The 215,007-nt window shown below is 44.9% G+C and overlaps 1 long non-coding RNA gene across 2 annotated transcripts; it reads left to right on the forward strand.

Moving 5' to 3' along the window:
- The first annotated feature begins 5,836 nt into the window (after positions 1-5,836).
- Positions 5,837-136,360, forward strand: LOC139259525 (uncharacterized). 2 transcript variants are annotated; one of them, XR_011592588.1, is made up of 4 exons: positions 5,837-5,994; positions 9,635-9,734; positions 50,387-50,605; positions 135,966-136,360. It is a non-coding gene; the product is annotated as an uncharacterized lncRNA (long non-coding RNA). The 2 variants fall into 2 exon arrangements; XR_011592589.1 differs by lacking the exon at positions 135,966-136,360 and adding an exon at positions 57,113-57,184.
- Positions 136,361-215,007: the final 78,647 nt, after the last annotated feature.

Raw genomic sequence — 215,007 nt, forward strand, 5'->3', positions numbered from 1 at the left:
TCGCCAATTGCACAATGTTATTGCTGTGTGCCTGTATAAATTGGTACACAACACTGCGTGACAATTACATGGCCAGGAGAAGGGACTGGCAGATATTCTTAAAGCTCCATTGCTTTTGACAGTTATTCAGAACTTTTTGGATTGCCAATGTTGCAACAATTTAGGTGCAATGTATTTATTTGCATTTCAGTTTAACCTTGGCATTCGAGCTGGCCATTTTCCTGCTCCTCTGCTGCCACTTGAACCTGCTCCTCCTTACTCCGAATGTGTTTCACGTGCTCTTCCTCTAATTCTGCATCTTCCCTGGAGCTGATATTCCTGGGCTGATGCTTGCTGCAGCTGAGGTCTGTCTTGTGAGGTGGATAGCCAGGCATCCTAAGGGCCTGATCCTCCTCAACCACAGCTGTGGAAATATAATGGGAAGAAGCATATGTTATAATCTGCAATACATTCCTTGTACAACATTTCAGTAATCAACGTATTCCATGCTATAATGTTATGGTGCCAGGTAAGTGATAGGAGACCTGGCAAATTAACTGATGGATGAAGAAGCTGTAAGATTGGATACTAGCCTGCAGAAGCAGGTTGGCCACTTGCTTGCCCCACTCTAGACAGAGTGGAGGACCCTGGATTGCAGAATTAGTTCCTCCAGCTGGATAAGGGGTTAATGCTTAGTTACTGTCTTTCTCATCTGCAGTGTGCGTTTGGGGGAAGTGCTGACTGTTTCAAAAGCCTCGCCTTAATTATATAATTGGTCACTGTGCCTCCCAAACCAAGAGTGCAAGAACATACAGCAAGCAAGTGGTTGCAGGAGGAGACCTTTAGACTCTACCCACCATCACGTAATGCGAAAGGTTTATTATTCACAAATATAGATAGCCTTGTGATAGTGTAGGAGCGAACAAGGAAGTCTGTAAAAATGTGAAAAGCTCCTGTGTGATTTTGAACCTGGTTGAGATGAAAGTAGTTATTACTGCCAACCCACACCAGAACACCTTGGCAAACTTCTTCAATTTTTTTTCTACATCTAATTCGAAGATCTCCTGAAACCAGACTTTGTGTGGAGCTGCTCTGTCATCTCTTTTTATGCAACACTGATAGATGGCACTAAGTTGGGTGGCGGTGTGAGCTGGAGGAGGATGCTAAGAGGCTGCAGGGTGGCTTGGACAGGTTAGGTGAGTGGGCAAATGCATGGCAGATGCAGTATAATGTGGATAAGTGTGAGGTTATCCACTTTGGTGGCAAAAACATGAAGGCAGACTATTAATCTGAATGGCGGCAGATTAGGAAAAGGGGAGGTGCAACGAGACCTGGGTGTCATGGTACATCAGTCAATGAAAGTTGGCATGCACGTACAGCAGGCGGTGAAGAAGGCAAATGGCATGTTGGCCTTCATAGCGAGGGGATTTGAGTATAGGAGCAGGGAGGTCTTACTGCAGTTGTACAAGGCCTTGGTGAGGCCTCATCTGGAATATTATGTTCAGTTTTGTCTCCTAATCTGAGGGAGGACGTTCTTGCTATTGAGGGAGTGCAGCGAAGGTTCACCAGACTGATTCCCGGGATGGCAGGACTGACATATGAGGAGAGACTGGATCGATTGCGCCTGTATTCACTGGAGTTTAGAAGAATGAGAGAGGATCTCATAGAAACACATAAAATTCTGACGGGACTGGACAGGTTAGATGCAGGAAGAATGTTCCCAAGGTTGGGGAAGTCCAGAACCAGGGGACACAGTCTAAGGATAAGGGGTAAGTCATTTAAGACCGAGATGAGGAGAAACTTCTTCACTCAGAGAGTTGTTAACCTGTGGAATTCTCTACCGCAGAGTTGTTGATGCCAGTTCGTTAGATATATTCAAGAGGGAGTTAGGTATGGCCCTTACGGCTAAAGGGATCAAGGGGTATGGAGAGAAAGCAGGAAAGGGATACTGAGGTGAATGATTAGCCATGATCTTATTGAATGGTGGTGCAGGCTCGAAGGGCTGAATGGCCTGCTCCTGCACCTATTTTCTATGTTTCTATGCATTTCACGAAGGCTGCTCCTCAGGCCCCTGAATGGCAACCCATCCTTTACATTTCCTATTTGAGAATTAATTCCAAGGCTCTGCCAGAAAAGGGAGCAGTCCTCCCTGCACATTTGCAGTCTCTTGTATCATCATCCAAAATGCCTCATACAATTGGAAATGCTCCCATGCAGGAAGTGCAACTGCAGCTATAACCTCCTGCCCCCCAGAACCAATGCACCGGTCCCTATGCTCCCAGCACTTGGCCCAGTCAGCATTAGAAGCACTCCATAGTTATTTACAATACAGGTCCTCAGGAAATCTTGAGAAGTCTCCAGCCCACTCCTAAGATGTGAGATGCCACCGTTTACTTGCATGTGCACTGCTCGCAGAAAATTGGTCCTTAAATGCTTAACTTTAGACCTGAAAAATCAGCCAGCCATTATTTACTATTGGCTTTTGGCAATGTCATCTCATGCATATTTTGGTTTCTTTAAGCCAAGAAAGCATTTCAAAATACTTAGGAAAATATCCATGTTTCAAACCACATCAAACTATTTTTGGTTTTGCAATGAGGCATAATCCCATATTTAAAAATACTCAACGGATTTATTTTAACTTGTAGTTAAATACTCTATTGATGTAGTGTAAGGAAATGCAATACAAATAAACCTAAAATATCATGTTAGGTGCCCACTATTTCTGTCAAACCAGATGTTTTGAGAAAACCTTATTTATCTATTATTAATCATATGTTATTTCATTATAGCAAACTTGGGAAACAGTAGCGTGCAGCTGTAAATTATAAATATATTGTATTCTGTCATTCATCTCTGTCATATTTCACTATAGCGATTCACACTCATAATTAAAAACATGATTTACAAAATGCAAGTGCCATTTCTGGGCCATTCAACCTCCTGCCTGCCAAAAAGGTCGCTTTTCCGTCATGTGTGTTTTTTAAAACCATGTTGCTAATGTTCACTATGCCCTTGTGCCAATCTGTATGCCAAGGGGTCGACCAGTGGACAGATTCTTGCCTATTTTGAATGGAGCCATGATTTGATACACATTATTTGATCCCTAAGTTCTACCTGATGTTCCTGCTGGAGGTTAGAAGATTTTTCTTCATGTAAAGGATTATCAAAATATATGCAGTACCACAAATGGCTATTGAAGCTGAGTTGATTAAAATATTTAAGAGAATTAGATAAATACGTCAAGAAGAACATTTTAGATACTATAGTGAAATAGAATTGAACAACAATTTGCATTTATATAGTGCCTATAACATAGCAAAACGTTCCAAGGTGCTGCACAAGAGCGTTATCAATCAAAATATGCCACCGAGGCAAAGAAGGCCATATCAGGTCAGATAATCAAAAGCTTGGTCAAAGAGGTAGGCTTTTAGAAGCGTCTTAAAGGAAGAAAGAGAGATAGAGAGGCGGAGAGGTTTAGGGAGGGAATGCCAGAGCTTAGGGCCAAGGCAACAGAAGGCGCAGCCGCCAATGGTTAAGCGATTATAATCAGGGATGCTCAAGATGGCAGAATAAGCAGAGTGCAGATATCTTGGTGCGTTGTGGGGCTGGAGGAGATTAGAGATAGGGAGGGGTGATAACATGGAGGGATTTGAAAACAAGGATGAGAATTTTTTAATTGAGGCATTATCGAACCAGAAGCCAATGTAGGTCAGCAAGCACAGGGACAATGGGCAAATGGGACTTGGTGCAAGTTAAAACATGGGCAGCAGAGTTGTGGATAAGTTGATAAGTGAGTAATGAGCACAAGTTTATGTAGGGTGGAAGATGAGAGGCCAGGCTGGAGAGCGTTGGAATAGTCAAGTCTTGAGGGAACAAAGGCGTGGATGAAGATTTCAGCAGAAGATGAGCTGAGGCAGGGGTGGAGTTGGGTGATGTTATGGAGGTGGAAGTAGGCAGTCTTGGTGATGAAGTGGATATGTGGTCAGAAGCTCACCTTGGGGTCAAACACAACACAAAGGTTACAAAAGGTCTGGTTCAGCCTCAGACAGTTGCCAGGGAAAGGGATGGAATCGGTGGCCAGGAATGGAGCTTGTGGCAGGGACAAAAGACAATGGCTTCGGTCTTCCCAATAATTATTTGGAGGAAGTTTCTGCTCCTCGAATATTGGATGCTGGACAAGAAGTGTGATAAATCAGAGACAGCGGATGGGTTAAGAGAAATGGTGATGAGATTGAGCTGAGTGTCATCAGTGTACATGTGGAACCTGATGTAGGATTGAAGTAGATAGCTCTGATCTTGAGCTAGCACCAGCATAGATACAATGAACGTGATGGAGTACTCTCCACTTGCCTGGATGAGTGCAGTTCCAACAACACTGAAGAAGCTCAACACCATCCAGGGCAAAGCAGCCCGCTTGATTGGCACCCTATCCACCACCTTAAACATTCACTTCCTCCACTACCTGTGCACCAAGGCTGCAGTGTGTACCAGCTATAAGATGCACTGCAACAACTCGCCACGGCTTCTTCAACAGCACCTCGCAGACCTGCAATCTCTACCACCTAGAAGGACAATGGCAGCAGGCACATGAGAACACCACCATCTTCACGTTCCCCTCCAAGTTACACACCATCCTGACTTGGAAATATATTACTGTTCCTTCATTGTTGCTGGGTCAAAATCCTGGAACTCCCTAACAGCACTGCGGTAATACCTTCACCACACAGACTGCAGCGGTTCAAGAAGGCGGCTCACAGCCACCTTCTCAAGGGCAATTGGGGATGGGCAATAAATGCTGGCCTTGCCAGTGACGCCCACATTCTGGAACGAATAAAAAAAACTGATTGGCCTCTGTGCTGAAATTTCTATAAATTTATAACAATGCATTAAATTGACCAATAAAATAACTTACAAAAATACATGTTGTCGTCACACCCTCGTGATCTATTACTGGCTATTGTTTGCAAATATAACTTTTTCCTGGTTAACTTGTTTACACAATAACAACGTGGGCAACTTTAAAAATAAGGTACAAGGTACAACCCATCCACCAATGGACAAAGAGGCAGCACCTGGTGTCATCATCATAGGCAGTCCCTCGGAATCGAGGAAGACTTGCTTCCACTCCTGAAGTGAGTTCTTTGGTGGCTGAACAGTCCAATACGAGAGCCACAGACTCTGTCACAGGTGGGACAGATAGTCGTTGAGGGAAGGGGTGGGTGGGACTGGTTTGCCGCACGCTCTTTTTGCTGCCTGCGCTTGATTTCTGCACGCTCTCTGCGTTGAGACTCGAGGTGCACAGCGCCCTCTCATTTGCACTTCCTCCACTTAGGGCGGTCTTGGGCCAGGGACTCCCAGTGGGGATGTCGCACTTTTTCAGGGAGACTCAAGACACCTGGTGTAGTGCTGAGGCATAAAGACCAGAATATCAGATATGATTCCTGTACGTGCTGAGTTAGCAGATCTCAGCTGGAACAGAAAATCGGGCATCACAACTGGCTCATTGCTGAAGAGCTAGAGGGGGATAAGCATTTCCTGCACCTTATCCATGTCCTCCTCACCACATCCCTGCTGCTGACCTCCTCAGCTATATCCAGCTAGGCTCTTTTTGTCTCTTGAGGAGGTCTCTTCCACCCAGCAGCAGGAAAGAGGACCTCCCTGCGTGCTCTGATTCCCTCCACAAAAATATGTAGGGAGTCATTTGAAAACCTGGGTGCAGTCCTCTGACTTTGTGGTCATGTTTTGAAGTATGAGCAATAAGAAGATCCTGCAATATCCTCCCACACTCCTTGATGAACCTTTAAATGTGATGTGGCCAAAGCTGCTTTAAATATCCCCACTGGAAATGAGTCATCTACGACGTCATCAGACCCGCACCATTTAATCGGGGTGGGAAACGTGCATGTCTGCCTTGGGAGGCTCCACTAACTGAAATCCGCTCTGAGGAGCGGGATCATCAGAACAACGCAGTTCCGACCTTCCACGCAGCCCGCACACACCCGACCTGACTCGGTAAGGAAAATTCTGGCCTTAGTTCAACTTTAGTATATTAGAAGTTGTCACTGTCATTATATATTCTTGTTTTGGCTTGTGTTTTGATTACTCAGTTAGGACTGAGCCATGAACAAAATAGATTTGTGTTAACTCAGGCATTCATTTTATTATCAATGGACACACAGCTAATGTCCTGTCAAATTACTTCCCTGCTGACAGTAGTAGATAAGAGGCTAATGACAAGCTCAAGCCATTTTCTATTAAAAATAGGAAGCGCACAATACACAATATGCAGTCAGAATAAAGTACAACATGTTAATGTCCATGTAGTCACAGGTTTATGCTTAACAAGTTATCAATAACTAAATAATAAGAAAAAGAATTCTACCTTCAATCATAAAAGAAAAAAAGAAAGACTTGCATTTCTATAGCACCTTTCACAACCACCGGACATCCCAAAGCGCTTTAGAGCCAATGAAGTACTTTTGGAGTGTAGCCACTGTTGTAATGTAGGAAACGCGGCAACCAATTTGCGCACAGCAAGCTCCCACAAACAGCGATGTGTGATGAATAGATAATCTGTTTTTGTTATGTTGATTGAAGGATAATTATTGGCCAGGATACTAGGGATAACTCCCCTGCTCTTCTTCAAAATAGTTCCATTAGATGTATGGCATCCACCTGAGAGCAGATACTGCTCGGTTTAATAATAGTTTTGCTATCTTTTACTTCTTTCTATAACAGTGCAGTGAGCACTGCACTAAAGAGAGGCACTAAAGTTTAGCCAAGTGTATAACTTATATTATTTAAGGGCCAGACTAAGTTGACATATGTGTATTTTGTGTAAATGAAAGTTATCCAGTAGTAACATTTCATAAGATAGAGAGTGGAATCAGGTTCAAAGCTGAAAATCTATCTCCGCACCATGTTTTCTGTGTTTTTGTGAAGCAATCAAAAATTTTGTGCTGCTATGCAATGGAACAGACACTTCGACCAATTTATTCTTGTGATACTCTGTAAGTGAAACAGCAGCCTAATCATTATTGTATCAAATATTAAAAATTGTCACAGTGGGGATTGGTTCTACTGGTTGGCAAGATGGCAATGAGAGAGCACTAATTTAAGGTAATCCCAAAAAGAATCAAATGGAATGTAAAAAAAAACTTTCTTCATACAAAGGGTGGTTAGAATATGGGGGAATTCTCTGTCACAAACTATTGTTGAAGCCGGATTTCATAGGATATATGGCATAGAAACAGGCCATTCAGCCCAACCAGTCCATGCCGGCGGTTACTCGAACCTCCTCCTGTCTTTCCTCATCTAACTCCATCAGCATAATCCTCTATTTCCTTCCCCCTCATATGCTTATCTAGCCTCCCCTTAAATGCATCTATATTCTTTTACATGTCCTTACTATACAGTATAAATGCACACGAGGCCCATGCTTGAGAGAAGGTCAGTCTGTGACCTGTCCTTTATTTCATAGCACTCAAGTGAAGGAAGTGGGTGGAGCTTCCCCTTTTATATCTGAAGGTCTAGGTTAGGAGTGTCTCCCACAAGTTCACCATCTAGTGGTCAGTGTTCTCACAGTGTACAACTTAGGTCAGATTATACATGGGTTACAATGCTGGTTGAATACATGACACTATTTGCCTCAACTACTTCCTGTGGTAGCGAGTTCCACATTCACACCACTCTTTAGATAAAGAAGTTTCTTCTTAATTCCCTATTTGATATCTTGGTGATTATCTTATATTGATGACCTCTTGTTATGCTCTTCCCTACAAGTGGAAACATTCTTTCTGTATCTACTCTATCAAAAAAGGAGGGAGAGAGAAAATGGGGAATAATAGACCAGTTAGCCTGACATCAATAGTGGGGAAAATGTTAGAATCAATTATTAAAGATGAAATAGCAGTGCATTTGGAAAGCAGTGACAGGATCGGTCCAAGTCAGCATGGATTTATGAAAGGGAAATCTTGCTTGACAAATCTTCTAGAATTTTTTGAGGATGTAACTGGTAGAGTGGACAAGGGAGAACCAGTGGATGTGGTGTATTTGGACTTTCAAAAGGCTTTTGACAAAGTCCCACACAAGAGATTGGTGTGCAAAATTAAAGCACATGGTATTGGGGGTAATGTATTGACGTGGATAGAGAACTCATTGGCAGACAGGAAGCAGAGAGTCGGGATAGTCGGGTCCTTTTCAGAATGGCAGGCAGTGACTAGTGGGGTGCCGCAGGGCTCAGTGCTGGGACCCCAGCTATTTCCAATATACATCAATGATTTAGATGAGGGAATTGAGTGTAATATCTCCAAGTTTGCAGATGACACTAAGCTGGGTGGTGGTGTGAGCTGTGAGGAGGAAGCTAAGAGGTTGCAAGATGACTTGAACAAGTTAGGTGAGTGGGCAAGTGCATGGCAGATGCAGTATAATGTGGATAAATGTGAGGTTATCCACTTTGGTGACAAAAACATGAAGGCAGAATATTATCTGAATGGTGGCAGATTAGGAAAAGGGGAGGTGCAACGAGATCTGGGTGTCATGGTACATCAGTCATTGAAAGTTGGCATGCAGGTACAGCAGGCGGTGCAGAAGGCAAATGGCATGTTGGCCTTCATAGCGAGGAGTTTTGAGTATAGGTGCAGGGAGGTTTTACTGCAGTTGTACAGGGCCTTGGTGAGGCCTCACCTGGAATAGTGTGTTCAGTTTTGGTCTCCTAATCTGAGGAAGGACGTTCTTACTATTGAGGGAGTGCAGCGAAGGTTCACCAGACTGTTTCTCGGGATGGCAGGACTGACATGTGAGGAGAGACTGGATCGACTGGACCTGTATTCACTGGCGTTTAGAAGGATGAGAGGGGATCTCATAGAAACACAGACAGCTAGACTTTCCACTTCACATCGCCCATCTATGGCCCAAAATGGACTTCCATTGCCCATTTTGAGCAAAAAGTGGAAACTAGGCCCAAAACATCACCGGAAAAACAGGTGCCTAAGTTTCCAATTTGATCGCCGAGATGATCGCCGAAATGATAGCCCACACAAGGCCCATCCCAAGTTTCAGCACTTAGCATGCACTTCACTGGGCCAATGCAAGGCCCAAAAGAGTGCTGAGAAATAGTTGCTTTTTCTGGGCCTAAGAGAAGAATAATGGGCACTACGGATGCCATTTTGAACTTCAGAGGAAGGGTGGAGGATTAGTTGTGAGTTATTTAAAGATAATTGTACTCAGGATATTGGAACAGGGAATATAAAGAGGTATTATCAAGTTATTTTTGGAAAAAAGCTTTTATATATTAAAATTATTTTGTAAATAGCTTTTACATAGTGAAGTTATTTACTGATATTGTTGGGGCCTATCAAACTGACTGGTATACTGCATAGAGAGTACAGAGAGTGCAGAGTACAGTGATTAGAGAGTATAGAGTAGGCAGATTATTAAAATTAGTGAAAGTAAATATTGGTAGTGATATGGGACCTATGCTTTCCCTGCCTTTAATTGCAACTGCTCACACACTGGTTACTGAAAGGATCAATTGAAGAGGTGGCAGAGTAATGCGTAGACGGAGGCGAAGACAGAGGAGGAGACTATATAGCCAACGAGGGTACTAGGAAAAGCTATCTTACCTGAACTTGTCTGAAAATGCTTGTCTTAGGAGGCTACGATTCCGGAAGCAGGTCATCGATGTGATATGTCAACTCGTCAAGGGTGATCTGCAGCCTTCCAGCACCATCAAAACCGCACTGTTCGTTGAGGTGAAGGTTACTACTGTCCTAGCCTTCTACGCATCGGGATCTTTTCAGGCTTCAGCTGGCGACATCTGCCATATCTCTCAGCACGCTATACACTGCTGCATTTGACAGGTGACTGAAGTCCTTTACGCTTGTGGATGGACTTCATAAGCTTCACAATGACCAGGGAGGCACAGACCAAGAGGGCTTTGGGTTTCTCAAGAATAGCAGATTTCCTCAAGGTGCAGGGAGCAATAGACTGTACGCACATTGCCCTCAAAGCCCCCTTAAAGAACGTGGAGGTCTTTCGTAACAGAAAAGGGTTCCACTCACTAAATGTGGATATTCAAATGTTCATTTACAGTTAGGGTTAATCTAAAGTTACATTTGCATGGGGTTTCCTTGTTGTCTTGCCTGCACTGGCCTATCATCGGAATTTATGCTTAGTTTAAATAAAGTTTAAGTTTAAGTAAAGTACTGGTATAATAAAAGAATATGGATTAACAACTGTAAATTTGATAACTAATGTAACTAAGAGAGAAGACACAAAATTTGTTGAATTAAATAATTTTTTTTTGTTAACAAAGATTAAAAAAATGAATTTTTAGTAAACTTTTTAACTGTACCCTCCCTCCAACCCCCCGCCCCCCGCACCAACCCACCCTTCCCTCAAATCCCCAAAACGTTAACAATTAACAAAATAAGAACATTGACCATTGAACATATAAGCTTTTGGAAAACACTCCCCCCTCCCTACCTGTGGCCATGTTTCCCTCCAGGTCCTGTCCCACCCCATGTGCGTACCCCACCCGCCCGTTTTGGTCTACGCAGACCAACACTAAGACGTCGTGCAGTGTGGGTCGTCAAGACTTCCTGCCATGGTGGAGGCTCCACTTCCGAGTCAGGAGGAACTGTGTCCTCTGTACTCGCTTGCATGCTCGGGGTCTCGCTACGAGCTGACATGACACCTTGGGGTGCAGCGCCGTGTCCAGCCAGCAAAGCATGCCACAGGGCATTGATTGCAGCTGTCTGCTGCCGAATGGCCTCCAACATCTCCCGTGCAGCCTGTGCTTGCTCAGAAGACCAGTTGGAGGAGTTTGTGCCGAACTCGCTCCAGATTGCTGAAAACTGGTTCCAGTTCGTGGAGAACTGGCTCCAGTTTGCAGAGAATCCTACGAAACCCTGGATAAGGTTGCAACCAATCACGACCGTCTCCCTGCACAGGGATAATAAGCTCTCTGTCTGGCATTCCATGGTAGGCGATTGATCGCCACGCTGACTGGACCTCCGTGGGGTCAGCATTTGCAACATTAGGCGCCTTGGCATTACCACCTGCACACCGCTTGGTCCCGGTGTATCATCCATCTCAATACAGATGGCCGCAGGTTGTTCCCCCCCCACCCTCACCCCCCCGACAAAAACAACTTCATCGTCTTCCTCTTCCTCCTCCTCCTCTTGCTCCTGCTCAACTTGAGTCATCAGTTCCTCCTCTTCCGCCTCTTCCTCCTGCGAGCTGTTTGATGGCTCGGGAGTTGCGGATGTCTCTGCTGACTCAACGGACACTTGACCTTAGAAAGATGAATGAAATTTTTAAACAACTTTTAACAATACATATCAATATTTCAATAACCCAAAACATTACAATATTTTTCAAAACCCCATATGCACAAGGGTTCAACAGGGCTAACATGGCCTCATTCGTAGATCAAGAGTACATCAAAATTATTGCATTATAATTGCATAACATTACATGCATAACTACGATATTTTTATTATGTATTTAGTAATGTTAGACACATTGCACAATGCACAGTTCCCATTACTCACAAGACTTAAGGGTGGGTTCGGCCACACCACAGGTCATGATTGAACGGCTTTCAGGCCCCACCAAGGCCACCGCAAGCTCCTCGTATTGATTCAATATATGCACCATAGCAGAGCCGCCACACGTCCTCCTTTGCTCCGTATGGTTGATAGATATTTTCTTCTGTAAATGATAAGATAACATTGCACGGCATAAGCTAATGGACTTGGCAATAAACATTTAAGACTGACAGATTTAAATGTTCAATTAAAAATTAGCATTGCATTGCATATGAATAATTTTTCATACTATAAGATTCAACTTAGTGTTAGGGTGCATAAATTAATTCCTAATTTAATTATTTTATACTATAAAGAAATTACATTGAATATTCTAATTAAAATTTACAAACATCATTTAAATAATACATATGTATGATTTTAAATATTTTAAATATTAAATGCAACTTACTCTGGCTGCTGCCAGCAAGCAGTTCCATCTCTTACGGCACTGGTCTGGAGTCCGCATTTAATTTGATGCCGATGTTACTACATTGGCAATCTCACACCATATTCTCCGATAAGCATGGGGTGGAGATTTCCCATGCCCATCCCGTGTCAAGTCCTTCCACCTTGTACTTATAATGTTTACGAGGGCCTCGTTGGCCTCCTCACTAAAGGGTTTGGCCCTTCTCCTTTCACTTTCTCCCTGCATTTCCATTATTTTGTATATATTGCAGTATCTCAAATTAAAATACTGTTAACAAATATATAATATTAATTTTAATTATTTGAAATTCCTAAAGAAAACAAAAAATCTATCAGATTTGTCAGTTTTTTCATTCAAATATAAGCACTAACTACAGAACAAACAGACAAGCTTCTCTCCTTCTCTCTCTCCTGCTCTCTCTGACCCTCCCTGTGCTTCTGAGCATGTGCAATGACCCCTGACCTCTTGAAACGCGGCCAAAAAAATCAACCACAAAAAAAAATCAACCACATGCGCACAATAGCGTTGCTAGAGAAGCTTTTTTTTTCTATGACTTCTGTTTGATTTCTGTTTTCTTTGGGCGATCGTAAGATCGCCGAAAAATCACATGCCCATTTGACATCGCCGGGGTAAGGCTGAGTGGAAAATCGCAAAAAAGAAATGGCTGATGTGCCGGCGATCAGCACAGCCGAGACGTCCCACATCGCTGGAACATGGCCTATTTTTGGGGGCCTTAGCTACCTAGTGGAAAATCTAGCCCATAAAATTCTGACGGGGCTGGACAGGTTAGATGCAGGAAAAATGTTCCCGATGGTGGGGAAGTCCAGAACCAGGAGTCACAGTCTAAGGATAAGGGGTAAGCCATTTAGAATCGAGATGAGGAGAAACTTCTTCACTCAGAGTTGTTAACCTGTGGAATTCTCTACCGCAGAGAGTTGTTGATGCCAGTTCTTTGGATATATTCATGAGGGAGTTAGATATGGTCCTTGCAGCTAAAGGGATCAAGGGGTATGGAGAGAAAGCAGGAAAGGGGTACTGAGGTGAATGATCAGCCATGATCTTATTGAATGGTGGTGCAGGCTCATAATTTTAAAGACCTCAATTCTGTCACCCCTCATCATTCTTTTTTCAAGCAAAAAGAGCCCCAGCCTGTTCATACTTTCCTGCTATGTATACTCTCGCATTTCTGGTAACTTCGCTGTAAATCTTCTCTGCACCCTCTCCAGTGCCTCTATATCCATTTTATAATATGGCAACCAGAATTTTACGCACTACTCCAAGTGTGGTCATAGAAACATAGAAACATAGAAAATAGGTGCAGGAGTAGGCCATTCGGCCCTTCGAGCCTGCACCGCCATTCAATAAGATTATAGCTGATCATTCCCTTAGTAGCCCTTTCCTGCTTTCTCTCCATACCCCTTGAGGGTCTCCAAGGTTCGATACAAGTTTAGCATTACTTCACTACTTTTCAATTCCATTCCTCCAGAAATAAACCCTAGTGCCTTTGCCTTTTTTATGGCCTTCTTAACCTGTGTCACTACTTTTAGTGATTTGTGTATTTGTACTCAGAGCTCCTCTACCCCACCCAGATACATACTTTGCAAGTAATAAGTGACCTCCCAATTCTTCCTACCAAAATATAATACCTCACACTTATTTGTGTTGAATTTCATTTGCCAATTATATGCCCATTCTGCAAGTTTATTAATGTCTTCCTGTAATTTGTTGCAGTCCCCCTCAGTATTAACCCTAACCCCCGCCCCCCCCCCCCCCCCACCCCACTCCACACCACACCACCCCCATTTGATATCATCCTCAAATTTAGAAATTGTGGTTTTGACTCCAAAGTCTAAATCGTTAATATAAATTGTGAACAACAGCGGTCCCAGCACTGATCCTTGTGGAACACCACTACCCACCTTCAGCCACTGTGAATAGCTACCCTTTACCCCAACTTTCTGCTTTCTGTCCTGAAGCCAGCTAGCTATCCATTCTGCTACTAGTCCAGACTCTGCATTCTCTGACCTTATTCATTAGTCTATTATGTGGTACCTTATCGAAGGCCTTTTGAAAATCTAGACAAATTATATCTATTAACTTTGTCTACTTTCTCTGTTACCTCTTCAAAAAATTCAGTGAGGTTGGACTAGCAAGACTTTCCCTTTTGAAATCCATACTGACTATTCATTATTATATTTTTGGCTTCTAGATGTTCTTTTTATTTTCTCCTTTATATAAAGTCCATAAATTATTTTAATTGGATGCAGGGCAAATACTGGGGAACAATCATATTTAGAAGGATTTAGATATTTTAGGAAATGGGTCAAAAGATAGCATGCACTATTTATGTGGTTAAGTGTATGGTAGCAAAGAGGGTGCATCTGTGAAACAGAATAGTGGTATAGAGCACTGCTCGGAAAAGGGTAACAATGGATTAATCTACAAAACCGTTACCCCAGTGCTTATCTGCAGTAAAGATAAAAGTCAAAGAAGGTATTGGATTGCATTAGCATAAGGATAGAGTATTGTTGCTGTTTAAGGCATTGGATAGACCCCAATTAAAGTAATGTGTGCAGTACTGGTTACCTAATCATAGGAGGGTTATTACTGCACTTGAGGGGATCAAGGAGTTATATTATTAAGGAAATTCACATTGTTTTCTTTGGAAATGAGGAGATTTTGAGGTGATCTTTATGTAGTTGTACTCAGAGATCACAACAAAATATATACAATTAAATTGTTCAATATAGCAAAGAATCTAAATATCAAGGAAAAGGGGAAGTCATTGAAAATGTTTCCATCCAACAAGTAATTGAGTGGTAGAATAATTTATCAGGGATGGCCACTCAAGCTGATAATACAAATGGATGGAGAAGAATATTGGATGTTGTTTTGGAGAGATGGATTGAGGGATACGGTAAGAACGTGGGTAGTTGGAGTTGATGTCTGATAAAGAGATGAGTTTGTTGAGTCCAATGGTGTTTATCAAAAATTCTTGGGATAGATTTTCGGTTAATTTGCCATTTAGTGCCTCGGCGGGGCGTAAAATTGTTTTTTTGGGGCCGTCAAACGAGGCACACAAGATTTTGCACCCGGACGGAACTTTTGCCAATGGTTTTGTGGTGGCACTAAAAATTACTGCCTCGCCACTGTCTTGAGCGTTGGGATAACGTAAATCGTCGTGCATCGCTGCGCTGTCACTCTGGGTGGAACTTTGGAGCATTTCGCCCAATTTAGCGTCCGCCTGAGATCCCGCCCAGAAAAACCAGACAGACCCAGGGCGCACTAGGCGCCATGTTGAAAGCAAAGGAGGAGAAAGTCGCACTTGTGAGTGAAATAAGATGGTTGGGAGAAGACCGCTGCATTACTGCATACTTTTCATTGTGAAATTTTATGTGAGTTTCTAGTTTGTTTTATAAAGGACATTTAAGGACATTTTAAAAGATGGGGGCCATGCTAGGTCGGGAGCCGTTCATCCTGGCTGCTATTGCCAAAAGGCTTCAAGCTGGAAGAAGGCTTATTGTTGATCATTTGCAACATAAATCGAAGAGGCCGCAGACGTTTGGGGAGGAGGCCTTACCCACCCATGGTTTTACAGGGCAACATCAATCCCACCTACAAATTTCTGATACGCAGTGCTTTCGAAGGCTGCGCTTCAGAAAAGAGGTAGTCACAGAGATATGCCAGTTCCTACAGGCAGACCTACAGCCTGCCAGCGGCAATAAGACTGCACTGTCCAGTCAAGGTGAAGGTGACTGTGGCACTTTTCTTTTATGCCTCCGGCTCCTTCCAGGCATTAACGGGGGACATATGCTCCATCTTGCAGCACGCTACACATTGCTACATTCGCCAGGTGACGAATATACTGTATGCACGCAAAATGGACTTCATAAACTTCTCAATGACCAGGGAGATCCAAAATGAGAAAGCGAGAGGTTTTGGATGATTTGCTGGCTTCCCCAAGGTGCAGGGTGCCGTTGACTGTACGCACATTGCCCTGCGAGCACGTTTACCTAATCCAGAGGTTTTCCGAAACCAAAAGGAATTCCACTCCCTGACCATACAGCTCGTCTGCGACCATACTCAGCGCATCATGACAGTCAATGCCCAATATCCAAGGAGCATCCACAAGGCCAGAGCTGGATACTCAGGGACAAAGGTTACGACCTCACCACCTGGCTCATGACCCCTCTCCGGAACCCTCAGACAGAAGCCGAACATCGCTATAATGAGAGCCACACAACATCGTCAAAAAAATAATTGTAGTGCTCAAGCAGTGCTTCTGATGCCTGGACCACTCTGGAGGCTGCCTACAATACTCCCCTCAGCCGGTCTCTGAGTTCAGTGTGGTGTGCTGCATGTTACACAACTTAGCCATCATGAGGGGACAGGAATTTTCACTGGGAATTGCAGGACCACCTCAGGAGAAAGGGGAGGAGGAGGAAGACAAGGAAGAGGAGCCTGGTGAGGTACCCATGCCACCACCACCACCACCACAGCCACAGGGGAGATATCATGGAGATTTCACCGCTGCAATAGCTTTATGTCGGCAGCACATAATTGAACGCTTTGCTTGAAGAGTGAACGACACGTTTGAATGTTGCCTGTCCACTCTATCCCACCATGATGACTATTCCCCCTCTGATTCTGCAAATGAGACACTACACAGGAATGGTTAGGGTGAAGAAAAAATATATTGAACATTGTAACATTGTAACCTTTTTAACCTTCATTGTGAGACTTAAATAAAATAATGAGTTGCATCCAGCAGTGTGATCATTCAAGAACATAATAAGAACATAATCCAGCAGTGTAATACTTAAATCAAATCCTGCCCCACTATTTTTTCCCATCATCTTTTGCCCCCCTTCCCTTCATCCCCCTCCCTTGCCTGCTGCTCCTCATCAAAGTGGCACCGGGGCATGCAGTAAGGCTACCAGAGCACGGCTGTGTTGGAGGGAGAGACAATGGAGAAGGCATCTGGGGACACACTTGTGGCGTGGAAGGTCTGGCTTCTGACTGGCTAGTCTCTTCATCGGCGTTGACAGTCACAGGTAGTTTTCGCTGATGCTTGGTTGCGGACTGAGTGGGATGAGACGGAATGCTGTCATCCGGAGGAATGTCACCACCTCCCGTATCCCTGGAACCACTCAGTCGCCGACGGGGCTGGCCCCTAGCAACCAGAGCCCGATGTAAACTAACACCTTGCTGGCCTGCTTCAGAACCGTCACTTCCCTGCGTGACAGTGGGGAACGCAGAGAGTATGGAGACAGGCATGGACTGCATCACCTGCCCAAGCTGAAGGAGAGCTTGTGCCTGTGATGCGTCATTTTCTGCAAAGGTTCGCGCCACACTCTCCGGGACTCCAGTGTCACTGCTGGAGGTCACCAGCCTCGTATGGGCATTGATGACCTCTCGCTGGTATCACGGCTCTCACTGACAATCTGCGACCCTACCTCCGCAATGGTCACTTTCAGACTGTCAATGCTCGCGAAAATCCTTCCCAAACATCAAGGAGCTGACGGCTGATTAGAATGCTCTCCCTAGACATTCCCACCATGTCCAGTTCCACATCTGCCTGTCTGTCAGCAGACCGGCTTTGCCGCCTCACCCGCTGGAGAGATGACATGCGGGATTCACCCCCAGCACTGCATTGCTGCACGCCACTGGTCCCAGGAGCCTCAGATTCCTCAAACCCCGAGAACGTCACGTCGTCCCCAGAGGAGCTGAGTGCCGATGGTGGAGCAGGGATCATCGGATGCTGCGCTAGAGTCGGCTCATCCATATCCTTCTCTTCCTCCTCCTCCTCCTCCAGACGATGGCCTGACGTGGAGGGGTCCATTGAGGGATGTGGCACCTGTGGCTGGTCATCTGAAAGTAGAAAGCAACAGACGAGTGGTTAGCAGCGGTGGGGGGGGGGGGGGGAGGGGGGTGCAGAGTGACATGAGGAAGGTTGCATAGCACAGGCTCATTTGAAGGACTGTCGCTACTCCATTATATCTAGTCCAACCTATCCCAGGGAGTGTGCAGGACATTGCCCCAACCCTAATCCAGAGGCACTGCAGGACATTGCCCCAATCTATCCCAGGGAGTGTGCAGGACATTGCCCCAACCTGGTCCAGAGGCACTGCAGGACATTGCTCCAACCCAGCCCAGGGAGTGTGCAGGACATTGCCCCAACCTGGTCCAGAGGCACTGCAGGCCATTGCCCCAACCTATCCCAGGGAGTGTGCAGGACAAAGCCTCAGTATCCGAGCGAGGTTCAGCACCCCCACTGGCAGCTGCCTGACCTGTGATGCCGATGAGGCCTGCCACTCTCTCCTTGATGTCGGTGAGTGGCAGGGTCTGAGGCGGACCACCGCCTGTCTGCACCTGCTCGCGGTGATTATGAGATTTCTTTGCCTGCAAAGATGAAAATGGAAATGGTTACAAGAGGATCCATCTGCTCTTGTGGCACAGATAGCCACCAAAGCACTCATGCCATACTGTCTGAATGTAATAGAGTCTGATGTTTAATGGCCTTGGAAGTTGCACATGGTTCATCAGGAGGACATCGAAGTGGGGAGCAATCTTATGAGATGTCAGAAAGCAATATTAATAATGTGTAAAGATCATTCATGGCAAATAGGGTGCCGAACTAAGCCTACCTGTGTGTCATGCATTTTAGGAGGCAACCCAGAGAGCGTTGAGAGGCAGCAACAGCATGAGAACAAATAGTGTGTCAGATTTATCCTTGTAGTAATGAAGGAGTGCATGAATTAAAATGGTACTCATTCTGACGACCCTGGTAAGATTGTAAAATTTCTGTTGGCACTGTGTGCCAGTCCCCACCACAGTATCCAATGCAGAGACCTCCTCTGCTATTTTTCTCCAAATTCTTTTGAAAATGGCGGGCAGTGGTCTAGAGCCATGCTGAAGATGCAGCATCTCTGTTCCACAGCCCCTATTAGAGCTTCATTAGCCTCGTGGCTGAAGCGTCTGTTGTGCTGTCTTCCCTCGTCCTCCTCCATCATCGAATTCAAAATCTGAAATGGCTGATTGAACCCCGGTTGTACTGCGCAAGCGCATGCAGGAAGTGGCCGTGCCCCGCATTAACGTTTGCGACAGGAAACCAGAAGGTGGAAGCAGGGGAAAATAAAAAGCGCATGTGCAAAATGGCAGATTATGTCAACGCCGGAACTTTCAGCTCCGCCACACAAAGTCTGTGGTGTAACGCTGGAGTTAACGCAAATGCTCCTCGTGAACTTTCATTCAGCGAAAGTTCCTCGCTCTGGTGCTAACGTTATCCCGGCTCTAAATTTTTCGCTCTGAATTGCGCCCAGAAAGGCTCAAACACAAAAAAACAAAAATCCAGCCCCTTATGTTTTGGAACTTGTGTTTATGAAAGCATTTTATATTTAGTAACTTACTGTGTTACCAAAACCACAACCGGAAAGGGAAGCACAATCATGTAAAACTTTGAACAGCATTTTTTTATTTTATTTGAAAGCTTTATTTACTTTTTAGCAGAAAGTGAAGGAATCCTAATAAAATAGGCAACTCCAGAACAGAAACATCCAACCAGTATGTATAAAAATCTATAAGCTTGTTAAAGTGTACAATTGAGTGATTAACTGTGGCAAAATTCACAAGCAGAAGTTAATTCTGTAGTCCTGTCATAGTGACGGGCACAGGAAGCCAGTTGTGGAAAGATCTGACCTTGCTTCAGGCTGTGAGGTCAGGTTATTTAAGAGATTTTAACATGCTCTCTGTACACTCTTAAAATTTGTGGGGACAATTTAAAAGGATGCAGTCACTTAAATGCAAGTGGCCAGGAGCAAAAATTCTTCCAGCTTTTAGAAAGGCTGAAAATAGTATTTTTTTTAAGTTGCTCTATTTGGCAGTTAGGGCATTCTCCCCAAAAGACAACTGTGCAATATGCCTGACAGAAGGTGCTATACACAATACCTGCAGGACTCCGGAACAGATGCAGGAGAAGGCAGCACACTTTAAGCAACACAAAGTAAGACTACTCAACAGTACCACATACTAAATGGATGGCCCAAGAATGTTAGCCACAAAATGGTGCAAACCTGATGCACATTGACTGCTGGCCCACGCTAAGCCCCTACACAACCCTTACTAAAGCAGGGCACAAGATAAGCCTGCAACATACAATTGAAAGTCTTACCATCAGTTACATTTTCTAACGGTTTGATATACCATACCTTTGGCCGGAACGCTTAGAGAAACTATATAAATAGCTACAAAAGGCCATTTATGTTGTTTCTCCAGGTATTCCACTGAAGTTATAGCGAGAGATCCCTGTAGAAATTCTCCTTCATAGGATCATAGAATTTTACAACATAGGAGGCCATTCAGCCCATCGCACCTGAGCTGAGTCCCTAAAAAAGCTATCCACTTAGTCCCATTTCCCTGTCCATTCCTAATACACTTTAAAAATTGTATTTTTCAAATAATTATCCATTTTCTTTTTAAAAGACATGATGAATTCTGCTACTACCACTGTTTCTGGCAGGGCAATCCATGTACTAATAACCCTCAGTAAAGTAAGATATTGGCAATCTTTCATTTCTGCCCTCTAGTTACCAACTCACTGACCAGTGGATACAGTTTTTCCCTATTTCCCTTGTTAAAAGTCCTTAATAATTTTGAATACCTTGACTTCACCCTCTCTGCTGTAATAAAGAAGCCCCAGGTTTATCTAGTCTCTCATAATTATAGTCTCTCAACCTTGGTATTATTCCAGTGAATCTCTCTGTAGCCTTTTCATGGCCTTTACATCCTTCCTGGAGTAGGGTGCCCAAAACAGACACAATGGCCACGATTTTCCCTACCTCGGTGGGTCCATGGCGGGTGACATAGGTGACGGCTCCCAGCTGCACTGTTGGCTCCATTCCGGCCTCCCACATGACTTTCCCCTGATTGGGCTTGTTAACCCCGCCCAGCGCGTTTCCCGGCCAATTGAAGAACGTGGGTCCGATGATGTCTTTTGATGACGCATCATCAGCCGGTTTCCTTAAAGGGACCATGCGCAAATTTATTTTGACATTTGTATTGTCAGTGTTCTACCGCATTAAGGTGCTGCAAACACTGACAAACACTGCACAGAGGTGCACGGCTACATCCGGGCTCTCCCATGAGTCCCTGCATATGCTTATGGAGGGAGTCACGGCATGCAGGGAGGTTCTCTTCGCTTCCAATGAATGGAAGAGACCTCCCCAGGACACCAACGCAGCCTGGTTGCACATTGCACAGGAGGGCACAAGCAAGAATGTCATCAGGAGGATCAGGCTGCAGTGACATAAACATTTCAATGATCTCAGTAGATCACGAAACGATACTGTAAAACTACATCCATCCTCATCCTGCTGTGTGTCTCATCACACTCCCATCACTCTGCCTTCCCTACCCTATCCCAGTCCTGCACATCCTTACTCACACCAACTTACTTTGCACCTTCACCCATCCCTCGCTAACTACATTATAACTTCCCCATCTCACTAGCCACCCCTCATTCTAGTGTAATTATAACAACTAACAACACACAAGGGTAGGATGTATGTGTTTTAGCCGATGATCATGTGAAGTTTCTGTTAATGTGCTGTCAAACATTGAAATCTTTATTTTCAACACTTTGCTTTCTTGGACAGATTTGGAAGTAGCTTAGTGAGTTACAGTGAATGGTGAGACATAACGGTACTTCCCGCAATGCTGATGAATGTGAAAGGAATGGCTTGGCCATTGTAGGGATGCTTTATCCCTACAATTGGTGTGGGTGTGGGTTGGTGCCAACCTGGTGCATCATATGGCAGCCAGGGTGTGCAGAGTCAAGTGAAGTAAATCTGGCCATGATGAGGCCATCTCTGGCATCTTGGGCAGCAAAGTGCTGATGACCTCTGTCTTGTGATTGCAGCGAAGGTTGTTCTGGCTGTTGGTGCTGCTGGTGTGCCTGGTGATGTTGGTGTTGGGGATGATCGTGGACAGATTCTGAGGACCAAGGTGAGAGAGTGGAATAGATGGAAGGTGAAGTAGAGATGACATGAGTGATCTGTCAATGGTGGGAGAGGTAATGTGGTCAGACCGAATGGAGACTTGTGTAAAGACTTGCAACATTCTGAATCTGTTGTGGAAATGCAATTTAGCGATGAAAGTGCTTAAGGTAAGATGTCTGAATCAGCTGGGAGCTTTGAGTTGACATTTGGTGCTGTCAACTCATCAGCTGATTCAATGACCACTGAACTCCTGCCTCAGCTTCACTGATAGCGGGAAACCTGGTGGGAACCCTGTGAAAGTTAAAAAGCTGGAGGGAAAAAGCATTGTTAAGTGGCTGTAAACAAGCTACTAATGATTTGAATTGGGTCCCCCGCCGTTGCCTGTCGGGTCTGCTCAGCGCTGACAGACCCAACATCAAGAAATGCAGGTTCCCGACCCACTGTCAATCATTTTAAATTTCTCAGCTGACCTGCCACTCATCCCGTCCGCTGAGCACCGGCAAAATTCTGGCCAACATTCTAATGCCGGTCTTACCAATAATTTTCATGAGTATGCAGCAGGGCTTATTGCTAGTGACAAACTTTGTGTGCACTATTGTTAGCTTCCAGTTCTGGTGAAAAGAAACTTATTAAGTAGATAAATGTGGTGCCAAAGCTTTTCATATTTTTTTTAAAAGTGAAATGTATATCACAAGCAAAGGTGGGATGAGATCTTCTACATAGCAGTGAAAAACAATGTACAATATAAAACAAAAGTGCTGAGATGCTGGTAGATTGTTAAATACTGTTCAGTTACCTCTGGGATTTGGGCTTATCCCAGCCCTGGCTGATCAGGGTAGCTAACCGACTATTATATTAAATAGTTTGGGGAGGTTTCTATCCAGATCTTGCCTGCACCAGACTTTTTCGGGGCTTCCTGGCTTGGTGCCAAAGAGCATACCTTTCTTTACCTTTATCTCTGCAAACATAACCTCCACAGAAGATCCCGAGCATCTTGGAGCTTTGGTCACAGGAGACACAGTCCATGCTGCTCCTCCTTCTGCTATCTGAAGTCTTTTCTTGTTTCTTCTCTCTCTAGCTCTCTCTCACACACAATTTCCTGCACTCTCGTCCTGTAAGCTGCAGCAGCCTTTTAAATGCTGCAGTTAATCCACATGACGATTCCTCCCAGCGGAAGAGCAACAGTCAGGAGCTGGATTCTGCTTTCAACCTGCCCTGTATATAAAATTACCACCCCCCACCCCCAGCCCACTCCTCCCCACCTTCCAAGAAAATGTTGTCAGTTGGTGGTGGGAGTCACATGGGCAGATGGAAGTCACATCCTGTCCTGCTATATATCTAGTGGGCCCAGGAAAATCCAGATCTGTAGGCATATATTTTTTAGTAATTACAGAGAGATGTTTGTTTTGTAACTTACTTCCAGCCACTATGAGAATAACAGATTTGCAATTTGCAATTTGCTTGGTCAGTTTTCTGTTTCTGTTAATTGCTGTGGAATAAACTGAAGGTAATTTTACTAACCTGAAATTGTGCATGAAACAAACAATTTTAAGCAGAAGAACAGCACCTGTAGTGGCTGCTTGGAACTGGAAACACCCCTCTATAAATCCACCATGCTCTGCATCTTCTAAGTCACTGATGAAGATGAACAGCTTTCATTCCAAGATCACCTCTCTCATGCCTTAGTAGTTCAGAGGTGACTGCTTACTCTGGAGACAGCATGCAATCAAAGTTCTCAATGTACTATATGAGCTAGTAAAACACATTCTACATTTACTCAGATATAAGGAAGTTCTTGTCTGGAATTCATTTACCTTCTGCCCCAGCTAGTTAAATTGTAACAATCAGATGTTACCGGAAGTAGATTAATATTCCCTGCACAAATAGATCTCTGTGAAAAATGTGCCCGTCTGGCAAGTACTTAAACTAACAAAATATGTATGGCATGTAGACAGTACTATCTTTTGGCTTAATAACACAGGATTTACAACAATACACAGTAAGCACTTTTATATACCTATAGGCTACAATCTTACTGGCTTGAATCACTGTCTGCATGCCTTGTTTTTGTGCAGGCAATTATTTTTGTTCCCTATAGTGTATGTGTCACTAATTTAGGCTCAAAAGGTATTGAATTTTCAAATCAACTGTTACTGGATCTTAATACAGTCTTTTCTAATTTGTTATGTGAAGATTTGAACATTCATATTTGTAAAACTAGAGTGATACATGCATGTTACAGATGAAGTAACATTATATTCTTTTTTATTTGTTCATGTATGCAAAAAAATAAACCAACTGTATTCTACATACTCCCCTCATTTTCTCCTCTTTGTTCCTTCCCTAACTAATTGCCTCTGTGTCCTATTCACAGTGACTTACACATACTTCATGGCTAATCTGCTACAGACTGGCAGAGGGAACTCTCTTGAGTAACCATTTTTTTAAATTAACATTTAAAACAAAAGAAGTCTGAGAGGGGAGGAAGGGTACATCTTGCCCCAGGCAGGATAAATTTAACATGCACACTGCACTCCAATAGTTTTGAATAGGACAAACCATACTTAAGTTAGCTACCCTCCCCCCCAAATTGATTGCGATTATATGCATTTAAAACCATAGGTTCCTTCATTTTCACAAAACAAATATACAGGATGAGGCACATATTTTGAAAGGAATTATAAGATTATTACCCATCCAGGGTCTGATGAATTCATGTATCACAAGAGAGTTTGTTATGAGCAGCTGTACCTTGGGATTAAATTACAACGCTTAACTATGCAGCATCTGTACTTTCATATAATCAGTACTGATTTTTTTTGTTGAAAAATTGTAAATCCCTAGGTCTTATCGCTATCTCCAATTTATTAGGTAAATTATTTTGTATGGCGGTTTCCGTGCTGGTCACTGGTACTAGGTGTGTGATTTAACTGATGGTTATCAATTCCATGAGTGACTATAATAAGTTAGTCACATTAATGTACACATCAAAAGGGGGCAATCAACTTAGAACTCAATTTATAAAATTAAATTATACCAGAGTCACATTTTTTACATAATCAAGAAGATCACATACACACTCTCCTTTGTTCAGTCCTAATATTCGTGATTACCTTTTGCCTCAAAATGCAATATTAAATAATTAAGGCAGATGTTTTCAGCATCATCAGCTCCATTGTGTCAAGCAACCACACTGAAGTCTACATTGCAGTTCTAATTATTTCAGTTGAGACCTACATTATACACACCCAACCTAGATTCAAATGAACTCAATTGCATAACCATTTCCAAATAGAAAGTACACAACTTTTAATTTAGGTTAGATTAAAATTCAATTCATCTGACTTGTTAATAAATTACAATGTTTAATAACTATAACCTTTGTATTGTTTCAGTTTCAGGACTTAAGTTAAAGGAAACCCTAGCTGAAACGGTTGAAATTCAGTACACATTGCTCAGCAGGCTGGAATGCTAGCCACCTCTGGGACCTGAACTTTCAACCATTTAGGTGCAAAGCAAATGATCTTAACCACTTTGTTGGAACATCATGACTCACCATTTTTTTCTTATTTAGCCAATAAATACATCATTCATGCTATCATGAGACCTTGCATATAGTTTCCAGACACAGCAGTGAGCTCAGGATTTTTATGTGCCAACCATATAAGATTCTTTGTAAATCCTTGAGCTCCTCAAAAATGTGTCCCAAAGCTATATATGTTTTAGTAAAAGGACTCTGCCTACACTCTGTTACCTCTGGAAGCTAAGTATGATCTTCCATAAATGCATTTTTGCTACAAAATATGAATAGTGCTCCATTCAGAAGTAACTGGAGACTGTTTTCCTAGTTTCTACTGATTATTAGTTTTAATCCAACAATAGTTCATTTTATTTCAGTTTATATTTAAGAAAAGCTCTTACGTAATCCTGTGAGTCAAACTTCATATAGAAAAAAATTCATTTAAAGATGGAAATGATTAGGCAATACCAAGAACTGACATATTTCCTTGTCATTTTCCTGGCAGCGTTTTTAGGTTTCTTATGACAAGAAAGAATTCCACTAAAGCATTGGATATGAACATGACCTGTTAGAATACCTACTGCTTTGTTATTACAGGTTAATAGGTAATTGTGAAGAGTTTTGTTGGCATGTGTTGGTTACTATGCCACTCAAAATAAATAGATGCCTAACTAGAAAGTAAATCATATCCAAACAAAAACTAAAAGTTAAACAAAAAGTAAATAAAACTTCAAAGAAACACATCTTCTTCTTAGGCGGCCCCTCGTATTGAGGATGACTTGCTTCCACCAAAAAGGGATGAGTTCACAGGTGTTTCAATGCAGGGCCTAATATTCCAGGTCCTGAACTGCATATTGGTGGAAGAGGCCTGTGCGTGGATTTTTTTAACGTGTGGTGGCCGTTGTACCCCAGCCACTACACGGGCTTGACAGAGCTTGGTCTTAGTCCAGTGGCAAGATGACAGGACACCAGCTCTGCTGCACAGACCTAATGCACACACAAATCTCATTACCCACATGACAATGACCTAGCTAGGTCAATGAATTTTCTGTTGTGTGGTTAAATTGATTATAATATTGGGGAAATTGATGGGATTGAAGGCTGATAAATCTCCAGGACCTGATGGACTGCATCCCAGAGTAATTAAGGAGGTGGCCTTGGAAATAGCGGATGCATTGACAGTCATTTTCCAACATTCCATTGACTCTGGATCAGTTCCTATGGAGTGGAGGGTAGCCAATGTAACCCCACTTTTTAAAAAAGGAGTGAGAGAGAAAACAGGGAATTATAGACCGGTCAGCCTGACATTGGTAGTGGGTAAGATGATAGAATCAATTATTAAGGATGTCATAGCAGCGCATTTGGAAAGAGGTGACATGATAGGTCCAAGTCAGCATGGATTTGTGAAAGGGAAATCATGCTTGACAAATCTTCTGGAATTTTTTGAGGATGTTTCCAGTAGAGTGGACAAGGGAAAACCATTTGATGTGGTATATTTGGACTTTCAGAAGGCTTTCGACAAGGTTCCACACAAGAGATTAATGTGCAAAGTTAAAGCACATGGGATTGGGGATAGTGTGCTGACATGGATTGAGAACTGGTTGTCAGACAGGAAGCAAAGAGTAGGAGTAAATGGGGACTTTTCAGAATGGCAGGCAGTGACTAGTGAGGTACCGTCAGGTTCTGTGCTGGGGACCCAGCTGTTTACATTGTACATTAATGATTTAGACGAGGGGATTAAATGTAGTATCTCCAAATTTGCGGATGACACTAAGTTAGGTGGCAGTGTGAGCTGCGAGGAGAATGCTATGAGGCTGCAGAGCGACTTGGATAGGTTAGGTGAGTGGGCAAATGCATGGCAGATGAAGTATAATGTGGATAAATGTGAGGTTGTCCACTTTGGTGGTAAAAACAGAGAGACAGACTATTATTTGAATGGTGACAGATTAGGAAAAGGGGAGGTGCAACGAGACCTGGGTGTCATGGTACTTCAGTCATTGAAGGTTGGCATGCAGGTACAGCAGGCGGTTAAGAAAGCAAATGGCATGTTGGCCTTCATAGCGAGGGGATTTGAGTACAGGGGCAGGGAGGTGTTGCTACAGTTGTACAGGGCCTTGGTGAGGCCACACCTGGAGTATTGTGTACAGTTTTGGTCTCCTAACTTGAGGAAGGACATTCTTGTTATTGAGGGAGTGCAACGAAGGTTCACCAGACTGATTCCCAGGATGGCGGGACTGACCTATCAAGAAAGACTGGATCAACTGGGCTTGTATTCACTGGAGTTCAGAAGAATGAGAGGGGACCTCATGGAAACGTTTAAAATTCTGATGGGTTTAGACAGGTTAGATGCAGGAAGAATGTTCACAATGTTGGGGAAGTCCAGAACCAGGGGTCACAGTTTAAGGATAAGGGGTAAGCCATTTAGGACCGAGATGAGGAGAAACTTCTTCACCCAGAGAGTGGTGAATCTGTGGAATTCTCTACCACAGAAAGTAGTTGAGGCCAATTCACTAAATATATTCAAAAAGGAGTTAGATGTCGTCCTTACTACTAGGGGGATCAAGGGGTATGGCGAGAAAGCAGGAATGGGGTACTGAAGTTGCATGTTCAGCCATGAACTCATTGAATGGCGGTGCAGGCTAGAAGGGCCGAATGGCCTACTCCTGCACCTATTTTCTATGTTTCTATGTTTCCATAACATTTTAAGAAATCGCTGGTAAAAATGTTACTGATGTTTTACACCAAACGTTAAAAATATGGGCCTAGACTTTGCAGTCAGCAGCAAAGCTAAGGCGTTCGCCGCTGGCCCAGAAGTAAGCTTCACGCAAAGATCTTGTGATCATTTTGTCGAGGTTTACTGACCTTCAATTCAAATCAATAGAGTATAGTGGGGATCCCCAAGTGCGAGCTGCTGTGATGTCAACAAGCTGTCTAAGCAGCCAATCAAAATGCAGAATTCGCACAGACAGCAAACAAGGGAGTGAGTAAGCTCTTCAAACTCGAACGTTTTAAAAAGTTCGAGAGCGCAAAACAAAGCTTGGGGCTCTCACATGGGGAAAAGGCAAATCTGAAATAAAGATGAACAAACTTGGAAAAAAATGAAAAGTTTTTTTAAAATATTAATTTTTATTAACATGGATAAATTTGACACTGCATAAAATTAAAATTCATTTTTTGGGCCGATAACCTTTGTTTAGCAGTCAATACGCTGTTAAAACCCCAGTTACACCTAATCGCTTTGGGTCTAACATTTAGTGGGGAAATTAACAGCTTATTTACTGCAGAAGAACCAAAGTTTTTGTCAGTTTCTTTGATTATGAGAGATTTCACTGATTGTGTGTGTGTGTGTGTGGGGGGGGGGGGGGGGAGGGGGCACGCAGCCTGCGGAGGCTCAGTGAAAGACAGACCGCAACTTCAGGATTTCCGCACGCACCGAATCATGAAGTTATGGTCAGTTTCAAAAGTGGAATGACGCCGAATGCTGCCACTTCTGGGCCATGTCATTAGCTACTTGAGTATTAAAAATAATTGCATGAGAAAAATCATTGCACATGATCAGTAATGTCTTGCTAAATGATTTGGAAATAGGATAGAAATGGAAGAAAGACACCTATAAGCTGTCTTATCACATCTTCGAGTGTTTCAAACTTTCCCTTGGAGTGCAGTATCTGATGTTATACCTGTATAGGCAAACACTGAATCCACTACACATAGAGCAAGATCTCACAAATACAATGCATTAAATGACCAGTTAATCAGGTTTTGGTGGTTTTGAATGATGAAAAAAATGTTGGCCAGAATACCAAGAGAACGTGCTCTTCTTTGAATAATATCATGAGATTTTAATGTCAAGTAGTTTGGAGCCTCAGTTTACTATCCTGTCTGAAGGACTGTGCCTTCTCCCTTCAGTAATGCATGTTAGTGCCAGCCTAGATTATTCAACTCACAAACCTCCTGAATCAGAGGAGAGTGCTTGCAATTGACACAAACTGGCAAATTGGAGGGAATCTTAACCCCCAAAAACAGGCAGGTTTGGGTTGGTTGAGAGTTAAAGTGTTAGAAATCTGACTCCGGACCCCAACCCACCTTCAACCCGCCCACTTACATCTTTAACGGATGCAGGATGGGGGGGTGGGCAGATAACCCGCTCCCAAGAGGCGGGTTGACACTTTAAATATTATAATGAGGCTGCGTGCCTGTTTTTGAAGCACCGTTTTAATCTAACTCTGGGCAGCCGAGTTTCCCGGGCCTCGGGGAATGTGGGAGATAAAGGCAGGCAAGCATTGCTGGATTCAGGAGGTAAATGCCTTTCTACTTACCTGCTGCATCCAGCGTCCTTGTCTCACCCACCCACCACGATCAGACATCCCTCCCCAGCCCTTCATGAATACATGATGGGGGGCACTTTTCATCTTCACCACTTGATGGTGAATTAGCAAAGTGTGTCACCTGCCCATTGTAGAACTGACCTGATTTTCATCGCATTGTGTTGTGCCAATTGTCAACACTAGAACTGTCCTTTCCTGATGTCCTTTTATATTCTTCCCTTCAAGTACTTATCCAGTTCCCTTTTAAAATATGTTATAGTTTCTGTCTCAGTTGCCAAATGTAGTAAAGCATTTCATGTTCTAATAGCTCTCTTTTTGGTAAAGAATCTTCTAATTTCCTTGAATTATGATTTGGAGCTATGCCTCCTTGTTACCAATTCACCAATCAGTGGAATCAGTCTTTCACTGTTTACCCTCTCAAAACCTCTTATCATTTTCAAAACCAGCATTAACTAACTGGGCTCAAGCAAAAAATCATTTTTCAAAAATTATTTCGCACTTGGCCTGAACTGAATTTGAAAAATCCATTCATGACTTCATTCATGGTGAATTAGAAATCCAATTCCTTCTCGGATTTCTTGTTTGTTCCAAATCCTCTGGTGGTCTGAGCGCCTCCTCCAGTTCTCGTGTCTACAACTGTTTTTAGAAAATGAATGAAGCATTGCTGTAAATCAATTGAAATAATTGCTTGCATTAATCTTTAGACTTCATTTAGACAGAGTGCCTGGCACATAACACGTGAAATCACAAAGGTCGTATTAGAGAAGACTGGAAGGTATTGTGTCACAGTGCTTCATTAACAAACTATCTGTCCATTCACAGTGCTGTACACCCACTGGATACATATGGACAGGTTTTCCCCTTCAGCGACCAGATGTGAGAGCTCAGCAGGGTGGAAGTGCGTGTCGCAAATTCAAGCAGCAGCTGCTCATGATATGTACTAATCCTCCTCTCACTCTACTCCCCAATTATTGCCCTCGCTCAGATTAGCCAACTCAACACAGTCCAGAACTTGAACCTGAAGCCTTTCTGGTCTGGAATAGCTCTGTGCCACAAAACATGATGCGTGCTCTCACTGAGACTTTTAAGAGCCTTAAATTAATAACAATGAAGAATCTTCATAGATAATGAACATAGATATCCGACTTTTAAAATTATTATCTACACTCCTCCAAAGTCCAGGGAGGATAGAAATAAGTGCCTAGAAATTTGTTATGGTCTGTTTTCTGGGGCATAACCATTGGCACGCAGACAGAGCCGATCCAACCGTTTACATTGGTTGATTGTGCCTGCCGCACCTCCAGAGGTAGCTGGCCCATTTTACACAGTTCAATATCAGGCCGCATGACTCACGGCAGCAGCCCTAAGATAGGTGCCAGGAAGTGGGCGGGATGGACTGTGCGATCGCGACTACTGGGGAGCCGAGGGTAACATCCCTGCTCCTCCTGCATCTACAGGAACACTCTTTCTAAATGTTTTTTTTTATTGTTTTTAAAAAAAAATCTTACTTTTTAGTGCAGGTTGCTGCTTAGGCCATAGCAACGGCTTAAGAATCTCCAGGGGAGGAGGCTCCACTTATCACAATCCAATGTGGTAGACGGGGTTTAACTCCATGTAAGGCTAATACCCGTTTCCGGCAGCAGGCAAAGACGCAAGAAAAATATCGGGTCAGATGTCTTTCAGGCATCCTCGGGGAGCAGGATATTGGTCCCTGAAATAGGACCTCATTGCATCTGTTTATGCCGGTAAAATTGGCACAACGAGGTCCAATTTCTCCCCCAAGGTTCTTAAGTCAGACACAGCCTGGTTTCTATTTTAAATTATTGTCAAATATTTACAACTTTAGGACAGCTCTCAATAGGTCCTTCAGCAAGCTCAAATCGAACTATAGTGCGAGAATACAGTCTCATTATTACATTGCTGCTGACAAGGAGTGATTATTCAAATGATGAAATTGTTCAACAGGAAGTCTGTTCTGCTTTAGTAGGCAGCTGCCAGACTTTCTTTATCAGTATTATATTCGCAACTGGATTCTTAAAACTGAAAACAACTACCGGGGAAATAAATTCAGTGCAAACTATTTGCTCTCTGATGCATCCCACCAAGTAAAGCCTGTGCTCTCAGCTGGGTACCAGCTAATTAAAACAAGGAAACACTATAGATATGGGAATAATGAACTTTATGAAATAATGTCCACTGAGGTTTTTAGCCTCTCTTTAATTTCCTGAGGCCTTCCTTTTCGACACAGTGTGTATTCAGCAGGGAACAGAAGGTGAAAATCATTACAACATTTGGAAATACTTCTTTGAAAGCAATTGATAGGAGCCGCTTTTACACATTGTGCTGAGATTTGGACGAGGTAATGCAATGGCCTCCATGAACAAGTGGCTCCAATACAGAATATTCTAACAATATATCAGATTGTTCCCACTGTGGCTAACTTAATGCAGGGCACCACTAGCCCAATACTATGGCCCCAATTTTACCCATCAAAAATAATGGCATACACTTACCTGTACGCACGTTTCTTGGAGCAGTCAGCATGGGGAAAAAAATCTCTAGTTTCCGGCTAAGGAAATCTGACTGTCGCGCCAGCGCTACCCGAGTCCATCTCGGGGGGGTGGTGGGGGGAGCTAACAGGGTGCGCCTAAAATGCACTGTGCATGCGCTGAAATTTTTAAAAAGACCAACTCATTGCGCATGCACAGAAAGAAAAAAACCTTCGGCCTGGGGGACTTGCAGCTATGAGGAAGAAAACCCACTTTACGCACTCTCTGACACTGACTGGTTTCTCCCATCAGGAGGTGAGCAAATGAATTAATTCATTACAAATCATTGAAACTGCAAAGTGTAAAAAACAAATCTATATACATGGTTTTTAGTGCGATAATTGTGTGACAATGGCATGACTACCGAAGGTAGCGAGGAATTTGATTAGGTGCTGCATTAAGTTGATAGAAAATAGCCAGGGAGGCCTTTTGGCTGGGGATAGGAGCAGGCCAGCGCCGATTTCTTTAGGTGTAGGTAAGGTTTTTTCCTACGGTGTTGCTTGTGTTTGTGTGCGGATTCAAAAAAATCGTTATTGGGGAAAGTTGGTCTTATGGCCAGAAAGGACGCACAAACTGCTTTTTAACATACATCAGCACCAGAATGTATGGTGCCAAACATTCTGGTGCTGGTAGTTGGCGCTGGCACCCCAACATTGGGGAAATTGTTAACTAACCTTCAACACCAGCAAAATCGATGGGCAAAATAGGGGCCAATATCACTGAAGCTCTGCATGTGAAATTAAAACATTGAGGGGTAGAAATTTCTCCCAGCCCAAAACGGGGTGCTCCAACCTCGTTTCAATGGTTTTTACCACAACTGTAGTTCAGGTCGCCTCTTGAGCGATGCTCGGCTTTTTTCTTCTCTCTGATCCGGAACTCGATCATAATGGGGGCGGTGACTACACCTGAGGGGCGGATATGCGACGGTGACAGCAACTGAGGAGTGGAAGGTAAGTGCGGAGCGGAGTGACCCTAAAGGGGAGAGCCTCCGCGATTATAAAACTTCGGGCCACAGGACCACCAAGAAGGATTTCGGCTGGGCCAGTGGCCTGGCACCCAAGAGGGGGTGCCAGGCTACCTGTTGGCAGCCCAGCTGAACCGGAGGCATATTTGTCAGGGCAGTCAGCCAACAAAAAAAAACATGGCGGCCTTTAAGGGATGCCACACCACCGCTGCAGAAGACCACAGCCTCACTGGACCACCGGGAAAAAGCTTGTTTTGCACTGCCAGGCAGGCCGAAGGTTTTCCAAGGGGAATGTCGCCATTGGAGATGGGGGGGTGGGGGGTGCGGGTTAGATTGATGGTGCGTACAATGATGACGCGGCTTAAGACGGATCAGCAACAGTGGAGCGGTGGGCGATCGGGGCACCGCTGGGAAAACTCGGAAGAGCAATTGGGCTATCAGCAGGAATTCCACCAAAAGTCGACGGCCACTCCACTCCGCAGTGTGGCCACTGATTGTGGTGGTAACAGGCCTTAAGGAGAGGGACAATTTTAACTCCTGAGTATCTGTGGTTTCTTGCATGCTAAAACACGGAAGCTGAAGTATCACGGACTTTTCCTCATTCCCAAGCCAAAAGGAGAATAAATTGCCAGAAAATTACAACATTAATTACATCAGGAAATAGGATCAGATGTCTGAGGTTTTTGTTTGCATATAAAAATACTTAAGGAGTATAAGTCATTATTTTCAAACTCTTCATTTACATATGTGAAATTGACTTACATAAAGTTCACAGAGTAAACATCATAGAAATTAAGACAATCGAATAATAGTTTTTGAATTTACATGCACACCATATTTATGCAATCAAAATAATAGCTAATTCTTATACTGCTTTATGGAACTTCATAAAAATGTACCATTTTGACAGTTTTTGCGCTAGATATGATGTTGTTAGTCTTCTAATAAGAAAGTTTGGTGAAACAGGATTCCAGATTTGTGCGAGATGCATTTTTATGTCAACAATGAATGTTAAGAAATGGTTTTACACCTATGGTGCCCCATAGTGCTAACAGTGAGATACCAATATAATTTAGCTCATCAAGGAAGCGGGGACAAACTTGTTCCCCGTGGGGGCAATATGGGGGAGGAGGACTAGATAGGTGAGCCTGTTCAACTCAGTCCAGCACAGACTAGTAGGAAATGGACTTGTGACTACAATTCTCGACATGGTATGTCAGCAGTGGCTTAGTGGGAGCACACTCGCCTCTGAGTCAGAAATTTGTGGTCAGCCTAGATTTATGTGCTCAAGTCGCACTCCAGGGACTGGAGCACATAACTCTAGGCTGACACTCCAGTGCAGAACTGAGGGAGTGCTAAACTGTCGGAGGTGCCGTCTTTCAAATGAGACATTAAATCGAGGCCCCGTCTGCTCTCTCAGGTGGAAGTAAAAGATCCCATGACACTATTTCGAAGAAGAACGGGTGTCAATATCAGTTACCCCTGGTGTCCTGACCAATATTTATATCTCAATCAACATCACAAAAGAAAACAGATTATCTGGTCATTATCACATTGCTGTTTGTGGGAGCTTGCTGTGTGCAAATTGGTTGCCACGTTTCCTACATTATAACAGTGACTACACTCCAAAAGTACTTCAAGTGCTTTGAGATGTCCGGTGGTCATGAAAGGTGCTATCTAAATGCAAGTCTATTTTTCTTCTGGTCAGATCTTGAACTCAGCAAAACCTCAGAATGAGGTGCTGACTGGAGGGCACTTTCTCACTGAGGGGGAAGGAAAATCCTGGCTCACAATTGGGCAATCTTGCTTGTCGTGTATAGCGTGGCATGGTCGGAGGTTTGGGTACAGGCATCTGCTAACCCTCTTATCTTGAAATACTGCAAGATGCCTTAGAAACACAGAGGAATGGCCAAAACAAATTTGGTTTTGGTACGAAAGTGATTCATTGACACATGTAAATTGTGCAATATAAGAATTAAACACATGGTTAAAATATAATGCAAAGTGAACACTTCTGCTGCATGCAACCCAAACGCAATGATTAAGGTGATGTTAGAAACATAGAAATTTACAGCGCAGAAGGAGGCCATTTTGGCCCATCGTGTCCGCGCCGGCCAAAAAAGAGCTGCACGGCCCTTGGTCAGCAGCCCTAAAGGTTACATATAAACCTATGAACCATGACAGAAAGGTAAAGAGCACTCAACCCAACCAATCCACCTCACACCACTGCAACACCCCTTATATTGAAACATTCTACACTCCACCCCAACCGGAGCCATGTGATCTCCTGGGAGAGGCAAAAACCAGATAAAAATCCAGGCCAATTTAGGGAGAAAAAATCTGGGGAAATTCCTCTCCGACCCATCCAGACGATCGAAATGTGTCCAGGAGATCACCTGCAGCATTCTATTCCCTGCAGTACTTAACATTATATCTGCGCTGTCCAACAAAAGGTCATCCAATCTAATCCCAATTGACAGCTCTAGGTCCGTAACCCTGCAGGTTACTGTACTTTAAGTGCCCATCCAATCATCTCTTAAAAGTGGTGAGGGTTTCTGCATTCACCACTCTTTCAGGTAACGAGTTCCAGATCCCCACAACCCTCTGTGTAAAGAAGCCCCCCCTCAAATCACCTCTAAACCTTCCACCAACCACCTTAAAACTATGCCCCCTCATAATAGAACCCTCCACCAATGGAAATAGACCTTACTATCCACTATGTCCAGGCCCCTTAATATTTTGTACACCTCAATGAGATCTCTTCTCAACCTCCTCTGTTCCAGTGAGAACAAACCCAGCCTATCCAATCTGTCCTCATAACTAAGATTCTCCATTCCAGGCAGCATCCGAGTAAATCTCCTTTGCACTCTCTTGTGCAATCACATCCTTCCTATAATACGGCGACCAGAACTGCACGCAATACTCCAGTTGTGGCCTAACCAAAGTATTATACAATTTAAACATAACCCCCCTGCTCTTATATTCTATGCCTTGGCCAATAAAGGCAAGCATTCCATATGCCTTCTTAACCACTTTATCCACCTGGACTGCTACTTCCAGGGATCTGTGGACCAGCACTCCAAGGTCTCTTTATTCCTCTACACTGTTTACGTAATTCTTCAAGAGAGGGTGGGTTAGCAATATTACTAAATTGAGGCGGGACACCAACTAGGGAAAATGATTTTAAAATACTGTCTTAGTCACTCATGCAAAGGAGTCAAAATTTTTAAGTCAGGAAAAGGTTAACTGTTGTCGCAGCTGGAAAAGACATTAAACTATAGAAATAAAATTAACTGCAGTTTCCTCAGCATTTGATTGTTGGATTAATTCAAGAATCCGATGACATGCACTAACTAAATTGAGGAAGTGCAAGTACAACTTTGTGATTCTTTTTAACAACAAAAAAAATTGAAATGAAACTTGCATAAATCATTGATCCCAAAAATATCTACGGAAAGTTTCATGAAATCCTTTTGAGCGCAAAGAATTTGGAATGCTGTAGAAAAAACACTGAGATATAAGCCTAAGTTTGGATAGTAGTGTTGAACAATAATACTCAATAAAACCAGAGGATTTTATAGCACAGAAGGAAATTATTTGGCCCAACTGACAAATTAGTATTTCCCTATTCACCCTAACAAAACCCTCTATCATTTTGAATGCCTTTATTAAACCTTTGCTTGGCCTTCTCTGCTACAGCAGAAAAAAGTGACTCAAAGATCCAAATCAGGCCAGACTTGAGTTATTACATTTCTACATTGTGAACAAAGCAGTAAGAATACCAAAAATGGAACCATAAAATAGCCACCAAGAAATGAGCAAAAAGGCTGAGTTGGGGAAAGTTGCAGTCCGAATAATGAGTAGAGATACAACCAAAAGAGAGAACGGTGTAATGGTGGCAAGAACATAGGTTGCGAGAGGAAGAAGCTGTTGCACGAGCTGAAATATCATCAAGGATGCTGAAGAGTGATGAGAATGAAAGAGGGGAGTATGAGTGGGGTTTGTGGGGGAGATAGCAGTGACAACGACAGAAGAAAGTATATGTACCAAATGCAAATGTGCGCATTTTTAATCCACTTAGAGCAGCACAGCAGCTGCAGCAGTGTGAGCTTGCAGTCTATAACACCCACAGCTGTAAAAAACTGGGCAGTAAACTAAAAGTTTATCAAACAAAAACTAGGTAAACACTGAGTGCATCGGAACGCCTATCACCGATTAAAAAGATAATGTATTGATTTGATTTTTTTGGCTTACTCAGTTCTCTTCCCATGTACTTTGTGTTATTTATCATGGAATCTGCACTCAGAGTTCATTGGAGATCATATCCATAATACATCAACAACAGCTTGTGTTTATATAATATAAAGCACAAGATGTATATTTTTCAGCTGGAAATGGAAATGGATGACTGGAAATTGTAAACTGAACAGTTAACACTTACACGCCAATGAAAAGTTTTCCAAATATCTAAATAAACACTTGTGGCCACATTTTACAGACTATATGCACCTATAACCCACACAGCATTCTGTGTATTGACAAGGGAATGCAAGTAGAATGGCAAAGATCTGTGCTTTTTTTTGTAAGCCATAGAACCATGCAAAAATAAGTATAAAACATGTAGAACATTGTTGTTGCAACATCTGACACTGGCCTTTAAAAACTGAAGTCTAGATTTTCATACCAATATAATTTGGGCTAGTCTTATGCTAAAGAGATTTTTTTTCTTGAGGGGTAGAGGGGCGGCATTTTCTACCTGCTGTTAATGCTTACTGCTAATCATTCCATCAAAATTAATATAAATTAAACTAACAATTAAGGGCCCAGGATCGTGAGATTGCCACCCTCAGTTACTATTTTCAATCACAAATATCACCATTAAACTGACAATGCTAAGGCAAATCCATCAAAACAGTAGTCAGAATAACAAGCTTTCTTCTGGTATGGCAATGGCTCTTCAACCAGCTTCATGTTGGATTAAATACTGATTCATACAGGAACAACAACTACTGTGCCACATCTGGAACACAGAACTGCCTACCAACAGAATTCAGTAGCTAACAGCTAATTGTCTGCCTGAGGAGATCGCACTCAGCAGACATAACAACTAGCATTTGTCTGGAATTACAAAGTGATTTATTCAATCAATCTGGAAGGAGCATCTGCATTACTTATATCTGTGCTATATAGAAGTCTTCAGTGTCAGATAGTACTTTAGGATGAACTGTCCATATCCACCCCACATTTACACTTAAATGGATTTGATATTGACATTAATCTTAGTTTGTGTCAACTTCAGTTGTTATTCTCTGTTCCCAGTGAGGGCCAGGGCCCTTTGCGATTGGGACAGTAACAATCTCACCCATTCTTTTTACCACCAGTTGCTTCATGTGTTTGAAATGCTGCATTTGTCTTTGGCTGATTATTTGTCATTCTTACTACTTTTACTTCACCAGGTGATTTCACCAGCATTGATGACACCACTGCTGAATTAATAGCACAAGAGACTATGGGGGAAGATTTTCTCTTTGGACGGACTTCAGGCTAGCGGTTTAAGCAATGCTCATACTGCCCGCCCAATGTCGCTATAGAAACATAGAAAATAGGTGCAGGAGTAAGCTATTCGGCCCTTCTAGCCTGCATCACCATTCAATGAGTTCATGGCTGAACATGCAACTTCAGTACCCCATTCCTGCTTTCTCGCCAGACCCCTTGATCCCCCTAGTAGTAAGGACCTCATCTAACTCCTTTTTGAATATATTTAGTGAATTGGCCTCAACAACTTTCTGTGGTAGAGAATTCCACAGGTTCACCACTCTCTGGATGAAGAAGTTTCTCCTCATCTCGGTCCTAAATGGCTTACCCCTTATCCTTAGACTGTGACCCCTGGTTCTGGACTTCCCCGACATTGGGAAGGTTGTTGTGCAGCCAAAATTAGCCTTACTTAGTTTTGGAGCGACCTGCAGGGTCCCTTTAAGGACTGTTGATTAGATCGCTCAATGCTTGGAACCAATGGGCGGAGCATGAACCTCAAACTTGCTAAGGGGTGAAATTCATTATCGCCCCATTTGGTGGCAGTAAGAGTTGGGAGGCGGGAGACTTAGCGCCAGGCGCTGAAGTCTCGCCCCTCTCAAAAAATTTAAGTTACCACGCTCGGACGCTAAATCAAGGACCTACTTGGAATGGCAATGGGGCGGATGCCTCAGCAGCGCGGCACACTGGGCCGTGCAGTGCAGCCGCATCCGAGGGACCCCTCCCCTACTTAAAGGGAAGGGCCCATGCTGCCGACTCTGCAAATGAAAAAGGGACCTACCTGGACCACCATGGAGTGGGGGTGCCGCGTGATCAGCCCGGCACTCAAGCAGAATGCTGGACTGAGCGATCGCGGCCAGGACCCCATGAAGAAAACGAAGCAGCAGTGGGAAAACCAAGGTAAGTTTTTTTTTAATTTTCCATCGCCACCTCGGCTTTAATTTTCACCCCGGTAGTGGCCAGCTGCCCGACCTGTGCCGCCTGCAGCTGTTGGTGTTTTATCCCGGCCCTGCTACAGGGGACAGAAGTGAATTTCGGGGCCGGGTGCTAATGGGACGATGCGCCCAACGATGATGTCACGATCTCCGGGTGCAGGAGATCGGGGTGCAACACCATAGTGCCAATGCAAAACCCCCGCCCAATATGGGCGGTAAGGCATTTGTCCCCACGGGGGCGCTAACGGGAAGTGCAAATGCATTGAATTTCTAGCTCTAGGTGTCCATTTTGATGAGCTTTAGTATAAATCCGTTTAAAACCAGGTAATGGCCCAGAATTGTGACATCCTCTGTCCATCCCATGCTAACATATTAGTGAAGTCACCACCTGTTTTTTGTGCGCGGTTTCTGCATCAGCACAACACGAGCACAACTTCACTATACATCATTTGCATCCATTTAGGGGGTATAAAAGAGACAACATTTCTCGCCCGAGTGTCTTGGCCCACAAAAGAAAGTGAATTGTTTAGCCAAGCTCCAATTGTCGGCAGGTGAAAGGGAGATGGGGATGGGTAGAATTCTACTTCGTGAATAAAGAACACAGTTATCAATTAGACGGTTGGCATTCAACAAAAGAACAACACTAATAACCTGTGGAGAAGACCCAAGACCAGTAAGCTGTCCAGGGACTGAATGCTCACATATGGTACCAGGAATAGTAGACACATGCTGAGTTGTGTGCAAGAGCAGTGGAGGACTGTTATTGTATAAAAGAAGAGGCAGACAGGCAGTGGGCAAAATACTCCGAGTCCCTCCTGGCAGGATTAGGTAGCCGGCCAGCGCAGTCCACTGGTCAACTGCCTGACAGAATCTACCCCTTTGTGCCTACATAGCTGGGTCCTTTATGTAAACAGAAGAGAGCCCACTAGCTTAAATTCCATTAGATTTACTCAGGCCACCTAATAAATTATTTTGGTATTGGGGTCATTGTTTTGAAAATAAAATAATGATAATATATATCCTGGCGAAGGGGAAGGTAATGGAACTATTTTATTTATAATTAATGTACCTCTTGTATCACCTGTAGTGCACTTACACTTTATGTTTTGTAATGGATGGGAAAGTAGGTTTTCCAGAGAAGCAGAGTCGAGGCAGAGGAATGTCAGCTCGGTGTCTGACAGAAAGAGTTGAGCAGCTATGATTGCCAGAGCATCTGTATGGCGAGATTGTTTTAACTGATAGCAAGGAAATATATTGGAGTCAGTTGTGACACTCTTGCCTCTGAGTCAGAAGGATGTGGTTTCAAGTCCCACTCCAGAGACTTGAACCCAAAAATCTAGACTGACTCTCCAGTGCTGCACTGTCAGAGGTTCCATCTTTCGGATGAGATGTTAAATTGAGGCACCCTCTTCTCCATCAGCTGCACATAAAAGATCCCATGGCACTATTTTGAAGAAGAGCAGGAGAGTTATCCCTGGGTGTCCTGGCCAATATTTATCCCTCAACCAACATCAGTAAAATAGATAATCTGGTTGTTATCTTATTGCTATTTTGTGAGATCTTGCTATGCTCAAATTGGCTGCCGTATTTCCTACATTACAATAGTGACTACACTTCAAAAGTGTAAAGTGCTTTGGAACATCCTGAGGTCCAGAAAGACGCTATAATAAGAACATAAGAACATAAGAACATAAGAATTAGGAACAGGAGTAGGCCATCTAGCCCCTCGAACCTGCTCCGCCATTCAATAAGATCATGGCTGATCTGGTCGTGGACTCAGCTCCACTTACCTGCCCTCTCCCCGTAACCCTTAATTCCCTTATTGGTTAAAAATCTATCTATTTTTGACTTGAAAACATTCAATGAGCTAGCCTCAACTGCTTCCTTGGGCAGAGAATTCCACAGATTCACAACCCTCTGGGAGAAGAAAATCTTTCTCAACTCGGTTTTAAATTGGCTCCTCCGTATTTTGAGGCTGTGCCCCCTAGTTCTAGTCTCCCCTACCAATGGAAACAACCTCTCTGCCTCTATCATGTCTATCCCTTTCATTATTTTAAATGTTTCTATAAGATCACCCCTCATCCTTCTGAACTCCAACGAGTAAAGACCCAGTCTACTCAATCTATCATCATAAGGTAACCCCCTCATTTCTGGAATCAGCCTAGTGAATCGTCTCTGTACACCTTCCAAAGCTAGTATATCCTTCCTTAAGTAAGGTGACCAAAACTGCACGCAGTACTCCAGGTGCGGCCTTACCAATACCTTATACAGTTGCAGCAAGACCTCCCTGCTTTTGTACTCCATCCCTCTCGCAATGAAGGCCAACATTCCACGGCCTTCCTGATTACCTGCTGCACCTGCAACCTAACCTTTTGGGATTCATGCACAAGGACCCTTTTATAGGGGGCACTGGGGAAAATTGTGAATTTAGTGCCCAAAAAAAAACAAAAAAAACAAAAAAAAACAAAAAAAAAACAAAAAAAAGGGGGAAAAAAAAAAGGGCCTTGTAAATGTCTGGAGTGTCACCCAGGTCGGGTGGCACAGTTTAATGTTTTATGTTTTGCAGGTGAACTCCAAAAAGAGTTTCATGCACAAGGACCCCCAGGTCCCTCTGCACCACAGCATGTTGTAATTTCTCCCCATTCAAATAATATTCCCTTTTACTGTTTTTTTTCCCAAGGTGGATGACCTCACATTTTCCGACATTGTATTCCATCTGCCAAACCTTAGCCCATTCGCTTAACCTATCCAAATCTCCTTGCAGCCTCTCTGTGTCCTCTACACAACCCGCTTTCCCACTAATCTTTGTGTCATCTGCAAATTTTGTTGCACTACACTCTGTCCCCTCTTCTAGGTCATCTATGTATATTGTAAACAGTTGTGGTCCCAGCACTGATCCCTGTGGCACACCACTAACCACTGATTTCCAACCGGAAAAGGACTCATTTATCCCGGCTCTCTGCTTTCTGTTCGCCAGCCAATTCTCTATCCATGCTAATACATTTCCTCTGACTCCGCGTACCTTTATCTTCTGCAGTAACCTTTTGTGTGGCACCTTATCGAATGCCTTTTGGAAATCTAAATACACCACATCCATCGGTACACCTCTATCCACCATGCTCGTTATATCCTCAAAGAATTCCAGTAAGTTACTTAAACATGATTTCCCTTTCATGAATCCATGCTGCGTCTGCTTGATTGCACTATTCCTATCCAGATGTCCCGCTATTTCTTCCTTAATGATAGTTTCAAGCATTTTCCCCACTACAGATGTTAAACTAACCGGCCTATAGTTACCTGCCTTTTGCCTGCCCCCTTTTTTAAACAGAGGCGTTACATTAGCTGCTTTCCAATCCGCTGGTACCTCCCCAGAGTCCAGAGAATTTTAGTAGATTATAACGAATGCAACTGCTATAACTTCCGCCATCTCTTTTAATACCCTGGGATGCATTTCATCAGGACCAGGGGACTTGTCTACCTTGCGTCCCATTAGCCTGTCCAGCACTACCCCCCTAGTGATAGTGATTGTCTCAAGGTCCTCCCTTAATAAATTCCAGTCTTTCTAAATCTTTCTTCCTTTGTTTTCAACAGAAACTTGCCAAGTATATTTTATTCACTGCAATGTAATGTTTTGATTTCAACAATGTGCATTAAATTACAATTAAGTGAAAGATCCAAGAACAATGGCTGAATTCAAGCGAGTAAAAGAGTAGTATTGCAACAAATAATATGACTATTCTTTTTATACATTGTGATAGCGGTGTATATAAACTCTAATGGGTAAATCAATATAAGCTCAGTTGTGTGAGAAGGAGGGGAAATGCTTCTCTAATTCTCTCTCAAGGTCAGCTATTGCTACTGCTGTCATACTTAGTTTAATTTATTGCAGCTTGTGGAAACAGACAGTGAATAGATCTGAATCAATACCTATTATGGAGTATATGGTCCTGGACAGGAACTCATTTGAGAAAATTTCCTTAATTACCTATTGCAGAGCCAATTTCTCAGTCAGTTTATTGACTACCTTAATACTTGCAGCGCTCACAAGATAAGTTGTCTTAGATCCGAAGGCTGCTGCACCCTTCTAAATCAAGTCCATTGGCCCTGATATTAACAGGTAAGAGTGAAGGGTGCAGGGAAGCCCGGTGGAGGGCAAGGAACCCGGGATGGCTGGGGCCCTGCCAATATTAATGGCTTAGTTAAATATTGTGCAGGATGGATTGGTGTAAGATTTCTAAATCTCTCTGGGCTTATATTTCGACAGTGAGACGATTCTCTTTAAAACAATTGGAACAGTTTATTAAAAACACACAGATGCAGTCGTCAAATATCCTACAGATCTACCTTAGTTACAACAGAGATACAATGAGGTTATAATAAAGAGTGATATACGTTACGTCCCATTGGCTGGCTGGTTTGAACACACGGCATGCTGATTTGGCTGGTCTTCAACAGGAGGTCTTTTGCCGTGTGTCCAGCAGGGAGAGAAGAGAGGAGAGAAAAGTTCCTGGCTTGCGTTTTTTATATTCCTCAAGGCTATTGTCCGCAGAAAGCCTCCTGATTGGTTCCAGGGCAGCTTCTTATTGTCTCTCCTCACACATGTGGCTGTCTGGTCTGGCTCAGCCATCTCTGATAGTTTAAATGGCTTTCCAATACACTAAACCCATGTGGCAGCTCTGTGGGCTTCCATTTTATCTCAACACAAACAGGCCTTTCTGTTAATCTACACTTTTAACATTTATACATACACAGACTCAATTAATAAACACTTTTATTCTTACATTGGTGGGGAAGGGGAGTACAGCCAGTTAAAGGGCAAGTATCACTTGTCTGTAAGAATGGTTGCAGCAGCAGCAACCTCGGGGGGGCCAACAGCTGGACGGGCTCCCAGATTCTCAAATGCAACCCTGGAAGTAAGATTGGTAGAAATCAGAGCCAGAAGGGCAAGATTGTTCGGCTCTGAGGACGGGAAAGCCCATAATAGGATGGTGCAGACTGCCTGGAGGGAGGTGGCAGAGCAGTCAGTGCACCCTGCACCAGCCCGAACACTATCATAAACACTGCAGTTGTACGCTGATCTTCTGCCATACTTATGGCAGCTCCCAAGGAAATTCCCAGTGAAAAGCAGAAAATGCTGTATACTTACAACAGGTCAGTCAGTATTGCTGGAGGCAACAACATTTTTCTTTAGCTTTTAGCATTTTCTGTTCATTAGCTTTACTTCAAATAATTTTGATAAACAAGAGGGCAAATTTCAAAAACCTTAACGAGGTAAATTTATATTGATTTTTAAAAATTAAAACAGAGCCAAAGATCCACAGCCATTGCAGCAGATTCCCACTGTAACTATGCTGGGAGTCTGCCAGAATGGCCAGAAACTAGGCTGCAACCCAAATCATGACTGTCCCAACCTCAGGGTTGATATTAACCTTTCCCACCCAGCGGAAATGAGCAGCGTGGGCAGTTAACAATGAGTAGGTTACTTACCCACTCAGAGCCCAACCATGTGCAATGTTAACCTGGGCATGGCAGGCTAATGAAGGGCCCTCCTAAAGTGGGGGGAGGCTCATTCATGCTAAACAGGGTCCTGTTATGTCAGTAGGATTCCAATACAATTTTAACCAGGGCCGAAGCAGGAAAGCTGCTGCCACTTTCCCTCTCGGAAGAAGCAGGGCTGCAGCTGGTTTGCAGACTGAAGAGGACCTTCTTGTAAGTCCCTTGTGGGGTCAGGAGGAGCAGGGGTACTCTCTGGGTCCGACAAGGAAAGTCACAGCCTCCCCTGTCCAGGCCACCCCTTTCTCTCCTACGAAACTCCCTTCCCACCTTGTAGCTGGCGGCCAAACCTTGATTGGAAACCCGTTCAAATCTGTCCCCTCAAAGATGATCTTTTGGGGCAGAGTCTCTGCCCCATCCCTTACAAGACTATCAGCATAAGAGGGGGAGCTGGAGACGGGGACTCCAAACATTGGACTTCTCGCACTCTGAGCTACCCAGGAGCCCGAGTTTCCATTCACAGAGATAGGGTCGACCTACCCTACAGTTCAGTGCAGCGCACAAGAAAACACAACACTCAAATGGAGAGACATCAAGGGCCATTCCAAAGAAAAGTCTCCATTCACAGCTATGTCGAGGCAACCGGCCCTAAAGCTCACAAGCTGCCCATATAAACATTGCATCACTCAAATAGACAGACATCACATTCCATTCCAGTTAGAAGCAAAAAGTTCAACACACAGATAAACAGATGGGGCAGATAGCACCACAAGCAGCACAGCACAGGCACACCATCAAGTAATCTGGCCAAGTGTGCAGCCACAGATATCAGATTAACACGTCAAAATAAAAGATCATCATAAACACACTCCAGCAAAGTACAGGTGCCTCCAGCAGAGAGAAGTCACCTCGACAAAAGCCGCACATTGCACAATGTTTGTGGGCAGGCTTGATGGACCAGCTGGTCTTTCCCTGCCTGTCCACTTTGTACATTCGTATATAAACAAACAACAACATCACATATATCAACTGCACTCTCGTAACATATCACCACACATTGATGCCACAAACACAGAAATTAGCACACGCCAAGATACAAGTGCAGCCAAAAAAACACATAAACCTGTCAAAACAACAAGAATCACACCAACACAAATCTCAACATAGAAAAGAACTTACCACGAGTAACACCATCGACTGGGACATCTACTAAAAGAAAACTAAAGAAAGGCTTGCATTTATATAGCGCCTTTAATGACCTCATGAATCTCAAATCGCTTTTACAGCTTTTGAAGTGTAGTTACTTTTGTAATGTCGGTAATGCGGTAGACAATCTGCACACAAGCAAGCTCCCACAAACAGCAAAGTGATAATGACCAGATAATCTGTTTTTTTTTAGTGATGTTGACTAGTACACAATAAATATGTTGGCTGATGCATTGAAATAGTACCAACTGATAATAAACTTTTTAGTTCCATTGAAATTATGGGATGCATTATTATGATTCGTTGAAACCCTTCGTTCAACAAAATACCATTAATTGAAGATGACTTCACCTCATGTTACCTGTGTTTCTTTTTACAACTAGATGATTTGAGACGGTGGCACCAAAGGAAGATTACAACAGCTGCATAAAGCCCATTGCTGCTAAAACATTTACTCTCCATGGGAAAGGGAATCTTGCTATAGGTTTTTATTGCTTTTCTGTATACTAACAGCTGGATTACACTATCCAGTACAATAATAGATAATGTGCTCACCAGAAAAAAACAGTTCTCCCATTCATCATGGCTATGCTCTCAGTCTTAAGGAGCAACTACCTATTCTGCCTCCCTAATTTAGGCTTGAGGACTTTAGGAACAGGAATAGGCCATTCAGCCTCTTGGGCCTGTTCCACTATTCAATTAGATCATGGCTGATCTGTACCTTAACTCCATTTACCCGCCTTTGCTCCATATCCTTTGATACCCATACCTAACAAAAATCTATCGATCTTAGTCTTGAAAGCTCAATTTCTCCCCCCTTTTGGGGGAGGAGAGTTCCAAAATGTCTACACCCCTTTGTGTGAAGAAGTGCTTCCTGATTTCCCTCCTGAATGGCCGAGCTCTAATTTTAAAATTATGTCCCCTTGTTCTCGATTCCTCCACCAGAGGAAATATCCAATCCTTTAAACGCCTTGATCAGATCATCCCTCAATCTCCTATATGCAAGGGAATTTGAAATCATATTTCTTTGCACTTCCTACAGGAAATAATTGACAGGATATCACCCCGATTACAAAATCCCCCACAAAAAGATACAAATTAAAGTAAGAGAGGGCTATTGAAGCTCACTTTTTACAATCGTGTTGCCTAAGGAATCCTGATTGGACTTAACCAGAGGTTGTTGTGCCAGGGAGAGGGTAAACCTATCAGTCGTGAAGTATGGGTTGAGTTTCCAAGAAACAGATGGCTTCTATCACCTTGTTAAACAATCTTGGGGAGAGAGAAAAAATAACTATTCTAAAACACAGGTATAAAATACAGAGAGCGCAGTTGGCAGATGTCTTCACTTAGGGCCTGCACCAAATAAAGAGGACAATATTCTCCTCTGCTGGTGGTTAAGAACATTTTATCAGAAATGTCCGGTGCCTTCTTTGATGGCTTCTCTGGATGTATTGAACCAAGCTGGCACCTTTGGTGCCAAGCACATTAAATGCAAAGGGTCCAGGAATTTAGTTTAATGGGCAATTAATGCGCAAATCACATGGAGCTTAAGATGCATATGGTGGAGTGACGCAAATCGGCCAGCAACTTGTAGCGATTCGCAATTCACGGGTTGTCTCTTCCTCGCTACAAGTTTCTGGCCGATTTGTGCATTAATAACGGTTTGCGTCGTCAACACACCGTTATTTTATCAGCAAAATCTGCCCCAATGTAAATCATTTCTGGGGCATTTCAATAGATTTTTCTTTGATATCTTATTTTTTCTGACTCCGTTAGACTGTGACAGTCAGGCACTTTGATGATGTGGGTTTATGGAACTTCCTCAGTTGATGAAATCTGACAGCATTTCTGTGACTTTTGCAACTTTGCTTTCACAACCTACATTAAAACAATTTCTGCTTAGGAAGGACTCTCATTCCCAGAGGAATAAGAGGTTGAGAATACATCTGTTGGTCTCCTGAATTCAGGAGGTTGTCTGGATGTGGCTGTCAATGTTTCCCAGCAATGTTTCCAAACTAACATGCACAAGAGAAACTGCATTAAGCAATTATGCAAATGGTACCAATCAAAAACGTAATATCATTTATAGAAGCTGAAGCAGAGAAATTACTGTTGGCAATATTAGTGGATGAAAAGCCGACGTTTGTGCGACAGTCCTCTGTGTGCCATTTTAACAGTCATTAATTCAGTTAAAATTATCTAGTTATTACCTGCATTAAAACAGCGGATGAGAAATTTGCACTAGAGTAAGGCTGAAAAAAATACATGAGTACATAATAACGTTCTAAGACTAATTCTCTATATTTGAATAGAAGAAATGTCTTAGTTTATTTTTAATCAAGTTCATTGTTCTCTTCTTGTTCTGATCATTGCCACTGATTTCACAGACATTGGTGCTGAGAGGGAATGCTGCAAACAGGATTTCACAGAGGTTATAAATAGTGGCTGTTGTCCCGGAGGACACCATCTGATTAAAAGATCCAAAATAATTGTAGCCAGCTTCTGCTCGGGTGCAGATGCTGGCATTATTTATAATTTCATTTATGATTAATTACCACTGATTATGGAAATTGAGTTGCACTGGTAGATATTCCAATAAAGACAGTGACATATTCTTTCCTGCTGGAGCTGCTCAAGTTTTCCCAGTGTTATTATAACAATTGGTCTATGGGCAGAAGGAAATTATTTTAAATAATGAGGGTATTTTAACCTAACCCATCCGGTGGGAAACTTAGTGGATCTGATTGGACACCCATTTTACACCCCGCCCGATGTTTGACATAATGTAGGCTGACACTTCAGTGCCGAACTGAGGATGTGGGGCACTTGTCAGAGGTGGGTGCCTTTTAGATGAGATAGTAAGCTAAGGCCCCATCTGCTCTCCCAGAAGGATGTAAAAGATCCAGCAACACTATTCGAAGAAGAGTAGGAGAGTTGTCCTGCTGTCTTGCCCAACATTTATCCTTCAATCAAAACCTCCAACAACAGATTATCTGGTCATTTATGTCAATGCTATTTGTGGGATCCTACTGTGCACAAATTAGTTGCTGCATTTCCCTACTTTAGAGACTAAGGCCCCGATTATAAGCCTGAGCTGCGTTGAGAGTGAGGGGTTCAATAGCCCACAGGAAACCCGCAAGTACGTTCAGCACGTCTACTAGTGGCTTTTTAACTCAGCCACCTCATTATCATTTTACTTCCAGGCTTCCCATCCAATCAGCGGCAGCGGGCATGATGTTGATCCGCATGGCATGATCCCAACTCCAGTATTTAAAGGGACAATCCAAACACACAAGTTGAAGCAGTTGGGGTTGGCTGTCAGAGAACTGTTGCAATGGAGTTTTGTTGGGCAAAGGCTGCATCCCATTTCACGGATGCCTCCCTGGATGTGCTGCTGGGGGCTGTGAGTAGTACAAGAGAGATACGCTAGCAATGGGAGGAAGAAGCCTGCAGCTAAGTCTAAGAAGGTGGAGGTTGCGGAGGAGGTCAGCAGCAGGAGCGTGATGACACGCTCCTGGGTTCAGTGCAGAAATGACCTCAGCAGGTCAGGAAAGGTGAGGACAGTGGCACATTCACCTACATGTTGTGTGCATTACCTCACCCCCCACTCCCCACTCTGCCTTCTCAAGCCTACTCCATCACATCACTCCTCACACCCACTTACCTTGCAGGTGCACCCATCCTTCTCATTCTATGCACTTCCTCACATCCCCATCCATCCATCTACCACTCCCACTCACCCTCATCCTTATGCAGCGACATGCCTCTCCCTCATAGTCACCCTCACCGAATGCACTCCATCCATTGGATGAGCACATGTCATTACACTCACTCATAGGTCTGTTCTTTCCCTCCGCGCAGGTGAAGAGAGCACAGAACTCCAGGGAGAAGGTGAGCAGCGGAGGGGGCTCTCTACTTATCACGCAGCTCACAACTACAGAGGAGGAGGCGCTGGAAATAAGTGGCGTCATGGGCCTGGATTTTAATAGGAGCACGTTACGTGGCGGAGCCTGGGGCAGAGTTTCAGAGCGCGCATGAAAGTTCTGTGGGAGATAAAAGACGTGAATTAATTCTGGCAAGGTAAGAATGTTTCAAGTTATAATCATGAAGATGATCACATTTCACTCGCCCCAGGGGACGCGAACAGGGCGCAAGTGCATTACCGACTGGGCACTGCGTTGACAACGACTCCCGTCATATCGGGCAGGAGTGTAGCGGCAGCACTACACCATTAAATCCTCTCCTGCGCCCGGAGAGCATGACGTCATCGTCGTGCGGATCACCCTGTACCCGAAATTGACTTTCGCCCCCTGCAGCACTGTCAGGCGAAAACACCGGCAGCTGCAGGAGGCATGGATCGGGCAACTGTAAAAAAACCTTACCTTTGTTTCTGCTGTTTGGATCCGTATTCTTCGTGGGTCCTTCCCGCGATCGCTCAGCACGGCACTCTGCTCGAGGGCCGGGCTGATCAAATGGCTCCCCCGCTCCCTTGGTGGTCCAGGCAGGTAATTCTTTAATTGCAGAGCCTGCAGTGATGGCAGGGAAGGGCCCTTTGTATGTAGCAGTGCTGCACGGCCTAGTGTGCAGTGCTGCTGAAGTTACCGCCCCATTAGAACTCCAAGAAGGAAATGGAGCGCTTCATTCAGTGCTCCACTTCTTTCCTAGAGCACTAAAGTGAATTTTTTAAGAGGGGGAAACTTTAGCACCTGGCGCTAAGTTTCCCACCTCTCAAATGTTACCGCCCCCAAATGGGGCGATAATGAATTTCTCACCCAATGTTGTTAAAATGAGAAAGACCAATTTGTTAAATAGAAGCCCACCAATGTACAAAACTGAGGAGTACCCAGGAAATGTCTGGCTGGAACGAGGGCAAGGCAATGCACTTTATCTGGATGGGTAGATCCAACAGAGAATCAAGAGCGTGTTGTCCTGTTGTCATTGTCTTAATGCTAGATCGTTTATTAAAATGATAATCTTGTGACAGCAACATGAACCACAGATTAGAAAACTGCTTCATCATCAAAATTAAGTTTCTATCACCTTTTAAGGATGAAGTACGCACAGAGCAAATATAAATGCAACTGAACTGTCAGCAAAATTCTAGCACAGTCATGTGCAGAATACATAGCAGGAAGTGGTGCCTTACTGAAAAGTAAACCACTTAATGGCATCCTGCCACATAACTCAAGCCCATAGAAATGTGTGTGTTGTTTCCAGTAACAGTTAATTTATTTTGTGTCAAACAACCTTTCCTAAGAAAACTATTTTTGTGAAGATTAATAGAAAAACTATCTAGTCATTGTGTTGTAATGCTAGCTGGACTGAATTTCAGTGCACCAAGGGTCCAGTATTGGGCAATATGTCTCATGGTCTTTTTGATCTCCTGGAAACTATTTTAATTGTCTACAGGCATTGGAACTTCCTTAATTGATCTCCCTATCAATTGAACTTGGGGGTTTCTATTATTTTTTTTGTTGCTTTTCCCGGAAGATTACTTGGCAGATGGTGGGAGAGATAGGGATTGAGGATCATGATGCACAATTGCACCATGGCTGTTTGAAGCAGGCTCGATGGACCTGCTGGTCTTTACCCGTCCAGCATTTATGTGAACCATTGTGGTAAGCAGTTTACTGGTAGGAAGTGGAGAAACAAGAGTCTGCTGACCAATTTTGCAATACTAGCAACCACTGTACAGTCCATTTATGTGTACACACATTGAAATTTTTCTGTTTCCCAATCCTCAGTTTTTTCACTTCCACGCTCCTTTACTGGGCTCATGATGCCTTGCTGGAATACAGTTCCATTAGTTCCAGTCAGTCTCCCTCATTGTGTATATTATTCAGTTCTGAGTCTGGATAACAAAGGGCCCAACAGATGGACCTTCAGTGCATTCACCCTTGTTATTCTTAGTTTATTGAAAAGGGCCCTGAGCTTGCGGTCGATAGCATAGCTAAAGAGTACGCCACCGTAATCTGAACAAAATCTGCACTTTCCTGGTGCGGACCCCACTTCGAGAACCTGCATTGTTTCTCTGTGGTGCTGTGCGCTGCATAGTGGCCCATGGATCCCAGGAGCTCACCGGTGTGTGCCAGCGTATCTGCAATCACGTGGGGTGGTGCTCTTTTCACTAGCCAATCAGGAATCATTTCGAATCGACATCAAAGCGTGGTGTATTATTATGTAGTTACAACTTGTAAATAAAAAAGTCACGATACTAATTATATTTATTTGACAAGTACAGTACTTGGCTTTAAAAAGCACAGTGAACACTTTGGAGTAAGTACAGTTATTTACTGGAAAACTCTGCAAGAGTTTAAAAAAAGATTAAAACAATCTCGTCCCTCAAACCGAGCCTTTACAGCTGCCTCAGAGGTTCCAATACATCTGCTGGGAAATAATTGTGTTAATAGGAACTCCGCTCCATCTCACTCTTTAAAAAAGGAGGCAGGCAAAAAGCAGGAAACTATAGACCAGTTATCTGTCGTTGGGAAAATGCTGGAGTCCATTATTAAGGAAGCAGTAGCGGGATATTTGGAAAAGCAGAATTCAATCAAGCAGAGTCAGCATGGTTTTATGAAAGGGAAATCATGTTTGACAAATTTGCTGGAGTTCTTTGAGGATGGAACGAACAGGGTGGATAAAGGGGAACCAGTGGATGTGGTGCATTTGGACTTCCATAAGGCATTTGACAAGGTGCCAAGTAAAAGGTTACTGCACAAGATAAAAGTTCACGGGGTTGGGGGTAATATATTAGCATGGATAGAGGGTTGACTAACTAACAGAGAACAGAGAGTCAGGATAAATGGTTCATTCTCTGGTTGGCAACCAGTAACTAGTGGGGTGCCGCAGGGATCAGTGCTGGGACCCCAACTATTTACAATCTATATTAACAACTTGGAAGAAGGGACTGCGTGTAATGTAGCCAAGTTTGCTGACGATACAAAGATGGGAGGAAAAGCAATGTGTGAGGAGGACACACAAAATCTGCAAAAGGACATAGACAGGCTAAGTGAGTGGGCAAAAATTTGCCAGATGGAGTATAATGTCGGTAAGTGTGAGGTCATGCACTTTGGCAGAAAAAATCAAAGAGCAAGTTATTATTTAAATGGAGAAAGATTGCAAAGTGCCGCAGTACAGTGGGACCTGGGGATACTTGTGCATGAAACACAAAAGGATAGTATGCAAGTATAGCAAGTGATCAGGAAGGCTAATGGTATCTTGGCCTTTATTGCAAAGGGGATGGAGTATAAAAGTAGGGAAGTCTTGCTACAGCTATATAAGGTATTGGTGAGGCCACACCTGGAATACTGCGTGCAGTTTTGGTTTTCATATTTACGAAAGGATATACTTGCTTTGGAGGCAGTTCAGAGAAGATTCACTGGGTTGATTCCGGGGATGAGGGGGTTGACTTATGAGGAAAGGTTGAGTAGGTTGGGCCTCTACTCATTGGAATTCAGAAGAATGAGAGGTAATCTTATAGAAACATATCAGATTATGAGGGGGCTTGACAAGGTGTATGCAGAGGGGATGTTTCCACTAATGGGGGAGACTAGAACTAGAGGGCATGATCTTAGAATAAGGGGCCATCCATTTAAAACTGAGATGAGGAGAAATTTCTTCTCTCAGAGGGTTGTAAATCTGTGGAATTCACTGCCTCAGAGTGCTGTGGAAGCTGGGACATTGAATAAATTTAAGACAGAAATAGACAATAAGGGGATAAGGGGTTATGGGAGCGGGCGGGGAAGTGGAGCTGAGTCCATGATCAGATCAACCCATGGTCTTATTGAATGGTGGAGCAGGCTCGAGGGGCTGTATGGCCTACTCCTATTCCTATTTCTTATGTTTTTATGTTCTTATACTCCCTATGTTCAAGTCTAGATCATCGATGTATACCACAAAAAGCAAGGGACCTAGCACTGAGCCCTGCGGAACCCCACTGGAAACATCCTTCCAGTCACAAAAGCACCCATCAACCATTACCCTTTGCTTCTTGTCTCTGAGCCAATTTTGGATCCAATTTGCCACTTTTCCCTGGATTCCATGGGCTTTTACGTTCGTGACCAGGCTGCCATGTGGGACCTTATCAAAAGCTTTGCTAAAATCCATATACACTACATCATACACACTGCCCTCATCGATCGTCCTGGTTACCTCCTAGAAAAATTCAATCAAGTTAGTCAGTCACGATCTTCCCTTAACAAATCCATGCTGACTGTCCCTGATTATTCTATGTCTTTCTAAATGAAGATTTATCCTGTCTTTCAGGACTTTTTCCAATAATTTTCCCATCACTGAGGTTAGGCTGACAGGCCTGTAATTACTCGGTCTATCCCTTTCTCCCTTCTTAAACAAGGTACCACATTAGCAGTGCTCCAGTCCTCTGGCACCACACCTGAAGCCAGAGAGGATTGGAAAATGATGGCCAAAACCTTTGCTATTTCCTCTTTTGTTTCACTTAACAGCCTAAGATACATTTCATCCGTGCCTGGGGACTTACCGTTTTCAAAGCTGCTAAACTCCTTAATACCTCCTCTCTCACTATATTTATTTCATCTAATATTTCATACTGCTCCTCTTCGATAGCAGTGTCTGCATTGCCCCTCTCTTTTGTGAAAACAGGCGCAAAGTTTTCATTAAGAACCATACCCACATCTCCCGCTTCCACACACAGATTACCCTCATGGTCTCTAATAGGCCCTGCCCTTTCTTTAGTTATCCTCTTGCTCTTAATATATTTACAAAACATCTTTGGGTTTTCCTTGATTTTACTTGCCAAGAATTTTTCATGCTCTCTCTTTGCTTTCCTACTGTCCCTTTTAATTTCATCCCTGGACTTACTCATCTAGAGATTCTGCAGTATTTAGCTCTCGGTATCTGTCATAAGCCTCCCTTTTTTTCTTCATCCTTCCCTGTATGTCCCGAGGCAACCAAGGGGCTCTAGATTTGTTAGTCCCACTGTTTTTCTTTAAGGGCACATATTTAGCCTGAACTCTGCGGATCTCCTCCTTGAATGCCTCCCACTGCTCTGCCACTGATTTACCTTCAAAGTAGCTGTTTCCAGTGCACTGTGGCTAAATCACCTCTCAGCTCAGCAAAGTTGACTTTCCCCAATTTACAACCTTTATTTCTGGTCTTTCCTTGTCTTTTTCCATATCGACCTTAAATCTAACTTAATTATGGTCACTAGCACCTAAATGCTCTCCCACTGATACCCCTTCTGCCTGCCCAACTTCATTCCCTAAAACTAAATCCAGAACTGCTCCCTCCCATGTTGGCTTGCTACATACTGCTAAAAAAGTTATCTTGAATGCATTTTAAGAATTCCGCACCTTCTACACCCTTCACACTAATTTTCCCCCAGTTAATATTAGGATAGTTGAAATCCCCTACTATTACTGCCCTATAGTTTTTTGCTTTTCTCAGAAATTTCTGTATATTTGCTCTTCTATCTTCCTCTCACTGTTTCGGGGTCTATAGTACACTCCCAGCAGGGTCATCACCCTTTTTTGATTTTCAGTTCGATCCATATAGCCTCGTTTGATGATCTCTCTAACAGATCATCCCTCCTCACAGCTGTAATTGTTTCTTTAATCAATATGTGACCCCCCCCTCCCTTTTTACCCCCCTCTCTATCCCGTCTGAAAATCCTGTAACCAGGAATGCTGAGCTGCCATACTTACTCCTCTTTTAGCCATACCTCTATAATAGCTGTAATAACATATTCCCAAATGTCTACCTGTGCTCGCAGCTCATTTGCCTTATTCGCTATACTCCTTGCATTGACGTACACACCATTTAGTATAGCCAGACCTCCATGTTGACTACTTTCTAGCCCTTGTTTCCTCTGTCCTTCAAATTCACTTTCTACGTTTTTGCTTTCCAATTCCAGATTTACTTCCCTCCCTACTGAATCTATTTTCAGGTTTCCATCCCCCTGCCAAGCTAGTTTAAACCCTCCCCAACAGCACTGGCAATCCCCCACCCCCGTGAGGTTATTGGTCCCGGCTTTGTTGAGGTGCAACCTATACGGTTACAGGTCCCACCTGCCCCAGAAGCGGTCCCATAACCCCAGGAATCTAAAGTCCTCCCTCCTGCACCATCCCTCCAGCCACGCATTCATCTGCTCTATCCTCCTATTTCTGTACTCACTAGCTCATGGCACTGGGAGTAATCTGGAGATTACTACCTTTGAGGTCCTGTTTTTTAATCTCTCTCCTAGCTCCTTAAACTCTGCCTACAGGACCTCATCCCTACCTGAAAGACATACAACGGCGTGAGCTTGCGGTACTTGCCCACTAGTTCCCCACTAAAGATGCTGGAAAAAGTTCGGGCTGGTGCGTTCAGGAGTAAGTGAATATGGAACTCTATAGGGATTATGAGAATTGTCTATTCCGTGTCACGCCAATGCCGTCACAATCAAGTTAAACATTATTTGATGCCAGCTCAGTTCAATGCTTGCAAGATGCATTTGATTCCTGCAAGACAGAAATATAGTTAATTGTGTAGGTTGGATTTAGTGTTATGTCACCATTGGCTTGCTTCATTTTTTGTTTCAAAAACAATCTGAATTGTATGCTGGTTTTGCAGGCTCAACAGCTGGAACACTATAAATCTGGCTGCATAGCACCCGTTTTGCACCGGCCTACTAAACCCCCAATAAAGTGAGCAGGAAACGTGTGTGCATTTTTATCCGGAGGCACTCTGCCCGCCATATTGAACAGGGGAAAACATTGTCGTACAGTGCCCACATCTGAAACAGGCGTCAATTCCTTTGAATATGCAAATAAAGGGCATAACACTAGTTTGAAGCCGCCTATGCAAGATTTGTTTGCCCCGAGTCAAACCAGAGCGCCTGCTACCAAAAAGGTAAGTTTTTGAAATGTACTTATCTGAATGTGGAGCTGGGAGCACCCCACATTTAATGATGGTGGGTCGCCGCTCTCTCCCTCTGCCCGATCACCGCTGCTTCCTCTAACTCGGCTTCCGATTACTGTTGTGTTAATTCTGTTAGTGTTTAACCTTGGTATTGAATTTATTTTCCATCAGAGCCTCAAACAATTATAGATCTTTAGTTTCTTTTGAGATTTCTGACATCTTTAATGTGGATATTCCTTCATTAAATTGGTGTGGGATCCTCGTCCCACCATCATCTCCCGCTCTCGCAGGATTCTTTTAGACAATGAAAATGGTTCACAACAGTCATTAAAACCCAAATATGTATAGGACTAGTTGGTGGGAATTCAGGTTTTCAAAGCAAATACTAGCTAAAAACACTCTAGGTCCCAAAATATCAATTGGCCCACTCCTTTGGTCACAATAGGCTGAGGGGAGACCTTATTGAAGTGTATAAAATTATGAGACCTAGTTGGAGTGGATAGGAAGGACCTATTTCCCTTGGCAGCGGAGTCAACAACCAGGGGTCATAGATTTAAAGTAATTGGTGGGAGGCTTAGAGAAGATATGAGGGGACATTTCTTCATCCAGAGGGTGGTGGGGGTCTGGAACTTACTGCCTAAAAGGGTGATAGGGACAGAAACCCTCACCACATTTAAAAAATACTTGGATGTGCACTTAAAGTGCTGTAACCTACAGGGCTACAGACAAAGAGCTGAAAAGTGGGATTAGGCTCTTGGTCAGCCGACGCAGACATGATAAGCCGAAATGGCCTCCTTCTGTGCTGTAAATTTCAATGATTCTATGAATAGAGATGAAAATTAGACAGTTTCTGTAATGGACGCCCAATTCGCGTTGCCAATTTTGGGCTTAGATGGCAAGTTAGTCTGTCCAAGTAAAGAAGCCCAGCTCCCATCTCAATTATAGGGATGGGCTATTTGTATATTCAGGACAGGCAAATAAAACGACATCAGCAATGACCAGCGTGATCTACTGGCACCAAAGTTGAAATAGCGCCATGACAGAAATAGCACCTCCTGGCTTTATTGGGAGTTGAAGATTTTAAAAATGTATCTTTCATTGGACCCTTCCCAGGTCTCCTTTCCTCCGGTAGTTTTATATTAGTTTAAAAACAAATCCTAGTTTAGCAAAATACTCCCAAGCCTCGCAATTCCCATTTTCCATCCCCTCAATCAGGGATCCGTCCCACTAAACCTTTGCAATAAATTCCATGGGAATTTCGAGGCTTGGGAGTATTTTGATGAACTAGAATTTGTTTTAAAACCAATATAAAACTGTTGTCAGGAACATAACTCGAAGCTATTATTCAGCACCATCTGCACAAAAGAAAAACAGGAAGTATCAGGCCTGTGAATCCTTTTATTTATAGTAAGTCTCTATAAACAGTGAAAAAATTGTCACCCGTTTCTGTGTGTCAAACATGAAGAGATGTTTACAGCCCTATTTCTGCCAATAGTTGTAAACTTTGATGGTATTTTAATATATTAGTCCTGTTTATTAGCAATGGTCTGACCTTGTCAAGGATCGTTATGGACCTTAGGAAATATTTAACCGTCATTGACAGTCAAACCCCAAGGATATTTAGTCTCACAAGACAATTCCTCAATAAGATCTGTTTGTAGTCTTAACAAGATTATAATCACATTACTCCTATCATGTTGGACAGTGGTTTTAAGTTGACTGTTTTCATCATCTGACATGACAGCAGCTCCATTAAAACAGAATCTGCTGACTATTCAAGCAGTGGACAGTCAGCTCATCAACATACATACAATGGGGTAAATTTGGTTCGCGCACTGGGGAGAAGTGGGTTTCATGGCCACCCATTTGCTTGGAGGCAGGTTCACTCAGACCTCCATGTCCTGCCTTGTTAACATGAAGCATTAGCTTTTGGTATGTGGGAGCTCATAACTTTATAGGTAGTCTGTGACTGGTATTTAAAGCCTGCGGTGTTTATGGAGCCAAATGTTATTGCATTTTACAACAAGATATTTAGGCGCATAGAAGCAGCCAAGGGAACAGCAACCTGGCAGGAGGTGGCTAACCATCTCAACTCTGACAGCAACACACCGAGAACAAATCAGAAATACATTTGAAGAACTCATAGGGAGTGTAAGAACCATTGAATTTCCTGAAGTGTGATAGCAAAATATATATGGCACATTTACAGGCTCTTTCCAGTCTCTCACACTATCCGTCACTTGTTAATGCTTCCCATGCATGTCCAGTTAGTCACCTGGCATTTCAGCAGTTTCCTACGTAGGAACATAGAAATTGCTAGACGAAAAAATACCACGGTCGATCTAGTTCACCGTCTACCATTCCGGTGGCCGCATGGTACAATGATAATGGACTTGTTGACTAATCATAGCAATCTATCTCTATCAATTCATCTACAACAGACCCAGACATGATGCAAGGAAAACCTCAGTGGTGAAGAGCTTGGGAACCATAGATCCAAAAATCACCTGACCCTCCCAAGCGGCTACACTTACCACATGTCATGTCTCAAATTACTCATATACTGTATCCATTGTGAAATTTCGAGGTCACAATTTATGAGGGCAATTTTCTCCAGATACTATAGGCACTAAAGAGTCTCCACGATGACAAAATGGGGTCTTAAGCTGAAACACTGTTTAGCCCACGTTTAACAGAAAACGCCATTTTGATAAAGGAATTGGAGCTTGTGCTAGGAACGGCCGCGTGGAGTTATGTTAAGGGGCTGATTGCCACTTAAATTGCCTGCTGGTGCTCATTAAGGAGGCGGCACGCCATTTTGGTGGATAGCGTTTGACCTAATGCCCTCGCCTAACAGCGACCAGTGATTGGGAATAAACAAGTCGTTTTTGAGGATTTTGAGTGCTACCTAATGATATATTACCTTTTACTGTTCACTTGCTGTTAGAGGTTTGAAGAGAATTTTTGAAATACATCGGGAGACTTTCTGGGACACTTTGTCAAGACTTCACCAACACTCCATCAAAATTTATTCTGGAAATTCTCTGAAAACGTCACCAAAAATTTGTAAGTGCTGTGCTACTCTACCTTATAGGAGTCACCAGGAGAAAAGTGCTTGATCATTGGCATCTTGCTAGGTGCCCCCACCCCCCCACCTCCTTGGTCTGGAGCAGGAATGGGAGGATAACATGAGGCCAGGAAGAGCAGCATAAGCTGCTGCAGGAGAAAGGGACAGGAGGGCGAGGTGGACTCCTTCCCCCTCTGCAGGTACAGGACACCCCTCTGTCTCTGGACCTCCTCCACCACGACCTCCAGTGCTGTGTTCAAGAACCTGTGTGTCCTGTGCCCCACTCCCTGAGCCGTGCTGAAAGCTGCAGTAGTGGCTGAGCCAGTTACTCCACACCTTCAATGGAAGTGGGTGAGTGGAGCCCACATATACTGCTCCACAAAAACTGCACTTGAGAGTCAAATCTCAGGTGCCTGCTTTAGCACCTTCAGGCAAGTTCAAATTATGGTAATCAGCAATTAGGATCAAAATTGTGTGCTAAATCCAGACTTTCAAACAGGCGTGTCTCATTAGCACAGCACCCAAGTGTCTGTTTTCACTATTTCACCAAAATAACCCCATATGTGTCTCCAAAGCATCATGGGGGCAGTTAAGTAATGTCAAATAGACATCAAAACTCAATATCAAAACCTGCACTGTTATTTTTCAAGGGTTCTGACATATTTGCCTTTGTGTTTCAACCACCAGCCTGCATCTTTTATAGACTTCTGATTCTAGTGCTGTCTATTGGACTTTTGTTTCTTGAGGAGGCATATAACACAAGTGCAATAAAAAGAGAAAATGCTGGAAACACCCAGCAGCTCAGGCATCATCTGTGGAGAGAGAAACAGAGTTAACATTTCAGGTCGAGGTCCCTTCATCAGACCGTTCTGACGAAGGGTCAATGAGCTGAAATGTTATCTCTGTTCTCTCTCCACAGATGCTGCCTGACCTGTTGAGTGTTACCAGCATTTTCTGTTTTTATTTCAGATTTCCAGCATTCGCTTTATTTCACTTTTATATAACATGTGTTCTGTGTACTGCAAAGGGTGGTGGCACAGTGGTATACAGTCAGAGGGAGTGGCCCTGAGAGTCCTCAACATTGACTCCGGACACCATGAAGTCTCATGGCTTCAGGTCAAGCATTGGTAAGGAAGCCTCCTGCTGATTACCACCTATGCCCTCCAACAGTTGATTAATGAGTACTCCTTCATGTTGAACACCACTTGGACGAAGCACTGAGAGTAGCAAGGACACAGAATGTACTTCAATGTCCATCATCAAGAGTGGCTCGGTAGCACCACATCTGACCTAGCTGGCCAAGTCCTGAAGGACATAGCTTCCAGACTTGGCCTGCAGCAGGTGGTGAAAGAACCAACACAAGGGAAAAACCTACTTGACCTCGTCCTCACCAATCTACCTGTTGCAGAAGCATCAGTCCATGACAACATTGGTAGCAGTGTCCACCACACAGTCATTGTGGAGATGAAGTCCCGTCTTCACACGGAGGACACCCTCCATCATGTTGTGTGGCACTACCACCGTGTTAAATGGGATAGATTCAGAACAGATCTAGCAGCTCAAAACTGGGCATCCGTGAGGTGCTATGGGCCATCAGCAGCAGCAGAATTGTATTCCACCACAATGTGTAACCTCATGGCCCGGCATATCCCTCACTCTACCATTACCATCAAGCCTGGGGACTATCCCTGGTTCAATGAAGAGTGTAGAAGAGCATGCCAGAAGTAGCACCAGATGTACCTGAAAATTTAGTGCCAAACTGGGGAAGCTGCAACACAGGACTACATGCATGCGAAAAAGCGGAAGCAGCATGCTATAGAAAGGCTAAGCGATCCCACAACCAACAGATCAGATTAAAGCTCTGTAGTCCTGCCACATCCAGTCATGAATGGTGGTGGACCATTAAACAATTAATGGGAGGAGGAGACTCCATGAATATTCCCATCCTCAATGATGGCAGAGCCCAGCATGTGAGTGCAAAAGAAAAGGCTAAAGTGTTTACAACCATCTTCAGCCAGAAGTGCCGAACGAATGATTCATATCGGCCGCCTCCCGAGGTCCCCACCATCACAGAAGCCAGCCTTGAACCAATTCGATTCACTCCACGTGATATCAAGAAATGGCTGAACACACTGGATACAGCAAAGGCAATGGCCCCTGAAAATATACTGGCTGTTATGTTGAAGACTTGTGCTCCAGAACTAGCTGCACCTCTAGCCAAGTTGTTCCAGTACAGCTACAACACTGACATCTATCCGATAATGTAGAAAACTGCCCAGCCATGTCCTGTCCACAAAAAGCAGGACCAATCCAATCTGGCCAAATATCGCTCCATCAGTCTACTCTCAATCATCAGCAAAATGATGGAAGGTGTAGGGGGGGTGGGATGGGGTGGGTGTGTGTTTGTGTGGTCTCTATGAGGGGGTCAGGTTCCCTTCTGACCAACTTGAGCGGTTTCGAATCACTCCCCCCTCCCTTGGGTTCTGTACTCTGGATTTATTTGGGGCGTGTAACAAAAGTGGTTTGATGCAAAGAACATTGTTTTTTATTACAGTCAAAGTAATACAGGTTTACTACTCTAGTAAGAAAATACACGGCCAAACTTACAATCACTCTAATAAAGAACAATACAAGGAAAGGTACAAGGTAAAAACTTAAAATCACTCTAATGAAGAACCATACACTACAAATTCAAAGGGGGTTGCAGTAAAATTATACCTCCAACCTCCCAATACCTAATTCTAGCTAGGTTAGACTCCAGGGCAGGCAGGGATTTATGCTTACCAATCCTTTTGATAGTTAATGGTAGATGGTGATGTTCTTCCTTCCTTCAGGACTTCAAGACTTCAAGGCTGGAGAAGTTAGTTTACAACTGTCGCGTTGGTTTCTCTCCTTATCTTGATGAGGTATCTCTCTCCCCTCTCTCTCTTCTCTCTCTCTCTCTCTCTCTCTCTCTCTCTCTCCCTCTCGCTAACCTCTGTTGAAAACAGTGGCCAGTTATACGATTTCACTGTTCTAATCTTGCCGCCCAACCTGTTCACAATCCTTTGTATAATTTTGGCGGGCTTGGATCTTCTTTGTAATATTTTGTCGGGCTCGTTAAAGTTGATATGTCTTGGGTGGGTTGATGTTCGAAAAACTGTTTCCTGATGGAAATGTTAGTTTGGTAATTGCAATGTCCTTTTGTGCTAAGTCTTTCACATACAGGCTGAATTGGGTCTCTTTGTGATGTATATGCTGAAATGGTTTGTCCAGACCCATGTTGATGGGGAGCTATCTCTGGGTGATACTGTGATGGTAATGTCTCTTGTGGAGGAAGATTTCCAAATACTCATTCTTCCAGACAGGTTACCTCAGTCCTCACACCCAGACAGTTCCAATAATCAAGTGGGCTTCTTTTGTTCCCCAGGTCTGCCCACAGGCTTGAATTTGTCTTGTAAAAGTTCATAATTCTATTAAAGCTTGTAGTTTCTTCCATAAGCACTTTAGAGTTCCAAACTTTTCGGTAGGTAGTCCCAAATTAAATTTCCTTTCGACAGGGGGAGTTCTGGTGAATTTTACTCTCTGCAGTCCCCCTGTTGACACTCTACACTCCTTGAGTGTAATCAAGAAAGCAAAATTCCTGCTTCCAAGAGTCAACCTTCACTGCATTTATACTAGCTAAACATTACCCTGTATCCCCTGTTGAAATGCAATGCAATGTACAGGCGAATACAGTCATTACAATTCAGTTATAGCATAGGGGGGGTATGATGTCCCTCTTTTACTCAGTTTTCACAGTGAAATGACGGTACAGTCATACACAACTTCAAGTAAAGTAAAACAAAAACACATAGTAACACATTCTCAAATCGCATAAAGGTCCATAGTCAAACATGTTTTAAGTTCAGTAAAATAAAGGTACATAGTTAAAACATTTAAGTAACACTCTTACAACACTCGCAATGTTGCGGTTTACAGCAGGTAAAATCAAACACAAATTAAACATGGTAGTATGGTGTCACCCCTCCCTGCGTGATTCCCAAGTTCGGCCAAGGAGCGTATAGCACCCTTTGGTGCCTGACCTGACGGCCTCTGCGTTTCACTCTGCAAGTGAGACACCATAAGTAAAGTATAATCGCGAGTTGACAAATAACTAAAGTGTGGGAAGCGATTCGGATCCAGACTGGGACTTCTATATTTCGGAAAAGGTCCCACCAAGGCGGAATGGTGATCTCAAGAATCTTTTTCCCTATCTCAATGGTTTTCTGTTCTCGAGTATAGAAGTGTTTTTGTGAGATAATTACAGCTTTTAACAGAGCGGTAAGATGTTCGGGTAGAGGGGGAATTGCATAGGCAAAATTACAGAGGATGCTGTATTGTAGGTCGTGAAAACGTCGTTTATGATTCCCCTTCTAGGTCTCCCCCAGCCCATGGTGTCCCTAACGTTTAAGGTGTATAGGTCTGCTTTGTCTACATTTCCAAAGTCTAACTCATAAAATTTCTTGAACATGTCTCTAAGTAGGGCCTGGTAGGGCAGCTGTTTCCTTCGGGCACCATGCAGGCAGGTGTACCTCGGTAGGGTTTAATATTACTGAAGCTACTGCATAATGTACTCCCTGATATGACACCTTTTCGGTCGGTACCAATACTAATCCGTTCCCAGGTCTCTTGGTGCTGGTAGGACACCTTTCTATTATTGTGCGTATTGGTGGGGTTGTGGGCAGGGGTTTCTTAATGTGTGTTCTTAGTTCGGTGGCATTAATTGGAAGTGGGGAGTGTGGGACCGCACACCCGTGTAGGCTAGAATCCCACCCCATCCGTTCCCCTTCACCTTGCCATTGCCTGGCAAAGGCGATCGATATGCCTGCAGAACAAATACTCTCTGATCCCCAAATAAAAACATGAATTCCTCGTTCTGATTCCCACCATTTGCTCCAACACACTTTTACTCCTCCCCATGTCCCCGTGATGGTGCGGTACGTATCATTACCGCGTCTTTCCCAGTCCGATTCTTGGTCCCATGCGTCCTTGCTGAGTTTTCTGAGCCACCACCATCTTCCCAGGGAAATGTTCCCTTTGCAAGTCAAACATACACGTTTTCCCTCTGTAACGTTGACTCGGGCAGCGATGATCCGTATCCGGGGGCGTAGAAGTGAGGCCTCCCCGTAGGTAAAACTTTCCTGGCTGGAGTAGCGGGTAGAGTTAGATCCCAGCCATCCTGGCCATCTTCCCTCGTGGGCGTAAACGCCAAGTTCTTCCACGTCTCGGGGGCCACCCCCGGTGGTTACGATTGGTGCTATCCCTCCTGAACACCCGTAGATGAGGGATTCTTCCACTTCTCCTCGGTTGCTGCTGCTCATCCTTATCAGGGCAAGCAGGAACAGGATCCTTCTCATGCTGCTCTCTTTCCTGTAGGAGCACATGAAACAGATTGTCCAGCCCTGAGAAAGCTCTCTGGCTTGACAAAGGGTGACCAAGTTCCAAGTTGGGCTCATAGTCTTTAATTGACTGGCTGTTTTATTCAGTTCCTAGTGGACTGATTGCTTTTAACTTTACCTCACAGTCGTTCTGCTTGTTATCTTATCAGTGCTTCCTTAATAGCCATACCGGTAGATTCTTCTTACTCCTAGGTGTTAACCGGCCTGTGCTTCTTTTAACAGCTGCACAGGTAGATTCTTTTCCTTAACTCAGTTAACTAATACATATATACTTATCATTACACAGATAAATCTTACACTATTCTAAACTTATTCACTAAACATACTTAAATTCATATTGCTAAACATCCTTAAATTCACATCGCTATATATGTACATCTGCCACCTGTCTCCGGGTGGCCACGTTAATTCCTGCCTTCTCTCTTTCTTCTTCTCCCGCTGGGTGCCCAGCGGGGTAGGTGATAGGTTGGTCTGCACCGCCTAACCCTAAGTACCCTGACCGGACGTGGGTTTGAGTCCCACACTATCGGGGGAACGTCCCCTCCGGTGCTGCAGCACACCACTCCTCTGGGGGTGGCTGCCTGGTTCGTTTCTTCCCCTGGGGGTTCTGCCTGGTCGAGGGCTATGGGCTGGGGACTCTCACTTGGTGGCTGTTCCACCACTATCTCTTCTGGGGGTCCCTTGTTGCCCGAGGCTACCGGCTGGGTGTCCCTGCTCGCGGGTTGGTCTCTGACCTTAGTTGCCCTTTTGCGGCTGGTCCCTTTCCCGGGGCTGAACCATTTAAATTGGAGCGCTGGTGACCACGGTGTCTTTGGCCGTGGCGTTCGGGGAGTCCTTCTTAAGGCTCCGGCTGCTGGGGGTGCGTCTGAGTCCCAAATGATTGGTGGGACAGCTCCTTCAGTAACACAGTCCACCGCTCCTCTAGGTGCAGTCTGTGGGTCTGCCACGTCCCCTGTGGGATTTCCACAGTCGGGGGCTGTTGGCTGGGGGTCCCTGTCTTTAGCACGGTTTACAGTTTTTGGCTGTCCCTCACGTTTAGCTGCTGCCCCTGGGTTGAAAAGTTTGCACTGATTTATGTGGAATCACTTTGTTCGGCGGGGCAATTTTATGGCATAGACCATGGGGCTTGCCTTGTCGACAATGTGGTATGGTCCCATGTACAGTGCCTCAAAGACCCCTACTCTAGCGTAGTTTCTCACCATGACCTGGTCCCCTATCTCCCACTCGTGGTGCTTGCAGGGGTCTAGCAGCAGTTGGTTGCTCCGATGCTCTTTTCCCATGTTGTTAGCAGCTTGCCAGTGAATCTGTTTAAGGTGTTTAAACAGATTCCTGACAAAGCTGTCCCGGTTCGCTTCCCTAAGCTGACCTTCCGTGAGTCCCGGGGCTAACACATGGGTGGGGGTTCACGTGGCTCTGCCGGTCATGAGCTTGTACGGGGAGTACCCCATGCTCTTTGACTGGCTGGCCCGGATCCCCATGAGGACTAGTGGTAGGACCTCTACCCACCCTTTGGGTGAGTCCCCTGTCTCTTTGCGCAGCCTTTCTTTGATGGTGCGGTTTAAGCGCTCCACCGGCCCGGATAACTGCGGGTTGTGGGCGACATGCCATTTCCCCTTGATGCCGAGCATCTTAAGGGTCTCCTGCATCACCTGCCCGGTGAAGTGACTCCCTTGGTCGGACTCCACGTATTGTGGTAGTCCCCATCGAGAGAACACTTCTCTGACCAGGATCCTAGATGTCCCCAGGGCAGTGGCTGTTCGGTATGGGAAGGCTTCCAACCATTTGGTGAATACATCCACTAATACTAGGCAGTACTTGTAACCTCCCTGGGCAGTGGGTAGGGGTCCGATGTAATCGATTTGGATCGACTGCCAGGGTCCCTCCTGATTTGTCTCATAAACACCTTTTTTTTCTGGGGGTCGGGGTTGTTGGCCGCGCACACCAGACAGCTAGCACAGAACTCGCGGACATCTTACCTGAGTCCTGGCCACCACCCTGCCTGTTCCACTCGTTGCCAAGTGGTCTCAGGTCCGGGGTGTCCTGCTCCTGGACCCTCGTGGGCCAGCTGGAGGAATTCTCTCCGGTGTTGTTGCGGTACTACCCATTGCTCCCCCCTGAACAGCATGCCTTCTTTAATGGCAATTGCTGCGGTGCCTTACGGGCCGTCTATCTTTTCCACTTTCGCTAGCGTGTTCAGGACAGTTTTGAGGACGGTGTCTTGGGTCTGGACCATTTTTAGGTCCGGGAGCAAAGCTACCCCTGCCTTCCCTGCCGTCCCTATCCTTCCCCTGACTGCTGCAATGAGTCCTGGGTTGTACGGATCCCAGAGCTTGCCCATGCGGGCCCCTTGCTTGGCTAACATGTCAGCCGGCTGGTTTCCCTCACTCCGGGGTTCAGTGGTGGAATGTGCCTTCACCTTATGTATGTAGATATTCCCTTCCTCCCCTACGGCTTTCATGATCTTTTCCAGTAGGGGCTTAATTTCCAGGGGTTTCCCGTCTGCGGATGTGTATTCGCGGCGGGACCAGATAGCCAGGTACTCCATACACGAATTGCATGTGAACATACTGTCCGAGCAAATTGTGTATGCGGTAGGGAATTCTTCGGGGTGTGTGACTACGTACACCACCGCAGACAGTTCAGCGTGCTAGGCGCTCATAGTACTGGGGAGTTTAATCGCCAGGGCAAGGCCTGCCTCGGGGTCATAAACTCCGCAGCATGTGAGTCGTTCACCCGCAGATACTGTGCTTGAACCGTCCACGTAGATCTATCGGCCTGTGGGGTGTAACCCAGCCCAAAAGCCTATGTTAATTTCCCATATCCCTTCTACGGAACACCGGTGGGCTGTCCCTGGATAAATCATTTTGGCTGCGAGTCTTGGCTCGCAGAGACCCTTTACCCTTAGGTCCATTTGAGAGAGGAGCAGGGTCCGGCGAGCAATGCGGGCACTGCTCACTGTCCCGTCCTTAATTCTCCCGTCCAGGAGCATTTGGGTGGGCGTATGGTGGGTAAGGAATGTGATAGGGGACCCCCCCCTGTGAAGATCAGTGATCTTTTCACAGCCCAGTGAGTGGCTAGGAGGTGCCGCTCACAGTTGGAGTATCCCTTCTCCACGTCCGTGAGTATCCTGGAGGAGTAGACCGCTGGACTCAGCCGGCCGTGCTGCTCTTGGAGGGGTACTGCACTCAGGCTGTCCCCACTGGCTGCTACCTCCAGAAAAAACTCTTTACCGCCATCTATGGTCCCTAGAGCTGGCGCGGTCTGGAGGTCTTTCTTGAGTTGGATAAATGCTGCCTCGCAACCTTTGTCCCATTCCCACTCCACTCCCTTGTGTAGGAGTCGGAGCAGAGGGGCTGCTGTGGCTGCATAATCCTCAATGAAGTCTCTGCAGTACCTGGTTAGCCCTAGAAATGATCTTACTCCTGTTACTGTGTTAGGGGCAGGTAACTTCTGCACTGCTTCCCTTCTAGCTTTGTCTATGGCTCTTTCCCCAGCGCGCACAGCCAGTCCCAGGAATTTTACTTCCTTCAGGCCGAACTGTGCCTTCTTGGGGTTTACTTTAAATCCCTCTTCTTTCAGCAGCTCCAGCAGCTCAGCCAGCAGTGGGCCATGCTCCTCCCCCTCATCGGTGAACAGGAGCAGGTCATTTACATACTGTACTAATTGCTGGGGTCTGCTGAAACTCTTTAGACAGTTGGCCATACACTGATGGAAAATACTGGGGCTATTGTGGAAGCCCTGAGGGAGACAGTTCCAAGTGTATTGCTGTCCTTTAAAGGTAAAAGCAAACTTGTACTGATCTTCCCTTCTTAAAGGTATGGACCAGAACCCGTTGGAAATATCCAGCACCGTGAAGGTGGTCACAGAGGCTGGGATACTTCCAATGAGGTCGGTGACAGCAGCAACAGTGCACAGGCGGGGATGTTACGGTTGAGTACTCGATAGTCCACCGTGGCTCTCCAGGAGTTATCCGGTTTCTTAATCGGCCACAATGGAGAGTTCACATGGGTAGCTATTGGTCTCAATACCCCCTGTTTAACCAGCAAACCCAAGGCTGTTTCCATGTCTGCCTCCGTCTCCCTGGGGAAGTTGTATTGTTTCTGTGGTCGGGTCATGGGGTCCCTATCTATGCTAACCTCAACCCCATTTATTCTCCCGCAGTCGTGTTTGTGAGTGGCAAAAGTTGCAAGGTATTTCCTCACATATTCTTGATATTCTACAGGGGTGTTGCTGATCAGTGATTCAAGGTCGTAACCTTCCTTTGACTTCATGATGCACACCGTCCCTTTTCCCTGTTTTCCCGGGATAACCATCACCTCACTCTCCTGTCCCGTACAGACTGACCCCCAAAAACAGTGGTTTCTTAAATCCACTCGGATCCCATGGCCTAGAAGGAAGTCAGGCCCCAGGATCCCTCTCCCTTCCTGCTCCCACTTCATCAGGCCACGAGTTCACTTAGCGTGGAGTGTACCTAAATGAATAGAGAGCAGAACGGAGAATGAGCCAGTCTGTTCAGTGCCTGTGAAACCCACCAAGCTGTAGGGGACCCCGTTAGACAGAGGTGAGGCGGCGGGGTTAGCTGCATAGACAAGGGTGCTTGAGGCACCAGTGTCCAGCAGGTAAGTCCCTTTCACCTCTTCCACTTCCATCTGTACGGCCGGTCTCCGCCACGCATCATACTCGAGGGAACACAGGTGGACAGGCTGTGCCTGTCCTAGTCACGGTTTTGGTTGGGAGGGGGCAGATGGGATCTCGGTACCAGTGGTGGTGGCTACCTTCCCTGGGCCATCTAACATGGCTCGGAGCGCAGTTAAGAAGGTATCAAACGAGTGGGGAGGGACTGGCTTATCTGTCTTGGTCTTTTGGGCAGGGGCTGGAGAATTCTTTCCTGCGCTATTCTTCCAAGGATTTTTACAATCCCTTCTCCAGTGCCCACTCTTCCTGCACCCGAAGCAGGTACGTTTTGTATCGGAGGAGTTGCCTCCCTCGTAGCGCCATTCCCTCTTGTCTTGGTTAGGTCGGATTTCGTGAACCCTTCCCTTTTGTAAGTGCTCCTCTGTCCCTCTGCCGTTTCTGTAAGCTAGGGTCAGCTGCCTAAGCACTCCCTGTTCTGTGGCTTGGGGATCTCTGGGGTCGAACCAGGCCTCAGCCTTAGTTCTTATTCTGGGTAAACTGTTAGCTACTCAGCTTCGGAGCCAGTGTGCTAATTCGTCCGGGATTAGGCGATCTCTGTCTATGTCCCCACTACAGGCGCTTTTGTACACCGGCCACAGTCGGTCTGCGAAAGCCTGTGGGGTTTCTCCTGTGAGCTGCACCGTTTTCTCTACTCTAGAGGAGGGACTCCCGTCATTGCAGCCCATAGCTTCTAAAATGTCCTTTTGGACGGTAGCAAGTGTTTTCTGTCCTCTTTTGCTCTCAGTAGAGAGGGACTGGTACAGTTTGCTGTCTAGAGATAGGAGAAGCACCTTTGGCATTTCTGCATCATCGCACCCATTAATATCCCCTGCCTGTTCCACTTCCATAAAGTGAACCGAGGGGTCTCCCTTTGGAGTTAGCTTTCCCAGGTGGCTTATCATAGCCCTAAGTTGGTGGGGAGTGTGGGGGACCACAAACTGACTTTCCAGGGGCCCTGGACCCCCGTTAAGGGTGGGCGGGCCAAACTTCTGTTGCTGGACCGGGCACATTGGCCCTGGATCTGGCTCTCCTCCCTGCGGCCAAGCCAAGCTGAAACTCGGTGCTGCAGGTGGTGGTGGTTCGTTATCCCTGTCCGCCCCGCAACTGATTTGCTCCTCCTGCTGCTGAACCGGTGTAGTCACTGGTGCTACAGGTAGTGGTCAGGTAGTTTCTTCCTTCTCTTCCAGGTTTACCTGGGGCGTACCCGGGCTTATTAGGAATACCATGCCTTTTACCTTGGACAGAGCAAGGTTTAAACTTTTAATTTGTTGCTGGCAGGGACCGTGGTCTCCCGATTCAAACCCATTAATGCTAGCTACTTTATACGCTGCTTGCACATCTTTTAATCTTTCCTGGAGCTCTTTTACTTGTAGGGTGAGGCGAGTGCTTTCCTCCCTCAGTGACTTTTCATTACTTTTGGCGTCGGTAACCTGACATTGAAAATAGTCCTGACTGTTTTTAAACCTTTCCATTATTTGGGTCCTTTCCTGTTTTAGCTTACCGAGTTCTCCTGATAATCTTTCTTCTGCCATAACCCTTTCCTGAGTTCTCTGCGCATTCCCATAACTCTGCCTGTAATGTTTCATTCATTCTGTCTAGCAGTTGGACCTGTCTCTGATGACAGACCAACCAGATTGCTTTCTCTACTGCTTCTTTAGGATCTTTACTTGCTGTCCACTGAGCTGCAGTCTCAGCTGGATGCTCAACGTGCAATAGACTAAGCGACCATTGCTTAGTGACATTCACCTTCATATACACATAGGAGGATATCCTCTCTTCCATTTTGGTTCTTTTCCCCAAACCAGCACTGTCTACATCACACCCCATGTACCAGAGTCCTCCCGCGGTCACCATTTTGTAGGGGGTGTGTGTTTGGGTGGTCTCTATGAGGGGGTCAGGTTCCCTTCTGACCAACTTGAGCGGTTTCGAATCGCTCCACCTCCCTTGGGTTCTGTACTCTGGATTTATTTGAGGGATGTGACAAAAGTGCAGAGGACATTGGTTTGATGCAAAGAACTTTGGTTTTTATTACAGTCAAAGTAATACAGGTTTACTACTCCAGTAAGAAAATACACGGCCAAACTTACAATCACTCTAATAAAGAACAATACAAGGAAAGGTACAAGGTAAAAACCTAAAATCCACTCTAATAAAGAACAATACAAGGAAAGGTACAAGGTCAAACTTATAATCACTCTAATAAAGTGCCATACACTACACATTCAAAGGGGGTTGCAATAAAATTATAACTCCAACCTCCCAATACCTAATTCTAGCTAGGTTAGACTCCAGGGCAGGCAGAGACTTATGCTTACCAATCCTTTTGATAGTTAATGGTAGATGGTGATGTTCTTCCTTCCTTCAGGACTTCAAGACTTCGAGGCTGGAGAAGTTAGTTTACAACTGTCACGTTGGTTTCTCTCCTTATCTTGATGAGGTAGTAGCAACCACCTCTCTCCCCTCTCTCTCTTCTCTCTCTCTCTTTCCCTCTCGCTAACCTCTGTTGAAAACAGTGACCAGTTATACGATTTCACTGTTCTAATCTTGCCGCCCAACCTGTTCACAATCCTTTGTATAATTTTGGCGGGCTTGGTTCTTCTTTGTAATATTTTGTCGGGCTTGTTAAAGTTGATATGTCTTGGGTGGGTTGATGTTCGAAAAACTGTTTCCTGATGAAAATATTAGTTTGGCAATTACAATGTCCTTTTGTGCTTAGTCTTTTGCATACAGGCTGGATTTGGCCTCTTTGTGATGTACATGCTGAAGTGGTTTGTCCAGACCCATGTTGATGGGAAGCCATCTCTGGGTGATACTGTGATGGTAATGTCTCTTGTGGAGGAAGATTTCCAAATACTCATTCTTCCAGACAGGTTAACTCAGTCCTCACACCCAGACAGTTCCAATAATCAAGTCGGCTTCTTTTGTTCCCTAGGTCCGCCCACAGGCTTGAATTTGCCTTGTAAAAGGTCATAATTCTATTAAAGTTCATAGTTTCTTCCATAAGCACTTTAGAGTTCCAAACTTTTCAGTAGATAGTCCCAAATTAAATTTCCTTTTGAATGAGCCCATATACAGTGGAGGGTTCTGGTGAATTTTGCTCTCTGCAAAGGTGTCATCAACAGTGCTATCATGCAGCACTTGCTCACCAATAACCTGCTCACCAATGCCCAGTTTGGGTTCCGCCACGACCGCTCGGCTCCAGACCTCATTACAACCTTGGTCCAAACATGGACAAAAGAGCTGGATACCAGAGTTGAGGAGAGAGGGACTGCCCACAACATCAAGGAGCCCAAGTAAAACTGAAGTCAATGGGAATCAGGGGGAAAACTCACCACTGGCTGGAGTCATACCTAGCACAAAGGAAGATGATTGTGGTAGTTGAAGGTCAATCATCACAGCCTCAGGACATCACTGCAGGGGTTCCTCAGGGCAGTGTCCTAGGCCCAGCCATCTTCAGTTGCATCATCAATGACCTTCCCTCCATCATAAGGTCAGAAGTGGGAATGTTTGTTGATGACCGCATAGTGTTCAGTTCCATCTGCAAGTCCTCAGATAATGGAGCAGTCCATGCCCGTATGCAGCAAGATCTGGACAACATTCAGGCTTGGGCTGATAAGTGGCAAGTAACATTCGCTCCACATAACTGCCGGGCAATGACTATCTCCAACAAGCGAGAGTCTAACCACTGCCCCTTAACATTCAACGACATTACCATTGCCAAATCCCCTACCATCAACTTCCTGGGGGTCACCATTGACCAGAAACTTAACTAGACCAGCCACATAAATACTATGGCAAAAAGAGAAGGTCAGACGCTGGGTATTTTATGGCGAGTGTCTCACCTCCTGATTCCCCAATGCCTTTCCACTATCTACTAGACACAAGTCAGGAGTGTGATGGAATACTCTCCACTTGCCTGGATGAGTGCAGCTCCAACAACACTCAAGAAGTTCAACACCATTCAGGACAAATCAGTCCACTTGATTGGCACCCGATCCACCACCTTAAATATCCACTCCCTCCACTACCTGCGTACCGTGGTTGCAGTGTGTACCATCTACAAGATGCACTGCAGAAACTCGCCAAGGCTTTTTCAGCAGCACCTCCCAAACCCGTGACCTCTACCACTTAGAAGGACAAGGGCAGCAAGCACGTGGGAACACTACCACCTCCACGTTTCTCTCCCAGTCACACACCATCCTGATTTTGAAGCATATCACCATTCCTTCATTGTCGCTGGGTCAAAATCCTGGAAGTCCCTCCGTAACAGTACTGTGGAAGTACTGTCACCACACGGACTGCAGCAGTTCAAGAAGGTATCTCACCACCATCTTCGCAAGGGCAATTAGGGATGGGCAATAAATGCTGGCCTTGCCAGCGATACCCACACCCCGTGAACGAATTTTTTTTTAAAGTTCTTGTTTACACCTTCAGCATTCACCACCCTACTATTTTCGATCCATTCATCAGCATCATCGTCACAGGCAGTCCCTCTGGGTTGAGGATGACTTGCTTCCACACTAAAAATGAGTACTCAGGTGATTGATGAACTCATTTTAAACAGTGGAAGATGCCTGTGTGTGAATTCTTTTAATGCGGGGTATCGGAGCACACCGTCGCACAGGTTCTCAGACGGAACACAACTGGAGAACAGGCTCCGCCGCATGTGCCAATTCATCATCATCATAGGCAGTCCCTTGACACGAGGATGACCTGCTTCCACGCCAAAAAAGGATCAGTTCACAGGTGTTTCAATGAAGGACCTAATATTTCAGGTCCCGAACTACATCCTGAAGAGAGGAAGCTGCCTGTGCGTGGATTTTTTTAATGTGGGGTGGCCGTTGCACACCAGCCACCAAACACGCTTGACAGAGCTAGGTCTTGGTCCAGTGGCAAGGGTTATCCAAGATGACTGGAGACCTGCTCTGCTGCACGGACCTAGTGCGCACACATATCGCAGTGTGATGCACACAATTTCAACTATACTCCTACTGTCCTTCCTTCCTCCTTCCCACAGGATCTCTCGCTATGTGGAATTCATAGTACGCAATGTGAGCCTCACAACCTCACAGCCTCACTATTGGCCCAGCTGCGCCTTCCCTTGGTCTTGACCACGCTGCTCCACCTCTGGGCTCAACCTCTCCGCTCCTCCGTGCTTAGTCCATCCTCTCCTCTCCGCTTCTGATCTCTGGACCTCGCCAGTCCTGATCTCTCTGGACTTCGCCCGTTCCGACCTGCAGACCTTGTTGATCTCTCCCTCGGCTCCTCACCCATTCCGACCTCTGCTCCTCGCCCATTCCGACCTCCGCTCCTCACCCATTCCAACCTCTGCTCCTCGTCCATTCCGACCTCCGCTCTTCACCTATTCCGACCTCCGCTCCTCACCCATTCCAACCTCTGCTCCTCACCTATTCCGACCTCCGCTCCTCGCCCATCCCGACCTCTGCTCCTCGCCCATTCCGACCTCCGCTCCTCACCCATTCCAACCTCTGCTCCTCGTCCATTCCGACCTCCGCTCTTCACCCATTCCGACCTCCGCTCTTCACCTATTCCGACCTCCGCTCCTCGCCCATTCCGACCTCCGCTCCTCACCCATTCTGACTTCCGCTCCTCGCCCATTGTGACCTCTGCTGCTCACCTATTCCAACCTCCGCTCCTCGCCCATTCCGACCTCCGCTCCTCGCCCATTCTGACTTCCGCTCCTCGCCCATTGTGACCTCTGCTCCTCGCCCATTCCGACCTCCGCTCCTCACACATTCCAACCTCCGCTCCTCACCTATTCCGACCTCCGCTCCTCGCCCATTCCGACCTCCACTCCTCACCCATTCTGACTTCCGCTCCTCGCCCATTGTGACCTCTGCTGCTCACCTATTCCAACCTCCGCTCCTCGCCCATTCCGACCTCCGCTCCTCGCCCATTCCGACCTCCGCTCCTCGCCCATTCCGACCTCCGCTCCTCACCTATTCCGACCTCCGCTCCTCGCCCATTCCGACCTCCGCTCCTCGCCCATTCCGACCTCCGCTCCTCGCCCATTCCGACCTCCGCTCCTCGCCCATTCCGACCTCCGCTCCTCGCCCATTCCGACCTCCGCTCCTCGCCCATTCCGACCTCCGCTCCTCACCCATTCCGACCTCCGCTCCTCGCCCATTCCGACCTCCGCTCCTCGCCCATTCCGACCTCCGCTCCTCGCCTATTCCGACCTCCGCTCCTCACTCATTCTGACCTCCGCTCCTCGCCTATTGTGACCTCCGCTCCTCGCCCATTGTGACCTCCGCTCCTCGCCCATTGTGACCTCCGCTCCTCACCTATTCCAACCTCCGCTCCTCGCCCATTCTGACCTTTGCTCCTCACCCATTCCGACCTCTGCTCCTCGCCCATTCCGACCTCTGCTCCTCGCCCATTCCGACCTCTGCTCCTCGCCCATTCCGACTTCTGCTCCTCGCCCATTCCGACCTCCGCTCCTCGCCCATTCCGACCTCCGCTCCTCGCCCATTCCGACCTCCGCTCCTCGCCCATTCCGACCTCCGCTCCTCGCCCATTCCGACCTCTGCTCCTCGCCCATTCCGACCTCTGCTCCTCGCCCATTCCGACCTCTGCTCCTCGCCCATTCCGACCTCTGCTCCTCGCCCATTCCGACCTCTGCTCCTCGCCCATTCCGACCTCTGCTCCTCACCCATTCCGACCTCCGCTCCTCGCCCGCTACCATTCATTAGCAAGTACAGAAGCAGAAAACTCTTTTTCTACCAATGTTTACCATCTAAAAGATTCTTACTTAAAGCAAACCTGCTATTTCAATACATAGGTTCAATAGTAACTTTCATTTATTTTCCGCAAATCATTATTTAAATTAAGAACACACATGCAGCAACTAAAATAGAACCCAATATGAATTGTGAAATTTCACACATTATCTAATATCTAATATGTGCCTGCTACTTTGAACCTCTGCAGAACTGCAGTCCTTCTGCATGGTGACTTGTGGCCATCTCATTTTTTCCCTGCTTCTTGGTGACTTTACAATTCCCTCAGGTTACTTTTGCTGTTGTCTCCAAATTCCTCTCACTCTCAAACTTCACTTTATTGTCTTTCCACGACATCCTGCTTAATAGGGCCAGATTTTAATGAGTGTCCTTGGGCCTCCAGCCAACACTCAGAGCTGGTCCTGACCCTCATTTCTTCACAATGTGTGGATGTTGAATATAGTTGGATTAAGCAAATGCATTAACACACATAAATCTGGTCTTTAATTAGTGTAGCAAATCACATAGTATGCTGCAATTAAACTAAATAATAGACATATTTTGTCTTGTTTCATCAGATTCTGTTCTACAGATGTCCAGACAAGGCAACCTAAATAAAATAAATATTCTTGTTTCACATACAATTACGTCCTAAATAATTGTCAGGTGTATGGCTTGTTACAGCAGCTGCACAGCTCTGAACCCAGCATCACTGCGCATGTTTAGACATGAAACAATGAAAGTTCCTCGATCCATGGTATGGCTAAAAAGGCAGAGGGGAGAGAAAGAGAAAGAAGGGAAGGAAAAAAAAACATTTATAATCAGAATAAGGAAGCCATGCTTCCCTCATGGTTCCCCTGCCCTAGCCTTGAACCCTCATCTTTCACTTGTTTCTCTCCTCTCATGTCTCCGAGGTCACCTTGCCCATGATACCCACCTCCTGCTCTCTTGATCCTATTCCCACTAAGCTGCTGACCATTCAACTTCCCTTCCAGACCCCTATGCTAGCTGATGTTGTAAACATTTCCCTCTCTTCAGATACGGTAAAATCTGCCGTTATCACCCCCTCCTCAAAAGTTCCACCCTTGTCCTCCTCTATCCATGCAAACTATCGCCCCATCTCCAACCTCCCTTTCCTGTCCAAAAATCCTTGAACTTCTTGTCACTTCCCAAAACCATCCCCACCCTTCCCACAACTCCATACTTGAACCTCTCAAATTAGGTTTCTGCCCCGGCATATCACTGAAACAGCCCCAATCAATGTCACAAATGATATTCTTTTTGGCTGTGACCATGGTGCACGACACGTCTGCATCCTTCTCAACCACACATCCAAAAATGGTGCTCCTCCTTCCCTGCACCTTCTCGATCAAGACTTCCAAGGTCTTTCAGTAAAGGGTGCAGTCTTGTCTGCACCCTGGGAACTGCCAGACTTTGTACTCATTTTCCAACACTTTCTCCAAAGTTGCTGTGTGAACTAATCATTTCCTGCCCCACAGGCACTGAAAGTACATCTTTATGGTGCTCTACCTAAACTTTTAATGCGCTGCTTTGCTTTGGAAATCCCACTCCCCCCCCGCCCCCCAGCCCTCCCCAAACTCTGGGTTCTCACTGAGCCATACTAAGTGCACTGGAGCATAGCTTCCATATGCTAATTAAGAGACTTCACAAAATAGGGAGAGGTTGCTTCAGCTTGCCGATGTTGCAAAGTCAATTGTGCACCTGTGTTGGCAGGGCATCAAGAGCACATTATCATGCTTAAATATCCTGAGGGAATCTAGGAAAGAAATAGAAGCTCTGGCTATAGTATTCCAAAGTAATGTGGAAAGGAAAATTGTACCAGAGGACTGGCTGGTGGTAAATGTGACACCTGACTTCAAATAGGCTGATAAATGGCAAGTAACAGTTGTACCACACAAGTGCCATGCAATGACTATGTCCAACATGAGAGCCTCTAACCACTGTCCCTTGTCATTCATCAGCATAACCATCACCGAATCCCCAACATCAACATCCTGGGGGCCAGATACTTAACTGGACCAGCCAGATAAATACTGTGGCCACAAGAGCAGGTCAGAGGCTGGGTATTCTGTGCGGAGTGTCTCAGCTCCTGACTCCCCAAGGTATAAGTCAGGAGTATAATGGAATACTCTCCACTTGCCTGGATGAGTGCAGCTCCAACAACACTCAAGAAGCTCAACACCATCCAGGACAAAGCCGCCCATTTGATTGGCACTCCATTCACCACCTTAAACATTCACTCCCTCCACCACCGGCGTACCATGGCTGCAGTGTATACTGGCTACAAGATGCACTGCAGCAACTCACCAAGGCTTCTTTGGCAGCACCTCCCAAACCCGAGACCTCTACCACCTTGAAGGACAAGGGCAGCAAGCACATAGAAACACTACTACCTCCATGTTCCCCTCCAAGTCACACACCAACTTGACTTGGAAGCATATCATCGTTCCTTCATCATCGCTAGGTCAAAATCCTTGAACTCCCTCTCTAACAGCACTGTGGGAGCACCATCACCACACGGACTGCAGCGGGTTCAAGATGGTGGCTCACCACCATCTTCTCACAGACAATAAGGATGGGCAATAAATGCTGGCTTTGCCAGCAATACTCTCATCCAGTGAACAAATTTTTTTTAAAGTTCTTGTTTACACCTTCAGCATTCACCACCCTACTAGTTTCTATCCATTCATCATTATCATCATCATAGGCACCCTCGGGGGCCAAGGGTGACTTGCTTCCACACTAAAAATGAGTTCTCAGGTGACTGATGAAATCCTTTTAAATGGTGGAAGATGCCTGTGCGTGACTTCTTTTAATGTGGAGTGGCTGTTGCACACCGTCGCACTGGTTTTCGAATGCAGCACGACTGGAGACCAGGCTCCGCCGTATGTAGCAATACATACACATCTTAAACATACTCCTACTGTCCTTCCTTCCTTCCTCCTTCCCACAGGATCTCTCGATATGTGGACTTCATAGTACGCAATGGGAGCTTCACAACCTCACAGCCTCACTATTGGCCCAGGCTTCGCCTTCCATTGGTCTTGTCCACGCTGCTCCACCTCTGGGCTCCAGCTTCTCCGCTCCTCTGTGCCTCATCTATCCTCTCTGCTTCTGATCTCCGGACCTCGCCGGTCTCGACCTCTCTGTACTTCCTCCATCCTGACCTCCGGACCTCGTTGGTCCCTCCCTCCACTCCTCGCCCATACCGACCTCCCCTCCACGCCGCTTCTGACCTCCGCTCCACATCGCTTCTGACCTCCACTTCTGACCTCCGCTCCTCGCCCATTCCGACCTCCAGTCCACGCCCATTCCGACCACCGCTCCTCGCCCATTCCGACCTCCGCTCCTCGCCCATTCCGACCTCCGCTCCTCGCCCATTCCGACCTCCAGTCCACGCCCATTCCGACCTCCAGTCCACGCCCATTCCGACCTCCAGTCCACGCCCATTCCGACCTCCACTCCTCGCCCATTCCGACCTCCAGTCCACGCCCATTCCGACCTCCGCTCCTCGCCCATTCCGACCTCCAGTCCACGCCCATTCCGACCTCCACTCCTCGCCCATTCCGACCTCCAGTCCACGCCCATTCCGACCTCCGCTCCTCGCCCATTCCGACCTCCAGTCCACGCCCATTCCGACCTCCACTCCTCGCCCATTCCGACCTCCCCTCCACGCCGCTTCTGACCTCCGCTCCACATCGCTTCTGACCTCCACTTCTGATCTCTGCTCCTCGCCCATTCCGACCTCCGCTCCACGCTGCTTCCATTCATTCGTAAGTACAGAAGCAGAAAACTATTTTTCTGGCAATGTTCACCATCTAAAACATCTTACTTAAAGCAAACCTGCTGCTTCAATACATAGGTTTAATAGCATCTCTCGTTTATTTTCCCCAAATCATTATTAAAATTAAGAACACACATGCAGCAACTAAAATAGAACCCAATATGAATTGTGACATTTCACACACTATCTAATATCTAATAGGTGCCTGCTCCTGTGAAAGTATGAGGCTATGCACTTTGGCAGAAAAAATCAAAGAGCAAGTTATTATTTAAATAGAAAAAAATTGCAAAGTGCTGCAGTACAGCGGGACCTGGGTGTACTTGAGCATGAAACACAAAAGATTATAATGCAGGTACAGCAAGTGATCAGAAAGGGCAATGGAATCCTGGCCTTTATTGCAAAGGGGATGGAGTATAAAAGCAGGGAAGTCTTGCTATACTTATACAGGGTATTGGTTAGGCCACGCATGGAATACTGTGTACAGTTTTGGTTTCCATATTTAAGAAAGAATATACTTGCTTTGGAGGCAGTTCAGAGAAGGTTCACTAGGTTGATTCCGGGGATGAGGAGGTTGACTTATGAGGAAAGGTTGAGCAGGTTGGGCCTCTCTGTACTCATTGGAATTCAGAAGATTGAGAGGTGATCTTATCGAAACATGTAAGATTATGAGGGGGCTTGACAAGGTGGATGCAGAGAGGCTGTTTCCACTGATAGGGGAGACTAGAACTAGGGGGGCATAATCTTAGAATAAGGGGTCGCCCATTTAAAACTGAGATGAGGAGGAATTTCTTCTCTCAGAGGGTTGTAAATCTGTGGAATTCACTGCCTCAGAGTGCTGTGGAAGCTGGGAGATTGAATGGATTTAAGACAGAGATAGACAGTTTCTTAACTGATAAGGGAATAAGGGGTTAAGGGGAACGGGCAGGGAAGTGGAGCCGAGTCCATGATCAGAACAGCCATGATCATATTAAATGGTGGAGCAGGCTCGAGGGGCCGTATGGCCTACTCCTGTTCCTATTTCTTATGTTCTTATGTTACTGTGAACCTCTACAGAACTGCAGTCCTTCTACATGATGACTTGTGGACATCTTAATTTCTCCCTACTTCTTGGTGACTTTACAATTCCTTCTGGTTATTTTTGCTGTTGTCTGCAAATTCCTCTCACTTTCAATCTTCACTTTATTGTCTTTCCATGAAATCCTGCTTAATAGGGCCAGATTATAATGAGTGTCCTTGGGCCTCCAGCCAACACTCAGAGCTGATCCTGACCCTCATTTCTTCACAATGTGTGGATGTTGAATATAGTTGGATAAAGCAAGTGCATTAACACACAGAAATCTGGTCTTTAATTAGTGTAGCAAATCACATAGTATGCTGCAATTAGACTAAATAATAGACATATTTTGGCTTGTTTCAGCAGATACTGTTCTACAGCTATCCAGACAAGGTAACCTAAATAAAATAAATATTCTTGTTTCACATACAGTTGTATCCTAAATAATTGTCAGGAGTAAGGCTTGTTACAGCAGCTGCACAGCTCTGAACCCGGCACCACTGCGCATGTTTAGGCATGAAACAATGAAAGTTCCTCGATCCATGGTATGGCTAAAAAGGCAGAGGGGAGAGAAAGAGAAAGAAGGGAAGGAAAAAAACCCATTTATAATCAGAATAAGGAAGCCATGCTTCCCTCATGGTTCCCCTGCCCTAGCCTTGAACCCTCATCTTTCACTTGTTTCTCTCCTCTCATGTCTCCGAGGTCACCTTGCCCATGATACCCACCTCCTGCTCTCTTGATCCTATTCGCACCAAGCTGCTGACCATTCAACTTCCCTTCCAGACCCCTATGCTAGCTGATGTTGTAAACATTTCCCTCTCTTCAGATACGGTCAAATCTGCCGTTATCACCCCCTCCTCAAAAATTCCACCCTTTACCTCCTCTATCCATGCAAACTATCGCCCCATCTCCAACCTCCCTTTCCTGTCCAAAAATCCTTGAACTTCTTGTCACTTCCCAAAACCATCCCCACCCTTCCCACAACTCCATACTTGAACCTCTCAAATTAGGTTTCTGCCCCGGCATATCACTGAAACAGCCCCAATCAATGTCACAAATTATATTCTTTTTGGCTGTGACCATGGTGCACGACACGTCTGCATCCTTCTCAACCACACATCCAAAAATGGTGCTCCTCCTTCCCTGCACCTTCTCGATCAAGACTTCCAAGGTCTTTCAGTAAAGGGTGCTGTCTTGTCTGCACCCTGGGAACTGCCAGACGTTGTACTCATTTTCCAACACTTTCTCCAAAGTTGCTGTGTGAACCAATCATTTCCTGCCCCACAGGCACTGAAAGTACATCTTTATGGTGCTCTACCTAAACTTTTAATGCGCTACTCTGCTTTGGAAATCCCACTCCCCCCCCCTCCCGCCCCCCAGCCCTCCCCAAACTCTGGGTTCTCACTGAGCCATACTAAGTGCACTGGAGCATAGCTTCCATATGCTAATTAAGAGACTTCACAAAATAGGGAGAGGTTGCTTCAGCTTGCCGATGTTGCAAAGTCAATTGTGCACCTGTGCTGGCAGGGCATCAAGAGCACATTATCATGCTTAAATATCCTGAGGGAATCTAGGAAAGAAATAGAAGCTCTGGCTATAGTATTCCAAAGTAATGTGGAAAGGAAAATTGTACCAGAGGACTGGCTGGTGGTAAATGTGACACCTGACTTCAAATAGGCTGATAAGTGGCAAGTACCATTTGCGCCACACAAGTGCCATGCAATGACTATGTCCAACATGAGAGAGTCTAACCACTGTCCCTTGACATTCATTAGCATTACCATCACCGAATCCCCAACATCAACATCCTGGGGGTCACCATCGAGCAGAAACTTAACTGGTCCAGCCAGGTAAATACTGTGGCCACAAGAGCAGGTCAGAGGCTGGGTATTCTGCACAGAGTGTCTCACCTCCTGACTCCCCAAAGCCTTTCCACCATTTGCAAGGTCAAGAGTGCAATGGAATACTCTCCACTTGCCTGAATGAGTGCAGCTCCAACAATATTCAAGAAGCTCGACATCATCCAGGACAAAGCCACCATTTGATTGGCACCCCATTCGTCACCTTAAACATTCACTCCCTCCACCACCACCGCACGGTGGCTGCAGTGTATACTGGCTACAAGATACACTGCAGCAACTCGCCCAGGCATCTTAGACAGTAACTCCCAAAGCTACGACATCCACCACCTCGAAGGACAAGGGCAGCAGGTGCATGGGAACACCATCACCAGGTTCCTCTCCAAGTCACACACCATCCTGACTTGGAAATATATTGCCGTTCTTTCATAGTCGTTGTGTCAAAATCCTGGAACTATCTCCCTAAGAGCACTATGGAAGTACCTTCACCACGCGGACTGCTGCGGTTCTGGAAGGCGGCTCACCACCATCTTCTTAAGGGCAATTAGGGATGGGCAATAAATGCTGGCCTGGCCAGCGACACCCACATCCCAGGAATGAATTTTAAAAAGACGGAGATAATCCAGGAAATAATAAGCCAGTTCATCTTACTTCAGTTGTCGGTAAAAGGTAAGATATCGTTCACAAACCTTATAAACACCTTGAAGAAATATCAGGGAGAGTAGATGAAGTGGTTTGTATGAATTTTCAAACAACATTTGAAAAGGTGCTGTACAAGAGACTTAAGGGAAAGATAATGGCACTTGAAATGAAGGGGACTGCAGCCACCTAGAAAGGTTGAAGAGCAGAAAGTAAAGGTTAAGTGTAAGAGCAAGGTTCTTTAGCTAGAAAGAGATGGTGAGTGGTGCACCACACATTTCTAATTTGGGTCTGTGTTATTTTTTCTACTAGAAATGAAACGGCGTAGGAATTGAGGGACCAACATTGAAATTTGTGAATGACATCAAATTTGGGGGGCAGAGCAAACTGTGACAAGGATTCTAAAAGACTGCAAGTGGATGTAGATATGCAGGATGGGTAGATAGGTGGCAAATACAGTTAAACATAGAAAAATACATTTTGAAAGTAAGAACAGGGAAAATAAATACATCTTAACTGGTGACATTTTAAATAGAGGAGAGATAAAGATACAGAGGTGAAAAGTGGCAGTGCAAGTACATAAGTAAATACAAATGACAAATGGAATCTTCAGATTAGTTTTCTTCTGTGGAACTATAATGAAGCCAATTCTTCAGCTAAACAGATCTCCTCAGATATGCACAAGTAGCTCTGGCGGTGTGTATAGATTCACTTTGTTATGTATATAATAACTTGATAGACTGAATACTAACTAACACAGGTACAAACCTGGCTCTGCTTTATTAGGGCCCAAAGTGGTTACATTACATGATGGCTTGCCTTTTATACCTGGGCCGCACACACGTGCGTACAGCCCAATGACCTCCGACAGTGGCGCCGCCTGGTGGCTAGTAACTCCAAGCATACATACATGACAATATCCCCCTTTAAGATATTAGTAACAGTCTTTTTACAAATTGAGACAGTCCGGGGCTTTCCGCTCCTGAGTTGATTGTCTCAGTTCAACTCCAGCCTTGGGTGAGTGTTCTGAATATATTATGACTGGGGGCTGGGTAGCCGATCTGATGGGAGTGGCAATGACCATGTCAGGGATTGAAAGTCCAGATTCATTGATGACAGCGGAGTCCTCTGATGACTGAGGGTAGGTTGGTTGGTCACTGATTGTGTCTTCCTCAGATTGTTCCGGTTCATCCGTGTGCCACAGCTTTATCTGATCAACATATTTCCTGCATGTTTGCCCATTCTTGAGCTTGACGAAAAAACACTCCGTTACCCTCCTTGGCCGTAACAGTACCGGCGATCCACTTGGGACCTTGACCATAATTTAGTACATACACAGGATCATTAACAGGAGTGTTTGGGGAGGAGTTAAATTAATATGGCAGGGGGATGGGAACCTATGCAGGGAGACAGAGGGAAATAAAATGGAAGCAGAAGCAAAAGATAGAAAGGAGAATAGTAAAAGTGGAGGGCAGAGAAATCCAAGGCAAAAATCAAAAAGGGCCACATTACAGCAAAATTCTAAAGGGGCAAAGTGTATTAAAAAGGCAAGCCTGAAGGCTCTGTGCCTCAATGCGAGGAGTATTCAGAATAAGGTGGACGAATTAATTGCGCAGATAGCAGTTAACGGATATGATGTAATTGGCATCACGGAGACATGGCTCCAGGATGACAAAGGCTGGGAACTCAACATCCAGGGATTTCTAAAATTTAAAAAGGATAGACAGAAAGGAAAAGGAGGCGGGGTGGAGTTGCTGGTTAAAGAGGAAATTAATGCAATAGTAGGGAGGGACATTAGCTTGGATGATGTGGAATCGGTATGGGTGGAGCTGCGGAATACCAAAGGGCAGAAAACGCTAGTGGGAGTTGTGTACAGACTACCAAACAGTCGTAGTGAGGTTGGGGACAGCATCAAACAAGAAATAAGGGATGTATGTAATAAAGGTACAGCAGTTATCATGGGCGACTTTAATCTACATATTGATTGGGCTAACCAAACTGGGAGCAATGCGGTGGAGGAGGATTTCCTGGAGTGTATTAGGGATGGTTTTCTTTACCAATATGTCGAGGAACCAACTAGAGAGCTAGCCATCCTAGACTGGGTGATGTGTAATGAGAAGGGACTAATTGGCAATCTTGTTGTGCGAAGCCCCTTGGGGAAGAGTGACCATAATATGGTAGAATTCTTTATTAAGATGGAGAATGACAGTTAATTCAGAAACTAGGGTCCTGAACTTAAGGAAAGGTAACTTCGACGGTATGAGGCGTGAATTAGCTAGAATAGACTGGCAAATGATACTTAAAGGATTGACGGTGGATAGGCAATGGCAAACATTTAAAGATCACATGGATGAACCTCAACAATTGTACATCCCTGTCTGGAGTAAAAATAAAACGGGGAAGGTGGCTCAACCGTGGCTAACAAGGGAAATGAAGGATTGTGTTAAATCCAAGGAAGAGGCATATAAATTGGCCAGAAAAAGCAGCAAACCTGAGGACTGGGAGAAATTTAGAATCCAGCAGAGGAGGACAGAGGGTTTAATTAAGATAGGGAAAATAGAGTACGAGAGGAAGCTTGCTGGGAACATAAAAACTGACTGCAAAAGCTTCTATAGATATGTGAAGAGAAAAAGATTAGTGACGACAAACGTAAGTCCCTTGCAGTCAGATTCAGGTGAATTTATAATGGGGAACAAAGAAATGGTAGACCAATTGAACAAATACTTTGGTTCTGTCTTCACGAAGGAAGACACAAATAACATTCCGGATGTACTCGGGGACCAAGGGTCTAGTGAGAAGGAGGAACTGAAGGATATCCTTATTAGACGGGAAATTGTGTTGGGGAAATTGATGGGATTGAAGGCCGATAAATCTCCGGGGCCTGATAGTCTGCATCCCAGAGTACTTAAGGAAGTTGGCCCTAGAAATAATGGATGCATTGGTGATGATTTTCCAACAGTCTATCGACTCTGGATCAGTTCCCATGGACTAGTGGGTAGCTAATGTAACACCACTTTTTAAAAAAGGAGGGAGAGAGAAAACGGGTAATTATAGACAGGTTAGCCTGACATGAGTAGTCGGGAAAATGTTGGAATCAATTATTAAGGATGAAATAGCAGCGCATTTGGAAAACAGTGACAGGATCGGTCCAAGTCAGCATGTATTTATGAAAGGGAAATCATGCTTGATGAATCTTCTGGAATTTTTTGAGGATGTAACTAGCAGAGTGGACAAGGGAGAACCAGTGGATGTGGTGTATTTGGACTTTCAAAAGGCTTTTGACAAGGTCCCACACAAGAGATTTGTTTGCAAAATCAAAGCACATGGTGTTGGGGGTAATGTACTTACATGGATAGAGAACTGGTTGGCAGACAGGAAGCAGAGAATCGGGATAAACGGGTCCTTTTCAGAATGGCAGGCAGTGACTAGTGGAATGCCACAGGGCTCAGTGCTGGGACCCCAGCTCTTTACAATATACATTAATGATTTAGATGAAGGAATTGAATGTAATATTTCCAAGTTTGCAGATGACACTAAACTGGGTGGCGATTTGAGCCGTGAGGAGGACACTAAGAGGCTGCAGGGTGACTTCGACAGGTTAGGTAGTGGGCAAATGCATGGCAGATGCTGTATAATGTGGATAAATGTGAGATTATCCACTTTGTGGGCAAAAACACGAAGGCAGAATATTATCTGAATGGCAGAAGATTAGGAAAAGGGGAGGTGCAACGAGACCTTGGGGTCATGATTCATCAGTTATTGAAAGTTAGCATGCAGGTACAGCAGGCGGTGAAGAAAGCAAATGGTATGTTGGCCTTCATAGCTAGGGGATTTGAGTATACGAGCAGGGAGGTCTTACTGCAGTTGCACAGGCCCTTGGTGAGACCTCACCTGGAATATTGTGTTAGTTTTGATCTCCTAATCTGAGGAAGGACATTCTTCCTATTGAGGGAGTGCAGCGAAGGTTCACCAGACTGATTCCAGGGATGGCTGGACTGACATATGAGGAGAGACTGGATCAACTGGGCCTTTATACACTGGAGTTTAGAAGGATGAGAGGGGATCTCATAGAAACGTATAAGATTCTGACAGGACTGGACAGGTTAGATGTAGGATGAATGTTCCCGATGTCGGGAAAGTCCAGAACCAGGGGACACAGTCTTAGGATAAGGGGTAGGCCATTTAGGACTGAGATGAGGAGAAACTTCTTCACTCAGAGAGTTGTTGACCTGTGGAATTCCCTGCGACAGATAGTTGTTGATGCCAGTTCATTGGATCTATTCAAGAGGGAGTTAGATATGGCCCTAATGGCTAAAGGGATCAAGGGATATGGAGAGAAAGCAGGAAAGGGGTACTGAGGGAATGATCAGCCATGATCTTATTGAATGGCGGTGCAGGCTCGAAGGGCCGAATGGCCTACTCCTGCACCTATTTTATATGTTTCTATGTCGCGTAACACAGCAGCGCGATCATGATACCAATGCTGACTTTGATGTCTGTGTTCAAGTCAGGGTGGACAAGAGAGAGCTTGATCTTGAGACCTCTCTTCATCAATAGTTCAGCAGGGGGGATCCCGGTAAGCATGTGGGGTCTTGTCCTGTATGACAAACGAGTCTGCAGTTAACCTTGGGTTACACGTTTCATACTCTGCTTGATGGTTTGTACAGCATGCTCTGCTTGAGCATTAGATGGGTTTCAATGGTGCTGACCTCACATGCTTAATACCATTGAGTTTCATGAACTCTTGAAACTCCAGACTAGTGAAGCAAGGTCCGTTGTCGCTTACAAAGATGTCGGGCAGACCACGCATGGTAAACAAGACACAAAGGCTCTCAATGCTAGCTGTGGATGTACTGGATGACATGATTATACACTCTAGCCACTTGGAATATGCATCCACCACAATTAAAAACATCTTTCCCAGGAAGGGACCTGCAAAGTCAATGTGGATCCTGGATCAGATGTGGTTTAGATGGCCACGACCATAGACTCAGCGGCGATTCCACTGGTGCTTTACTTAGCTGCATGCAAGTGTTGCACTGATGCATACATGATTCCAGATCAGAGTCAATTCCAGGTCACCATACATGAGACCTAGCAATGGCTTTCATCAGGACAATACCGGGATGAGTGCTATGTAGATCATGTACAAATTTTTCTCTGCCTTTCTTAGGCATAACAACACGATTACCCACAGTAAACAATCTGATTGAATGGATAGTTTGTCTTTGCGACGGTTGTAAGATTTGGTCTCATCATCCATTTGCTTGGGTATGGCAGACCAATCACCACTAACGACACAACGTTTCACAACCGATAATATCGGGTCTTGGCTGGTCCAGGTCTTAACTTGTTGAGCCATGACAGGGGTTCCTTCACTTTCAAAAGCATCCATGACTAACATTAGGTCTGCAGGTTGTGGCGTCTCCACCTCCGGTGTGGGCAATAGCAGACGGCTCAGTGCATCGGCACAATTCTCGGTGACAGGTCTATGGCAAATGGCATAATCATAGGCAGATAATGTCAGTGCCCACCTCTGGATGTGGGACAATGCATTGGTATTGATACCTTTGTTTTCTGAAAACAATGAAATGAATGGCTTGTGATCTGTTTCCAGTTCAAACTGAAGACCAAACAGGTACTGATGCAACTTTTTAACCCCATACACATGGGCTAATGCTTCTTTTTCTACCATGCTGTAGGCTCTTTCCGCCTTTGACAAACTTTTACAAGCATACACAACAAGTTGTAGTTTACCCGACTCATTAGCTTGTTGGAGCACGCAACCAACTCCATATGATGGAGCATCGCAGGCCAATACTAGACGCTTACATGCATCATAATGTACCAGCAGCTTGTTAGAGAAAAGCAGATTAGTAGCTTTCTCAAAAGCTCTATCTTGAGATGCATCCCAAACCCAGTTGTCACCTTTTCTTAGCAGCATGTGCAGTGGCTCTAATAAAGTGCTCAATCTAGGTAAGAAATTACCAAAGTAGTTGAGTAGACCAAGGAACGAATGCATCTCCGTCACATTCTGAGCTTGAGTGCATTTTTAATGGCATTGGTTTTCGAGTCCGTAGGCCTGATGCCGTCAGCAGCAATTTTCCTCCCCAGGAATCTGACCTCCGGTGCCATGAAGACGCATTTCGAACGTTTCAGTCTGAGTCCCACTTTGTCCAGACGATGTAGAACCTCTTCCAGGTTGTTCAGATGTTCGGCGGTGTCACGACCTGTGACTAGGATGTCATCTTGGAACACGACGGTTCTAGGGACGGACTTCAGTAGACTCTCCATGTTCTTCTCAAATATGGCTGCAGCCGAGCGAATTCTGAAAGGACACCTGTTGTAGATAAACAGTCCTTTATGAGTGTTGATGCACAAAAGTTTCTTCAAAGTCTCGACCAGCTCCTGTGTCCTGTAGGCCGATGTCAGATCCAGTTTAGTGAATGACTTTCACCCCGGCTAGCATTGCAAACAGGTCATCAGCTTTCGGTAACGGGTATTGATCCTGTTTCGAAACTCGGTTGATCGTAACCTTGTAGTCTCCACAAATCCTGACAGTGCCATCACTCTTCAACACAGGAACAATGGGGCTAGCCCATTCGTTAAATTCGACCGGTGATATAACCCCTTCACGCTGGAGTCTGTCCAGTTTGATTTCGACCTTCTTCCTCATCATGTACAGAACTGCCCGAACTTTATGATGGACAGGTCTTGCCTCCGAGTCCACGTGGATCTGCACCTTGGCTCCCGTGGAATTACTGATGCCTGGTTCAAACAGCGAAGGGATCTTGCTCAGCACTTGAGCACAGAGTATCATTCTCCAACGACAATGCTTTGATATCATTCCAATTCCATTTGATTTTTTCTAGCCTATTCCTGCCGAACAGTGTTGGATCATTGCCTGGAACAAACCATAATGGTAAATCATGATCCGCACCATCATACGACACCTTGACTTCTGCACTGCCAATCACAGTTATGCTTTCTTTAGTGTACGTTCACAACTTGGCATTGATTAGACTCAGCTTAGGCCTCACAGCCTTAGTATCCCACAGCTTGTCAAATGTCCTCTGGCTCATTATTGATTGACTCGCACCCATGTCCAATTCCATCGGTACCGGCACACCGTTAAGTTTCACATTAATCATTATCGGTTGGCTCTTTGTTAGGAATGAATACAGTCCATACACTTCCTCCTCTGGTATCTCGGATTGCATATCCGGATCCACGCTATACTGGTCATCATCCATCACGTGGTGTGTCGCAGCACGCTTGCTCAGTTGCAGACACATGCACTGGAGATGCCCCAGTCTCGAACAGCCTTTACAAATGTACTGTTTAAACCAACACTGATGAGGCCAATGATTGCCCCCACAATGCCAATATGGTGAAATCAGATTCATTCCCGTTGGCGGACTTTGGGCAGCCACAGGTTTCGCATACGGAGTCGGGTAGGCCCTGCCATATGCAGCTCTGCCAAACGACGATACAATCTTGTTTACAGTACTTGCCGAGTTCTAATTTTTCAATGATATATGCTTTAAGTTTTTGTCCATCGTCATGCATGCCTGGGCAATCATGATAGCCTTGCTCAAATCCAGTGTCTCTGCCACCAGTAGGTTACGCAGGATCACTTTGTGGTTGATGTCAATTACAAAGAAGTCCCGCAGCATGTCTCCCAACATGTTTTCGAACTTGCACGGTCCAGCTAGACGTCTTAGGTCGGCAACGAATTCCGACATATCCTGGCCCTCAGAACAAACGTGCGTGTAGAATCGATATCGTGAGATGATGATGCCTTCTTCTGATTTGAGATGGTCACGTACCAGGGCACACAATTCCTCATAGTCCTTGTCTGTTGGACTTGCAGGCGAAAGAAGATTCTTTATGAGTCCATAGATTTTCGGACCGCAAATCGTGAGGAAGATCGCCCTGCGCCTAACTGCGTCAGTGGGTTCCTCCATTTTGTTGGCCATGAAGTACTGGTCCAGGTGAGCTACAAAGTCTGCCCAGTCCTCTCCCTCCATGAATCTCTCCAGAATTCCAAATGTGCTTATTTTTGCATGCAAAGGTTCGTAAGTTACCTCGTCGCCAAATGTTATGTATGTAATAACTCGATAGACTGAATACTGTAAACTAACACAGGTACAAACCTGGCTCTGCTTTATTCGGGTCCAAAGTGATTACATTACATGATGGCTTGCCTTTTATATCTGGGCCGCACACAAGTGCGTACAGCCCAATGACCTCTGACAGTGGCGCCACCTGGTGGCTATTAACACCAAGCATACACACATGGCACACTTCATTGGGTAAAAGTAGTTCGCAGCAGACTGCCCGAGATGAATGCCCATCCCACTAGTTTGAGTTACTTAACGATTTCATCATCCTTTAATGCTACAAGGTCATTAAAGGAAGTAAAACCACGCAAAAATTAAGTAAATGATGGGGGGAAATTGCAACAAAAGCAACCCAAAAAGAAAGTACAAGCTAATTTTCACTCACAAACTGGCAGCATACAGTTTTAAGAAGCTCAGTCTTGAAAGTGAGAAAGTAACCTGGTAAATTACATGGGCCTCAAGTGGTGACTTTGCATATCTGCGCCAAACCAAACCAGAATTATCACATTTCCTGAAACCTTAAAGAGACTGCAGGGAGCATCTCCAGTTTTTGCAGAGCACCCCAGCAGTAAAAAACCAAGTTGCACAACCCTGATACAGACAGATGCAAATCCTATCTCCAGGATTTCCTTGCCTCTGTTCCCCACCTTGGTCACACATGTGCAGCCCATGCAGTGTCTTCCTTGAATTCGGCTCTGCTCTCTTGTGTTACACGTCAGCTGGTTGGGCAAGCAGAGGACTATTCTTGAGATGGCGAAGAAACACACACAAAGAAACAGACAAGCTCAATCTACTGCCCATCCTGATCATCATAATGCAACTAGGCAGTGCCTGAGTCATTTGATGTCTGACACCCTTGGAAGAACTTAGTGTGCCAAGATTTCAAGTGTAAGTTGCAGCTTGAATGAATTGCCTGCTAAGGTATAAGAATGAATGAGATGCTCAGAAGGAGTTGCCAGATTGTGTGGTATGGATAAGCAATAAATGTGGAACAGCTTAACGGGCAGCACTTTGTGGCATGAAATCCTGTTACATAGTGTGGTTGGGTTTACTTGTCTTATCGGGTTGCGTAAAATATGAGGTATTCTCCCACATCCATTCCCAGCTCCTTTAGATAATTTGCACAGTGTTGAGCTTAGCTGTTGCCTCCTGCATTCCCCCAACATGATGCCCTGGAATGTCATATAGAGCAACCCTCCTTGCACCAACCTTATGTAACAGCATGTCTATTTTACCAGCTATCAACCAGGCAGCTGAGTGCCATCTCCACCCTCTAGAAACTTGAGCTCATTCAAAACTCAGCTGTCCTAACTCGCACCAAATCCTGTTCGTCCATCACCCCAGTACTCGCTGACCTACATTGACTTCTGACCTGCCAATACCTCAATTTTAAAATTATCATCCTGGTTTTCAAATCCCTCCAGGGTCTCACCCCTCACTATCTCTGAAAGCTTCTCCAGCCCTACAACCTTCCGTGATCTCTGCGCTCTTCCCATTCTGGGTTCTTGCGCATCCCCGATTTTCATTGCACCACCATTGGCCCCTGTACCTTCAACTGCTGAGGCCCCAAGCTCTAGAATTCCCCTATAAACCTCTCCGCCTCTCTACCTCTCTCTCCCCCTTTAAGACGCTCCTTAAAACCTACCTCTTTGACCAAGCTTTTGGTCATCTGTCTCTTTGGCTCGGGCAATGCTTCTGTGAAGTACCTTAGGATATTTTACCACATTAAAAGCACTATATAAATGCAAGTTACAAAAGCAAAATACTGCGGATGCTGGAAATCTGAAATAAAAATAGAAAATGCTGGAAATACTCAGCAGGTCAGGCAGTATCTGTAGAGAGAGAAACGGAGTTAATGTTTCAGGTCGATGACCTTTCGTCAGAATTGGAAAAAAGTTAGAGATGTAACAGGTTTTTAAGCAAGTGCAGGGGCAGGGAAAGGGTGGGAGGGGTGGAAAGATCAAAAGGGAAGGTCTGTGATAGGGTGGAAGGAGTGATGAAATGACAAAAAGTATTATTGTCATTTCATCACAAAGCAAAGGGAGATGGCAATGGGACAAGTTAAGAAACAAAAGTTGAGTCTAGATGAGGTGTAAATGGCAGAATCATCAACAGCTGCCATGCGAAAAAAATAGGGGCAGAGGTTATAGTCTGAAATTGTTGAACTCGATATTCAGCCCAGAAGGCTGTAAAATGCCTAATCGAAACAGGAGGTGCTGTTCCTCGAGCTTACGCTGAGCTTCGTTGAAACAGTGTAAGAGGTTAAGCATCGAAAGGTCAGAGTGGGAGTGGAGCGTAGAATTAAAGTGACAGGCAGCTGAATGCTCAGTGTCACATTTGTGGACTGAACGGATGTGATCTGCAAAGTGGTCCCCCAATTGTGAAATGATATTGGCTCAGAAGATCAAGATGTAGAATCATTTTCGGTGGAGATAAGAAATTATAAGGGGAAGAAGTCACTGGTGGGCATAGTCTATAGGCCCCCTAACAGTAGCCACACTTTTGGACAAAGTATAAATCAAGAAATAATGGAGGCTTGTAAGAAAGGTACGGCAATAATCATGGGCGATTTTAATCTTCATATTGATTGGACAAATCAAATTCCAGTGAGAAGGAAAGACTTTAGGGGAACCATCTGTGGCTAACTAAGGAAGTAAAGGATGGCATCAAATTGAAAACAATGGCATACAATGTCGCCCAGATTAGTGGGAGGCCAGAGGATTGGGAATTTTTTTTAAACCAGCAAAGGAATACTGAAAAAGAATAAAGAGAGAGATGATAGATTATGAGAGTAAACGAGCAAGAATTGTAGGGCCCTAAATTGGTGGCCTTACCGCCCACTGCCGCCAGCTGCCACCGACTGCCGCTGAGCTTCTTCGGCGGTCTCCCCTCGTTGACAGATTCTTCTTGGTCTGATGATGGCAGGAGGGGAGTACCGCTGGGAACCACTCGCTGATGGCCAAGTCGCATAAGTGACCTCCCGCCCGCTGAGCTGCCATATTGGTGCGGGCGGGAATCGGCGGCAGCAGAGGGAAGGACCCCTGGAGGCAGGTCCAACCCCAACGGTAAGTATGAAGATCTGCAAAAAAAGGTTAGTGAAGATCTTTAAATGTTTTATTTTTCGGCGTCTTACCTGTATGGGGTCCCCTGAAGGTGTTCCAGTGTTTTTTTTTCCGTGAAGATTTTTACTTTCCAGTGTTCCTCCCTCCCTGGGCCCAACTCAATCTTCAGTGGCACTTTGACGAGGTTCGCATTTGCCGCCGAGATTGAGAGCTCCCACCCGCTGCCGCCCAGATTGATGACGTAAGCCGTTATTTGGCTGCCGGGCGGTACTGTCATCTCTTTTAGAGGGATCTTCCTGGCAAAGTACCTCCCGGTCTCTGTGGCCATCGGCGGTCCTTTGGGTGGTACTTGGGCGGGCCTGGCTTCCAACAAGTTCGGGCCCATAAAAACAGATAGTAAAAGTTTCTACAGGTATATAAAAATGAAGACAGTAGCTGAAATAAATGTTGGTCCCTTAGAGGATGAGACTGGGGTATCAATAATGGGAAACAGGGAAGTGGCAGAGACTTTGAACAAATATTTTGTACTGGTCTTCACCGTAGAAGTCACTAAAAATATCCCAATAATAGATAATCAAGGGGCTAAAGGTAGGGAGGAACCTAAAACAATCACTATCACTAAAGAAAAAGTATTCGGCAAAATAATGGAACTAAAGGTGAACAAGTCCCCTGTACCTGATGGCCTGCACCCTAGGGTTTTAAAGGAAGTGGATGCAGAGATAGTAGATGCATTGGTTGCAATCTACCAAAATTCCCTGGATTCTGGAGAGGTCCCAGCTGATTAGAAAACCACAAATGTAACACCTCTATTTAAAAAAGGAGGGAGACAGAAAGCAGAAAGCTATAGACCAGTTAGCCTAACATCAGACATTGGGAAAATGCTGGAGTCCATTATTAAGGAATCAGTAGCAGGACATTTGGAAAAGCATAATACAGTCAAGCTGAGTCAGCATGGTTTTATGAAAGGGAAATCACGTTTGACAAATTTGCTCGAGTTCGTTGAGGATGTAACGAGCAGGGTGGATAAGGGGGAACCAGTGGATGTGGTGTATTTGAATTTCCAGAAGGCATTCGATAAAAGGTTACTGCACAAGATAAGAGCTCACGGGGTTGGGGGTAACATATTAGCATGGATAGAGGATTGGCTAACTAAGAGAAAACAGAGAGTCGGGATAAATGGGGAAAACGGTAATTAGTGGGGTGCCACAGGGATCGGTGCTGGGACCTTAACTATTTACAATCTATATTAATGAATTGGATGAAGGGACTGAGTATAATGTAGCCAAGTGTGCTGATGATACAAAGATGGGTGAGAAAGCAAGTTGTGAGGAGGACACAAAGAATCTGCAAATGGATATAGACAGACTAAGTGAGTGGGCAAACATTTGACAGATGGAGGATAATGTGGGAAAGTGTGAGGATTTCCACTTTGGCAGAAAAAATAAAAAAGCAAATTATTATTTAAATGGAGAGAGATTACAAAATGCTGCAGTATGAGGGACCTGGGGGTCGATGTGCATGAAACACAACATATTAGTATGCAGGTACAGCAAGTAATCAGGAAGGCAGATGGAATGCTGGCCTTTATTGCAAGGGGGATAGAGGATAAAAGCAGGGAAATCCTGCTACAACTGTACAGAGTATTGGTGAGGCCACACCTAGAGTACCGCGTGTAGTTTTGGTCTCCTTATTTAAGGAGGGATATACTTGCATTGGAGGCAGTTCAGAGAAGGTTCACTAAGTTGATTCCTGAGATGAAGGGGTTGATTTATGAAGAAAGGTTGAGTAGGTTGGGCCTATACTCATTGGAGTTTAGAAGAATGAGAGGTGATCTTATTGAAACATATAAGATTCTCGACAAGGTAGATGCAGAGAGGATGTTTCCACTCGTGGGAGAATCTAGAACTGGGGGCATAGTTTAAGAATAAGGGGTCGCCCATTTAGAACTGAGATGAGGAGGAATTTCTTCTCTCAGAGGGTTATAAACCTGTGGAATTCTCTGCCCCAGAGAGATGTGGAGACTGTGTCATTAAATATATTTAAAGTGGAGATAGACAAATTTTTGAACGATAAGGGAGTGAAGGGTCATGGGGAGCGGGCAGAGAAGTGATTTTATTAAATTGCAGAGCAGGCTCAAGGGGCCAAATGGCCTGCTCCTATTTCTTATGTTCTTATAATCTGCGTTGGGTTTCTTCAATACAGAGGAGACTGCATCGTGAGCAGCGAATATAGTATACTAAATTGTAAGAAATATAAGTAAATCGCTGTTTCAACTGGAAGGAGTTTTTGGGGCCCTGTACGGTGGGAAGGGAGGAGACAAAAGGGCAGGTGTTGCATCTCTTGCGCTTACAAGCGAAGTTCTGTGGGAAGGGGAGGAGGTACTGGGGGTGATTGAGGAGTGGTCCCAGGGGGTTGCAGATGGAGTGGTCCCTTCGGAATGTTGAAAGGGGAAGATGTGTTTGATGGTGGGATCACACTGGAGGTGGCAGAAATGGCAGAGGTTGATCAGTTGCATATGGAAGCTGGTGGGGGTGAAAGGTTATATAAATGCAAGCTGTTGTTGTTGTGCCTCTCTGTTTTATGCCTCCATGATATGTTTGCCTTTCCTTGCTTTTAACCTACCACTTCTATCCCCCTACATCTTGTACAAAGGCTGACAAATATTTAATCACTATTTTGAAACTTTCTAAAGCTTTAAGGATATTATTATTGTGAATACTTTCCAATAAACATATATGGTGAAGAGTTTCCATCTTCACAGATGTATTTTATTTTCCAAATGCATGAACAACTAAGTTTTTCAAAGTCCGTAATAATCATCTTCAACGACCTGCCTTCTGTGCTAAATTATATGGATTAGAAAGAAACAGTAAGAGAAAGTGCTTTGGTCGAATAGACAGCTTTAGAAGTGGCATTCAGGCATTTCCTGTAGAACATTTATATTTATGCAGCTTTTGAGAAAAAATTATCATAAAGTAATGTTTTATAATCCAGAAAAATTCTTGTTTATATTTTCTTCATTTTCCTTAGTTCCACTTCCACAGCAATTAATGTCTGTGTTGACTGACCAATAGGATGTTCCTTTAGCAAAGGAAATAAGCACATTCTCCGATTTTCCCACTTTGAGGATCCATCCAGTATTCATCCATCTTAGAGTCGATGACATTTAGTTCAACTATCAGCCAACTCTGTGATTCAAACTCAAGAGCTGGATCAACTAACGGAGCCTAAGTCTGCCACACGGTTCACATCAACTTTAATCTTGGTATTCATTTTAATTTATTTTGACTGTGTGTGTGTGTGTGTGTGTGTGTGCTGTGCACAGCATAATACTGAGAAGAGTGGAAGATCTCCCTTTCAATGCCAAATCAATAACAGGTGCTCTACTATGAAACCTAATTTACAACTGCAGTAGTGGTAAATTTTAAATCGATAGAAGGGGTAATATAGAGACAATCTGGGTCTGTGCCCAAATGCTCAGGAACACCTGGCTGCAGCGAATTTTGTAAAATCAGTCAGGTTCCTTTAGAGGCGCATGTTCTGACACACAATAGTTTGTGATATTCACTGTGTACAAATGACCCTGTGACTCTGGGCACAAACCCAGGAAAATCTCTACATGTTTGTTTGATAACTCTGTGCTTCCTGCAACTCTCAAAGCAGCACAATTGTGACTTTGTTCCATTTTTAATTTGACTGGTTGAATCAAATTTCACATCTTTCAATCTAGTTGATGTTGTTTACTATGATTACAGCCTGATAAATATTGGCCAATCTATTATTGCCTTTTTTAATCTCTTACAGAAATGGTATTTAAATATGTGTTAGTTTAGAGCAGCCCCAGACTTTAATTTGCATTGTGACAGTAGAATTGCTTACACTGGTGCAGAAATTACGGTCGGAGGCTTCCTGCGGGCAGATGCTTCCAACCTGAAAATAATCTACTAATTTACATGGTGGTCCCAGAGGTTTAGAGACTTGCGGTCCTGGACCTCTATGCGTAAGCTTGCATAGAGGCCCATTCCGGGGGCGCTTCACACACGTCCCTGGGATCATGTGGGCCAGCCTAACTAATCAAAGTAGGGGTATTCCCATTCATACTTGTGGTGCGTTCAGTATGAATGGGAATACCTCAAAAAATACACAAACATTTAAAATAAAGTTTTAAAAAACCATCACATATTTAAAATGAAACAAAATGGAATTGAATTAATTATTTAAAACAAAAATTTAATTTCTTGAAAAATAAATGCACATATTTCAAAGGGTCTAAAAATAAACTTACCTTATTCCACAGGTTTTTAAGTGTTTAAATTATTTTTTAAAAAATGCATTTTTCTGTCATTTAAAAGTCTTTAAAAGCCTGCTTTTATCAGTCGTAAGAATTTCACGGGCACTCGCTGAGCAGAAGTTGGGCAAATAGCCCAACTCTCCGCCAGCGGTGGCCCTTTTCTTCTCGATGCGTACGATCTATCAAGAGGATCCTTGACAGATTGCAAGTTCCAGGTTTAGGCAATTGCACAATGCATGCTTAAACCCAGAACTTGCGGGGCCTCTACGAGTGTGCGCACCACGTGCCCGCCCGTAATTCAGGGCCAATGTGATCTATTCTAATAAATCAACAATCTAATAATTAAAGGGAGTTTCCTTTTAAATGTAATGTTTTAATTCATTCGAGCAATAATCATACTACTCCAACAGAGCCAGCATTTCTGACACTGTTATACTTGGTGATCATTTAAGTCATTTTCTTATTGATTGCCTCTGAAATTCCAGAGTGGTGAATTGGTTCGAATCAATTTCCTCTCAAATTTTCCCATTGCTTTCTTACCAAAAATTGAATAGAGTGCTGTGTACGCATCGTCCCAGGGATAGCAGCATGAGTGTTGTGTGGTGTGTGTGGCTTGCTAATATCACACCTCTGGGGAACTGTTAAACTGAGGCCCTGTTTGCCAGCTCAGCTAAGCTTAAAAGAAGCCATGGCACCTTCCCACATTCTTCCCTCAACAAACACCACCAAAAATGAACCCAGATTATCAAGACACTCATTCACTTGCTGTTTGTGGGACCTGTCTGCAAAATGGTTGCCACATTTACATGCGTAACAACAGTGACTGCACTCAAAAGTAATCATTTTGGAGCATTCTGAGGACATGATTAGGTGCTATATGAATGCAAGTTCTTGCTTCCTGATTCAAATGTTTATCTACTTTTCCTTTAAAAGGTGCAAGTGAGTTCTGACTCAACTCATCACTGCATCCACCATGAGACTCATTACTGTCTCTCCCACAGCAGCAACCTTGGCTGCCTCGTTGCCCTTTTCTGGCAAGCATTTTTTAGCAGCTGCTATCAATTTCAATCATACAAACGTGTCCAAGTCAGAAGGAACAGTCAAGGAACTTGTATACTTAACAATGTTACACCAATATTGATATACATACCACAACTATTGTTTACTGGGGTGAATCCCTCAAAACTTCCCCTCCCACTTCTGCCCTTTCAAATTCCCCTCTCTACCCCCCACCCCCACCCCAACAAGCAGCCCTCCGTGTAACCTTTCAGAACTTCACTCCCTTTCAAATTAGGCTCACTTTATCCATGACCTCATCCTGAACAAGTCATTTGTGCACCCTCTTTCACCCTTCCTTTAAAGTTCTTGGGCTGGAATTTCGCCAACTTTGCGACCGAGTTTTCACTGCCATTTGACTCTCTGCGACGAAAACCCGGTCGGCGGGATCTTCGGGTACCTTTTTGCGGTGGCGCTTCCACGTACCACTGGGGAGAGGTGAAACGACGTGCAACACCACGGACTGCGTAACTGTCGCACTTTCAGTCATCTCCGCCACACCCAGGATACCGACGGGTCAAACCTGGCGGTGCAGCCCTGCCAGCAGCGGTAAGTACGATGAGATGCAAAAAAGGTAAGTTAAAGTTTTTATATTGTAATTCTTTTTCAGCGATTTAGTAGATAAGGGTTTTGGGAGTGTTTATCTGAATGCTTATTGCAATTTTTTGGGTGTTTTTCCCCCCTCCCAAGGCCTCTCTCGCAGCGTTACCGGCCTCGGACTAAAGTTGCCGAAACTCACAGTTTGCGCCATGAATCCTCATGCAACGCCAACTTTATGTAAAGACCGAAATTTAGGCTTAAAAATGGTAGCTCAGTAAAAACTGTAATTTTGGCGTAAAACTACCGTTTTTGCCGACAACCAAAAATCTAGCCCAAGCTTATCTTCTTTTGCCCTCCGAAACCTCACAGTGATTTATTTTCCTGGCATCTACTCTCAACCCTTGCTTCAAGCAGTTTCTTATTCTCGGTGACTTTAACTTTCACTTAAACACCTCTAGCTCCTGCTTTCCAACCTCCTTGGCCTCTTGTCCTCACTCAGCCTTACCCGGCATGTAAATTCTCCACACGCTCCCATGCCCACACGAGAACAGTGTCATCGTGCATGGTTTAGAGGTTTTAGTCATATCTCTGATCACTTCTATGACTGTATCATCCATTTTGGCCTCCTCGACCACTCCATCCTCTTCTTGGCTCGCCACCTCGAGGGGACTATCCTCATTTGGCCTCACTGCTACCTATCCAAGCATGATAAACATATCTCAAGGAGTGACTTCTACTCCCACCTCTGCCTCTGCACAGTGACTTCTGGAGTACCCAGAGTTCCATCCTTGCCCTATTCCGTTTTCTTACTTACCTGCTGCCCCTTAGAGACACTTTCCATAGGTATGATGTCCTTTCCATATGTATACCATTGATACCTCTGTTTAGCTCTCCACCATCATGCTAGATTCCACCACCATCTCTGTTCAGTCAGACTGTCTGTTTGACACCAAGTCATGGATGTATCAGAGATTCCCCCTGTTGAGCACTGGAAAAATATTTTTTCAACTCTTGCCATAAACTGTGTTTCTTGCCCCAGACTCCACCTCCTCTCCAATTGTGTGTTGATGAAGAACCAGATGGTGTGTAATCTCAGTGTCTTGTCTAACTCAGAACTGAGCTGCAAACAACGTATCTTATAAGTACATTACTTGCCTCGGACCCTACCTCATGCTCAGTGTTACTGAAATGCATATCAATACTTCCATCACCTTGGTTTCTCCAATGTCCACCTCACTGGCTTCCTCAGCTTCATCCTCCATTGACTCCAAAATTCTATACTCCACCTCCTCTCCTATACCACGTCCCACTCATCCAGCACCCTTTCCTCATCAATCTCCACTGGCTCCATCGCAGTGAATTCAAATCTTTTACCTTGCTTACAAATCCCTTTATGATCTTTGCAACCCCTTTCTGCCCTCCATCTCAATCCAGGCCCTCGGGTCCTCCGGCTTTAGTTTCTTCTGCATCCTCTGCTGATCCTCCATCAGTGGTTCATTTTTCAGCTACCTCTTGAACATGTCTAAATCTCTTTGTTTTGCTGCTTTTCATCCACTCATTTAAAACCACAAAACCTAACTTTTCAACTGTGCCTTCGGTAACCTCTCTCAACTTTTCCATTACTGCTCATGGCCCATGTTCTCCTTATGACCTGCTTGGGACATTTATTATGTTAAAGACAATATATAAATGTAAGTTACTATCGGTTATTTAAGAAAAAATATTTACAGAAGTTTGGTTTTCTTTAAGCTTCTCTGTTTATCATTTTATTTTCTCTTTGTGTAAGAAAAGCTTTGATAGTGTGAATGTGTCATCAGAGCAAGAGGACTTACCTGTGCTCGACTATCTTAATGATTTCAGCATGAGCTGAATTGTCCATGGGAACTTTAACCCAGTGAGCAAAAAAAATCTAAATGCTGGCAGTGAGTCAAGTACAGCACAACCATGTTCACCAAAAATGAGATAAGTGGGTCAGAATGTACTCAAACAGACCTTGCTATTAAACCGTCGGAAGATACAGACAAGAGTTTATTAAATACAACTGCAGCTGCTTTCTTGGAAACAAACAGCCACCAACCCTGGGTTGTGTTTGCCCTTGTCGTGTTGGGAAATGGCACACAGCAGCTGATTTATCGGTGAAAGGAAGTGTGTGACGTTCTCTCAAGTTTTAGAAGTACCAAACAAAATTTGTGTGTGTTAAGTCACTTTTAGGAACTTTATACTTCAGCAGTCTAATTTCTGTATGTGCGGTATGAGATTAATTGAGAGATTTCACTCTTACCTGTAATGGATATTTAGTTTATTGACTCTTCACAATATAGTACTAAGCCATGATTTATAGAAGAATCTAGCAGGTCAAAAAATGCTAAGAATATGTCTCTGGAATATTTTAGATTGATCCCTTGAGCTGCTCAAGCAATAAAATAATTGTTAAGGACTGTTATAGGTCAGTGAAGTAAAACACCTTCCTTCCTAATAAGCCGTTTTCTGCACTTACCGTCCAGAGCTAATGGAATGAAGCTAAAAGTAATTGGGCTAGAAATTACATAGCACCCCGCTTGGGGCAATAACTTTGGCAGAAGCACAAAAGTATGGCCAGGTGCTACCCAATTGATTCTGGTTTAGCGCTCCATGAGGGAAGTGGAGCGCTAAATCAAGCACTACCACTTCCCTTGGAGTGCTAAACGGAGCAAGAGGGGTGGTAGCGGCAGACCGCTGCACAATGTCCCGTGCAGCGCTTCCGATATCACAGGCTCATTCGCTCTGTTAAAGGGAAGGGTCGGTTAATGATGTGAATGGTCATCGACAGCACCCACGATATGCGCAGAGTAGCCCCAAACACACTAAGAGAGTGCAGGACTGATCAATCACGGCCTGCGGAAAAATGAAAACACAGCACTATGAGGACGTTATTAAATTTTGGCCTACCCGACCACCACTACCTTTAATTATCATTCTCCAAGCGGCCGGCCGAGGTCACAATGCGTCCTGCAGCTGCCGTTGTTGATGCCCAGCGATGCTGCAGGGGGTGGGAGCAAATTTTACATCAGGAGCAATTACGGGGCGCTGCGCACCGAATGACGTCACGATCTCTGGCGCACAGGAGATCGAGGCGGTAAGTTTTAGCACCAGCGCTAACCGCCATGCAAGTTTGCGGGCGTCAGTAATTTCGCCGGGCCCGGTCGGTAATCCGTTAGCACCCCGTTATCGTCTCCCGGAGGAGTTATCAGGAGGCACAAAGGAGGCCAATTTCTTCCCCCAACTGCGTCCCATTTTTCAAACATAACTTTTCCACTGTTGTTATTTCAATATTTTTGCACATGTTTTCCATTTATTGTTACTGTTTGACAGTTGTAGGGCACCTAATCATATTTTAATGTTTCATTGATAATATCTATCATCATCGGGATAGTTGAGACTCTGACCTCTGACCAGTTTTGCTTCAGAAGGTGACTTTTGCATAAAAGAGATTAACTTAAAAGCTTACAACCATTAAATGTAGAAATAATGATGAACCTGTATACACCACTGTTTCGGCCCCAGCTGGAGTATTATGTCCAATTCTGGGCATCATAATTTAGGAAGGATGTGAAGGTTTTAGAAAAGGTGCAGAAAAGATTTCGGAGAATGATTCCAGGATGAGGGACTTCAGTTATGTGGATAGACTGGAGAAGCTGGGGTTGTTCTCCTTAGAGCAGAGAGGTTGAGAGGAGATTTGATCAAGGGGTTCAAAATCATGAGGGGTCTGGACAGAGTAGATAGAGAGAAACTGTTCCCATTGGCAGAAGGGTCAAGAACCAGAGGACACAGATTTAAGGTGATTGGCAAAAGAACCAAAGGCGACGTAATGAAAAACATTTTTACGCAGCGAGTTATTAAGATCTGGAATGCATTGCCAGAAAGAGTGGTGGGGACAGACTCAATTTTATCTTTCAAAAGAAAGTTGGATAAGTATCTGAAGGAAAAAAAATTGCAGGGCTACGTGGAAAGAGCAGGGAAGTGGGACGAGTTGAGAGTTGGCATGGGCTTGACAGGCCATGCTTTCTTCCATGCTGTAACCATTCTATCATTGTGTGATTCTATGATTCTATGAACCTGTATTATTCAATCTTCAAATCTATTCAGAGCAGCTTCATCAGATTGGGTATAACTTCCAGAATAAAACAGACCCTTCTTAATTACGCAGAAGCAAATATTTACAGATCATTATAAGAAAATGAGCATTTTAATTGATTGTATATACATATACAAGAACAAAAATGCTCTATTCCACATGCTTTGGTTTTAGAAGTATCTGGCCCATTTTTTTTAAATCCTCTGTAAAGTTAAATTATCATTCTCCCTGTCTTATAATAATCCTATACATACATATCGAGACATTTTGTCCTATTGTGGATGCATGGGACATTTTACATAATCAAGTATAGTCTCTCACTACTATGGTCAGTGGTAGGGGCATGCCAGTATCTGGTGGCTTGAGGCACAGCAATGCAAGCATAAAAGGTTTTTATTTTACTTGTTATTTTTTTCAGAAGTCTATTGGGCGTGCAGTTCCTGTGGTCTTGTGGACTTGGCATCCGATCCTTATTGCTTAGTAGTGGAATATGAGCATGTTTCCCCTGGTGGTGTTGGCAGACCTCTGCATTAGCCTGAGGGATTGAGATCAAATTAGTATTTTCAGCTTCACACTTTAGAAAATTATTAGCTCCAAAGCTTAAAAACTCAATGAAGCATACGTGTTTCTCCCCGCGTAACTCGTACTAGATCTCCTGCTCGCCAAATAGGTAACCTTCATACATGCAAAGTGTCAATCCAAATATTTAGGAATGATTAAAATTAGAGATGCCGCTGCAGTTATACTCAAAAATGCAGACAACATAAGGCAAAAAATGTGGTTGGATAGCATCCCCACGAGGGGCACTACAGGGGCGTTAAAGGGTTAGTGCCAGTGAGCGTTGACAGTAGTGCCACTCGGCAACTTCAGTGTGCAGTTACAGGCAGCGCTGAGGAGTATCGCCCGGGCAGCGCCCCCTGGTAGCGGCACGGAAACAAACTTTGGTTTGCTTGCCACCCTGGGTGCCTGCGGTGGCCCCGCCAGAGAAAGCTGGTGCAGAACTGTCCCGGGGCGCTAAGGTGATTGATTTAAAAAAAAATGTCTTTGTTGCAATTTAACTGCATTTTGGGTGAGTAATGAATAGAGAATGCTTTTTGTGAATTTTGTTCTGATGTTTTTATTTGCAGGGAGGCCTCTCTTAGGTCTCTACGAAGACATCTCTTTAGCGCGGGATCATCAGATGCACACCCGGCCTAGCGCCCCAAGAGAAGTGTGTAACTCTTCCCTCAGTGCTCCACTTCACTGCACTCTCGGAAGGCTGAAACTGAATTTTGCTGGGCCCGGAGCTAAAAATCTTCCAGCGCTAAATTTAGCGCCCGGACGATATTAGTACCTTGGGAGCTCTCCGACTGACTTTCTAGATTGTCTACTTAGATTTCCAAAAAGCTTTTGATAAGGTACCATATAAGAGGCTTCTCTATAAGATCGAAGCCTCTGGTAGTTGTGGTAATATATTGAGCTGGATTCAGAACTGGCTGGCAGGACATAAGCAAAACGATTTGGATCTGTTTGGAGACCGGTCACCAGTCCCGCAGGGATCAGTATTGGGACCGTTGCTCTTTACTATTTTTTGTTACTAATCTGGATGTAGGTGTTAGAGGCACAATCTGCAAATTTGCAGATGATACCAAGATCTCTGTGAGTGTTAGAACTGCAAGTAGTCCTCATCTGCTTCAGGCAGATCTTAATGTGTTGGGCGATTGGGCTCAAGACTGGAAAATGACATATAACTGAGATAAGTGCAGTGTTATGAATGTGAGTGTATCCATAGGGCAGCTGAGTACAAGATGAGGCGTACTGTTTTGTCCCTGTACAAGACCTTAGTCAGGCCGCACTTGGAATACTGTGTCCAGTTTTGGGCTCCTCACATGGTGGGTGATATTGAGGCTCTGGAAAGGGCACAGAGGATGGCTCTAGACTAATTTCCAGTATGATGCATCTTAGTTATCAAGATAGGCTAAAAGTGTTGTGACTCTGTGTCATGTATGTAACCATCATGCAACGGTAGCCTTCATATAACTGTAACCTTCATGCAACTCCTGTACACTGTACTTATACCCTAGAAATGCACACCCTGACCACAGAGGGTGAACTTGTGGGAGACACTCCTCACCTGGGTTGGCAGGTATAAAAGGGGAGGTCCCACCCAGGGTCCGCTCTCCTTGGTCCTGGGAATAAAGGCAAAGGTTACGTAGTGACTGTGTCTGCAGTACATGCCTCGTGTGATTTTGTAGTAAGGTGCAGGGACACCACACTCTGTACCTTAAAGGAGTGTAGACAATGATTGAGGTTTATAATGAAGGGAATAGGTTGTGTTCCAGTTAACAGTTTGCTCCATTTAACTAGATTAGGCAGGAGCAGGGGTCACAAATTTAAATTGTATATAGCTAGATCTAGGTTAGATATCAGGAGGTGGTGATTTTCCCAGAGAATAGTGGACCTTTGGAACAAGCTGCCGTCTCGTGTGCTAGACACGGACTCATTGAATTCCTTCAAGCGAGAGCTGGACCCGTTTCTGGCTGGGGTGGACATCATCTCCTACAAAAGGTAGGTACTGCGGGAATTCAGGGCCAGAAAGCCCTCCTGGACTAGTTTCAATCACCTAGATGGATTGGAGAGGAATTTCCCAGTTCTTTTCCCCAAATTGGCCTGAGTTTTTTAATCTGTTATTTTGCCCCTCACAGGGGATCACATGGTGGGGTGGAGTGTATGTGTTGTGATACACAAGGTATCACAATTGTGTGGGACAGGCTCAATGGACCAAAGGGTCTGTACCTGTCCGTCATGGTTCATATGTTCGTAAAACAATAAAATAGGCTTCAGATTAAACCTAGGCAGTTACAACCAGTTATATGTTTAAAAAAAAGCTAACTTTCCATCTTAAATTAGTCATTGTTGAGACTATCGTTCTAAATGTTCCAGATTCTGGTACAGTAGATACAATATCAACATTTCCAGGTGCACGAGAATGATTAACTGCGTAAAGGATTGCAAGTGACTTCAGGAAGACATAAACAGATTGGTAGACGGGGCAGCTAGATGGCGGGTGAAATTTAATACAGAGTAATGTGATGTGGTACATTTTTAGAAGGAAAAATAAGGTGAGGAAACATACACTCAATGGTAATACATTAAAAGGAGTAGAAGAGCAGAGGGACTTCAGGGCTCAGAGGCATAAACTTTCAAAAGTGGGAGGACATGTACATAAAGCTGTAAAAAAGGATCCAAGGTTATAAATAGGCCATTGATGACAAAAGCAAAGAGTTAATGCAAAACATTAGTTAGGCCACAGTTAGGATATTGTGTAATTTTAGACACCCTACTGTAGTAACAATGTCAAGGTCATGGAGAGAGTATAAAATAGGCTTGCTAAGATAATACCAGGGATGCAAAGCTTTAGTCGTAAAGGAGAGACTAGAGAAACTGGGGCTCTCTCCACTCACAGAGAAGGTTAAGAGATATGATAGAGGTGTTCAAAATTATAGGGGATTTTAATAACTGTAGATAGGAAAAATCAATTTCCATTAGTCAGTAAATCCGCATACATTTATCGGCATCAGCAAAAGGACCAAAGGGATAGGTTAGAAGAATAATATCTGTAAAGGGCTGGGAAATGCGATTAAATGAATGGCTTTTTCAGCGAGCTGGCTCAAGCAGCATGATTGAAATGGTCCCCATTTGTGCTATAAAATTATACGATTCAATTGCCTTCTCCCTGTGGCTGAAGAGCTCCTCCCAGAATCGCAATGCGGATTCCGCATTAAGGTGCAAAATGGACATGATCTTCACCACGCGTCAAATTCAAAGGCCTACGACACACTCAACCGTGAGGGATTATGGAGTGTCCTCCTCAAATTCGGCTGCCCTCAAAAGTTTGTCATCATCCTCCACCTACTTTACAATGAGATGCAAGCCGTGATCCTGACCAATGGATCACCACAGACCCAATTCACGTACGGACCGGGGTGTGTCATAGCATCAACGCTCTTCTCGATCTTCCTTTGCTACACTGCTCCATCTCACCCTCAGTAAGCTCCCCACTCGAGTGGAGCTAATCTACAGAACAAATGGGAAACTGTTCAACCTCCCTCACCTCCAGTCCAGATCCAAGATCGCCCCATCCTCAGTCATTGAATTACAGCGCGCACACTCGGTGGCCGAACTCCAAACCATCATCAACACCTTCACCGAAGCGTACGAGAGCATGGGCCTTACACTAAACATCCGTAAGACAAAGGTCCTCTACCAACCTGCCCCCACCACACAGCACTACCCCCAATTATCAAAATCCATGATGAGGCCTTGGACAAAGTGGACCATTCTCCATACCTCGGGAGCCTACTATCAACAAGGGAAGACATCGATGACGAAGTCCAACACCACCTTTAGTGTGCCAGTGCAGCCTTAGGTTGCCTGAGGAAGGCCAGGACCTCAAACCTGGCACCAAGCTCATGGTCTACAGAGCAGTAGTGATAACCGCCCTCCGATATGCTTCAGAGACATGGACTATGTACAGCAGGCACCTCAAATCACTGGAAAAGTACCACCAATGCTGCCTTCGCATGATCCTGCAAATCCATTGGCAGGTTAGGCGCACCAACGTCGGTGTCCTCGCTCAGGCCAATATCCCCAGCACCGATGCACTGACGACACTCGATCAGCTCCAATGAATGGGCCACATCGACACATGCCCAATAGTAGACTCCCAAAGCAAACGCTCTACTCGGAGCTCCGACATGGCAAGCGAACCCCTGGTGGGCAGAGGAAACACTTCAAGGAAACCCTCAAAGCCTCCTTGAAAAAGTGCAACATCCCCACCGACACCTGGGAATCTCTGGTCCAAGACCGGTCAAATTGGAAGAGGAGCATCCAGGAAGGCACTGAACACCTTGAGTCTATTTGCCAGGAGCTAGTGGAGGCCAAGATCAAACAGCGGAAGGAGCGCATGGCAACACAAGCACCCCACCCACGTGTCTGCCCCACCTGTGATAGAGACTGTAGGTCCCGCATCGGACTCTTCAGTCACCTGAGAACTCATATTTAGTGTTAAAGCAAGTCATCCTTGACTCCGAGAGACTGCCTAAGAAGAAGAAGAAATTATATTATATATATAAAAGACAGACAGACAGACAGATAGACAGAGTTATTTTTGTGCACATATAGTCCCAGGTCTCTCTGTTCATACACCCCCTTTAGGATTGTACCCTTTAGTTTATATTGTCTCTCCTTGTTCTTCCAAAATATATCACTTCACACTTTTCTGCATTAAATTTCATCTAACAAGTGTCCACCCATTCCACTAGCCTGTCTATGTCTTCTTAAAGTCTATCACGAGCCTCCTCACTGTCCACTATACTTCCAAGTTTTGTGTCATGTGCAGTAGGTTTTTCTTGCCATCACTGGGGAATAGGACCTCCTTCCTGGCCCTCACTGCACCCAGCAGTACATTGAGGGACACCTCATTAAACTAGGATGCGGTCTTTGCCCTGCCTGACTCCATTTTCAATTCAAATTCTAACATGAATCTCACCCAACTCCTCCAAATTCCATCTATGCTTTGATCCTTTAAATATTCCAGGTGAAACCACATCATGCGGGTGCATATCACACCCACTCACGTGCAATGGAGATGCGAAACACAAAAGTAAAATAATAATGAGGCATCCATGTTGAAGCCAGACATTCCCATGCATCCTATGAGTTTCCGCATTTCACGCCTGCTATTGCGCACCCCTTCCCTCTCCTCCCCTCCCTCTTCAGGTCCCGGCTCTGTGTTAACATCAGCCCCAATGTTATTGCAATTATCTGTGGTGATTAATGCAGTTTGGTTGTAAAGATCACATTAGTGATAGTTTCTCATCATTAAAATCAATTGCCTCAGCTGGATCATTGATAATGTGTACAGTCTAGCAATCACATTTTGAATGAATTGCTAATTACCGTTACTGATTAATTTTCAAAGAACCTCAGGAGGAAGTCAGTGGGACCAAACAATGGTCATATCAAGCCATAGGTAATATCAGTATAACCCTGCTGGATTCTCTAACTCTGGCCACTGGCCTCCCATTAAAAAATATTTTCCTGATGACCAAATTTAGTAAATCTAATAGATTAGGTATCCCTTTGGCTGGATGAGGAACTGATAGTTCCCAGTGCTGACATCCCATTGACATCTATAAAAAAGGGCCAAATGACTAACTACACTGCTGGCCATTCATTTTCTAAACAGTACATCAAGGATGAAAGGCTGTCACTTTTTGGAATTTTATTTGACCATTTTCCACAGGACAGGATATGGAAAAAAGAGCTAGTTTTAAATGTTTGAATTTAAAAGGCACTGTATCACTGGACATGTTTCTACATGCATTTGTTAGGTTCCTAAATGTTTATGGAACATCACATAAAATCAAACTCTTTGAGATCTATTTCGGCCTACATGTGGGTAAAGATGGAGGATAGAAATAGGGGTGGACCACTCTCTGACTCATTCTACTAGAATGACACCTTCTACTGCCGTTCCATCACTAAACTGTATTAACACAGTAGTGAAAAATTGTTTAACTCAAATTGCATCCACCCTCCACCCTGGTAGTGGCAGAAGTTGAATGGTGATAAATATTGTATAAAATGTGAAAAGGGAGGCTCTTATACAGTGCAAAGGATGTGTCTTACTTCCAGTGCAGCAAGCCCAGTATTGTGCACCAGTTAAAAAATTTAATATATGTTTATGAAAAGTCATTTCTGAGCATAACCGAACCATTACTTATCAGTACTTGGGAGTGATGTTAATGGCAGCCAGTTAAAATTGCCCAGGTTACTTACCCGCCGGAAAGCCACCATAATCTCATCCTCCAGGCTTTTAACCTGCTCCCTAGCAGGCAGCAAGGACAGCCGCCTACAGCCAACTGGGTCCTTCTTTATATATGCATGTCAACTAATGACATCATCGGCACCCGACTGCAATTTTAACTGAGGTCTGAGTGGGGAAGCTGTCAGGTGAAAGCAAATCAGGATCTGCCGGGCAGAAGAGGTTGAAAAGGATGTTGTTTCTTTATTTTGTGGGGGCCAGGAAGGAGCCCCACGAGGAAAGCTTAGCCCTCCTCTGTCCCGGATTCCCCCCCCACCTTCCTGGACACGAGTTTCCCCCAGAAACCAATCATACCACCTATGTTGTGTCCTTGGGTGGCCAACAGGCAATTTTCCATAGTATCAGACTGACTTCCCACCCTTTCCTTGTGGGAGGTCGGCCAGCAGGATTTAAATGAGGCCCAGGAGTTAAAATAGCCCGGGCCTCATTTCTGGACCAACTCATCTCTCTAACCAACCGCCTAAAACCCGCCTCAGAGTTAAAATCGGGGCCTTGGTGTAGCTTTTCTCCTTCTTTAGTAGAGCAGGCCACATCCACATGTAATGTTAATTCACTTTTCATAAAATGATGACTGCCACTACGATGCAGGCCAGACTCTAGAAGACCAAGTGAATGCTATCAACATTAAGTTGAAAGCAGCATGCTGTTCCTGTTCATTTTATAGGGTGAAAAGCAGGAATTGGAATTTTGATTATCATCAGAAAGTGTTTAGAGAATGACCAACTGGATAGCATCCACCACTTGCTGCTCTGGAGTTTCCTGTCTCAGACACGTTGCTGTGGCAGGGTGCTCTGGCCAAGAATTTCCCAACAAAAAGGCAGAGGTTGAATCATTCCTTGGGGTGTTCTCGCACATCATCCAGCTGCTGTCAGGGGTGGAGGAACAAGGAATAGGTCACCCACCCACTCTTTCTGCTGAAGTTATGAAGAAGAAAACAGCATAACTAAAAATTTTATATTTACGATAATTGGAAATACTTTCTCTTCCAGGTGACCAACTGCAGGTTAAGTTCAGTGTGAAATTATCATTGTGTTTAGGATTTCATGATTTTTCTAAAATTAACAAACTGCATTGATACGCAGACTTGTTGGTTTGCCCAGACATCACAGAACCACACCTCCGGAATTCCTTACTATGAGTGTTCCTGTAAGTTTCCCCACACTATCCAGGCAAACTATTCATGCACATGACTTTGCAGCAATGCTGCCAGTTCTGTGGTGAAAATATGTGGCTCCATATCCCTTTGCAAAAAATCATTCATCAACTAAGATTTTTTGGTCAAACGCTTTCATGCTGGACTACTACAGCCACCAATCATCTCTCAGTTTAACACGCACACCCCAATAGTGTACAAGGTTCCCATTTTGTTATGAGGATAGCTCCCCTCTGTTCATATCAAGTCATCACTCATCAGCTAAAATGGAAAAGCAGAATATAACTACTGCCAACCACATCACCTTCGCACACTCTTCAAATCAATCCAGCCATATCAGCATCCCAGAGCCCGAAACAATAGAAATAACAAATAAAAACAGAAAATGCTGGAAATACTCAGCAGGTCAGGCAACAGCAGAGAGAGAAACAGAGTTAATGGGGTCAAGTTTCAGCCTAAGTTACTCCTATTTTTTTGGAGCAACTAGTTTAGAATGGAGTATCTTAGAAATTGCAATACTCTGCATTTAGTTTGCTCCAGTTCTAGTCAGTTAGAACAGTTTCATTTTAGAACAGATTTTTTTTTCCAAAGGGGGCGCGTCCGGCCACTTACGCCTGTTCTGCAAGTTTAGGCAGCGAAAACTTACTCTAAACTAACTTAGAATGGAGTAAGTGTAGATTTTTGTACGCTCAGAAAAACCTTGCCTACACTTAGAAATCAGGCGTAGGTTACAAATCAGGCGTAGGGAATGGGGGGAAGGGAAGTAATTACATTTTACAAGCATTCAACAATCTCACTTATACAAATAAAGAGCCATCCTGAATAAAAAATGATAAATAAAGCAAGTAAAAAATATTAAAATATTCCTACCTGTGTGAACCAACAGCAGCAGCAGCATTCGAGCTGCGGAGCTTCAGGCCGTTCATCCAGGAGACAGGGGTGGCGTCAGTCCAACGATGGCAGCCCAACAATGGCAGCAAGCAGCCTTCGAGCTGCCGTGCTTCAGGCAGGCCTTTCATGCAGGGGACAGGGGCGGCATCAGTCCAACGACGGCAGCCCAAGACGGCAGCAAGCAGCCTTCAAGCTGCGGAGCTTGAGGCCATTCGGCCAGGAGACAGGGGCGGTGTCAGGCCACCCACAGAGACGGCAGCAAGCAGCCTTCGAGCTGCGGAGCTTGAGGCCATTCGGCCAGGAGAAAGGGGAGGGACACAGATGGGGCCACACACAGAGGCAACGCAGCAGCCTCCACAGCTGTGAAGTTATTTTTATAGGCTGCAGGCCGTTCAGCCAGGAGACAGGGGAGGCGTACAAAGCACTGGGAGGGAGAGCCAGACAGCCAGCCAGCCAGCAAGTTTAAAAGTTAAATTTGTAATTTAAGTATGGATGCTGCATTATCAACACCAATGGTTCGCCATCAGTTCACTGCATAGGAGAGAATTGATTAGAGCTCACCGCACCAGGAACGTCATAGCCCGTAGGCTGATGGGCAGGAGGCCTTACCCACGTCGACAATATCGAGCCAGGCACTCGTACCTAGACATGAGCGAGGCTGATTGTGTCAAAAGGCTGCGTTTCCGAAGAGAAGTTGTCGTTGAGATCTGTGATAGGCTGAGAGCAGATTTGCAGCCCAGAAGCAGAACGCCGACTGCCTTGTCTGTTGAAGTGAAGGTAACAGCTGCACTTGCCTTCTATGCCTCGGGATCATTTCAGGCTACAACTGGAAATGTGTGCGTCATCTCTCAACGTTCAATACATGCCTGCATTTACCAGGTCACGGCTGCACTTTATGCGCGGAGGAATGACTTGATCAAGTTCTCAATGACCGCACAAGCAATGCATGACAGGGCTGCGGGCTTCTTCAGGATTGCCGGCTTCCCAAAGGTACAGGGCTGCATTAATTGTACCCACGTCGCCTTGCGAGCACCTGTGGAGGATTCCGAGCAGTACCGGAATAGAAAAGGTTTCCACTCCATCAATGTGCAGCTCGTGTGTGACGACAAGCAGCGCATCATGTCAGTCGATGCGAGATACCCTGGCAGCACCCATGATGCATTCATCCTACGCGACAGCGTTATATCTGACATGTTTGAGCAGCAGCCAGAAGGGCAGAGCTGGCTACTGGGAGACAAAGGGTACGACCTGACCACCTGGCTCATGACGCCCCTACGCGTGACAAGGACAGAAGCTGACCGTCAATTCAACATGGCGCACATTGCGACGCACAGCATCATAGAGGACCATTGGCATATTGAAACAGCGCTTCTGATGCCTGGACTATTCCGGAGGCCACTTGCAATATTCTCCTCAGATTGTCGGTCACTTCACTGTTGTGTGCTGCATGCTCCATAAGTTAGCCATCATGAGGCAGCAGGAGTAGTGGAACCAGAAGACCCACGTGAGGGTCCAGTGCCTGATGATAGTATTATGGAAGAGCAGGATGAGGATGATGACGACGATCAGGAAAGCATGCAAGTGACTGATGCCGGAGCACGAGGTCGGAGGAGGGCCGTCCATCGTGCTCCTTTAACGATTGCTCAAGCCCTGCGCCAGCAGCTCATCCGTGAACGCTTCAATTACTGATGCCTGAGGGCTCTGCGACCACTGTTGCGCATGGACTTGTTTATTTTTTGGAGTTGTTCCTATGTTGTGTTGTGTTAATGGAACATGATTCAGTTTTAATGAAAATTTATTTTATTGAAAAGTTAACGTTAGTGTAATAAAATATTTGTTGTATCAAACTTTACGTTTTAATATGACTCTTTAAGATCACTTAAAAACTTTAAGATCACTTATAAACTTGTAAAGTTACAAAACTTATAAAACAATTTCAATGTGAAAAATCTTACACTCTTAAGATCACTTAAACTTCAAGATCACTTTTTAGGTGCAAAATTAAATAAGATACAAAATGTCAGAGCATTTACACTACAAGATCACTTAAAAACCCTAAGATCACTTAAGTTGTAAAGTTACAAAATTTACAAAACAATTTCAATTTGAAAAACATTACTACAGTTACATCAAGAACAAGAACAAAAGCAGCAAAGACAGGCTGCAACCATCTCTCATCCACATCTCAGTGAATGTTCACTTCTTCATGGGGGTGTCATTTGATTGGCCGGGCTGTGTGCCTTTATTATTGCAGCAGCTACCTCACTCAGGCCCTCCCTGACGGCCTGTGCCGTCGATTGCACTCCCTCGGACATTCCCTCCCTAAGTTCCCGTGTCATTACTACTATTTCTCCCGTTAGTACTGTCACCTCTTCACCCACTGCACTGACGCTACCGATGAGTGATCGGGTAAGCTCATTGGTCTCCGTACCCAATGCCACAACCTGAGTCGCATCTGTTGAATGCTGCATCTCAGGAGAGAGTGTCTCCAATCTCCTTCTCCTCTGCCTGGGTCTGCCTCGTGGCACCACTACACAGAGAGGCACGGGCTGGGACGGTGGGACGCTATGTGTTCCAGACGGCAGTACAAGAGAGAGAGGCGCGGGCTGGGATGGTGGGACGCTCGGTGTTCCAGATGGCAGCACTAGAGAGAGAGGCACGGGCTGGGATGGTGGGACGCTTTGTGTTCCAGACGGCAGTACTAGAGAGAGAGGTACGGGCTGGGATGGTGGGACACTTTGTGTTCCAGATGGCAGTACAAGAGAGAGAGGCACGGGCTGGGATGGTGGGACGCTTTGTGTTCCAGACGGCAGTACTAGATAGAGAGGCGCGGGCTGGGACGGTGGGGCACTCGGTGTTCCAGACGACAGTACTCGAGTGCGAGCCGTAGGCTGAGATAGTGGGTGAATGGGTGTAAACTGCTCCATGATATCATCAGCACCACTGGGACCCGCAACGTCGAAATCAAAACCATGGAAGGTGGAACCAGAACCTATGCAAGGGGTTGAAACTCTGATGCCCTTTAATGTGAGCTCATAAATATTAATTTGGAAGGTCTCCCCTGAAGACATTTCAGTCATCGCCGTCTGCAGCCAGTCTGGATCGTCCGTATCTGGTTCTTCTGGTTCTTGTTCTGGATCTTCAGGGTTGGCATCATCATCATCATCATCTGCAAAATATATCAGAACAGTCAAATGTTTAGCAGCAGAGGAGGGGGCAGGATGGGTGACATGAGTACTCTCTCACATAGCAGGCCAGGCAGCAGGTTGATTTGAAGGGCTACGATGCATTTTCAGGAATTGCCCTCTTCCTCGCGTGCAGGCCTAGCTTGTGCTGTACTGATTGCTTTTCTCCATGTACGACTCATCATAGCAGTTACCCTCTGTTCCAAGGGTGTCAGTGGATGCAGATCTTCGAGTTGCTTCCCTTTTGTTGTGGGCCAATTTCTTCTGCAAAGAGTAAAATATAACTTTTTACAAAGTGCGTCTTTCTGCAGGGTGGGACATGCAGATAGTCACGTTACAATTACGATTACATTAAAAATGGAAAATATTACTCACACTAACTGCCATTTCTTTTTACACTGGCTTCCAGATCTCCTGGTATGCACCACTGCGCAGTAATCTTCTGCAACTTGTTTCCAGCGTTTCTTCATTTCTTTGGGTGGCACTTTTATGCGACTTCTGTTGCTGGTATCCAGCTCCTGCCATCTCTGCTCAATGACGTTGACTTCCTCATGCAAGAAATTCTTTGTTCTTGGTGGACGTTGTTCCATTGCTGTATTGAATTGACACTCTTATTTTTCAAAACACACAGTCCTTATTTTGCGCTTGTTCTGGAAGTTTAGCAGCAACAAACAGCACTCACTGATTTCAGCAGGTGGTTTCTTTAACAGTGCTGCTAAAAGCACTCCTTCAGGCACAAAAAATCACCAAGATTCAATCCAAAGCCTTTCCACAGCTCCACAAAACAAATCAGCACTTTTCCTCCTGTACCTTTAAAAATGGCCGAGTGCCAATGTTTGTAACCTACTGCGCGCGCGCGCGCTCCAACGCGCACACGCAGGGCTGTCAGCACGACGTCTTCGGCTGAGAGTTAGCCCCGCCCCCCTGCACTTTCAAAATCGACGCAATGCTGTGGCCCGCCCCCCCCCCCCCCCGCTGATCTCTGCACACCGCGCCGAGCTGCAAGGAAGCTGCTGGAAGGCCAAGAATTCCTCCGTGGGTTTTTGATGCGCTTTTGGGCGTGGAAAATGGACATGGATGTCGGGACTGTGCCGCTCTAGGTGCGGCCCGAAACTTGAGGCCAATGTTTCAAGAGTATTTCCAGCATTTTCTGTATTTATTTCAGATTTCCAGCATCCGCAGTATTTTGCTTTTGTAGTAGAAACAGGAAGATGGAAGATCTGTTCCATCAGGATTTGCAGCCCCTCTTTTATCATGGGCTGGGATCGTTCCATGAGAGGGGCCTGGGCGAGCAACAACCTCACATGTTGAGGCCTGGAGAGATGTTATCTCACGGGCCTCATTTTCATATCCAAACCCCTGACTCCCACCGGGACCCAATAGAAATCACTGCCTGATCGGCAGAAGGAGCGTAAATTTGGCTGGTAAGATTATGCAACCAGGGGCGATCCCCGGCAGTCAGGTAAGTGGTGAGGGGGTGGGGGAGATGGAGGAAAGATAGGCCCAAGGAAACCCAACAAAAATTTATATAATTTAACAATCTGGGTTGACGATCCACCTCCAGGCAGGTTTGGCCCAGCTCGGGGGAAGCTGGTACTGCACCCCCATTCGGACCTCCAGTTAAAATAACAGATGGGAGAAGGTGTCTTTACCTCCTGCAATTTAAAATTACAGGCAGTCAGATCAGGGCAAAGCCCCCACTCCATTATAACCCCCCCTCTCGCCTGGTTTCTATCAGGTAAAATCAGGGCCTACATGCGAGTTTCTGAAAAATTAAAATAAATTATTTTCACTCATATGCATTAAGAGGGCAGACAATGGACAATGAAAGAACAACATGAGGCTCAATCACAATAACATGTCAATATAATGGCTGAGCTTACCAGAACTAAAGGGCTAATTCCCCCAAAATGGATGGGCTTGGGTCAGGTGGGATGTTAAAATGTAAAAATATCAATCCCAAACGTAACCCGCCTTGAACCCGCCACTTCTGGTTTTAACGGAGGCGGGGCGGGGGGCGCGCAACCAACCTGCTCCCAGAAAGCGGGTCACTCATTTAAATATTTTAATGAAGCTGCGTGCCTCAGGTTTATCTCCCTTCCAGCTTTAACGCTGGATGGCTGGGTTTCCCAGAACTCGGGAAACCCGGCAGCTGAAAGGAGGCGAGAACTGCCGCTTGGAAAAGGTAAGTGCTTTTCTAGCACTGCTTGTGGGCCAGGGGGAACAGGAGTGCTCCCCCCCCCGGCCCACCAAGCAAACTTGTTTCCCACTCATGGATCATGATTTCGCCACCCATGGAGAGATCGGGGCTGCCGACATCAGTGGCATGTGGGGAACCCGTGCCCAGCTCCATCCAGCCCTCTTGAAGCAATATTGATGGGACTTGTTAAACCCACCCTGCGAGGTTCCTGGTCAATTAACAGGAAGCGGGTCTGATGATGTCATCTGATGATGCGTCATCAGACGGTTTTCTTAAAAGGGACCATGCCCACTTTGTGTTTGACAGTTCTTCTGTCAGTGTTCTGCAGCATTGAGGTGCTGTAAACACTGACAAGCACTGCACAGAGGTGCACGTCTGCACCCAGGCTCTCCCATCACTCCCTCCATATACTTATGGAGCGAGTCACAGCATGCAGAGAGGTTCTCTTCCCTTCCCAAGGGTGGAAGAGATCTCCCCAGGACACCAACGCAGCCTGGTTTCACATTGCACAGGAGGGCACAAGTAGGGATGTTGTCAGGAGGACCTGGCTGCAGTGGCCCAAATTTTTCGGATCTCAGTAACGAGATGTTACTGCAAAACCACGCTCAAACTCAACCTGCTGTACCACTCATCACATCCCCATCACTCTGCACTCCCTACCCTAACCCTGCACATCCTTACTCACACCAACTGACCTTGCACCTACACCCATCCCTCCCTCTCTATCTGCATTATCAGTTCTCCATCTCAGTAGTCACCCCTGACACTCACCCTCATCCTTATAAAATCATACCAACTAACAACACACAAGGATAGGTACTTGGATCCTATAGCCAATGTTCATGTAAAGTTTATGTGATGTGTTGTCAAACACTGAAATCTTTATTTAACACTTTGCATTCTTGGACAGATTTGTGGTTTCGTGAGTTGTAGTGAATCGTGAGCCATAAGGTAACCCCACAATGGTGATGAGTGTGAAATGAATGGCTTGGACATTGCAGGGATGCTTTATGGAGCTGGCGCAGTGTGGTGCCAACCTGATGTATCAAATGAAGTAAATCTGTCCATGGTGGGGAAATCCCTGGCTGCCCAGGCAGCAACGTGGTCAGGTGCTGATGCCCTGTGTCCTGTGCAGCATCAGGTGATTGTAAAGAAGGTTGGTGTTGTTGGTGGTGATGCTGGTGTGTTTAGTGATGTTGGTGTTGGGGCTGATCATGGTGGGATTCTGAGGACCAAGGTGAGATTTTTCAAGGACACCGATGCTGATGGAATAGATGGCAGGTGAGGTTGAGATGACAGAAGCGTTCTGTCAATGGTGAGTGGGGTTGCTCCAAGGGGGTGACAGTGAATAGAGAGTTCACTGCAAACACTTCCAAACTGCATAGAGCTTAAAAGTTTCTTCCAAATCCTGAAGGTTTCAGCTTCTGACATTGGAAAGTGAACAGCTGTGAAATGGTATCACTTCTGCAGCTGTCAACTAGCCAAAGCAATGGAGAGTCACTGAGAACCCGACTCCATTTACCTGGCTTGTTCCCCGAGGGACGGCAAACTTGTCAAAAGGTTGGTAAAATTGTAAGTGCCTACTTTTAATCCTCTTAAGAAGCATTCACCTGCTAACGACTTTAATTAACTGGCCCGCCAGTTGAGAAACTTACACAGAGGCAGGTTCAGAGCGGACTTCCGCCCCGCTGTCAATCAGGGCCATTTTGATAGCAGGCCTGCCTCCAATCCCACACTCGCAGGGCTGGGAAGATTCCGGCCCACGTGATCAAATCCCCTGCTCCGCAATCGTACCCTCCACCCCCACGATTGGAACCCCTTCGATCACTGATCCCCCAACTCAGCCCCTGTTCTCTCTCCGACGCTCCGCAATCACCCACCGAACCCCGACCCTCTAAAGCACGCTGCACCCATCCTCCCCCCGCAACCTCTAACCCGAGCAGCAGGAAACCTACCTGCCCCTGGGCATTCCCCGCTGGACATGGAGCCAAGCCTGTCAATCAGGCTGGCTTTCGGGCAGGGCGCCTGTTTTTAAAAAAGACACGCTCAGCGTTCGGGGATCTCAACCAGAACTCCGCTCCCCAGTTTGGAAATCCCACCCCAGTAAATATCGGGGCCTTTATGTCAACAACTCCCAGCAAAATGGTGGCCCGGCACTTGATAGAAACAGCACCTCCAAATTACCCAGAGAAAAATGAGATTGATAACAGATAATGAGCTCATGTAATATGCACAGTGTCATTGTGGAAATAGTTATCCTACCAACAATAAACATGACAGTATTGGAATACTATCAGAACTATCGTAGTCTTGCCCAATCAGTTAGCCCTACCAAACTGGACTAGAAAACAGATAAAGAAGGAATTGAGAAATCACATGCAAAAAGAGCAGGTAGAAAATTCAGCTTAATCTTACTTGTTATTCATTTCAAATGCCACACCTTACATAAAAAGGAGCAGAAGAACATCTGTCGGAAATAGGAGAGGATATTTTCAATTACAATTTAATACATGCCCTGGAGTGATACACAAGTGTTGATCTGTCAGAATGAGTGAGCAGGCGAGTTCTCATTCTGTTAGCATTTTCTGTCCACTATCTGCCGAAGCTGGTAATCCGTGGGAACAAAGAGAGCCTGCAATGCTGCTTGCCTTGCCTGAGGATGCAGTAGGCAGTTATTGAGTCACTATCAATTCTTAATTGGGTATTTCCCTTTCAAAGATAAAGCTGTCATGCACCTTTTAGAGCCCAAATGGTAAGTAGTGAATTAAAGATGGAATTCAAAATAAAATAATCACTAAAATAGTTATTACAGAAACATGGCTGAAAGAGGGGCAGGTTTGGCAGATCAATATTCCTGGCTACAGGATTTTTAGACAAGATAGAGAGGCGGGTAAAAAAGGGGGGGTGGGAGGGTTGCATTACTGATTAAAGAAAATATTACAGCAGTGACGAGGGATGATATGTTAAGGGATCATCAATTGAGGCCATATGGGTCGAATTGAAAAATAAAAAAGGGGCGATCACACTGCTGGGCGTGTATTATAGACCCCCGAACAGTGAGAGGGAGACAGAAGAGCAAATATGTAGGCAAATTTCTGTGAAGTCCAAAAACCATAGGGTAGTAATAGTAGGGGATTTTAACTATCCAAATATTGATTGGGACAAATTTAGTGTGAACGGTATAGAGGATGTGGAATTCTTGAAATGCATTCAAGAGAATCTTTTTAGTCAGTATGTAGCAAGCCCAACACGAGAGGGGGCGGTCTTGGATATAGTTTTGGGGAATGAAGCTGGGCAGGTTGAAGAGGTGTTAATGGGAGACCACTTGGGTGCCAATGACCATAATTCAGTCAGATTCAAGTTGGTTATGGATAAGGACAAGAATAGGTCTGGAATAAAAGTTCTGAATTGGGGAAAAGCTAATTTTGCTACGTTAAGGAAAGATTTGGCCATGGTGGACTGGAAACAGCTACTTGTGGGTAAATCAGTGTCGGAACAGTGGGAGGCATTTAAGGAGGAAATCTGGAAAGCTCAGGCCAAACATGTGCCCTTAAAAAAAAAAGGCTGGGAAAAATAATTCTAGAGCCCCCTGGATGTCTAGGGACTCACAGGGGAGGATTAAGAAAAAAAGGGACGATTATGTCATATATCAACGGCTAAATACTATAGAATCTTTAGAGGAATATAGAAAGTTCAGAGGTAAAATTAAAAAGGATATTAGGAATGTTAAGAGAGAGCACGAGAAATTCTTGGCCAGTAAAATTAAGGAAACCCCTAAGATGTTCTATAAATATATTAAGAGTAAGAGGGTAACTAATGAAAGGGTAGGGCCTATTAGAGACCATGACGGTAATCTTTATGTGGAGGCGGATGATGTTGGGAGGGTTCTTAATGAATACTTTGCATCTGTCTTCACAAAGGAAAGGGGCATTGCAGATACTGCTATCGAGGAGGAGTGTGAAATTCTGGATGAAATAAATATAGTGGGAGAGGAAGTATTCAGGGGTTTAGCAGCTTTGAAAGTAGATAAGTCCCCAGGCCCGGATGAAATGCATCCCAGACTGTTGAGCGAAGTAAAAGAGGAAATAGCAGAGGCCTTGACCATCATTTTCCAATCCTCTTTGGATCTGGACATGGTGCCGGTGGATTGGAGGACTGCTAATGTGGTACCCTTGTTTAAGAAGGGAGAAAGGGATAGGCTGAGTAATTACAGGCCTGTCTGCCTAACCTCATTGGTGGGAAAAGTATTGGAAAAAATTCTGAAAAACAGGATAAATCTGCATTTGGAAAGGCAAGGATTAATTAGGGACAGTCAGCACGGATTTGTTAAGGGAAGATCATGTCTGACTAACCTGATTGAATTTTTTGAGAAGGTAACCAAGAGGGTCGATGACTGTAGTGCGTACGGTGTAGTATATATGGACTTTTGATACGGTCCCATATGGTAGACTGGTCATGAAGGTTAAAGCCCATGGGATACAGGGCAAAGTGTCAAGTTGGATCCAAAATTGGCTTGGAGGTAGGAAGCAAAGGGTAATGATTGATGGATGTTTTTGTGACTGGAAGGATGTTTCCAGTGGGGTTCCGCAAGGCTCAGTGCTGGGACCCTTGCTTTTTGTGGTATATATCAATGATTTAGATTTGAATATAGGGAGTATGATTAAGAAGTTTGCAGACAATACTAAAATTGGCTGTGTGGTTGATAATGAAGAGGAAAGTCATGGGCTGCAGGAGGATATCAATCTACTGGGTCAGGTGGGCAGAGCAGTGGCAAATGGAATTTAATTCAGAGAAGTGTGAGGTGATGCACTTTGGGAGGTCAATTAAGGAAAAGATATACACATTAAGCAGTAGGCCACTTAATGGTATAGATGAACAAGGGGACCTTGGAGTGCTTATCCACAGATCCCTGAAATTAGCAGGCCAGGTGGATAAGGTGCTTAAGAAGGCATACAGAATGCTTGCCTTTATTGGCCGAGGCACAGAATATAAGAGCAGGGGGGTTATGCTTAAATTGTATAATACTTTGGTTAGGCCACAGCTGGAGTACAGCGTGCAGTTCTGGTCGCCGTATTATAGGAAGGACTTGATTGCACTAGAGAGGGTGCAGAGGAGATTTACTCGGATGCTGCCTGGAATGGAGAATCTTAGTTATGAGGACAGATTGGATAGACTGGGTTTGTTCTCATTGGAACAGAGGAGGTTGAGAAGAGACCTCATTGAGATGTACAAAATATTGAAGGGCCTGGACATAGTGACTAGTAAGGGTCTATTTCCATTGGTGGTGGGGTCTATTACGAAGGGGCATAGTTTTAAGATGGTTGGTGGAAGGTTTAGAGGGGATTTGAGGGGGGACTTCTTTACACAGAGGGTTATGGAGATCTGGAACTCGCTGCCTGGAAGAGTGGTGGATGCAGAAACCCTCACCACTTTTAAGAGATGGTTGGATGGGCACTTAAAGTGCTGTAACCTGCAGGGTTACGGACCTAGAGCTGGTAATTGGAATTAGACTGGATGACCTTTTGTTGGACGGCGCAGATATAATGATAAGTACTGCAGGGAATAGAATACGGCCAGGGTGATCTCCTGAACTAGTTTTGATCGCCTGGATGGGTCGGAGAGGAATTTTCCCAGGTTTTTTTCTCCCTAAATTGGCCTGGGTTTTTATCTGGTTTTTGCCTCTCCCAGGAGATCACATGGCTCCGGTTGGGGTGGAGTGTAGAATGTTTTAGTATAAGGGGTGTTGCAGTTGTGGTGAGGCGGATTGGTTAGGCTGGGTGCTCTTTGCCTTTCCGTCATTGTTCATAGATTTATATGTAACCTTTAGGGCTGCTGACCAAGGGCCGTGTGATTCTTTGTCGGCCGGCGCAGTCACGATGAGCCGGAATGGCCTCCTTCTGCGCTGAAAATTTCTATGTTTCTATGTTTCTATTTCTTTGATGTCTAATGGAAAAAGGGATTTTAAGGCATTTCATGCAAGGATATGAATATCTTAAGAATAGCAATTCATATTTATATACAGACTAGTAAGCATGCCCAAACACTGTAGGACCACATCCAGGAATTCAGATTAGTAATGAGGAAAAAGGTTTAGACAATTTGTTTTCTGAATTGTTTAATATATTACTATGTAACAGAAATCAAAACATGGCAGCATTTTTACATGGAACTGCAAGAGCCAATTTATGCAGTTACATGGGGGGGGGCAGGGGGTGGGGGGTAGTGTAGTTGGATGGTATGGCAGGGAACAGCTCTTAAATAAAAATCTACAGTATTTAATCCATTTTTAGTGTTGCAGTCATTTTAGGAGGAAACGCTAAGATCAATAACTTGAGAAATGTAATTAAAATTAGTTGTTTTATGTGCTGAAGTGCAGATACTTTTTGACCTTATATTTCAGGAAAAACAGCTTTGAAAGGGTTAGGTACAAAATATCACACAACTTCAATTTCCGGAGGAAGCCTGGAAAGCGAAATGGGCAAGAGGTGATCACATGTTGCACAAATTGAAGTAAATCAAATGAGAAACAGAATTGGGTGTGAACAATATATTACCTTAGATTCATTCAAAAAATCTATTTCTATTACAATACTGATTTCTCATATGAATTGTACTTTAAAATGTTGATGCTTTGAATAAGAACCAATTATATACTAAAACGCCTGAGGCCTAGAAGTATGCGCACAGTGGGTGCAGGCAATGATCCCAACGACTGAATGGATAGGCTCGAGGCTTGTGTTATCGGGCCTCGCGCCTCATTATCATCAAACTGGCAAGCTGCGGACACCTAATAGGCGTCACCAGGCAGCTCAGGAAGAGGGGCAGCTGGGAAGAAGGGGGGCCAGGAAGGGGGGGTGATCTTGATAGCTGCCCCTATCACCAGGTCAGCATTCGCCCTTCTATCGCCAGTGCACTGTGGCTGTAGAATGAGAAGTTCGACAGGATGTGACAACTTGCCAAATTTACTTCTGCAGCATCTCCCTTTCCTCTACCAGTGAGAATGACAAGAGCAGCAATGTAATGGGAACACCTTCACTGCCAAGTTACACATCATCCTGACTTGGTAATATATCACCATTCCTTCATCGTTGCTGGGTCACATTCCTGGAATTCCCTTCAACACATGGACTGCGGCGGTTAAAAGAGAACCATCACCAGCTATGGGGAACTAGGGAGGGGCAATAAATTCTGGCTTTGCCCACATCCCAACAGCAAATATATTAAAAAAGAAAAATACTGCGGAGGCTGGAAATCTGAAAAAATAACAGAAAAATGCTGGAACCACCCAGTTGATCAGACAGCAAGGAGAGCAAGATGCTGTCTGATCTGTTGGGTGTTTTCAACATTTTCTGTTGTTATCATATTTAAAAAAGCATCCTTGCATCATATATTTGAATGTAAGTGTGGCACTAAATACCAGTTAGCTTAGCTTCATGATTCTTTAATATGTTGAAGTGTGGGCAATTCATTTTTCCAGTCTCTATACCTTCCAGATCTAGTGAGAATAATTGTGAAGTCATTGCAATTTTAAACAACAGTTACATTGATGCAGTGTATTTCATTTCCTCCACCCACTGTGCAGGCTGGTTTGGCAAATGCATTGATATTACTGCTTTCTGTCACATTCTGTTCTCACATAATGAAAAATGTTGCCGCTCCATTAAATTAGACCACAAAAATATTAATTTAAAACCTTACAGTATGCTATAGGATTTGGGAACAATCACTGTGATGCATAATTGTAAATTCTATTAGATTTTATTAGAGTTTAAAATGAGGATATCTCTTCTCCACCTCTCCACTGCCTGCACCAGGTTCCCGAAAGCAGCATCGGAGAACCTTGATCACTGATGACTGCCTCCTTCAGCCATTTCTTCAACAGGAGTTCTTCCCTGGTGTCTGTAGCCAGAAGGCACCTCGCCTTTAAGAGGTGCTGGCTGCCTTTAAGTGGTTTCATAAATGCCCGATATCCCCCGTGGATTGCACTGGCTGCATGCCTGCGTCATTATAATGATCGGGCAGCACAAATATTGCATGCTACATGAGTTCAGGTTAACAGATGTGTGCAATGCGCCCCCACCCCCCGATTTCTAAGAAAGAAAGACTTGGATTTATATAGCGCCTTTCATGACCACAGGGTGTCTCAAACCGCTTTACAGCCAATTAAGTTCTTTTAGATTATAGTCACTGTTGTAATGTGTGAAACACGGCAGCCAATTTGCGCATAAGCAAGCTCCCACAAACTGCAATGTGATAATGAGCAGATAATCTGTTTTTGTTATTGTTATGTTGATTGACGAATAAATATTGGCCAGGACACTGGGGATAACTCCCCTGCTCTTCTTCGAAATAGTGACATGGGATCTTTTATGTCCACCTGAGAGAGAGCAGACAGGACCTCAGTTGAACATCTCATCCAAAAGACAGCATCTCTGACAGTGTAGCACTCCCTCAGCACTGCACTGGAGCATCAGCCTAGATTTATGTGCTCAGGTCCCTGGAGTGAGTCTTGGACACACAACCTTCTAACTGAGAGGCAAGTGCGCTACCCACTGAGACACAGATTTCTAGCCCCGTATATCTTTATCTGTCAGTTGTTGATCAATCTGCCTGCAGTTCCAGCATTTTCCCTTTTTATTTCCAATTTCAAAATTTTGGTGGATTTTCTTTTTATTTCTAATTGTGCATTCCATTATTTTCCAAAACACGTCAACTAGCTGGAGGATGATTGATTGCAGAACTTATCATTCATTGTATTGCCACATTTCTTGCAGAGACACTATGGAAAAATAATGTTAAAGTATTTTGCACAAGTTACATTTTATTATGCTAAAAGAAAACCAGAATGGGGTTATGGAGATGGTGCCAGAGGATCTGTCTGTGAAACTATAATCTGCCAATTCTACAAGAGTCTGCTTGTTCCGGCAGACAAAATTTTGCACTTCAGTTGCAGTATTTGGAGGCTTTATGCTTAAACCACAACCTGAACAATTCTCTTTGAACTCAGTTGCATTGCTATCCCTTCATCAGAAAAAAAACACTCCAGCAGTCCATGTACATAGAGATTTAAAGGCTTTACTTAAACTCTAAATTCCAATCTGATTGGTAACGGGGAAACATTTTTAAAAGCCTTGTTTGATGGAGGAAAGTAAGATTAAAAGTGCCAGGTCGTAAGCAGCTGATTTGTCAGTAGTTAGTGAACAATGCACGATATCCTAATGTCATCAGCAATTTAACTGAAAGAAGGAAATACAAAGCAGCGGAGTAGATAAGCCTGCTTGTGTTTACTTTGCTCGCTCATTATCACTAGAAACGGGATGAAAGTCCTTCAAAATCTCATACAAATGTCGATTTCCACAATCCCTATCATCACTCCTGCACTGTAAAACATCGCCATTCATGTATGGTCACTTTCACATGGGCGTGCAGTATTTTTCACTCTTCTACCCTATGATTGATGATGCAACCAAATGTTTAGACCAAGAGTTCATTCCTTGTATTTTTTCCCACATAGCTTCAGTTCAATCAAATCTGCAAATTCCTACATTACTGAAGAAAGCCAATTCCTTCATTTTCCTGACACCAGGCACATATCCAAGGTTCAAAAACATGAGCTGAATGGGAAACAACAAGAGCTCTGCTCTATAAAGATTATGATTTCTACAACATTCCTGCAGTGCATTTTATAAGGCGACTATTTTGAAGAGCCTGATGCAGTCGTATGTCCTTCTCAACTCTGCATGCACTGAAGAGAATACATTTACTGGATGTCAGATGTTGTTTCTGCACAACCAAACCTGCCCTTCACTCTTTGGGATTTTCTCAGTACCTGTACGTACAAAGAGAAAAACTTTCTCCACAGGTCTAAAGAAAACGACCCCTCATATTAGTCAGTTGTGAAAACAATGAGTCTGAAATTCCGATGTCCTGGATCCGTACGAAGTTTCTACGGACCCGGGAAGGCATCGGAAAAGTCGGTTTTCAGCGCGCAATGCGCATGAGCTGAAAACTGGCTTTTCCGATCTGTCAAGTTTCTGGCTTGACAGATCTCGCGCATATCAGGAGCGAGGACACTTGCAGGGCAAGATTTGCGATATTTACGCATATCTTGCCCAGCAAATGTCCTCAAAAATCTTGCGCCTGAAAAAGCAGGCATATAGCCTACTTTTACAGGCCCAAGTGTTTAAAAACATACATAAACATTAAAATTAAATTAAATAAACACATAAGAAAACATATTTTATTGTTAAAAACCCTCCCCGCTACGATAAGTTTATTTTAAGGCATAATTTAAAAATATTTTTTTTATAAGAACTTTAATTTAAATGAATCTTAAATATGTAATGTATTTTTCTATTTTTTATTAGTGTTTTGTGTGTTTAGGGGGGTTTCTCATTCATAATAGTGGGAACTCCAACTTAAGGAGTTCCCATTATTATGAATGAGAAAATACTGTACCTTGATTGGATGCTGGAGCCATGTGACTCCAGCTCCAACATACGACGTCCCAGCGTGCATGCGCTCCGATGCGTAGGGAGTGAAGGCCTCAGGATCGGAAGTTCGAGAGGGCGCAGCAGGAAAAAGTAGGTACGCATCCTTTTTAACTTTTTCAGTCGATTGCCCGCGGGAAGAGCTCGACCGGGATTTCTAGGCCAATATGTCATTAAAGAAAGAAAAGAAGAAAGACTTACATTTATATAGCGCCTTTCACCACTTCATGATGTTCCAAAGCACTTTACAGCCAATGAATTACAATTGAATTTGGCCAATTTATTAATCGTGTAATAATTTTTTTTAAAAGGCCCAGCATAAAAATAATATTCCATGTTTAAATATGTATTTCAGAATGCTCGAGTACCCGATAAAGTAGCGCACTTTCTAATGTAACAAAAGTTACATTTTGAATACTATTTTATATAAACATCACGATGCAGAAACCACTATGTATTAGTGCAATGTTTTGCAAATTATTTTGTTGATATGCAAGAAGGAATTCATGCACTTATGAGAAAAGATTAAATGACATTTTAAAAGAATCCGCAATGAACATTTTAAAAGATCAAGCTGTGGTTCCAAACCTACTTTTGAAAATGTTAATATTCATGTGCTAAATTATCTGAAAAGATCAAAATGATTTTTTCATGCAGTATATGACAGCATTTATCTGCCATTATTGCTGCACAGAAATCTGTTGGATGTGCCTGTGGGTAAAATGATGACATATTGTGATTGATTGTGTCCATCAGTGGATGAAGTATTCAGTTACTAAAGGCTGGTGAAATAAAAGCTTTAACTATTTATTAAAGAGATGTGATTAGTCCATGAATCTGTACGAAAAATGGGAAATTTCTGCCGTCTAGCTAAGAATAATTTAACAATGAGATCACAAATAGATAATCACATTTTTCTGAGGAGAGAGTCCCTGCTCAATCAGCAGGGCTTCTGCAGCATGTCACACTGATATAAACATGGTATTACAGGTTCGAACTCCGAAATCCATAAACCTCAGGACCGAGGCCGTTTCAGATTTCGGGTATTTACGGATTAACATTCAGGGCTGCTGACCAAGGGCCGTGCGGCTCTTTGTCGGCTGGCGCGGACACGATGGGCCGAAATGGCCTCCTTCTGCTCTGTAAATTTCTATGGTTCTATGTATTTCCGACATCCTGGAAACGCCCGGGCCGAGGTTTGGGTATTTCCAGAATAGAAATCCAAAGTCCCAAATCCGGAAACCCTTGGGCCAACTTTCGTGTACCTGTATTTTCCGACAGCACGCCGACCCGACCGAGGAGGGAACATCGGAGGCTGCGGGGAGAGGAGGAGCAGCCAGCCCCAGGACACAGCACACTGACCTGACCAAGGAAGGAACACCCGAGGCAGTGGGGAGAAGAGGAGCAGCCAGCCCCAGGACACAACGTGCATTTCCAACGTCCCGAATTTTGACTTTTGCCGCACCTGTATTCTGGGTGAAAAAAACCGCCCGAGAAAAACCTACGTTGCAACCCCAAAAACAGCGGTAGGTTTGAAGACCTGCAATAAAGGTAAGTTAAAGTTTTTATTTTTTATTTCTTTTTCAGCAATTCAATAGTTAAGTGTCTTGTGAATGTTTTGTGATTTTTTTTATTTTTTGCAATTTTTTTTTGTGTTTTTTTCCCCCTCCTTAGGCCCAACTTGCAGCAGTAAATCAGCCTTGGACAAAAGTTGACAAGGACCGCGGTTTCCACTGATTTTTACTGCTGGGCCTTTAAAAAAATAGCGGAGTGATTAGTGGTATTTTTGGTGCTGGTTACAAATTTAAAAAAATTAAAATATAATCTCATTGGATGGATGAATCAAGATTGGCTGAAAAATACTGCTGTCACCATTTTTTTTAAATCTCCGAATTTCGGAACATTTTCCTGATTCCGGACGACCCCTCTACGGATCAGCGCAATGTTCGGATTTCGGGACACTCCGGATTTTGGAACTCTGGATTTGGGAGGTCGAACCTCTATTAGAATATATGACAGAGTACACAAGGCACTTTGAAACCACAAGAATCAAATTATACCTAGAGTACAGCTTGCATCTGAAATGAAAAGGAAGTAGAAGAAACTACTGTTATCAAAAAGATAATAAGATAACATGGACAAAATCATCCAGACATCGGTAAATCATCTACCCAATTTTCATCAGGTGTAAAATTGTGCTTTGGGTGGAAATATCAGCTTTGGTTAAACATGCTGCCAGTTCAAACTATCCATCTCATGTTAAACCGGATGGAAACATTTTCCACACAATCAGAAAGTCCTCCATTTGGACAGTTATTAGGAGGTGGATCCTAATTTAGACCCTGGGATTTACTGACACTGGGATGATTCTGCCCAAATTATCGTGTTACCGTTCTCATAATTGAGGTTTCTCGTGTTTCCTCTTCACTCCAATGGCAGGCTCTATTGGTCAGAGTTTAATTTTATTCTTGTGGTTTCAAAGTGCCTTGTGTGCTCGGCCATACATTCTAATATCAGCCTTGGCTTGGGATAGCACCTCTCACCTCTGAGTCAGAAGGTTTAAGCCCCACTCCAGGTGCTGGAGAACATTTCCACAGATGCTGCCTGACTTGTTGAGTATTTCCAGAATTTTCTGTTTTTATTACTGGAGAACATTATATCAGGTGACACTTCAATGTAGTATTGAGGGAATGCTACATTGTTAGAGATGTTACACTAAGGCCTCATCTATGTGTTCAGTTGAATATAAAAGATAACATGGTATCATCTGAAGAACCTTGGGAGCCTCTTATCAATAAGAGCAGACATTGACAATGAGATTCAACACCGCCTCCAGTGCGCCAGTGCAGCCTTCGGCCGCCTGAGGAACAGAGTGTTCGAAGACCAGGCCCTCAAATCCACCACCAAGCTCATGGTCTACAGGGTAGTAATACCCGCCCTCCTGTATGGCTCAGAGACATGGACCAGGTACAGAAGACACCTCAAGTCACTGGAGAAATACCACCAACGATGTCTACGCAAGATCCTACAAATCCCCTGGGAGGACAGATGCACCAGTGTTAGCGTCCTCGACCAGGCCAACGTCCCCAGCATTGAAGCACTGACCACACTTAATCAGCTCCGCTGGGCAGGCCACATTGTTTGTATGCCAGACACGAGACTGCTAGAGCAAGCGCTCTACTTGGAACTCCTTCATGGCAAACGAGCCAAAGGTGGGCAGAGGAAACGTTACAAGGACACCCTCAAAGCCTCCCTGATAAAGTGTAACATCCCCCACTGATACCTGGGAGTCCCTGGCCAAAGACCACCCTAAGTGGAAGAAGTGCATCCGGGAGGGCGCTGAGCACCATGAGTCTCATCGCCGAGAGCATGCTGAAAACAAGCGCCGGCAGCGGAAAGAGTGTGCGGCAAACTGTCCCACCCTCCCCTTTCCTGAATGACTATCTGTCCCACCTGTGACAGGGACTGTGGCTCTTGTATTGGACAGTTCAGCCACCTTAGGACTCATTTTTAGAGTGGAAGCAAGTCTTCCTTGATTCCGAGGGACTGCCTATGATGATGATGATTTGAAAAAGAATGGGGGAATTATCCTTCAATCAACAACAGCAAACACAGATTAACTCGATGTTAATCTTACTGCTATTTGTGAGTCTTTGCTGTCCACAAATTTGCTGTTGTGTTCATCCACAAAACAACAGTGACTGCACATGAAAAGTAAATAATTGGCTGTAAAGTGCTTTGGAATGTCTTGAGGACAGGAAAGGTACTGCATTCATGCAAGATCTTTCTTTCTAACCTAATCATCCATAACTGTGGTGGAAGCTCGATTATCTGCAATCTCAATTATATGCAAGAATTTTCATGGAAACCAGGAGCACAGTGGAAGCTGCATAAATCATCTGAAATACAATGGAGCAGTTTCCATGAAGATAAGTAGCTGTTTTCTGGATTCCCAGTACTTTTATGGAATTTGCTATCTGTATTCAAAATTTAGCTTTCAATATTTAGCTTTTGGTCAGAAAATCAGCAGGAGCCAGAGTTTTGTGTCTGTAAGGGTAACAGTTTTTAAAAATCACTTCTAAAATTACTTTCTGGGAATTTACATGCTGGGAACTTGATTGGTCTATTTAGATTACCTAATCGGAAACTTAATTCATGTACATAGACTATATAACAATAACACTTTGCAAAAAAATGTGATCAATGACTACGTATTAGAATTTATTAAAAAGGGAAGTGAATGTTGTTGAATTTTTATACATGCTTTATAGATTTGTATTTTATCTACAAAATATAGAATATAATGGAAACTGTCTTACGTAAACATATGCTGTAATTGCACCATCTCCCTGCTAAAAGGCTGGAAGATGCAAAACTGAAGACGACACTTGGTCTTGACTCTCATATGCAACCCTACAGAAGATCGATTGGTATTACCAAAATTTATTATGTAACAGGTAATCACAGTTTCAGAAACTGGAATACCAAGTATTAGAAATGGATTCAAAGTTAATACAGAACTGATCAATATTACTGGGACTAAACAATGGCTTGAGGCTTTGTTCCACAATATGAAAGATTTGGGCAATCCACAGTCCAGCGCGTATATTTTCTCCTTGGCCAGTTTTGGGTCTTGCACAGTTCATCATTTGTACTCAACCCATTTTTACCCGATGCTGATCATAAGGCAGTAATTCATTTTTTGCAATCTCAAGATGTTTGTGAAACCTTACAAGCTTTATTAACTTTTTTGTCTAGGAAAGTGCCTTTTGGGTTTAAAAACTGTTGAGTGCTACAGTTGAAAGCTTAACGTGCTGCTATGTGATGGCATTTCTGCACTTGGGGCGGTACTGAACCTTACCTTAGAATTTAGCAGAGCAGGTTTCATTTTCTTCAAAACTGGTAGAAGATCCATTCAGAACACTTTTCCATCCACAATCTGGATGAGCACCACCCCCACCAATTTAGGTTAAAACAAAATATACAACACAATACACAGTAGGATCTCGAATGAAGCTGGCCCTTTTTATACCCTGTCAATGACTAATTGAGGTGCTAATATTTTCCCCGCGCAAAACTGATAAGTTCGAGGCCTGTTTGGATGAATCGATGATGAATGTACCCTATTGGCATGTTTAACAGGTAAATCTGTTTGACCTGAATATTTCCAGCATTTTCTGTTTCTGTTTATAATCTGTTTTAACTCTTGCTTTCTATTGTTTTAAATAAAAAGTACAAACATTGTAAGTTCCAGATAATCTGAAAACAACTGCGTACGTAGTAGAATCAAATCTGTTTTAACTGCTTTTGTAATTTTTGCTTTGCTGGTTTTAGGTTAAGCTTCAAGCAAAGGTAACCAGAAGATTATGAAATAGCCAATAATGAGTGAGAGTTTATCACCAGTCAGCTGACAGATTGGGAAACGAGACAACCTCCAGAACAAAGAATCGAAGGCTGACCAGTAAGTTTCTGGAGTAAACAATGTAAATGAGAGACAAGTGACAGCGATGAATTTGAATAATCATTAATGGAATTTCTAGCCTTGCCGGACCTAGCCCAAGACATAAATTGGTACACCTATCATCTTTGAAGCTGATAGACTGCAGAACGACTTCCCAGCTGACAAGAAGCAAAGGACAGGTTGGAGATAATTTGGAAAGATATGATAACCTGTCAGGTGCTGGCCACCAAATGTAATTGAACAGCTGCCAGCTATTAATACTTTGAGAGGAATAGACAGATATGTGGACACTCATCTATTTTCTGGTCCTGTGAATTCTTTAAGCTTTGAGATGTGGATGATTTCAATAACATTGATTTCATTCCTTATCTTGCAACTAGGGCTTCTTGATATTAACAACCCAGAAGTTATTCGAACTAAGGATATGAGCATTTGACAGGCTTTAGGCCCATTAGATGAGTGTTCAAATTTTCAGCAATATCATCTATAAAGTTATGTATAAATTTTGCATTTTAGTTGCCACAGTTCATTTGATAAAGTGACTTAATGTAAAGATGACATAAACAGAGTACCCTCCATCTACTTAAGGTTTTAATTCTGGTAGGACAATAAGAATGCTATCCTGAGCATGAATTTTTACTTACTTGACTTAAAGATCACATTGCTTCCCTGTTCTAAATCAGATTGGTTTACTGATTTAAAATTGGTAACACAGATCTTTGTGATAGCCTTTCTTTGTGAACCCGAGCTGTTTTATATTTGGTTTGCAGCTGGCTTTGCAAGTCCCATGCTTGAAGAACCCAACGACTGCCTGCCTCTCTTCCGCGGTTACATCCGAGCCAGGGTGTCCCTGGAGATGGAGCACTCGGTGTTCACCGGTACCCTCGCAGCCTTCCGCAAGAGGTGGGCGCCGGAGTAACTGGAGTGCATCATCACCCCCGGCAACCAAATTTTAATTTGATTTTATGTCTAAAGTTTAATTTGTTTAATTTGCCAGTTTTAGTGGCCCCGCCCACCTTTTTAGCCAGGGGACACTTGTATAATTTCTGTTTTTAGTGCCCTAAACTCCCCCCCACCCTGCCAAAAAAAGGGGGCACTGGAAAAAAAATTTTATTTTGGAGCATGACCCCCCCTTGCAGGGGGTATTTGTTTAAAGTGCACAACTAAAATAGTTGAAGAACCCAATGATAATAAGCAGGGCCGCGAACAAGATAAAAGCATCTTAAGAGTAAAAAGGCGATGGATTTCACACATCATACAAAATTGATGGGCAGGAAAAGACCAGCTGGTCCATCAAGCCTGCCCACGGTGACCGGATCATCATGACTAAACAAAAAGCTAATGTTCGCTAGTAACATTTTTACATTTCTGATTCACTGGAAAACTCATAAAAGTTCAGATAAAATAAAGCACTGGGTTGAGATGTTGTCAATCACTACATCCTACTGAAAAGCTCCTGTGCCTGATGACACAAGCTTTTGTATTAATTCCAAATCTACATTCATTGAAGAGTGGAGTAGGCTCGAAGGGCCAAATGGCTGACTCCTGCACCTATTTTTTATGTATTAGCTGTGTTACATAGAACCTAACAAATGACTTTTATATAGTTTTTCACTTCTCTCAAAGAGTTAACAATCTATTACATTTAAATATATCATTCGCCTTAGATTCTTTCTCGTATTCATCTGTATAGCCAGCAAGATCCTAATGCACGCCATACATCAGTTAACCAGGCTTGCAAATAAAAAGTAATTTTGACAATGCTAAATAAGGTTCATTATATTCTATATAGATCTTTTGTGTCAGAGAAACTGTAGGTTATTATGCAAACATTTTTCTCAGATGTTTCTAATATAGAATCAAAGAATGGTTACAGCACAGAAGGAGGCCATCCAGCCCGTTGAGTCTGTGCCGACTCTCTGCAAGAACACTTCAGCTAGGCCTTTTCTCCCTGGGCCTGCAAACATTTTTCCTTCAGGTACTTATCCAATTCCCTTTGAAAGCCAGGATTGAATCTGCCTCCACCGCCCTTTCAGGTAGTCCATTCCAGATCCTAACCACTCACTGCATAAAAAAAAAATGTCCTCATGTCGCCTTTGGTTCTACTATCAATCACCTTAAATCTGTGTCCTCTGGTCCTTGATCCTTCCGCCAATAGGAACAGTTTCTCTCTAACTACTCTAGACCTCTCCATGATTTTGAACACCACTATCAAATCTTATCTCAACATTGTCTGCTCTAAGGAAAACAACCCCAGTTTCTCCAGTCTATCCACGTAACTGAAGTCCCTCATTCCTGGAACCATTCTTGTAAATCTTTTCTGCACCCTTCTAAGGCCTTCACATCCTTATGTAGAAGCATAGAAACATAGATAATAGGTGCATGAGTAGGCCCTTCAAGCCTGCACCACCATTCAATAAGATCAAGGCTAATCATTCCCTCACTACCCCTTTCCTGCTTTCTCTCCATACCCCTTGATCCCTTTAAGGGCCATATCTAACTCTCTCTTGAATATATCCAACGAACTGGCATTAACAACTCTCTGTGGTAGGAAATTCCACAGGTTAACAACTCTCTGAGTGAAGAAGTTTCTCCTCATCTCGGTCCTAAATGGCTTACCCCTTATCCTTAGACTATATCCCCTGGTTCTGGACTTCCCCAACATCGGGAACATTCTACCTGCATCTAACCTATCCAGTCCCGTCAGAATTTGATATGTTTCTATGAGATCCCCTCTCATCCTTCTAATCTCCAGTGAATACAGGCCCACTCGATCCAGTCTCTCCTCATATGTCAGTCCTGCCATCCCGGGAATCAGTCTGGTGAACCTTCGCTGCATTCCCTCAATAGCAAGAATGTCCTTCCTCAGATTAGGAGACCAAAACTGAACACAATATTCCAGGTGAGGCCTCACTAAGGCCCTGTATAACTGCAGTAAGACCTCCCTGCTCCTATACTCAAATCCCCTAGCTATGAAGGTCAACATACCATTTGCTTTCTTCACTGCCTGCTGTATCTGCATGCCAACCTTCAATGACTGATGTACCATGACACCCAGGTCTTGTTGCACCTCCCCTTTTCCTAATCTGCCTCCATTCAGATAATATTCTGCCTTTGTGTTTTTGCCCCCAAAATGGATAACCTCACATTTATCCACATTATACTGCATCTGCCATGCGTTTGCCCACTCACTTAACCTGTCCAAGTCACCCTGCAGCCTCTTAGCGTCCTCCTCACAGCTCACACCACCACCCAACTTATTGTCATCTGCAAACTTGGAGATATTACACTCAATTCCTTCATTTAAATCATTAGTGTATATTGTAAAGAGCTGGGGTCTCAGCACTGAGCCCTGCGGCACCTCACTAGTCACTGCCTGCCATTCGGAAAAGGACCCATTTATCCCGACTCTCTGCTTCCTGTCTGCCAACCAGTTCTCTATCCACATCAGTACATTACCCCCAATACCATGTGCTTTAATTTTGCACACCAATCTCTTGTGTGCGAAGTTGTCAAAAGCCTTTTGAAAGTCCAAATACACCACATCCACAGGTTCTCCCTTGTCCACTCTGCTAGTTACATCCTCAAAAAATTCTAGAAGATTTGTCACGCATGAATCCATGCTGACTAACCAGTCTATAATTACCGGTTTTCTCTCTCCCTCTTTTCTTAAAAAGTGGTGTTACATTAGCTACCCTCCAGTCCATAGGAGCTGATCCAGAGTTGATAGACTGTTGGAAAATGATCACCAATGCATCTACTATTTCTAGGGCCACTTCCTTAAGTACTCTGGGATGCAGATTATCAGGTCCTGGGGATTTATCGGTCTTCAATCCCATCAATTTCCCCAACACAATTTTCCGCCTAATAAGGGTTTCCTTTAGTTCCTCCTTCTCACTAGACCCTCGGTCCCCTAGTATTTCTGGAAGATTATTTGTGTCTTCCCAGAACCAAAGTATTTGTTCAACTGGTCTGCCATTTCTTTGTTCACCGTTATAAATTCATCGGAATCTGACTGCAAGGGACCTACGTTTGTCTTCAATAATCTTTTTCTCTTCACCTATCTATAGAAGCTTTTGTAGTCAGTTTTTATGTTCCCAGCAAGTTTCCTCCCACACTCTATTTCCCCCCTCCTAATTAAACCTTTTGACCTCCTCTGCTGAATTATAAAATTCTCCCAGTCCTCAGGTTTGCTGCTTTTTCTGGCCAATTTATATGCCTCTTCCTTAGATTTAACACTATCCTTAATTTCCCTTGTTAGCCACGGTTGAGCCCCTTTCCCCGTTTTATTTTTACTCCAGACAGGGATGTACAATTGTTGAAGTTCATCCATGTGATCTTTACATGTTTGCCATTGCCTATCCACCGTCAAACCCTTTAAGTATCATTCGCCAGTCTATTCTAGCCAATTCACATCTCATACCATTGAAGTTACCTTTCCTTAAGTTCAGGACCCTAGTCTCTGAATTAACTGTGTCACTCTCCATCTTAATGAAGAATTCTACCATATTATGGTCACCCTTCCCCAAGGGGCCTCTCACAACATGATTATTAATTAGTGCTTTCTCATTATACATCACCCAGTCTAGGATGGCCAACCCTCTAGTTGGTTCCTCGACATATTGGTCTAGAAAACCATCCCTAATACACTCCAGGAAATCCTCCTCCACTGCATTGCTACCGGTTTGGTTAGCCCAATCTATGTGTAGATTAAAGTCGCCCATGATAACTGCTATACCTTTACTGCACGCATCCTTAATTTCTTGTTTGATGCTGTCCCCAACCTCACTACTACTGTTTGGTGGTCTGTGCACAACTCCCACTAGCGTTTTCTGCCCTTTGGTATTCCACAGCTCCACCCATACAAATTCCACATCATCCAAGCTAATGTCCTTCCTTACTATTGTGTTAATTTCCTCTTTAACCAGCAACACTACCCCACCCCCTTTTCATTTCTGTCTATCCTTCCTGAATGTTGAATACCCCTGGATGTTGAGTTGCCAGCCTTGGTCACCCTGGAACCATGTCTCCGTGATGCCAATTATATCATATTCATTACTTGCTGCCTGCACAGTGAATTTGTCTACCTTATTGCGAATACTCCTCGCATTGAGGCACAGAGCCTTCAGGCTTGCCTTTTTAACACACTTTGCCCCTTTAGAATTTTGCTGTAATGAGGCCTTTTTTGCTTTGGGTTTCTCTGCCCTCCACTTTTACTTTTCTTCTTTCTATCTTTTGCTTCTGCCCTCATTCTACTTCCCTTTGTCTCCTTGCATAGGTTCCCATCCCCCTGCCATATTAGTTTAACCCCTCCCCAACAGCACTAGCAAACACTCCCCCTAGGACATTGGTTCCGGTCCTGCCCACATGCAGACCGTCCGGTTTGTACTGGTCCCACCTCCCCCAGAACCAGTTCCAATGTCACAGGAATTTGAATCCCTCACCAATCTGCACCACTCCTCAAGCCATGTATTCATCTGAACTATCCTGCTATTTCTACTCGGACTAGCATGTGGCACAGGTAGCAATCCTGAGGTCCTACCTTTGAGGTCCTACTTTTTAATTTAGTTCCTAGCTCCCTAAATTCGTCTTCTAGGACCTTATCCTCTTTTTTTACCTATATCATTGGTACCTATATGCACCACGACAACTGGCTGTTCACCCTCCCCCTTCAAAATGTCCTGCAGCCACTCCGAGACATCCTTGACCCTTGCACCAGGGAGGCAACATACCATCCTGGAGTCTCGATTGCGGTGCCCAGAATTGGATACAATAGTCCAGTTGAGGCTGAAACAGTGTTTTATAAAAGCTCATCATAACGTCCTTGCTTTTGTACTCTATGCCTCTATTTATAATGCAAAGTGTGTTTTTTACCCACTTTCTCAACCTGCCCTGCCACCTTCAACGATTTGTGCACATCTACACCCAGATCTCTCTGTTCACGCACCCCCGTTAGAATGGTACCCTTTAGTTTATATTGCCTCTTTTCGTTCTTCCTACCAAAATATATCACTTTGCATTTTCTGCATTAAATTTCATCTGCCGTGTCTCCGCCCTTTCCACAAGCCTGTCTACTTTCTCTTGAAGTGTATCACTATCCTCCTCACTGTTCATTATACTTCAAATGTGTACCTTCCTCAAGTCAGAAAACAGAGAGCAATGATGAACGTTTGTTTTTTGGTCACTTAGCCAATTTTGTATCCATGCTGCCACTGGCCCTTTTATTCCATGGGCTTCAACTTTATGACACATTATCCAATGCCTTTTGAAAGTCCAAATACACCACATCAAGTGCATTGCCCTCATCAATCCTCTCTATTACCTCATCAAAAAACTCAATCAGGTTAGTTGAACACTATTTATCCATACTTGTGCAAGTGACTGTTAATTTTGTCCCGGACTATCGTTTCTAAAAGCTTCCCCACTTTAACCAGGTTAAAATGGCTAGCCTGTAGTTGCCGGATTTATCTTTGCACCCTTTTAAGAAAAAGTTGTAACATTTGCAATTCTCCAGTCCTCTGGCACCACCCCGTGTCTAAGGAGGATTGGAAGATTATCTCCACAATTTCCACCCTTGCTTCCCTCAGCATCCTAGGATGCATCCTATCCGGTCCTGGTGACTTATCTACTTTAAGTACAGCCAGCCTTTCTGGTACCTCCTCTTTATCAATTTTCATCCCATCCAGTATCTCCACTCCCTCCTCTTTCTCTATGACTTTGGCAGCATCTTCTTCCTTGGTAAAGACAGATGTAAAGTACTCATTTAGTACCTCCACCATGCCCTCTGCCTCCATTAGTAGATCTCTTGTTTGGTCCCGAATCGGCCCCACCCCTCCTCTTACTACCCGTTTACTATTATTTAGAGGTGATTGGCAACTAACTTATAACACTCCTGTGAAGCGCCTTGGGATGTTTTACTACATTAAAGGCACTGTATAAACACAAGTTGCTGTTGATGTCACTTGGAGGTGATGGTGTTCCCATTACATTACTGCTCTTGTGATTCTCACTGGTAGAGGGGCATGAATAGCCAATCTATTCTCATCGTCTCTCTTTGCTCCTCTTATTTCCTTTTTCAGCCCTCCCCCCAACCCCCTCTGAACTTTCTATATTCAGTCTGATTCCCACTTGTATTCTCAACCTGACATCTGTCATACGCTGCCTTTTTCTGCTTCATCTTACTCTCTATTTCTTTCGTCATCTAGGGAGCTCTGGCTTTGGTTGCCCTACCTTTCCCCCTTGTGGGAATGTACCTCGACTGTAACCGAACCATCTCCTCTTTAAAGGCCTGCCCAATGAGCATGCAATATACTGCACGAGTGTTGCTGAAACATGTAGAAATGGAAAGAATATATTGCTGTGTATAATCTATACTTATCTATATATCTAGAAGTTTTGCATCTACTCCTTATCTGTTGTGTTATACCTTTTGAAAGTATTGCTTCGGGGCATCACACATCTATAAAGCAAAAATGAGTGATTGCCTGAAATGAGAACTTATCCTTAAGTAAATGTGAAGGAATAAAAAGCATTGTGATTCAGTCAGTAACTACCGCTCAAAAGCAAACACGAGCAGAAAATGGAGCAATTAGGTCAATCGAGGGTCTAGAAATTCAATTGCACTCTGGCCATTTTACAGGTCTAAAACGGGTACCAAAGGGTTCAATATGGCAGGCGCACTGCTTCCAACTTGGATTGCGCTTCTCTGTAGGCGTCATGGGCATGTGCCGGAAGAATTTAAAAAAATATTCATAACATTTAAATAAAGGTCATACATTTGTTGTGAAACCGGTTTGCCCCAGCGCCTGACCCCACCACATGATCAACTTATTCATCAAATCATGACGCTAGCAGGCAGAAAAGACCTTGTCGGAGCTCTATTTAAGGGACTCATCAACTCCATACAATTTAGTTGCTGGTTTGTCCTATTAGGCTGCAGGTTAATCTATGGGCTTTTTTAAAACCTTATTTTCTGCCTTCTACAACTCAATTCTCATTTCTGCTATCAAGTTTTTGCTGGTGCTGATGTGCTTTTGGTTGCCTTCAAAACAGTTCTATTGCAGTCCTGGGCAGACTGGTCGATCTGCCTTTGAGGCTGGCGGACAAGGGGGAAGCATCAAAGAAGGCAGGAGAGAGCAGGAGCAGCCAGGAGAAGAGGGAGGAGGCGGGCACTATGCAGGAGGCTAGACCCACAATAGATCTTCAGGGAGCACTTCTCCTGACTGAACTTCACTGAGCAGCAATGTATCAGGCGCCTTCGCTTCACCAAAGAGGCTGTCACTGAGCTATGCTACGTGCTGTAGCCACAACTGGACCCGGACAGCACTGCCTGTGGCTGTCAGGGTCACCTTGGCCTTTAATTATCATGCAACGGGCTTCGTCCAGGCTGCAGCAGGTGACATCAGCCACATCTCCCAGTGTGCTGTTCACTACTCTATCTAGGAGGAAAAGCTATATCATTTTTTCAATGTACAGAGCACAGTAGGACAAGAGAGCACTGGGCTTCACCCAGGGTCCAAGGTGCCATAGACTGCACCTACATTGCCTTGCGTGCTCTCCATCACCACCCTGGTGTTTTTCTGAATAGAACGGGGTGGCACTAACTGAATATTCAGCTTGCTTGCGACCACTGGCTGCGCATCATGCAGGTCTGTGCACGATTTTCTCGCAGCAGTTGTGATTCATTCATCCATTCATTCATACCGAATAGCCTGTTTCTGTGCTGTAAATTCAATGTGATTTTCCCCTAAACAATTCTCTCCCGCTTGCTGATCTTCTATCCAATGTTATAAATGTAAATCCTATTTTTATGCAAATTAAAAGCTTGCAAGTAACAAATAATGTCTTTTTGATGTCTCTATCCAAGTTTAAAAAAAACAAGTGTGAGGTAGACATCTGCCGCTATTGTGATCCTGAAACACTGTGTGAGTACTGCATTTTATGCAGTGATATTATGTAATAGTGTTGAAACACACTAAAATCCTTTATAATATACAAACTGGCAATGATATGTTTTTTTTATTTTGCATTGAAGTCAATTAGTATGTAGATCAAACTGACTAGGCAACTGCTTATTCAGCAAAGGATGGGATATTAACTATCATGTGCTCACTCAGTTGGAAACTCATTATGTTAATCTCAGGAATAATTACAAGTACATTGTCAAAGGAAAACCATTTAAAATTTAAATGTAAGGCACAATTTATTGCTGACTTTTTAAAAGCATTTATAGCCATTCTATGGCAGCATTGTGCCAAGAGGAGAAAAGTTTCAACACACTTTGTTAAATCGCTTCTTTTGACTGCAGAAACAATATATAGTTTGTGCACTGTCCCTGTGGTGCATTGTGTTCCACTCCAGACAAACAACAACCGTAATGACTTTATAGACCTGATTACAGCAGGGTGAGCAATAAAATGATGTTTGGGCACAGGACATAATGAGAAAATATTTGCAACAGTCCAGATGATTATAGCTCCAGTTTGTGCTTAGGACCAGCTTCTGAATGTGTTTATTAATGCAAGCTTCTTAGTAACTAGAACTATCTTCCATTTTGAAACAACAGTAAATGGCAATTAGCATTTTTTTTAGGACCAGGTTGAATTACCCGTGGTTCTTACTCGTTTCTTTGATTTGTTCACATCTATTCCAAGGGGAAAACTGAATCCCATCTCCTGGCTGTCCAATAAATCTCTTCTTTCACAGTTGAACAACTTCCCATCAGCAAGTTTGCAGAATCTGTCCCAGTGTATGTGACATTTTTGGATTCAAAGTCTTTTGCGTACAAAAGGAAGAAGCATCACTCCACAGTTGTAAGCCCCGAGACAGCAGCAATGTTCTCTGATTGCTCCACCTATCCTTCCCTATTCCATCACACACCCCACATGTTCTCCACTCAAGTAACAACCGGAACGTACAGAAACAAAAAGCCAAAAAACAATAGATGCTGCAAATCTGAAACAAAAGCAAACACTCAGCAAGTCGGTCAGCACCTGTGGAGAGAAAGTTAATCTTCTGGGTGGAGACTCTTCTGAAGGATCTGCACCTGAACCATTTGGCTAGATTTTGATTATCCAACCTGCCCGCCCACCCGATAGTGCTGACAGGAGGGAGGCCTGGTCCATTTTGAGAGCCGTACTTCATTATCATACCGTTGGCAGGCTGTATATGGAAATCAGGCCCAGAAAAAAGTGGTGGGGGAGGGAGAGACTTTGGGGGTGGGGCATCGGTACGGCAGTGGCCCAGATTATTTTTGTGTAACCGAGGAGAGCATTCCTGCTCCTTTGGCACCACAAGAAGAAATAACGCTTACTTTTGGGGCTCCTTGGCTGGCCCACCAAGCGAAAGCAGGCAGAGAGAGTGCACTGTCAATGCTCCACCAAATTCTGTCCTAAAGAGTCCTATATACATCAAAGGGTTCTGATTTGTATATTAAAAAGACATATTGCCTGCAAGAGGTAGGCACTTATGAAGGTGGTGTCAGCCGGGGTAAACCGGGCGGTAAACCATTTTCAGGCCACATTCTTCACACACAACTTTTTAAAGTAAAGAAGAATCATTTCCATTATTTGTTCCATGAACGGAACAGGTCCAAACAGTAAACATCGTCCATTTGGAATAGTTGCCACTGAGCTTTCAGGGAGCAGAGCGTTCATGGATGAGTTGAACGATATGCGTGAGATCTGTCAAGCCAGAAACTTGACAGATCGGAAAAGCCGTTTTTCAGCGCAGAGAAACATAGAAAATAGGTGCAGGAGTATGCGCATTTTGCGCTGAAAACTGGTATTTCCGATGCTTTCCCGGGTCCGTAGAAACTCCGAATGGACCCGGTGAAGCCGGGACTTCTGTTTCAAGATGCCAATGGTGCGGCTCTATAATGCTGCACGTCGCAATGTGCAACATGTTGTATTCCCGGTCAGCTTCCATCTGGATTATGCGTAAGGGCGTCCTGAGCCAGGTGGGGTGTCCTGAGCCAGGTGGAACGTCCTGAGCCAGGTGGCGAGGTCGTACCTTTGTCTCCCAGCTCTGCCCTTCTGCCTGCTGCTGAAACATGGCAGATATAGCGCTCTTGCATAGGATGAACGCATTATGGGTGCTCCAAGGGTATCTCTCATCAACTGACATGATGCGATGCATATCATCACACAGGAGCTACACATTAATGGAGTGGAAGCCTTTTCTGTTCCTGCACATCTCGGAATCTCTAATGGTGCTCGCATGACGATGTGGATACAATCAATGAAGCCTTGTACCTTTGGGAAGCTAGCAATGCTGGAGAAGCCCACAGCCCTTTCACGCATTGCCCGGGCAGTCATGGTGAACTTTATGTCGTCATTCCTCCAGGCATAGAGTGCAGCAGTCACCTGCCGAATGCAGATATGTGTTACATAGAAACATAGAAAATAGGTGCAGGAGTAGGCCATTCAGCCGTTCGAGCCTGCATCGCCATTCAATGAGTTCATGGCTGAACATGCAACTTCAGTACCCCATTCCTGCTTTCTCGCCATACCCTTTCATCCCCCTAGTAGTAAGGACTACATCTAACTCCTTTTTGAATATATTTAGTGAATTGGCCTGAACAACTTTCTGTGGTAGAGAATTCCACAGGTTCACCACTCTCTGAGTGAAGAGGTTTCTCCTCATCTCGGTCCTAAATGGCTTACCCCTTATCCTTAGACTGTGACCTCTGGTTCTATACTTCCCCAACATTGGGAACATTCTTCCTGCATCTAACCTGTCTAAACCTGTCAGAATTTTAAACATTTCTATGAGATCCCCTCTCATTCTTCTGAACTCCAGTGAATACAAGCCCAGCTGATCCAGTCTTTCTTGATATATCAGTCCCGCCATCCTGGGAATTAGTCTGGTGAACCTTCGCTGTACTCCCTCAATAGCAAGAATGTCCTTCCTCATGTTAGGAGACCAAAACTGTACACAATACTCCAGGTATGGCCTCACCAAGGCCCTGTACAACTATAGTAACACCTCCCTGCCCCTATACTCAAATCCCCTCGCTATAAAGGCCAACGTGCCATTTGCTTTCTTAACCGCCTGTTGTACCTGCATGCCAATGACTGATGTACCATGACACCCAGGTCTCGTTGCACCTCCCCTTTTCCTAATCTGTCACCATTCAGATAATAGTCTGTCTCACATTTATCCATATTATACTTCATCTGCCATGCATTTGCCCACTCACCTAACCTATCCAAGTCACTCTGCAGCCTCATAGCAGCCTCCTCTTAGCTCACACTGTCACCCAACTTAGTGTCATCCGAAAATTTGGAGATACTACATTTAATCCCCTCGTCTAAATCATTAATGTACAATGTAAACAGCTGGAGCCCCAGCACAGAACCTTGCGGTACCCCACTAGTCACTGCCTGCCATTCTGAAAAGTACCCGTTTACTCCTACTCTTTGCTTCCTGTCTGCCAACCAGTTCTCAATCCACGTCAGCACACTACCCCCAATCCTATGTGCTTTAACTTTACACATTAATCTCTTGTGTGGGACCTTGTCGAAAGCCTTCTGAAAGTCCAAATACACCACATCAACTGATTCTCCCTTGTCCAATCTACTGAAAACATCCTCAAAAAATTCCAGAAGATTTGTCAAGCATGATTTCCCTTTCACAAATCCATGCTGACTTGGACCCATCATGTCACCTCTTTCCAAATGCGCTGCTATGACATCCTTAATAATTGATTCCATCATTTTACCCACTACCGACGTCAGGCTGACCGGTCTATAATTCCCTCTTTTCTCTCTCCCTCCTTTTTTAAAAAGTGGAGTCACGTTGGCTACCCTCTACTCCATAGGAACTGATCCAGAGTCTATGGAATGTTGGAAAATGACTGTCAATGCATCCGCTATTTCCAAGGCCACCTCCTTAAGTTCTCTGGGATGCAGTCCATCAGGCCCTGGGGATTTATCGGCCTTCAATCCCATCAATTTCCCCAACACAATTTCCTGACTAATAAGGATTTCCCTCAGTTCCTCCCCCTTACTAGACCCTCCGACCCCTTTTATATCCGGAAGGTTGTTTGTGTCCTCCTCAGTGAATACCGAACCAAAGTACTTGTTCAATTGGTCTGCCATTTCTTTGTTCCCCGTTATGACTTCCCCTGATTCTGACTGCAGGGGACCTACGTTTGTCTTTACGAACCTTTTTCTCTTTACATATCTATAGGAGCTTTTGCAGTCCGGCTTAATGTTCCCTGCAAGCTTCCTCTTGTATTCTATTTTCCCTGCCCTAATCAAACCCTTTGTCCTCCTCTGCTGAGTTCTAAATTTCTCCCAGTCCCCGGGTTTGCTGCTATTTCTGGCCAATTTGTATGCCACTTCCTTGGCTTTAATAATATCCCTGATCTCCCTTGATAGCCACGGTTGAGCCACCTTCCCTTTTTTATTTTTACGCCCGACAGGGATGTACAATTGTTGTAGTTCATCCATGCAGTCTCTAAATGTCTGCCATTGCCCATCCATTGTTAACCCCTTAAGTATCATTCACCAATCTATCCTAGCCAATTCACGCCTCATACCTTCAAGGTTACCCTTCTTTAAGTTCTGGACCATGGTCTCTGAATTAATTGTTTCATTCTCCATCCTAATGTAGAATTCCACCATATTATGGTAACTCTTCCCCAAGGAGCCTCGCACAACGAGATTGCTAATTAATCCTCTCTCATTACACAACACCCAGTCTAAGATGGCCTCCCCCCTAGTTGGTTCCTCGACATATTGGTCTAGAAAACCATCCCTTATGCACTCCAGGAAATCCTCCTTCACCGGATTGCTTCCAGTTTGGTTAGCCCAATCTATTTGCATATTAAAGTCACCCATGATAATGCTGCACCTTTATTGCATGCACCCCTAATTTCCTGTTTGTTGCCCTCCCCAACATCACTACAACTGTTTGGAGATCTGTACACAACTCCCACTAATGTTTTTTGCCCTTTGGTGTTCTGCAGCTCTACCCATATAGATTCCACATCATCCAAGCTAATATCCTGCCTAACTATTGCATTAATCTCCTCTTTAACCAGCAATGCTACCCCACCTCCTTTTCCTTTTATTCTATCCTTCCTGAATGTTGAATACCCTTGGATATTGAGTTCCCAGCCCTGATCATCCTGGAGCCACGTCTCTGTAATCCCAATCACATCATATCTGTTAACATCTATTTGCACAGTTAATTCATCCACCTTATTATGGATACTCCTTGCATTAAGAAACAAAGCCTTCAGGCTTGTTTTTTTAACACCCTTTGTCCTTTTAGAATTATGATGTAGTGTGGCCCTTTTTTTTTCTTGCCTTTGTTTTCTCGGCCTTCCACTGTTGCTTTTTACTTTTCTACCATCTGTTTCTCACTCTATATTACTTCGCCCTGTCTCACTGCATAGGTTCCCATCCCCCTGCCATATTAGTTTAAACACTCCCAAACTGCATTAGCAAATGTTACCCCCAGGACATCAGTTCCAGTCCTGCCCAAGTGCAGACCGTCCCTTTTGTACAGGTCCCACTTCCCCCAGAACTGGTTCCAATGTCCCAGGAATTTGAATCCCTCCCTCTTGCACCACTGCTCAAGCCACGTATTTATTCTAACTATCCTGCTCCCTCTACTCTGATTAGCATGTGGCACTGGTAGCAATCCAGAGATTACTACCTTTGAGGTCCTACTTTTTAGTGTAACTCCTAGCTCCATAAATTCAGCTTGTAGGACCTCATCCCGATGCTTACCTATATCGTTGGTACCTACATGTACCACGACAACTGGCTGTTCACCCTCCCTCTCCAGAATGCTCTACAGCCGCTCCGAGACATCCTTGACCCTTGCACCAGGGAGGCAACATACCATCCTGGAGTCTCGGTTGCGGCCGCAGAAACTCCTATCTATTCCCCTTACAATAGAGTCCCCTATCACTAAAGCTCTCCCACTCTTTTTCCCGCCCTTCTGTGCAGCAAAGCCACCCATGGTGCCATGAACCTGGCTGCTGGTGCCTTCCCCTTGTAAGTCATCTCGCCCAACAGTATCCAAAACGGTATATCTGTTTTGGAGGGAGATGACCGCAGGGGATTCCTGCACTACCTTCCTGCTCTTGCCTTGTCTCTTGGTCACCCATTCACTGTCCTAACCCTTACCTGTGGTGTGACCAACTCACTAAATGTGCTATCCACAACATTCTCAGCATCGCGCATGCTCCAGAGCGAGTCCATCCGCAGCTCCAGTGCCTTCATGCGGTCTGTCAGGAGCTGCAGCTGGACACACTTCCCACACATATTGTAGTCAGGGACACTGGAAGTGACCCTGACTTCCCACATAGCACAGGAGGAGCATGGCATGCATCCGAGCTCCCCTGCCATGACTTAACCCTTAAATTAATTTACTTACTAAAAATTTACTTAAACACCAAACAGCTACTTAATAGTTCGCTGCCAATTAAACCAATCTAAAATTCAGTCTAAAAGAGAGTTATACTTACCAGTCAAACATCCAACCACTTACCAACTTGGCTGTGACGTCACCTCTCCATTTCGCACCCCTCTATCTTTGTCTGCAGCTGGTTGGGCTGGTCTCTGGGCCTCTGTCTCCTACTCTCGCAATCCTTATCAGCTGCTCTAGTGTCAGCACTGGTAGGAAAAACAAGACAAAACAGCACCTGCCACCCCCACTTGCCCGAACTCACCCACTCACCAAACTCACGAATGCCACTCTTTGCTGCTGCACTCCATGCTCTGCACAAGCTGCTTCTTTTTAAACTGTATCTATGTCAGATGACTCACTACTGGTCAGTTGTTTACAGAACTGATTTTAACTAGCTGCTAATTGCCTCCTACTGGAGAGTTACCTTGTTTTTCTCTGCCTAAACCTGAAAGATTCCCTACTATTTAACTTTGCCTGTTGAGAAATAGCACACACATCCCCAGTTGTGGCCTGGAATGATCCAGATGCATAGAATGAAAGTGCAGCTGTTACCTTCACTTTAACTGACAAAGCAGTCCTCCTGACCCTTCTAGATTGCAGGTCTGCTTTTACTAACTCACAGATCTCGGTTACAATTTTGTTGTGGAAACGCAGCCTTCTCACACAGTCTGCATCACTCAGGTGCAGGTATGAACACCTGTCTCGATATACCTAATGTGGGTAAGCCCTCCTGCCCATCATCCTACGTCATACGATGATGTCAAATCAATCGTCTCCTCCACAGCACCAGAAGGCTTGCACAAGGTATGGCTTTGTCAGTATTGCCCCCATAATTAAATTGTAGCTTTGCAAGAAGCTCAAAACAGCAGGACATGGAGTTAAAACTTCTCTCCTCTCGCTGTCTCCCAGGTCAACGCCCTAGTATGGACCACACCCTGGTCTGCGCATGCGCAATAAGCTTGCTTAGAACAGGAAGCTAGGAATTCAAACAGGACATTTGGGGTAATGAAGTCTAATGCAATTCTTTAATTTTAGATTTTTTTCAAAGTACCAACCCACCACTGACTGAACGTCTCCTTATTATCTTCGAGGGTCGGCCGGCAGAATCGCTCCCTCGCCCGGACACAGGGGGTCGGCAAACACCCCCCACCCCCACCCCCCCCACCCTTCCCCGGGCTTCTTTTGAAGCTGCTGCATAGTATATGGTTTCTCATCCCTTCAGTTCAGCTTGCCCACCCCCCACCCATCCTGGGCTTCTTTTGAAGCCAAGCCCTGAGCCCTTGTATCCAGGCGAGGGAGCAATTCTGCCGGCCGACGCTCCAACTTTCGAGTCCGGTAATGAGACGTTTGGTGGCACTTTGAAAAAAAATCCAAAATTAAAGAATTGCATTAGACTTCCATTTTCTCCGTTTTGAGTTTGAAAACATTAAGCTTCATGATGCATATTGTTTGTCTTCTTGACTCCCTCCAAAACTTTGCACAAAAACAATAGCGTCTTTCTGCACCGATTTTTTAAAAATGTGCGCTGGTTTTTCTTAAGTGCCCAGAAAGTTTTTCAGGAATGGTCATATTTGTCATCTAGGAAAAATGTAAATTGGCCAAACTTGCATCAATCTGAAAAACTAGCGCAGACATCAGGTTACGCCCCCTATGATGCAAAAAAATACTAACCTAAAAAAATCGTAACTGAGTTACACCGGCGCAGAAACTTTGGGGAAATTTGGATATTTTAATTCACGCCAAAAAATGCGCCACGCGCCAAAATAACAGCGCAGATAACTGTGGAAAATCTTTACACAGTTACCATGTCAATCTTACAAATTAGTCTTCATGTGTACACACCACATTTGTAACACTAGTTCTAGCTGTTGCCCTGGGACAACAACATTTCTGACCTGTGCATAAGCTGTCGCATTACTGTAGCAAACTATTTATTATTGGCCTATATTATAAGTTACAATGTGTCTGCCTGATCTAAACCTAATCTGAGAAAGTTTGGTTCTAATACCAAGTGCCCGAAATGGGGAACATATTTCATTTCCATGCTTGATAACCACCTATTTCAAATAGGTTTATAATGCCTATAGCTTCTAGGTCAAAACTGTTACTTTGGGCTGGATTTGACGAATCTCGATGGGTCCATTGTGGGCCATGGCAGTAGCGGGTCCCGATCCCGCTGCTGGCTCCACCTCAGCCTCTGAAATGAATATCCCCGGATTGGGGTTGAAGCCCACCCAGCGCATTTCCCGGCCAAATAGAGGAAGCGGGTCTGGTAACGTCATTTGATCACGCATCCTCAACCGGTTTCCTTAAAGAGACCATGGCTAATTTTTTTGACATTTGTGCTGTCAGTGTTCTACAGCATTGAGGTGCTGCAAACACTGTGAAGCCATGCACAGAGGTGCAGGGCTGCACCCAGGTTCTCCCACGAGTCCCTGCATATGCTTATGGAGGGAATCACAGCACGCAGGGAGGTCCTCTTCCCTTCCCATGGGCGGAAGAGGCTTACCCAGGAGATCAACACAGCCTGATTGCGCATTCATCATCATCATAGGCAATCCCTTGGAATCAAAGAAGACTTGCTTCCACTCCTGAAGTGAGTTCTTTGGTGGCTGAACAGTCCAATATGAGAGCCACATACTCTGTCACAAGTGGGACAGATAGTCGTTGAGGGAAGGGGTGGTTGGGACAGGTTTGCCGCACACTCTTTCCACTGCCTGCGCTTGATTTCTGCATGCTCTCGGCGTTGAGATGGAGGTGCTCAGCACCCTCTCGGATGCACTTCCTCCACTTAGGGTGGTCTTGGGCCAGGGACTCCCAGGTGTCAGTGGGGATGTCGCACTTTATCAGGAAGATTTTGAGGGTGTCCTTGTAAAGTTTCCTCTGCCCACCTTTGGCTCGTTTGCCGTGAAGGAGCCCGAGTAGAGCACTTGCTTTGGGAGTCTCGTGTCTGGCAAACGGAGCTGATCAAGTTTGGTCAGTGCTTCAATGCTGTGGATGTTGGCTTGGACAAGGACGCTGATGTTGGTGCGCCTGTCCTCCCAGGGGATTTGTAGGATCTTGCGGAGACATTGTTGGCGATACTTCTCCAGCGACTTGAGGTGTCTGCTGTACATGGTCCATGTCTCTGAGCCAAACAGGAGGGCAGGTATTACTACAGCCCTGTAGACCATGAGCTTGGTGGCAGATTTGAGGGCCTGGTCTTCAAACACTCTTTTCCTCATGCGGCCGAAGATTGCACTAGCGCACTGGACGCAGTGTTGGATCTCATCGTCGAAGCCTGCACTTGTTGATAAGAGGCTCCCGAGATATGAGAAGTGGTTCAGGGCTGCGCCGTGGATCTTGATGACCGGGGGGGCAGTGCTGTGCGTTAAGAACAGGCTGGTGGAGGACCTTTGTCTTATGGATGTTTAGCGTAAGGCCCATGCTTTCATACGCCTCAGTAAATATGTCGACTATATCCTGGAGTTTAGCCTCTGTGTATGTGCGCAGACGCAGGTGTCGTCCGCGTACTGTAGCTCAACGACTGAGGTTGGGGTAGTCTTGGACCTGGCCTGGAAATGGCGCAGATTGAACAGGTTCCCACTGGTTCTGTAGTTTAGTTCCACTCTAGCGGGGAGCTTGCTGACTGTGAGGTGGAGTGTTGCATAGGAGGACACAAGCAGTGATGTCATCAGGAGGACCTGGGTGCAGTGCCACAAACTTATCAATGATCTCAGTACATCACGAAACGTTACTGCAAAGCCACACTCCACCTCATTCTGCTGTGCCTCTCATCACATCCCCCATCACTCTGCCTTCCCTACCCTAATCTTGCACATCCTCACTCACACCAACTTACCTTGCACCTTCACCCATTCATCTCTCTCTCTATATCATGTCCCCATCTCACTAGCCACCCCTAACACTCACCCTCATCCTAGTGCAATCATACCAACTAACAACACACAGTGCTCTTGGGTGTTTTATGCGACGTTCATGTAAAGTTTCTGTTAATGTGGTGTCAAACATTAAACCCTTTATTCTCAATACTTTACATTCTTAGATAGATTTATATGCATCTTTGAAAGTGGCTTAGTGAGTTGCAGCAAATGGTGAGACATAATGGTGCCCCCCACAATGGCGATGAGTGTGAAAGGAATGGCTTGGGCATTGTAGGGATGCTTTATAGTGTTGGTGTAGGGTGGTGTCAACCTGGTGCATTATGTGGTAGCCAAGGTGTATAGCATCAAGTGAAGTAAGTCTGTCCACGGTGAGGCCTTCTCTGGCCTCCCGGGCAACAATGTGGTTGGGTGCTGATGCCCTGTGTCCTGCGCAGCATCAGTTCATTGCGGAGAAGGTTGGTGTTGTTGGGTGTGCTGGTGTTGGGGCTGATCGTGGTGGGATTCTGAGGACCAAGGTGAGAGAGTTTCATGCTGATGGAATAGATGGCAGGTGAAATAGAGATGACAGAAGCAGAGGTCAGACTGGAAGGAGACTTGTGTAAAGACTTGCAGCATTCTGAATCTGCAGTGGAAATGCAGTTTAGAGAAGTTAGTGGTTAAGTGAACATTTCTCAATCAGCTGGGAGCTTTGACTTGACAGTTGAAGCTGTCAACTCATCAGTTGAAACCATGGCCACTGACCTCCTGCCTCAGCTTCACAGATGAGATCTAGGCACAGTGGGAAACCAGTGGGTGACCTGTCAAATTCGAAAAAGCTCGGAAAAAAGCTGTAAACAAGCCACGAATGATTTTAATTGCTTCCCCCGCCACTGCGTGTCTGGTCTGCTCAGGGCTGACAGACCTAACATTTGGTAAAGGCATGTGGCGGCGGGTTCAGAGTGGCATCCTGAGCCGCTGAGGAAAAATAAACACTTTCCCACTTGACCCACCACCGATCACGCCTGTTGACCCTCCGTAAAATCCAGCCCATTCATTTTACCACTTTTACTTTCAAAAAAACAACCCCGTGTTTGTAACTTTGCAAACATTGTAAATGATAAAACTACAACTAACATACCATGTTGCATTGGAGACTTCAGTCATTCATAGTACATTCATTTATAAATGAAAAACATTTTGGCAAGTGGCCTGGTACTGATGTAGTAAGACTCCTGTTCCACCACTGAGTAACAGTTATAGATTAAAATCCCAGGTCTGAATATCATTCAAGCCTGCCGAGTACTGCTGGGTGCAGGTTTCATGGTGTGCTCAATCAGACAGGCTGATCAAGGGCCTTGTCACAGGACAGTTCTTGTTTTATCTTCCTTTGGCAGCCAGTTTGCTTCTCTTTAAGCAAACCTCCTATCCTCCAGTCATGGGGCAGAGATGCCAATAGCCATAGACTAATCCATGGTTCGAACGGAGTCTTCCACTTGGCTGAAGAAGACGGCTTGGAGCAAGCAATAGCCATAGTCATATAAATGGAGCCAACAATTAAATGATTAAAAAATCTAGCTAAACAATTCTTTCTCCTTCAAAAATTGGGATCTTCAACAGTGGTACAGTTAAAGTAATATACTATAATTGAATATGAAGCTAAACTTTAGCTACTATGTCATAAAAATAGCAACAAATGTTAAAAACAAAATAAAGTTGTTTCGGCTGAAATAATGGTTCAAGATATTAGTGAGAAAGAAAACAATGCCTGTTGCATCAATTGGATGATGTTTAAATTCAGCCGAGCAAGAGATATGACGTTTCTAAATAATTTACGACCTTTATGAATTTAAATTAACTTTTATTGACCTCCATATTGGAGAAAGAAACAAAAATCTATTGAATTTGTTTCAGAACGGCTAGAAAAGTGTAGATTTATGCTGCTCTGACCCCCTTGTGTCAGGACTGAATACTGAATTGTTGTGGCATGCCTAATTGGCAATACCCTTTCCATTCGCACTGAATGAGGTGTTTAATGCAAGAAAAACAGTGTTCATTCCTCAGTAAATGCAGTGTCGACCACTGGAATGAATACTAATGTGAGGAAGTTGACTGCAACGAATGACAATGAAGCTGCTTGTGTAAAAGACTCAAGGTCTTGTTTATACATGCATTGAGAAAATAAACATGGTTCATTGGAACATTCTGCACAAGACTCTTAATGATTATTTGCAAACAGAAATGCGTTTGCTTGTTAGACCTACTGAACTAAATTAAACCAGGCAATAGCGATGAACGTAACTTTTGAGAAAAAAAATTATTTTCCTAACCAGTGCTGAAATAAATCTTAACAGATTTTACCCTTCAAATTAAACTTTGGACACTTAAAATATAATTCTATTTATCATTGCAGTGGCTCACTCCCCATAAATTCTAAAGTGATACAGTGAAGGCAATTTTTCTTTAGACCTATAAATCAGCTCTATGCATGATAACATCAGACCGCTCGTAGAACAAATTCCTTGTCATGAATGAAGTTAATTGACTGAATACAAGCATCACAGCACTGCTTTGTAAAAGCCCTAAATAAATGTCAGCTGAAGACAATTGTTTTATAGACTCCCAGACAATATATTTTGTGTCGCATTGAAGTACTCTCCAGATGGAAGAATAAATACCTCCAATGTCAATTGAATCCCACCATTTGTCTCTGGCTGAAATCACCTATTCGTTCAAAAGGCCCTCTACTGTTAACATATTATTGAGCTGATCTTAAACAATGGCTCTGAAGTTGGCAAACATTCTGGCTGTGAAATTCAGGCTGTTAGCATTGGCTGATAAGGCTGGTTTCAGTGAAAAAATGGCGGTCGCCTTGCTTCTGCACTCTTCTGGCGCAGAACACGGCAACCACCATTTTGGGCAGACCGGCAGCGCTGCTGTTGCCTGCACTCACTGCAAATATGGTCATTAGTCAGATTGTGACGTCAATCAGCGTACAATGCTGAATTGATGCAGGGCCTGCTATTTTGTACGTCGCTGTGCCTTTTAACACTCTCTCCAAAGCACGCACAACAGAAAGTGCAATCAGCTATACAACTCTACCAGCGCTTCTTAAAGGGACACGTGCAATTTTCAGGTAAGTTTAAATTTTTGCTTTTGTACTGATTTCTTTCAATTTTATTGAGTAGTGGCTTGGTGTAATACATTAAAAAAGTTGTTAAAGAGTGCAGGGAAAGCTGCTGTACATTTTCAAGGTTTTGGCTCTTAAAAGAAGACCTCTAAGAACATTGCTTGCTCTCAGTCCTGCGTTCTCTAGTTGCAGTCCCCTATAGGCTGCAGCATGACATGAAGATGGAGCAGAGGAAACAAAGGGGACAAGCTACTTGCAGAGGGAGGAGGAGGCAGCAGCAGAAGAGGAGGAAGCAAGCAAGACAGCCTCATTTCTGGCCGGTGTATCCAGGATTGAATCATCTGCGGTACCAGTGACCATAACCCCAACTCTCCTTTCAGCATTTGTCCCACATCTTCCCTTCTCTCTGTTACTGACCATCACAGTATCCTATCGTCCACAATGCTGAAATAAAAGCCAACACAAAGCATACTTTCCAATTCAACTTTATCCGTGTAAGCATCCAATATTACATTAAAAAAATCAATTAACCATCCTTGTGCATTCCCTTAGTGACTGTCTTGCGGATGTCTTTGCCTGTCCTTGTGCTCTTATGCAGTGCTGCCCCAGTGACTGCAGCATGGCTGGTGGAAGGTTCTAGACTTTCAATGGGGGAGACTGCAGATGGCCTTGTAGGACAACCTCAAGGAGCTGGTGACTGGGAGTGTCAAATTGAGTGATGGTGTTTCTTCTTCTTCACTCTACTCTCCTTCTTGGTCAGCCACTGGCTGGGCAGGCTGGATTTCTTTGGTGCCTCAAATGAGGAAGGCACAAGGGTCAGGTTATGGTGAGGGCAGGGGGTGGGTGTAAGCAAGAGGTGCATCAGAAGATATTGTTGTATGAGGGAGAAGTGGGATGTGAGAAGGAGGATACTGGCCCCACCACTGGCCAAGGACTCAACCATGCCCCTGACAAGAATGGCCAGCACCGTCTCCTCCAAAGGGTTGAGGTGAAGCTGGGAATGTGAGATGTGCCCTCATGTTTGGTCGAGATTGTTGGAAGGTGAGTGATTTGTGGGGCGGGTCATGCATTGAGCAGTGTATGAGCCTAGTGGTGTTGATGGTAAGAGATGGTATTTGAAGATGCATTCACTAACCTTGACCACTCATCTGAGGTCATGAAACTCAGCAATCTGGTCCACATCGCTCTTTCTGGAGGATCTGCTGGCCCCCTGTGGGGAACAGACCTCTCTTCCACTGTTGACACCCTACACAAAGCTTGAGTGCTGTGTCCGAGACCCTGGGTGCTCTTTCCCTGGCCTGTTGAGCCATTTGAGAGAGTACTGATCAGCAGAAGGCAGCTCACCTTTAAGAGTCCGAACTCCAAGAGTCAACACCTTCACCGAAGCGTATGAGAGCATAGGCCTCCGTAAGACAAAGGTCCTCTACCAACTTGCCCCTGACACACAGCACTGCTCCCCGATGATCAAAATCCACAACAAAGCCTTGGATAACGTGGACCATTTTCCATACCTTGGGAGCCTACTGTCAACAAGGGCAGACATTGATGACGAAGTCCAACACTGTCTTCAGTGTGCCAGTGCAGCCTTCAGTTGCCTGAGGAAGAGAGTGCTTGAAGACCAGGACCTCAAACCTAGCATCAAGCTCATGGTCTACATAGCAATAGTGATACCCGCCCTCCTATATGCTTCAGAGATATGTACTATGTACAGCAGGCACCTCAAAGCACTGGAGAAATTCCACCAATGCTGCCTCCGCAAGATCCTGCAAATCCATTGGCAGGATAGATGCACCAACGTCAGTGTCCTCGCTCAGGCCAACATCCCCAGCATCGAAGCACTGTCCATGCTTGATCAGCTCCGTTGGCGGGCCGCATCGTCTGCATGCCTAATATGAGACTCCCAAAGCAAGCGCTCTACTCGGACATGGCAAGCGAGCCCCAGGTAGGCAGAGGAAACGCTTCAAGGACACCCTCAAAGCCTCCTTGAAAAAGTGCAACATCCCCACCGACACCTGGGAATCCCTGGCCCAAGACCGCTCAAAGTGGAGGAAAAGCATCCAGAAAGGCACCGAACACCTCAAGTCGCTTTGCCGGGGGTAAGCTGAAGCCAAGCGTCGACAGCGGAAGGAGCGCACGGCAACCCAACCACCCGTTCCTTCAACCACCATCTGCCGCACCTTTGACCAAGACTGTAGCTCCTGCATTGGATTCATTTTTAGAGTGGAAGCAAATCATCTTCGACTCCGAGGGACTGCCTAAGAGAAGAAGGATATATTTATCAGGAAAGGCTGAACAGCCTGGGGCTCTTTTCTGTAGAAAAGAGAAGGCTGGGTGGTGACCTGATCAAGGTCTTTAAGATAATAGGGCTTGATAGGATAGACTAAAAAGTGGCGCTCCGAGTCATCAGCGCCGTGGAAGTGCTACGTCGCACTAACGTGTCACAACACCACTCCCCCTCCGCTGCGAGCTCTGCATGTACTTTAGTTAGACTCACTGGGCCACCAGGGAGGGTCTCGGCCGTGCCAGTGGCCTGGCCCCAAGAGCTGCCTGTTGGCGGCCCGACCGAATGCATGGCCACCATTGTCGGGTGTTGTGTACGTAAATAATCAGACTAACTGCAACAGGAGTAATGCAACTTAACTATCTTTTATAGCAACTCCCAAAATGGTGCCCCAAAATATACATGAACCAGGATGTCTACAGCAGTGTGTGAATAGCTCCTGCAGGGTCCTAATACCTGTCTAATGAGTGTCCGTGTAACAAACAAATAGAGTAGTAACACAACATATTTCCCCCCTTCTGAAAACACAGTCTATGAACAGATAAAGGCCTTGAGATAGCCAGGCTGTGTTCTGATACGTTAAGACCGGCATGGAGCTTCTGGTGTTTGATCAAGGTTTTCGGTTGGGAAACAGAACGGTGCCTCTGTTCCATCCTGCTGTTAGCCTGTGAATTGCGATCAGTCTACAAGTGTTCCATCGAGTTCCATCATTGAACTCATGTGAGGGCTGAACTTTCGCCCGATCTGTTTTGGAGGCAAAAGTGAAGATGCGAGCTTATGACTACAGTTTGGGCTTTTGAGCGTGTTGTTTTGTGTCAGTGTACGACTACGCTTTTTGTTAGCATTCCAAAATCAAGGATGCAAGTGTGGTTATCTTCACGCTAGGTTTGGCTGGGGGTTTGAGAATGTCCAGTAGCCAGCGAAGATTCCGCCCAATCATGAGCTCAGCGGGTGTTTTCCCCATTAGCGAGTGCTTTGTCAAACGGTATGTGTGGAGAATGGTTTGAACCGCTTCATCGAATGTTTGGCCTGCTGCGAGGTTGGCTTTCAAACCCTCTTTGATGACGCGGTTAAATCGTTCAACACCTCTGTTGCTTTGAGGATTGTACCGAGCAGTAAGGCGATGCTCGACAGCATGACGAATGATGAAATCCACGAACTGGTCAGACACAAACTGTGGTCCATTGTTGGTTATTATGACATCTGGGAGGCCCCACTTCACGAACATACACTGTGACGATCGTTGATGAGGTCACTGAACTGGTTGTAGCGATTTCTGGCCATTTGGAATGCAGGTCATGTACTACAGCAAGGAAAGTGCTGTGGAGCTGCTTCAACTGCACTGAAGATATCCAACTGAAGTTGTTTCATGATCTTTGTGGCCACGGAATGGGCTTCATTGGCGCTGGTCGGATGTTTGTGGCCTTTTTGCTCAGACTGCATGCTTTGCAGTATAAGACAAACTCCTCAATGCGAGTGTCAATCCCAGGCCACCATACTAAATCATGACATCTCTGCTTCATGCGGACAATGCCAGGGTGTCCATCATGTGCCAATGAGAGAACATGCTGTTGCAGCGACTTGGGAATTACTGCTCTATCACCACGAGCTAGGCAGCCATTGTTGCAATCGGAAAATTCATCGCGAAGTCTGTGGAAGGTTTTCATCTCTTCTGGAATTTGTTTAGGCCACTCAGTCTGGAGGAAGTGGCACATGTGCTGGAGCGTAGCATCACTCTGTGATTCGGTTTTGAGTTTGTCGCAGGAGACAAAGTTTCTGATGGACTGAGTGATGATCGACGTGACATATGTGTCGTCATCTGTGAACAAGTCAGCATCTGAGTGCGAAGAAGGTGTCGAGCGGCTGAGCATGTCAGCTACGTGGTTGTGACTGCCAGCGATGTACTGTACATCAAAGTTATACTGATGAAGGCGATCTGACCATTGGCTGATTCGTAGTGGTCTGTGCCCAGATCCAGTCATAGTGAGTAGCGTAGTTAGCGCTTGGTGATCCGTACGGAGGGTAAATTTCCTGCCATGGAGGTTGATGAGCCAGCGTTCACATGCGTAGATGCAAGCGAGTGCTTTGCATTCCCCTGTAGAGTATTTACATTCTGCAGACAAGAGCATGTGAGAGGCGAAGGCTACTGGGCATTCCAGGCCGTCAATCCATCGCGAGAGTACAGCCCCATGGCGGTGCCTGATGCATCCATGATGACATTCGGATCAAAGTGCGCGAGGATAGGAGGGGATGTGATTTTCTCTTAAGCATGGTGAATGCCTGAGCCTGGGAATCTGTCCATTCCCAAGGGAAGTCCTTGCACAGCAACGTGCGAAGTGGTTCGGCAATGTGCGCGTAGTGCGGGGCAAACTTCAGATAGAAGTTGCTAGTGCCGAGGAATGATGAAAGTTCTTTGACATTGGTAGCCTCCTGCATGCGCTGGACCACGTCAATGTTGTCACCTTGTGCTGCGACTCTGTAGCCCAGAAAGTTTACTTCTCCAGCAGCGAATGTGCACTTATCGGCATTAAGTGTAATGTTATATGTAGCAAGTCTAGCCATAACTGCGTGAACTCACTGGTCATGTTCTTCCATTTTCCGTCCCTGGACAACGATGTCGTCAAGCAGATTGAGGGCTCCATCTATGCTTGCTAGCATAGTAGTGACAATCTTCTGAAATGCACTTGGTGCAGAAGATAGTCCATAGGCCATGCGTCGCTACTGATACAGACCATCATGCGTTGTGAATGCCGTGAGGCTTGCTGTCCTCCACTACGGGTATTTGAAGGTAACTTCGGCGCATGTCACGTTTCATAAAAACTATTTGAGCCGTGGAATTCTGAAGACAGTTCATCGATGGTCGGAAGAGGATACTTGTAGGGGATGATGGCCTTGTTGACCTCTTTCAGGTCGATGCATAGGCGGATCTCCCCATTTTTACACCAAGCAATGACGAAGTTCGAGATCCAGGGTGAGGAGTCGATGCTCTCAATGATTCCCTGAGATTCGGGTCGCGTTGATCCTGTGGATACTTGGTCGCGAACGAGAGACGGCGAATTCGCTGCGTAACCGGTTTGACGGAAGGGTCAACGCGGGGATGATAGCAGAATTTTGTTGTCACTTCAAACCCTGTGATGATTGAGGGATACTGCTTGTCAAAGTCAAAGACCACCGTGTACACAGGTGCGCCGGTTGGGTCGTAAACTATGAACCCAAACTTGTCAAAAAGGTCAACACCCATGAGGCTTCGTTCCTTCGCGACATGAAAGGAAAAGTTTTCCAATGTTATGTCCTTGTAGTATATCGGGACAGATATGGCCCCAAGTACCTCAATTTTGGAGTCGGAGTATGCATGTAGAGTGGCAGTTGCGGGCTGCAGTTGACTAGGTGGATAATCCTTACCGACCCTTGGCAGCCTTTTTGAGAAAAGTGCAACTACGGCCCCAGAGAAACTTGTGGGGGTGTCCAAAACTAAAGGTCATAAATATAAGACCCAAAGGGCCCAAGTTTCCACACGCACCTAGAACGGCGCAGTCCCGACCTGGACGCCCGTTTTTCGCGCCACAAAGTGCGCCTAAAAAAATCCTCGGTATTCTCCACCTCCCTGCAGGTCCTCTGGCCCTCGGCGCAGCGCAGCACGAGCTGTGGGGGGGCGGAGCCAGGTTCCTGCGCTGAAAACAGTGCCGGGACCTCTGCACATGCGCGCTACAGTGGGCACGCAAGTGCAGTAGCTCCAGGCGCCCAAAACTGTGTGGGAGGGGCCCGAAGCACGCATCCCCTAGCCCTGGCTGAATGGCCTCACTGGGGCTGTGTGAATAAGGCTCCTCCCACGGCCAGCTCCTGCTCCCCCCCACCCCCCCGACCAGTCCCGACACTCGCTCCCCCCTGCCTCCGGACCAGACCCGACACCCGCTCCCCCCCCCCCCCCAGACCAGACCCGACACTCGCTCCCCCCCCCCCCCGACTGACCCGACCCGACCCGACCCGCGCTCCTGTTCCCGCTCCCCGCCCCCCGACTGACCCGACCCGACCCGACCCGCGCTCCTGTTCCCGCTCCCCCCCCTGCCTCCGGACCAGACCCGACACCCGCTCCCCCCCCACCCCCCGACTGACCCGACCCGACCCGAGCTCCTGTTCCCGCTCCCCGCCTCCCCGACTGACCCGACCCGACCCGACCCGCGCTCCTGTTCCCGCTCCCCCCCCCCTGCCTCCGGACCAGACCCGACACCCGCTCCCCCCCCACCCCCCGACTGACCCGACCCGACCCGAGCTCCTGTTCCCGCTCCCCGCCTCCCCGACTGACCCGACCCGACCCGACCCGCGCTCCTGTTCCCGCTCCCCCCCCCCTGCCTCCGGACCAGACCCGACACCCGCTCCCCGCCCCCCCCTGCTTCCGGACCAGACCCGACACCCGCTCCCTCCCCCGACTGACCCGACCCGCGCTCCTGTTCCCGCTCCCCGGCCCCCCGACTGGACCCGACCCGCGCTCCTGTTCCCGCTCCGCCCCGACCCGAGCTCCTGTTCTCGCTCCCTGCCCCTCCCAACTGGACCCGACCCGACCCGCGCTCCTGTTCCCGCTCCCCGCCCCCCCGACTGGACCCAATCCGACCCGCGCTCCCGCCCCCCGACCCGACCCTCCCCCACTGGACCCGACCCGATCAGACTCCCGCTCCCGGACTGGATCCGACCTGACCTCCCCCCACCCCTCTCTCTCCCTCCCCCCCACCCCTCTCTCTCCCTCCCCCCCACCCCTCTCTCTCCCTCCCCCCTCTCTCTCTCCCTCCCCTCTCTCTCTCTCTCTCCCTCCCCCCACCCCTCTCTCTCCCTCCCCCCCACCCCTCTCTCTCCCTCCCCCCTCTCTCTCTCCCTCCCCTCTCTCTCTCCCTCCCCCCCTCTCTCTCTTTCTCCCTCCACCCCCCCCTCTCTCTCTCTCTCCCTCCACCCCCCCCTCTCTCTCTCTCCCTCCCCCCCCTCTCTCTCTCCCTCCCCGACCCGACCCAACCCAACCCAACCCAACGTCACCTACCTGTAAATCTGGTGCTGGGGATGGGCCCTGCCTGAGGTCTCGGGCCAGCCCGTTCAGCCTTCGGTTCTGAAAGGCCTGCCTGAAGCACTTTCACACAGGTAGGAAGATGGTTTATTTAATCTTTTCTTTGCTTATAAATGTTTATTCAAGTTGGATTTATTTGTATAATATTTGTATAAGTATAAATAAGGATTTATTATAGAATTTAATGACTTTCCTTCCCCCCACCCTCCCCCCCCCCCCCCCCCCCCCCACCTCGTTCTGGGCGCCTAATTTGTAACCTGCGCCTGATTTTTTAATGTGTAGAACAGGTTTTTTCAGTTCTACAAAAATCTTCACTTGCTCCATTCTACTTTAGTTTGGAGTACGTTTTCACTGTGGAAACTTTCAAATCAGGCGTCAGTGGCCGGACACGCCCCCTTTTGAAGAAAAAATTCTGTTCCAAAGTCGAACTGTTCTACCTGACTAGAACTGCAGAGAAAAAAATGTGGAGAATTGCGATTTCTAAGATAGTCCGTTCTCCACCAGTTGCTCCTTAAAATCAGGCGCAAATCATGTGGAAACTTGGGCCCAAAGAGTGGTAAGAATGTGGAATGCACTACCACAAGGCATAGTTGTGGCAATTAGCATAAATGCATTTAAGGAGAAGTTCGATAAGCTCATGAAGTAGAAAGGAATAGAAGGATATGCTGATAGGGCTAGACAAAGAGGGGTGGAAGGAGGCTTGTGTGGAATATAGACAAGTTTTTTCTGTGGTATAAACTCTATGTAACTCTGTGTATGTAAGTTAATTGACAGACAAGGGACAGAGCCAGGGCAGCAAATCCCTCAGCTGAGAGTTTGCACGCATGCTCCTCCATCAGGACTGGGTGTACTAGAAGTGACCAGTACGCCCACTAAGTAGGAGAGTACACCATGAGGTCACATGTGGATCCAAAGAGTGAATTATCTTTAGCTAGAGAGCCTCCCTTGGCCAGAAGATAGCTATTCTCTCCTCTGGCATTCAGCTCTTGAATCCATATCTGGATCAAGGCTGTGATGAGTTTTGGAGCCGAGTGGTTCTGGCATCCGTGAACAGATTATTGGTGAATGGGTGTCTCTTGAAGACACTATTAATGATTTACTTCCATCATTTTGCTGAAAGGGCAGTAATTTACCAGGTTATATTTATTCCATTTTTTGTGGATTGAACATAGCTGAGCAATTTCTCACATTGTTTGGTAGATGCCAATGTCATTGCTAACTCGACTATTTTGGTAAGTGGCAGTATTATTGATGTTGGTCATTGAGGTCCCCCACCCAGAGTACATTTTGTGCCCTTGTTTCCCTCAGAACTTCCTCCAAGTGATGTCTAACATGGAGGAATAATGATTTATCGGTTGAGGGAAGGGCAGTCATTGATGATTAGCAGGGTTTTTTTTGACCTTGTTTGACCTGATGACATGAGATATCATGTGTCCAGAGTCAATGATGAGGGCCAAGCCCATCCAACTGTATACCACTGTGTCCCACTGCAGGAACTCAAGCACAAAAATCTAGGCTGACACTCCGGTGCAGTGCTGAGGGAGTGAGGGAGTGCTGCACTGTCGGAGGTACAATCTTTCGGATGAGATGTGGACATTAAAGATCCCATGGCACTATTTCGAGAAAGAACAGAGGAGTTATACCCAGTGTCCTGGCCAATATTCATCGCTCAATCAACATAACAAAAACAGATGATCTAGTCATTATCACATTGCTATCTGTGGGAGCTTGCTCGTGCGCAAATTGGCTGCTGTGTTTCCTACATTACAATGGTGACTACACTCCAAAAGTACTTCATTGGCTGTAAAGCGCTTTAAGACATCCAGTGGTCATGAAAGACGCTATATAAATCCAAGTCTTTCTTTCTATCTCTGGTGGGTCTATCTTGCTAATGGGACAGGAGGTACCCAAGGATAGTGATTGAGGAATCAGGGATATTGGTCTTTTACAATCTGCAATATTGGATATGATCTGTGAGTATAACCATGTGAGGATGTTGTTTGTCCCCCCAATTTGGACACCAGTCCACAGATTTAGTGAGAAAGACTTTGCTGTGTTGACTGGGCTGAAATTGGCCAAGTCTTGTGCTGATGTGATGCATTTGTAGTTGGAGATAGGACCGTCAGACATTTGCTTCAGTGATTGTTTGTTTGTAACTGAGTGGCTTGCCCAGTCACTTCAGAGGACATTAAGAATCAACCATGTAATGTGGGGCTGGCGTCACTTGCAGACCAGACTGAGTAGGGGTAATGACTTTCTTCCCCAAAGGACATTCATGAATTAGTTGAGCATTTATAATAATCTGGTGCTACTCCGATACCATAACCAATAGATTAGTAAGGCCGCATTGATTGATTGATGTCCCATAGTTGCCCTGAGAAGGTGGTGGTGGACCTTTGGCGGCATACCACATAGTGTAACAATGAGTCATTTGTAGACAGGACTGGGTAGGGGAGGTATGTTTCCTTACCTGAAGGACATTAGTAAATCAGGTGAGCTTTTGCAACAATCTAACAGCTTCCACATCTATTTTCCTGGAGCCAGCCCATAGATGGTAGAATGAAAGTCTTGAAATGAGAAGACAATGAGGCTAATTTCAACCTTTATTGCCGGGTGAAAATCGACCGCCTGCTTTACACCTTGCATGATTTTCTTTTCCATTGAAGTCCTGCCGATTAAGAATTAAAATGCCCCCCAATATGTGGCAAAGATTTATTTGTGATTATTAAAACCAATTGTGAGGTTTAACTATCAATGAGTTATTAACACTGACAACCTTTTGACGGGATGGTTTTGTCTTTCCTTAATATTCCCTACAATTTTGTTTGGAGGATATTGCTTATCAAAGGTGCTGCTTTCAAACTGCATCTTTAGCAGCATCCCAATCAATGATGCAACAACAAAAATGTATTGCACCACTGTGCCCCTCTATGTAAACAGTGGCTTAGAACTTGGATCAAGCTACACCGTTTTACAGGCATGAAACAGACGCCTAAGGGTCCAACATGGCAGGTGGCATGTGTGCGCTGATTCCGCGCCAGAAGTGTGCCACCCACCATATTGGTTAAGGCTCTTCCAAAGGTGTCCAGAGTGTATGCCTGAAACAGGCGTTAGAACTCAATTTGCATATTCAAAAGAGCCCAATGCCTGTTTCAGGTCCCTTTTGCTAAATTTGATTGTTTAAATCCCACACGGTAGCTGGGAAATTTAAATTAAATTAATTAAATGAAAAGCTAATATCTGTAATGGTGACCATGAAACTACCAGATTGTCGTAACAATCCATCTGGTTCACTAATGTCCTTTAGGGAAGGAAATCAGCCGTCCTTACCTGGTTAGGTCTATATGATGATGAGGTCTATATGTGATTCCAGACCCACAGCAATGTGATTGACTCTTGACTGCCCTCTGAAATGGCCCAGCAAGCCACTCGAGGCAATTAGGGATGGGCAATAAATGCTGGCCCTGCCAGCGATGCCCACATCATGTAAACAAATAAAAAAACAACTGCAATATGCACTGTGCATCAGTTTCTTCAGGCACTTAGCAGCCAAACCACCAGTCCCTATAACAGAGCTGGGGTGCTCCTCCCAGCTCCAAATTAAGGGGTCAAAATTCGGTTTGTAGTACCGCCCATTAGCGCCGGAGAGGGGTGGCTAACGGGTGGCTAATGACTTACCGATGCAGTGGAGCGATGTCTTCGCCTCACGAAAACTTTAGTGGGGGGCGGCACTAAGAAGTAGTGCTGCACACCCTACCGCCACCCACGTGGTAATGTCATTGAGTGTGCAACGTCCCTTGGCACCGCGGCAGCAAACTTCAGTTAGAGCGCCTGCTTTACCAGCTGTGAAAGCTGTTGGTACATCAGGTCGGAATCATCCAGAGAGCAAGTCAAGTTGTTAAGTTTAATTTTTTTAGCACCTAGTTATTTGTGGCAGCAGTGGGGAATTGTGGGTGTAGGTCAATTACATTTTCACTACCTTTTTTTTTCATTTGTAGGCGCTAGGATGGCAGCATCCTAGAGGCAGAAAATTGAGTAGGCCTCCTGAGCCACCGCTCCGTTGGTGCCAGAGGATGAGTGTGCAATAGAAACATAGAAACATAGAAAATAGGTGCAGGAGTAGGCCATTCAGCCCCTTCGAGCCTGTACCACCATTCGATAAGATCATGGCTGATCATTCCCTCAGTACCCCTTTCCTGCTTTCTCTCCATACTCCTTGATCCCTTTAGCCGTAAGGGCCATATTTAACTCCCTCTTGAATATATCCAATGAACTGGCATCAACAACTCTCTGCGGCAGGGAATTCTACAGGTTAACAACTCTCTGAGTGAAGAAGTTTCTCCTCATCTCAGTCCTAAATGGCCTACCCCTTATCCTAAGACTGTGTCCCCTGGTTCTGGACTTCCCCAACATCGGGAACAATCTATCCGCATCTAACCTGTCCCGTCCCGTCAGAATCTTGTACGTTTCTGTGAGATCCCCTTTCATCCTTCTAAACTCCAATGTATAAAGGCCCAGTTGATCCAGTCTCTCCTCATATATCAGTCCCGCCATCCCGGGAATCAGTCTGGTGAACCTTCGCTGCACTCCCTCAATAGCAAGAACGTCCATCCTCAGATTAGGAGACCAAAACTGAACACAATATTCTAGGTGAGGCCTCACTAAGGCCCTGTACAACTGCAATAAGACCTCCCTGCTCCTATACTCAAAATCCCTAGTTATGAAGGCCAACATACCATTTGCCTTCTTCACCGCCTGCTGTACCTGCATGCCAACTTTCAATGACTGATGAACCATGACACCCAGGTCTCGTTGCACCTCCCCTTTTCCTAATCTGCCACCATTCAGAATATATTCTGTCTTCGCGTTTTTGCCCCCAAAGTGGATAGCCTCACATTTATCCACATTATACTGCATCTGCCATGCATTTGCCCACTCATCTAACCTGTCTAAGTCACCCTGCAGCCTTTTAGCGTCCACCTCACAGCTCACACTGCCATCCAGTTTAGTGTCATCTGCAAACTTGGAGATATTACACTCAATTCCTTCATCCAAATCATTGATGTATATTGTAAATAGCTGGGGTGCCAGCACTGAGCCCTGAGCACTCCACTAGTCACTGCCTGCCATTCTGAAAAGGACTCGTTTATCCCGACTCTCTGCTTCCTGTCTGCCAACCAGTTCTCTATCCACGTCAGTACCATGTGCTTTGATTTTGCACACCAATCTCCTGTGTGGGACCTCGTAAAAAGCCTTTTGAATGTCCAAATACACCACATCCACTGGTTCTCTCTTGTCCATTCTACTAGTTACATCCTCAAAAAATTCCAGAAGATTTGTCAAGCATGATTTCCCCTTCATAAATCCATGCTGACTTGGACCAATCCTGTCACTGCTTTCCGAATGCTCTGCTATTTCATTCTTAATAATTGATTCCAACATTTTCCCCACCACTGATGTCAGGCTAACCGGTCTATAATTACCCGCTTTCTCTCTCCCTCTCTTTTTAAAAAGTGGTGTTACATTAGCTACTCTCCAGTCCATAGGAACTGATCCCGAGTCGATAGACTGTTGGAAAATGATCACCAATGCATCCACTTCCTTAAGTACTCTGGGATGCAGACTATCAGGCCCCGGAGATTTATCGGCCTTCAATCCCATCAATTTTCCTAACACAATTTCCCGTCTAATAAGGATATCCTTCAGTTCCTCCTTCTCACTCAACCCTCGGTCCCCTAGTACTTTCGGAAGGTTATTTGTGTCTTCCTTCGTGAAGACAGAACCAAAGTATTTGTTCAATTGATCTGCCATTTCTTTGTTCCCCATTATAAATTCACCTGAATCTGACTACAAAGGGCCTATGTTTGTCTTCACTAATCTTTTTCTCTTCACATATCTACAGAAACATTTGCAGTCAGTTTTTATGTTCGCGGCAAACTTCTTCTTGTACTCTATTTTCCCCCTCTTAATTAAACCCTTTGACCTCCTCTGCTGAATTCTAAATTTCTCCCAGTCCTCAGGTTTGTTGCTTTTTCTGACCAATTTATATGCCTCTTCCTTGGATTTAATACTATCCTTAATTTCCCTTGTTAGCCATGGTTGAGCCCCGTTTTATTTTTACTCCAGACAGGGATGTACAATTGTTGAAGTTCATCCATGTGATCTTTAAATGTTTGCCATTGCCTATCCACCATCAATCCTTTAAGTATCAGTTGCCAGTGTACTCTAGCCAATTCACGCCTCAAACCATCGAAGTTACATTTCCTTAAGTTCAGGACCCTAGTTTCTGAATTAACTGTGTCACTCTCCATCTTAATAAAGAATTCTACCATGTTATGGTCACTCTTCCCCAAGAGGTCTCGCACAAGGTTGCTAATTAGTCCTTTCTCATTACACATCACCCAGTCTAGGATGGCCAGCTCCCTGGTTGGTTCCTCGACATATTGGTCTAGAAAACCATCCTTAATATACTCCAGGAAATCCTCCTCCACCGCATTGCTACCAGTTTGGTTAGCCCAATCAATATGTAGATTAAAGTCGCCCATGATAACTGCTGTACCTTTATTGCATGCATCCCTTATTTCTTGTTTGATGCTGTCCCCAACCTTACTACTACTGTTTGGTGGTCTGTACACAACTTCCACTCGCGTTTTCTGCCACTTGGTATTCCGCAGCTCCACCCATACCGATTCCAAGCTAATGTCCTTTCTTACTATTGCATTAATTTCCTCATTAACCAGCAATGCCTCTTGTAGCACTCCACTCTCGTCTTTGGGCAAAAAAACGGAATTTTGCAGCTGTGGCGGTAATTACCACCTGGGGCAATAAAATTACCGCCTTAAAATCGGTGGTACCGAATTTCAACCCCTAAATCTGCCGGCCATCATTCACCCCCAACACCTCCTGATTGCCTCCCCCTTCCCCCAGCCAGTCTGTGTTGAGGACCTCAGCCAGCGGCCCTTTCCCCGACCAGCCACATCGAGCGCCTCTAGCTCACCAGTAATAAACAAATGAGGCCAGCAGACCAACTGACCGTAGTCCTGCAGCCAGTCTCATTAGGCACGTGCACAACTCTGGGATCTCACCCCACCCTCTCAATTCTGTCGCAATCCACTTTCTAGGCCAATGACTCTGGCTAGTTGCACAGACTAAATGTGGAACTCTTCAGGCAAACTTTGCAGCTGAAATGAAGTAAATTGCTCAGTGATTTTGACAGTGATGGAAATGTGCATGGATGTTTCCAAGAAGAGATGTATGTTGGAAAATAAATGTTGTTTGTCAGGAGAATTGCACACCTTCAAATTCATGGTGTGTGCACTATAGTTCTTGCAGTCATATCCCACCATCTCTCATGCACTTCACAATATTCTCCCAGTTATCAGTGACACTTCCTGCTGACAGGTATGTTGGATAAATCCACTCACGAAGCATTGCCGGTGTCAATATTCACAGCAGAATGATGACCTTCAGACAAGGTGGCACATAAAAATGCCAGACTCCATTAATGAGTGTAAAAGAACGTGGCCGTGGCTTTTATTTAATCTGCAAGAAGATACATTTATAACTCATGTTTTTCAAAAGGATTTTATCTATTTTTTTTAAACTTGCCAATTTCCCCCCTCTCCTACTCGCTGGGGTCCAGTTCCACGGGGGCTGGTCACCCTGCACTGCCTTGTTAAAAGAATCATTATTCATGAGTGAGCCTAGAGAGCGACTGTCTGCAGGTTAGAACTATTGCAATTTACAGCACTGAAGGAAGCCATTCAGCTCATCGCGTCTTTGCTAGAACAATCCAAAACAAAAATAGCCCTCTATTTTCCTCTGCTTCAAGTTACCAAAAATAATATTTTTTTCCTGTAAAAACTGCAGGTGAGATTTTCCTTAAGGATTGTATCACTTTCTGAAGTAGGTCAGGCAGGATTTCACATGCCCGTACCCGGTCTGAGTCAGGATCAACTCCATATGTAGGTGGGGCTCTGAGCGGTATCTGCTGCCTTCGATCCCTGCCCAGAAAAACATGGCACGAAAAGTTAGGAAGCCAGATGAAGCAGCATTATTTATAGGGAGCTCCACCTCCATTAACCCAGGTCTCTGGATAGTCCTTTTTGGCTGCTGGTCATTCTTGAAGTCATATTTTGGCAGAGTTTGGAAAGTCTTTCGTATTAAGTAGCTGTTGGAGAACTGACTTTTGGCTGTAGCTGTACACTGTCACTTCAGTGGCTGCAGGATTGGCTGGGAAAGATGGGAATGTTGCTGGGTTTAACATTAAGGTTGCCACATGAGCAGAAACAGCAGCAGCAGTAAGCACACCCAGCAAGGACCCATGCAGGATCGAACAAGGTTGTGAAGAAGGCCTTGGAGCTGTCATGTATCTTACATTATTATTTATAACTGTATCCTAACATGCTATACATGATTGTAATAAGATATGACCTGTAATCACCAGCATACCTTACCACCAGGGGTGCACTTGCAAGAGACAGGTATATAAGGACAGGTCTCAGGCAAGTGCAGCATTCCAGAGCTGTGAAATAAAGGTGCAGGTCCAGAGTGACCTTGACTTCACTACATGCCTCATGTGAATCTGTACTGAGGGGACAGGACTTTACAGTGGTGACGAGTTACGGGATTACAGAATCCACAGAATGGCGAACAACGGATCAGATGAAAAGTACAATGCTGGAGACAATTGGGAGGACTTTATAGAAAGGCTCCAGCAAAGCTTTGTAACCAAAGACTGGTTAGGAGATGACAAAGTAGACAAGAGAAGAGCCCATCTCTTGACCAGCTGTGGCTCGAAAACATACGCTTTAATGAAGGATCTGCTGGCACCCGAGAAACCAGCAAGCAAGTCGTTTGAAGAATTGAGCACACTGGAGTTGAAGAATTGAAGCCAGCGAGCAGCCTACACATGGCCAGACACAGGTTCGACAACTACAGACGCTGTGTGGGCCAGAGCATACCTGACTTTGTGGCGGAACTTCAGAGGTTGGCTAGTTTATGTGAGTACTCCGATGAACTGAGGAGAGAAATGCTAAGAGACTTTTTCATTGAAGGAATAGGCCACGCAGGCATATTCCGAAAGCTCATAGAGACCAAGAACCTAACCTTAGAGGCAGCAGCACTGGTAGCACAGACATTCTTGGTAGGGGAAGAAGAAAGGAGGTTGATTTACAATGCAGGTGCGACAACTAACGAAATATCGGAACAAGCAGTTCACTGCTTTAAACAAACTGCTACCCCCACACACAGACAAAACCGGGAGAACAGGCTCTCGACAGCAGGCAGTGGCGCCAGAAGCCATCAAGGGCCACAGGAACGGCCGTTCACACCTCATCAACCCACAATGCGAGCAATCAACTACAAACTGAGAGAAGCTCAAGAGAGATCAGCCAGACGCGGCTCATTCTTTGCAAGCAGTCTGTGCTGGAGGTGTGGGGGTGGGCACTCATCAAGGGGATGTCGATTTCAGCAGGCTGTTTGCAGGAACTGTGAATATACAGGGCATTTGGCCCGCATGTGCAAAAAAACTGCAGCTCGGCTGGTATATGAATCGGATGGGTCGGAAAGCGGACCAGAAGATGGTGGGGATAGTACCCGGGACACCGATGTACAGCGGGTCAACGCGATCAATGGCCGCTGCTCCTACAACAGGACGCCTCCTATAATGATGAGGGTCCTACTCAACGGGATACCTGTCAACATGGAGCTGGATACGGGAGCGAGTCAATCTCTCATGGGCGCTCAACAATTTGAACAACTGTGGCCGCATAACTCACAAGGGTCGACACCAAACTAAGGACGTATACCAAAGAAATCGTACCAGTCCTCAGCAGCGCCATGCTCTCTGTCACACACAAAGGGACAGTTAACCGACTTCCCCTGTGGATTGTCCCCGGAGACCCCCCCAGCACTGCTGGGGAGAAGCTGGCTGGCAAAACTAAACTGGAAATGGGATGATGTCCATGCCATGTCATTAGAGGAACGGACCTCCTGATCAACAGTTATAACGCGATTTCAACATCTCTTTCAGCCAGGTGTGGGCACTTTCAAAGGGGCCAAAGTCAAAATCTACATCACACAGGGTGCTAGACTGGTCCATCACAAGGCCAGAGCTGTACCCTATGTGATGAGGGAAAAGATTGAACACGAACTAGACAGGCTTCTGCGGGAAGGCATTATATCACATGTGGAATTTAGCGACTGGGCAAGTTCCAGTCATGAAGCCTGATGGATCCATATGAATCTGTGGGGACTACAAATCTACCATAAACAGAGTCTCCCCACAGGACCAGTACCCGCTGCCCAGAGCGGAGGACTTATTTGCCACATTGGCTGGAGGTAAACTTTTCTCAAAACTAGACCTCACATCTGCGTATATGACGCAAGAATTGACCGAGGAATCCAAGCTACTCACCACCATCAACACACATCGAGGCCTTTTCATGTACAATCGATGCCCATTCAGTATCAGGTCGGCAGCTGCCATATTCCAGCGCAACATGGAGAGTCTGCTCAAGTCCATCCCGGGGACGGTTGTATTTCAAGACGACATACTTATCACGGCAGGGACACCGACTCCCATCTCCGTAATTTGGAGGAAGTACTAAAGCGGTTGGATCGGCTAGGTCTACGAGTCAAGAAATCCAAGTGCCTGTTTCTCGCACCCGAGGTTGAATTTTTGGGCAGAAGAATTGCCACTGATGGAATACTCCCAAAACAGAAGCAATTCGCCTGGCACCCAGGCCCCGGAATATCTCAGAACTGCACGCCTTTCTCGGGCTACTCAATTACTTTGGGAACTTTATGCAGAACTTAAGCACGCTGCTGGAGCCTCTCCATGTGCTACTCAGGAAGGGGTGCGATTGATTTTGGGGGGACGCCCAGGAACGCGCCTTCAATAAGGCACGCAACCTTCTGTGTTCCAACAGTGTTTTGACTTTCTTTGATCCAGGTAAAAAGTTAGTTCTCACATGCGATCTGTCAGTGTATGCGGTTGGGTGCGTTTTGCAACATGTCAATAGTGCGGGCAAATTACAACCCATAGCTTATGCCTCCAGGTCACTTTCGCGGGCGGAACGCAGGTACGGAATGGTAGAGAAGGAGGCGCTCACGTGCGTGTACGCTGTCAAAAAGATGCACCAATACCTTTTTGGGGCCAAGTTCGCGTTAGAAACCGATCACAAGCCCCTCATGTCCCTCCTATCCGAGAGCAAGACAATAACCACCAACGCCTTGGCGCGAATTCAACGGTGGGACTCATGCTGGCGTCCTACGACTATACCATAAGGCACAGACCAGGCACAGACAACTGTGCCGACGTGCTCAGCAGGCTACCCCTGGCAACCACGGAAGGGTCTGACGAACAGGACTGTGACATAGTCATGGCAATCAATGCCTTTGAATCCACAGGTTCGCCCACGATGGCTCGCCAAATCAGAGCCTGGACGACCAGCGACCCCACGTTATCCTTAGTAAAAAGATGTGCCCTAACCGGTTACTGGGCAGAGGCTCGAGATTCCTGCCCCGAGGAATTAAAACTCTTTCACAGGCGCATGCATGAGCTATCACTACAAGCAGACTGCCTGTTGTAGGGCAGCTGAGTAGTCATGTCTCTGCGAGGCAGAGAGGCATTTGTCCGGGAGCTCCACCGCAAGCACCCGGGGATCGTTCTCATGAAGGCCATAGCCAGATCCCACGTCTGGTGGCCTGGTATTGACGCGGATTTGGAGCTCTGTGACCGAAGGTGCACCATTTGTGCCCAACTCAGCAATGCCCCCAGGGAGGCTCCCCTGAGCCCCTGGCCCTGGCCTCCAAACCGTGGTCACGGGTCCATGTAGACTATGCGGGCCCATTCATGGGCAAAATGTTCCTCGTAGTTGTAGATGCATTTTCAAAGTGGATCGAATGCACCATTTTAAACTCGAGCACAACCTCGCAACCATGTTTGCAATGCACGGAATCCCTGACATATTGGTCAGTGACAATGGTCCGTGTTTCACCAGCGCAGAATTCCAAGATTTTATAATTGACCACGGCATAAATCACGTCAAGACGGCACCGTTCAAGCCGGCCTCCAACGGCCAGGTGGAGAGAGCAATGCAAATCATTAAACAAGGCATGCTTAAAATCCAAGGTCCCACGCTGCAGGGTCGCCTGTCGCGACTGCTGCTGGCATACAGATCTCGTCCGCACTCACTGACTGGGATCCCCCCCCGCGCAACTGTTGATGAAAAGGACTTTAAAGACCAGGCTCTCATTAATCCTCCCAGACATGCACGAAATCGTTGCGGCAAAGCGCCGTAAGCTGACTGAGTACCATGACAGAAATTCGAGGGGGAGATGGAATGAGATAGGGGACAAAGTGTTTGTACTAAACTATGGCAGAGGTCCCAAATGGCTTGCAGAGACAGTAACGGGCAAGGAAGGAAACAGGCTACTGGTAGTACAAATGGACAATGGCAAAACCTGCCGGAGGCATGTCGACCAAGTCAAAAGCAGATTTACCAACAACACTGCGGAACCAGAGGCAGAGTACAATGTGGAACTCGCACCATATCTGGTGGACAGACAGAGGGAACAACCTGAGGAAAGGGCAATCCCAACAGACAGCCCAGGCGAGTCAACAACAATCACACCAATCGAAACAGAAAGCCCAGGCGAGATACCAGCAACCACACCCAAAGAAAAACAGACACCAAGGCAAACAACTGAACCACAACTCAGACGCTCCAGTCGAGAGCGTAGACCACCTGAGAGACTGAACCTATAAAGACAATAAGACCTTGGGGGAGGGTGATGTCATGTATCTTACATTATTATATATAACTGTATCCTAACATGCTATACATGACTGTAATAAGATATGACCTGTAACCACCAGCATACCTTACCACCAGGGGTACATTTGCAAGAGACAGGTATATAAGGACAGGCCTCAGGCAAGTGCAGCATTCCAGAGCAGTGAAATAAAGGTGCAGGTCCAGAGTGACCTTGACTTCACTACATGCCTCGTGTGAATCTGTACTGAGGGGACAGGATTTTTACAGGAGCAAGCGAGTGTTTCGCAATAGGATGTCTTGCCTCAACACGACGGAGGAGCAGTGTGTGACGAGGCGGCACTTTAACAGGCAGGCTGTGACTGACCTATGTCACCTGTTGCAGTCGGAATTGAAGCCAAACACCAGGGCACAGACAGCGCTGCAGATGGCTGTGAAGGTCACAATGACCCTCAACTTCTCTGCCACAGGCTCGTTCCAGACTGCAGCAGGTGACATAAGCAATATCAGTCAATTTGCTGCCCATATGGCCATCAAGCAGGTGACAAATCACCGTTTCACAAGGAGACAACAATACATCACCTTCTCAATGCAGGCTGCTGATCAAGAGGAGAAAGCTGTCAGATTTGCTAGCATTGCTAGTGTTGCACAGCTGCACAGCATCATTGACTACACAGACGTGGCCCTGCTCTGTGTTGGCCCTGGCAAGAACTAGCCATGTTTTATAACAGAAAGGGGTTCCACTCCCTGAATGTTCAGCATGCGAGTCTCCAGATTTGTAGTGGTTTTTGTATGCCACACAATTATGCAATTTGGAAGGTCCAAGCCTTGCAGCCGCCATAGGAGGAAGACTTGGAGGAGGAAGATGGAGAATGGGATCAGGAAGAAGAGGATGATGAGGAAGACCAGGGCTGAGCAATGCTGCCAGAGTTGTAGGGCAACAAATTATTGAGAAGAGGTTCTCTTAAACAACCCTACCTGCAACACACCAACAGTCCCACTTACCATCTGGCCCATTCCTTCCCATCTTTTGAATGAGCATCAACACTCCTTACCTAATTACTTGCTGTAGAGGAAGTGCAAAGTAGGTTTATTAGACTGATTCCAGGGATGAGGGGATTGAGTAGACTAGGCCTATATTCTTCTAGTTTAGAAGAATGAGCGGTGATCTAATTGAAACATACACAATTCTTAAGGGGCTTGATAGGGTCGATGCAGGGAGAATGTTTCCTCTGGCTGGGGAGTCTAGAACTAGGGGTCACAGTCTCAGAATAAGGGGTCGGTCATTTAGGACTGAGATAAGGTGAAAGTTCTTCACTCATAGGGTTGTGAATCTTTGGAATCTGCCACCCCAGAAAGCTGCGGATGCTCAGTTGTTGAGTACATTCAAGAGCTCGGTAGATTTTTGGATACTAAGGGAATCAAGGAATATGGGGATAGTGCGGGAAGGTGGAGTTGTGATAGAAAATCAACCATGATCTTATTGAATGGTGGAGCAGGCTCAAAAGGACCATATGACCTACTCCTGCTCCTATTTCTTGTGTTCTTATATTCTTATGTTTTTATGTACTATGTCATCGGTCTTCCTCTAACATAACATGAACATCAATGCAAAGGAAAACCTCTTTATGTACAACTTTTCCTTCTCATAATGTTGAAATGTATTAAGAGATGTATTGAACCCCCAGTGCAGTCCCTTAGTGCCTAGCCTCTGTTTGCTTACATATTGTAATGCTCCTATAAGATGGTCCCTCTGTCACAGGAGCCTGAAAGATGGAAGGTTGCTGATCATCCACTGAGGCAACGAGATGGCCATGATGAGCAACCTCGAGCAGCTCTGGCCCTTAAGGGCCTGACTACAGATTGCTGTGTCTCAGCATGACACGGATAGTCGGGGTCAGATGGCTGTGTGGAACCAACAAAAGCACGGGGTCATCCAAAGATAGAACAGCATGAGCCTCTCTCATGGAGCCAAAGGCACTGTCATGGGGCTGTGCCTCCACACCCCACTGCTCTGCATGATAACAGAGTGGAGTATATTGATATTCTGAAAACCCTTATTCATGTTCTCCACACTCCTATCCATACTTTCCTTTGTGGATTAAAAAGCTGAGGTGATGCCAGTAGTCAGAGTCATAATGGCAGCAATCTGAGCTCCCAGCAAAGCTGCCAGAACCATCACCAGAGGCTCCATCACTGTGGGTCCCATTGCAGTGTTCATAGGGCGGACCACTCGCCCCATGGTTGACTGCATGGTCTCAATGCTGTGTTGGGCAGCCGTGGCTCTGTTGGTAGCACACGCGCCTCTGAGTCAGAAGATTGTGGGTTCAAGTCCTGCACCAGAGACTTGAGCACAGGAATCTAGGCTGACACTCCAGTGCAGTACTGAAAGCGCTGCACTGTTGGAGGCGCCGTCTTTTGGATGAGACGTTAAACCGAGGCCCCATCTGTCCTCTCAGGTGGACATAAAACATCCCATGGCACTATTTCGAAAAAGAGCAAGGGAGTTATCCCCGATATCCCGGCCAATATTTATCCCTCAATCAACATCACAAAAACAGACTGCATGGTCATTTTCACATTTCTGTTTTTGGGAGCTTGTTGTGCACATATCCTGTATTACAGCAGTGACTACACTTCAAAAGTACTTCATTGGCTGTAAAGCACTTTGAGACACCCTGAAGTCATGAAAGACATTATATAAATGCAGGTCTTTTTGTGATGGAATACTCTTCACTTGCCTGGATGAGTGCAGCTCCAACAAGACTCAAGAAGCTCAACACCATCCAGGACAAAGCAGCCCACTTGATTGGCACCCCATCCACCACCTTAAACATTCACCCCATCCACCACCGGCGCACCGTGGCTGCAGTGTGTACCATCTACAAGATGCACTGCAGCAACTCGCCAAGGTTTCTTCAGCAGCACCTCCAAAGCCCGCGACCTCTACCACCTAGAAGGACAAGGGCAGCAGGTGCATGGGAACACCACCACATGCAAGTTCCCCTCCAAGTTACACACCATCCTGACTTGGAAATATATTGGTGTTCCTTTATCGTCACTGGGTCAAAATCCTGGAACTTCCCCCCTAATGTCACTGTGGGAATAACTTCACCATACGGATTCAAGAAGGTGACTCACCACCACCTTCTCGAGGGCATTTGGGATGGGCAATAAATGCTGGTCTTGTCAGCGACACCCACGTCCCAGGAATGAATTTTTTTTAAAAAGGCGGTCAGGCCTGGGAACTGAAAATAGCAGGTACAAGATTGACTGGAAGGATAAGGAAACTGACAGAGGGGGAGGAGTAACCTTGGTGGTTAAAGATAAAATGACTTCAACAATAAGAGATGGTATAACAAGAGGTAAACAGGCAGTGGAGTCTTTATGGGTAGAATTAAGAAATAGAAAAGGATTTAAGATGGTAGTGGGAGTAGTGCTCAGGCCCCTGGTAGCAGCTGTGAAGTGGCAGAACGTATAAATACGGAGATTAGACAAGCATCTAGTAATGGCAGGGTAATTTTAACGGGGGCTTTTAACTTCCATATAGAATTGGTTAAGCACAAGTTCATGTCAGAAAGATAGCGAATTTCTTGAGCATGTTCAGGACAGTTTTATGCAACAATGGGGGTGCAATTGCCCCGTCCCCCTGATTTGGGGTGGGAACCTTTCCAGCCCAAGGCAAAATTGGGCCTGCCGCCCCTCAAAGGAAGCGGAGTGCTGTCTCTGGTGCCCCGCTGACTTTGGGGGCTGTGCCGGGGCGGTAGTACGGCGCTGAGTCTAGTGCTACGCGGATGCATAGTGCTGACGCGCTCCAACGCCCCTCCCCTTGCATTAAAGGGGATGGCCGCTGCGTACAAACGGCATCCTGGGCTGCATCTAAAGCCGCCATCGTCGAGCCGACCCACGAGTCGGCCAACAATAAAAGATGGTGGCCCGGGGCGCTGCAGATCTCCCCTTTGAATAATGTTCCGAGAGCGGATATCTACCAGCTTAGTGACCCGTGAGGCATCATCGGCGGTTGTGCAGTGGCTCAGGGCACTAACCACGGGGTGTGGTGCTTGGCAGCGCCTCCAAAACCTCTGGAGCAATTTCCTGGGAGGTGGTAGCACCCCCTCTCCCGGGCAAAAACTGTCTTGTTGCCCGGAGGTGCGAAGGGCTATAAAAAGGGGCATTTTCACCCCCAATATCTCCTAGAACCAACAAGGGGGCAGGCCATATTAGATTTAAGGAAAGAGCCAGATTTAATTAACAGCCTAACAGTGAGGTAGAATTTGGCCAGTACAGATTTGTGGCGGACTCACCAGAGGTGCGCCGCTATTGTCGGCCTTGAAGTGCTCCTAAAATCTTCGGTCCGAGTTTGGCCACTCCCCAGCCTCTCCTCAATGGTGGCGTAGTGTGGCCACTGGATTCGGGGACGGAGCCAGGTCCCGGCGCTGAAAACAGTGCCGGGACCTCTGCCATTGCGCGCTAGAGTGTGTGCGCATGCGCAGTAGCTCCTCGCCTCCAGAATCTGTGAGAGTGTGCTGCAGGCTGTGTGGGGGGGGGGCCAAAGCGCGGCGCCCCTATCCCTGGCTGAATGGGCTCCCTCATCGGCGGCCTGCTGCCTTCTCAGGCTGTGTTTTGGTAGGATTTCTACTTTTTATTTGTTATTGATTGATTGCTTATTACTTTGGCCTTGGTGCTTTAGGTGCAGGGCTCCTTCTATTTTTTATTTGTTAATTAATTGCTTATTACTTTTTGTGCTTTGTTTAGTGCTTGGTGCTTCAGAGTGTACTTACCTGTGTTGAGTTCTTAACTCTCCGCAAGGATTTTCTGTGCGGGCCACTGTGGCCACATACGCTGGCCTAAGTTAGTTTGGAGCAACTATTAGCTGTCCAAACTGGCTTAAATGGCCAAAACAGGCATAGGTGGCTGGTAATGCCCCCTTTTGAAAAAAAAAACGAAACTAAAAAAAAATCCTAACTAACTCACTTACACTGGCGCAAAATAAATGTGCAGAATGGGCATTTTTAAGATACACCAGAAAAATCAAGTTGCTCCAAAAAAAACTGAGCAACTCCTGGCCAAATTTGGGCCCAGTGTGTGAACATTTATCCAATAGTGACCATAATATATTTAAGTTCAAGTTTGTGTTTGACAGGGAAAAACCCAAAATAGCTACTAAGATTCTAGTTTTATGCAAGGCCGACTTCAACGGGATAAGACAGAGACTGTCCACAATAAACTGGAAAATCTGTTAATGGGTAAAATGACAGAAGATCAGTGGGAGGTGTTCAAAAAAGAACCAGTTTATGCCCAAGGGACAAGAGCTCTATTTGCCCCAAAAATACAGCCATGGACAACAAAAGAACTAAAAAGATAAATAAAGACTTGCAATTATATAGTGCCTTTCATGACCTCAGGACATGCCAAAGCGCATTACAGCCAATAGAGTATTGTAATGTAGGAAACACAGCAGCCAATTTGCACACAGCAAGCTCCCACAAACAGCAGATGACAACTTCACGGACAGTTAAAATTCCTCCTGTAAAGGTCCAGATTGAGCGAAGCACATTCAGCGATTACTGTCTCTCTTATAACCTACAAGGTGGAATCCTCTCTACTATTACTCGGATGCTTGGCTTGCCGGAAAGAAGGGAGAAAAGTAGTGGTAGGTTAGTGAGATGTTTTGAGTTTGCACCTGTCAGGGTAGAATGGTGGTGCTGGTGTGTGAGCGGTGACAGTGGCGTGAGGAGCTGAGGGCAGTGACACAGAGGAGAGTAGGGGGTGCATTAGGAGCAAAAGGAGGAGGGGTGAAGTGTGCTGCAGTGAATGGAGGAGAATGCATGTATAGTACTTGTGGGAGGCAAGGTAGTGCAGGATTATGCAGAGAGTGATGAGAGTTAGGAGTCTTACCTTAGCTACTCTGGGCTGGTCATTAAACCTTTTCCTGCATTGCAGCCATGTCCTTGGGGTGATGCTCCTGGGACGGACTCACTATGCCACCTGTGCCCACTGCTGTTGACCAGTTTGTTGGGTGGCATACCTTCCTGCCACCTGGTGGGAGGACATCATCCCTCCCCCTGTTGTCGTCCTCTACCAAGACCTCCAATGCACCATCAGACATGTAAGGAGCCCGTGAAGGTTTACCGTGACCATGTTCAGACGTTATGCCAAAATGCACCTCCCTTTTAAGAGGTGCAGGCTGCCTTTAAATAGTCACAGATGCCCGATATTCCCACTTTGTAGGTGATAAAAAAAAGAGAGACCATAGTGGATGAATGTAATTCGCTCAGTCTGAACATTACGGAGTGAATTTTAACAGTTTGTGAAGTTGCCCTCTCAGAGATTCAGATATGTGATGCGCCACAGCGCCTAGAAGTACCCCTCGTATACTTAGCTTTCTTGATGGTAAGGCACCACCAGCCAGTCCTACAGTACCGCTGTCCCTAAAATCACCTACACCATACCTAACGAGATTTTCTGGAGAATTCTTTTTCACCTGCAATGCATTTTTTTTTAGTTAAATGATTCCCAATATGCATACTCTGCTGCTAATGATGGTTTTGTCTTTCACACAATCTCTGAATGAATTGTGAAATGCTGGGACAGAGCGGATGTTGATTTGCATGTTTTAAGATTCCGGCAAAAAAAAAACCTTCAGAATTCTGGGCTATGTTTTCCAGTGTTTTGAATAAATGACCGATATGCTGCTTTTCTTCATAATTTGAACTGTCTTGAAATTATATGAAGGCATAGCTTTGAGATCACGATTCCGAAGAATGAAATAAAAAGGCAGTTGCTAATCGTGATGCACTTATAACAATGAATCTTTAATGTTTCTCATGCAATTAACAAGCCATTTAACCATCCTAACATGTCAAAGATTGTTAATCCTGTTGAAGCGTGCACAATATTTCTGTCAATGAAATTTGAAAAACTTTCTCATTTATGCACCTCATAAACAAAAACAAAACATGAATCTTCAGGTGTATTTATCCTTAAGCTGAGCAGCAACGCAGAGCGGCTTTGTTTCTGACCAACAATAAGAAGTTCTCGTGTCACTCCAGAGCCAGGCCCCTGCAGCGAATCTCACGTCAAGTTGGGGCCCATCATAGGCCGTCCCTCGGAATTGATCAATCCAGTGCTGACCTTGTAGTGTAGATATAATCCCACCAACCCTCTTACATGGCTACTTACACCTGCTCACTGTAAATGTCATGTAGACAATAGCTCCCCTCAACAAAAACTTTTAAAAAAAATCTGGAAAACAACCTGAAAGGTTTTTGCCTGTATAAATTAAATCAAATCCTTGGCTCTGTGCCAAGAACTGTACAGCAAAGCTAACCATGTTGGCTGTTACTACAGTATCTGAAGGTAGATTCCCAGAGAGTGCTGATTTTGGTGGAAGGATCTAAAATGAATACTGTGGTAGTGAAATGCGACCAGTGCCCGAAAACTGGCGGTGGCACCGAAAGAAAGAAAGAAAGCCTTGGATTAATATAGTGCTTTTCACGACCACCGGACATCTCAAAGCGCTTTACAGCCAATGAAATACTTTTGGAGTGTAGTCACTGTTGTAATGATTGTAATGAGATTTGCTCACGCCCGTTTAAAGATCGCATCGTGCTGCCTGCTGATTTGAATGATTTTAGTGCACAGCCCAGGGACGATAGTGCTGCTTCAGGCTGTGCGCTCAGCAGGAGGCCCAATGTTGCATCGCTATAGCATCAATGGAGCGAGGCTGCATTCTCTTAAAGCAAGGCTGTCATTTTAGAAGCCAGTCTCTAGCCCTTAAAGTTCAACTGCCTTCTGGAAAAAAACCCACTAAAAATCATATCAAACCAGGCAGTCTTCAGCTCTTAAAGCTGAACTGCCTTCCGCACGTAACAAAAGGTAAAAGTACTTCAGCACTAACACACATGGCTCAACAGGCCTGGGAAATGGCGCATGGGGTCTCGCACGCAGCATTCCAGCTGTGTGCAGGGTGTCAACAATGGAAGAAAGGTCCTCTACCCACAGGGTGCCCAGGAGACTCTCAAGAAAGAAGGATGTGGGACCAGATTACCAAGGTGGTCACTGCCAGTTATGTTGCCACCATCACATGGCCAGGATGCCCAAAGAAGTTTTGTGACCTCAGGCAGGTGGTCAAGGTCAGCAAATGCATCTTCAAAAGCCGTCTCCTACCAACTGCGCCACTAGCCTCACACTGCTCAAAGCATGACCCCCCCACCTCAATCACTCACCTACCAACAATCTCTACCAAACACGAGGCACACCTCACATTCCTAGCTTCACCTCACCCCATTGGAGGAGACTGTGTTGGCCATTTTTAGCAGGGCCATGGCTGAGCCCTTGGCCAGTGGCTGAAAGAATACAAGGTGCCGGTATCCTCATAAGTTATCCTCCTTCTCACATCCCACTTCCCCCTCATCCCACAATATCTCCTGAATTAAAGCTGCACATGGTGTAAGCATGCACCTCTTGCTTTCCCACTCTCCCCTCACCACAACCCTACCCATGTTATTTCTTCATTTCAGACACCCAAGAAATCCAGCCTGCCCAGCCAATGGTTGACCAAGAAGATTGAAAGGAGAGCAATGAAGAAGAAGAAACACATCACTCGATTTAACACATCCAGACACCAGCTCCTCAAAGGTCATTCTGCAAGGCCATCTGCAGTCTCCGTTTCTGAAATTCAATAGCCATGTTGCAGCTACTGGGGTAGCACTGCCTGACATCACTAGGTAGGCAAAAGCACACGCAGGACAGTCACTAAGGGAATGCACAAAAAGGCTGCAAAATTTGAAATAAAGCTTACCTGAAAGATGTGTGTGTCCCTTTAAGACGCACTGACAGCATCTCTGCACAACTGCTGCATGCACGTTCTTCCATGCGTGATTAGTAGACAGCGACATCCAAAATTGCAGTTTTGCGTCAATTCAGGCATTGTATGCCGACTGGCGTCACAGTCTACAATATTTACATTGGAGAGGCGAGTGCAGGCAACGACAGCACTGCCAACCCCTCCAAATGGCGGCCACCGTGTTCCACACCGGAAACAGGCAGAAGCAAGACGGCCACAATCTTTTCAAGAAAACTAGCTTTAATGGCCATGGACATGGAATTTCGCAGCCTATATCTATAATATATATAAAAGTCTTGTATATAGTGTGCATTTTCTGTAAGTGGCACACTTACTTCATGACACTGCAAATGTCACATTTTAGTGTATCCTCTGACCCACTGTGAGCAAAGCTATGGGAGATCTGTTGATATATATTTAAAATCGCTGTAGTACAAAAAATTTATTTCACATGGATTATGCCCGAAGCAACACTAATAATTGGAGGTAGACAAAACACCATTGCGCAATCTATTGAAATACAAAGTACAACCTCTTGGCTCCAACTGCTGCCAATGTTAATGATTGAAGAGAATAAATTCACTTTCTTAAACTGTTAAAACAGTTTTCACAAAACCATCAATATTTTAAAACTAGGCAGATTGAAAAAGTAGCCCGATATTGTAGCAATGCTGCAGAGCTCCAGAGGAGCAGTGTGTTACCTTGTGAATCAATCATTTGATCCTGCTACGTTCCACAGCTTGGTATTTTCAGTTTCAGACGCTAAACTGCTGCTACCAATTTCTGAATTATAACCAGATGAACTGTAACAGGAAACAAATAATTTGAATAACCAGAATACATGTGCTGCAGCAAGTGATCTAATATTGTAATTTATAACAATAGTGTGTTAAAGATCTGCATGCAGACTACATTACAAGATAATTGTGGGAACTGGATAATGTGTTTAACCGGAGTCTAGAAATATAACCAGACTTTTTCTCCCACTCCATAGGGAACACTATTGCCATATCTCCCCACTCCAATAGAGTGATAGTATTACTCACTCACACCAACAGAGGGTTAACACTCACGACTCTTCCAACCACTCCTTCCAGCACCAATCACCATCCCTCAATGACCAGGCTGATTTCTATTCCCCTCTCCATGTGACAGCCTGCCTGCCTCCCCACTCACCACTCTACCTATACAATTCACCATGTACATGGTGATTTCACTCTTATGTTTATATCTTTATCTTGTCCAATGATGGTGCACTCCCTTCACTATCATTCTGCTTGTATCCTTTTAAGCATCTCCTTTGTTGATCTGTTTTTTTGTGCCAATACGTATATGTCACTTTCCCTGTGTGTCTGCATCCCAAAATGTGACTATTCCAAGCATTCACTCCCTATGGCTGGAATTTTATTCTGCAGGCAGGTAGGGGGGGAGGGGGGGTTGCTAGAAAGCAGACGGGTATCCTGGAAGAACGGGATTCCCGCAGGCTGTGCCAAATTTAACGGCAGCGCCTTATTAACAGATCAAAGCTCTGTTTTCCGCCCACAGCCAGCCAACTGGAGAGGCTGGCTGCGGGCGGGTAGGCCTGTGGCACTAGGCTTCAGAGAGGAGGGAGGGATGAATCGGTGCAAGGGGGTAGGGGCGTGAATCGGGACCGGAGGAGGATCGAGGGGGTGAATCGAGAGCGGAGGATGATCGGGGCCAGAGGGGAGGAGGCCGGGGAAGGCAATCGAGGGCTGGAGAGGGGGAATCAGAGGCCACGGGTGTTGGGGCAAGGTTGGGGGGAGGCCTCGGGGCGGGTGTCCGATCGCGGGTGGTGGGTGAGGCAGGGGCCCAGGATCCACCAAAAATGTGTAACAGCAGTCCTCGCCTTCCTTCAGCTGGTGGGTTCCCTGAGGCCCGGGAAACTCGACCAGCCAGAGTTAACTTTGAAATGGTGGTTCATTATAATATTTTAAATGGATGATCTGCCTCCAGGGACTGGGTTGGCCGCCTATCCCCCATCCACCTTCATTAAAACTGGAAATGGATGGGTTGGAGGCGAGTTGGGGTCAGGATTCAGATTTTTAACTATTTAACCTCCCACCCAACCCCAACCCATCTGATTTTTGGGGTTAAAATCCCCCCCCCACCCCCACCCCGCCATTTGTCTGTGGTACTGAATGTATATAGTCCATTTAATTTATACATAAGCTGATACTGTTTAATATTAACAGAGCCCACACTGATACTTCCAGGTATTCCCCTTACAGATTACAGACTGCAAATTCAGTGTTCAGCTGAAACTTTCTCCTCAGAAATTGCACCTCAAAGTCCAGGCATGACACAATTCAAGTGTGCAAGGTCGCCGATCCAATTGTCTGACCTGCACCCACCAATAGGCAAGGATCTGTGCTGTGGCAAAGCCTTGGAAAGTCAAGGCTCTCACATCCAAAATGTTCATTCTTTAACAGTTTGAGTTAATAACAGAGATACTAACGGGGGTAATTATCGTCCTGCATGAAGCCTAAACATGTAGCTCCTGGGTTTTCAGCTTTATTATATTAATCCAATTATTTATTACAATTTCTTTCAAACCCTTCTAAGTTCCTTCGCTTTGCATATTGTAGTTCTTTGAATAAATTAATGTGGAGTTTCAATCCCTTTAATGTAGACAGAGGTACAACCTCTGTTCCAGATCAGTGTAAATCTGTGTGAAGAGGATCAGGATATTTAGCTTTGAAAATCATTAAAATGAAAAAGGATAAGTTACGGGATAAACTAGTAAGGTCGGGGGAGGGAAGAAACGTAGCAAACCTAAATATAAACAAAGCAGGAGAATGGAGCATAGGAAACAATAAAGTCAGGGAGGACTTTGATGGCACGGGAATAAATAGAGTTATAGAACAGGAATCTAAAAGGATAGTTAAACATAAAGTAAGAGGAAATCATATTAAAAATCCAGTTAAACTGTCTGTACAGCAATGCACACACTGTCTGTAATAAAATAGGGGAGCTGGAGGCAATCAGGCATTGCAAGGAACCAGACATAGTATGGATTACTGAGATGTGGCTACAGAAAAATCAGGACTGTGAATTAAACATTGCAGGGTATAACATATTTAGAAAAAATGGAAAAGGACAAAGCGGAGGTGAACTAGCTATAGTTATTAGGGATAACATAACGGCAGTAGAAAAAAGTGACACGGCTTTCAGCAAGAATAAATATGGAATCCATATGGATAGAGATAAAAGATAATAAAGGGTCAATCACACTAATAGATGTAGTCTACAGACCACCTAATAGAAGAGAGGTGGAGGAAGACAAATGAGGGAAATTAGTAAAAAACATAGAATAATAATCAACTACCCTGATATTAATTGGACAGAAGAGGTAGGTAAAAGGGATAAGGGAATGGAGTTCCTACAATGTGTACAGAGCTCCTTGCCAACCCAATATGTAAAAATCCCAACAAGGGAGGATTCGCCATTGGATCTAGTAATGGGGAATGAACCAGAGCAGATAAGAGAAGTAAAAGTAGGGGAACATCCAGGCAATAATGACCATAATATAATACACTTTAAGATGATAATTAGGAAGGATATAAGTATGACGAAAACCAGGGTAATAGATTGGAGAAAAGCTAATTTTGAGGGGCTAAGAATAGAGCTTGGGGAAAATAAAATGGGCAACAATATTGTCAAAAAATGTAGAGCAGCACTAGGAAACATTTAACATGTTGTTCAATAGAGTGCAGGAACAATATATTCTGCTAAAAGGAAAGAACAAACTAAACACTAATGAGACTCCATGGATGAATAAAGCCATAAGGGTAAGGAAAGAGGCATACGTTAAGTACACAGACAGCAGAGGAATGCATGATAAGGGAGAATACGAAAAGATTAAGAGAGAAGTCAATAAAAACAATGAGGAAGGCAAAGAGGAACTATGAAATTAAATTATCAAGGATCATAAAACAAAATAGTAAAATATTTTACAGGCACATCAGTTTAAAAAAGGAAGGGTGGGATGGGAATAGGGCCATTAAGGGATAGACAGGATAATACCACAGGTAACGATACAGAGATGGCAGAAATATTAAACAATTATTTTGCTTAAGTATTAGGGAGCTAGAACAAGTGGACATGACATTGGCTGATGAGATTAGTAATGAGATAAGTACATTTAAAATAAAAAGAGGGGATATATTAAATAAACTAATCATACTCAAAGAGGATAAAACCCCTGGTCCAGATGGATTGCATCCACACATTTTAAAAGAATCTAGGGAAGAGATAGCACAGGCATTACTACACATATTTAAAAATTTGTTGGAAAAATGTATAGTGCCAGAGGACTGACAGATAGCTAACGTAATACCTATATTTAAGAAGGGGGATAGAACATGTCCAGCGGATTATAGACCAGTCAGCTTAACATCAGTGGTAGGAAAAGTAATGGAAACCCTACTAAAGGAGAAAATAGAAGAACATCTAGAAACCAAAAATATGATAATGAATAGCATGGATTTCAAAAGGGAAAGTCATGCTTGACCAACCTCACTAAATTTTTTGAAGAGGTAACAGAGAGAGTAGACAATGTAGAGTAATGCAGTAGATGTAATTTATCTCGATTTTCAAAAAGCCTTCGATAAAATATCCCAGAATAGACTAATGAACAAGGTCAGAGAATGTGGAGTCAGGGGACAAGTAGCAGAATGGATAGTTAGTTGGCTTCAAGACAGAAAGCAGAGAGTAGGGGTAAAAGATTTATCGAACCTTGGTTAGACCACACTTAAGAGTACTGGGTACAGTTCTGGTCACCATATTATAAAAAGGATATAGAGGCACTGGAGAGGGTGCAGAAAAGATTTACAAGGATGATACAGAAATGCGAGGGTATACACATCAGGAAAGGGTGAAAAGGCTGGGCCTCTTTTCTCTTGAAAAAAGAAGGCTGAGGGGTGATCTAATAGAGGTCTTTAAAATTATGAAAGGTTTTGATAGAGTGGAAACAGAAAGAATATTTCCACTTGTGGGGAAGAGCATAACTAGAGGCCATCAATATAAGATAATCATCAAGAAATCCAATTGGGAACTCAGAAGAAACTTCTTTACCCAAAGAGTGGTGAAAATGTGAAACTCGTTACCACAAGGAGTGGTTGAAGCAAATAGTATCAATGCATTTAAGGGGAGGCTAGACAAGCATATGAGAGAGAAGGGTATAAAGGGTTATGCTGATAGATTTAGTTGAGGAAAGATGGGGGTAGGCTTGAGTGGAGCATAAATGCCGGCATGGACTGGTTGGGCCGAATGGCCTGTTTCTGTGTCGTATATCCTATGTCCATAATTCTATGTAATAATTTGAGTATCTGTGCCCTCAGCAGAACTATCCAACATTTTCCACAAACTTTCTGAATTACAGTAAAAAGTGTTTGTCTGATGCCTGGCCTTTTAATCTGTTGCAAGCATTGTAAATTCTGTAGTAACACGGTAATTCCCTTCCAAACTGGTTAATTCCCAATGAGAGGAAATTCCAATGTCAAGACTCGCCTTATTATTCTAATTAAGATGATTTTAAAAATATGCAGGGATTAAAGCTGCTGATGACGCCATGGATAATATAGGCTTGTCCTTCCTTCATAGTTAATAGCTCTTTAATAACCTCAGATGTCAAGGCAGATGGCGCACAACCTCACATGTAATATACACGGGTTGTTTAATTAGGTGCTCAATCTTCGATGTTTAATTTGCAGAATGTTACATTTTGCAAGGTGTGATTGTGGAGCAGATGAAGGCAGTGCTAAATCAAGCATGAGCCGTATGTATGTTAATGAGGTCCCGCTATCAATTTCAAGTTTGGTCAAGAGATTGTCCATAGCATGCAACTTGCCCATATAACCTGAGTGCATGACACCTGAGCAAATCTGACATGCTTAGGGAAAAATTCAAAGCAAGGATATTGCAATTTGTTCAACTGGAATTTTTTCATTGCCATCATTTTATTATTTCTGCATTTAAGATCCAACATAGCTTCTTCATCGTCTTCATTGGATCATTGTTGCTAAATCCTTCTGTTTCCTAAGCAACACATTCTAGCAAGCGACATATTCCAGCGGTCTTGGCAATTGATGCTGCTAATGAGGCTGGGAATCCTTTTGATTGTTTCGATTGCAAAGGGAACATCTGCCAGATAAGCCATTTTGCAGTTCATACTTATATAAAGCAAGTAACTGATGAATTATTTGCCTGGGGGAAACACCTTTATCATTTTCTTCAGTGGAAATGACAAACCAGCTTGAAAAGGCAAAGAATTGTTCGCACATGGTAGGCTTCTTAGAGTCTAAGGAGTTATAGATAGAACCCAGGTGGCCATTAGGACACCACACATCAACTCGCTTGCATACATGAACAGGAAGGTAAATCAATCCATAAATTGCAGGTGGTTTCTGAGCACAGAAATGTGATCATGAACATTAATGCCTGTTATGTGGGAAGTAGTCCTCAGTGCCTGCATTATTTAAAGGTCCAAAGTGAATGAACAGATGGCTCTTGGGAGACCAGACCTACCCTTCACATCCATGGCTGATGACCTTGCCTTGCAGCAACAGAATGAGGTCCATAGTACCATCCAAATTACTGTTGAACATACTATTATTAGAAATTAGGGTTACCTGAAAATGATACTGTGTTTATTGATTGTGTGTTTCTGCTCAAGGAAAGTAAAGGGTTAATGTATAAGTTATGTTTTTCCCGAGAATGCTTACGTTTCGCTTCCCCCAAGACATTTTTTTAATGAGTTAGATTAGAAAATGCATAACATTTTGACTTGGGGCTAAAATTTCCACTCCATTTCCACCAGTTCTCTCGGCGGTACTGATCGTTTTCGGTGGAAAACCCACCCGGAGAAAATTTCCACTCCATTTCACAGAGTTCCACCGGCGGTTTTGAAATATCGTTGGGGAGGGGACCGCCGGCGTGCACCGGTGAAAAAAACGCTACCGCCCAAGTTTGGAATCAGCGGGGACTCGTAGGTAAGATCGGAAAAAAACGCCCACGAAAAGCAGCTGGAGCTGGGCGGTAGGTAAGTAGCCCTGCAAAGAAAGGTAAGTTAAAGGGTTTTATATCATTCTTTTTTAATTCTTTTACAGCGATTAAGTTAAAAAAGGGTCTTGAGAATGATTTCTGATGTTTTAATTTCTGTTTCTTGGAAAAAATATTTTTTGTGCTTTTCCCCTCCAACCGCAGCCTTGGTCTAAATTTGAGTAATTACCACCCATTTTCATTAAGAATCGCTCAATTTGCCCAGGATCGCGTTTAACACTGACAATCTACGTGTCAGATCCATTTTCTTGCCGGACGGTATTTTTTCTTTTTTTTTGTGCAATTTTTCACTGACGTTAATTTAAGAATCTTAACGACCTTTTGGGCTATTAGGCAATCCGGCGGTGGCGGGTTTTATGGAAATTCTAGTCCTTAGTCTTTAATTTGGCCAATGAAGGCCCAACCTAATGTTTCTTCCATTATTACTAATAACCAATTATAATGCGAAGGTAGAATTTGGAGTTTGTTTAACAGATATTAAAAGTTAATTGGCATAAAAGGAATGGGAGTTACGGTATCTATGACGACTGGCTGAAATAAGATAGTTCTAGCCTGGGGCCCCTGATTTAATGACCTAAGGGTGCCCTGAGACAAGCACCGGTTGGAGCAGGGAGGACAAGGCAGGATGCGATAAGAGACTATAGCTATGAGGGAACTGGGCTTGACAGATAAGAGGAGTCCAGATGGATGGATTGGCCTCAAAACTATAACTAGAAAGATGTGTAATGGTTGTAAAGATCCCTCCTTCTGGGTGGGTCTTCATCGACAAGTGGAGACAAAGAACCAAAAGTACTATTGGGTAATAAGTTTTTAAGGGAGCCTCCATAGGTCGAATAGCCCGATCAATAATTCGATCCCAGGCCCACCCCTAAAAAGAGTATAAAATAAATACCATTAGGGCTCATTCAGACAGATCGAAAAGGGAGAACCATACAAGGGTGAGCTGGTTGAACGCTCCTTCGAGAGTGGACCCTGCTCATTGAAGTCAACCACTAGACTAGGGTTCTGGACGAAAGGAAGAGATGAAATATGCCGGAGAACTGCTTGTCACATCTGTATGCCTCAGCTCTATAACTCGTGTGTTATATTCCGTCCTGAACTCTGAATAAACACAATATATCCATCATATTTGTTTGCACTCGAACCTGATTATTAAGGTAACTGGAGATAGCCTGAAAAGACTTGCATTCATGAACAGGAAGGTAAATCAATCCATAAATTGTAGGTGGTTTCCAAGCCTGTTATGTAGGAAGCAGCCCTCAGTGTCTGCATTATTTAAAGGTCCAAAGTGAATGAACAGATGGCTCTTGGGACATCAGACCTATCCTTCACATCCATGGGCTGATGACCTTGCCATACAGCAACGGAATGAGGTCCATAGCACCATCCAAATTACTGTTGAGCATACTATAAGGATGCTGAGGCAATGATTTCCTTGTTTGAACCACTCAGGCAAAGTATCCATAGTACAACCAAAGTCTCCAAAATCATCGGCATCTGTTGCATCTGATGACAATTGTGCCATCCAATAAGGAGTGAGCGTGAAGCAAGATGATGGGGCGGCCCATGGAAGAAGCTGAGAAACAGGAGGGAGGTTAGTGTAGGACTCTGTGATGAAGAACTACATCCAGTAACAAATACACCCTGCTATAGAAATCCATACATTGCTCTGCCCAAGAATATGTCACTGATTGCACCTATTGAAGTTGAACTGCCTTCTTTCAGCCGCCTCCTAGCACTTATTACTTTTCCATAGCCGAACCCAAAAAACATCATCTATACTCAAGAGAAATAAAAAGATCAATATCTTACATTGTTCTATTTAGATGGACCATGTGGTCTAGATCTTATAGATGTGTTTTCCCTGATGACCCCATAAGATGTGTTTGTTCTATTCTGCCACCTAAGGATGTATTTAAGTACTCTAAGTGAGAGGAGCAATTGTGGTACTAGTCAGCTGTTGAGTGGTGCAACTCACTTGGGATGGTGATGACCTTGAACATCTGGATGTAAAGTCATAAGCTGTCCCTGCAACAGTTGAAGTTACAACTGACAATGCTGCCACTGCCAGTCCACTTTCTGATACTTCATCAGTTATTTGGAGGACCTGTTGGGTATGATGACCATTGATCCGCAGTCCATATGGTGTCTCCATTGTGTATTAGGCCCACTGTTATTCTAAGCGATCACTCAGTCAACCAAATCCATTGGCAACAGAGCAAGTGAGTGCCCAAGATGTCAATGGCATCAATCACAGTATACAATATTATTCTGTTCGGTTGGTTGTGGGCTGCTTTGACCTATCAGCAGAGCACCTTTATGAAGATAAAACAAGTCACTGACTGTCCCAAACATCAAAGCCAACTCACGCTTATTAGAAGTATAGGAACGTAATAATTGCTGGCCAAAAAAAGACCACGGTCCATCTAGTTCACCTTCTACCATCCTGGTAGTCACATGATACAATGATCAGTGAGTTGTTAACTAATCCTAGCAATTAATCTCTATCAATAATTCTACAACTGGCACCGACATGACACAAAAAAACCCCCAGTGGTGGAGAGCTTTGGGAACCATAGGTTCCTTCCAAGCATGTTACACTCACCACATGTCCTGTCTCAAATTACACAAATACTTTATCCTAAAATGTTATTTTCTGAAAAAAATCTAATTTGCATTTGAATAAATGAATACTAACTGCTCCCACTGTCTCCCTGGGCGTCTGTTCCATAGATTGACGACACACTCACTGAAATATTGAGCCTGATATTTACGGGGAGTTGCAGAAGGTGCATGGGAGGCGCTGCACACTCAGGCACTCCGATATCCGAAACCTTTGACGTATGCATGGCATGTTGGGGACGCATTCCCCATATTTAAGTCTTTACCCCCGACCCTCTCTTGCCCATTGTGTGAGGGTTAAGTTCGAAGCCATTGTTTCTGCAGATTAATTTTGAATTTATACCCCTTCAAGTGCAGGCCATGTCATCTGGTCCTACTGTTCTGGATAAGGTGAAATAGCTCATCAGGGTTTACATTATCTAGTCCCTTTTTAGAATCCTATAAACAGCAATCATATCGCCTCTCAACCTTCTGTTTTCCAATTTACATAATTGCTCCTCGTAATCCAATCTCTTTATCCAAACATAGCAAATTGTTATGTTCTCAAAACTTGTCCAATCAAATTTGAGCAATCTCAGCTATCCAATCTCCAGGCCAGCAGTTTAGCTAAAGTTTTAAAATCAATACTAAGTAAATAAATAGAACAGTAAAGAATACTTCTGAAATTTGAGTTCAAATTTAAACGCGATAAGGTTAAATTTTGCTCTCTTTGCTAAGTCTATGGCCGGATTTTTCCAGGGGGTCAGCAGTCGGAATCGGTGGCAGGTCAGATTGTAATTTTTTTTTTTGGCAGCAGATCGGGACCCTGCTGTCAACCTGCCGCGATGCACCTTTTCCAGAGGCGCTTATGTAATCTCCGACCCAACCCAACCTGCAGAGGCAGGCGATGTAATTAAACCAATTATTGGGTTGTTGACAGACCCCTAATAATGCTTTTAGTCTTACCTTTTAACTTTAACTGCTGGCCCATTAGGTTCAGACTGCTCGGGGAGCACGTCTGTGAACCTGAGGCGGGAGTTGAATGCCGATTGCTTCAGCTGATTACTTGACAGCTTCAAATGTACAGTAAAAGCTCCCACCTGACAGATCATCACTTTCCTCAGCCGCAAGCTGTTTCTCAGACCATTTCCAGCACAGATTCTGCAGGCTTTCCACTTTCCACTCTCCATCCACTCTCACATCATTGAAAGAACGCTCTCACCATTGACAGAGTGCTTCTGTCATCTCACCTTCAACTGGTATCGACTCTTTCAGGATGGGAACCATTTACACTCTGTCACCTTGGCCTTCAGAATCTGACCACGATGAACCCCAACACCAGCATCACCAGGCACACCAGCAGCACCAGCAGCACCAACAATCACCTGATGCTGCACAGGACACAGGGCATCAGCACCCAACCACATTGCTGCCCGGGATGCCAGGGATGGCCTCACCATGGCCACATTTACTTTACTTGATGCTGTACACCCTGGCTGCCACATGATGCGCCAGGTTGGCACCACTCCACACCAACACCATAAAGCATCCCTACAATGTCCACACCATTCCTTTCACACGCACCACCATTGATGGTGAGTACTGTTATGTCTCACCATTCACTGCAACTCACTAAGTCACTTCCAAAGGTGCACACAAATCTGTCCAAGAACGAAAAGCGTTGAAAATAAAGGTTTCAATGTTTGACAGCACGTTAACATAAACTTTACAAGAACATTGGATAAAACACCCAAGTGGCTACCCTTATGTGTTGTTAGTTGGTATGATTGGACTAGAATGAGGATTAGTGTGAGTGATGGCTAGTGAGATGGGGATGTGATAATGTAGATAGAGAGGGATGGGTGGAGGTGCAAGGTAAGTTGGTGTGGCAGGAGTAGGGTAGGGAAAGCAGAGTGATGGGGATGTGATGAGAGGCACAGCAGACTGAGGTTCAGTGCGCCTTTGTACTGACGTGTCATGACCTAATGAGATCATTGAAACATTTGTGGCACTGCACCCAGGTCCTCCTGATCACATCCCTATTTGTGCCCTCCTGTGCAATGTGCAACCAGGCTGTTTTATTCTCCTGGGGAGCTCTCTTTCACCCATTGGAAGGGAGGAGGACCTCCCTGCTTGGTGTGACTTTCTCCATAAGCATATGGAGGGAGTTATGGGAGAGCCTGGGTGCAGCCCTGCACCTCTGTGCAGTGATTCCGTATTTGCAGCACTTCAGTGCTGTGGAACACTGACAGCACAAATGTCAAAAGAAAGTTGCCAATGGACCCTTTAAGGAAATTGGCTGATGACGCGTCATGAATGATGTCACCAGACCTACTTACTCTAATTGGGCCGGGAAATGCGCTGGGAGGGCTTAACAAGCTTAACAATGTAAATGCACTTTCCAGAGCGGGATGGAGCCAGTAGCAGGACCACAACACACCATCAACATCGCCCGCACCAGACCCGCCAAGGTGAGCAGAATCCCGGTCATTATCTCTGCATCCTCACATTTACACAGTATCAGAGACGCCATCATGTCTCGTGGAATATTTAATCAATTTTATCTCTTCCTGGTTCCCACTGGACATGCATCCACCATAAAAAGAGATGGCGGAAGTTATAGCAGATGCATTCGTTATAATCTACCAAAATTCTCTGGACTCTGGGGAGGTACCAGCGGATTGGAAAGCAGCTAATGTAACGCCTCTGTTTAAAAAAGGGGGCAGGCAAAAGGCAGGTAACTATAGGCCAGTTAGTTTAACATCTGTAGTGGGGAAAATGCTTGAAACTATTATTAAGGAAGAAATAACGGGACATCTAGATAGGAATAGTGCAATCAAGCAGACGCAGCATGGATTCATGAAAGGGAAATCATGTTTAACTAACTTACTGGAATTCTTTGAGGCTATAATGAGCATGGTGGATAGAGGTGTACCGATGGATGTGGTGTATTTAGATTTCCAAAAGGCATTCGATAAGGTGCCACACAAAAGGTTACTGCAGAAGATAAAGGTACGCGGAGTCAGAGGAAAGGTATTGGCATGGATAGAGAATTGGCTGGCAATCAGAAAGCAGAGAGTCGGGATAAATGAGTCCTTTTCCGGTTGGAAATCAGTGGTTAGTGGTGTGCCACAGGGATCAGTGCTGGGACCACAACTGTTTACAATATACATAGATGACCTAGAAGAGGGGACAGAGTGTAGTGCAACAAAATTTGCAGATGACACAAAGATTAGTGGGAAAGCGGGTTGTGTAGAGGACTCAGAGAGGCTGCAAGGAGATTTGGATAGGTTAAGCGAATGGGCTAAGGTTTGGCAAATGGAATACAATGTCGGAAAGTGTGAGGTCATCCACCTTGGGAAAAAAAACAGTAAAAGGGAATATTATTTGAATGGGGAGAAATTACAACATGCTGCGGTGCAGAGAGACCTGGGGGTCCTTGTGCAAGAATCCCAAAAGGTTAGTTTGCAGGTGCAGCAGGTAATCAGGAAGGCAAATGGAATGTTGGCCTTTATTGCGAGAGGGATGGAGTACAAAAGCAGGGAGGTCTTGCTGCAACTGTATAAGGTATTGGTAAGGCCGCACCTGGAGTACTGCGTGCAGTTTTGGTCATCTTACTTAAGGAAGGATATACTAGCTTTGGAAGGGGTACAGAGACGTTTCACTAGGCTGATTCCAGAAATGAGGGGGTTACCTTATGATGATAGATTGAGTAGACTGGGTCTTTACTCGTTGGAGTTCAGAAGGATGAGGGGTGATCTTATAGAAACATTTAAAATCATGAAAGGGATAGACAAGATAGAGGCAGAGAGGTTGTTTCCATTGGTAGGGGAGACTAGAACTAGGGGGCACAGCCTCAAAATACGGGGGAGCCAATTTAAAACCGAGTTGAGAAGGAATTTCTTCTCCCAGAGGGTTGTGAATCTGTGGAATTCTCTGCCCAAGGAAGCAGTTGAGGCTAGCTCATTGAATGTTTTCAAGTCAAAGATAGATAGATTTTTAACCAATAAGGGAATTAAGGGTTATGGGGAGAGGGCGGGTAAGTGGAGCTGAGTCCACGACCAGATCAGGCTCGAGGGGCTAGATGGCCTACTCCTGTTCCTAATTCTTATGTTCTTATGTTCTAAGTACTTCATTGTAAACAAAATGCCAATCACCTACAAGTAATATTGCATAGCACTAGAAATTACAATTCACACCAAAACGTATGATTAAAAAAACTGTTTAAGGAATTTGTGACTTTGTACCTCAGATCGGTCATTATTAACTGTATTGCATCATTGTGCTTCTTTACCCCTCCACTGAACCTTGACACTTCAATTTTGTGTTTGTTCATCTTGTGATCGAACTGAAATTGTTCCTTCCAGTAGAAAAAAGATACAAAGGGTCACTACTCTTCATGGAAGCTGCATTTAGTTCCAGTTATACTGTACAGTATTTGTAATGGTCTTGAAATGACCTTTCATAATTAGTCATTTTGCTGCCATAAAAATTGTGACTTGCCTGATCAAACTGAGCAAACAGATGACTAATTCATGTCCACCACCCTGCCTGTGGGGGAAAACAAGTCTTTTGCAAACATTCTCTTGGAGAGCACAAATAAGTATTCATTCTAAGCCTGGTCTAGCTTTTTGACTAATTTCTTTGTAAGAAAACAGTCCTCATAAGATCAGTATGTGGGCAACTGTCTGGGAAATTATTTAAAAATGATAAATAGCAACAGAGTTGAATTCCAAAGGAGATAAAAGTCTGAATCGGTTGGAATAAAATGGAATGCTAGAGTGCATAGGAATGTTCAGTTGCATCTTTAACTATTTAATTTAATTGCTTCCTCACTATATTGTTTCCGTGTGATGGGATGGTATAGCAGCACAACACATCGAAGCTCCAGAAAATCAGTGGCTCCTTTTCCCACCACACCATGCCATACCACACCATCCACCACCAAAAGGAAAGAAACAAACAGGAAAACATACAGAGAGATAATCAAAGAAAAGGAAGGAATTGGAAGAGGAGCAGCAAAGAGAGACAAACAGCAGCAGACTGTAGAAACAGGTAACAGATTGGCCCTATTCACTGAGTTACCATGGGATAGGAGATTGGCTAATACCAGGAATATCTTAAGCATCTTGACATCCACCTTTCCCATTGTAATTACACTTGCCTGCCATTGGAACCACTGCAGCACCACCATTGGCAGCAGGCTGTAATTACTATGTACCAAGCTTACATTAATGTGGACATAGGAATTTATAGGGCAACTTTAAAAAGAAGCACAGAATAAATGACTTTAAAATAGGGACTGAATTATGTCTGAATGCCCTGTTCAATGATTCCCCACTCTCTGATATCACTTTACCAGAAAACTACACTTGAGCTTGATTCCCCAGCCAGAATTCACCTCCGTCTAAAATCAGACAGGATCGTAGTGGAGAATGGAGCAACATAAGAACATAAGAAATAGGAACAGGAGTAGGCCAGATGGCCCCTCGAGCCTGCTCCGCCATTCAATAAGATCATGGTTGATCTGATCATGGACTCAGCTCCACTTCCCCGCCTGCTCCCCATAACCCCTTATCCCCTTATCGTTTAAGAAACTGTCTATTTCTGTCTTAAATTTATTCAATGACCCAGCTTCCACAGTTCTCTGAGGCAGTGAATTCCACAGATTCACAACCATCTGAGAGAAGAAATTTCTCCTCATCTCTGTTTTAAATGGGCGGCCCCTTATTCTAAGATCATGCCCTCTAGTTCTAGTCTCCCCCATCAGTGGAAACATCCTCTCTTCATCCATCTTGCCAAGCCCCCTCATAATCTTATACGTTTCGATAAGATCACCTCTCATTCTCCTGAACTCCAATGAGTAGAGGCCCAACCTACTCAACCTTTCCTCATAAGTCAACCCCCTCATCCCAGGGATCAACCTAGTGAACCTTCTCTGAACTGCCTCCACAGCAAGAATATCCTTTCGTAAATATGGAAACCAAAACTGCACGCAGTATTCCAGGTGTGGCCTCACCAATAATCTGTATAGCTATAACAAGACTTCCCTGCTTTTATACTCCATCCCCTTTGCAATAAAGGCCAAAATTCCATTGGCCTTCCTGATCACTTGCTGTACCTGCATACTATCCTTTTGTGTTTCATGCACAAGTACCCCCAGGTCCCGCTGTACTGCAGCACTTTGCAATCTTTCTCCATTTAAATAATAACTTGCTCTTTGATTTTTTTCTGCCAAAGTGCATGACCTCACACTTTCCAACATTATACTCCATCTGCCAAATTCTTGCCCACTCACTTAGCCTGTCTATGTCCTCTTGCAGCCTCTGTATGTCCTCCTCACACATTGCCCTTCCTCCCATCTTTGTATCATCAGCAAACTTGGCTACGTTACACTCAGTCCCCTCTTCCAAGTCGTTAATATAGATTGTAAATAGTTGGGGACCCAGCACTGATCCCTGCGGCACCCCACTCATTACTGATTGCCAACCAGAGAATGAACCATTTATCCCGACTCTCTGTTTTCTGTTTGTCAGCCAATCTTCTATCCATGCTAATATATTACCCCCAACCCCTTGAACTTTTATCTTGTGCAGTAACCTTATGTGTGGCACCTTGTCAAATGCCTTCTAGAAGTCCAAATACACCACATCCACTGGTTCCCCTTTATCCACCCCGTTCATTACATCCTCAAAGAATTCCAGCAAATGTGTCAAACATGGCTTCCCCTTCATAAATCCATGCTGACTTTGCCTGACCAAATTTTGCTTTTCTAAATGTCCAGTTACTGCTTCTTTAATAATGGACTCCAACATTTTCTCAACCACAGATGTTAGGCTAACTAGTCGATAGTTTCCTGCTTTTTGTGGATGTGGGTGCTGTCTACACTGCCTAACCTGTAATTTCCAACCACTGCCACCCCCCCTCTCCCCCCCCGCACCACATTTGGACTGCCGCTGGACTTTCATTCCCTACATGCAAATGACAGCAGGGAGGTGGGGGCCTGGCCATGGGAGGATTTCCTTGTCTGCTGTACCACCACTTTCTGGGGTTACATGGGGATGATGATGGTAGACCCAGGAAGAAGTGGTCACAGCCCTAAAGTCCCCCCATGGAGAGAGCGAACCTTGGCACAATCTCCCCTCCCTCTATTCTGGTTCCCACTTATCTTCTGATATAAGTTGAGTCTTACAAAGCAGCCAATATTAGGGGCAATTCTCTCCCTATCATTCCCAACCACCACAGAAGCAGTAACAGTACCTCCAGGATTTTCTGGCCAGACAACAGCGGGCTCCCTCTTAGCAGCAGGAATCCTGGTGGGAGCCAATCATGCAAATTAGATAAGCCCCAACCGTATAGATTGCATGTAGTAATTAGGGAATGAGAATCCAGCGGCAGTCCAGATGAGTTAGGGCGGAAGGGGGGAAGTGAAATGAGGTTCGGCAGTGAGATGGTACCCACATTTTCTTTCATTCGCCACTGCAATCCTTTCTGATTTCTACGTCCTCATGGAACACAGTCACTGGGAGAACAATCCTGGCCTGTGTGCGCACTGTCATGGGATTTCAACTAGTATTTGTTATATGATGAAAAATTACAGCAAGCCACATTAGCATCAGTCCTTCCTGAGATTACTTTCTGAGGGGACAAGTGACCAGCTCTCACTGGAGTATATATTTACACTGAATGCATGCCATCTATGGCAGAAGCATGCTACTCCTGCAGCCAGCAGGACAATATAATTCAACACACACTCGCCGCACCTCCGCCACGATCTCCCGCCGCACCTCAGCACCAAACATTCACCGAACCTCCGCCATGATCAACCACCAAATCTCAGGAGGAGCGCTGAGAGATCGTGGCAGAAGTGCAGCAAATGTTTGTGGCGGAGGAGCGGCGAAAGATCGTGGCGGAGGTGCGACAAATAAGAGTCCGGGCCCAGAAGAGCCGAGGGCCCAGGGACAGCACGGGCCAGCCCACACTGCATATGTGTGCGCACTAGGTCCGTACAGCAGAGCAGGTCTCCAGTCGTCCTGGTTAACCCTTACCATTGGATAAAGGCCTAGCTCTGTCAAGCCTATATGGTGGCTGATGTGCAACGGTCACCACAGGTTAAAAAAGTCCATGCACAGGCATCTTCCACCCCTGCAACTGGAGTTCAGGACTGGAACATCGGGTCCTTCATTGAAGCATCTGTGGAAGTAAGTCATCCTCGTTCGAGGGACCGCCTATGATGATGATAATGTAACAAAGGCTTTCCATGCCAGTACAGGGCCCCAGATCCAACTTTTTTCCAATGAGCAGAGATCACACACACAAAAACAAGCTTTAAATGACTGGAAATTCAGGGAGGCTTCATTGTCAGCATGAGATCCTTCCAATTTTCTTCTGTGCAATTTCCAAGGTATGATATCAGGAAAATTTACCCCTACATCCTCAAATATCTTTAGAATTGTTAATGGACAGATAAGTAACCAGCAGGTGTTACATTCAATAATGCACTCTCAGCTCCACTGCAAACTAGGAATGATATGATTAGGATTTGAAATGTTAGAAACTTAATGCTGAAGTGGTTCACCATACAAGGAGATACGATTTGTAAATACTGGCACTATAAGTATTTAAAATTGCCGAGACAGAGCAGCACATCAAGGCTCAGAAACTGAATTCTGAGCTTCTGCAAAGCTAGTTGTTTAAGGAGCTACGCTCGAGTAGATCGGTAATCGAGTGACCAGCCCAGTGCTGAAGGTGTGAAATAAAAGGTGTGAAATGTGTGGAGATTGATCAATGGAGATCGGTGTCCGAGGTTACCATTTAGTTTGGAATATTGAGTAGATGTTCCAATTCAATTGCAATAGGGAAAACAGTTGGGGAAAGGGCAAAAATGGCCGGAGACAAATTCTACAAAAGGGTTTCATAACGACAGAATCATCAAGATTTAGGGGCTCTATCTGTACTTCATGAAAGAATCATTGGATTTAGTTGTATAATCATGCAATCTAAATGCAATCTCAGTTCACATACCAGTGATAAAGCAGGATCAAGCTGTTCTCCATCTGTTTTTGGTTTCAAATTATTTTCATACTAGCTGGATGGAGGTCTGATCCCAGCAGCCCTGGGAGAGCATTGGGTTTTTTGTTTCTTAATGCAGTCTTGCACTGTGTCGTACATCAGTTAGATATTATGACATAAACATAAATTGCTAGCAGTCAAGTGAAGATTGAAGAAACCACTAAAGCCTGCTATAAGGCTTCTGCAATCTAGATTTAAGATGCATCATTCATAACCACTTCTGGCATTGTGTAATGGCTGAGAATGGGCATTTTTAATTCTCTATCATCTATCCCACGCAGTGACTGGCAATTAATTGCAGAACGTTTGTAAAGCCAAGAGGAACATTCCTGCTCCTTCTAGTTCCACAAAAATTCCCCCCAATAAAGCTGTTTTGGGAGTGGTCTCCAATGGTACTGGAAAAATTGAGGCGCTACAACTGACCAAGGGTCCCGATATGAATATGTGAGCACACTCCTGTTTCTGGTGGGTGTGCTGTTCACCCATTCACAGGCCTTCCTGAAAATTGTAGCAAGTGAGCCTTGAGCATCCAAGGGGTGACCAAGGGGATCCGCCTCGATTTTCCTCAGTCAGCTACCCATTTTTCAGACAAGAATTGGACGTCCAGCAGTTAAAAATTGCCTCCAATGTAATACACTTCCGGGGATAGAAGGGATTGAATGATTAAGGTGAGAAGAAAGGAAGATGGAACTGATCTCTGAAACAGAGACAGAGTTGCTGCCTCTAATAACCTTTCCTATTGCTAGTTCTACCCACACTCAAAACCAATAGCCTTAGAAACCATTATAATCCAGGACCTTGTTGTTTCCAGATCATTAGATAAGGCTTGTCATCAAAAACTTTTGCTGAAAATCTGGTAAACTGTTGAATTACAATGATGAGAAGATAAAGCTATTGGTGGATCAAATGGACTTATTTTATTGAAACACGTATGCAAGTGTGTCCTGGGGAAGTACTTCTTCTTGGTCCCACTTTGTTTCTTATAACTCTAATGTACAAAACTGTATGCAATTTGAATTAATAAACAAAATGAAGCACTTTAATTCTGCTTGCCTTGCCCCTTTTCTGCTTATTCCATGTGCTCTTTTTGTTTTATTACCTTTGGTTTTGCTTTCATCTTTTAAGATAACATAGGGAAGAAGTTTTTTTCTCTCATGGGGTGGGGTCCCAGAGCAGCTGTGGTGATGGGGGCGGTTACAATTTGGCCGATTCACCAGGTTCCATCCCATATATGTTAAGATGGAAGTTGCGATACGGGGGGATGACAGGTGAATCTTCTGTCAGCCCCATCATCATCATCATAGGCAGTCCCTCGAAATGCCAGCCCCATACCCACATTACAACAGCATTTTGCAGGCATTTAGCGGTATCCCAAGGTTACCCTGGGAATTTCGCCCAGCTCTGGGATCAATTACCATCAAAAGGCTTCCGCCACCATTCCTTGCGTGGAAAGAAGATTTTTTAACTTTATTTAAACCTGGGCTTGATAAGGCCCTGGAGCTCGCCCTCAGCGTGACACTGGATGGTGCTGCCCTTACTTTCCAGCGGCAAAGCAGGGCGAATGTCTCTGTTGCATCTCTACAGCTGCCGGCACCCACCCTGACTATTTAAATGGCCCTGTCCCTGGGATTTTAAGGGATGGAGGGTGGGGGGAGAGTTATGGTGAGGCCAAAGCAGGAGGCGGAGGTCCCATCCCACCGCACCTCCACCGAATGGCCAGAGTCTGCGGAAGTTTTTGGGGTTGAAATTCGGTACCGCCGTTTTTGAGGCGGTGTCACCGCCTGAGTGCTGATTTTACCATTAGGCGTTAGGTGCAGGCTCCAATTGGCAAATTCATCCTCGGGCGGGAGCTCAGGAGGCTGACTGAATTTCGCATCGGGAGGCTGCCACCACGCTAGCTGAAAAACGGGAAGAAAAGGGAAGAAAGAAAAATACCTCAAACTTCTCCGACCCACACAAACTTCCCCACTGTTACGACTAATGAAAAAATGAAGAAATAAAGAAAGAAAAAAACTTACCTTGCTCTCTGGCCGATTCCGCCCGAGTCCCGCTGTTTACTCACCACTTTTTCCAGGCTATAAGAACGCCTGCCAGGAAGGCCGACGTTCAAACTAAATATCGTGATAGAGGCGCCAAGGAGACGATGCTGGATGACGTCACCACGTGGGTGGCATTAGCCGGCGCAGTGTAAGCTCTTAGCACTTCTGCCAAAGAGCCGACTGAATTTCTGCACAGGCGTGGATGCCGCTTAACCTCGAAGGTAGGCCTTTGCCGCTCGTTAGCCGCCTCCCGCCGGCGCTAACAGATGGCGGTAGAAACGGAATTTCAACCCCTTCGACTTCTTTCTTTCTAAATCATTATCTAACTTGGAAATAAAAACTACTTGCTTTCTTTCCCCTGGTGTCCACCCTCCTTCTTGATGGGGAATAAAAGATCTTTCCCTGGTTAAAGATTGGATTTCAAAGCTGTATCTCCGAGTTATAGAAAGTCCAGACGTTGAGGGAGCCATGGTCCCATTCTGAACATGACCAGGTCCATCCTACATGTACAAAAACACATCAAAATAGGAAAGGACTCTTTGTCCAATAAATAAATGCTACAGTGGTGCAGTAAGGGTTAAGAAGCTCCTTTTAAACTTTATTTACACGCCTCTGTTCAAGTTTTTGTTCTTTGTTCTTGACTTTTCCTCTGAAAAACTTCAGCTGTTATTTCTATCACTGTCATGGCTTGAGGAAATATGCACTGCCTCGCCTTCCCTCCCCAAATAACTAATCTTGTTGCTCATAATGATATTGTTTCTGAAACGAGGAATTCAGGAGGCTTGTAAAGATAATCCTACATGGCTGTTTACTACTAAAATTTGAACATGGTGCAATAGTTTAAAGCAATTCATCTCTTTCTCTTGCTACAGCTGCTGCCCATTATCCTTCCCTTTCTGCTTCCTCATCTTGTTTTCACGATCCCCACCCTCCACCACCCAAACTCGTTAAGAGTTCAACCGTTGATATCGGCTATAGTTATTTCTAGGCAATAGTTTTGATCAGCTGCCACTTGAAGCCAGCACAATGAGAAGAGAAAGGAGAAGGGAAAAGTAGAAACCCCTAGTCCCTGCAATTTTAGAAGAGAGTGCAATCTGTTGCTATAGCAATCTGAGGGTGGGCATGATGATTGACTCCGAACCTCAAAGAGCCAGGACACTCATTCTATTGTGAGGAAGGGGAAATGCGCCTCACTCCCTGGAGGCTGCCTGATTCAATAACACATCATAGTTTATTTATGATTTCTTATTTTGCCTTTCCTTGCATATTTTATGAGCCACAGTCCATTTTCTGTGCACTTAGTAGGCAGGTTTTCAGGAAGTATAATTTATTGTTTCCCATCACTGATCCTTCTATTGTTCTACTGAGAGCTCCTAAGTAACTCCTTAGCACTAAGAAAAAAGACTTAATAAAAAAAGAGCAGTCTGTTTTAAAGAGATCAGACAAGGTAAGCCCACGATATCCCCATAGCAAAATAGCAAAACTCAGCGTCAATTCCAGAGAGCCTCATAACTTTTTTAAGAACTTTCAAGAACTATGAAATATTAGAGTCTGTAAATTACTGTCCGCAATGAGGATTTATGCTGGCGATAACTCCAGGCAATGGAGCAGTAAAATCGGGAGTGAGGCACAGGTTTCTTGATTGATCTTCATGGTGTTCCGTATTGTCAGTCAGAATTGGGAGGCTTCTTTCTCCTACATTGCACAATGTATCTGCTACTCTTCGAGCTACGGGGGAGAAATTGGCCTCCTTTGGCCCTCCCGTTAGCGCCTCCGGGGGGTAATAACGGGTCGCTATCATCTTTCAAACCTGGCAGAGCGAGGGTACCGATGCCCGCGGACTTCCCTTGCAAGGTTAGCGGTGGCAGCAAACCCTAAAGCCATGATCTCCTGCACTATACATTCACAATGAAACCAGCAGCATCTGTGTCCGGCAGCATTGGTGTCTTTTGCCCTGCACCATTATCTCTTTTGCTGTTTAAGCTCTCCTGCCCTCCACCCTATCACAGACCTTTCCCTTTTGTTCTGTCTCTGCCAGCCCCATCCCTGCCTCCACCCTCTTCCCTGGCTTTGTACTTGCTTAAAAGCTGTAACATCGCTAACACCTTCCAGTTCTGACAAAAGGTCCTCAATCTGAAACATTGCGATCAGGAACATTCTATGTGGGGATTCATGCCATGTGGTAAATGCCAAACTCTCCACAGATGTTGCCTGATCCACTGAGTATTTCCAGCATTTTCTGTTCTTATTTCAGATTCCAGCATCTGCAGTATTTTGCTTTTGTTCCACACATTTGCAGTTGCATTCATCAGATTGGCATGATAAGCAAAGCAAGTCATTTCCACTTCTCTGTTTATTTTTGATGCTTCCCTCCTTCATTAGCTGATTAAAAGTCAACATCTTTTGTGTAGACGTCACCATTAACTGAATATGATAATTGTTTCAACAGTGCATTTTTTTTAATGTGCTAACTGATGTCCTGTGACCAAAAGGTCTAGTTCCTTCCAGATCTTTATCCAAAGAAAGTTTAAAATGTACGCAGACGTGCAGTGACATTGTGCAGCAGTTTTGGCATATATCACATGGGCATGAATCCTCACATAGAATGTTCCTGATCGCAATCAAGTTGTTGGGGAAAAGCACAGACTGAGAAGATGGAAAAGAAAGAGAAGGACAGTCAGTCACCCTCATGTACCCAGCAGCTACAGACCAGGCAGGAATAGTGACAACATCAGGTGGCTTGAAGCAGAAGTAGGAAAGGAAATAATTTATCCGAAAAATAAGCAAAATGTAACCAGGAAATCTGCAGTGCTCAGATTCAAAAATTTGCAAACTGATATGTGAATTAGACAATCTATATTACCACACCTAAGGATGACTAGGATTAGCTGAGTTGTTAAGAATAATCTGTGGTAATTACCTTTATTCGAGAATGGATCCGTATTATATTACAACTGGGAACTGTAATCTAAAGCTTCAGTACACTGTTACAAAATCATTAACCCGGAAGTAAAAGAGCACACAAACTAGTTATCTGAAATAAATGGAAAGTGATAGAAATGAATAACAGGTCAGATAGGATCTCAAAGAAAAAGACAGTTAACATTTTGGGTGGGACTCTTCATCGGTTGTGGCCAGTTCTGATGGAGTTGCTCATAAAATCATAGACATTTACAGCACAGAAAGAAGCCATTTCGGCCCATCGTGTCCGCACCAGCTGACCAAGAGCTATCCAGCCTAATCCCACTTTCTAGTTCTTAGTCCATAGCCCTGTGAGTTACGTCACTAAATGCACATCCAAGTATCTTTTAAATGTGTTGAGGGTTCCTGCCTCTACCATCCTTTCAGGCAGTGAGTTCCAGACCCACAACACCTTCTGGGTGAAGAAATTTCCCCTCATTATTTAAGGAGGTATATTCTTGCATTGGAAACAGTTCAGAGAAGGTTTACTCGGTTGATTCCTGAGATAAAGGAGTTGACTTATGAAGAAAGGAGTTTAGAAGAATGAGAGGTGATCTTATTAAAACATATAAGATACTAAGGGGGCTTGATAGGGTAGATGCAGGAAGGATGTTTCCCTTTGTGGGGGAATCTAGAAATATGGGACATAGTTTCAGAATAAGGGGTCACCCATTTAAAACTGAGATGAGGACGAATTTCTTCTCTCAGAGGGTTGTAAATATGTGAAATTCTCTGCCCCAGAGAGCTGTGGAGGCTGGGTCATTGAATATATTTGGCAGAGATGGACAGGATTTTGAGCGATAAGGGAGTGAAGGGTTATGGGGAACGGGCAGGGAAGTGGAGCTGAACCCAAGATCAGATCAACCATGATCTTATTGAATGGCGGAGCAGGCTCGAGGGGCAAAATGGCCTAGTCCTGCTCCTATTTCCTATGTTCTTATGTTCTTATATCTTCTCTAAACCTCCCCCCCAATTACTTTAATCAGAAGTATTAAGCTGTCTTACATATATTAATGATTTAGATGAAGGAATTGAGTGTAATATCTCCAAGTTTGCAGACGACACTAAGCTGGGTGGCGGTGTGAGCTGTGAGGAGGACGCTAAAAGGCTGCAGGGTGACTTGGACAGGTTAGGTGAGTGGGCAAATGCATGGCAGATGCAGTATAATGTGGATAAATGTGAGGTTATCCACTTTGGGGGCAAAAACACGAAGGCAGAATATTATCTGAATGGTGGCAGATTAGGAAAAGGGGAGGTGCAACGAGACCTGGGTGTCATGGCTCATCAGTCATTGAAAGTACAGCAGACAGTGAAAAAGGCAAATGGTATGTTGGCCTTCATAGCTAGGCGATTTGAGTATAGGAGCAGGGAGGTCTTACTGCAGTTGTACAGGACCTTGGTGAGGCCTCACCTGGAATATTGTGTTCAGTTTTGGTCTCCTAATCTGAGGAAGGACGTTCTTGCTATTGAGGGAGTGCAGCAAAGGTTCACCAGACTGATTCCCGGGATGGCGGGACTGACATATGAGGAGAGACTGGATCAACTGGGCCTTTATACACTGGAGTTTAGAAGGATGAGAGGGGATCTCATAGAAGCTTACAAGATTCTGACGGGACTGGACAGGTTAGATGCGGGAAGAATGTTCCCGATGATGGGGAAGTCCAGAACCAGGGGACACAGTCTTAGGATAAGGGGTAGGCCATTTAGGACTGAGATGAGGAGAAACTTCTTCACTCAGAGAGTTATTAACCTGTGGAATTCCCTGCCACAGAGAACTGTTGATGCCAGTTCATTGGATATATTCAAGAGGGAGTTAGGTATGGCCTTTGCGGTTAAAGGATCAAGGGGTATGGAGAGAAAACAGGAAAGGGGTACTGAGGTGAATGATCAGCCATGATCTTATTAAATGTTGGTGCAGGTTCGAAGGGTCGAATGACCTACTCCTGCACCTATTTTCTATATTTCTATGTTTCTATTTTTACCTTCAGTTGCTGACTGACTTGCTGTCCCTCTCCACCATCTTATAATAAATTTGTGAAATTATATTATTGTATTTAGTACTGAAACATTAAAAAGCTTCATGATAATGTTTTACTGACCTTTTATTTATTTGCAAGCACAACAGTGACATACATCAGATTGAAGTGTATCATCACACCACTTGTACATTACGCGATGGCGCAGTTCTGTTGGCTCTTCTGCTTCTCTCCATGCAAAAAAAAATCTAAACATCTTGGCAAGAAGACTGTGTGCTTTTAAGCATAACAGAGAAAAACAAATTTAGCAATTTGGGCTTCTGCATTTAAATGTTAGTAGCTATTCAAGAGAGCTGTAATTAATTTTTTATATTCAATTAATTCATTGTTGATATGTTGTTGCATTCTCAGGAATGTCTAAAGCGCTGCTTCAGTAATGAACATTGGAGCCCAGAGTTAATCTAAAGCAGAATGTTCTAAGATCAATGCGGCCAAGTTTCGGCCTCAGTTGCTCCTGTTATTTTGGAGCAACTGGTTTAGAATGGAGTATCTTAGAAATTTGAATTCTCGGCATTTAGTTTGCTCCAGTTCTAGTCAGTTAGAACAGTTTCACTTTGGAACAGAATTTTTTTTTCAAAAGGGGGCGTGTCCGGCCACTTACGCCTGTTTTCAAAGTTTAGGCAGTGAAAACTTACTCCAAACTAACTTAGAATGGAATAAGTGAAGATTTTTATACGTTCGAAAAAACCTTGTCTACACTTTAGAAAATCAGGCGTAGGTTACAAATTAGGCGTAGGGAATGGGGGGGGGTTTAAAGGGAAGTTTACAAGCATTAAACACTTCAGTTTTACAAATAAAGAGCCATCATCAATAATAAATGATAAATACATCAATAAATCAACCAATAAATCAATCAAAAAAAATTAATAAAAAATAATTAAAAAAAAAAAAATCAATAAATAAAACATTTTCTACTTACCGACTGCAGCACCGGGAGTCCTCCAACAGCGTGCTGGGACGGCCCCCCCAGTGTGTCTCTGTCAGTGTCTCTATCTCTCTGTCTGTCTGTGTGTGTGTCTCTCACTCTCTGTCTGCCAGTGTCTGTGTTTCTGACAGCGAGGGGAGGGGGAGAAGGAGGGTGAGAGGGGGAGAAGGGGGGAGGGGGGTGAGAAGGGGGAGGAGGGGGGAGGGGGGAGGAGGAGGTGGGGGGGAGGAGGTGGAGGGGGGAGGGAGGAGGAGGGGGTGGGGGGGGAGGAGGGGGTGGGGGGAGGAGGAGGAGGGGGGAGGGAGGAGGAGGGGTGGGGGGAGGAGGAGGAGGAGGGGGGAGGGAGGAGGAGGGGTGGGGGGAGGAGGAGGAGGAGGGGGTGGGGGGAGGAGGAGAGGGTGGGGGGGAGGAGGAGGAGGGTGGAGGGGGTGGGGGGGGTAGTAGGGGGTGGGGGGGAAGAGGAGGAGGGGGGAGGGAGAAGCAGGGGTTGGGGGGGGAGGGGGAGGAGGGGATGGGGGAGGAGGAGGAGGGAGGAGGAGGGGTGGGGGGTAGGAGGAGGAGGAGGGGGTCGGGGGAGGAGGAGGGGGTGGGGGGTAGTAGGGGGTGGGGGGAAGAGGAGGAGGGGGGAGGGGTCGGGGAAGGAGGAGGGGGTGGGGGGAGGAGGAGGAGGGGGGAGGGAGGAGGAGGGGGTCGGGGGAGGAGGAGGGGGTGGGGGGTAGTAGGGGGTGGGGGGAAGAGGAGGAGGGGGGAGGGGTCGGGGAAGGAGGAGGGGGTGGGGGGAGGAGGAGGAGGGGGGAGGGAGGAGGAGTGTTGTGGGGGAGGAGGAG

Source organism: Pristiophorus japonicus, chromosome 3 (genome assembly GCF_044704955.1).
Source record: "Pristiophorus japonicus isolate sPriJap1 chromosome 3, sPriJap1.hap1, whole genome shotgun sequence".
Taxonomy (NCBI): domain Eukaryota; kingdom Metazoa; phylum Chordata; class Chondrichthyes; family Pristiophoridae; genus Pristiophorus; species Pristiophorus japonicus.